The sequence below is a fragment of the Phocoena sinus genome, chromosome 15, assembly GCF_008692025.1.
Source record: "Phocoena sinus isolate mPhoSin1 chromosome 15, mPhoSin1.pri, whole genome shotgun sequence".
NCBI lineage: Eukaryota > Metazoa > Chordata > Mammalia > Artiodactyla > Phocoenidae > Phocoena > Phocoena sinus.
In genome coordinates, this window is record NC_045777.1 from 22,296,956 (window position 1) to 22,531,066 (window position 234,111).

A 234,111-nucleotide genomic window follows, 5' to 3' on the forward strand; every position below is an offset into this window, starting at 1 on the left:
TCCTTCTCTGAAAGTTCTCTCATATCACAGATGGGAAATTAAGGCCCAGCCGGGCCAAATGGTACCAGCCTGGGCTTCTCCTGAAAGGAGCTGCGAGGGGAACCCTAGAATATGGGAGGCAAAGACCTCAGGGTACAATATAGTATCCAGGAGACCAGGAATGAGCAAGGCCTTAAGCCAGACTGATCTGAGTTCAAATCTAGACTAGTTGCCCACCCACCGTACCTTGTACAAGTCCATCAACTTCCCCAGCCCAGGTCCCCTCAACTATGATACAGGAGTGAACATGGCCACAGAGGACTCCTGGGAAAGTTAAAACTGACAAGGGTGAGGGTGACTGAGGTTGTGCTCAATACAGCGTAGCTCTTATGGTTGGTAAACTGAGGCCAGAGGGGGAGAGGGCTGCTTGAAGCCCCACAGCAGGTCAGCAGCAGAGCCAACACCAGAAGCCAGCCTGGGCTGGTGAAATGGCTACACATATTTGCAGGGCTGGCTTAAAGATTAACCGCAGCTTCCCAGGATACTGGGCGGGCCCCTAGCTGGAGGAGCAGGTTTCTCAGCCTTCATTCACTCCTCAGACAGGCCTGAAGGCCTTTACTGGAGGCCTGGGCTAGGGGTGGGCTGTTCACCCAGTGGTGTGCTGGAGCTGGCTCTTCCGACAGACTGTGTTCATCTCTTCCCACCTCCAAGTTCAATGATGTCATGTTGGTACCTTGACATCAGCCATGGTGGAAGTACTAACACCTTGGAAATCAGCAAACACTACAAATCAAGGCTTTTTCCCTTCCAGAAAGCTAGTTGTTAAATATTTCCTGGCATATCACTAGATTCATCCCCAGGAGTTCAACTGAAAGCTCTGAGCTTCTTCTAGAGGTGGGATGACAGAGGGCTTAAAAGCACAGACTTGGGACCCATAGACCTGGGTTCAAGTCCCATCTCTGCCCCTTTGTGGATATGTGACCTTGAGCAGGCCATTTCTCTGAGCCTCACTATGCCAACCTGCAAAACGGGCTAAAGATAGTGATCCTCTCAGAAGGCTCACGTGAGGATGAAGTGAAGTAATGTACACCCAGTATGTCTGAGCCTTTTTCATACCCTACCCGCTCTCTTCGAGGAGTGGGGGCAGCTGGGACACATCTTGGCTCTATGAGCACAGATGCAGCCTTCCACCTGGAGCCACCACTGGCTCGGCTCAGCGGCTGAGGTTCTTAGGAGGTCGTTCAGGAGGATGTGACCAGCACAGTGGTTTCATGATTGAGCGCTGGAAGAGTTCGTTATTTTCAACCACCCCTCTGGGCCTTCACTCAGGCTGTAAACCCCTACCAGGAATGCTTACCCCACATCTCTAGCTGCCCAGCCCTCCCTGTCCATCAGGGTCCTAAGTAAGTGCCACCTCCTCCAGGACATGCTTCCTGACAAACCTCTGATGGAGACACACCCCCAAGCCATTCAGGGTGCATCTGTCCCCACCCAGAGGGCAGGGACTATGGCCTGGCCCATGCCTGGCACAGGGCGGGGGCACTGCCCGGTTGGCCAGAGAGAGTACTCGGCCTAGGGATCCACATACAAGAGTTCCAACTCTTCCATTCATCGACTCTGTGACCCCACCCTCTCTGAGCCTCAATTTACTCATCAGTAAAGTGGGAGCAACGATCCTACCACCTTCCAGAATTATGTAGATGCAAGAGTTGACAGTCTGGCCTGGTGGATCAGTAAGTGACTCGGTGCATTATTTTGCTTAAAAGATAGTAAAACAGAAACTCATTGCTTAATACCTGTAAATCATTCATCATCATTAATGGACAGCAAACACTTATTGACCACTGACGGTATACACAGTTTGAGCCGGGCCTGGAACGCCAAGAGGGATAATTTCCCAACCCAAAACACCCAGCAGATGACAGATGTGATTGATGTCAACATGGTGGAGACGGCGAACACCAGCTGTATACAGTTCTGTATCTCTGGAAACCTCCTCTCCCCTCCTTCCCCCCACCTGGGTCAAAGCCACAACTGAGGGCAGGATGGAGCATGGGAGGTGAGGCCTGGCCCGCCACAACTGGCAGCAAACCTGTGGCGAGAGCTTTCTCATGCCACGGGATCAGGGGCACCGCCTGCGCCTCACCCAGGGCCCTGGTGGCTCTGGCTCCCACCCACCCTGAGCCCAGCTCATCCTTGGAAAGCAACTGGAAAGCTGACCCATCACAGGCACTCGGTGGGAAATTCCAGACCAGCCCTGTCATTCCCCACATGGTTTGCTGTGAGTTGTCTATTCGAAGAACTGGGCTCAGGGTTACAGGATAAGGTGAAAAAGTGGGCAAGCTCTGGCTTGAGGCTGTGGAGTGGGCTTGGCATCTCTCATGGCACTGCACTTTACAGTTTACACAGAGATGCCCAGTGCCCCAGTGCATCAGCCTGATCTGGCCCTTGCCAACTGCTCAGGCTTCGCTTGCGAGCCCTGGTCCCCTTCCCTCCTAGTCAAGCCTGCTTCCCTGCTGTCACTCCATCACAGAAGCTTATTCCGCCCTGAGGCCCTCTGCACTGGTCCCCCTGGCTGGAATGCTCTCCACCCACCAGCCCCTGGCTAAGCCTTACTCTTCCTTCCTCTGGTCAGTCAATATTTACTGAGCATCTACCATGTGCTAGGGTCTGTGCTATATGCTAGGGATACAGCAGTGAACAAACCAGATCTGGTGTCTGCCTCGGAGTTGCTCACAGCCTGGAGGGGCAGGGAAGAGTGACAGTGTGCTAGGCACAAGCATCGGGGGCTGGTGGGGCCCGGAGGAAGGGGTTCTAACTCAGCACGTGTGTTGGCGAAGGGGGGCTGCTGAAAGAAGGAGTCATCTCTGGCCAGTATAGAAGCCGGAGGAAGCAATTGCAGGTGGAAATGGAACAAAAGAGAAGGTGTTCTGGGCGGGGGGACAGCATGAGCAAAGACACAGAGGCCAAAAACACGCTGTGTTTGGGACCACGTGATGGGCGGGCTGGGGTGAGGGAAGGGAGGCTGGGGGGAGCTCTGAAGATCCTTGAATGCCAGGCTTGGCTTCTGTCCTGGAGGCAGTGGGGAGCCATGGAGGGTTGTGAACAGAGAAGGTCCTGGGGAGAGGTGCTGTCACTGAGTGGGGGGCAGATTGAGGGGCAGTGAGGAGCAGTCTGGAGGCCTCTGGGCTGATGGCAACCACAGCTGAGGACCAGCAGAGGTCGAGCCCCCGGCTTACATCGGTGTGTGTGCATGGGCACCTACCTGCGACCCAAGGAGCGAGGCCAAACTGGCCCGAAGCCTAAGACACAGGACGCTAGGGAAGCGTCCCCAGCCCCATGAGAGTCGAAAGGAGCTGGGAGCAAATGAGCATGTGCTTCCTCAGAGGCCGGCCTCCGGCAGGGGTAGTCAGCCACCAGCAGGTTCCTCCAGCGTCCTTCCACCTCCAGGGAAAGGATGGAGACAGTGGGCACCTGAGCAGGTGGAGCCCAAGTGATGACAAACAAATGACAGTGTTGACCTCTGAGTGCCGCCACACACACTCACCTTCTGGGGCTGTACGGCCAATTCACAGATGGGAAGTGTGCTGTTCAAACATATTTCTCAGCTGGGAGTCTGGAGACAAAACAGGGGGGTGTCACAGGAGGAAAAGCCCTGTCCACGTGAAAATGGGGGAGACACCTGGCTGCCCCCCCAAGAAATTCAGCCCTTCATCACATCACTCCCCTCAGGCCACAGTAGAGGCCCAGAGAGGGACAGACACTCTCCCAAGGTCACACAGAGAGTCACCGGCAAGCAGAGCCAGCCCCCCTCCAGCCCAGGCCTCCTTCCGCCATATCTCAGAATGTTTGTGAGAAAGGATAAAAGGAGCCAGGGCCCTTGATCTGCCAGGCCTGGCAGGAGGGCAGAGGGCAGGGCGGAAATCTGCAGCCAGAGTTGTGACCCTACAGATCAGAGGGGGTTAGAAACCTGCCGAGCAGAGAGGAGACGAGTCTGCAACAGGAGGTCTTCAAAGAACGCTTGTAAAAACAATCAGCGTCGCAACAGCCCACAGTCACCGTGTGCAGAGCTTCCTGGGCAGGGCCCTGTTCTGGGGTCCATGTGTAGCAAGGTGTTTGTTCTTCACAGCACTACAATGTAGGAGCTGTTGTTATCCCCACTGTACAGATGGAGAAAACTGAGGCTCAGCAAGACTATGTGCCACGGCAAGGGAGGGCAGGACCTCAGTTTCAAGCCTTCCTGAGTCTGGAGCTCAGGCTCTGCAGTCCTGTCCTGCCCAGACCTTGGACATCTTTCACATTCAACAGGGAGAGGCAAGACCCACAGAGCCTGACCCAACCTCTGATCCCTCCCACCCTGAGCCTCTGCTTCCACCTCATGGAATGTCTCCATCTCCCACATTTCCCAGGCCTGTTGGGGAGATGGAATGTAGCAATGTTTTGTGGGAGTACTTGAAAAGTAGATACTAAAGAAGAAAAAAATGCTAATACTATACTTGCTCTCACGGAGGGGTGCGTAACTCCCGGCTCCTTAGGTGTGGGCTGCCCACAGCGACTTTCTTCCTTCCCAAGAGGACAGCATGGGTGGGTGGAGGGGTAACTTTACCTTGGAGAGACCCGACAAACACTGCCTCCACCAGGTGGTCAAGGTCAACATCAACAGGGATAAGTCACTGTGATAATATGTACCCTTGATATGATGTGGTGAGCGTAGCACTTCACCTCTGTTGTCTTCCTCCCCAGAACCCATAATCCCAGTGTAATCACGAGAAAAACATCAGACACATTCCAGTAGAAAGATACTCTACAGAATAGCTGAACGGTTCTCCTCAAAACTGTCAAGGTCATCGAAAACAAGGAAAGTCTGAGAAATTATCATAACCAAGAGGAGCCTAAGAATACACGATGATTAAATGTAATGTGGCGTCCTGGGTGGGATCCTGGAACAAAAGAAGGACATTAGGGGAAAACTAAGGAACTCTGAATAAAGTATGGACATTAGCTAATAATAATACATTGATATTGGTTCATTAGTTGTAACAAATGAACCATATTGATGTAAGGTGTTAGTTATAGGGGAAATTGGTTGGGGGGTATATGCCATATCATGTTCTAGAGCAAAGGACAGAATTTTAAGACAGACAGGAAGCCAAGAGAGCTGTTGCTAAACATTTCCTTTTTTTTCAATTAATTAATTAATTTTTTTCTTTTCGGCTGCGTCGGGTCTTAGTTGCAGCACGCGGGATCTTTCGTTGTGGTGTGCGAGCTTCTGTCTAGTTGTGATGTTCAGGATTCTCTCTACTTGTGGCATGCGAGTATTTTCTTCTCTAGTTGTGGCACGAGTGCTCCAGAACGCATGGGCTGTATAGTTTGCAGCACACGGGCTCTCTATTTGAGGTGCGAGGGCTCAGTAGTTGTGGCGCGTGGGCTTAGTTGCCCCACGGCATGTGGGATCTTAGTTCCCCGGCCAGGGATTGAACCCACGTCCCCTGCGTTGGAAAGCTGATTCTTAACCACTGGCCCACCAGGAAAGTCCCTAAACATTTCTTTTTTTTTTTTTTTTTTTTTTTATAAATTTATTTATTCATTTATTTATTTTTGACTGTGTTGGGTCTTCGTTTCTGTGCGAGGGCTTTCTCTAGTTGTGGCAAGCGGGGGCCACTCTTCATCGCGGTGCGCGGGCCTCTCACTGTCGCGGCCTCTCTTGCTGCGGAGCACAGGCTCCAGACGCGCAGAGCTCAGTATTTGTAGCTCACGGGCCCAGCTGCTCCGTGGCACGTGGGATCTTCCCAGACCAGGGCTTGAACCCGTGTCCCCTGCATTGGCAGGCAGACTCTCAACCACTGCGCCACCAGGGAAGCCCAACATTTCTTTTTAAAGCTTGGGAAACTGAGGACTGGGGAATGAAGAGATTCGCCTAAGGTCATATGCAAGTTTATGACAGCCTCAACTAGGATCAAGGGTTCTCAATGTCACAAGTATTTGTCAAATGCCTGCTGTATACAAGACACCAGCCTAGGTCCTCATCATGGTGAAGGCAAGTTGGGAGGTTCAAAGATTTGTCCATGGGTCAGTACCTCCCCCTGAGCCCGGTGTCCAGGGACACAGACCCTGCCCACTGGGGGCTCTCAAACCAGAAGGGGAAACAGGTGCTGAAACACCCTGAGCAGGAGAGCCAGAGAGCTATGAGCTTCCATGTCCAGAAGATGCAGCCCCACCATCTGCAACCCATGTGATCTTGCTAAGCCTCACTGTGCTGCTGGATGAAAAGGAGCTGGTGACGGAACCTTCTCTCAGCAATGCTGAGAGAATGCAATAAGGTGTCAGGGCTGTGAGGCATCCAGCACAGTGCCTTGGTCACCGTAAGCACTCAATAAACAATGATTCTTTTTTTTAGTTTTAAGGGCAGTCTGAGTGCTGGAGAGCTCAGAGAGGGAGCGATTTGTCAATCTGCTTTGGTGGGGATTTCTTGGGGGGCTTCCTAGATGAAGGACATTTGGGTTGGGTCTTGAAGGATGGAAAGGCGTTTGTTTGCCAGGCTGAGAGGATGTGGAAGCTGCAGCCCCGGCCTCCAGAGTTCACCAGCTGGTCTGACAGAGAAGGAGATGCATCGGGCCGCTCTCCCAGGGCATTCCCACGCCAGGGGACATCCCCATTTTCTTAGCCTTGATGCCTGCCTCCCTGGGCTTTGGGGTTCACCATTGCCTGAGTCAAGGACAGAGGCAGCAGGGGATGGGCAAGGGCGGGGGTGGGCACCGGAGCCGAACAACTCCAGGACTGTCTGGAAATGAAACCCAGCCCTGCCTCCCACTCACCAGCTGAGTGTCGCTTATACAACTTCCTCCTTCTGTTCCTGTTCAGGAATTACCCGGGCAGGGCTCCGTGCTGGTTGGGGGACTGCCCCAGATGCTGGGCCTGGAGCCTCCTGGGGTCTGCTCTGGTCTCTCAGACTCATAGACACATGGTCTCGTGTCCCATTCCTGCCCTCCAACGTACATTTTCTCCTTCCCCGCTCCGTACATCTGCCCTTGCAGTATCGCTCACCATCTTCCCTCAGCTTGTGCAAACCCCGCTTGCCCTCCTTGGCCCATCCGCCACTCCTCCCGGAAGCCTTCTGCAGAGACCCCTCTTGGTCCTTGTATCCTCTCTACTCGTTTGTGCCTCCTGCATGCCAGGCCCTGTGCCAGGGTCAGGGACGGATGTAGCAGCGAGCAAGACCGAAACGGACCCTGTCGTTTGGAGCTGGGGCCTCTACCCTCTATGTCCTGTGCATCCTGCATGCTTTGTCCGCCCCCTGGGTGGGGAATCGGAAGTCTGGTGCAGCCTCTACATGGTGTGGTCTTGGGCAAGTCCCTTCCCCTCTCTGGCCAGCATTGTTTCCATAGCTGCTGAGGGAAGAGGTTCAATGTCATGTCCAGGGACAGGCAGGAGGGATGGAAAGGATCGCCCCCACGCACCCTGCCGACTCCAATACAAAGCTTCCCTCTAAGTGGAACAGGTGAAAGCATACACAGGACCTCAATTCATCAGAATATCTGGGTGGAAACGAACATGGGGGCCCGGGAAAGGGGACTTACCAGGTGGCCAAACATCACGGTTAAGAGCAACTATGGAGACAGGGCTTTGAATCCTGCCTGGATAGCTCTGTGGCCTTTGGCAAGGCACTTGACCCCTCTCACCCTCACTGGTCTATCTGTAAACTGGGGATAACTGTACACATCTCCTTCGGTTGTTCCGTGATCAGCGTGACACACACATGCTAGACGCTCAGTAGATATATTGTTATTATTATTTCTGGTGTAGTCAACCTAAGGTTCCATTAGAAAAGCGGAAAACTGTGACAGTCTTAAAATTAACAATGTACCTCTATATGTTTTGCCCTGGAAAGAGTTCATGCTATACTAGTAAATTTAAATGTTATAGTATTAACAATGTAATCCCATTTCTGTTTTTAAAAAAATGTGGGAGTAGGGAAAACAAAAGGAATAAACACTACCATGTTTCTAGCAGTTGTCCTGGGGATGGGGGAGGGGGAGACTCACAGATGAGCTTAATAGTTTTTTCTTTTGTGCTTGTCTTTATTTTTTAAGTTTTTGAAAATGAGGTCATGATACAGGGGCAATAGAAAGGGATAGAGATTATTTGTGACTCTGATCTGCTCCCTAACTGCTCTGGAGGCCCAGTGCAAGGCCTGGTCATAGACTCCACAGCTCAGGGCTCCCGGGGGGCCAAAGTCCACGAGGGTGAGCTGGCCATGCATTTGGCCACCAACCCTCACCCCACCCCCTGCCCCAGGTGCCTCTGCCTGGGATCCTGGCCCTGCCTGATGAGAAAGAGAGAGACTCCCAGGGGAAGTGCCCACTTCTCTTCCATGACATCCTGGGGCTCTGCTCTTCCCCTTTCCCTCAACCTTGGCTCACCCTGTTTATGTCCGCACACCCTTCCAGGATGGGGCAGAGGCAGGTAATGAGGAGGGGGGCTCCTCTGCCCAGGGCCTGGCTTTGGGACCAAAGACACAACCAGTAGTAGCCCAGGAGGAGCCCACAGTCTGGTGGCTCCCGCTCGACTTTATCTTAGTTGGGTTCTCCCAAAGCAGAGCCTGAAACCAGTACTCATTAGGGAAGTGATCCCAGAAGCTGCAGTGAGGGGACAGAGACAGGGAAGGAGAGAGGCCAATAAAGGAGGCTTATCCAGGTCACTGCCAGAGGCAACGGGAGCTCCATTCCTCCGGAACCTCAAATGAGTTTCAACATGTCTCCCACAGATGCCCATCCTACGGGGCCTTTGTCCCCAACTCCAGACTCTCTTTGGCTTCGGGATGCCCGCAGGGCTGTTGACTCCCACACATTCCATAACCAAGCCTGCTCCCTGCCCCCAGAGAGCCAGAGGGAGACGATCTGAGAAGGGACCACCCACCCAGCCTCACCCCAGTCCCCCTCCCACGGCCCGGCCTCTCTCTAGAGCTCGGGGTCCATCTGTCCGTCATCCTCCACAACTTTCCCCAGGACACTCTCCCAACCCCCATTCTGGCATCCTGGGTACTCTGCTTACCCTAAGCAGAGCACTCCCTCTGTTCCCTGAGGCCGGCCCCCATCCTGGGTCCCCAGCTTAGGAACAGCTCTTTAACCTTCTCAGAAACGCAGCACCCTCAGCCTCCCCAGACACCCACACACCCAAGACCGACGGCCTCTACCACGCCCTCCTTAACCGCCCCCTCCGTGGGTCCCTCCACCATGCTCAGGTGGGGCCTGGTGCATCCAGACACCAGCCTGGCCTCCTCCTGATCTCCCGGCCTCTGGTCTCTCCACGCCTGACTCATCCGCTAACAGCCTTCATGTTCCTCTTTCCAGGACACAGCTCTGGTCCTTCAGGGGCTCCCCTATGGCCTCAGGCCAAAGCCCATAAAGAAGGCCACAGAGGGCGGGACAGCCTCTCCACTGCTGTCTGCATCTTCCCCCAGGGCTGAATTCCTGGTCACTGCTCACCAGCAGCACTGTCTCACCTTTGTTCTTTGCTCCACTTGAGATGTACCTCTCCCCACCTCTCCTCCCTGGTTAATCCTGTACATTCTTTGGCCCCTCCCCTGACCCCACCCCACCCCTCAGTCTGGGTCAAAGCTTCATAGACGCCCTCTGCACTTCTCACAAGGAACGTCAATTTTACCCATCCATTTCCCCCACTGCAGGCCAAGAACTCCAAGGGGGTATAGTTTGGACCTGGGTCATCCTTGTGCCACAGCACTGCCCCCACCAGGGCTTGACTCTGAGTAAGCTCCATGCTTGTTGGGACAGGAATCTCAGGCCTGGATTCCACAGGTCCACTGGAACAGTGCAAGGCCAGTCCCAGCTCCTGCCTGAGGCTAGCACATTCAATCAGTCTTCCAGAACAAGAACTGAGCCAGCCACCCTGTCCCAGGACACAGCCTGCGTCTGGCCTCACATTCTCCCCACACCCCTGCCGGCTCAGGGAGGGACTCAGGGGGTTTGGGATCCTAGCAGGAGCCAGGAAGGAAGCCAGCCCCTGTGCTGGCCCAGGCCTCAGCGCCCCCTGGGACCATGGTCCCTGGCTGAGACCTCTCCCATCCAGATGGCTGGATCTGGGGAAGTCACCTCCCCCCAACCCCAATTTGAACCAGGCCTCTTGCGATTGGTGGTCTATCCTCGACTTCCACCACAGCTACCTCCTAATAATTAAACATATTTAATCATCCAATAGGTAAACGAGCTCTCTGGCCTTTGAGCTAGCTCCCCTGCCGTCTTCTCATTCCTGGACTTTCTGGCATCTGTGTTTCCAGGACCTTGGTGCAGGGCCATTTGACTCAGTTCAACTCAGCAAATACTGTGGAGCACTGTCTGCAGCAGGTGATAGGGCCACAGCCTCCCTCCCGCCTGCACCTTGGGCCAGGGCGAGGGGGAGGAGTCCATCACCAGCCAGGCCCCTCTACCTGCCAGGCACAGGAAACTCAAGGCCCAGAGAGGGTGAGAAACTTCCCCAAGGTCACAGAGCCCAGGGGTGGAGATCTGGTTAAGGTTTTGGGAGTTGATGAAATATTTACCATCTTGTGGGTACACACTGGCTGATAAAATACACACAGCTCCCACCTTCGTGAAGTTCACAGGTTGGTGTGAGGGGTGGTGGATAAACCAGAGAACAAACCTGTTGATTCAGAAAGGCAGACTGTGCTACCTGCTAGGATGGGAGGAAGCCCAGGATGTGATGGGGAAGAGTGGGGACCACTGAGGACAGGAGGTCAGGGAGGGCTTCTCAGAGGAGATGAATTTTAGCTGAAGTTTGAAGGATAAAAAGAGAGGCCATACAAGGATCTGGGGGGAAGAGCTTTCAGGCAAAAGCCCTGTGGTGAGAACGGGCTTGTCTAGGTGGAACCGTGGTACGGTGGGGGCAGTGGCGGGAGAGAATAGTGGGAGGTGAAGCTGGAGCCTGGAGCAGGGCCTGGAGCCTCCTGGGCTGTTGTGAGAGCCTTGAACTTTACTTAAACGCACTGGGAAGCCTGTAGATGTTAAGCAAGAGGGGTGACAAGATTTGATGTATGTGTTTGAAATATCCCTCTGGCAACTGCCTGGAGGGGGATTAAAGGGGGGCAGGTAGAAGCAGGGAGGTCAGCAAGGAGGCTAGGACACCTCCAGGAGGGGGTGAAGGAGGCTTAGCCCCGGCAGGGGAGGTGGCGGAGAGAGCGTGATTCAAGTGCATTTGAAGGAAGCACCCACCGTCCTTGCTTGGATCGGGAGCGTGGGAGCACACAGAGGGCGGAATCGAGATTAATTCCCAGGCTTTTGGTTTGAGTGGAGGGAGTTGCCATTTGCTGAGATGGGTAGGAGCCCGCTGAGGGCAAAAAGTCATGAGTTCAGTTTTGGCTGAATTATGTTGGAGAAACCTTTTAGGTATCCATGGTAATGTTGAAAAAATTAATACTTCAGCCAATACTTATTGAACACAGTCTGCATCAGACACATTTAATCCCTTCATCAACCCCTCAGAATAGGTGCCATTATTATGCCCATTTCGCTGATGAGGAAACTGAGGCTTGGAGTAGGATGTTGTATATAGGATGAGAAGAAAGCCAGGGAGAGCCCCAAGGAGTGCTCACATCTAAAAGACTGCAGGAGGAGGCCTCCGAAGGGAGTTCTGGGCTTCCTGGAAGGGGGTTCTCCTGGGTCAGCCTGATGTCACCAGGGGTCACATAAGAGAAGGCAGGGACAACAAAGTCTCCAGGGTATTGAGCCACAGAGCAGCTAGAGCTGCCCCTGGGCAGCACGGTGGCTGAGGAGTCGGGTGGGGGATGGTGGGATCACGAGGTCAGGAAGGAATGGGAGGGGACGAGGTGGACAGAGCAAGTATCCCCACACTTTCCAGCACCTAAGCCTGGCTGGGAAGGGCAGAGAGAGACGGGAGCAGCTAACAGGAATCTGAGGGTCCTGGGATGCTGCCCTGGTCATCTGGGTTCAGGGACTCCAGCCATTCGCCAGAGAGATGGAGACCTCAGAATACCTTCCTTTTTGATATCGTCCAGCCAGCTGTGTGCCTCAGTCCTGTGTTAGCACGGAGAGCTCTCTCCCGCCTGCAGCAATTCTCCAGTGGACTGAGGACAGGGCATGGGGTCAGGAGAGGCAAGAGTGACTCACTTTCACCTCTCTCAACCCCAGCCGTTCCCACACAAACCGGGACTTGGTCAGAGCCGAGAGGTCTGTAGGGCGTGGCGCCCTGATGCTCCCTGGGGGCTGTGGGCCTGTAGGAGACCAGGAGGGCCAAGGCCTCAAATGCCAGAACAAGAAGTCTCTCCTGGCTGCTGGACCAGGTGCCCTCCATGCTCAGAAACTAACATCAACACTTTCCCCACCTCAGAAGTCCAGAGTGGGGTGACCACGACCCTCAGCTGAGTTAGCCATCCCCCGCGAGTGTACTCTGGGGAGACTTAGGCCCACAGTGGGGAAGGGGCTTGCCTAATGCCTCATTCCGTTCGTCATCTCCTCCTTCATCAGTGCCACCAGATGTTAATCCTCTGGCATTGTCACCTCCCCCTGGAAGCCTTCCTTGACTCTCCTCCATCCCCAAAGCCCCTCAGGCATAACATCGCCAGGTTTGCCACAGTCTATCGGATTGTCTGTGTGTCCATCTGGCCCCACAGATTGAAGACACAGGCCACATCTGATCCATCTTGGTGTCCCCAGTGCCCAGCTCAGGGTCTGGACAGAGCGAAGGTGTGGGTGTGTTTGTTGAATGGATCTCATCTGAACTGAACTGAACTGACTGTTGGACAGGCCTTGATCCTTCTCTGGCTCCTGGGTAGAGAACTACATTTCAGGTTAAGCATCTCTACCAAGCGGCTGTGTAGATGCACAGTGCCCCTGAATGATAGGAAACCAAAAGGGACATCAGGCTTCCCGTCCTCATTTTCCAGAGGAGGAAGCTGAAGCTCAGAGCAATGGAGGCACGATCCACGGGCTGGCGATCAGAGCGGATGAATCACGCTCAGATGGCCTTGGCCCTGTTCCACGGCTCCCCTCCCGGAAATGTTAAAGCTTAGGTTTCCTCGTCTGCAAAACCAGGCTGAACGCAGCAGTCTCTGAAAGTTCAGCCACGGTCCAGTTCTATGAACTCACAGGCCCCAGGCGCCACAGTGGGGGGAGGAGGGATCACTTAAGAGGCTGTTTATCATCTTGTTGTACCCCCTTGAGCTCTTGGAGCAAAACATTCCCAAGAAGCAGGGTGATTCATTCACAGCACCATTTGCCAGGTCCAGAGAAAAGGCAGACCATGAAACACATTCTGCAACCTTTAAAGAGGAGAGAAAGAAATGTCAAGATGAAGTTTCTCTTTAGTGGACAGAAAACAAGCTGGGACATATATATTTTTCCTCCCAGAGATTCAAGTTTTGGGGGGAGCAAACTATCATGGTTTGAGCCAAATTCTCCCAAAATGCAAGGTGGTATCCTTAACGAACACCAGGGACAATATTGCTTCATAAACAGCGCGATGGACTGAACCTGACAACAGCCGCTCTTAGGGTTGACTGATTGGTTGTGGGTTAAAACCAAATCAGATTGGCTGTTTTTGTTGTTCTTGGTGCTAATCCTTTCCAGAACTCTGACTGTCAAGGGGAAGATGAGAAACTCATGCTTGCTCCTCTTAAATTAAGCAGAGGGGAGCTTGCTGCATGTGTTGGAGAGTTTGGACATCGTGCAACCCAAGAAGACATGGAGGGAGGTGACAGGTGAGTCTGGTAAGGGGACCTAGGGAGGAGCAGGGTTTAACGGCAGGGAGAGTGAATGGTGAGCTTCCACCACTCACAGAAAACTACTCCAGCAGTGCAAAGACAGATGGAGAACTCGACCTCTCATTTTGAAGTCACAGGATCCCTATGCCCTGAGTGTGGGTCTCTCACAATATGAATGTTATACTCAACTCTTTAAAAATTGTACTTTTCGCTCCCAAGCCCCCGCTGGGCAGAAGTGGGAGTGAACTTGACCACTTTGCCCAAGTGAGGATGCGTGACGCACTAAGAAATTCCAGAAATTTGGGTTCTCATTTGATTCTGATGCCAAAGAGCTAAGTCGCCTCTCTGGGACTCAGTTTCCCCATCTGTAAAATCATGGGGCAGAGAATGGGTAGAGGGAGAAGAGGAGACCCCAGAGGCATGGGCTTTGGGGTCATACTACCTGGGTTCTAATCTCATTTTTGTAGCTGTGTGTTCTGAGGCAAGTTACTTAAACTTCCTGAGCCTCAATTTTCTCATCTGTAAAGCAGAGACAATAATATCTACCTATGGGAATTGCTGACAAGTTAAATAACATGTGTACAAAGCACATAGCTTAGTGCTAGGCCCACAGGAAAATTTTTTATTAAGGTGTGATTTACACATAGTGAAATGCTCAGATCTTAAGCATTCAATTTTGATGATTGCATATCAAGATACAGGACATTTCAATCACCCCAGAAAGTTTTCTCATGCCCCTTCCTAGGCAATCCCTCTCCCAGAAACAACCACTGATCTGATCTCTATCACCATAGGTTAGTTTTGTCTGTTTTAGAATCCCGTATGAATAGAACCAGACAGTATATATTGTGTTTGTGTATTTGTGGGTATGTCTGGCTTCTTTCCCTCAACATAACAGTTTTGAGATTCATTCATATTATCGTGTGTATGAGTTGGATGCGTCCTTTATGGTGTGCGGTATTTCATCGTATAAACGCACTACAGCTTATCCACTCTACTGTTGATGAGCACCTGGGCTATGTCCAGTTTTTGCCTATTGTGAGGAAAGCTGCTATGAACCTTCTAGCTAGAATTTAGTCAAGACTTTCAAGGACAAATATTTTCTTTTCTCTTGGGTAAATACCTAGGAGTGGAATGCTGGGTCATAGGGTAGATATATATTGTACTTTTTAAAGAAACTCCCAAATGGTCTTCTAAAGTGGTGGTACCATTTTACACTTCCACCAGCAATGTATGAGCATTCCAGCCACTCCATACCCTGCCCAACATTTGGTGTGGTCAGTCTTTTCAATTTTAGTCATTCTAGTATCACACTGTGGTATTAATTTGCATTGCCCCATGACTAATGAACTCCTGTCATGTGCTTACTTAGAAGTTTTTAAAGGTCCTCTCCCCTTCGTTGCCATGGAGCTTTCAACCTCCATGATTTTAAGGACTGTTGAACATATAAGGAAGGGAAAAACTGATGACAAAATCTACTAGAAATGTAAAGAGCTCTACAAATACAAAACCAAACATGAGCTCAGCTCTGGAACCCTCCCGTTGACTTGGGTTTCCCAGGACTGGGGAGCTAAGGACTCGTTTTGTCTTCCAACGAACGAGTTGGGGGGCCAGATCATGGCTGACTTGACGTCAGAATGTTTTAATGATAAACTTGTCCCTGATTGAATAATCATCTTCACTGCTGCCATTTACATAAACTGCCTGCTATGCTCTAGGTACCTTATATACACACAGTATATATATTTTTACAATAGCCCTGCAAGGTTGTTGTATGATCTCTATTTGGTGGACTCTGAACATCAAAGATGTGAATTATTTTGCCTAACACCACACAGCAACATCTCCTTGAGATCCAGATTCAAAATGAGACTGTCTGGATCCAAAATTTCCTTCAAGTTGCCTTTTATTCAGCTATGAAAAGGAACGAAGTGCTGATACATGGTACAACATGGATGCACCTCAGAAGCATCATGCTAAGTGAAAGAAGTCAGACGTAAAGGGTCACGTACTGTGTGACTCGTTATACCAAATACCCGGAGCAGGTAAATCTCCCTAGAGACAGGTAGTGAGTGGTGGTTGCCTGGGGCTGTGGGGAGAGGGGAACGAGGAGAAACTGCTTAACGGGCATGGGGTTTTATCTTGGGGTGACAAAAATGGTTTGGAACTAGATGGAGATGGTGGTTGCACAACACTAAATGTTTTAAATGCCGCTGAATTGTATACTTTAACATGGTTAATTTTATTTGTGAATTTCACCTCAATAAGATTAGAAAAGCAAACACTTCACCCTGCAGTCTCTTCCTCATTAATGAGCGTAATTTTACCATGAATGATTTAGTCCTCTGGTTAGTAAAGCCCCCAGCACGGGGGCCCAAGCTCTTCTTTCCCAGAGAACCCCCTCCCCACTTGAGAATTCCAGGGAGGAAAGAGCAGCATGAGCTAGAGAGTGGGCCTTGGAGTCAGCCTGCCTGAGTTCAATTCCAGGCACCTCCATGTCCTCATCCTAAAATGTGGGTGCTAATGCCACAACCTCGTGGAGTTACTGTGAGGATGTACCGATATCAGACGCATAAAGTGTCTGGGCACACGTAATGCTTATTCTCTAAGCTGTATTGTCAGGGCAGGCCAGCTTCTCCTACCATCACCTGTGCTGCAAATAGTTACCGAGCACCTGCTCTGTGCCAGGCAATTTTCTAGCCTCGGGGATTCACCTATAAGCAAGAACAGCAATAAAATTCCTTTCTTCTTGGAGCTAACATTCCAATTGGGGTAGAAGACAATAAATAAAGTAAGTAAAATACATGTGTTAAATGGTGGTAAATACTAAGGAGAAAAAATAAAGGGTGAGGGATAAGAAGTTTGGGGGAAAGTTTAGAATTTTATTTAGTTATTTTTTTAAAGATTTATTTATTTGGCCGTGCCGGGTCTTAGTTGTGGCATGTGAGATTTTTTTAGTTGTCGCATGCGAACCCTTAGTTGCCGCGTGTGGGATCTAGTCGCCTGACCAGGGATCGAACCCGGGCCCCCTGCACTGGGAGCGGACCACCGGACCACCAGGGAAGTCCCGAAAGGTTAGAATGTCAAATTAGGTGGCCAGAGGTTTCCCTGAGTGATGTGTTTTCATTTCCTCTTGCTGCTGTAGTGAATTACCGCAAACGTGGAGGCTTAAAACAACACTAGTATTTCACGTTTCTTGAGGTCAGGAGTCCAAAATGGGTCTCACTGGGCTGAAATCAAGGTGTTGGCGGAGCCGCGTCCTTCTGGAGGCTCCGGGGAGAGCTCATGCCTTGCCTTTGCCGCTTCTAGACGCTGCCCACATTCCTCGGCTCATGGACCCACATCATTCCAACCTCTGCCTCCCTTATCACATCTCCTTCTCTTTGACTTTCCTCCCTCCCTCTTTTCCTTATAAAGACCCTTGAGATTATGCTGGGCCCACCTGGATAATCCAAAATAATCTCCCCATCTCAAAATCCATAATCACACCTGCAAAGTCCCTTTTGCCATGTAAGGTGACACAGTCACAGGTCCTGGGGATTAGAATGCAGATATCTTTGAGGAAGCCATTATTCTGTCCACCACATGAGGCACAGTATCTAAAGGACAGCAAGTTCAAAGGCCCTAAGGCAGGGCTTGCCAGACTTGCCTGAGGAAGATGGAGATCAATGAGGATGCAGTAGAGTGGGCAAGGGGGGAAGTGGTCTCTCACGAAATCAGACAGGTGAAGAAGGTAAAATGGCTCTTACAGGCCCTTATGGGTCCCAGTGAAGACTGACCTTTACCTGAGTGAGATGGGATCAGGTGAGGGATGTGATCTTATGGGTTTTAAGGATGCCCCTGGCTGCTGTGTCTAGAACAGACTAACCATGAGCAGGCTGCTGCAATATCCATGAGACGATGGTGGCTGGACCATGGTAGTAGAGAGAAGTGGTAAGATGGGTCTCATTCTGGATTTTGAAGGTCAAGTTGCAAGGAACCACTTAAGGATCAAAAGTGGAGTGTCACAGAAAGAGGGGAGTCAAGGATGGCTCCAAGGCTTTTGGCCTGAACAACTGAAAGGATTAAGATGCCCTTTAAGAAGGGGAAGAACTGGGACGTCCCTGATGGCACAGTGGTTAAGAATCCGCCTACCAATGCAGAGGACATGAGTTCAATCCCTGGTCTGGGAAGATCTCACATGCCGCAGAGCAACTAAGCCCATGCACCACAACTACTGAGCCTGCACTCTAGAGCGCACGTGCCACAACTACTGAAGCTAGCATGCCTAGAGCCCATGCTCCGCAACAAGAGAAGCCACCGCAATGAGAAGCCTGCGCACCACAATGAAGAGTAGCCTCCACTCGCTGCAACTAGAGAAAAGCTCACGTGCAGCCACGAAGACCCAATGCAGCCAAAAATAAATAAATAAAATAAATTTTTTAAAAAAGAAGGGGAAGACCACAAAAATCAGACTTGGGGCTGCTGGTGTCAGGACTTTACTTTGAGATGCCTGTTGGGTATCCAAATGGAGATACCGAGTAGGAAGTCAGATATATATGAGTCTGTAGTTTAGGAGAGGGGTCTGGTGGGATTTCTTTGGGAGACATAGGCATGTTGGTGGTATTTAAAGCCATGAGCCTGGATGAGATCTCCCAGGGAGTGCGGGCAGAGAGATCAAGGACTGAGACCTGGGCCCCCTTTGATGAGGAGGAACCAGTGATGTAGAAGGAAAACCAGGCGAGGGTGGGGTCCTGGAAGCCAGGAGCGCCAAATGCTGCAAGCTCTGTCCAAAGCAAGTGTGGAGTAAGGGGTTGGTAGAGCAGAGGGTGACCACCTTTACTTTCCTAGGGCTGTTCTCTGGCAAACAGCCTCTACAGGAGACAATTTAAGGGAGTCAGACCTACCGAGGCGGCCCTGCTCCTGTGATTCCAGAGCTGTCTCCCCTCCCGTTACCTGGACAGGTCTGCTCTAGAGGTCTGGCCCCTACTCTCCCAGCATAATTCCCCTCCCGTCTCAACTCCAGCTGGGCCCTTAAGACTCAGCTCAGTTACTCCACTCTGTCAGGCGGCTGTACTGCCTGCCTCAAGGCCAAGCTGGGCCCCACCCAGCTCCCACAGCACCCACTGCTCCCTCGCTGGACAGCTCTCCACACCCAGGCTGTGTACACGTCTGTCTCCCACTGAGCCAGGCTCACTCTGGGCTTCTGGGAGGCCTCCTTATTTCTGCATCCCCCGCCCTTGCGTGGCATAAGGCATCTAAGACACTGAGTAAATGTCTGTGAACAGAAACACTCAGCAGAAGCCCCTTCCGCTAGGATCTGGCTGTGCCTGGCCCTTTGTTGTGCAGGCACTCCAGTCCCCGGGCTCCTCCTAAAACCTGGGGTGCTGGGATCCTGCCAGGCCCTCCGTGGCAGGCTGGCCCATCACAGCACCAGCCTGCTGACACTCACTGAATATTTGTTAAATGTTGAAAAAAGGGCCAAGGACTGGGCCCAAGTCCGAGTTCTGGCATTCTGAAGTCATCAGGACTTCAGTCTCCCGTCTCTAAAAGGGAGATGACACATGCCCATCCCTTAAGTTCCACCTCATCAGTTGTGACAACATTTGGGAAAGTGTTCGGCAAACTGTAAACCAGCCAGGCGTTCAGAGGTACCATAGATCGAGGCTTCTCCTTGGTGGCTGATTCAGGGCACGTGACAGGACCTGTGTGACCCACCCCATGCCACGTAAGGCCTCCAACTCAGTTTTCCTCAAGCTGATTTAAAGACAAGCAGAGTCTTCCTCAGGCAGCAGGAACCAGGGACTGAGAGGGGCCCGGCCCCAGTGGAAACTCTGACACACGCACGGACGTTCACCGCATTTCCAGTGACTAAGGGCCACACGAAGCAGTTGGCTGGACCCTTCCTAAAATTCGTCCCGGAGCTGCTCTGACCAGACGGCCCCCGCTCCGGCCATCCCCGGCCCCATTGTCCCACTTCTCTGGGGGTGCACCCTTCCCGCACCCCGCAGGGGAGGGACCAGCGCTCCCCATCAGCGCAGGCGACACACAGGCAGCTCAGCGTGTGGGGCCGTTTATTAACGTTTACTTCCCCAAATGACTTTTCCTCACCGGTCAGGGCCTGAAAGAACTGGGGGTGTGGGAGGGGGCACAGACAGAAGCCAAAAGGTACACGTTGAATGTGCTATAATGGGCTGAAAAGAGGGTGGTCTGAGATTGACAAGCCCTCCCCCATTTCAGATGCTCAGGAAGTCTGGGCCCAAGAAAACACGCTCATTCAGCCAAATCCCTTCCATGTGCTGGAGGAGGATGGGGCATCACCCTGGCTGGGTCTTCCACTGGCTCTCACTCCAGGCATCTTTCAGGCCTGGCTGTTGCACTAGTGGGACCCCTAGCACTGCAGTGGCTTTGGCGCCTTGACCTAGACAAACAGGGAGGCCTGGCCCAGCTCCATCTGCACAAGCAGAGACAAAGGTGACTGATTAGCAGATCTGACCTGCGGGGGCACAGATAACGGGAGATGGGCGGGGCTTGTCAGCATCAGATAATGACTCGAAAATGCAGTGTAAATCTACGATGTGGGTGACTAGAGGCAGGACACGAGGATTCAGTAGGAAAATGCAACTCTGTGAGCTGACCCAACTTCTGAAGAGACTTCCAAGACAGTCTCTGCTCACAGGGTGTTTTAGTCCCCTTGGCCCTAAACCATCATGGAAGCAGAAGAAGGAGGAAGTGGTGGTCTGCCCACCAGGCCCTGGGAACTATCGTGACTGTCCAGATCTCTGTGGTCAGAGGGCGTCCCAGCCACCTCAGACCCTGAGCCCGGGATAAAGTGAGGGAACAGAACCTTAAGCCCCAGGAGGGCTGCCCCCAAGGCCCTTGCCCGCCCACTGGGCTCCACAGGCCGCCTCTTCTACCGCTTCTTCTTGGCCTCCTTCTTGGGTCTCTTGTTTGCAGAAGGAGCAGTGGCCTTGGGCTTCCTCGTCACCTCCGCACTTCGGGGCTCAGATGGTTCTGCCTCCTGTGTGGTGACAGAAAGGAGAGTCCTGCTTAGACAAATCAAGCCTGACACCAGCAAAATGAGATCATGTCTGAGGGGACTTTGCAAACGGAAGCGTGCCGCAGAGACACAAGGGATGGAAACCGTCACTGCCAGGCCCCAGGATCCACATGTTTTGGGACTGTCCCCGGGGAGCAGGTGAAGGATAAGGGAGGAGGCCCGAGGGGAGGAGGCAGCCTTTGGAGTCTCACAGTCCTGGAGGAATTGAGGCTCCCCCAATTCCAGTCAAGTGACCTTGTGGGCAACACCCTTCCCCTTTCTAAGTCTTGGCTTACCCACCTGTGATATGGAAACAGTGGTGCGCAATTTGGAGGGCTGATGTGAGGAGGCAAAAATGCATGGAAAGCCCCCAGTAAGTGCAAATGCACCCTGCAGCCGGCAGGCCATGGTGGGCAGGGACTGGGCAGAATGCGGGCGGGGAGCCGGCTCTGGGCAGACCTACTGTGGCTTGCTCTCCTGCTGGCCCTGCTACTCTCCTCCGCCCATTCAAGCACAGAGGCTGGGGCAGGGAAGGGTGGAAAGCGCGGCCCGGGCGGCCACCACACAGAGCCCTGCGGCGCCTGGCAGAGGTGCCCTGTGGGAAAGGGGAGAGGGCAGCCTCAGGGCAGAACTCCAGACCCTCCCTACATCTGGGACAGCCCTGGTTTTTATCTGTCATGTACATTGTGATTTGTTCCCTGTAAGATTTGGTTTAAACAAAGGTTCTGCTGCTGAAAAAAGGTTCAAAACCACAGAGCCAGCCCTGGCCTTCACTGAGCTGATAAAGAAAGTGGACTCTGGGGAAGGGACTCGGCCTGTCACAGCCTCACAGGCTCATGTCACAGGAGACTCTGGAGTGGCCTCAGTCCCGTCGGGTGTCCCCTCCTCCCTGGGTGATAAATCACACCGTACCACGGCCAGGCAGGATGTTAACAGAGTCCCATCGAGCCCAGAGAACACGAGGCACAGTCCATAGGCCTCGTCCGGCCCACAGGCAGACTTCACTTGGCCTGCAGTGTTTATTTTTAAGAATCTGAGCCAACTGGGAGATTTCCCATTCGATCTGGAGTCCTTGCTTTCCTTGAAAACTTTAAACATCCAGTGACACTGGCCCCAAACCCCCTCATGGAAGAAACGGGCTGAGCAGTGGCTGCCCCTTTATTCAGGTGCCCTGACCCCCACCCCCGCTGCCCCCAGCACTAACAGTAAGGAACTGTTTTCGGTACTTGTGTTCTTTTATTAAAAATGGGAAAACCAATAGCACACTAAGAATACGAGGAGGGAGCACGCTGTTTCTAGAAAAGTATTTCTTCGTGTTTAATTGGCCAGCTCCGAGCTGCCAGCTTGCCTTACTCTCTGTCCTTCCCTGCTCACCGTCAGCCCCTGGCCCCAGCCTCGAGTCTCCGTCAGACAGAAGAGGCAGGACCATGGCTGTGGCGGGGCGGTCCCTACCTAAGGCCCAGTCCAAAGGTCTGTCAGCTCCCTCTTATCGGCCATCATTGTCTGCTCTCCACCTTGCCCGCCTGCCAGCTGAGACACCAGGTGTAAAGGCCCAGCCCAGTCCCAGGCACCCATGGGGGATCTTCCCAAGATAACCAGGGGACCGGCCCCTCCCCTGGCCAGGTCTCTGATTGCGCTCTGGACTTCCCCAGCCTGTCCCCTTGTGCTGATACTGTTTTTGTAACTTGGCAAAAAAAAAAAGAAAGAAAGAAAAGTAAAAAGTTAGCCCATTAGAAAAACAAACAGACAAAACAAAACCTCAGAGGAGCCAGCGTGTCAAGTGCACAGGCTGATGGCTGCAGAGCCCAGCAGGAAGGCTACTGTTTAAGGCAAACCCCACAGGGCACAATGCCTTTGCAGACTTTGGGAGCTGGAAACCATCCCCAGCGCAGTACCTGTGCGGCCAGTGGAAACCAGTCAGTCCCTGCATGCCCTGGGCAAACAGGGCCTGATTAGACAAAGCGTTTATGCACAGGGAACTTGCCGAGGCCCACCAGGATCTCCAGGGATGGAGCCCCCCTCTGAGCTCAAGCTGGGCGCCTCCTCTGGTTTCAGTGGGGCCAGTTCAGAATCCAGAGATGAGGACGCGCAGCTGTGTCCCCAGTGCTTCCTTTACTTCCCTTATACCACAGACCTTCTCTCATTCACCTCATCCTTTCTGTCACCTCCCAGACCTCTCTCCTGACCCAGCTGTCTGTCAGATGACTGGAAGTGGCACCTCCCAGGCACCTACAACTCAGGTGTAGGTGCATAGCCCCATCTCCATCTGGCCTGGCCCTCCTCCCCACCCATGGTCATAGCAACCAGGGTCCTGGCAACCCCACCCTCCCCCTCCTCCCCTCCATCCAATCAGTCACCAAGTCCTGCTGCTTAGACCTCCTCCACCTTGACCTGGCCACTCTCTTGAGCATCAAAGGCCCTACTTCAGTTCCCCCACTGCCAACCAGCCTCCCTGCTCTCTCTATGCCATGCCTTGTGCACCTGCCAAAAGAATTTTTCTAAAATGCAGATCCCCCCACCTTATACCTTCCAGTGGCTTCCACCACCCACAGTCTCATGTCCTGCTTCTGGGACGGCAGCTTAAGGAGACCACCTCTCCAGCCTCCCCTGAGCTCTCCTCCACCCCTCACACTGGGCCAGGCCCCAGGGCTTCTGCTGCTCACCCCTAAACAAGAGGAGCACCCTCCTTTCCTTGGCCACCCAGTAAACCTTTCCCCATGGTTTGGCCCAGCCCAAGGGCTGCTACTCACTGTCTAGCCTTCCTCCTCTGCTCCTCTTCCTCCAGCAGGTGCATCCCCTCCTCCACCCCTACGCCCCAGGCACCTTACAATGCCACTCATTTAGCACTAAGCTATATGTGCTCATGATGGTATCCCCTACTAGTCCTTGGACAGCTTCAATTGTTCCTGAATGAATGAATGAATGAATGAAATGAAAGAAAACACAAGATCTCCCATAAGCATGGGAACTTCACTGCTGTTCATCATCATGAAGATGGAACACTTTAGACTAAGCCTCACTTTTCCCATAAGTAGAGAGGACACAGCAGATTTTAAACCCAATATTCATATCCTAAAGCATGGCTAGATATAGCCACCAATAAGAATACTAATAATAACAGCCACAACAGCTGCTAGTATTATTTACAACATGCCAGGCCCTGTGTTCTGAGGCCTGGATATATCTTATTTTTGCCTCACAAAGGGCCATAACGAGCCCCATTTGATAGACGAAAGAAGAGACACTCAGAGAGGTTATGTGACCTGCCTAAGGTCTCAGCTGGCAAGCGGCAGGGCCAGGATGAACCTAAGCTCTCAGTGGCTGTATGGTATAGCCTCTCCCGGGTTTCCTAGGGACCTCGGCGCTGATGGCAACCAAGAATTAGAGTTAACTGTGACATCTACTTTCTCCCTAGTTAGCAGCGCCTAGAAGCACAGGTGACTGTGGAATGACAATAACAGTTTGTTCCGGATCCTGCTGATGGGTCATTCAGAACCCCCTTGCTTGTGGCAGGAGTCAGGGAAGTGGGTTAGCACTCCTCGAGTCAGGCTTTGCTCCTACAGTTGAGAGCAGCTCTCTGTGGGCGCGTGGACAGAGTACAGTCACTGAGTCATCTGAGCACATTATCTGTCTCCTCCTCAACCCAGATCTCCTCCTCTCTACCCCAGCTCAGTTTCTGGCATCGTCACCCACCCAGTTACCCAAGCTAGACACCGCCGAGCCATCTCTGAGTTCTCGCCATTCCCTGTGTGCCTCCACATCCCATCTGTCCCCGTGGCCGGTCCACTCTGCTTTCCATGCGGCTCTCAACTCTGCCCGGTCCCTCTCTGGCTACACACTACTGAGCCGGTTCAGAGCCCCCAGTCTCCTGCCTCCCCCTCCCAAGGTTTTCCTCACCACCCACCACACTGCTTTCAGAGTCTATTCTTCTAAGACGACCGTCCTGACCAGTCTGTTTTCTCCTTTAAACGTGTTGCTGGTTCCCTCTTGGTATAAGACAGATTCCAAGAACCTCCAGGTGTCCCTATTTGTATAAATCAGATTCCAAGAACCCTCGAGTGGCCTCCAGAGCTATTCCACTGCAGCCTTGGCCCTGTCCCCGGGCATGCCCTCTCATGCAGCCCACCCTGTCACTTCTGGGCTACTGGCCAGCCAGTATCTCCCAGATGCTCTGTTCCCTTTCATGCTCTGCACAGGTGCTCAGCACCTGTCACCAATCTATCTGTGCCCAGTGCATGCAGCCTCTGTGCCGGGCAGCGCAGGGTAATGAAGAAAAGGACGCACACTACATGATCTGCACCACGTGGGCGCTTCACAAACATCGGCTGCTCAGCCTCCCATCACCCTGATAAGCCCATCTCCGTGAGCCCCATTTTACAGGCAAGGAAACTGAGGTTCGCCAAGACATCCCAACTAACCCAGTGGGGCACATCCGCCTCCTCCCCAAGGGACAGGGAAGCAAAGGCAGCGGTTACACACGTGATTCGGACGCTGAGGTCCTAGCCACACAGAGGTGTAGCTCCTAATTCTTAGCTGGTAAGAATGACTCAATAAATGGCTGACTTAATTTCTCTTCAAATGCACGCTGCTGGTACAAGCCAGGCAGACGGCAGACCCTGAACACTGCGGCCCCACCTTTCAATCGTGCTTCCTCTGAAGCAAATTTTCAGTTCCCTCAGCAATCTCACTTTGGGGAGTAAAAGAAACCACCCCCCACTCCCCAGCCCACCAGGTGGTTCCTGGGTCTGCGGAGGTGTTCTCTGTGACACAGCCCTCATCAATAATGAAGCAGCTCCACAGCCACTTACAAGGCCAGAAAACTGCTGCTATTATTCATCAGATTCAAATAATCGAATATGTGCCACAATGCATCAAATCTCCTCCAGCACGGAAAGCACACAGAATTTTATGATTTCCACTATACAGTTCAGTGTGTATTTAGTCCAATAAATCAGGACAAAATGTCATTCTACACAGACTGAAACTCTTCTTTCCTCTAAAATGGTCCAGGGAAAGAAGACCACTGTGCTATGCTCAGGTAGCCTCACGCACCTTGCCTCACTTGATCCTCAAGAATGACGTGGGTTGGGCATGAACGCCCTCCTATTCCAGCTTGGGACACGGGCTCAGGGAGGGGAAGGCGCCCAGTGCTGAAACTCTGGCTCGTCCTGCTACACGCTCTTGCCCGAGGCCCTGGGTAGGGTGGGGGCTGGGACACCTTGCGGGGCTGGGACTAGCACTGGCCTTGAGAGGAGGACAGGACTAGCTGAAACCAAGCAGGGGAGGCCGTCCATGTGGGCTCCACAAGGCGAACGGAGACAGAGTCCAGGATGCGCTTGGCAGGCGAGGAGAACTGTGATTAGAGAGAACAGCCCGGGGAGCTCATTCCAGACACGATTCAGCACTACCACAGGCCCTGCCCACCGGCTGGTCTGCGGCTCCGTGTGTATTCATTCCGCTGTCACTCCCATGAGCCGGTACACATCTCGAGACCATGTTTAGACCTTTGCCCTGCCCACCGCACAGCAGTCTCTCAAGAACTGCTTGTTAAGCAAAAAACACCCTGCCGCCCAATTCAACTGCAAACGCCTCCCAAGCTTAAAAAAAAAAAACAGGGCAGAACTGCAAAGTTGGTTCTGCGAGACTGTCTCCTGAGGTGTTGAGAATGGGTATGCACCTGCCCAAGTTAATTATTTACTACGGCAGCCTTCGCTGGCAATCGGGGGCCTGGTTTAAAATCAAGACCCCCTGAACATCTAGGCCACTGCCCTCTGCCCCCAGGAAGGCTCCATCCCTTTCAGGGCTCCAAACACTGCAGGGCTTTCTGGTTGACAGTGAAGTCTATGTGGGCATCACATAGAAAGCCACCACTCCTGCCATCAATTCTGGTGAGCTCTCCTCTGCCGGATCACAGTGCTGGGCATCAGCTGTCTTTGTCTGCCCAGCACCCACTCTCCATCGGGGCCACGCCCTTTCCCTGTCCCATGTGGTTCTGGGGGACTCCGAGTCACTGTGACCACAGGAGTGGCCAGTATAATGTGGTCTGGCCAGAAATGGACCCAATGCCCCTTCCCACCTATGGGGCAAAGTACAGACATGTGGCCAAGCCAGAGCCAAGCAGAGGCTTTCCATGAGATCTGGAAAGTGAGCATAGGCAGAGAAATGGCTTCTCTTGCTTGTAAATCATGAGCGATAAGGACACAGACTGGGGCTGCTGTATCCTCCTGACACGTGGCAAGGGCCTCAGAATGAACCCAACACTCCTAGAGAGGCAGGAGATGGAGAGACAGAGCCCTGAAGACCTTGCGACCTTCTGAACCCAGGTGTGCCTTGAAATTCCCAGTTCTAAGAGCCAAAACAGTCTCTTTCTAAAGAAACTGATGGAACCCAGTTTCTGAGCTTTCAACAGAAGAGACTGAGGCAATCACGCAAAGACGGCAGGGTGGAAGTGAAGGTTCCTGCCCAGGGGCTGGCATCTGGCTGGGCAGATGTGAAATAAACATATGAAGACATGAGAATAGTCAGCATTTAAACTACTAGGAACGACTAATTGCCCGATGAACTAATACTACCTGCTACGTGAGTCACTGCACTAAAAGTCAACACCTGCTTGCTTAGCGTTGACTGGATCAACATTCTGGGCAGAAAAAGATACAAAAGAGGCTTGGGAGGAAGCTCAGGCAGGCTGTGGGGAAGGGGCAGAAGGGCTCCCGACCTTTACTTCCTCACTACCTACTCTTTCACTCCTGGAATTTGGCTCGCATCTCGTTAAAATTGCTGCTCTCCACTTTGAGAAAAGCAATGGACTATGCTCCCAGAAAATATGCCTAAGCATGAAAACATCCCATTTTTGCACACAACTGCAGGGAGCTCACAGACTTCTGCAGTCTTTATCTAGGGATGCCCTAGGGATGCCCTAGGGATCTGGGAACTCCCTAGTAAGAACTCAGTTCTCCTGAAACCAAACTTTGAAGAAGAGCAGCCTGAACACAGCATCACTGTCACATTGAGCAGCAGCCTTTCCCTCCATCACTCAGCCGTTGTTGCCCAATCTCTGTGCCCTCCTTGAACCACTCGGGGGTTTTCAGGGAGACCACAGTCTCCTAGCCCTCTGCCCACTAGTCTGCCCATCTCCAAGAGAGCTAAAGGAATGGAGACCCCCAGCTTTGTCTGCACAGCACTCCTGTCCCTTTGGGAAATGACCTTCCCCTCCACCCCTAGAGGTCACACCACAGGATGCTCCCCTCCCTCACACTGGCCAGAGCAGTCCCAAGCTGGGTCAGCTACAGTGCCTTCTCTAGGGAATTTGGAACTGGGACCAAGCAGAAAGGCAGCCTCCAGATGCTGCAGCTGAAAGATGTAAACTTTGGGAGCTGTTAGTGGCCATGTTTCATCTTACCCCAGGGACAGTGAGCAGAGGAAGCAGGGCAAGAGAAGTAAGAGACAGGAGATGAACAGAAGGGGAGGCAGAGGGGAAGCAGACGGTGAGTGATGGGGCCCCTGGTGGCAACTCCTTCCAGAGGCCCAGGTGCATCCCTGCTCTGGCAGAGCACCCACATCTTTTCAGCACCTCTACATTGCACAGAAACTACCTCAAGGTTGGGCATGCCCCAAGTTCAGGCCTTCCCTGAATCTTCATTTCCCTTGAAAAGCTTAGCAACTCATTCTCAGGGTTTCAAGAAATAATACTATGTTGGTTAAAATAATTCCCAGGTCTCCCTCCCCAAATTCTCACTGGCTCTTTCTTTCCCATTTGGATGTCATGTTATTATTACAAACTTAACACACGTAGAACTGAACACCTCCTGTCCTCCCCAAATTGGTTTGTGCTTCAGGGAAACGGTCTAAGGACCAGAACAGTGGCTACATAACAGAATCACCTGGGCACTTTAAGAAAACACTGATCCAAGGCTTCAGAGAACAATGGAATCAGAATCTCTATAGGTACAGCCCAGGCCTTTGAAAATTCCCCAGGTGGGCGCAGCCAGATAGAGAAACATGCACCAGCCCAAGGACAAGCAATTCACGCTACCACTCCCCAGTCCCTTGCTCAAGGCAGACATCAATGAATAATTTCTTTACTCTGGAGCCTAGAAGCAGCCCCAGAATCCTTTCCACCATGGCCACCATACAAACAATCAGACTGGGCATGAGTGATGAAACACAGCTGCATCCTGGAATAGACAGAAACAGTACAAGGATCTACCTTCTTATATTTTAGAACCTAGCCTACAGGAAAATGCTTGGATTAAGTGTGACCCAGGCCTCAATCAGGCTCAAACAAATGTTTGTCTCCGGTTTTAGTTTAATGAGGTGTCAATGAGAAAATGTTCTCATTTGGCTTAGGATTCTAGGGACTTTGGTTTTAATTTTATGAATTAGTTCTTGCTCCTACTATGGAAAAGAAAGGGGGTGGGGTGGGAAGCATTTCTATGTGTTCCTTTTTTTCCTCCCTGATTACCCCCAAAAGAGCTTTCAAATAATCTGCTAAGTATTGAAATACTGAAGTCATAAACTAGTTGCAAAAAATCAGCTCACTAGAACAACAGGAAAGACATTCTTTTGCTTTTCAAAGCCTTTCCCATCATCTGGAGCCAAAAATATTATCTTCTAACCCAAAAAGCCACTAATAAACCTTGCTTCTATAGGCTAAGCAAGAGGGGTGATTTTGCCCTAAGTGAAGTGACAGAGAGCAAGATTGTTCTCTGGGTCCACCTTCTCCCACCTCCTTGCCACCTTCCACTTTCAGGGACCTCCCTCCTGCCCTAAGGCTGCCTAGAGTCCCCACAGCTGTCCCCCTCTGCCCTAAGAGCTCCCCAGCCCCAAGTTAAAATCCCTTTCTTTTTCCCTCCCCATCCAAATTCCGAATCCCAGCTTGCTACTAAGCACAACCTCTAAGCACAGTCTTAGCACTCACCCTCTCTTTGTAAGACTGCTTATACACACAGAATACTGTTTTTCCTTTCCACTTATTTAATAGTTCAGGGAGTAAGAAAAGGGGGCATGCAGAGGAAAGCTGGCAGTAGAATCCCTGAATAATTGAGGACCATTTGCCGGCATGGTGCATCAATAAAAAGTTAAATTAATGGTACTATATTTTTTGCTACTGATCCATTGAAAAACTAACAAACAAAAACAGAAACAAAAACAAAAAAATGTAATACAGTAACCTTCAGTTACAAAGACAATTCGCTTGTGTGAGCCTTACTCCTCTAAACTTCAAGATAAATGAAAATGAGATAGTCTGTACCACACTTATATTTTAAAAGATGAGGTTGTTGATACCAAAATCAGACAAAGATATCACAAATAAAGAAAATTACAGGCCAATATCACTGATGAATATAGATGCAAAAATCCTCAACAAAATATTAGCAAACTGAATCCAAGCATCCTACACCATGATCAAGTGGGATTTATCCCAGGGATGCAAGGATTTTTCAATATCTGCAAATCAATCAATGTGATAACCCATATTAACAAACTGAAGGAGAAAAACCATATGATCATCTCAATAGATGCAGAGAAAGCTTTTGACAAAATTCAACATCCATATATGACAAAAAACTCTCCAGAAAGTGGGCACAGAGGGAACATAACTCAACCTCATAAAGGCCATATATGACAAACCCACAGCTAATGTCATACTCAATGGTGAAAAGCTGAAAGCATTTCCTCTAAGATCAGGAACAAGACACGGATGCCCACTCTCGCCACTTTTATCCAACACAGTATTGGAAGTCCTAGCCACAGCAATCAGACTAGAAAAAGAAATAAAAGGAATCCACATTGGAAAAGAAGAAGTAAAACTGTCACTGTTTGCAGATGACATGATACTATAGATAGAAAAATCCTAAAGACACCACCAGAAAACTGCTAGAGCTCATCAATGAATCTGATAAAGTTGCAGAATATAAAATTAATACACAGAAATCTGTTGTATTTCTATACACTAACAATGAACTATCAGAAAGAGAAATTAAGGATTGTTATCTCATTTCCCATCACATCAAAAAGAATAAAGTATCTAAGAATAAACCTACCTAAGGAGGTAAAAGACCTGTACTTGGAAAACTATAAGACACTGATAAAAGATATGGACGATGACTCAAACTGATGGAAAGATATCCCATGCTCTTGGATTGGAAGAATTAATATTGTTAAAATGATCATATTACCCAAGGCAATCTACAGAATCAATGAAATCAACCTACCAGGGGCATTTTTCACAGAACTAGAACAAATAATTTTAAAACTTGCATGGCAACACAAAAGACCCCAAATAGCCAAAACAATCTTGAGAAAAAAGAACAGAGCTGGAGGAATCACACTCCCTGACTTCAGATTATACTACAAAATTGAAGTAATCAAAACAGTATGGGGGCTTCCCCGGTGGCACAGTGGTTGAGAGTCTGCCTGTTGATGCAGGGGACATGGGTTCGTGCCCCAGCCCAGGAAGATCCCACATGCCGCGGAGCGGCTAGGCCCGTGAGCCATGGCCGCTGAGCCTGCGCGTCCAGAGCCTGTGCTCCACAATGGGAGAGGCCACAGCAGTGAGAGGCCCGCATACCGCAAAAAAAACCCAACAAAACACAGTATGGTAATGGCACAAAAAGAGCCACATAGATCAATGGAACAGAACAGACAGCCTAGAAATAAACCCACACTCTTATGGTCAATTAATTTACAACAAAGGAGGCAAGAATATATACAGAAGACAAGACAATTTCTTCAATAAATGCTGCTGGGAAAACTGGGCAGCTACATGTAAAAGAATGAAATTAGAGCATTCTCTAACTCCATATACAAAAATAAACTAAAAATGGCTGAAAGACTTAAATGTAACATTGGAAACCATAAAACTTCTAGAGGAAAACACAGACAGAACATTCTTTGACATAAATTATAGCAATATTTTTTTACATCTGTCTCCTAAAGCAAAGGAAATAAAAGCAAAAATAAACAAATGAGACCTAATTAAACTTAAAAGCTTTTGCACAGCAAAGGAAACCATCAACAAAATGAAAAGACAACCTACTGAATGGGAGAAAATATTTGCAAATGATATAACCAATAAGGGGTTAATATCCAAAATATATAAACAGCTCATACAACTCAACATCAACAAAATAAAGAACCCGATTAAAAAATGGGCACGTTTTTCCAAAGAGGACATGCAGATGGCTAACAGACACGTGAAAAGATGCTCAACATCACTAATCACAGAAATGCAAATCAAAACCGCAATGAGGGGCTTCCCTGGTGGCGCAGTGGTTGAGAGTCCGCCTGCCGATGCAGGGGACACGGGTTTGTGCCCCGGTCCGGGAAGATCCCACATGCCGCGGAGCGGCTGGGCCCGTGAGCCATGGCCGCTGAGCCTGCGTGTCCAGAGCCTGTGCTCCGCAACGCGAGAGGCCAAAAACAGTGAGAGGCCCGCATACCGCAAAAAAAAAAAAAAAAACTGCAATGAGATATCACCTCACACCTGTCAGAATGGCTATCATCAAAAAGAACACACACACAAAGAAGAAAAAAAAAGGACACAAATGACAAATGTTGGCAAGGATGTGGAAAAATGGGAACACTTGTACACTCTTTGTGGAAATGTAAATTGGCCACTGTGGAAAACAGTATGGAGGTTTTCTCAAAAAAATGAAAACAGAACTACCATACAACCCAGCAATGCCACTCCTGGGTATATATCCAAAAAAAACACAAAACAAAACATTAATTTGAAAAGATACATGCACCCCAGTGTTCACAGCAGTATTATTTACAATTGCCAACATATGGAAGCAACCTAACTGTCCATCAATAGATGAATGGATAAAGATGTGGTATATAAAATATATTTGATGGAATACTACTCAGCCATGAGAAAGAATGAAATTTTGCCATTCACAACAACATGCACAGACCTGGAGGGTATTTCGCTAAATGAAATACGTCAGACAGAGAAAGACAAATACTATATGATATCACTTATATATGGAATCTAAAAAATAAAACAAACTAGTGAATATAACAGAAAAGAAGCAGACCCACAGATATAGAGAACAAACTAGCAGTTACCAGTAGGAAGAGGGAAGAAGGGAGGGGCAAGTTAGGGGTAGTGGATTAAGAAGTACAAACTATTATGTATAAAATAAATAAGCTACGAGAATATATTGTACAACACAGGGAATATAGCCAATATTTTATAATAACTATAAATGGAGTATAACCTCTAAACACTATGAATCACTATGTTGTACCCCTGTAACTTACATAATATTGCACATCAATTATACTTCAATAAAAAAGTAATAATAAAAAAATTATAAAAGATGAGGTTGTTGTCCAAAATTAACCTCTAAATGTCTAAACGGCAGGGTTGGCTGCGGGGGCGGGGGTGAAGCATACTGTGGAGCCCTTTGTCAACCCCCTGCCTTGAAAGACCTTGACCTAAGATGTCACTAAAATCCTCAGAGATCAGTAAAGGGCACCCCTTTTTCTGAAAGTTTGATAAATGGACCTGGGCCTCTATGGCTAGCCTCAAAGGGTTAAGAATACAACAGGAGGTGAGCTGTGGCTCTCCGTAAGGCCACACACCTCTGACTACATCTCTGCCTGTAAAACAAGAACATTCACCACCTCCCTCCCTCGGGACTCTTGGCAGGCTTCATCAGTGGCCAATGACGATAAAAATGTTTGTTATTTATAATGCCCAGCAGCACGCTGCATCTGTGAGGACAGAGCCACAGGGCACAAGGATTACGTCTGTAGAGTGTGATACAATTGTGGGCAGAAAAACTCCAATCACGACCTCCCCAAAACCCCAAAACAAGAAATGTAGATGAACAGAACAATCCAGAGCCCACGTGCCTATCTGTGTTCACCAAGGTTTTCCCCACCTTTGCTGGCTGTTCCTCCCTGCTGGTTCCCTGAATGCTGGAGCTCCTCAAGGCTCTCCCCATCTTATTCCACATTCCCTTTTAAGAGACCTCATCCTCTCTCATGGCTTTAATTACATCTTATTGACTCTCAAATGTTGATCAACACTCAGCACAGACCCTCCTCCTGATACAGACCGGCAGATGCAACTACCTACTTGACAGAATCACCTGGACATCTTAAAAGCACCTGTTCAAAACTGAACCCAGCATGCTCCTTCCCCATCCCCACCCCAAGCTTGCCCCTTTGCCAGGGTTCCTCCCAGTTACACCAGCAGGATCTCTGGGCCACAGTCATCTCCAAGATAGGTATCTTTAGAATATACTGTATATCGTTAAGTAAAAACAGAAACATGTAAAACTGTGTTTAGTAGGATGCTATCTTTTGTGCATCAAAGGGAGAAAATAAATGAATAAATAAATATCAGGCACACATATCCATTTGCGTACTTCTTCAAAGAGAAACAAAGGAGGGATAAATCAAAATAAAAATGGTTGCCTATCAAGGGAGAAAGGGAAAAGGGTGGAAGATATTGAGATTAAAGGAAACTTCTGTGACTCTATCCTGTTATGTAGTTTTAACTTTGGGAAATGTTGTATATAAAAGTTTTATATAATATTTAAATTAAATCAAAAGGAAAAACCTCTAAAAATTAAAAACAAATTGAGGCAAATTAATGTATGTGATGGTGGGAGTATACTTATGTGAAGAAAAGACTTTACTAAACATAGTACTCTGAATTATGGGACATATTTTGGGGCCCAAAAAGAACCACAAAGAAATCATAAATTTCACTCTGAGTCTTACTGTTAGTAGAGAAAAAAACACATAATTATTTGAAAACTATAATAAGTATGCTGTAGATGTGCAGAATAGAGTTTACATTAAAAAAAAAAGAAGAAAGAAAGAAAAGAAAATGGCTATCCGTAGAAAAGCCAGCTTGCAAGGGTGGTCTTTGGCTGGCATCTGGGAAACTGGATTTTGGGTGGTTCCCACAATTCCCAGAATTGATAAGAATGGTTCACTATGGGACTTCCCTGGCAGTCCAGTGGTTAAGACTTCACCTTCCAATGCAAGGGGTATGGGTTCGATCCCTGGTCAGGGCGCTAAGATCCCACATGCCTTGTGGCCAAAAAACCAAAACATAAAACAGAAGCAAAACTGTAACAAATTCAATAAAGACTTTAAAAATGGTCCACATCAAAAAAACAAAAAAAATCTAAAAAAAAAAGAATGGCTCACTATGCCTAACCTGTTTCTGGAAACAATATGGTTTATGCTGAATACCTGCTTTCTTGCTGGAAGTCTTGAATTTTGGTTTGTGCTAGGCAGAGGGTGCTTATGTGACCTGTCCCCAATAAAACCCTAGGCAATGAGTCTCTAATGGGTTTCCTTGGTAGACAATATTTCATACAACTTGATGGGGTTCCCACTGAAAATCAAAGCTTCATTGGTCAAGATTGGAGGTTGCGAGAGCCCAAACTCACTATTCTGAACACTAATAAAGGGAAAGAACCAAGCATTTATCCTGCTTTTTACTATGAACAGCATTTCAGAGTAACCATATAGGGATGAGGAAAAGGTCTTCTTCATTGAAGAATTCCAGCTAATAAAGGCCAAAGGAAATAATGGATCTAAGCAATGATCAGTGGATGCTAAAACCATTTAGGTGACAGTTATAAAATGAAGATTTTATAACAGAGGGATCAGCTATTATCACCTGAACCCACAGATATCTTAGAATCTCTGTGTGACAACCAGACACCAAGTGCTGATTGATGACACGGAATAAGAAGTACACAGCACTAGCTATGAGGTGCTCTCACTAAATAACTTGATCTGAATCGAATCAAGCCTCTAAACTGAATTTCTTGTTGATAGGAGATATGGGGAACAAGGAAACATGTCAAATGAGAAGCAATCAGCCAAATCCTGGATGTGGATGTGGCACATGACAATGATCTGCTTTCTCCAGCAAACCAAGGTCGTGAGAAAATTGGGAGTGGGGTGGTGGAAGGAGGGTACAGAGCTACAGAATACAGAGACCTATAGAACAAGAGTCAAAACAACAAGAAAGCCAATCTGATCGTGTCACTCTCTTCCTTAAAACCCCTGGGGACCCGCCACTCCTCTGGCTGTTCTCATCATGTCCTTTCTGTGCTCTGGCCACAGTCACCTGCATTCAGTTCCTAGACCATTCCTTCATTCCTCATGTCCTTACACTCCTTGGGGGAGGGAGGACAACCCAGCCCCTGCCCCAGTGTAAGATTAGGTCCTTCCCCCTTGTTATACACCCTCACAGTACTCTGTACTTCTCAGGGAAACATGTGTATTTGTTTCATATCTGCCCTTTGCCCAAAGACTAGAAGTTCCTTGAGGGCACACACCACATCTTTCAGCAGAGTCTGACACACAGTAAGTATGTGCTAAATAAAAATCTGCTTAACGCACATGTGAACAAATAAGGTATGAACCATATGGCCCAATGCCACCAGGTGGGAATTTAGGGACACTCTAAATCAATAAAGCCCCGCGTAATCCCTGCTAGCCTTCATTGCTGTGATATCTATTTTCAGTACCTAGAACCCAGTCTGAGGAGCGGAGGCTCACAGGGAAGGACTCACCGCCTCGTGGGACTTGGGAATGGGTACAATGATGGCCAGTACACAGATGAGCTGGAAGATGGCCCCCAGGAAGAGTCCATATCGCAGCAGGTTCTCCAGGAATGTGGGTTCAGGCACCTCGGGAGGGGAGAAGTCCAGGTCGGAGGCCATGGCCCCAGCTGCCTGCTGCCTGAGGTCCCCTCCGATTCACCACTCTCCAGAGCCAACTTCTAAATGCAAAGAGTTAATGTCATGTTTCTACAACTGACGTTTAAATGGTTTCACTTCCACCAACACACCCACATACATGCAAGAATATATAAAGCAACTGTGATGAAATGTTAACATGGAGAGTCACTGGACCATTCTTTCAACTTTTTTGTACGTTTGAAATTTTTCCAAAAATGAAGTTACAGGAGATAAATAAACAAATGCAAACATTTCAACAAAAATCTCAAATCAACATACCTTTGCTGAAGGCCTGCTCTGTTTCAAGTTTTATTTATTTGTTCATTTATACATCCAGTCATTCATTCAACAAATACTTATTGAACACCAAGCACTGAAGAGTAAAACAGACAAATCCCTGCTCTCTCGGGGCAGAGGCGGACAAAGAACACATCCAGATGGGACATGCCATCTAGTGATAACTGTTTTGAAAAAAGCTTCAGAAGGGCATCATTTTACTTTGTATAGGGTGACAGGAAGGGCCTCTCTGAAGAAGAGACAGGAATGAAATGACAGAGATAGGAAGTATGAGACTGAGCCAGTGGAGAATCTCAGGGAAGCATATGCCAGGCAGAGAGAAAAGCAAGTGTAGAGGCCTCAGGGCAGGGATATGAGTCCAAAATGGTCAGAGGGGCGTACAGGACGGAGAGTAGAAGAAGGTGAAATCAGAAAGAGTGGCGACTGACCTTGTAGGACCCTAACATTTCTGATTTGATTGAGCAAAATGTAAAGCCACAGAAGGGTTTTGGGCAGAAAAGTGACATAATCTGATTTACACTTTTTTTTTTTTTGGCCACACCACATGGCTTGTGGGATCTTAGTTCCCCGACCAGGGACTGAACCCGGGTCCCTGGCAGTGGAAGCAGAGTCCTAACCACTGGACCACCAGGGAATTCCCTGATTTACATTTTAAACGGGGTGTGGGGGGGTGCAGAGTGAACATAGGGAGACCAGTGAGGGAGCTACTACCAGTAACCCAAATAAGAGATGCTCGGGACATGGACAACAGGGGCAGTGGTGGCAGGTCCGGTCTCAACCCACATCTCTAGTCTCTCACTTCACCAGAGTCTCCCACTCCTAATACCCTGGTCGAGCTGAAAGACCTGCCTGTAATTCTCCAAGAGCACTGAGCTCTTTCAAATCCTGGGCCTCTACCCAAGTGGCACACTCTGCCAAGAATGCCCTTTCCCATTACGACTGCTTGGCGAAGTCCCTACTCTACCTCCAAGGCTGAGCTCGTGCCCCCCCTCCCCAGCATGTCTTTCTTACTGCCCTCCTCCTACCCTGGTAGGACTGAACTGCTCCCCCTCTACCACAGCACCCACGAGTGGCTTCCTTTGGCCCACCCCAGTGAGAAAGGGGAAAACTTACTTGGGAACCAGGCCCACCTGACTCCAAAGCCCTTTGTGTTTTCAGGGATCTGTGCCACAAAGCAACTTTCCACTAAATCTGAGCTGTCCAATATGGTGGCCCTGAGCCACATGTGGCTATGGAGAGTTGAAACACAGCTAGTCCAAACTGAGATGGCTGTTCAGTTAGGTCCACACTCAATTTAGAAGGTAGTATAAACATAAGAATGTATCAATAGGGCTTCCCTGGTGGCGCAGTGGTTAAGAATCCGCCTGCCAATGCAGGGGACACGGGTTCGAGCCCTGGTCCGGGAAGATCCCACATGCGGAGCAACTAAGCCCATGCGCCACAACTACTGAGCCTGCGCTCTAGAGCCCGCATGCCACAACTACTGAAGCCCACACGACTAGAGCCCATGCTCCACAAAAAGAGAAGCCACCGCAATGAGAAGCCTGTGCACTGCAATGAAGAGTAGCCCCTGCTCGCTGCAAATACAGAAAGCCCGTGCGTGGCAACAAAGACCCAATGCAGCCAAAAATAAATAAAAATAAATTAATTTTTAAAAAAAGAACATATCAATAAAATATCTCATTAACAGTGTTTTATACTAACTGCATGTTGAAATAATATACTGGGTTAAATAAATTATTAATTTCATCGGATGCTGAAAAAGAACTAAGCTGAGGATTCATTTTCTGATTTCAAAACTTAGTATAAAGCTACAATAATCAAAACAGTGTGATACTGGCATAAGGATCTAGGCCAATGGAACGGAATGAAGAGCCCAGAAGTAAATCCTCACATATATAGTCAACTGATTTCTGAACAAGGGTGCCAAGACCATCCAATGGGGAAGGATAGTCTTGTCAAGAAATAGTGCTGGGAAAATTGGATATCCACATGCAAAAGAATGAACTGAACCCTTATCTTACACCGTATACAAAAATTAACTCAAAATGGATCAAAGAACTAAACTTAAGAGCTAAAACTATTAAACTTATAGAAGAAAACATAGGAGGAGTCTTCACGACATTGAATTTGGCAATGACTTCTTAGATGGGACACCAAACCACAGGCAACAAAAGAAAAAATAAATTGGACTTCGTCAGAATTAAAAACTTTTGTGCATCAAAGGGCACTATCAAGAGAGTGAAAAGACATACTGGAAAACAGTGTGGCAATTTCTAAAAAAGTTAAACATAGAATTACCATATGATCCAGCAATTCCACCCCTAGGTATATACCCAACAGAGCTGAAAGCATGGACTCAGATACTTGTACACCAATGTTCACAGCTACACTATTCACAATAGCCAGAAGATGGAAACAACCAAGAGTCTATCAACAGATGAATGGATAAACAAAATGTGGTATAGACAAAGGACAAAGGACATTCAGCTACTAAAATGAATGAAATTCTGATACATGCTACATGGATGAACCTTGAAAACATGCTAAATGAAATAAACCTGACAGAAAAGGACAAGTGTTGTATGATCCCACTCATTAGGTACCTAGAATTGGTAAATTCATAGAGACAGAAACTAGAATATAGGTTACTGGGGCTGGAGGAGGGGCAATAGGGAGTCATTGTTTAATGAGTACAGAGTTTCAGTCTGGAATAATGAAAAAGTTCTGGAAACAGTGGTGATGGTTACACACACTGTACACTTAAAAATGGTTAAAATGGTAAATTTTATGTTATGGATATCTTACCACCCACACACACAAACTGTACCTGTTTCTTTTTACTTTCTAAATGTGGCTACTAGAAAATTTTAAATTACACACACGGCCTGCATTATATTCCTATGGATGGCTCTGGGTTAAGAGACTATCCTAAAACCTTCCTTCACTTTGGCTCTGCAGCTTCACTGCTTTGCAACATTTTTCCAACATGAAGGAGGAGTCACTAAAGGATGACAGAAACAACCTTCCATGTGAACAGACTGGGGTTTGTGCAAATGCGTATTTGTCTACCTTTCAACCTAGTCACTTAGGAAGGTGATGTGCCCGAGCTGACAAGGTGGCCACTGTTTCCCACCACTTCTGTGTCCTTTGTGAATGGCTTTCAAAGCTTTCAAGGCTCACTTTTTTTTTCCCCCCCAAAATCCTCAGAGCTGGCAGATCTTCATCCTCCCAGGAAGGATTTGATTTCTGGAAGGAACCCAACATCATCTGGATCCAAGTGTGGTGAATCAGGTGGAGCCTCAAGCCCAGGAATACCATTTTTGGTCAAACACAAGGTTATGACGCTCAGACCCTAGGCAGATTGTTTGGGGTGGCTCAGAAACTGGCCCTGAAGTGAATTCCAAGGCTGTTGCAAGAACAGCTTTACTGGAGGAAACGTACAGCCCAGACAAGACACTATATCCTTACACCATGTGAATAGCAAGGTATAAAACAGTTCTCTCATTTCTTCACAGTTGCACCTCATAAATATACACTTTTTTAAAATGCCCTTGGCCCTAAACTTTACATTTAAGGCTGTAACAAGCCTAGTGGGCTTATCAATACTTAGATTTATATAGTGTTACTCACAGCAACATTGTTAAGAATATCTGTAGTACAATAAAAACATGGGGCCAAGAGTGGGGGGGGGGCACAAACCCTGCTTCTATCAGCAATTAGCTACACTTTGGGCCAATCTCTTGACCTCCTACAGACTTGATGTTCTCAGGAGCCAAACGACAACAATAACATCTATTAAAGCTATAATGCATTTAGGCTTTTTTTTTTAATGGCAATTAGGCAATATAACAAGAGCCATAAAAGTGATTATATCCTTTGACTGAATAACTCACTTCCTAGAATCTACAGTAAGGAAACAATTCAAAAGAAGAAAAAGGCTTCAGGTACAAAAAAGTTCATGGCAGTGCTATTCATAATACTGAAAAGCAGGAAGGAACTAAAGTTTCCAACAATAAAGAAGCAGTTAACCCAATTATGATACATCACGGGATAGTCCCTGTTGGCTAAAATGGCAAGTACGTATGTGGTGTATCAGGTCAGCAGAAAACCTTTGCAAAATTATATTAAATGAAAAAAGAAAATAATTACATAAACACTGACTGCAGCCATGTATAAACTATGATTTCACTGGCTAAAGAAAATGTAAATAGTTGCTGTTAAAGTGAAGGGCTCATAAGTTTTAATTGTGGGGGGAATATCATTGAAAAAACTGAATACAATCTAAAAGAAAAATCCATGCCTATCTACTCCTCTCACAAGGCTTTTATAGGGTCTAATGAAATGCTGCCCAAGAGAACTTTCTGCAATGATGGAAATGTTCTATACTTCTGTTCTCCAATATGGTAGTCACCAGCCCCATGTGGCTATTAAGCACTTAAATGAGGCTTAAGGAACTGAATTTTTCATTTTCATTTTACTTTATTTATAAATAGTTGCATGTGGCTAGAGGACTCCCACATTGGACAGCACAGGTACAACCAGAGGGTGGTTGTAATAAAGTTCTGGAAAACATAAAATGCTCTACACATCTTGTGTCTGCTTTAGAACTCCTGTCTAATTTTCTCTGTACCCCTATGCTTTACTTCCCAGTCTGCCTGCCAGGATTTCTGGGTTTTCCTCTCCTGAATACAGAAGTCACAAGAGTCCTACTCATCCTTCAGCTCCCAACAAGGAGGCTCTTATCCCTCAGACTCCTTGACAGGCTTTGCTCCTTCCACCCCACCCCCGACACTGTCACAGCAGTAGCGGTAAGCAAATCATTTGCCAGATGTGCACAGCACTTTGCAGTCAGCATCTCATTCATTTCACAACCACTCTGGGAGGCGGGTATTACTAATGAGGATGAGGAAACCGAGGCTTGGGAGAGGTTACATGGCCTACCCTGGGATTACTTGGCTGAGAAGTGGCAAAGTTAGGATTCAAACTGGCTGGTGGGTACGACTGAAACTTAGCTGGTGGTCAATGGTTTTCAAACTGCAGGCTGTGGCCAATTTGTGAGCCATGGAAACCATTAAGGGGGCTGCAGCTGACATTTTTTCCTCTTTAATTTTATTAACCAGTACTTTAATTAATTAAGTAAATGACAATAGAAAATATCATATCAGTAAGGGTGAGTATTGTGTCCTGAAGCTTTTTTTTTTTTAACTAGTTATATCCATCTACATCCAAGCAAGGATGTTCTGGGTCAAAATTCAAAATGTATTTCTTATTGTTTGAGAAATACTACACAGTCTAATGTTTTTACTTGCTCCACTATAAGCTCCTGGACAGCAGGGACCCAGGGTCCATCTTGAGTTTCTACCAGGGCCTGACTCAGATATTTGGTAACTGATGAAACCTATGGTTGTTTCCCACCTTTAAAGTAAGAGCAGATGCCCCAACCAACAGCCTCATTTAACAAGGAGGAGGGGGAGCAGAGAGGCACGGTGCTTGCTTAGGCTCTACCAGTGAGTCAGGGCAACGCTGAACATCCCGCTAGGTCTCTAGCCCTGTGATGCTCCAGACTTGCTTAAGAGCAAAGGTTTTTACACATGGGGGGAAACTCATACCCCCACCAGAATTTCATAAAAAGTACAGAGCCATTTATTATCAAACATGGCAAATAATTTCATAAGGTTATCAGACCCCTTGAGGCTCATCTGTGAATGCCAGATACCAGTGGTCTGAAGCATTCATTCACTGGACACATATTTACTGAGCATCATTCTAGGTCCTGCCATGGAGTTTTCATCCAATCGGAGGCACTCAAACACACACATATAGATATGTAATGGCAGCAGTATTATCAGAAATATAAATAGGGAGATAAGGGGTGCTATTTTATATGAGGTAGTCAGGGAAAGGCCTCTCTGAGAAGGTGTCATTTCAGCAGAGGCAAGAAAAAAGTGAAAGAACAAGTCAATTCAATTCCTATTAGGTACCCCAAGGTGAAGAAACAGCAAAGGATAAGGTCCTGAGGCAGGAATGAACTTTATGACCAAGGAGAAGAGAGTAGAGTGAGCAGCTGTGTAGGATCAGTAGAACGCTGGGTCAAAGGGGAGCCACTGGAAGGTTCTTAGCAAAGAAACGACATGATCTGACTCATTTTTAAATGGTCCCTGTGGCTGCTGTGTTGAGAACAGAATGTAGAGGGGCAAGAGTGGAAACAGGGAAACCAGTTAAGAGGCTACCATATAATAGTCAAAAAGACACACTTGCACCAGGTATCAGTAGAGGCGGTAAATTCTCAGGTTGTAGATATATTTTGAAGAGAGGGCCAACAAGATTTCTGAGATGAAATCTGAAAGAGAGAAATTAAAAATAAGACCTGAAGGTGAAACTATTCTGTATGATACTGTAATGGTGAATACAAGACATTAAGCATTTGTCAAAACCCATAGAACTGGACTTCCCTGGGGTCCAGTGGTTAAGAATCTGCCTTCCAATGCAGGGGACGCGGGTTCGATCCCTGGTCGGGGAACTAAGATCCGACATGCCTCAGGGCAACTAAGTCTGCGCGCCACAACTAGAGAAGCCTGCGCCCTGCAACTAGAGAAGCCTGTACACCACAACGAACAGCCTGCGTGCTGCAACTAAGACCCAGCAAACTTTACAGCACAAAGAGTAAACTTTAATATACATGAATTAAAAAAAAAATCATTTAGGTATCCAGGATGGAATGCAGAATGTGACATTCTGAATCTAAATGTATTAGAAATGGATGAAGTGATTTCACTGAAGGGGTAGGGGGAATCAGGTGCTGACCTCAGTAACTTTGGAAATGGATGGAGTTTGTAAGACTAAAGGCAAAAGGAACTGTATATGTCACTGTACTCTAGTTAATAAAGTTGTTTCCCACATGGGATACAGGTTACCAATTCTAAAACAACTATACATGTACACTGGAATTGAACAATTAAGTAAATGGATGGTAGATGGTGGGAGCTAGGTTTGTTACAGTTGGAGTAGAAGGTTACAGTTAAGACAGAGGAGGCTAGAATGATCCATGTGAAATGGAAGAGTGTTGCAGACATCAGTATAAACTCATATTTAGATTAATATAGATACAGAAGGCTACATATTATATATATAAATGTGTGTGTGTGTGTGTATATATATATATATATATATATATATATATATATGTAGAAAGGGAGAGGAGAAGAAGAGGGAGATTAGTCTACACACATACATCTCTAGCTCTTTTGCTGAGAGAGCCCAGAAACAGGGCATACCAGTAGCAGTAAGCACACCTAGCACCCAGATATTGGTGTCTGATACCATTCCCCAATAAAAGGAACCAGGGCTCCTGGGAGAAATGGTTAACTCTAGGACTGAAGCAGGAAATACATAAGATGAACCTGTAACAGAAAGTAAGAAAGTGTTCAAAAAACCCAAAACACATTGATCGGGATATGTCAAAGGGATATAGAAGCCACTTCAAAGAGCTCCCAATCGCCAAAGCCAGAACAATCTGGACAACAAAATAAATTAAGTAGTACTGGATTATAACCCAAAGTATGAAAAGAAATATCCAAGACTATACTGATATAAATGATTTAATAAATACACAAATTTCCCATGGAGAATTTCAAATAATTTCTGTAGATAATCTGTCTTAAAGTATGACGTATAATTCCACACTCCTTAAGCATGGGCTGTGCATAATGACTTCCTTCCAAGAGTACAATATGGAAAAGTGGGGGAAGGGGAGTAACTTTACAGTGGAAGAACTTGACTACCTCAAGCTAGTGATCTGGGTTAACATCAACTGTGGTAACTTATATTGAAAGTATATACCCTTGATGTGATATGATGAGAATGGCACTTTACCTCTGTGGTCTTCCTCCCCCAAACCTATAACTCCAATCTCATCATAAGAAAAACACCAGACAAATCCCAGCTGAGGGTCATTTTACAAGGTATCTGACCAGTAATACTCAAAACTGTCAAGTTTATCTAAATAAGTCTGAGGAACTATCACAGTCCTAGAAGCCCAAGGAGACACGACTAAATGTAATGTGGAATCCTGGAACAGAAAAAGGACATTAGGAGAAAACTGAGCAAATCTGAAGAGCCCATGGACTTTAGTTAATAATAATTTACTGATATCAGTTCATTAATTGTGACAAAAGTATTATACTAATGTAAAATGTTAATAATAGGGAAAACTGTGTGGGAAATATATGGGAACTCACTGCAGCATCTTCACAATAATTCTGTGAATCTAAAATTGTTCTCGGGACTTCCCTGGTGGCGCAGAGGTTAAGAATCCGCCTGCCAACGCAGGGAACATGGGTTCGAGCCCTGGTCCGGGAAGATCCCACATGCCGCGGAGCAACTAAGCCCGCGCGCCTAGAGCCCGTGCTCCACAACAAGAGAAGCCACCGCAATGAGAAGCCCGCGCACCACAAAGAAGAGTAGCCTCCACTCGCCGCAACTAGAGAAAGCCCGCACATAGCCTCAACACAGCCCCCCCCAAAATAAAAATAAATAAATTAATAATAAATAAAATAGTTCTCAAATAAAAAGTTTATTAGAAAAAAGTCACTATTTCAAAATAAATAAATAACCCCTGAGACATGTATAGCTGTCCAGACTTAGCAAATAGAAACTAAAGTCTTCTCTTAGATTTAAAGAAACAGATTCCAAGGATGTTGGTAGGGGATCATTGGCTTCTAATGAAGTGATTCAAAAATTCTGTCCTGGGGCTTCCCTGGTGGCGCAGTGGTTGAGAGTCCGCCTGCCGATGCAGAGGACACAGGTTCTTGCCCCGGTCCGGGAAGATCCCACATGCCGCGGAGCGGCTGGGCCTGTGAGCCATGGCCGCTGAGCCTGTGCGTCCGGAGCCTGTGCTCCGCAACGGGAGAGGCCACAATAGTGAGAGGCCCGCGTACCACAAAAAAAAAAAATTCTGTCCTGAGAATTCAAAGGAAACAGACTGGGCTGTATACCTAGACCCGTCCCATTACAACAAATTCCCCAAAACTGCTCAAAACTGGGTTAGAATTTTGTCCTATGAAAAGATAAGCCATCTCCTAGAGCAGTCAAAACTGGTAGCCAGTAGGCTGAAGCTGGTGGGCAGATGTCCTACAAAATGTAATTATTAAATCCGAATTTGTTGCCACCACTTAAAAAGTGAGGTTTCACATACACATTTCCCACTTCCCTTAAAAAGAAATAAATCAGCGAACGCGCACTGTGCATTTACTAAGCGCCTTGCATTCACCAACTCATTTAATCCTCAGATTAACCCTATGCGCCCATTTTACAGAGGAGGAAACTGAGAACCAGAGAGGCAACCAGAGCTCGCCCACGGTTACACAGCAATAGGGGTACACTCAGGGGTCAAACCCCAGCCAGACTGACTCCAAGGCTCTGGCTCCTCCTAAACCTCCGTCAGTGGGAAGAAAGGCCAAGGCACAACTGTGAGGAGCACCGAGCTCTGGCTCTGCTCAGAACTAAAGCACTGAGGGACAGCAAGACAGGCTCTCCGCCCCACTGGGACTCAAACTCCCCTCCCAAGTAACTTCCGAAAGAGCGACCCAGGAAGTTATTCGCCGCGCACGGAGTGGCCCCCGGGCCGGCAGAACAGCGCCGCCCGCGGCGCCCGAGCTTAAGCCCCTCTCCGTACCTCAGCATCTGCGACTCTACCCTGCCCCGAAGCCCGGGACCGGCCACGGCGTCACCGCACTCACCTCCAGCGCCGCCGCACTGCGCCCCCGGAAGTGGTTCCTTGCGACCTCGGTCCCGGAAGTGACGTTCCTGAGCAACCAGCGGGCTCAGCTCAGACCGCCCTCGTTGCTATGGTTGGTGGATCCGGGCCGCTGGGCTTTGTCAGACCTTTTTCCCAACCCAGTGGGTTTGAGCTGGACGGAGAGGACTACGGAAGTGAGATCCAGACACCGTCGATTCTTCAAGCCCCTTTATCACAGCCCATTTCAGCAAATGTTTATGCACATTTATAGAAGCCTTTTTTTTTTTTTTGAAGTAGATCTACAATGTTGTGTAAGTTTCAGGTGTACGGCGGAGATTCTGTTATATACATATACATATATACATATATATATACTTTTTCAGATTCTTTTCCATTATAGGTTGTTATAAGATATTGAATATAGTTTCCTATGCTATACAGTAGGTCCTTGTTGTTTATTTATTTTATATATAGTAGTGTGTATCATTTAATCCCCAATTCCTAACTTATCCCTTCCCCTCTTCCCCTTTGGTAACCATAAGTTTGTTTTCTATATCTGTGTCTATTTCTGTTTTGTAAGTAAGGTCATTTGTATCACTTTTTTAAATTCAACAAAGAGGTGATATCATATGATATTTGTCTTTCTCTGACTTACTTCACTTAGTATGATAATCTGTAGGTCCATCCATGTTGCTGCAAATGGCATTATTTTGTTCTTTTTTATGGCAGAGTAGATGGTATATATGTACCACATCTTCTTTATCCATTCATCTGTCAGTGGACATTTAGGCTGCTTTCATGTCTTGGTATTGTAAACAGTGCTGTTGTGAACATTGGAGTGCATGTGCCTTTTTGAATTAGAGTTTTCATCTTTTCTGGACATATGCCCAGGAGTGAGATTGTTGGGTCATATGGTAACTGTGGTTTTTTAAGGAACCTCCATACTGTTCTCCGTAGTGGCTGTATCAATTTACATTCCCACCAACAGTGCAGGAGGGTTCCCTTTTCTCCACACCCTCTCCAGCATTTATTATTTGTACACTTTTTGATGATGGCCATTCTGACCAGTGTGAGGTGATGCCTCATTGTAGTTTTGATTTACATTGTATAGAAGACTTAATTCTATGCCAGGCCCTGAGCTAAGAGCCTACAATGAAATGCAGAGAGGAGACAAACAAGCACAGTTTTGTAATTCAGACAGAAGCAAATTATTAAAATTCATTCAAAACATTCACCGAGTACCTACTCTATGGCTTGTGCTGGTTGTTGAACCAGACAGATGGAGTCTCTGCCTTTGTGGAGCTTAAGTTTGAACATATTATCATATAATGTGATAAGTGTTGGGATGGCAGTACAGAGTTCCTGACTGAGTATTGGTGGGGCAAGTAATGGGGAGAAAGGAGAGCTAATAGGACTTGGTAATCAGCCTTCACTATGAACCTGAGTGATTCTTGGCTCCTGGTATCCATGCCTTTGTATAGCCCCTTCCCACATTGAATGGGGCTGACAGATATAGTCAATAGGATGTTGTGGAAATCATGGAGTATGGGTTCCAAGATGAAGACATAAAAAACATTGTTCCTCCTCATTGCTCTCTCTTGATCATTCATCAGGGATCCATGTTGTGAGGACACTCAAGCAGCCCTGGGGAGAGGCTTGCATGAATAATAACCAAGCCTCTTGCCAACAACCACCTCCAACTTGCCAGCCATGTGTGTGAGCCATCTTGGGAGTGGATCCTCCAGCCTCAGTCAAACCTTCAGGTAACTGCAGCCCTGGCCAAAATCTTGAATATAATCTCATGAGAGACCTTGAGCCAGAAACAGTCAACAAAATCACTCTTGAATTCCTGACCCATAGAAGTTGTGAAATAATAAATATTACTATTTTAAGCTCCTAAGTTTCAAGGTAATTTTTTTTCAGCATAGATAACTAGTACAGAGAAGATCAAGGAGGAGGGGTTGGATGCTAAAGATTAAAAAAAGAATGAGACCTAGGGCTTCCCTGGTGGCGCAGTGGTTGAGAGTCCGCCTGCTGATGCAGGGGACACGGGTTTGTGCCCCGGTCCGGGAAGATCCCACATGCCGCGGAGCGGCTGGGCCTGTGAGCCATGGCCGCTGAGCCTGCGCGTCCAGAGCCTGTGCTCCGCAACGGGAGAGGCCACAACAGTGAGAGGCCCGCGTACCGCAAAAAAAACAAAAAAAAAAAGAATGAGTCCTAATCTTAGCCTCAAGGAGCTCACTCTCTCCTGGAGGACACAGACAGAAATAATTATAATTCACTCAACATCCACTAATCCCATACTATGTGAGATGATATGGAGGATCCAAAGATGTATTATTTATTCATTCATTCAACGAATATTTATGGAGTTTCTGTTCTGGATCATACACTATGGAATCAGGAAGGCAATAGTGAGTAATTGGGTCCCTACCCTCACTGTGTTTACAGACCAGGGGTTATCTGACACCCTCATTAATCAATCACAAAGAAATATATATTTATGAACCATGAGGTTTGTAAGGAGGAAATAAGAGGAAACCATGAGAGAATAAATAACATGGGAGTTACAATCAAGAAAAGGTGATCGGGGAAGGCCTCTCTGTGGAGGTAACATTTAAACTTAGAAACAAAGAATGAATAGGAATTTGCCAGGCACAAAAGGAATAAGCATGGTGGGAGGTGGAAAGGCTGTTGGAAAGGCTTGGCGCATAAGACAATGGGGAGAAGCTGAGGCCTGAGAGGTACAGATATTTAGGCAACTTCCCTGTCAGTCCAGTGGTTAGGACTCGGTGCTTTCACTGCTGTAGGCCCGGGCCCAGGTTCCATCCCTGGTTGGGGAACTGAGATCCCACAAGCTGCGCTCGCCACAGTCAAAAAAAAAGAAAGGAAGGAGGGAAGGAGGGAGGAAAGAGTGAGAGAGAGGAAGGAAGCAAGGGAGGGAGGGAGGAAGGAAGGAAGGAAGGGAAGGAAGAAAAATAGAGACAGAGAAAGAAAGAAAGGAAGCAAGAAAAGAAGGGAGGCAGGGAGAGAGAGAAAGAAAGAAAGGAAGAATGAAAGAAAGGAAAAAAGAAAAGGAAGGAAGGAAAGAAAGGAAAAAAGAAAGGAAGAGAGAGAGAAAGAAAGGAAGCAAGGAAGGAAGAAAGGAGGGGAGGGAGAGAGAGAGAAAGAAAGAAGGAAGGAAAGATACAGATATTTAGGACAAGACTTGGTATTTGTCTTGGAGGGGCTCACTGTGGGGTGTGAATGAGGAGGGTCATAGGAGACAGAGATGTCTTATATGTTGAATTGTGTCCCCGCAAAAAGATTTGTTAGAGAACTAACCCCAGTACCTCAGAATGTGATCATGTATGGAGACAGGGTCTTTGGAGAGGTAGTCAAATTAAAATGAGGTTATTAGGATGGGCCCTAATCCAATATGACTGGTGTCTTCATTAAACAGGGAAATTTGGACACGATGCACACGTAAGGGAGAATGCCATGTAAGAATGAAAGCAGAGATCAGGGTGATGCTTTTACAAGCCAGCGAACGCCAAAAATTGCAGCAAACCACTGGAAGCTACGGGAGAGGCATGGAACAGATTCCTGCCCGCAGTCCTCAGCCTTGATTTCCAATTCCTAGCCTCCAGAACTGTGGGAAAATAATTATCTGTTATCTAAGCCACCCAGTTTGTGGTACTGCGTTATGGCAGCCATAGCAAACTAATACAGATGTACAGGTGCTTTGAAACCTGTTACTATCTGTATCCAAATGTGAAAAATCCCCAGCATGGCTGCTGCAAGCACAGCTACTTTCTTACTCTCTGGAAGCTTCTGGAGGGATCCAGCTGAGTCTTATTCATCTCCGTGCCCTGCATGGCTTCATTAGCACCACAGCATGGTGGAGCGCTCTGTGGCGTGCTTGTTTCCATCCATAATATCTATGCGAGGCACACTGCTTGCACGATGAAAGAGAAAAAGTTGAAAAAGGCATGGTGTCTGCTCTGAGAAAATTTTCTAAACTAGATGAACACGACAGGGTGAACCAGTTTAAAATGATTAATTATAGCTGCCATCTATTGACTATTCATCAGGTGCGCAGCACTTTACATATATCAATATTCTCCCCCCAGCAAACCTGTAAGGCAGGTATTATTCCCATCTACAGATGAAGAAACCTAGGGCCGGAGAAGTTAAGCAACTTCCCCAAGTCCCCACAGAGACTGCACGCATAACCACCGTACTACCCAACTAAGCTGTTCAAGCCAGATGAGCACTCCAGGCATGAGTGCTCTAGGATGAAGGGAAGCGTTAGCAGAGAATGAGGTATCTGGGAAGGCTTCATGAGGGAGGTGGCTCGATGTGGGTCCCAGATGATGGGCTGGATTTGGATATGGGCAAAGGAAAGTAGCGGCGCAAGACTTGCTTTTTCACCTCCTAGCCTTTGCCTTTGTTGGTGTCTTTGTCTGGAATGCTGTCTTCTCCCAGCTCTTTACAAGACAGGCTCATTCTCATACCTCAGGGCTCTGCCCAAATACTACTTTTCAGAAAGGGCTTCTGTGATCGTCCTTTCTAGCTAATTGTTTTTTCTAGAAATGGCTCCAGCAGTATTGCCCATCCCACAGGGGCTCTTCTGCCCTATGACTGCTTGGACCCATAGCGTACAGTGGAAGAGATGTTGTGTCCGTTTCAGGCATGGCACTCAACTGGCCTGGAAGTCAGTCACCATGTAAGAAGTGCGACCAGCCTGAGACCACTGAGCTGGGAGGAGCCCAAGCCACGTGGGGAGGAAGGGAATCAGAGGAGCATCAGATACCAGACCAGGGAGTGAAGAAGCCATCTTGGAGAGGTGGAAAGATGGACAGGTGTGTGGTAAAGCAAAGAGGGTAGAATGTTAACTGTAGAATCTAGGTGGTAGGTATAGCATGTGCTGTATAATTCTTTCAACTTTTTTTGTATGTTTGAAATTTTTCACTACAAGGTTGTGGGCTAAAAAGAAACCATCTTGGAAGTGGACTCCACAGCCTCAGCTGATACCACATGGAACAGAGATGAACCTCCCAGCCCAGTCTTTCCCAAATACCTGACCCACAAGATCATGATCTAAATAAATGGGTATTTTAAGCCACTAAGTTTTGGGGTATAGATTACAGAAATTCTCTTTCTAAGTAGACCTTCCTTACTTTTTATCACAGCTTCCTGCCTGTTTCTTTTATAACATTATCACAATCTGTAATTGTCTTATTTGCCTATTTATCATCAGTTTCTCCCCCTCTAGAATGTAAACTCTATTTCCTTTGTTCACTCCTGCCTCTCAGCACCTAGCACACTGCCTGGCACATGTAAGCTCAAATGAATGTTTGTTGAGTGACTAACTGGGACCAGGAGATGGAGCCTTTCTGAAGAGTACTAGAAGACAACATGGAATTCACAGAATAGGGGAAAAGCTGGTATTTGTCACGTCGGCTGCCCAAAATCTGAACCCCCATTTGTGGGAATCCCAAGAGGTAGGAAGAGGCAGATGGATGGGATGCACACACCCTCTCCTCAGTCCCTGCTGAAGCAAAGATGCTGAACTTAACCACGACCCATCAGAAGCCCCCACCCCAGCGAGCAATGCCAGCTGCAAGGGTCAGCCAGAGACTGTGGTGAGATTCGAGTCCAGGACCTTGTTCAGAGCAGGGATCTTGGCCACACCTGGCCTTGGGTGGGGTTCTTGCCTGAGCCCAGTTCTGCAGTGTTCCATCAACTCCTTCTCTGCCCTTAGGTTCAGCTCCAGGGAGAAACCAGGAATGCTGAGCATGGTACATCCTGATGAATCCAGAATGCAGGACCAAAACGAGGGGCCGCTTTCCTCCAAATGGTGAGGACATCTTCTACATGCCAGAAAGGCCAGCAATACATTCATTTCAGAACCAGCAGAGCCCAAACAACAGTGGAGGCTCACCGCATTCTGGACTCTTTTTCTGGGCCTCCAGGAGCCTTCTAGCAGATAACCAACTTTGATAGTTCAAGGCCTGTCCTCTTGCTTTCTACAAGGTGTGAACTAAGGGCTGGATTCCACACTTGGGTGTCTATAAACCCATGGTACCCAGGTCCTATTCCTGTGCTGTAGGATCTTCCAGGAGCAGGTCTGCTACAAAGGAGGTGCAGTTCACATTTCAATGCTGGGCTCATTAGAGAGGTCATTAAACAGAATTTCCATCAGAAGGTAGATCACACGTCAACACCACAGAGGGTTTGCCCTTCCCAGGAAAATCCAAATGCTATAACTTGTTCTTGAGACCCAAGGTTTCCCACAGTTTTGAAATCTGAAAAGCTTTATCCAGCAGACATCCATTAAGTGCCAACTGTATGTCAGGGAAACACTGGAGACAAGATCTTGGGCTCTGGTGAGAGAGACAGACATAGACACTAACACAGTAGGATATTTTGAGTTCTACAAAGGAAGTGTGTGCAGAATGACGTAAGAACCCGGGAGAAGCATCAGACTCTGCCTTTGGCAATCATGGAGGGCTTCCCAGAGTAGGTGACATTCAATCTATAGGAGGAGATTACAACTGAAGCAAAGGTCCAAGCCGGAGCTCATACTTCCAAATCCCCCTGAGGAGTCCAGAGTCCAGAACTTCATCTCCCTGCTTCAGCCATGGAAGCAGCAAAAGCTTCACACGCAACCAGCATCTGGATGGTACTAATTACCTCCACGTTTATGAAGTGCCTCATTAAACTTGACTCAAACCAACAGCATAGTTGGCTCCCTGGGTTAAATCCACACTAAATATTCAGTTACACACAGCACAAGCGAATCATATTTGGTGGGGTTCAGTTCACTTGTCCTGTGAAGGTGGTTTTCCAGCTGAATAATGATGCTGCCTTTTAATTGTGTGCTGTCTTCCTCCTGGGGGACTTTAGGTGGGACCATCTTCCCAGAGGGAGCCAGAAACTGGGTGTCGTCATCTCCATTTTATAGTTGCATGGACTCAGTAAAGAGATCTGGCCCCAGCCGCATAAACTGGAATCTTACTCCTCCCTCGGAGCCCAGCTCAAATTACCTCATCTTAAAAGATCTTTTGGTTCCCCCATCAGAATTTCCCTGCCATACATGACCCTGGAAGAAGCTGAGAGAAATGGCTGAGCGCTCACTGTGTACAGAACTCTGTGATGGAGAGTTGACAGCATTCACTCACTTGATCTAACAACACTGAGGGTGTGTTCCCATTTCACAGCTGAGGAAACTCAGGCACAGAGAAGCTGAGTAATGGGTCTTGGATTACACAACTAATTAGTCAGGATTCAAACCCAGGCCTCTAAGCCCATTGTCTTAACCACACACAGTCCTGGCACATTCATTCATTCATTCAACAAGTATTAATTGAGCACCTATGGTACACCCAGTGCTTGCCAGGAGTATAGTACTTGCTAGGGATGCAGTAGGGAAGGAAACATGATCTTTGCCCTAACAAAGATTATCATCTAGCAGGGAAGACAGATGTGAAACACTTCCACAATCATTTAATTACATACCAGGCATCAGTCAATGTTAGCAGAATTTAACTGAACTAGCTAAGACATTAGCAGGGCAAGAAAAGAAATCAGGTCTCTGGATGGCTCTTTCTTGTCTGCAATGCAGGAGTCAGTCAACTCTTCCTTTCTTCTTAGATTCTGTAGCTAAGCAATGCCTACAGAGGCCCACAATTGCATTGGGAGTTTCCAGAAACCACTTCCCTCTCTGAATCACAGCTTTCCCAGCTGTAAAATGGGGATGAAAATAGCAAAAGACTGGAAGTAACCCAAATATCCATCAACAGGGGACCACTTAAAGAAGTGGTGGTACATCTACACCCTGGAATATGCAGCTATTAAAAAGCATGAGGCAACTCTAAATGCTGGAGAAGGATCGCTAAGACCTAGACCCCAGGGAGTCGGGTGACTTACTTTTTTTTGTCTTTTTTTTTTTGGTGGCGCCACATGTGGGTTCTTAGTTCCCTGACCAGGGATCGAACCCGTGGCCCCTGCATTGGAAGCATGGAGTCTTAACCACTGGAACACCAGCGAAGTCCAACTTACTCTTAATGTGTGCCATTTTGTACCTTTAGAATTTTGCACTCTGTGCATGTACCTTATCAAAACATAAATTCAAGGACATTTTAATACAACATTTTGATGGGGATAAAAAAGCAGTCAAATAGCCAAACTCACATGGGCCCATTGGTGGTATTATTGTTAGTTTCAAAGGAGAGGTTAGATTTGGCAGCCCTTGGAAAATCTAAAACAATTAGAGCACAGGTTGTTCCTAATGAGATGAGGGAGGAATAAGGGCCAAACGGAGAAGAAAGGAGGAGGAAATGAGGAGAAAAACGAAGAGGCCAGGCAGAGGCCAACAGAGAAAAAAATCCACAATTACTTTAGTGCCGCCGAGACCCCAAGGCAGCTGTGCTACCTGCTTCTTTCTAGCCAGCTGCCAGGTTGCCATGGTAATGTAATAGCCAGTGGTAAGCTTATTTATGATTCTGAAAACATTAAAAAAAAAAAAACCCACCAGCAAGCTGCAGATATGCAGCAGTGAGCAGAGAAGGTACCTGCATGAGAGGAGGCGTCAAGGTGACCTTCCTGGAGCTTGAGGTCCCCCCTTGAAAACTGGTGGGGTCAGCCTAGAGCAGTGGGCTGTAAACCTGAGCGTGTAGCCAAATCATCTGGAAGGCCGGTTAAAATGCTCCACCCATCCCCGGAGATTCAGATTCAATAGGTCTGGGCTGGGGCATTTCGAACAAGTTCCCAGGAGGTATGGAAACCGACGTTTGGGGACCACCACCCTAATGATCTCTAAAGGCCTCTCCAACTCAAGATTCCATGAGCTGTGGGCTCCAGCTCCCGCTCACCCTGAAATGGATACTGCTTAAGTATTTAGGGGTAAAGCACATCCAGCCCCTCTATCAGCTCCTCTATTACCTAAGTAGTTACAACATCCTGACAGAGGACCCACGTGGGTTGTAAGGTAGCCCAAAGCACCTGGTGGGCCAAGGGCTTAGAGGGCAGTTTCCGAAGCCGAAGCCAGCACCTCATACGAGCAATTGCTTGGGAAGATGGGCCAGCGCTCCAGCTGTCTTTGCCAGAACTCTCTCATGGGGCCAGTTAACTGGGTGTGATGGCCAACAGGTGCCACTGGGCCAGAGGAAAGGCGTCTGTCAGTCAAGACTGTGGCTGAGCAAGGGCCAGAGCTGGTGGGAGAGGATTTGAAAATGACAGAAGCCAAATCTTCAGGCACTATAATTTACCGCAGTGGGATTCTGATTCCCCACAGAAATGGAGGCAAGTAGACAAATCCAAACACCCAACCCCATCCAACGCACACAGCATCCCAAGTGAGAAAGTTCACGGCTGGGGCAGGATGCAATACTTGTGACAAGTCCCTTCAAATTCAGGATTTCTTGTACATTCAACAAATATTTTTAGAGCACCAGTGTTGTGCCAGACACTCTGCTGGGCGCTGCACACATGGGCGGTGGGCAAGAGTGGCCCCTGCCCTCATGGAGCCTACATTTAAGTAAAAGGAAACAGACGGTTCAGAGAATCAGATGGTTTAATGGTGCTGTGGTTACATAAGTGAATGATTTTGTACTTAGGAAATAATGCTTAAGTATAATATAAGGGTAAAGGGGCAAGATGTCTGCAACTTATTCTCAAGAAGCTCAGAAAAAAATAACAATCAATATATTATCTATACATGTATGATTATATTTAACACACACACACACAGAAAATGATACAGCAAATGTGACAAGATGTTAATTGTTGAATCTGGGCCAAAAAGTATACGGGAGGGAGTTCTTTGTATCATTCTTATTTTTCTGAAAGCTTGAAATTATTTCAAAACTAGAAATTTAAAAAAGGATCACATTCTGAAATTGCAACTTGTCCTTTCTCTTAGCATTACAGATTTTTCCAAAAGAACTTTTTTGTGTCAAATATTGATGTGTGGAAGTGAAGGAGCTGGTCTGCTGAACCAGGAGTAGTTTGAGATACTGAACTGTCATTTTTGCACCTTTGAATACTTTGCAGGCTGGCTTTGTATAAACGTATCCTCTGTTTTCCTATATGTTGTAAATATTTAGACCATAATTTCATTATAAGTAAGTGAATAAATATTCAAAAAATTTTAAAGGCTCACATAAATACATGACAAATTATAAACAGTGAAGAGTGCTTTTTTTTTTTTTAAGTATGTAGTGGTGTAAGGACCTAAAGACAGAGTGGTTTGTCTTAGATAGGGAGGTCAAGGAGGGCTTCCTGGAGGTGGCAGGTTTGAACTGAGGTCTAAGTGAAAGTTGACCAGAGGAGGAGAGTTGCCTTCCAGGCAGAGGACACGGCTCCGGCAGAAGGTCTTCATGGGAGAGAGCAGAGCACACTGGAGGAACCAAAGGAAAGAAATCAGGGCAGCTGGAGCTGAGCGCTACACATCCTCTCCTTCCCAGCAGAATGGCAAGGAGCTGGGTCGGGGGCAGGGTTTCTGGAAAGGGCTGCTATTCGGGCCCAGGATGAGGTCTGTTTCGTTTCTCCCCTACCCTTTCCGGCTCACGTTCTCATGTATCTTCCTTTGGCTCCCCTCCGACCCCAGGTCTTAAGATTCTGCTTGAATGCAGCTCCCCAGGCCAAGGTCCAGAATCCCAGCGACATATGGCAATGTGAGCTGACAGCTTCTCACTGGCCCCTTCCCTTTAGCTCCATCTCAGCCCCAAATCCCTGGTTGCCATCCATCAACCCCTTTACCTGCCATAAAAAAACCCACTGGACTGTCATTTAAACTTATTTCTACAATTTGCTTCCTGGGTCTCAGGCAACCAGCTCCATCTGTGGATGGCTCTGTGCAGTTTCTATCTGGTTTCCATCCACCGCTGGTTTCCTGAGAGCTCATATGGAGCTGCCTTTTGGATTTCCTCCAGGGGCTCAGACAAGTGCAACCCCAGGTGATTCTGGAGCATGAACCTGTATGATAAAAGCGTGGTGTCTCCATGGCATCCTTCATCTAGGTTAGCCACGCATTTTGCAGACATGAGGTAACATGGAACCAAACCCTGTTAACACTTTCTAAACTCCAGGGGATGAGTGCCATTTCATTAGTTGTTCATTGAATCACGGAATTAAGAACTTAAAAGGCAATTTTGAGATCCTGGGGTCTAACGCTCTCATGATGCACATCAGCTCAGAGAGGTGAAGTAACTTGGCCAAGGTTACAGAGCAAGTTTGTAGAGGAGCTGGGCCTATAAACCAGGTTTCCCGAAGCTCAGTGGAAAGACAGAGTCCAGTTAATGCACCAGGTAATAAACAATATACATGACCTCCCAGGAAGCTAACGTTCTTACAGCAGCAGCAAGGCAGTCCTTATCTAAGAAGTGAGCGGTCTGGAGAGGCTTGGTGGGAAACCGGCCCAATGAATCTGTCTCTTTACGTTTAACAGCTACTTGTTGTGTTATTTTTATCCGTTTGGTTTAACTTTAGACCCGGTTCCTATTTCACATTTAAGACCACAGGCCCTTGGGTGAGGAAAAGGAAGTCAGGAAGAAGATTCTTTTTGTTTGTATTCTGCAAACCTTTCCAGACTTTTTTTTTTTTTTTCCTTTATAACATTTCCTTTCCAGGGCCCCCAAAGCTTCTCAAATCTCCTGCATTTCCAATCCCCTGTTCAGCCCTTACTGTAATTATTTTGGGAAAATTTAAATTCCTTATCGTGGCTTTGTGACAATACTGGCTCAGGATAAGCACATTCTGAGGTCTTGTCAAATTGCCCTCAGTATGTTCACTTAATAGGAATTACCCTTAGATTTTTCTTTAAGTGTGATAATGGTATTGTGACGCTGTTAAAGAAAGAGCTCTTATCTTGTTGAGATACAGACTGAAATATTTATGGATTACGTGATATGAAGTCTGGGATTTGCTTCAAAATACTCTTGTGGGGAGAGGTCAAGAAAAACACACTCCCTTAATACACTGTTCTCCACTGCCTTTCTCTCGCAAGTTGGTTTTTTGCTGCATCTGCCCCTCCCCCAATCTATGAATCTGTTTATCTCATATCTGGAGATGGGATTTGCCTCCTGGGGTCACAGCAGAGAAGAGAATATATAGGTGCTGGAGCCAAAGAGGCTTACATTCAAATCCCAGCCCCACCCTGATGAGCACAGGGACCAAGGACAAGGCATTTAAGTGTCTGTCTTAGTTCTAGTTTTTCCATCTGCACAGTGGAGATAATACATTGACAACAAAGAGCCTACTTTTCTAATTTGTTCTTTTCCTCCACTTTTTCCAATTCTGCCTCCACCTGCCCTGAAAATGTGTCTTCTCTCCAGGAACCCCCCTTGGCGCTTAGTGGTTCCTCCCACCACCCCCACTGCCTCCTCTGTGCTGGCTCCCCGCACCCCCAGCCCAGATGGAGCTCCAGACTGGATCCAAGAGCCTGTTACCCACTTCCTCCTGGAGGCGCCTTGAGTCCGGAAAAACTCAACATTTGTAAATTGGAACTCATTGCTCTTCCTCCCAATCTGCCCCCCAAAGCATCCGATCAGCCCTCAAGGCCCCCAGCCCCTCCCCCTCCTCCCCCTCCCTCATCCCATCTACCTCAGGCCCGTGGTCCCATCTTCCAGAGAGCCCTCTCAAATCTACCTCAGGTGCCCCACCCACCTCCTCGGTGGGCCTTGGCTCAGGCCCACAGACCTGGCCAGCTCTAAAAGCTTCCTACCCGGGCTCCTTCCCAGGGGCCTCTCTGCTTTCAGTCCCCCATCCAGGCTGCTGGCAAGACGCTCCTTCCAAAACCATCACTCTTGGGCTTGAAGGCCTCCCATGGGCTCTCTCCGCTGAGAAGAGAAAAGGCCCAAATTCCTTAGCAAGGTATTTGACACCCTGCACAGCTTGGCCTCCACTTATGGTTCCAGAATCGTCCTCTGCATTCCCTGCAGAGGAAGCACTAGGCCTGGGTTTCTCAGACTGCCATCTCTCACCTCTGCACCATAAGCATCTGGGGCCTTGGTGGAAAATGCAGAACCCTGGGCCCTACCCCAGACAACTGCATCGGGGGTTCTAGGCCCGAAGCACACAAAAGCTGAGCCTCCTCACTGTAGCCACAGCAAACTGCTTGCCTGGATCATGCCTCCAGGCCTCTGTTCATGCTGTATCAATGCTTCCCATCTCTCCAAGGCCTAGCCTAAATGTCGTCTCCTCTGCAAAGCCTCTCCTGTTCCCCAGCAGAGTGAATTCCCCACCCACTCTGCTCCTATAACACCAGGCACACACCTCTATTGTAGACCGTGTGTATCACACTGTATGTAATTATGTGTCTGCTGCCTGCCTGCCTTCCCAGCTAGAATGAAATCTCCACCAAAGCAAGTCCCCAGAATGCCTGGAGCCCCCGACACAGTGAATGGCACCCAGCAAGCACTTGATAAATATTAAGTAATTTAAATTGTATCTTACTATTTCTTGGCTCCTGAATCTCAAACACAATGCTTAGCTCCCGGCAAGGTTTTACTGCAATGATGTCTGATGGATGAATTATCAAAGGAAAGATGAGAGCCTGAAATGAATGATGGAAATATGTAAATAAACTAATGATGAATTTTCATCGTTGATTAGTATTCTGGAAAGCCTGTGTGTGCCTGAGACCATCTCTAACCTAAAGGACGTGTGAATCGGGTCCGACGTGAGCCCAGGACTTTTGGTTCCAGGTTCACTGCTGAAATCACCAAAGTTCTGATATTAATCAGAAATGTCACTGTCACCATGATGAGTGCCATGTGCAAAGTACAGGGCCATCTCCCATCACAACTTCCCTGGCATCAGCCATAGGAAATCCTCACTTATCACGCTTATCGTTCCACCTCACAGGGTCCACAGAGAGCCTACTGATACTGCTCAAAGGGAAATCTGATATCTGTCACGAGGAGCTGGCAGAAATCAGCCTTCAGATGCTGATTTCTGGAAAATTCCCTGGAGGTCCAGTGGTTAGGACTCTGCACTTTCACTGCCGAGGACCCGGGTTCGATCCCTGGTCGGGGAACTAAGATTCCCACAAGCCACACAGCATGGTCCCAAAAAAATGCTGAGGCTGGGGTAGCCGGTAGCACTGCTGGAGCGAGGGCAGTAAGGCTTGTCTGGAGGGAGACGGGTGCCGCTTCTAGCCCTGGCTTCCCCATTTACTGTCTGTGTGAGGTTGGACAATTTACCCAATGGCTCCAAGCCCAATGGCTTCTTCCACCATAAAATGAGATCACTTTATGCTCCTAACCCTTAAGGTTATTGAAGATCATGTATGTTACATGACTAGCACGTAGTAAGCATCAAGAGATGATACTCCTATGCTGCTGCGACCCAGGACAACTAGATTCCTGTAAACGATTGGGTGGCGCTGAGTGGGGCTGACCCAGAGGCTGGAATGACAGGAGTTAGGAAGCCAAGTCTCCACCATCCATTAGGGATGGATTCCCAGGTTAGAGGAGAATTCCAGGTCCAAGGGTGACGCTGAGTATGGATACAGATCTTCATTCTGCTCTGTAGCCTGGATGTTCAGAGAAAAAATGATGCAGGGTGAGGGAAGGCCAGGAGGATATGGCCAGATGGGGAGCTTTGGCCCCAGAGGGAAACCCCAGCAATTCTGCTTCCAGTCTGGAGTAAGGGCTCTTTGGCCAGGTTTGCTGCATCCATGACTAATGGAGCTCCCTTAACTGCCCTGTAACCACAGAGGGGAAGTGAAGCCATAACCCCGCCCCTGGCACTGGGCACTGATTTCAGATGGGAAACTGGAAACTAGAGTGCCAGGCGGGCCTTGGGTTTTTCCTATAGACACTCGACTTTCTCTCTCTGTGTCTGCAAGTCCTGTTGTCACTGAGATGCAACAACTCAGACTCCAAATGGGAAGGGGCCTCCCAAAAGATGTCTTCATCCTCACCGGGCCACGTTCTTGCCTGATGAGCCAGGCCCTAGGGAGGCTCCAAGGGCTGAGTTTTCTCCTTTGGGCTTCCTCCTGGGGATCCTGGGGCAGGGGCTGGGCTTGGGGATCACACAGCCTCTCCTAACTGGAAACACAGGTGAGAACCCAGGGAAGGACCTGGGCAGAGAAAGATGGGGAGCCTGGGTGGCTGAGGAGAGGATGGCCTGGTGGATGTAATTGACCTGGACCCCTCGGTGCTCCCAGGCTTTCAAAACGGACAAAGCCCTGGTTTTGGGGCCTCTGGCTTTCTTCGCAAAGCCCGACACGGCCAATGACTAGGGAAGAGCGACATCTCCTGGCTGCCTGCAGCCATGGCCTTCCTCCCTGGTTGGAGAACCCCAGGGCGTTCTGAGACCATCTTCGGTGGGGTGCCGGATGCCTTTAGAATCCTGGAACAAAAGGGAATTTGGCCTCTGATTCAGTCGTCTAGGGTGGAGCCTAAGATTCTGCATTTCTAACAAGCTGCTGATACCACTGATCTAGGGACGGCACCTTGATTAGAAAGTTTTATATATGTCAACTATATCTCAACAAAGCTGGAAGAAACTAAAAGCTTTGGGGGGTTCAGATATGAATCAGATCTGGTCCCAGACATCCCAAGGGTCTCAGAGAAGGAGTTGCTTTACCACATATAAAATCTATGAATCACAAGGCAAGACCAGTAGGGAATGCTTCTTGGAGAGGCGGGATCCAAAGGGTGCTTTGAAGGGTGGTCACATAGATCTTCACCAAGGAGAGCCTGCCTGAAGGATCAGCTGGGAACAGCCTTCCTGTGCCTCATGCCTGGCACCTGCGTTGTGTCTACCAACCCAGAAAATCAACCTGACTAACAGCCATAATAACTGACTTGGGGCAGGCCCAAAGATTCCAAGCAAGGTGACTGTTAAAAATACTCACGCGAGTAACATTTCTGAGCGACCCAGAGTCACTTAACTGATTTGCTAAGTATAACCGACTTTACCTCTTAAAAAGAACTCTTCTAATGACCTTCCCAAATGCAGACTTTTCCAGAAAGAGATGAACCTCTAACGGTGATTGGATCACCCTCCAATCACAGGCCCTTCTGCTTGGGTAGGACGTGAAGTAGGAGAAAGGACCGCACTGGCCCTGTGTCACAGAAGGGGAAACTGAGGCTCAGGGAAGTCGCCTCACTTTGCCTGAGGCCACCCAGCAAGGCCAACCACTAGCCCCTCACTCTGACACAGCACTCATGAGAACTCCTGTGCCATCTGCTGCCGCTGACTCCATAAAAACAGTCCCAGAAGGCGCGGAGTGGGGGGGCAGGGGGTGTCAAGAGAATCTGGGAGTCTGGGGTCCAGGCCTTCCGTCCCTGCACGGTGGCCTCAGGCTGGGAACGCTGCCATCATCCAGGGAGGGCAATGAAAGCAGCTTTTACAAAGCAAGGTCTGAGGCCCTCGGACAGGCCCCCTTTGTCGACTTCCTCTGTCCTCCCCACCCCCAAGCCCCTCGCCTCCAGCATCACCCTCTTTGAATGGCTGGCTCCAGCACACTGCAAATTTGCAACACAAATGCACGGCTTGTCTCTCGGTGGAGCCTCACTGCCCCAGCCTTTTGGAGCCTTTTAAAGCCAGCCTTTCTCTGGGGCGCTTTCTTTCCACAGTTCAAGCCCCCAACCCTTAACACACAGGCCCGATCTCGCTAATTAACGCTGGATGAAAACCCATCCTGGGAAGAGAGCCGGGTGGTGAGCGAGCTGTTCCCACCCCTCTCGGAGGATGAGGACGGAACTGGTGGAGGGGGCTGGGCTCTCAGTCTCAAGGCTCTTCCTCGCTTCCTCCCTTCAGCCTCTTCCTTGATGGGTTTAAGAATTTACAGCAAGTTAAGCTCATCACCCAGGATGGCTCCCAGCTCTCCCTGCCCGGCTTTCAGAGCTCAGCTCTGATCGTAAGAACTACAGTAACAGTTGACACTGGCCAAGTGTACCAGACACTTTACAAGCATATTTCTGATCCTCACAACAACCCGGGGAGGCAGGTATTATGGTGCCCACTGTACAGATGTGGTAACTGAGGCTCAGAGCTATTAAACACTTAGTGTGTCCCTCTCTAGGTCTACCTGCCTGAGGAGATGGTAGCACAACTGGATAAACTTATGAAAACTCATTGAACCGTAGACTTCAAACAGATGACTTTTATGATGTGTGAATTGTACTTCAATAAAACCATTAAAGTTCTTTAAAAAAAAAAAACAACAGTAGGAAAATAAGAAGTGGTGGACCATGGAACGTTAGCTTGTTGTGGAGCACTGAATTTGCAAGTCAGAAATCTCTGAGTCCTGGCTCTACCACTGCCCAGCTGTGTGACTATGGGAAAGTGGGCAGCCTCTTTGGGCCTGTTTCCTCATTTATAACAACAACAACGATAGCAGTGGTAAGAGCTAATTTATGAGACTTACTCTATTCCAGGCCTGTACCTTATCCACGGTCACATTTAATCCTCACCCAACAGCCTCATGAGCCTCACTCCCACTTTACAGATTAGGAAACTGAGATCAAGCATGAAGTCTTCAGCTCAATCTCTGGCACAGAGCTTCAGCTGGGGTTGAATTCTGAGTCCCATGGTTTCTTCAGCCAATTCTGTGTGTCCTATATCTGTCCCCTGGCCTTGTGACCATTCTGGGCGCCCAGCTCTCTGTGGTCCCCACCTTGTGTTGGCTGAGATAACCTCACACCTTCTGACTGTAGGAGAGCCCATTGCCCTGGGGGCTCCCAACTCCTCCATCTACCACCTGCTGCTGTGACCTGTCAGCCTATTCTTAGTCCCTGGGGATCTGGCCTGACCTGACCACTTTGTGTCCAGGCCTTCAGGGCGACATGACACTCAGTCCCTGCTTCTCTGGGGAACAACCCATGTTTGCCAAGAACATGGCTCGGGGCAAGCTAAGAAACTGGATCACAAATGTCACTGCTAGGAGGTTCCTCCAGACATTACTGGTTCTAAGTGTGAACCATAGAGTTGTCCAGGGGCAGGCAAAGACAGTCTCCAGTCTCCAACCAGAGCAGCCCCGTTTAAAAAAAATCTGTTTTATATATTGCACTTTCACAGAAGATTTCCGAAGAAAATCCATGTTTCAAACTCTTTTAAAAGTTTGAAAGCTACTGTTCTCTGCTGTTTCGCTGGGGGTGCGAGTGGGAATTGATGGTATAGAAGCTGAGGCTTGGAGGGTAGAAGTAGCTTGCTGAGGGTCACCGAGGTCGTGATGGACAGGCACAGGAGAGACAGCAGGTGTCTGGACTCTTACCTTAGGGCTATTTCCACTCCTCGACAACAGCCGTATGGGAAACCAGAGCTTCTGCCTCGCGCACTTGCATGCCATTCTTGAAGATTCTTTAGCTATAGGCTAGAGAAATCTGGAAACACCACCGTCCCAAGATTTCCATCTCTTCCCTCTCACTTCACACACCTCTGAGGCAACTGTCTACGTTTGGCGGCTCCAACACGCGACTATGGATGTCCCCCCGGGCTAGCTGCCTACACCAGTCTGTGACCACAGCGGGTTAAGTCAAATAGAGGAAAATCCTGATAATTGGATAAGGGAAATCGCAAACAACTCTCCTCACTAAGGGGAGAAAAACACAAAACACTTAGTCTGTGAAGTTGACTGCCCTGAAGTGAAATAAAGTTGCACACGGACAAAACAAGATTATATGAACTTTTAAAAAGGCTCATTTATCTCAGAGAATAAATGAACCCTCCGTGTTTCACTGTAAGGAGTACTCCAATTATTAGGGGAGCAGTATTAGACTCTATGCCTCTTGGAATAATATAACTTTCCGCTCTGTCTGTTCTCTCAAAGATAAAGGGAAAGTTCATTACAAGCCTTAATTTGCAAGGGGCAAAACCTCTTTCCCCTATTAGGGTTTGTCAGTGTGATGCTAAAAATGATCCTTTGGTGGACTTGTGAGTAATTGATTCTCTGACGCCGGCAACGCTCGGGAAAATGAAGGTATAAATGATGGGAGCGCCACACAGCCGCTGGAGCAAACGCCGAGCGCGGGGCCCGTGGAGCTGGAGCAACGTCTCAGAGCAGAGGGAGACCCATCACCTCGGAGGTGAGAGGGGGGCGGCCCCGGGGGCTGGGCTGGATGGGGGTGCGAAAGTTGAGAGCAACTCAGAGACACCACATCCAAGAGGCCACTGCCATCCTCTTTGCCCGTGGACTGGTGAGTACATTTTAGGCCCCTCGCTAGGGGCTCTGGAATATGCTTTTGTCGGTGGGTGTCATTTTGAGGTTATCTCAAATACGTGGACCTCCATCCCTGGAGAGGTGGCAGCAGACACGTGCCAGGTGTCTGTCTGGGGCAAATGAGGTCTCAGTGCTCCTTCGAGGGTGTGCAGGTGGGCTTCTGGGGCAAGACATCACCTGGCTAGATTCTCCTGTCAAGCACGGGATTCTGCCATGGACCAGAAAGGAACCGAGTGGCTGTGCAAATCAATACCGCGCACCGATCACTCAGAACCGATTCAGCATAATTGCCTGGAAATTGATAACGTTTTGCTGTCTTGCTCAATTGCAGCCGCGCTCCTTACTCTAGGTTTTAGACACAATTATCTACCCTTGGAGCACTCCATTCCCCCCACGCTCGTCTCTCGACCCGGGCTTTAATGGTCCTGAAGTATTTGTATCTTTTACCATAAACCATCTCAAACCCTTTCTGGAAGGAGGTGGGGTGTCACTCTTTTGAATGGCCATTCAAGATGCTTCCTCACGAAAAACTTAGATCTCCTTCGACTTGGAACCCTATCGGTGAAAGAGTTTATAAACTGAATCAGGATGCCAATGCTTTGGGGTTCTTAAATTACACAGCAGAATATTTAAGAAAGGTAAAAGATTTTTTTCCAGGAGCTCAAACATGGCCTTGCTAGTTTGGCACTTGAGACCTGACCTCTGCTGTTAGCTGAAGCTTCGTCTGCAGAATTCCTTTAGCAATCCTGGCATGAAGTCTGGCAAGAAGTGCCAACTGATGTAAATCAAATGCCCATTTATCCTGAATCCAGACGACCTCAAATATATCTCACCACAGAATTAGTTTGTAAGCACTGTGGAGAGTTAACTGATACTCATAATGATAGATGATAACCCCGAAAATGCCTTCGGAGCCATCAAGGGGGTGTCAGTGGTGCTCTTGGACTCATGCTCGATTTAATTCAGTGAATTCTAGCTCCTTAGACTGGCCAGGTGGAAGATGTCTGCCAACAGCTATTTTAGTCCTAGTGACACAACCTCTATTCTCATCATACCAGAAACTGGATAATTCTTGTTGCTTTCCCTCTTTGTCTAATGGGATTTTACCACCCCATGGGTTAGGTTCTCATACCCCAGAGGTTACAGTGGTGGCTTGACCCATCCCTGGGGCAAGCAGTTTATGGCAAATTTTGTGCCTCTTGGTTGACCAGATCATGCGGTTGCCCAGTCTCCTTCTGCATGACCACGGGTTACTGGATTTACTATGACTTGCCCCCCAAAGTCTGCCACTGTAGGGTTATTTTCAACTCCCTAAAACCATCGGATGTGCACAGGGACACGCCAACCAAGCAGGTGTTCCTGTTTGTCCCCCTTGTTTCTTCCCCAGAGACCCAGTAACAAAGAGCAAAAGCTTTCAGTCTTCTCAGAACCATTTCCCATGTGCAGGTGATGAATTCTGAAGCACCCCATGAATAGGGAGTCTCGTGAATAAGGGCTTGTTTCTGAGAGGCCGCCGTGCAGATCAGGAGGCCCGTTCTGAAGTGCCCACTCCGAAACTAATTTGATGGAGGACCATGGAAAAAGGCCCTTCTCCTCTCTGGGCTCATTTCCTTGGCTGTAAAATTGGAGGTCGTGATACCTGCTCCTGAGGGCGAGTGTGAGGGTGGGCTGTGCGGGCCGGCTGGGCACAGGGGCTGGGAATCACTTGTGCCAGCCCTGGGAGAAGGGGCAGCGGGTGGGGAGGCTGACGTGGAGCTTAGGCCAAAAACAGGGGTTAGGGCTTCGCTCTGGAGGGGGTGAGGTGTCACGGGCTTCGGAGAGATGAGTGAGGTGACTGGGGGCCTGGATGTGCTCAGGTCATTACAAGATCAGCAGGAAATGAGACGAGAAAGCCCAGGATGCAGCTGGGAGACAGAAGAACGGTGGTCATGCCAAGGAGACCCCTTTGCCTCCAAAGATCTCCTTACTTAGGAAACTCCAGCAGTGGACCAGGTCGGGAAAGGGGGGCCACGTGTGATAGTGTGTGATGAGGACAGAAGACTGAAGATCCTTGGTCTGGGGGGCCAAGTTCTAAGTCAGATGCAAAACGCATCTAAAGGGCTTGTCGTGTTGATGAAGGCGCAGAAGGTCTGGGAGGCACGGCAGGTGGATGTCAAAGGGGCAGCCCGTGGGGCCGACACCGCGGTCTCATCTTTTCTCTAGCCCCAGTCCTTAGCAGAATAGTAAACGCTTAACAAGTATTTGCAGGATAAGGGGACTTGGACTTGGTGCAACGAGAAAAACTTCCTAACAGTTTTTCCTAGAGTTAGTGAGCTCCCTGTCACTCACCAGCAGCAAGTGTTTGAGCTGAAACTGGAGCATTGTCTTTGGGCGGAGAGGATGAAGGGGTGCACGTCAAAGAGGGGCTGATGACTGAGGCCTGGCTGGCTGCTCCCTCCAGCTCTGGAGGTGCAGGGGTCTCGGGCAGCATTGAGCAGTCCCCGGGGTGCTTCCTGGAGTCTCAGGGCATCCCTGGGTTAGTCGAGACCCCGGTGTCTGGGAGAAGAGGGGTGATGCCCTGAGAGGGCAAGTGAGTCCGGGAAAGGAAGTGGATTCCCTCAGGGCTGGCCCTGCCTGCCGGAAACCCCTCCTCAGCAGGACCAGCTGGAAATGGAGTGATGTGGGGAGATTGGTGGAACATGAGGGGTCCTGCCCTCTCAGGGGCTGGCAGAGCCTCCGGAGGGGTCTGTATCCCCATGGAGTGCACATCCTGCTGAGAGGGGGTGCCCCTGGGAGACGAGAAGACCCAACTCTGAGATGGCTGAGTCACTCCGAGGCCAGCCATTTCCACACCGTGGTCTGACAGTAGTGGCACCGCCCCAGCCGAGGCAGCTCTCTCCCTGTAGGCTGTTCTTCCCCTAATTGCCGAGCACGGTGTCAGCAGGCCCCAATGAAGAACAATTACGTGATCTATGAGATGATTCTGCCTCACGGGCTCCCCAGGCTCCCTGGTCTCTCCCAGGGCAAAATCTAAGCCTCTGGAGCAAGATGTATAGCCTTCCTCCCTTTCCTCCGACTCCTCACAAAATCAGGACAGCCTGCTCCCTGAGCATTAGGTCGTCGGACCAGAGGTGTGTGGAGAGTTGCCCACGTGCCAAGCGCTCACTTCAGGTGCCTCATGTCACCTCATACTCACAAGGACCCTATGCAGTAGGTGTAGTTATTGACTCCATTTTATGGATAGAGAAACTGAGGTCCAGAAAGGAGAAGCCGCTAGTCCTGGATGCACAGCTACTGATGGCAGAGCCCAGATGTGAACTCAGATTTGTCTGACTCAGAGCCTCAGCTGTTAGCCCTGTTCAATACCGTCAGTGCCACACTGGGCTGGTGGGTGACTTGGGTGACTAGGGGAAGGTGCTTGCTCCTCCCCTATTCCTTGCTGAGGCCTGAATCCCATGTATAAGGCCTTACAAGGAGGGGCAGTTTCACCATTATCATTCGTTTTACGTTCAACCCTGTGAGGTCAGCAGAGTAGCCTTATCATGCCCATTTTACAGATGGAAAAAATGAGGTCGGAGCTTGTGACTGTCAGAGGCAGAACTTGAACCCAGGTGTGTCTGGGTTCCTCTTCCTACCCGACAGCTTCCAAAAGACAAGGGCCAAACTTGCATGGAGCCAAGCCCAGGGCTGGGCCCACCCAGCAAAAGACATCCCAGTGGCTATGGCTTCACCTGACCTTTTCTTCCTGTCTGTCACTTCCCAGGTGCCAGCACAGGGGTGAAGGATGCTGCTCTGGGTGTTCTTCCTCGTGACCCTCACCCTCAGCAGCGGCTCCCACGGCTCCCCGCCCTCCCAGCCCCTCAGGTAAGCAGTCCTGACAACAGGGCCTGCTGTATTCCTGCCACCCCAAAGCCAGCCCTGCCAGGGTTGCTACTTAGGGGGTGCAGAATCAAGCCACCAGCTGGTCCCCAGCTATCTCCTCGGGCAGCCTCCACTGCTCATCTCTGGGAGGGAGGCAGACTCTGAGCCCCAGAGAGGTCACTCAGCCCAGGTTCCAGCTCTCTCTGGGGACAGGCCACAGAAGGACCTTATAGAGACCCCGTGAGCACAGCCCTCCTGGGCCTCCCACCCTGCCTTTTGACCTCTGACTCCTTCCACTAGGATGCCGAGGTACGCAGACGCCATCTTCACCAACAGCTACCGGAAGGTGCTGGCCCAGCTGTCTGCCCGCAAGCTTCTCCAGGACATCATGAGCAGGCAGCAGGGGTGAGCTGACGTTCTCGTAACTTCTTCCCGTACCCCAAGTGCATCGCGGTTTGGAGGGACCAAGTTTGGTCTCTCCCCTTGCACAGCATCTGTCATTTCTGGACTCGCCATAGCAGAAGGGCTCCAATGTCAAACCTCAGCTTACGCTTAACTAATAAATGATCACTGAGCACCTACTATGTGCTTGTCCCTGTGATGGGCTCCAACAGTGACAACACCAGTGGTAGTCACCACTTGACTGTGGCTCTGCCAGAAACAAAGCCTTTACCCCGGGACATTTACACACACCCAGCACAGTGCTGGGCACAGAGTGAGCCCTTGGTAGTGTTAGCCATTATTCTTAGTTTCTTTTTATTTTTCTTTTAGTATTTATTTATTTATTTGGCTGTGCCGGGTATCAGTTGCAGCACACGAGATCTTTAGCTGTGGCAAGAAAACCCTTAGTTGCGGCATGTGGGAATCCTTTAGTTGCGGCATGTGGGATCTTATAGTTGTAGCATGCGGGATCTAGTTCCCTGACCAGGGATCGAACTCAGGGCCCTCTGCATTAGGAGCACAAAGTCTTAACCACTGGACCACCAGGGAAGTCCCTATTCTTAGTTTCTTATGTGCTCTTTCCAACAACTCTACAAAGCAGGTCCTCTTACTCCCATCGTACAGAAGCTACATTAATAGCTTCTAAAGGACACACACCAAAGAGTGGCAGAGTTAGTTAGCATTCAAACAGCCTGACTCTACAGCCTGAACACTTTTTAGTTTTTTGTTTGTTTTTTTAAAATTTATTAATTAATTTATTTTTGGCTGCGGTGGGCCTTCATTGCTGCGCGTGGGCTTCCTCTAGTTGTGACGAGTGGGGGCTACTCTTCATTGCGGTGCATGGGCTTCTCACTGCGGTGGCTTCTCTTGTTGCACAGCATGGGCTCTAGGTGCGTGGGCTTCAGTAGTTGTGGCTCGCGGGCTCTAGAGTGCAGGCTCAGTAGTTGTGGCGCACGGGCTTAGTTGCTCCGCGGCATGTGGGATCTTCTCGGACCAGGGCTCAAACCCATGTTCCCTGAATTGGCAGGCGGATTCTTAACCACTGCACCACCAGGGAAGCCCCACTTTTTAGTTTTTATTTTGAAAAAATTCCAAACTTACAGAGAACTTGCAGCAATAGTACAAAGGGCTTTCACATTCCCTTCCCTGTAGTCAACAGTTCCTAATATTTTTATTATATTTGCTTACTTTGTATCGAGACATACACACACAAACCCAGGTACGTATTATTATTATTTTGCTGAGCCATTTGAGAGTGGATTGCAGTCATCATGACCCTTTATCCTTAAGTACTTCTGTGTGTCTCCTAGTATCTAATTAAAGGACACTCTCTTACATAATCACAGTATAATTATCACTTAGAGTCCATATTCAAATTTCACCAGTTGTCCCCAACTGGATGTTCCTCATCCAGGACCCAATCCAGCATCACAGGTGCCATCATAGTTGTCATGTCTCTTTAGTTTCTTTTAATCTGGACCAGTTCTTCAGTCTTTTGTGACATTGACATTTTTGATTAGTAAAGGCCAGTTCTTTATAGAATGTCCCTCATATTGGACTTGCCTGGTGCTTTCTCATGATTACATTCATGTTATGCAACAGAAGTGATGTTGCGTCCTCAGTGCATCCTACCAGGCGGCACATGATGTCAATCTGTCCCACTGGTGATGGTAACTTTGATCACTTGGTTAGCATAATGTCTGCCAGGCTTCTCCTCTGTGAACTTAACATTTTCTCCTTTGTAATTAATAAGTCGTCTGTAGGAAGATATGTGTTTCATAGTCTATTGTCTTCACTCCTATAGATACTGTCTTCTTAAACGTTGCTGAGTCTAATTCAGTTGGGTGCAAGAGTCTATGCCAGATATTGGAATAGGCAGAGGGAGGCACCCTGCTCTGCTAACCTTGCCCTGGCCTTTCGCAGGCCTCTCTGCGTCCTATTCAAGTAGCAACCTCAGTTATTTCTCTTTTTCTAATCGAATAGAGAGAGAAACCAGGAGCAAGGAGCAAAGGTACGGCTTGGCCGTCAGGTGGACAGCATGTGGGCAGACCAAAAGCAGATGGCATTGGAGAACATCCTGGTGACCCTGCTGCAGGAGCACAGGTGGGAATACGTGTGTATGTGTGTGTGTATGCGTGCATGTGCATGTGTGCATGTGTGTGTGTTTAGGGACCTCAGAGGTTTCTTTTCCAGAGCGTGGGCTGGAAAAGGAAAGAAACTCCTCATCTCCAAAGGTGTGGGGCTCTACCAAGCAAACTGGGAATGGGGTCCCTCCTTCCACACATCAAGAACCGGAAGAAGGGGAGAAAATGTGCGACAGAGACTGGTCTTGTCCACTGCTGTATCTCCAGTGTGTAGCCAGAGGCCAGGCTCGGTGTCTGTGTCCAGAAATGTTACTCAACAGTTCTGGGATAGGATCCAGGAATCTAAATCATCTTAACAAGGGACCCAGGGGACTCTGATGCTGATGTAGTAGGAGGCGTGCCCTGGATCCCTTACCAAGTTCATAAAACTGTAAAGCCAAAGGAAGACCAGCCCCTCCCAACACCCTCGGGTGGACAAGTGTGAGCAGCGCTCGTGAGAGGGAGAGACGGGAGTGACAGTCAGTTCCCCTCTCCCTGACCCCCACAATCCCAGTAGGAGTCAGGGGAGATCAGGAATGAGTTTTCCCATTTTACAGAGGAGGAAAACTGAGGCAAAGAAGGGGCAGCATCTGGTCCCAAGTCAGGGACCAGGCAGGCCCAAGACCTGCCTTGCTTCCCAGGAGCGCTTCACATGAACTCCACTTCGCAGACAGTTTCCCCAAATGACACGACTGTTTGGAGAAATGGCTATATTTTAGAGCCTGACTTTGAACTGTGAGCACAAACGTGTCCCAGCACGACTCTGCCAGGCACTTCTGGACCAAACTATTAAGCAAATTCAGTTCCCAGCAGAGCTCTCCGTGTGCCCCCTCACCTTCTTCCCAGCCTAATTAAACACCAAGAGCTCAGAGATCTCACCAAGTACAGTCCTGGGGAGATGCAAGCAGCAGCAGGGTGACAGGAAGAGTGCAGGAGGGGCAAGAACCAGCCTGGGAGGCGGGATGGACATCTGAGGCCCAGGTCTGGTTCTGCAGCCAACTCTCCGCACAGAGCAAGTCAGCTTCCCAGTTGCCTCCTCTGTGAAGGGAGTAGGTTCGCTCCAATCACCGCCAAGGTCCCGAAGGCTAGAATTCTTTTAAAAAAATGCCCCTAAGAATAATGCCTCCCCTGTGCCTCTCACGCTGGGATTAGGTCATCATTCACCTGCTTTATGACTCCCACCAGGCCCCAGTGGGGCAGAGTGGCCCTAAGGAGGGCCAAGTCCTAAGAATGCAGGCTTTATTCCTGCAGGTTAAAAGCCAGAGGCTTCACAGAGCTCGAAGTCATAGAGCAGCAGAAAGGGGCCTGGGGGCTGCTCCAGCCATTGTTCCCGCTCCAGCTCAACTGCTGCAAATACCAGGACATCACAGTGGGCCTGAGGAAACATAACAGCAGAATGAGTTCTTACACCCTAAGAGTTCAGAGTAGAATGATTTGGCAGATGGCTTCCTTTTGCACTCACCACACTTTGTGTCCACATAACAGTCCTGTAAGGTAACAAGTTCAGATTTATCCATCTTCCCATCCCTTAAAAATCATCCAAAGATGGCCAGGCTCTGGGCTGGGGGGACAGCCGTGGATGAGACAGCCGTGGTCTCTGCTCACATGGAATTTATAACACACCGAGGCAGACAGAAATTAATTACTTGTACGGTGGATTATTTAATGTGTGATAAATGGTAAGAGATGTAAAGGGTGTGGTGAACGTGTATGCTGGAAAGAATAACCTAATCTAACCCTGTCTGGGGATTAGAAGCAGCTTCTTCACAGGCAAGTGACTGCCCAGGATCTCACTGGGAGTAGGTTGGGAGAACTGGGGCTAAGACCGAGGTCCTTTTGGGACCCACATAGTCAGTCTTAACACCGGAGTCTCCATCACCCTTATTCCAGGTGTCCTGTCCCATCTTGCCTTTACTCCAGTGCCCCCAGACTGAGATTTATCTTCCTTTCTGCGACAGGACTTCCCAAGGATGAAGATTCTGCATATGTTTCCGGCTCCCTGCAGCTGACACACAACAGCATCCGATTAATCCTATTTAATTTCTGACCTACCTTTTCCTTTATAAATACAATAAAATTCCCCCATACTGGTCTGCATTTCCATTTTTCTTTTATCTTCAACCTAATTTTTCATGTTTTACATAGTTACATTTCCCAAAGTGGTATTACAAGATATTAAAAAAAAAAAAAAGCTAACACTTACCAAACACTCAGTGTCAGCCGGGCAGCTTCACGTGTAGAATCTCATGCGCTCCTCACACAGCCTAATGGGAGGTATTGGCATCCTTTGCATTTCACAGACGAGGAACTGAGGCACAGAAGGGTGAACTGAATTGCCACGGTCACTGCTGGCAAGGAGAGAGCTGGGATTTAAACCCAGGGGGTCCAGCCCAGAACAGGGCTCTTAGCCATATTTGTCTACTCTGGGCGAAAGTCATCCTTCATCCACTGGTGACTTTGTTCACCTATGAGCAATACCATTGATTCATTCAACAAATATTTCTAGAGCTCCCACTATGTGCCAAGTGCTGTTCTAGGCACTGGGAATACAGTTGTGAGCAAACAAAGTCCCTGATCTCATAGAGCTTATATTCTAGGACACAGGGAGGGGGAAGGGTAAGCTGGGACGAAGTGAGAGAGTGGCATGGACATATATACACTACCAAATGTAAAATAGACAGCTAGTGGGAAGCAGCCGCATAGCACAGGGAGATCAGCTTGGTGTTTTGTGACCACCTAGAGGGTTGGGATAGGGAGGGTGGGAAAGAGACGCAAGAGGGAGGGGATATGGGGATATATGTATATGTATAGCTGATTCACTTTGTTATAAAGCAGAAACTAACACACCATTGTAAAGCAATTATACTCCAATAAAGATGTTAAAAAAAAAACGGGAAAGTATAATAAAAACAAGTAAATACAGTAAGTTCCCTGCATACGAAAGAGTTCCGTTCTGAGAGCGCATTCGTAAGCCCAATTTGTTCGTTTATGTCCAACAAAGTTAGCCTAGGTACCCAACTAACACAATCGGCTATAGAGTACTGTACTGTAATAGGTTTATAATACTTTTCATACAAATAATACGTAAAGAACAAACAACAAAAAAATAAAGAAAACACTTTAAATTTTACAGTACAGTACCTTGAAAAGGACAGTAGTACCGTACCACAGCTGGCGCTTCTTAGCCGTACCAGCTACATCACCGCTGCTTTTACGCTTGCTTTGGGACATCCTGCGTTTGAAACAAAGATACTGAACTACTGTACTCTGTATAGTACTGTACAGCAAAGTACACAAAAGCACAACCGGGCTTCCCTGGTGGCGCAGCGGTTGAGAGTCCGCCTGCCGATGCAGGGGACACGGGTTCGTGCCCCGGTCCGGGAAGATCCCACATGCCGCGGAGCGGCTGATCCCGTGAGCCATGGCAGCTGAGCCTGCGCGTCCGGAGCCTGTGCTCCGCAACGGGAGAGGCCACAACAGTGAGAGGCCCGCGTACCGCAAAAAAATAAATAAAAAAATAAAAAAGCAACCACTTATAGAGGATGCACACACGTGACAATGTACGCCAGACAATTCAACTAACTTACGTGACTGGACATACAAACGCATGTTCACATCTTTGAAAGCTCACGACTTGAAGGTTCGTATGTATAGAATATGTAAGATGGTGGCGATTGCAAAGGGAAAAAAATTAATGGGATGGGAGTGCAGGAGGGGATTATTTTATCTCTAGTGAATATATATGCGGTGTGGTGGTGAGGGAAGGCCTCTCTGATGAGGGACATTTGAGTAAAGTCCCTCAAGAGTTGGCCTTGACAATATGTGGGTGAAGAACATTCCAAGCAGAGCGAAAACCCAACACAAAGGCCCTGAGGCAAGAGCGTGGAGGGAGGAGGAGCAGAAGGTCAGTGCGGCTAGAGCATAGCGAGGCTGTGGGTGAAGGAAAGGAGGCCAAGAGGGAGCGGGAAGCCAGCTCATCTGACCCTTGGAGGCCATGGTAAGGACTTAAAAATCTCACCCTTGGTGAGATGGGAGCCATCGCAGAGTTTAAGCAGAACGACGTGATCTGACTTGTATTTAATGGTAACTTTTTTTTTTTTTTTTTTGCGGTACGCGGGCCTCTCACTGTTGTGGCCTCTCCTGTTGCAGAGCACAGGCTCCGGACGCGCAGGCTCAGCGGCTATGGCTCACGGGCCCAGCCACTCCGTGGCATGTGGGATCTTCCCGGACCGGGGCACGAACCCGCGTCCCCTGCATCGGCAGGCGGACTCTCAACCACTGCGCCACCAGGGAAGCCCCTGACTTGTATTTAATGTCACTCTGAGAAAGGGTCAGATTCTGGATATATTCTTAGGGTAGAACTCATTTGCTGATGGATACGGTGTGGGGATTGGAGAGGAGTCAAGAATGACTCCAAAGTTTTTGGCCTGAGCAACTGGAAGGATGGAGTTGCCATTTACGAGCTTTGGCGGTGGGGGGTGCGGGTATTAGGAGTTTGGGTTTAGACATACTGAGTCTGAGACGCCCCTTAAAGGCTCCAGTGAGGATGTTGAGTAGGCATCTGGGTGTACAAGTCTGGAGCCAGGAGAGAGGTCTGGTCAGCCGGTTTGGTTTGGTAGCCGTCACCCTTTAGATGGTCATTAAAGTGAGGAGAGTGGGTTAGATCACTAAAGAAGAGGAACAGAAAGAGCAGATGTCCAAGGACTACCCAGGGGCACCCCACATTGAAAGCTTGGAGGAAAGATGAGGAACCAGCAAAGGAGACTGAGAAGGCACAGGCAGTGAGATAACAGGAAAACTACAAGAGAGAAATTCCAGAAGCCAACCGGAGAAAGCGTTTTGAGAAGGGAATGATCTACGGTACCAAATGCCGCTGATAGGTCAAGTCAGTTGAGAACTGAACATGAAAGTGACCATGGAAACCACTGATGACCTTGGCAAGAACAAACTGGGTCGATGGTGGAGGCAAAAGTCTGACTCGAGTGGGTTCAAGAGCAAATGGTAGGGGAATTCCCTGGCGGTCCAGTGGTTAAGACTTCGTCTTCCAATGCAGGGGGTGCAGGTTTGATCCCTGGTCGGAGAGCTAAGATCCCACATGTGCCTCGTGGCCAAAACGCCAAAACATAAAACAGAAGCAATATTGTAACAAATTCAATAAAGACTTTAAAAAAATGGTTCACATCCAAAAAATCTTAAAAAAAAAAAGAGAAAATGGCAGGAGAGGAGTCAGAGCTGGTGAGTATAGACCTGGCTGCCCAATATGGTGGCCACTGAACACATATGGCTGCTGAACACTTGAAAGGTGGCTAATATCAACTGAGATGTGCTTTAAGTGGATTTCAAAGACGGTATGGAAAAAGAATGCAAAATATCTCAGTAATGTTTTATGTATTGATTACATGTTAAAATAATATTTTGAATAGATTGGGTTAAATAAAATATATTAAAATTGAATTTCACCTGTTTCTTACTTATTTGTTATGGTTACTAGAAAATTTTAAATCACCTATGGGGCTTGCATTACATTTCTATTGGACAGCACTGGTAGAGACAATTCTTTGAAGAAGTTTTGCTACAAAGGGAAGCAGAGAGCTGAAGCCACTGACCAGATGTACCTATGTCAGTGATTACCCAACTTTTTCTATTCATGAACAGTTTTACCTGGGCCAGATACCCACACACATCACCTACACCACCACACAGCACCCCACACATAGCCTCTTCTTAGACTCTGAACTTTCCGAGAGGGGATCAAAACATTCCATATTTTGACTTGGGTAATGGTTACACTAGCGTAGTTAGATGTAAAAATTCATTGAGCTATACACTTAAGATTTGTGCATCTTACTATAAGTAGATTAAACCTAAAAAAAGAAAAAAAAGTGAAACATCTGGATGATGGGATGTGTGTCTGGATTAAAAGTACGAGAAGATCTGTAGCATCTCAGAGTTGATGGGGACTCAGAGGTGAGCAGTCCCATCTCCGGCCTTTTCCGACCTGGCACACACAGTGCTGGACCCGCATCCCGTGGGCCGGTCTCCCACACCAGGGCTGTAAAGCCAGCTCGGGGCTTCACCCGGTTCAGACCACCTGCTCTCTCTGGGAGCCCCCAGTTTGCCCTCTAAGAAAGAATGTGAAGCGTGGGAAAGGCTCTGCGGGGGGCCACCATGGCTCCGTGGAGGAGACAATACCAACAATGGACAACAAAAGCCCCCTTCAGAAGAGAAGGCTGGCCTTTGAGGGCCGCGGTCCACTTCAACCAAGCTGAGCGGGCTGGCCGAGAACCTGCCAAGGAAGGAGAACAAAGGAGGAGATTGCTGAATGGTGGTTTCGCCAGGCCAGCCCGAGCCCCCCCTTCCTTCCCCCAGACCCACCTGTTCATCTCTTTCCTCCGCCTGTCCCAACAAAAGCAAAGACTGAGGGCTCTCTCAACTTCCAATGAGTTTTTCAAATGAAATAACGAGCACTGGGCCCCGCTGCTACTTGTGGTTTTCGAGGTGAACGCCGTTATAAAGGAAAAGACTGTGATGGCAACAATTCCGATGCTTTATCTCCATTAACTGTGACACTAATGGCAGCTTACAGGACTTAAACCCTCCCCACAGAGGGACTGGGAGCTTCCCATTCCTCACTTAAGATGGAGTGCTATTATTTTTTTTCCCCTAAAGAAATGCTCTAATCAATGGGGGACTTGTTGCTTATGATAATCCCTTATGTTTATATTAAAATTCACAAAGGGGTTTCCCATCCATTGCTTCATGTGCTCCCTACCACAGCCCTTGGGGGAGGGCAGAGCAGAGGTAAGAGGTCCTACAGCTCGGAGGGGGCAAAGCTCGTAACAGACTCCTGATTCCAGGACAGTGCTCCTGTGTTGTTTCAAGCCTCCGGGCCCTTCAGGGAATGACAGCTGGGGAAGCAAGTGAATTCAACAAACCAACAAAGAAACGTGGACCTGGTACAAACTGCTTACTGGGCTCCTGCCAACGACACACAGGAAATAACAATGGTAATATCTATACTAATCCTAGAAAACTCTGAGTTAATGTCAGTGCCAGGCACTGTAGTCTGTGTTTTGGATGTGACCTCTTTAATCCTTATAAAGCCCTCAGAGGTATTATCCCATTTTTACCGATAAGAAACTAAGGCTCAGGGGGTTGAAGAAAGGTCAGTTGGACTCTGACCTGCTGTGCTGAGTACTCTTTATAGAGAAAGCAAGGCCCAGGCACTACTGTGGTGTCAAATGAAAACCAGAGCTGCACAGCAGTTAGAGGGAAAAACAGATTTTATTCAGGACTTCTGCAATAGGGGGAAAGAGACCTCATATAGAAGTGGGCTCGATTCTGAATACAGCATGGTCTAGTGGGAACTGATAGCCAAGGAGCAGGGTGGGGAACAGTGGATGGAAACTTACCAAGAAGATACATCAGGGGTAAGGGGATTCTAGTTAAGCTGACCTGACAGGATTCTGGCTGAAGATAGGCCAGGAAGATCAGACATCACCTGGGAGATGGCGGAGGGTGAGGAATCTGACCACATATCAGGGTGATCAGACATGGAGGTGGGAGGGTCTGGTTAAACTGCTTAGCAGGGTTCTTGCTAAAACTAGATTTTAAAAGAAAAAGTACAGATGGGCGTAGGAGAAATTTCAGGATCCTGACTAAAGTTGGTCAAGCAAAGGATCTTTGCTAGTAGCAAATAATTTGAGCAACAAATCCAGTGGATTTCATTAGGCCTGTTCTCAACTGCAGCCTCCCCAGACCTACCACGAGGCTAAAAGCAAGCGGACTCTCTCCTGCAGCCTTCAAGAGGCTTCTCCCAGTGGGTAAGGCCAGAAAGACAGCATATGAGCTGTTTCTGCCTCTGCTGTATCTCAGCATAAAATTCAAGTTCCCTTAATTTGCTGTCAGTCTTAAAATAAAATCTATCCCCTTTACCACGGCCCTTAAAATCCATATTTGTTATGGCTTCCAAGGATACTCTCTTCCTTGCTAGCTCCGCCCTAGTTACTCTGGCCTGCTTTCAGTTCAGATACGCCAAGCTCTTGCCTCAGAACCTTTGCGTATGTTGCTGCTCTGCCTAGAATGTTCTTCCCCAGCTCTGCAAAGACTGCCTCTTTTCCTTCGATTGTCAGCTTAGCCTTCCCAACCCCTCTGGATAAATATTCCTTTTCAGATTTGTGATTACTCTGCTCCCTTTCCCTTGTCCCCTCCGGGATATAAGTGGACCAAGGGCAGGGGATAATCTGTCTTGCTCACTGCCACAGCTGGACCAAGCACAGAGTCTGGCATGTAGCAAATGTCTGTTGTGCTTTATTCTCCAGCTCCTCTAGGTCTGCAGGCCAGCCCTGAACCGGCCATGGCGCCCCTGAGCCCTGCCAGCCCCTTCTCTAGGAAGCTGTTTCCTGATCTCCTGCCCTCCAGCCACTGCATTTCTATGCTCAGGCCCTACTGTCCCTTCTCTACAGCTCTGTCCAGCAGGCCTCAACCAGTCTGTTTTCCAGAACTATACAGGTCTGGTTACAGGTGCGACAGTACCAGGTGGGTGGGTCTCCTGTTCTCCTCCCTTCCCCACTACTCTGAGCTGCTGAGGTCCCAGCACCCATAAGCAGGGACACTAGGAGCCACCCAACAGCAGCTGGAGACCAACATCACCTTTTCCCATCAGGGCGGGTTAAGAAGCTAAAATTTAAAAGCAAGGCTTTCAAAGTCATACGTCTACAGGAGCCAGGCAGGTACCAATCGCGTGAAGTCGGTGGGAGGACCGATGCCAGAGCAGGCGCGACCCGTGGGGGCAGGACTGTGGCAGACTGGAGAGTGCAGGCCCAACCCAAAGGCAGCAGATGCTATTCAGCTTCAGCTGATGCTGTCATACAGGAATCAGGCCCAATGTTGCCGGCTCTGATTTTCTTTTTCCAGAGAATCCCAAACCCCCAATTGGATTTTTAAAAAATAAATTTATTTATTTTACTTATTTTTTATAAATTTATCTTTGGCTGCGCTGGGTCTTCGTGGCTGCACACAGGCTTTCTCTAGTTGCGATGAGCGGGGGCTAATCTTTGCTGCAGTGCGCGGGCTACTCATTGCGGTGGCTTCTCTTGTTGAGGAGCATGGGCTCTAGGTGTGCGGGCTTCAGTGGTTTGGCATGCGGGCTCAGTAGTTGTGGCTCGCGGGCTTAGCTGCTCTGTGGCATGTGGGATCCTCCCGGACCAGGGCTCAAACCCGTGTCCCCTGCACTGGCAGGCGGATTCTTAACCACTGTGCCACCAGAGAAGTCCCCAAATTGGATTTTTATATGAATTTTCTCAATTTGTAAATGTTAGCAACTAACTCAATTTAAAAAAACCAAAGAACACTATGGATCAAATAAAACATGGGCCACCGGTTTGCAACCTCTGGGAAAGGTGAGGTCTCCTTCCTATCTTAGAGGCACCCCTGTTATTGCCTGTATCAACCGCTCCCCTGCAGAGTCCCATTCAGAACCAGCCAAAGTTCCAGAATCTCCTTTCCTCTTTCCCCAGTTAAAATCCCCATTTTGAAGGGGCAAGTCCAGCTACTACGCTGGAAAGCAATCAGATTAAAATAATTTCTACGCCCCAAACCTAATAAATACTCCTAGGATTACCTGCATTTCAAAAGTTATCTACTATTATGTTTCAATTAATAGAAGTAGAGGCAATGAGCCAAAGTACATAACTATGGGCCAATTAGGACAGATGCCAAGCACTGAGCCAAGCACTTCAGATTCATGAAACTCTTTCAGCCATAGGAGGAGGTACTGTATTATCTTTTACGGAAGAAAAAAAAGGAGGCTTAGAGACATTAAGCCACTTGCCCAAAGTCCTTCAGCGTGTAAGTGGTAACAGTAGGCTTGCCCAACACTGAAGTCTGCACACATAAACACACTGCTCAATATTACTTCTCTAAGTGATATCGTATAACCTCCACGTAATAGTCATCCCGGGCACAACTTTCAAAGGGGCATTCTTGAGATGCATGTGTCCCTCTAAGAACCTAAGATAGCTCATGGGCTCAGCCTTCTTTTAAGATAATCCCTTCCCTTCCCCACTGCACACCAAGACCAAACTTTCAAGGCAAAAGCAGGGGGGTCTTCAGATATCGACAGGACATAGTTGGTAACCAGTGCTGGAGATGAAGAAAGGATGCTGGCTTTTCCAGGTAATCCTCAGCTCTGCTAAGAAAGAGGTGACAGTCCGATCCCTGGTCAGGGAACTAAGCTCCCACATGCTATGCTATGCAGCAAAAAAAAAAAAGAAAGAAAGAAAGAGGTGAGAAGGACCAACGTAAAACGTCCTGGAGAAACACCCCGGCCACTGTGTCAAGCATACTTCCCAACAAAGGCCTCATGTTATGTGCCCTGGGAATCCAATCAGCCCCAAAGTACAGGAAGAAACTCTCAGGTCTTCATTCCTATTATTCTCTTTATTCCGATTAATTACAGATTTCAACTTTTCAATGCAACATGTGGGTAAGTTAGAATATTCACAGCATCTTGCTAGGGCACCATGCCAAAGAAAGAGTATCTGGGCTCACAGGTACCTGCTGTGTTGGGGAAACAGAAAAACAAGCAAAACGATTTTGACTTTTTTCTTTTTAAATAAAGGGTTTTTTTCATTCCTCTTCTCAAACTATGAATTATTCTTGACTCCTTCTCTTGATATTCACTTAAGCTTTCAGAATCTCCTTCTTTTTCCTGGAACTAATGTGCTGTTCTGAAAGAAAATGGAGACAAACACAAAATTATTGAATATTTCAATTCAGTGTTGCAGCTCCTAACTGGTGACAACAGAGAGACCAAGGTACTAGGAGATCCCATTTATAAGGGAACAATCATTCATCTATTTTTTTTCATTCATCTATTAATTCTATTTATTTATGCCCCATCCCATTTCACAAAAGACTATAAGACAGATAGCTCGAACTGAAGCTGACAACATCTTAAACAAACAATGAAATACACCTGATGATACCTAAGTAAGTGTGGTATGTGAAAACACAAGATGAGGTAATTCCAGGCACACCTCTCACAGTACAAGGCCAAAAAGACACTGTACATTTCAACTAGATGAATAGAAGAATGCTCGTCTTCAATTTCCCGGACTCCAGGTCTGCCAAACAACATATGCCCTCACATAGCTTGGAAGATGACATTCTGACCTTTCGGTAAAGAAATCTGCACCATATTCCTATCGTGTGGTCATGTTCTTGTCAGTGATCAGACTCGATGTCTAAACTTAAGAAAGAATGATTCTCAAAAACTGGACTCGGCTCACAGAAAAAGTTTGAGGGGATAAAAACACTAACTCTCTTTATTCCTTCTTTCTCCACAGCTGCCCCCACTAGACTCCAGGAAGTGACGGGGAAACACAAGAAGGGAAATGACTATCTGGACAGACACTGTGCAGCCAGAGGATGACAGCACCAAGTAAGTGATTCAGATGGTTCTGGTGAGCAGAAGCAAGGTGCTCACACACATGCCGTCCTCAGCAGGCAGCTGTCCCCGGTGGTGAGGGCTGATGTGATGACAAGGCGGTCTTGCAGAATGGCAGGCTCCAAACCAATTAATCAACAGTTCCAAGGGGCACGCATGCACAAGCATGGAACTCATCGTGAGGGCCAAAGTGAGTGCGCCTAATTCTCTGCCAGCATTCAGAGGTTCCCAGGTGTGTGTTCCAGGAATTCCCTGGCGGTCCAGTAGTTAGGACTCCGAGTTTCCACTGCAGGGGGCACAGATTCGATCCCTGGTCGGGGAACTAAGATCCCACAAGCCACGCGGGGCGGCCAAAAAAGAAAAAAAAAGTATGTGTGTTTCGAAACATTCATGCAGAGAGGACAGCGTTAATTATGAAATAAGAACAGCAGAAAGGGTGGTGACCCACAAGCCTCCATCTTAGCTACGAAATTAGCCCTCTGTTACGCCTGATTAAATCAATACCTGTTCTCAGATCAAAAACACTTGGCTACTAGGGACTTTCCCCTAAAAGACAAGGTCCCAACCTCAGGAAGTCCCAAATGTCCAAATGATCAAGTGATTTTCCTCTTTCTCAAGCAGTATGGTTTGAGGGAAGCGGGGCCGGGGGGGGCAGACTATCTAAAAATCAAGAAAAACAAAACGAATCCAGTTAATTTTAAAGAGCTCAATACTTAGCAGAAAGGACTAGTTCTGAAAACAAATCTCAGCGAGAGCAACTGTAATTCAGGACAAAACCAAATGGATAAGGCTAAGGAATGGTGGGTGGGGAGAAGGGACAGACCACAAAGAGACATAGGAGCTCACTGGAGTGTGGAAATAAGTTTGTACCTTGGCTGAGGTAGTGTTTACAAGACTGTCTACTACATCTTTCAAGATTCACAGAATTGTACACTAACAAGGGTGAATTTTACTGTATATGAATTAATCCTGAAAAAACAAAACCAAAACAAATGTAGTCGCTTTCTGAGCAAGTCGTCTCTGAGCAAGCCTGTGTTGAGAACTAGATGTTCCAGCTTATGTTCACACATCAGTGAAAAAGGCTCTACATTCTATGCTTTTGTTGATTTCTCCTATTTTCAGAGGAGTGAAAATTAGACGGCTTTGTTGCTTTGGCAGGGAAAGCCATTTCCATGGCAAAGGACGAGAGGGAACATGACTTGAAAACTCAAATACCTCCCTCCTCTTTGTTGGTCTAGTACAGGGGTCAACAAACTGTGCCCCACGGGCCAGATGCAGCCCACCACCTGCTTCTGTAAACAAAGTTTCATTGGAACATGGCCAGCGGGTTTGTTTACGTGGTCTATGGCTGCTCTCACAGTATAGTGGCAGAGCTGAGTAGTTGTAACAGAGACCGTATGGCCTGCAAAGCCTAAGTACTATCTGGCTCTTTCTAGAAAACTTCTGCCAATCCTTGGTCTAAAGGAGCTGATCAGTGAAGCATCAGACACTCTCTTCTCCTTCCCTCCCTTCACCTTCCTCCACTCCCATCCTCATCCTAGGACTGGACACAATGGAGAACGGGTGATATTTCACTTGACATTTTAGTCACACAGGGAGCTGCCCTGAACCATATATCCTGAGCTCTAGGAACCTGGGTTTTGATGATGCTGGCTTTGATCTGTGGCCATCAGTCTTCAAAATTTAGTGTCTCACCAAACCACACTGTTTGGCCCAATCAGAGGTTAATATCACAAAAAGGCCTAGAACAGTGACAAGGTGTGCCAGGATTTGCCATGGGACCATCATTTAATGAATTTAGATGTCCTGAATGGGGGGGGGTGTCCCCTTTTAAGAAGTCCAAGGTTGAATCTGTCTATCCTCAACTCTGTTCTCCTCTGAACACAGAGAGGGGCTGTGTCTATAAAGTACCCTGTGGGACACACGGGAGGATGGAGCCTTACAGTCAAAGCCAGGTCAGAGCTGCTCTGCTGCAGTTACCATCAGCTGGGCTAACTCAGGGGGCTTTGGCTTTTGCCCTGGTCCAGTTACAGCTTGGTCCAGGAAGTGGGGAAATGGCCTCAGAATTCAGCTTCGGCTTAGGGAGGGATGGGGAGGAACAAGTGTGCTGAAAATCAGATAAATAACTGACATGCATGAGGTGGGCAAGATGGAAAGGGGCCCTGCTCCTGGGATGAGTCGCCCTTCATCTTTACCGTAGTGTCCTATATTTTGCCAATCTACTGCTCTGCTCTGCAGCGATCCTGCCAAAGGAAAGAGGGTTTGAGAGTCAAGAAAGGACAGTAAGAAGAGAAATAAGCTGAGGAAAGAAATGGCAAACACCCGACCAGAGCTTCTGTTAGAGTCATCGTTTTCCCCAGGGGCAGAGCTTGCTCTAGGACTCAGGAAGACGGCAACAGAGTGGGCTGTGACTTTCTGTATAGAATGGAGGGTGGGATGAGAACCATGGTCTTCCTCCCCAGAAAGTGTACACAATGTTAGCCTTCCAGACTAGGAACTCCCGCTGAGCAGGATCTAAATCAAACGGTTTCCACTCCCATCTCTCCTTAATCTTGTTCATCTTGTGTGGGCAACTTCCAGAAAAGACTGAACTCAGCAGAGGACAGCCTTTTGGCTCCCTGGGGCCTGAACGGGCTGCTCTGAGGCAACAGGGCTCTGCTCAGAGAAAACAGCTGAGTCCTGGCTCTTTCTCAGTCGCAGTGCAGAGCCGCCAACTTCAGGCTGCTGGAGGGGCAGAGAAGTGAGCCAGTGGCCACTGCTGGTGCTAAGGGAAGCTCTAGCGGAATCTGGACGGCCACAGGCGGGGCAGGGAGCACGCTGGGGCCGGTATCCACGGTGAGGCACTCAGAGAGCTCCATGGAGTCTCAGGCAGGGAGGAGACGTGGGGCTCTCCCGCCCATAACAGTCTCTGAGCAAGCCTCTCTCTGATTTGACCAACTTAACCGGCAGCCGCACGGGGGTGGGGGGCTAACACTATCGTGTTACATTCTTCCACCAAAAGTCCTGGAGAGGAGAAAGTAGGGCACGTCTGAAATTGTGAACTTCCAAAGGTGAAAGCAATTCTGACCTTTTCTTATTGACCTTTATGTGGCTGAAATCACCCAAGTTCTAATAAAGTTATATCAATGAGAAATACCTATGTGACATTTAAATTTGCTTCTAAGCCAGGTTCTAAAGTCAAGCTGCCAGCAAGCTGCCATTGCGGGGGACCTGACCATTTGTGTGAACCTAAGTTTGTCTGGTTCTTGGGGACGTGATGCAGGCCACTGAGCAGTGCTCCCTGCTGGGGGCCTCTGTAAAGCCCGATGCGGTTTCTGGGGGGAAGATCATGGACCTCATACTTAGGAGGAAGAGCTCCGGGAGGCTGTGGTGGTTACAGAAGAGTCCTCCTCGGGGGTGCGGGAGGAGGGCAGAAAAGGGTTTTCTGCGGAAGCAGAGGAGAAAACTGTTACACAGCCAGCACGCTAACCACCACCATCTGCCCCCGTCCTAACCCATTTTAATCTTCATAAAGCAATTATTTTCTTCTCTTGTTTCAATGTGCCGGGGCATAAACTGTTGTGGTTTTAACGTATTTAAAACTTATCACCAAGGCTCTTTTCTGATTTAAAAGGCTTCTGTATCGGGCTGGATTAAGGTGTCACACTGGCCCCTAAGGACATGAATCATTTTGCCACATACCGCTGTTCAAAGAGCTGGGTGGACAGAGCTGACAACAGTATTTCTAATCCCACTCTGGGTCCCTGGCCCGCCCCCAACCTTACCTCTTGATTGCTTGCTGGGCCAGCATGCGATTGCCAGCCAGAAACGTCACACTGCCCAAGATGGCCAGGTACTTCAGGGTCTGGAACATGTTGAGTTGCGTCCAGTAGACATACATGAGCCCCAGCATAGCTACGAGAACAGGCGTCATGATAGCCAATTAAGTCAAACAGTGACATTGCCCTGGGCAGAGGACAGTTAGAAGCCAGTAACTGCAGATCCTAAGAGGTCTGTATTTATAGACCAGCATGTTTTATTCCCTTTATCTGATGCCAGAAAATAAACAGCTCAATATACTTGCTTCTCAGCCTTGGCTACCAAGAAATCCACAGGTAAAAACCAGATCTCAGCAACTTGGTTCCATATTCCAGCTCGCATCTTTGTTCTTTAACGCAGGTTTTGTTGTTGTTTGTTTTTTAAGTTATGTCATGTTATATTTGGGATTCAGTTGATTTTTAAAATTCTGAATGAAAGCCCATAGGATTAAAGAAATGAATCATTTTTCTTTTCATTAAAAAAATTTTTAGGGCTAATTTGCCACTGTGACTAGGAAGGAAGCAAGGAGGACAGAGGAGGAAGGTTTAGTCAAAAGGGCTCAGGTCTGGGCACTGAGGACCCTGGGTTCTGGCCCAGGCTCTGCCCTTCGCAGCCACTTAATTTCTCTGAGCCTAAATTCTCTCACCCATCAAACAAGGAGCATAATTCCTACCCTGGTCACCCCCATCAGGGTTGTGATGAGAATCAAATGAGGGAATGTACACAAAGACCACTCTGGCAAAAATAGTCATGGCTCTAAACAAATTTATATTCAGGTTTTGTTCTCAGACTGACCTGGGAGGGCTATCACTCAAATTCAGTTAACTGGGCTGGAGAGAAAGGTCTTCCTGTCAATTCTGTCCAGAAGGATGACAGATGAACTACAGCAGGGGTTCTTAGCCCTTTCTGAGGTCATGGACCACTGTCAGAATTTTGATCAAAGTTACAGACTCTCTCTTTCCCCAGGAAAACAGAGATACACATTTGCCTAGCGTTTCAAGGGATTCGTCTGTGGACCCCTACAGAATCAGCACACTATGGACACAAAAAGGGTGACTCCTGAAAGAGTCAAAGAAATCAGAAAAGAATATTAATGTCTCAGTGAAATGCAAGGGTCACCAATTCAATAGTATCGAAAGTTTCTGGAACGCCTAACTGATTTGTGAATTTACTGTCTTGTAACAGTTAGGTCCTAAGTTTTCAACAGAACAATGCAGGACAGCATGTCTGACTGTGGAAGGGACTGTTTTCTACTACAGTCCAGACACAGCCGCTAGCAAATGTGAAGATCAATACGTTGGGGGAAGATAACCTTTGGAAACTGCATTAATGCTGTTCACTCAGGAAGATGGCTCAATGTAAAGATACGATAAGTGAGTAATCTCTGGAAATGAACAGAGTTATTAAATGAGGGTAAAACGGCCTGCCAACGGTAGCCTAGTACAATGAAACCCAATATAATGACAGCTGTTCTAAGTTGATGGGCCAAACAGGTTTATCATCATATTAACTGTCGTAAAAGGCCAGGAGGAAGAGGGAAATGTTATGCTATTAAGTCATTATAGTTAATAGGCTGTGGGTCTACTTAACAGGGCTTTTGCGAGGGCAGGCAAAATGTCAAAGGAGGTTAAACGGAATTAGCAGCCTGGGGTGCTTACCAGCATGTCCCAGGTGAAAGATAATCGTGCTAGGAGCAAAAGTGAAGTTGGAGACATTGGCACCAATCCGGATCCACTGAACGATGGGGAGAAATAAATTAAAAAGACATTAGAACTTGAAAGGGAGGCAATACATGCCATGCCAATGCTAATCCAATAAACAGCCCTAAGGGCTTAAAAGTTCATGCGTACCTGAAGAACAGGGAATTTTTCCAAGTGACGACCACCCTATTATAAGTCCTCAGAAAAAACTGTTCTCTTTAGAAAGGCATTCCAACACCTGCTCTCAAATGCGCTTGGGTAACTCAAACCTGAACATCATTTGTAATGACAGCAAACTTTTCTATTTTAAAACAGGTGAAACCATGGGGCTGAAAGGTCAGAAACTGTATTTGTGATGAAGTAACTGGCAGCCCTGCTAATTTCTCTAAGTATTGGTGAGATAAACCCACCAGCAGTTGGGAGGATGCACACGCTCTTGCTGTGGGTTCCATGCTTTTTGAAATTCTGATCACTCAAAAGAACAGGTGCCCATATCCTAGGTCTGGTTTCTGAAAGCTTGTGGCATGCCTTCCAGATTTAGATTGACCAATAATTCTTTTATTAAAATCAATGAATGAATTAGGAACACAAGCAACTTTCCAAAAGTAAGATCTAATGAGTTTTCCAGACAGTTCTCAAAATTCTCTGAACTTTGAGGATTTACATCTATGTTTATAATTTTTTAATAAGAGACAAGGGAGGGCTTCCCTGGTGGTGCAGTGGTTGAGACTCCGCCTGCCGTTGCAGGGGACACAGGTTCGTGCCCCGGTCCGGGAAGATCCCACATGCCGCGGAGCGGCTGGGCCCGTGAGCCATGGCTGCTGGGCCTGCGCGTCCGGAGCCTGTGCTCCGCAACGGGAGAGGCCACAACAGTGAGAGGCCCGCGTACCGCAAAAAAAAAAAAAATTCAAACTGTACATTAAAGTATAAGAGGTAAAAATGTCCTTCTTCTATACTCCCTAAAAGGCCCCCCTCCTTAGAGGCGACCAACACTAATAGATGATGCCTTTTTAAGGTGTTTAAACATAGAGCACTGTACTGAACATACTATCCTACCCCTTGCCGCCTTCACTCAACAGAACATCTTGGCAACCTCGTCATATCAGTTGTCAAGTACATAAATCTATCCATTCTTTTTTTTTTTTTTTTTTTTTTTTGCGGTACGTGGGCCTCTCACTGTCGTGGCCTCTCCCGTTGCGGAGCACAGGCTCCGGACGCGCAGGCTCAGCGGCCATGGCTCATGGGCCCAGCCGCTCCGCGGCATGTGGGATCTTCCCGGACCGGGGCACGAACCCGTGTCCCCTGCATCAGCAGGTGGACTCTCAACCACTGCGACGCCAGGGAAGCCCTATCCATTCTTTTAATGAGCTGCATATTATTCCATTGTATGGATGTACATAATTTATTTAACACTTGCTTTTATGAGGACTTTAGGTTGTTTATAGTTTTATGCTCCAAACAGTGCTGAAATGCGCAGCCTCTGTACTCACTTTTTCTATAGCTATTAGCATCCGGTCTTGCTTTTTTCACACTTGACCTCATCTGAACGTTCCTACAGAGCATCCCCGTCTATACACTTTCACCATTTTTAACGGTTACTGGGTACTTTCTCATGCCCCTTGATAATGGATCAGTTTTTCTGGCTGCTCCCCCATAATGGGGAATTTTAGTTATTCTAAAATTTTTTGACCATCGGTTTGGGTCACAGCTGCTGGACCCCTCTGGAGCTGTGCTGAGGCCAGAGCACAAAGCCTCCTTTGGAACAGCTACATCTGCTGAGTCTGGCGCCAGACACACGCTGCCCATGCTAATTACAGCTACTCACCAGAGCAAAGAGCAGGAGCAAGGGCGAGAGGATCAGGGCGGTGAATGTATTGGACACCACCGTGGGGGGCCTCTTCTCCGGCTCGCGGAACAGGTGCTGCCAAAAGAAGACAGGCCAGGAATATTTTAAAATGTGCTCTTCCCAGCAGGGGCTGCCATGTATATGTACTAGGAACCAAATGCCAATGACAGTCAAGAAGAGGAAATGCCTCCCAGAGGCTGAAACTTCCTGGCCGTGAGTGGCCACTTAGCCTTTCGCCTCTTCCCAACAGGGGCTTCTGCTTCCAGAGGCCTGCTTCCAAAGACACTACACCAGTTCACTACTCCTGACCAACCCTCTTTTTCCCTCCAAGACATATTGCCATTTAGAGGTTGGAGAATGCAACCTATCAAGCAACATTTGCCTAGTATCGAAGACGGTGCCCGGGTATCTGGATGGCTGGGGTGACACACCCAAGGCAGGACTCTGGATTTCATAATGCTTCTGGGTTCCTAGGGTAGCACTATCATATTTTGCTAACCAACTTAAATTAGCTAACTGGCGTATAATAATTTAAAATTTTCTTGCTTGCCAGTGTCCAGCCAACCCAGCTCCATAACAAGGCAGCTCCTCCACCTGAGACTCCTGTTCCCAACTTTTTAACCTCAGCTCCTCTTTGCTGCCACTGTCATGAAGGGACTTCTAACATTGCCTGTGGCAGTCACGGCTGCCTACTCCACCCTATAAATCAGTCAGCACCCTCTGTCATCATGCTTATACCTTCCACTATTTAACTGCATTTGACATTCTTAAACGATGCTATAGCAACATTAGGAGGATTTTAAAAAAGAAATCCTACTACTCTAGCTTTTGGGCCCTTGTCCTTTTTCTAACAGTGAAATAAGAGTAAGTGGTCTGCTTGGAACACTTCAACATTAATTCAAATGGGGATTTCCCTGTTACTGCAGTATGATCATTTCTCACGATTGCAAACAGTCCACCGAGTGGCTCTACCTCAGTTTCTTTAACCAGTGCTCAAACTGTTTAATAATTATTGTTTATTTTGTGAACTGCTTCAGAAACTTTTCAAAGCTTTTCTTATCTGTGAACTATTTTGATCCTCATAACAGTCCTATGGGCTGGGCTGGGCAGGGATTGCTAATATTTGTATGCAAGGAAAGTGAGTTCCAGGAGAGAGGAAGGGCTTGCCTAGGAGAGGAAAGCCCTGTTCTCCAGTTGAGTTGTCCACCTGTGGGCCCCTGGTCTATGCAGGAGCAGAGAGGAACAAAGCCAAACCCATCTGTGCTGTAGTATCAAGCAGTGATCTGAGGGCTAAACCTCCTGCATGTTTAGGAAAAACAGATTCAGGTTCTGATTTTGTCTCCAACTCTCTGTTTTCTGGGAGCTGGTCAGTGGGCAGCTTAAGCCTGTTTTTTCAGCACTAGGATGGGGCTGATATTTGCCCTGACTGATCCACAGGATGGCAAAGACCAAACTATAAAACATCATATAAACAGGTTAAAGAAGGGACCACAGCCAGTGTCCAGGGGTCTGCTGCCCTCTCTCACTGTGTCCACTTCACATTTCTCTTCAATGTTTAGTGAAGAACCCTTTTGGGATCTACCTGAATTTCCTGTTTGGGGGTGAAAAGGTTCTTGGACAGGACAGTCGACGGAGCATCTTCTTCAGGGAATCTGATGACCACATCAGCCTAAAAAAATAAATGCATCCATTAAAGGCACAGGGGCAGAGAAGGAGGCGAAACTCATCAGGACAGTATCTCCTAACTCACGTCCAGGACCATAACTGAAAAAAGCTCCAAGCAGTCCAATCACTTCTGATCCATTAGCCGACAAACTGAGGCAGTAAAAATTTCAAGAACAAAATAAGCATTTGTTGAAAATGCTTTTTAGAGCAAGAGTTCCAATTTTCTACTGGTCTGGTGAGCCCCACAGAGCTGCCTAATACAAAAATCCCAGCTGGTACTCAGGCTGTTACAGCTGCAATCAGAAACTGCTCCATGTCCCTAGGAAGTGTAATTTAGTCTCAGACGCGCGCCCCCCCCCAAAAAAAAAAAAAGATGAAAATGTGCTCTCATACAAAAAGCAGCCCAAAGTCCAAGAGAAGAAAAGGAGCTTTGAATACAACATAAGAAAATGCAGCTGCCCCTTTGTCTTGCAAAGGGAGCCAACCACTCAAGGCCTGCAGTTTGGCCTCTGCTACCTTTCCAACCTCACCGCCTACTGCTCTGGACCAGATTCAGGTGCTCCAGCAAAATGGACCCAACTCATATCTCACTGAAAGCACCTCAAGCTTTTCTGGAGGCTGTTCCCCCAGCAATCAATCTATAGTCCCCCAGATACTATTCTGATAAACCCCTGCAATTCTTCCCTAGTTCAAATGCCATGTCTTTCAAGCTTTCTCTTAACATACCAGTCAAAAGTGAGTTACGTAAGTGAAACACACTATGTAAACTATTAATACACCTTGTAGTTGTTGGTTATTAGTTAATTAGCATTTTGCATATCCCACAATTCACTGTCCCACACCATCCTGAATTGGAATTGGATTTCAAATCTTAGGCCCCTCCCTGGCCCACACTGTGAGGCCAAGCCATATCTCAAAGCCTTTATCTCATATCTATGTACTCCCCCCCATAGTGCTTTGCTGTATTATGAAAACCTTCTTCTACTACAACTTTTATAGAAATTTGCTAGAACCCATGAGGACAAATCTATGCATCAATCATTCCCTCAATCACTATTCAACCCCTAAGACGTGCCAGGCCATGTGCATGCCCCAAGACTACTAATGGGGACAGCACACAGCCCCTCACCTCACAATGCGTGCGCCCTGGGTGGCAGGGCGAGGCCAGGGTAGGGAGCCCATGCTCTGGAGAGGAGCTGTCTGTGTCTGACTGCAGCACAGCCACTCTTGCCTGGGTCAAGATACATGGAGGCACATACCACATTCCACAGGATTGGGTTCTTCAAAGTAGCATCTCCGATGATCAGGTAGAGAGTGTAGGTGCCGGACGCAGAGTCAAATTCGAGCTTTCTCTCAGAGGTATCCAGTTCAAACTTGTACACGTTCTTGCTGTCCGGCTCCGCAACAAATACCACCTCCTGGCCAGTCTTCTGGTTATGGAGTCGGACAAATGTCTGGATAGAACAATAACGCAACCTTTCATCTGATAATTTCAAAACTCCCTCCGGGCCCAACATCAAATCAACAAGGCAGCAGGCTGTCAGTTCTTTCATCGCAGTGGGAGCTCTGGGATCTGCCAGGCCTGCCCGAGAAAGCAGGAGGAGTGGCCGTCCCACCCTGCTTACTAGCTCAGAGATCAGAGATGACTTTTTGCTAGTATAAGAAATTTAACTTAGGGGTCCAGCCAATTCTCAACGACTTGTAGGCCGAATGCCCAGTTTGTGGATGATTTAAGCCCTTTGCTGTTGCTGTAATTTCTTCTTTCTGCCAGCCTTTTGGCCACTTTGCTGCCCAATTAACTTCTTCACCAGAGGGTGAAAAGAAGGGAAATGAGGTGGAACTTTAAGAAGCTCATTTTCAATTTCCTAGTGCCTCCAGCTAAAGATTTAGGAGAGAAGGCTTGGGGATTGATAGCAAGGCAGAGTTCTAATCGAGCAAAGCAGCCCAGTGTCAGAGAGAGCCTAGCTTGAAGACAAACAGATTTGGTTACACTACTAATTGGCTGAGCAGGTTACTTAACCTCCTTGAGCCTTGATTTCTGCATCTTTAAGATAGAAAGATTAACTTCTACATGTGGTATATCTATGTCAAGAGTCACAATAATGTAGGCAAAGCATTTAGCGTAGGACCCACTATATACTAGCTAGTCAACAAACATTTATCAATGATGGTATGAGTCTAATCACCTTATCCCCCCAATGGCCTAAGAAACTAAGGTTTCTGCAAATTAGAACTGCAGCAAAACTTAATATCCACTCAGCTTTTCTTTCAAGTGTTTCAAAATAAAGAATTCAACAAAGCAGGTAGATCGGTTCCATTTCACAGATCATGAGACATGGAGTTTAAATGAGTTGCCATGGTCACACAGCTAGTGCTGGATCCACAGAAAAAACATAAATCTCATTTGTTACTTTACACCTGGGCAACAAAGAACCACCATCAAAGTATTTAGGGAAAGAGGCCCAGAGCTGTGAAGCCTCCTGACTCCAGCAGTCTTGGCCAAGAATGGGATTTAGAAGCCTGGATACCTGATATTCCTCCTGTCACAGCCAAGCACAGGCAGCAGCCAGGCTCATCTACAAAATGTCATCTCTACCTAGGAGGTCTGTAAGCCAGGGTTTCCAAAACAGAATCTTGGATGAGATGAGGAGTATTCAGTTAAAGTTATACTTCCTCACTAACCCTTCCTGCCCTAACCCTAATCCCACCAATTTTGTCTTGTAATTACTTCTCTTCATATTCTGTCGTCCCTTGTGCTGTTTCACTGGCAGATGTCATTCTGAGAAGGAGCTGGGAAGTGCTAAGGGGCTGAAAAGTTAGTCGTGGCTAAGTGGCCTGACCGAGCTCTCTGGAGCTTGGGTGTGGAGGGAGGAGAAGCAGAGAAGGGCCGGGAAGGCAGTGCTGGCGGCAGCCACTCTGGGCCTGGGCACAAGCACAGTAGCTGCAGCTACAAGAAACAGAAAGCAAAAAGGTTTCCAAGTTGAGTCCACTCACCTCCATGGTCTGTTTTGAAGCTGCCCCTCAGCATGGACACAAGTCCGCTAGCTCTTGCTAAAGTACTGCTACAAAGCACCTAAACCAAGGCCACTAGGTCCCACGTTCTTTCCTATCTTTCCACGTTCAAAGTACTTCTCTGAACTTCCCTTTACAATACAACCGTGGATGGTGCAGGGCTCAGAGCAGTTATTCTCAATCAAGTGGGATGACAGAGGCAGGAAAGGAGGTGTCTGAGAGGACAAGGGCCATATCAGACTCTCTGGGGAAAAGATACGGTTTGAAAATCTTTTAAATAATAATTATCATTATGGTATATATGGAAAACAGAAATGAAGCCTATTGGTTTCATAACATGAAGGAGGCACGAGTTAAAAAGTGCTAGTTTTCAGATTCCTACAAAATCTGCTTTGGCCAGAACAAAAGCATACTTTGGGCTCACTTCCTAGGTTTTCCTTTTTTCAAAATTATTTTAATATATGTTTTTTAGTCAGAAAGAAAAAAGCCTCAATTAAGTGCTAATCTTCCTTAAATATATCTTTTCTATGCCAGCTAATCTCTTTAAAAGAAGAGTGCATTCCAGGTTCAGGGTTACAACCAGTATAAGAGGGGCAGAGTGTCATGTGGGAGAACCCGATGGATTGTCAGGGTTCAGAGTGAAGATTTGAAAGCAGGAATTCGGAATTTTCTCGACTCAGTGTTATATACCACGTCAACAACTATCGTGTACATCAATGTTTCAGGCCAAGAGAACCGTCTGCGCTCTTTCCTGACCTGGTGAGGGGTGAGTTCAGCACCAGTGTTCACATCTACCAGCTGGAAGAATAAAGCAAAGTTCTGGTGGCTGTCTGCGATGAATGTGCCCTTGGCTTTGGCTGGGTAGGTCACCCTGAAAGAGACATTTATAAGGTAAGTTTTCAGAGAGGAGGATCTGCAGATCTCTGAGACAAGAGAGAAGAATACAAACTTCACTTCACTGCCTAATCCTCCCTCTCCCAATTGTAACACTTTTCTGTTGTGGACAGAGTGGAGAACTGTCTGTGGCCTGAGGGCAAATTGGATTGATAAAGCCAGGACTGAGAAAAGCACAGAATAAACTTTCATCAGGGTCTGGGGAAAATGCTATGCGCAGATGCTCCAGGCTTTCACTTCAAGGACCTAAGGATATCAACTCAACCAAGTCAGGCACCAATGGGGCTCACGTGTCCCCATGCAAGCTCACAGGCGGACTGGAGGGCGCTGGCAAAACCACAAGGAGAAAAAAAAAAAATCACAGGATCGACGTTAGCAGCATATGTGAGCAGGGTCGGGAGACTAGGAGGTAGGAGACACAAAGGACAGAAGGGTATGTACAGTTTTTTCCTTTTTTTAATGCTGCATTTTTTTTCCTGGACACCGTTTCAATTTATTTTTCTGCCTGAAATTGAGCTTTAAAAAGTCATTCTCTCAAAAGGCAGGCTTGATGAGAAAACTGTTCTTTTCACAGCTATCTCCTGGGACTTTAGATTAAGATGGCTAGGGGATTAAAAAACAAGCCAAATGATTACAGAGCTCACAAGGGCCACGTTTCATGCTTAGGCTTTATATTTATTTACCAACTCTTAATATCAACTCTTTATCTATGTAGAGTATTAAACTTTGCAAAGCATTCTTACAGACATTATTTCAGTGGATTCTCAACAGTGCTCTCATTTCCACTATAAAAATATCCAAGCCAGAGGCAGAAAGCCTAGCCCTTCCACATGACTTAAAAGGAATGAATGAATGCTTAGCTTGTAGTCTCTGGCTAATATCCCATCTTCAAAACAGCCTCGAAGGTTCCCCTACTTTCTTTGGCCTCTATAGCCACCCCAGTTGAGTAAATTTGGGGTCTGAACTACACCCAGATGTCTAGATGCCCCCTCCCCCCGCACCCAATGAGGATCTGGGAGAGAGCTGAGAAATGGCTTCATACAATGTTCTGACCCAACTCTGATCAATTACTAATGGTTACCTAGAAGTCTGTGTTAAAAAACATTCTGAAATACTTTCCTGGAAGTCCAGTGGTTAAGACTCTGTGCTCCCAATGCAAGGGGCACGGGTTCGATCCTTGGTCGGGGAACTAAGATCCCACACGCCACATGGTGTGGCCAAAAAAAAAAGAGATTCTGAGTTCAGCAGGAACAAATGCTGTGACTGATCAGTGATGCCCTCCATGGACTTGAGAAAGGGACTCACAGCCCTAGCGCTGGGTATCTGCCATCTCACTTCTAAGGACCTGTGAGACATACAACTGATTTCAGGCTCACTGTGGGCCAAAGAGAGTTGACATGAGGCCCCTAAAAGCAAGTTCAAGACTGTGAAGATAAAGAGATGACATCAGAAAATAAGTTAATACACTGCTTCCTCCATTAAGAAAGTCTTGTTTTAGGGAATTCCCCAGTGATCCAGTGGTTAAAATTCTGCACTTTCATTATCAAAGGTAAGGGTTAGATCCCTGGTTGGGGACCTAAGATCCCACAAGCCATGCAATGCGGCCAAAAAAGAAAAAAAAAAAACCCAAAGAAAGTCTTGTTTTAAAAAGAACTGTCATCTGAACTAAATAATGTGCTTGGTAACACAGCTGACTGACACAGACTCACATTCTGAGGTAAGCTCCTTACCTCGCTGTGGACTGTTAATAAACAGTTTGCTCAGGGACTGATCACTGATATAGACAACCCCCAAATTTGTCTGGATGCCAAGCAGCACCCCTGATGCAGTGCCAGAGGAATGACAGCCTCTTTCAACTGGAGTACAAGCTGGGTCACTGCTGACACAGAAATGACATCTGAAGGGGCTCGGTGCCTAGGCATGCTCCTCCCAGCTCAAGCCTGGATTCTCCCTGTACCCAGGAGGCATCCCACCTACCGCGTGGTTTTGGGTGCAATGCTCTGATCCTTATCCACAGTGGAGAGATCGACATTTGTGATGCCAACTTCAGTGGAAATCTTGACTCTGAGCTAGGGTGAAACACAGAAGAAAATCGCCAAGTCAGCTGGTGAGTATACCAGGAATTAATATACATATCCAAATTTTTCTCTTACTTGTGAGTAAAGGCATGAAAATAATCCTAGGACAGGAGTCTTCAATGATTTTAGTAAAATTGACCCATCCCAGTAGTATTTCTACCTCTTCCATCTTGAGGCCTAAAAGTAACTCCTTGATTCTTATCCCTTCTTCCTTTCTTTGGCCTTGAATGAATGGTATATATTAAAAAAGAAACAAAAAGAAAAAAAGGAGGTATCTTCATGTGTACTTTAAAATAAATAAGGGAGAAACTCCTTAAGTAGTAACCTTCAAATAATTTATATCAACAAGTACTCAATTCTAATGACAGCTAATGTTTATTGAGTGTTTACTATGTTAAAGACACTGGCCTTCTAAAGATTATCTCATTTAATCCTCACCACAACTCTAAGGTAGTGCTATTTCAGATGAGGAAATTAAAGATTAGAGCAATGAAGCCATTCACTCAAGTTCAGATAGCTAGTAAGGCAGAGCCAGGGTTCAGGCTCAGGCATCCTGACTTAGAGTCCACGTTCTTAGGCACCTTCCTGTCCAACTTCCCAGCCAACACTTAAGTTTGTGCCAAGCAGACTATAGGTCTGCCCAGGAAGATTTAAGAAGCTATGGCAGTCATCTCTGCCATCCACCAAGTACTTCTGCTTCTCCTTCTGAGCACGTGGCAGAAATGTACTTCCCTGCCCTCCTGGAGTCAGGTATGGCCATGTGACTGGCTCTGGCCAGAAGCGTGTCACTTCCAAGTGGAAGCTTAAGAGTCGGTTTGTGATTCTCTTCTCCTCTGACATGGACATAGACGACCTACAGAGGAGCTTGCTACTTCAGCCTGGGTCCTGGAGTAAGGGCAACGTGAAGCAGAGTCTCCAGCTGACACATTAAAGATACCTTGCATGGGCAAAAAAGAAACTTGTTTTAAGCCACTGAGATTTGGAGTTTGTTACAAGCACAAACCAGTCCATCTTAACTCTTACGTTGCTTAAATTCTATATGTTCCCTATAAACATTTTCACAAAGAGGGGCCAGCCAATGCTAGTAAACAAGAAATTTTTAAAAATTAGATTAAAATAAACATAAAATTCCAAAAGAGACAGAAAACATGCTAAAAGTCTACCTCAAGGGAAATTTTTTATTTAAATTTTTAATTTAAAATCTAAGTTTGAATGTGCAAATTATGCAATCCCAAGGCACTTTTAATGTGTAAACATATCTGTGAGACTTCCAAATATTTGATAAGCTTGAATGTAATGCTTAAAGAGATCCTTGCCAAATACACTGGTTTACAGTCTACGTTAGGATCAAGGAATAGAGATAGAAGGCTGGGCAAATAATTGAAGGAGAGCTTCAGCATTTTTTCTGAAGTGCACTATCAAGGTGTGAGAACCTCAAATCAAGGGCAAAGAAGAAAAATTTTAAAGAGATTAAAGACAGCTATCAAGTAATTCCTTTTAACAGCCTCCATAATAACTATTTTGTGACAACAACCTCAATTATCAGGTTGAATAGGGGTGTTCTGTTTTGCTTAAAAAAAAAAAAAAAAAAACCCTAAATGTAAAAGACTACCGAAGGCTATAAGCATATTATTACCTCCTACTTTTGAATACACAGCTGCCTATTGGCAGAATTATATTTAGCACCATAGCTTGTCACTGAATCTAGGCAACTGGGTGAACTACGGTGGGGGGTGGGGGAGGGAGGGGAACAAATGGCCTTCAAGTTGAATAAACCACCAAGGAGAGAGCTGGTATCCTCCACTTTGGCTCTTGGGCGCTCTGCTGAGCAAACAGCTTCACAACTCATACAGGGCTTGGAACCAGAGCCAACTTTGCTGTTATAAAGCTCAACCCAGAGAGGCACTAACAGCACTTCCATTTGAAGAAAAACTGGAGTGGAAGGCTCAAGCAAAGAAGTAGCCAAAGAGCTTTGATTTTTAGCAAAACACCCCACTGAGACCACTTCCCTATATCCCCCTAGAGCATCTGGAACACCTAGGTGCAGGGACAGACAGAGGTGGCAAGATGCACTTCCTGTCCTAAAGGGAAGCATAAAGGCAAAGCTAAATTATAACAGACCAGGCTGCTGCTTTAATGCAGGGATGGACAAAGTGCTATGGAAGCACAGCAGAAGGAACTGTGACCCAAGTCGGCCTCAGGCAGCCCTTGTTTGGGGAGTGGGAAATGTGTAGCAGGAGGGCTTAGGCAGTCCTCTGGTTTCAGGAGAAGCATGAGTTTAGCAATACTCCATGCTATAAAAATAATCTGTTTTCACGGGTAATTACTCTGCAATCTTCATCAACATTAACTAGGTAATTCCCTCTTCACTTCTGCGAGTCATTCTCTTAAGGACTCACTCATTTAATTTATAAATGTGATTTTAAAATCATCATCCCACCTAAATGTCCATAAAGAGGAGACTAGTTAGAGAAATAATGATATATACACATACACTTTGAACTACTATGGAGCAATTAAAAAGAACAACGTAGGTGTCTATGGACTGATAATGGAGACCACCTCCCACTTTTGAATACACAGCCATCTATTGGCAGAATTATATTTAACATCGCCTGTCACTGAGTCCAGGCAACTGGGTGAATTATGGCAGGGGAGTAGGGGGGGTGAGGGGTGGGGGGAGGCCATCAAGTTGAATAGACCCCAAGGGGAAAGCTGGGAGCCTCTACTTTGTAACAAAAGCAAAGAATACAACTGTTCATAGAATGATCACTTTTGTGTAAATAAGAAAGGATATACATACATTCAATGATATGGGCATCCTTCTTTTTCAAAGTATATACAGTTAACTGTTACTAATGGATTCCTCTAAGGCAGCGGGTCCCCAACCATATGGCACCAGGAACTGGTTTCATGGAAGACAATTTTTCCACGGATGGGGGTGGGGGAGTGGGCGGGTGGATGGCGTGGCTCAGGCAGTAATGCGAACGATGGGGAGCGGCAGATGAAGCCTGGCTTGCTTGCTGGTCAGCCGCTCACCTCCTGCTGTGCGGCCTGGCTCCTAACAGGCCGCGGAGTGGTACTGGCGGTTGGGGACCCCTGCTCGAAGGAGAGGGACTGGACTGAAGGGATGAGAAAAGGCTCTAATGTTTCATTATATACCTTTTTGCAGTTTGAATTTTTTTAACTACATGCATATTTTACTCCTATTTTTTTTTTAAATAGGGATTGGGACTTCCCGGGTGGCACAGTGGTTAAGAATCTGCCTGCCAACGCAGGGGACACAGGTTCAAGCCCTGGTCCGGGAAGATCCCACATGCCACGGAGCAGCTAAGCCCGTGCACCACAACTACTGAGCCTGTGCTCTAGAGCCCACGAGCCACAACTACTGAAGCCTGAGCGCCTAGAGCCCGCACACTCCAACAAAGAGTAGCCCCTGCTCACCGCAACTAGAGAAAGCCCGCGCACAGCAGTGAAGACCCAACACAGCCAAAAAAAAATAATAAATAAATAAATAAAAATAAAATAGGGATTATCTGAGCATTGGCTTTGTGTGACAAATACTTTCTTCTTTATAAACGATTCTGTATTAAAAAGTACCACTCAGGGACTTCCCTTGTGGTCCAGGGGTTGAGACTCTAGGCTTCCAATGCTGGGGACACAGGTTCGATCCCCGGTGAGGGAACTAAGATCCCACATGCCATGCAGTACAGCCAAAAAAAAAGTACCACCCAATAAATATGATTTAAAAGACAATCACTCTCCCTTTCAACAGATGAGTAAACACAAACATGTTTAAAGACCTGTGTAAGGCTCCTCAGTGTATCCTAATTATAGTGATAAGGAAGCCATCAACTTGTGGGTTTTTACTTAGAATCCTGACTATAAACTTACAATAATATCACGGTCACTAAAGCCTGCTAATCAAGACTCAACTGAATGTTTGTTCTGAAGATGTTATAAGCATTCACAGTACAGACACATGGAATAATGAAAGGGCAAACTGCAGTGAACTCAAGTCATTTTGGGTTTGCTCTCAGCCCTAATTTTAAAAGGCCTCCTAAGTTACAGCTTTCTGTGTTGCACAGAAACACCGTAGGGCTGTTCTTAAATAAGGAACCATTTAAAACAAGTCCTTCCACTCCTAAAATCTTATTACAAATGGGTCTCTGGAAACACTGAAAAGAAAAGCATTTTTATGCTACTCTCTTAAAGCAAACTGAGGTTTTTTCAAAACCCTGCTGTAAAGAGTTCAGAGTAGGATCGCTGTTGGTTAGCTGCTTCTTCCTTCAAACTAACACTGCAGGATTAGTTTTTATAATAAGAAAGGGACTTGTTTAGCCACTTTAACTGCAGCTAAGCCTGCTTTACAGTGAATCAACTAGTCCTTCTTTTTTCTGTACTGCACGCCACATACACCTCAAAATATGTTTTAACGCCAGGAAATGCAGTCTTTCTGCTGAGAGTAATAACCTCCCTGTTTAGCTCATTACTGTCAAAAATGATGGTGCATTAGGGGCAATTAATGCTAATGACAGCTTCTAAAACCCATGCTTCCCCTGACAGCAAGTCCAATGTCAATGAGTGCTATTACAGGCCCTCCACACCAAACCACCATTAATGCACTCTGACCAATGTCAAGCATCTCCCACGAGAGTAAACAGGACCTGCTGACCCGCTCTGAGGCTCTCAGCATGACTATTACTGAAATTACAAAGGAAAGTTGCATATGTGACAGAGGTCAGAGCATGCACGTGCACATAGGCAGGCACACACACACAAACACATGCGCACACACACATAAAGCTTAACATAATGAAGAGAGATCTTTAACGCTTACTCCATCACTGGGAAGGAAAAGGACAGCAATGGCCTCTATGGGAGCTTACTATCATTGCATGAATAACAGCTATTAGCCATTTCTGTTATTTTGTACTTATTTAATTTTTCCAACGACCATAGAAACACTTGTGCGAACACCAGATTTGATGTTAACAAAAAGCCAAGCTGTAACAATAATCAAGACAACATAGTACTGGTATAAGGATAAAAATATAGATTAATGGAATATAACTGCAACCATTTATGGTCACACTGATGATTTTTTGTTTTTTTGCAGCTGGCACGAAAATAGTTTATTGGGGGAGCCCCGGAAAGGGAAAGGGATCGGGGGAAAGGGCTGGAATGTGGGGACTCTGCCCTATTCTCTTCAGGAAATAGAGCAAATGGGGAGCTGTCAGACAGTACCTGGGGTGCCAAAACAACTCAATAGGGAAAGAACAGTCTTTTTGACAAATGGTGCTGGGACAACTGCACATACACATGTAAAAGGAGGAAGATGAACCCCTACCTCACACCACATACAAAAATTAACTTAAAATTGATCAGAAACCTAAATGTAAGAGCTAAAATTACAAAATTCTTATAAGAAAACATAAGAGTAAATCTTCATGCTCTCAGATTAGGCAACGGTTTATTAGATATGGCACTTAAAATCACAATTAATGAAAGAAAAATAAAGATATTGGACTTCATCAAAATTAAAACCTTTTGTGCTTCAGAAGACAACATCAAGAAAGGGAAAAGACAAGCTACAGACTGTGAGAAAATATCTGTGAATCATATATCTGATAAAGAACTTGTATTAAGAATATATACAAAAGAAAAAGAATATATACAGAACTCTTATAACTCAAGAACATAAAAAGACAAACAATGTAATAAGAAAAGGAAAAAAGAAGTATATAGATTAGGAAGGAAGAAATAAAGAGACAAAATAAAATATTTTTAATGGGGAAAAGACCTAGATAGATATTTCTCCAAAAAAGATATATAAATGACCAAATAGCACATAAAAAGATGCTCAATATCATTAGCCATCAGAGAAATGCAAATCAAATCACAATGAGATACCATTTCACATCCATCTAGGATGGCCAAAATGAACAGACAGATAATAAATAACAAGAGTTGGTAAGGATATAGAGAAATTGGAACCCTCACACATTGCTGGTGGGGATGTAAAATGGTGCAGCTTCTTTGAGAGTTTGCCAGTTCCTCAAAAAGTTAAACACAGAGTTATCATATGACTCAGCAATTCCATTCCTAGGCATAAACCTGAAAGAACTGAAAACAGGTGTTCAAACAAAAACCTGTACATGAATGTAAATAGCAGCATTATTTATAATACCCCAAACATGGAAATATCCCAAATGTCCATCAAGTGATGAATGAATAAACAAAATGAGGTGTATCCACACAATGGAATACTATTTAGCCATAAAAAGGAATAAAGTACTGATACGTGCTACAGCATGAATGAACCTTAAAAATATTATGCTAAGTTAAAAACACAAAAGGCTACATATTTTATTATTCCAGTTACATGAAATGTCCCAAATAGGCAAACCACAGAGACAAAAAGTAGGTTAGCAGTTGCCAGGACTGGGAGGAGGATATATTCCTATAGCATAAGGAGTGTCTACAAATAGACACAGGGCTGCTTTTTGGCGGCGGTAAAAATGCTCTGGGATTAGATGGTGGTAGTGGTTGCACAACTCTCACCTAAATATACTAAATATGTTGAATTACACACTTTTACTGGGCAATTTTATGGTATGTGAATGACATATATCCTCAGTAAAGCTGTTATTTGAAAGAAAAAAGGAAGCTACTCTGTGTAGGGTAAAAGGCTCACCCCTAGAAGATGAATTACCATAGTTCTAAGGGCCTTGGAATGTGGGGAAACATCTTTAATGTTTAGACCACTCCATCCTTTTCTTCTTTGAAGTGGTCTGAGATGGAAGCTAAGCACTGAAAAAATAAGATTTGGTCTCTGCCCATAGGGAGCACCCAGCCCAGTGAAAGAGCAACACTTACAAGCAAACGATAGTAATACAATGCAGTAAGAACAATTATGGACAGGGTGTGAACTACTACAGCAACAAAAATAAACCAAGTAGACAAGCCCTAAATATATGGGGAAAAAAACTTTAAAACTGTTAGAAGACAATATTAGGGACTATCTTTTTGATCTTGGAGCAGCGTAGAATTTTTTAAAGACACAAAAAGTACAATCTAGGGAAAAAAAGACTTTTAAATTAGGCTTCATTGAAATGAACTTCAGTGCATTGAAAAATGCCATAAAGCAACACTGAGGGACAATATCTGATGCTTATAACTAGGGATTTACTAATATATATAGCTCCAGAATATGTGTAGCTCCTAAAAATCAATAATTAAAAGACTAACAAACCAAAAGAAAAAGACAAAAGATACACGACAATTCACAGAAGAAGAAACCTAAATGGCCCATAGACACAAGAAAAGATGCTCAGTCTTACTAGAAACCAAAGAAAAACATTGAAACAAGATAACCAATTCCTATCCATCAGATTATCCAAACTCATAATAGCAAATACTGGTACAAATATGAAGAAAAGAGCAATTTGGCAAAACCTAATAAAGCTGGAAGATGAACGTACCCTACAATCCCACAACTTCATTCTAGATAAACAAAATGTGCATAAGCAAACGTGCTAGGATATTCACAGCAGCATTGTCTGTAACAGTGAAAGTCTAAATGTCCAACAGAAAATGAATTAATAAATCTGATGCATTCATAAAAGGAAGACAATTTTATGAAAATTATTCATATTTATCTATATAGCTCTAGTTCTACATGCATAAATATGGCTAGTTGTCTTTAATATTGAGTGAAAACAAGCAAATTGCGAGAGGATACATATAGTATAATGAAGCATATAAATTTTGGTAAGATGGAAATCAATGCAATAAATTGCTTAAAAATACATATGTAGCAGAAATATAAAAACTGGCATTGGAACATACACCTCAAATCTGGGGAAAGAGGAAGAAAAAGTGAGGAATACACAGAGAGCTTAAATTCAATCTATAGGGCTTTATTTCTCACCAAAATAAAACAAAGGAGAAAAACATAGCAAAATGTTAGGGCTTGAGGGAGATGAGTGGCCAGGAGGTATATGACAATCATTATATTATTCTTTGTTCTTTTCTGTATCTTTTAAATAGTCCAAAATAAAAAATAAAATAAAATTAAAATCCTATGGGAGCACAGATGAAGGAGCAATATTTGAACTAGACCTTACAGAATGAGTAGTTCAGCAAGGGAGGGGAAGAACATTCCCCATGGAAGAAACAAGAGAAGTCCAAAGGCTTTACGTGTACTGGGCACGTAAAATGTATATGAGGATGAGTATGTGGTCAAGAGCAGCTAGAGCTGAGGGGATGGGGATGCAGCCACAATGAAGGATGCGCATGAGCTCTGTGGAGGACCTTCTAAAGCCACAATGAGGAGTCTAGACCTTATTCACAGGCAATAGAGAACCAAAGAAATGTTTAACTAGGGGAACACTGTGATTTTATAATTCTAGTGGTGTTTACGGTGCTTATTAAATGGAAGGGGCAGAGACTGAAGACAGTGAAACTGGCTGGAAACTACATATCTCCCTACTTAGGATCTACCCAAGTAGGAAAACTGGGGCTGAAGAACAAAGGAATCATGCAAAAGACACTTAAAGGTGGAATCGACATGGCGACTGACCAGAAGTCAGAAGTGGAAAGAAAGGAAGGGTTAAGAACGGCTGTGATGTATGGGTATGGCACTTATATTGGATATGTTGTTATCAAGATTGTATAGGTAGAAGGAAGGAGGTTTCAGGTCAAAAAAAAAAAAAAAAAGTTTGCCTTTCAATGTGCTCAGTTGCAAATAAGGCCCCTTAATGCAGGAAACTAAAATTGAAAGAATCTGGATTTTCAAGGTTCAAGGTACACACTACAATAATTTCTATCCAAACCTTGTGTTAGTGAATGGAGTAGGATCAGATGTCTCCTGCCCAAAAAGGTCAGACATGAGGTAGAGAAAAGGCAGAGAGACTAGAGTTCCAGAAAATATTCTTTCTGCCAAACTTTTAATATAAATGTTTAATCTAACTATGTTAAGTAATGCCCCACTTTTGAAAAGGTCAAACTTTCTAGCTGCCTTGTCCTTTCAGTAAAAGAAAGTGACATAGGGGCCAACCTGAGGAGCTCTCCAAAGGCCAAATTTGGGATAATATGATAAAAAAAAAATAAATGATGACAGTAATGGATTATAACCTACAGAGTAAAATAAGTATCCATGAATCCGAAGTATTATACGTAACTGAATAACTTAATGCAGGGGAAGGGGGACAGCTTTTTCTTACAGTAGAATTCCAATTAATAAATGTAGAAAGAATGAAAGAGAAAATCACCTCGTGGCAAACACCACATTAATAACTCTTACAGGCAAGATCATCAGGATATTTGCAGAGTCTCAAAATATCACTCCACCAGACACTTAATTATAAAGCAGAAAAACAGCAACTTTACAATGGAGAAACCTAGCAGACACCACCTTAACCAAGTGATCAAGGTTACCATCACCAGCAATGAGACATATCAACAGCTTTATACTGCCTAATAGGATACACTGAGAAGGAGCATCACTTTTGGTGTATTCTCGCCAAAAATGCATGACCTGAATTTAATTATGAGGAAACATCAGACAAACCCAAAATGAGGGACATTCTACAAAGTAACTGGCCAGTACTCTTCAAAAGTGTCAAGGTCACAAAAGACAAACTACCCTAAATTGGAGGAGAGTAAAAGGGCATGAAAACTAAAGGAATATGTGATCCCAGGTTGAATCTGGGACCAGAAAAGGGACATCAGTAAGATACCTAGTGGAATTTGAATGAAGACTATATAGATTAAGAGTATTGTATCATTATTAATTTCCTTGTATTGACAATAATATTACAGTTACATAAGATGTTAAAATTTGGGGAAGCTGGGTAAAGGGTATACAGGAATTCTTCGTATTATTTTTAAAACTTAAGATTGAAATTGTTTCAAAATGAAAAAGTTTCATTAAAAAAGAAAAGTGAGTGGAAAATGACGTTTGAATAGTGAAGAAAACAGCTGTCACAAACAGCATATATTTAATTATTCGGGAAAGGCACTGTACTACTTCAAGTTCCCCTGACCCAAAAGAATGCACGACAATGTGGTCAAGCAGGTGCAACAAAGACACAGTGGCAGAAACATTGAGAAATGACAGCGTAAGGACAAGTAATATTACAAACAGGCCAGCAGCTGGAGCTGCACACAGCTCTGCAGCCTCTAAGCTAGCTCAATATTCACTAGGGCACAGTGACTAAACCAGTATTGTGCAGGGGATCCACCCAAGCACAGACAAGCTGGAGGTTTTGGACAAGTTACTCTACCCCTCTGGGTCTCGTCTGTGAAATGAAGAGGACTCCACGCATCTGCTAGGATTGTTATAAGAATAAAATAAGCAAAAGCACATAGAACTGTACTGTTCATGTCACAGGCTTTCAATGAAGGGTTCATACTTATGATCCTAAGCCAGAATAAGAAGAGGTTAAACCATACCCCATAGTTTAAAAAGTAGGAAAATATGTAATTCATCTTAAATAAACTTCTACCCAAAAAGGTTAAAATGAAAGCTACAGTGCCTGAAGGGGCAAACTTCAATTAGCTAGGAAAACCACTAATGTGAAATACCACATTCCCACAAAGCATCAGGTAAGTGAGGCATAGCTTTCCATCCTTAAAGCCACGTGGATTGGGGCTTCCCTGGTGGCGCAGTGGTTGAGAATCTGCCTGCCAATGCAGGGGACACGGGTTCGAGCCCTGGTCCGGGAAGATCCCACATGCCGTGGAGCAACTAAGCCCGTTCGCCACAACTACTGAGCCTGTGCTCTAGAGCCCGTGAGTCAAAACTACTGAGCCCACATGCCGCAACTACTGAAGCCAACGCGCCTAGAGCCCGTGCTCTGCAACGAGAGAAGCCACTGCAATGAGAAGCCCGCACACTGCAACGAAAAGTAGCCCTCGCTCACTGAAACTAGAGAAAGCCCACGCGCAGCAGCAAAGACCCAACACAGCCAAAAATAAATAAAATAAATAAAATTTAAAAAACCACGTGGATCTTCAACAAAACTAGGGTCAGCTAAACATCTGAAACATAGTTCATTATGAAGGATTACCAATTTTCTTTTGTACTTTACCCAGACAGACTCACTATGGTGCTACAGGTCACTTGATGCTTTTGATCCCCTAATTAGCATCAAGCACTTTTCTAAATCTATCATGGGGAATAATAAAACAAAACAAATTTTTTTAATTAAAAATAAATAAATAAATCTATCAAGGCCAACCACAGAAAACATCTCAAGAATATTTATATCTCAGTGGAATTATGGGTGATTTTAATTTTTTCTACTTCCTAAATTTTATGTAAGATAGTAATGCTAAATTATAATGGAAAATGAACAATTTACAAATAAAAGAAAACTTGCTATGATCAAGTTCTTGGCTAAGTCTGTCAAACAGCACAGTTCAAACCTATCCCTCTCAACATATTCACGTTAACTTGGTCATAAGTGAAGTCAATATACCAGATGGTTAATGCTATGTGCCTGTTTGGTCATTTACTTGTGTATATTAACATGGAGATGGGGACAACAAGAAAAGCACTTACCTCTACAGTATTTGCAATATAACGGTTGTCACCTTCAACTTTGACAGAGAAGTCATAATAGCCACTGGAAAATTTGACATTCACAAAGTTTAGCTCAAAAACATCCCTGTTAAGAATGACAGTGGGGTTAGCAAGAACTCACATAGGAAAGTCACAAATATAACAAACGGCCTACGAAGTGAGGCATTCCTTGAGATGGTCCAGGGCTGCACCACTTCTTCACTTTTCAACTTCCCACCCGCCTGGGCCACCTCCTGCTCAGTTACAGATTATAATGAGGGGCAAATTTCAAAACGATCTAAAATGACCTCCTTTTTCAAGTCTTGAAAGTCTTCTTTTCATTTTTCCCCCTCTCAGCTCCTAAAAATCCCACCTCCTTCGGGTAAGTCTTCCACAATTAAATGCAAAACAGCTAAATCTACAGTAGGATACCAATTACATTAAAAAAAAAAAAAGTAGAAATGTTCAAAGAGGTTGGTGTAGGGTAGTATAATTGTAGGTAACTTTCTGCATTATTTCTACTTTCCTGTGCTTTGTGAATTTCCTAAAAAGGACACATCTTATTTTTAATTTAATTTTAAAATATTAATTTTTATTTTAAAGGGGAAAAAAAAGGTAGAGAATTCTTAACTCTAACTACACGGCAAAACCCTCAATGTCATTTACCATTTTACTGATCATTCGTAAGAATGATTTTGCTTTTCAGCCGCATGGCACAGGGAGATCAGCTGGTGCTTTGTGACCGCCTGGAGGGGTGGGATAGGGAGGGTGGGAGGGAGGGAGACGCAAGAGGGAAGAGATATGGGGATATATGTGTATGTATAACTGATTCACTTTGTTATAAAGCAAAAACTAACACACCATTGTAAACCAATTATACCCCAATAAAGATGTTAAAAAAAAAATGATTTTAATTTCACATATTGCCTATGTATCTTTACAACTGTGTAAGAAATGCATTTTCTAAAACTCAGTTCCCAATCTCATTAATTTACTAATTTAATACTCAACGAAGTTTCATATAAAAACTGACCCTGGGCTTCCCTGGTGGTGCAGTGGTTGGGGGTCCGCCTGCCGATGCAAGGGACGCGGGTTCGTGCCCCAGTCTGGGAGGATCCCACGTGCCGCGGAGCGGCTGGGCCCGTGGGCCATGGCCGCTGAGCCTGCACGTCCGGAGCCTGTGCTCCGCAACGGGAGAGGCCACAGCAGTGAGAGGCCCGCGTATCGCAAAAAAAAAAAAAAAAAAAAAAAAAAAAATTGACCCTTAATTTTTTTTTTTTTTTTTTTTAAATATCAAGGGTTTTTTTGTTTTATTTATTTATTTATGGCTGTGCTGGGTCTTCGTTTCTGTGCGAGGGCTTTCTCTAGTTGCGGCACGCGGGGGCCACTCCTCATCACGGTGCATGGGCCTCTCACTATCACGGCCCCTCTTGTTGCAGAGCACAGGCTCCAGGCGCGCAGGCTCAGTAATTGTGGCTCACGGGCCCAGCTGCTCCGCGGCATGTGGGATCTTCCCAGACCAGGGCTCGAACCCGTGTCCCCTGCATTGGCAGGCAGATTCTCAACCACTGCGCCACCAGGGAAGCCCTGACCCTTAATTTTTAAAAAATTTACGTAACAATAACACAGCCACTGAAGATAAGACTATAGAAGAATATTAATCCTATGGGGGAAATGTTCATGACATATTATTATAAATAAAGCATAATCCTAAATTTAGTTAAATTTGGTTTTATGATCTTGGTAAAAACCACATAAATCTGGGTTATACTGGCTGCAGGCTAACTTTCCAAAACAAGTATACTGGCACCCTACAGAGATGTGCTCAGTTCTTACCCCACAGGGGTGAACGATGTCTTCTGGAGGACTGTGGCTCTGGAGGCAACGGATTTAGCGTGTTCTAGTTTAACAGTGGCCTGAGTCAGAGGCTGAGACAGAACATTGGTGACCTGCAACTGGAAATAAATTTTAAAATTGTCTGTAGCAACAAAAGCTGAGGGAGTACAGATTTTGCTTCTAGGGTGGGTGCTTCATCCACAGGGAGCAAGCTCTGCCAGGAAAGAACCATCTTGTTCTAGAAAACCATCACTGACCTTTGGTCTACTATCTATGGGAAATCAAATACAGGAAAACACAATTAGTTTGGGAATGGGACAGATTACAGAATGTTAGAGGTGGGGAAGATCTTAAAGATGATCTTACCCAATGATCTCATTTTTCAGATGAGGAAACCAGAGCCCAGGGAAACATAATGACTGGCTCCAGATCACACAGTTAATGCTTCCTTCTCTCTGATCCCCTGATCTACCCACTCTACTTCACTACTACAATATCTTAAAAAAAAAAAATTATTAGCAAGAAAAATACTTTAGGGAGGTATGGGCAATGGGAAAACTGAAATAATATGGATAACACAGTAATAACACTCATTTGTTGAAAGTCGACTATTTGCCAGATACCAGGCTAGGCTCTTATATATATCCTCCCACCGATCGTCTGAGACATAGCATAATCTATCTTTATTTTACAGATGAAGAAACTGAGGCCACAAAGAGGTTACAAGACTGCCAAAGGCCACATGGCTAAGGACTCAAACCCCAGCCTACCTAGCTTCAAAAGCCAGTACTTTTTTCTACTTTGCTCTCTTAGCTCCCCCTAACTCATGGTGAACTATGTTAATCAGGTTAGTTCTCACCCCAGTCTTTGCTGAGGGGATGTGACTTGTAGGTAGGGAGGGAAGAGGCAACTTTGGAATACGGGGCACTTCTTCAGGAGAGTATCTGTAGGGTCCTCTGAAGCAGAAGAACTTATGGAACTGTCCTATGTGGAACCCGTGTGTTTAGACATAAATAAAATGCTAATTTTTTATAAAGATTTTAGCTTATTCCTGGTTTCCAAACAATAGCAACAAATGCCTCATTATGACGAATGGAAAACTCTAAACGTGTGCATTTTGCTCTATTCAGAGAGTTAACACACCAAAACAGTCCGTGCTTATTGCTGAGTGAGAGGGGTGGCTATGTTCTGAAGAGGCAGAAAGATACACTGTCGGCTCCAAGGAAGAAGATACCTGATATTGATTTTAACAACTATAAGTACCAGAATTACCTGGGAATTTAAAACACTGTCTTAAAATAATGTATTTAGAAAGTCTGGGTACTGGAAAATACATTTTAGAAGTAAGACTTCTCTATACATCTGGACTTACAAATCCAGAAATGCAATTTTCTAGCACTTAGTTTAGTGAAAGCTATACTATTTAAAATACTCTGACGGTAATTCCCTGGTCGTCCAGAGGTTAGGACTCCACACTTTTGCTTGAAGGATTCTGTGACTAGTTCACCCAGTGGCCACCACCCCATTTGCTCTTCATTTAAGGGGTCTGTCCTCACGGAGGTTACAATCAGCTGTGTACCAGTCTTTGGATTTCTGGAAGGCTCACACTGGAAACAGCAATCGGAGCAGCGCATGTGGGGCATGGAAGTCATACCTGTAGGATAGCCTGTTCCTGAGTGTAGGAAGCAGAGCCCTCAGGCACAACCACAACAGGTACATGGAAGCGATTCTGGGAGAGTGCAGCGGCAGCAGAGGCCACACTGAAGGCTTCTGAGAGTGACTCAAAGTTCTTCTTGCTGAAGATGGCATTCATTAGCTGGATGACCTGATCCTGAAAGAAATGCAGCAGTCAGACAGGTGGCACAGCCACCCCTCCCTCCCCACCTGGCTCAAGTCATTCCCTATCTTTTTCTAGGCGTTCACTTGGAAGGTCTTTTAGCCAGTAACCCAAATTGGTAGGGGTGGGGGAAGCACATATTCTGCATTTAAGCGTAAAACTTGAATTTGGCTGTTTTTTTCCATCTTCTAGTACAAACTGAAATTAATGCATTTATTTGTCAACCATTTATGGATGCTTACTATACAAATGCAAGGTACTTCTAGATAACTACTGAGATATGAAACTATATTATAAAACACCTATAGCAGTACCCATTTGTTCCATACCTATATGTGCCAGGCACTGTGACAGGTGCTTTACAAGCATTAACTCAAATCTTGACAAAAATCCTGAAAAGACTGATATCAATCCTTTCCAAATAAGGAAACTGAGGCTAAAGGAAGTTAAGTTACTCCTACAAGTTACGATGGAAAGAAAAAAGCAGGACCCAAATTCACATGTACGTCTGTTTGTCTCCAAAGTCCTTCAACAATAAAATATGTCCTTTCTTGATTTCCCTCACCCTCCCACCCAAGCTCTCTTCCTTGCCAACCCACCTCTAAGCAGTATGCTGGGGCTAAGTTGGTGTTTACAAGACCAAACTTCACAGCCAAAGTATACATTAGAAAGAAACTAAAATAACTCTCCATTAAGAACTAATGGGCTGCTTAGAGGGGAAAACTGAAAGCAATTTTTTAAAAAAGTTGAACCTAAAAGGCATTATTAAAATTCTAGAGGTTGTTTGCTTAAGAGGAAACATTTTCCATTTCAATCAGTTTCGTTTTTTAAAATCTACCATCTAACAAAAGAGTTCCCTGTTCCCGAAAGTGTTATTCACAGTCGACATGAAATAATTTTCTTTAATTGTACTAATTACATTTTCCATCAGCAAGCTGTTGACATGTTAAAATGGGGGAGTGTTCACCAGAATCGTTATGTCAAAAGCAGTGACAGCAAAATTATCCCAGCCAAATACCTGGTTAGTAGCAGCTTGGGAATAAAGCAAGAAAAAGTTTAAGTTGTTTTATGTAGAATATCGCCAATTCATGTACTGTACTGTGTATAGGAGAATCCCGAAATGATCTGTACTGTAAGACCCACATTCTTGCACTTTCACCCATAACAGAAATTTAAATAGAGTCTGGTATCTCTAGGTCTCCTAAACTTAGGATGAAGGAAAAGACAACATAAAAAGGCCAATACATGAATAAATTATTAGATCATATCCTCCAGAGAAAATACAAAATTAATTCAAATTACTCAAGACAGGTAATTATTTACTGTTTACTTGAAACTCAGCACAGAACTCACAATGCATTCATAATTCACAAAAGAAGTGGAAGTTCTGACTTGGAACCCAAATCTTTCCTCTTAAAATTAAAACAGCAGCAGCTTGTATTTTAAGTCCTTTAGATCAAGGGTTGGTAACCTTACAAACAAGTGGTACAAAGAGGGTCCTACTCATAAGACTTCCCACACACATTCCAACTAAAGGTTCTTTCAGGTTAACAAGCTCCTCTTGAAAGAAAGAAAAGAATTAACTCTTGGTGGATGTCTGGTAGACACACATGCCTCTCAGTGAACTATGTCAATCAGCACAGATTAGCTCAGACTTAGGCACTGCTGAGGGTCAGTGGGGAGAGAGCAGAACAGGCAATTTTGAAGTACAGGGCACTTCTCAAGAGAAAGAGGATTTGCACAGGCCACCAGCATGGAAAGCACTCATGAGACAAGCAGTAAGGAGCATCAGGAAGGAATGGGAGGTGGATCGAGAGTAATACACTTGGCCTTCTTGTCTCTACCTCATGATGTGTCCGTACCCCATTTAAAGCAAGTATAACAATTTCTTTACGTGTCTATTCCACTGACAACCAGTTTCTCAGGAACAGGCTTTACATTTTTCTGTTTCTCATTCTCAATGCCTAACCCAAGACACCCCAAAGCTAACTGAATTGCCCTCTCTGAAAAAAGCTTCCCTTAGCAGATGAAGCCAACAACGCCTTTGGTTTTCACGCCCAAGAACTGTTAATATAGACAGGCACCTCCTTAATGGATGGCTCGGTGCCCACATGGTCCATGAGCTTGTAGGTGGCAGCCAAAAACAATGCCGTTGTTTCCAGTCCCTCTTCAAACTGAAGATACACACCTCCCAGTTCATCCAGGCGAGCAACAAGGTCCTGTCACAACAAAACAGAGGCAGAATGGAAGTCAAGTGATAACAGAGATGAGACGTACAAACCACTGTTACCCCAGTGCAGGCAGTTTTGAGAAATCTCACTCTAAGTCTGCAGACCACCTCAGTCACTTAGTGCTTTCTCAAAAAAGGTGCTTAAGCAGAGAGTAACGTATATCATATAGGCATTTGAAGAGAACAGTATCTTCTGCAGCTCTCGGAGCGCTCCTTCCCTGACCCCTTCGACTCAAGCCCAAGCCCAGGAGTCATGGCACTGAAGGCACCAACTGCCCTGGGCAGACGGCCAGTGGGCCCAGCCACAGTTCACCCTGGAAGCATCGTGACACAGATGGATTTGATGGCCATCCATTTGGAAACAACCTCCAGAGCAGAGCATTTCTCTTTCTTATTCAATGCTCTAAAGGATGAAGAGAGACATACTGCTCTCCTGGGCAACGTGACGAGGCAGCTAATGTGCCTGTGGGGCATCCAGCGATGACACTGTCAGAGTGCCCGTCATCCCCGGCTCTGCGGTCCATGGAAGCAGTCTCTGAGCAGCAGGAGGTCGTGGGCAGTGGAAAGGGTAGTGGAATAACAAAAACCACAGTGACCACTTGCTGAGCACCAATTCTGTACTAGGCACTTTAGAACTTCGCTTGTTCCTAACCACCACCACGTAAGGAAACTGAGGCTCAGACATTAATAATTTGCCTGAGATTACAAAGTAGTAAGAAGTAGAAAAAAATTTGAAGTTCAGGTTTGTTAGGCTCTAAAATCTGTAGACTATGAGACTGTACCTACAAAACACTGAAGTAGTTTGTTGCCTAACTGATGGTGTAACTATACGAGCCTAACAAATATTCCCTAGGAAATATTGCTCTGATACAAAGAACAAAAGTGTACCATGGATATGAAAAAAAGGTAACTGGCCACAACAAATCATTCATGTCTATCTGCAAGACTCTTCTAAAGGGTTTCAAAGACAGAAGCTGGGAAATTCACTTGCCAAAATAAATTTGTACCTCAATCTCCTCCACGATGCTTCTCAGGTCAGCCTGCTGGGACAGGTAGGATGCCGTCTGTAGAGCCTGGACTGTTCTGAAAGGTAGAGAATAGAACCCCAATGAATGGCAAGTCTCCATTTCCCCTTCCTGTATTGGTATACCTACACAAATATCCCGCTCTTGTTCTTTAGAACTATAAGACAGCCTCGGCCCCAAAGGAGCTTGTTTACAGTCTAGGGAAAGATGTAACAAAGATCATTACATTACAGGGAATTCCCTGGTGGTCCAGTGGTTAGGACTCTGCACTCTCATTGCCAGGGCCCCAGGTTCGATCCCTGGTCGGGCAGCTAACATTTTATAAGCCACGTGATGCAGCGCCCCCCCCCCCCCCCCCCCAAAAAAAGACCATTACATTACAAAGTTCACTACAGCTAGAGAGAAGGCAATCTGGGCAGCAGGATCCACATAAGTACTGAGGGCAGAGAGAAGAGAGGGTGCACCAGGTCACCCCCCTCTGAAAATCTGTTTGGTTCCTAATGGCATCACATATAGAACACCAGACTAAGACTTAATCAGATTTAGAAGAGATATACTTGGAGAAGAGGAGCCAATTCATCGAATGAAGGTATATTTGGCATCCCCATGTTGTAAGAGGAACTGTGCTGGGCAGAGGTTGGCTGCCTCTTTTCTACTTTTCCTACTCCAAAACCAAAGCAGCACTGTGGAATCTACATATGTAGGTTGTTGGGTAGAATTTGGAGCAACTTTTCTGAAACCAGATTAATGCAATATAAACAGGAAGCATTCGGTAAACACTCAGCTAACGCTTGTGCTGTCACCATCCTGTTCGGAGACCTGAAAGCTACCCGTCCTTTAGGCATTAAGTAAGATGAAAGAAATAGAAGATCTGGTTCTCAAACCAGCGTCTATTCTTTTTTTCTTTTCCTACTATTTACTCCTGATTATAAAAGTATATATTTGTCAAAACTTCAAATACATTACTAAAGGAGAAAGTTAAAATTCCTGTAATGCCTACCCCTAAAAGATAACTGTCCTGCAATTTATTTAGATTATACAGATCTTTCCGTGAGGACATATAAATATATTTCATCCTTATTAACAACGACATAGTATTGCACTGCTTAGATGAACTGTAACTGTTCAATGCTGTAACTGTTAACCCTTATTCATGGCTGTATGTGAATATACACCTTTTAATTTATTGAAGTGAATTCACATAAAGTTAGCCATTTGAAAGTGAACAATTCAGTGGCATTTAGTATATTTCACAACGCTGTGCAATCACCACCTCTATCTAGTCCTAAAGCATTTCCATCAGTCCAAAATAAAACCCCATACCCATTAAACAGCTTCATTCCATTTCCCATCCCCTGCCCTGTCCCCTCCCCGCCAGCCCCTGGCAACCTGTGTTCTGTCTCTATGGATTTACCTATTCTGGATATTTCATATAAATGGAATCATATAAATGTGACCCTTTGTGTCTAGCTTCTTTCACTTAGCGTAACATTTTCAAGGCTCGCCATTCTGTAACATGTATCAGTACCTCATTCTTTTTTATGGTTTATTCATATATTTTTATCCACTTATGAGTGGATTTTTATCCACTTATGAGTGGATAAACTTTTTAAGGCGGAATGTAGTAAGTATGTCCACATAAAATTTTTTATTACGTTCTATTCTCTTAATGTGGATAACTTGAAAAATAGAAATGGTGCTTCTTGGGGTGGAAAAGAGAAAGCTGAGGACCCCTGGTGGTTAAGTCAACTGCTGGTCAACCCCAGAAAGGTTCCCAAATTCCCAAGGGATGACCGGGCCTTTGTGTAAAACCACCATTTATCAAGTCAGTGTGTTGGGGAATGTAGAGCGAGAATCTGTCCGCTTTCATCACAATCATAACAATTTAGATTCCCTCCATGGAAAACGAATTCCATTAAGATGGTAAGCTGGAAAACAGAGGAGTCACAATTCACCGAGAGGGAAGCCCCAGAGTGTTCAATGACCCCTCTGGGATGCTTGTTGTTAGAACAGACTTGAGAAAATGAAACCTGAATTTCCAAACAAGATAAAAATCCCAGGGCTTCCCTGGTGGCGCAGTGGTTGAGAGTCCGCCTGCCGATGCAGGGGACTCAGGTTCATGCCCCGGTCTGGGAGGATCCCACGTGCCGCGGAGCGGCTGGGCCCGTGAGCCATGGCCGCTGAGCCTGCGCGTCCGGAGCCTGTGCTCCACAACGGGAGAGGCCACAGCGGTGAGAGGCCTGTGTACCGCAAAAAAAAAAAAAAAAAAAATCCCACATCTGCCCGTGATAAATGCTGAGCCCAGAAAAGGCTGCTAGGAGAGCCTAGAAAGAACTTTTCAATTAAGATATCATTTTTCTCTTCTTTGGAACGAATAAGCGTCATGCTGGTAACAACCTCAGAAGTTTTTAGAATGAAATTAATCCACTTAGCTTTTGAAGTTTTGTCATTGGCTTTAATTACTTATACTCCAGCAATTTCTCTCCCTCTGGAGCACTATATTCAAACGCTAAGAAAGCAGATCCTGTCTTGCTAATAAACAGCAGATGATTCAAAGAAATTGGGTTATGAGAGACCACAATAGCATCTTTTCAAATTGTTCATTCAAAGCTACTAATGTTTTTTACCATTCTAGACAAGTTTATGAACATTCGTTTCCTAGAATAAGTCCAGTTAAATGTAGAAGGCCCATTTAGAAGAGTCCTAATCTATATCAGATTTGCTTAAATAGGGTAAATTAGTAGTAATATTATATAAGGCATGCTGCCAGTTTGATCTTCACAATAACCCTATGAGACAGATATCATTCTCCCTGTTTTACATATGGAAACACTGAGGTTTAGGGAGGTTAAACACCCTGCTCATGGCCACAGAGGTATTAAGTAGAAGAGTCTGGACACAGTTCTCTCTCACCCCAAGCATGTGGTCTTTCTACCTGAAGCTTTTTGCAAGAGGATAGAATAGAAACACAAAAGTATAGTTTCAGCCTTTATTAACTCTTTCTTGGGCATCTACCATGTGCCAGGCTCTCTGAGCCCTATAAGTAAAGAAGCTTAAAATCTAATACAGAAAAAACTACAATACAACCAAGGAAGTAACCAGCTCCCTAAGAAAGGGACCTAAGAAGGAAATGCTCTAGAGAGCACAAACTCCATTTGTCCCATGCCCATTAAGACCAGGCACTGCACTAGGCTCATCACATGTATTATCTTACTTAATCTTGACATTTGTTCTATGATGTAAGGATTGTTGGTAATGTTTTACAGATGAGGCTCAGAGAGGTTACTAACTTGCCCAAAGTCACACAGCAAGGAAGAAACAAAGCTGGTGTTCAAACCCAAGTCTAACTGACTCCAAAATGGATGTACTTTCTTTGTACTTCTTTCTGTTCTGGGGTTTAGAGGAGGGAGATTTTCCTTTTTGCTCAGAGGGAAAGGGAAAGATTTTTCTGTAGAAGGTGGCATCAGAGTAAGGCACTGACAGTTATCTCATGACAGGAGATATGGTGGTGATTGCAGAGGCATTCCACAAGGGATTATGGGATGAGATCAAAGTAATGTAACCTGAAACAGGAGGACCACAAGGGCCAAGCACTGGGCAAAGGGTGCGGAAAATGTCATTCCTGAGAAACATACCAGCCCCAAAGTCACTGATTACTGACCATGTGAATATGAATAGGGCGTGAGAGTGACAGGGAGAACAACAACTGACCGTGAGCCCTGCCCTTAACAAAGCTTCAAGTTTAGAAACATTTTGGTTCTTAGCAAAAAAAAAAAAAAAAAACCCCTGGGAAACAACTGAACTATTCTGCAGTAGGGAACTGGTGTCACTAACATCTTGCTGAACAATGAATAGGAGTCCAGGTGCTCCAATCTGTCTCAGGGTTGCAATTAAATGGGAGACACATAGAAAACGAAAAATACATATACTGTGTTAAATGAGGAGTTTCAGTGTCAAAGGGGAAAAAAAAACTACGTATACTATTACTTTTAACTTTAGTAAACATCCTTGAGTCAGCTGCAACATTTAAACGTATAGTTCCTTCCTATAAGGTGCTTCTCCTTCGCCTGAGCCTTTTGCAGAGGAGCAGGGTCTGATCCCTAGAATACTCCCCCCTCTGAGGCCCTACTTCCCCCACCTCTCCAAGGGACCCCGTGAGCCCTCCTCCAGGGCGGAGCCTCCAATGCCAACATCTCACCATGGCATGGCCAAGCTGCAGTAAGAGATGCACATGGCTCTCTGGCCCCACTCTCCCTCTGTCACCCCTACCCTTGCTTCAGCCCCTAACCTCGCTTCAGCCCCTAACCTCAAAGGCAGTCGTGTCTCTGTGGCAGTGTGTTTATGCTCGGACTCAGTATTTGCCTCTGCTGGAGCAGCTTGAGGGAGACCGTGTCTTGGTGAGCTGCACGAGGACACGGACCTTACCTACCTTAGCACAATACGACATCTGCAGTGCCAGCAGAGCACCTGGCACATAGCAGGTGCCCAGACAATACCTGTGGAACCAGTGGATGAAGCCTCTCAGGATAGTAGCCTGAGAAGCGCTCAAGATGGTGACTTACGCAAGCACGGTCTCCTCCTTGCTGAGGCGAGAGGTAAGGGCACCGAGCACTTCTTGGGAAGCCAGAGGAAGGCCAAAGCCACTTAGGGCTGCAACTGCGTGGTAGATCTGGGCCATGGAGGAGTCTTCACTGACAGCTGCCAGAAGCAGATCTTTGGTCTCATTTGAAATAGAGATCTAAGAAAAGATGGGTAGACACAGAGTTTAGAACAGGTGCTGCCAGCCTGTGGTAGGCACGCTAAAGATGGCAGGCAGAGCAACTGCCAAGGTCACACCACCCGCCTGGGCTGTGATCACCCCTCTTCGACATCTCAGATGCCAGAATTAAATATCTGTAAAACCTCAGCATAACACTTTTGAAAAGATTCTGGCAAGCCACTTGTCTACTGATATGGCTCTTCTCCTGTGTTCAAAAAAATGGATTTCTAGAAATCTGGCATGGGGGCATTCTTCTTTTGCTTTAAACATTTTTAAATGTTAAAGGGAAGCTGAAAGAAAAAAAATAAGACTTCCCAGAAGGGAGGCAACTATAGGAAAAAGTTATTTAAAATTCATGAAAAGTGAAAACTTGGGAAAAATAAAAAGTCTATTTCTTTAAGAAAAAAAAATCACAAGAATGGAATTCCCACCCACACTTAATGGAGTCTCACTGCTAAAAAAAAAATATTCTGACATGACTTTCCCTTTTTAAAAGTACACTTTACAGTTTAAAGTAAATGTAAATGTAAGAAGCTGGACTCACCTCACACCCTGAGAGGGCCTGGCTGGACTGGGCAGCATAGAAAAGGGAATCCACGTTGCTTGGATCAAGGTTTGATTTAATGAAGGTGCATGCTTGCTGAACGGGGGGAAAGTCAATGATAAGTGGTGAAATACACAGTGATTAGGAAAACTGTATGTGTTTTTTGGATGACAAATATAATTCTCAGCAATCCATGATGGCTTAAAGTATGAGAGCTACACAAGATTTCATTTTTCAAGCAGATATTTTCCACAGAACACTGTATTATCCCAAAATGCTAACTTCATAGGAAGAGCAAACCTGAAGGCACTCTCGTCCTTCTGAACCTAGAAAGGAACCACTTCCACTGATCACCTGCTCTGGCCATAACCTGTGTGGGGTGTTTACAATGCTCTTCCTTTTAATGAACATAAGGACCCTGTGGTAGATACTATCATCCCCATTTAACAGAATAAGAAACTGATGCTTGGAGTTGGTAAGTAATGTAATGAAGGTGACAAAGCTAATAAATGGCAGTGTCTCCACTTCGATGTCTCCAAAGCTAAGTCAGGTTCAACACATCTAACATAAGCTAGAAACCTTCTATTTCTTCACCTGGACGTTCTGGCTCATGTACGGGCATCACCATGCACCTACTAGCTAAATCAGAAACCTAGGACTCATTCTCGACTTTTCCCTCACCCTCCAAGCCTATCGAGTCCTCAAACCCGATCCCCACTCTCTGGCTTCCCTTCTTGCCTTATGTCACGCCCCTGCCATTTCTCATGGAGACTGTTACACTCATCTCCTAACTGGTCTCAAGTCATGCAATCCATTCTACATATTGCTTCAAGAGTGATCTTTACAAGGTGCAAAAGTGTAATAGGGAAGAACCTTTTGTATCCTATTACAAGTTAATCACTAAAGGGATGCTGACTATAAGCTTAAATTATACATGATGACGCAACTCTGGGAATGACCTCCCAGGTTATGAGCATTAGGCTAAAATATCTTTGTTTAGCTCACAGGAAACATCCCGACCAGGCCCACCTGTGAATGACTGCAGGGAGGAAGAAATTAACACAACCCCTCTGGAGGCTGATGGGAATCAGGAAATGTTTGACTTTATTCCCATCCCTTTTACTATAAAAGGAGCCTGAATTCTAACTCAGGCAAGATGGATCTTTGGGGCATGAGCCCATCTTCTCGGTCTGCCGGCTTTCTAAACAAAGTCTTTATTCCTTGCCCCAATACCTCATCTCTCGATTATTGGCCTGTCATGCGGCCAGCAGCACAAGCTTTGTCTTGGTGACAAGTGTATCCACCTTACTCTGCTATTAAAACCCTTGGGTGGTTCCTTATCCTTCTCAGAACAAGACTCAAAGTTTCTGATCTGGCATAAAATGCCCTCGTGACTGGGACTTTCCTGGTGGCACAGTGGTTGAGAATCCGCCTGCCAATGCAGGGGACATGGGTTCGAGCCCTGGTTCGGGAAGATCCCACGTGACGCAGAGCAACTAAGCCCAGGCGCCACAACTACTGAGCCTGCACACCACAACTGCTAAAGCCCGCGTGCCTAGAGCCCATGCTCTGCAACAAGAGAAGCCACTGCAATGAGAAGCCCGTGCACCACAATGAAGAGCAGCCCCTGCTCGCCGCAACTAGAGAAAAGCCTGCATGCAGCAGCAAAGACCCAACACAGCCAAAAATAAATAAATAAATATATGTTTTTTTAAATGCCCTCATGACTGACCCTCACTCTCTGTGCCAGCTTCCTCACCACAGCCCCACCTCCAACTCCAAAATCTTACCCTCCACCCCACTGCAGCTTCCCAGATATAACATGCTCTCACCATTTATGTTCCTGACCCTGCTACCCCCCACCCAGTGCCAGGAGCACCTTTCCCTTGTTCTTCTTGCCTGCCAAACCAGGCCCCATCTTCATCTCTGCTCAGATGTCACCTTTTCCAGAGAACCTTCCCTGACATTCATCCAGGACAGGCCAGGTGCCTTCGCTCCCGAGCACTCCCCCAAAGCACTTACCACACTGTACTAACTACCTCCCCCCCCCCGCCAGGGACTAGTTACTTGAGAGCAGAGACTTTGAAAAATTCCCACCACAGTGCCTGGCACAGAGCAGGCACATAAGAAAACCCATGCTATTCCTACTATATTAAGAAATAACATTTAATAGCTAGTTATAGCACTAAATACTTTGGTTGAGGTAATATAAAATTCAGCTATTCAAAATTAAATGGTAATAAAAACAGTTAAAAGTGGATGCTTCCCAGGAGTAGGACAAGGTGGGCCACAGGATGGATGGCTGCTTTTCACTAATAGCTGTTCTGTATTATCTGGTATTTTACTGTATGCATGAGCTACTTCAACCAAAAAACTTTTGTTTTAAATTTTATGAATAACATTTAAATAAGAGTCTCAAACAAATAAGTTTCAATCAGAAGTCTGAAAGAATCCAAAAAGAAAAAGAAAAGAAACAAAATACTTCATACTGCACAAATTAGGGATCTGAAGAAAACAACCTATTCAAGGAATCCTTTCAGCAGAATGTGGGCAAGCTTAAGACGTGTGCTTTGTCGCCATCTGGTGCTTTAGCAATAGAACAACACCCAAGGCCCCAAACAATGATTATGGTCATTGTTAAACCAATTTTTGAGCACTTAAAATGTGTCAAGCACTGTTGACAAGTGCTGTATATGCATTTCTCATTTAATAAGGGGATCTATGCATTACGTCCTCCTATTACCTTAAGTTTACAGACAAGAAAACTGGGGCATTAGAGAGGAAACTGACTTGTCCAAGGTCACTCAGCTCTTAATGGAGAAGCTGGAATTCAGACCCAGGCAGCCTGGCTCCAGAGTTTTAGCTATACAACTTGTCTCTCTCTCTCTCAAGGGACTATTAAAAACCACCTGTTCCTGAATAAAACCAGCATCATGCCTACTCGTTTGCACAGACAGATCTAGGTAAACAGTACCAAGGGTCTGTGGCTTCAAAGCTCAAAATGTTGACAGCTTAGTTTTAATAGTGGCAAAAATGAGGGACCTCACAAAACATACTCTGGACCCTCAGGAAGCCCACCCAGATCTTTGGCTTCAGCTGGCCGCTTGCAGGGGATCTGTAACTCCAACTCCTGCTGCCCTAGTTCCACACTCACCCTCACAAGTGAAGGCTGAAAATGGCCTCCTAAACGTCCATCCCCTATCTGTTCCCCTCCAACTTTCTGTGCCCAGCTACCTAAATATCCTCCTGAGTGAAGGACATGAGTGCTTTTCTCAGTCCATTCTTCCCTACAACTCCCCAGCCTGAATCAGCAACCAAGAAGACAGTAAATCTCTCTCTCATCTGCCCTTTCCTCTCCAGTAGCAGCCCCCAACTCCCGTCTCCTCTCAGCCTAGGCTTTGTAGTCTTGCCAGACTCTGTCAGGCTACTGCGACACAGGCTGGCAACAGCCTCCATCCACACCACGTCTTGGTAGCTGGGCCGGCTTTTTCCACATGCTCTCTGACCACCCCTCTGCTCCAGCCAACTCACGGCCCCCTCAACACAACAAGCACTTCTAAGCCTCTAGGCTTAGCACGGGCTGTTCCCTCCATCAGGAAGCCCATCCATCTCGTCAGTTCAGCTTCTCCCTCTCGACTGGTAACTCCTAATGTATCAACAAAACTTAAGACTGATTTGAAAGTAAAACTTACCTTGATCCTTCTCTCCCCTCCAGCTGCTACCTTCTCTCTCTTCCCACCAATGACCTCCAAATTATGGAAGCCAAAGGACATTTTCCAGTGCTCATGCCCTTAACACTAGATAGAACCTTCCTTGTTCTAAAACATTCCCTTCCCTTCGCTTCCGGGATTCCCCTGCCCTCCCCTGGCTCTCTTCCTCCTTCTCAGCTGCTCCTCAAGTTTCATTCTCTTCTGCCTGACCATTTAACACTGGAGTTTTTCAACTCCTAGGCCCACTTCTCATCCATCTCCTCTCTTCCTAGGCGATCTCAATCATGCCCATGGCTTCATCCAGAACTGCTATGCAGATAATTCTTAGATTTGTACCCCCAGCCCAGACTTCTCTCAAAGGCCACTTACATGATTCAAAGGCATTTTAAGCTCAACATCTTTAAGACCGAATTTATGATCTTTCCTGCACAAACCTAATTCTCTTCCTGTATTCCTATCCTAAGGAATCCCAACCATCCATCCATGTGGCAAAAGTCAGGAGTCCAGGTGTTATCTTTTGTACCCCACCAGCATTCAGTCTTGTGCCATATTCCCCTGCGAACGTCTGTCCTCCACAAGGCAGGAGAGAAACCTTTCCAAAATGAAAACTAGATCCTGATACTTGCTGCTTAAAATCAACTTCTCTCTAGAGAAAAAGCAAAATCTTCCCTCTGACTACCAAGGCACGGAGGCTTAGCCCCAGCCTTCCTCTCTAGCTTTCTCGTATTCTCTGTTCTTACACAGCCTCCTCGCAGTCCCTCAAATGTAATCTGCTCCCTAACTGCACAGGTCCTTTGCACGTGCTACTTCCTCTGGCTAAAGTCTCTTCCCTCCCCATCTCCTGGTTAAATCCTACTTTCCTTTTAGAATTCAGACCCATCATACCTTCCTTCATTTAATAAACAGCTATTGAGTACTACCACCTGCCAGGTGCTCTCTAGATACTGGAAATACACAACAAATAAAATCAACAAAGTTCCTGCCCTCAAGGAGTTGTAATTTAGGGGTATATAGAGTGAGATTTAAGTTCAGAGATTTCTTTAGAAGTGCCTTCCCTGACCAGGTCAAAGTCCCCTATTTCACACCTATAACACCATACATCTCACCTTCATAAAACTTACCATTGTTATAAATATTCATGTATATATTTATTACACAACTAATGCTTGTCTCCACTATTAGAGCATACATTCCAAAAGGCAGACGCTCTCTTTGTTGTTCAATACTGAATCCCCGGTGTCCAGCATCATGCTCAGCACACAGCAGAAACTCACTAGACAGCTGACGAATGACTAAAGGGATCGTGTAGCAGCCAGCACAGATGGCAATTCCGCCTGTACAAGGTTGGAACTAAGAGTAAGTGTTCTCAGAAGACCGGGTGAGTGAGCAGCTCCCTCTTCTGGACTCCCCTGGCACTTTCCACGCATTACATGTTACATGTGTCTCTGTACTCACACCTGCTCTCTGTTATGGTTCCTGTCTCTCACTAGTTAATGAGCTCCTCTGCACTTAGCATAATACCTTGCACATAGCAGATGCTCCATAAAATGATTACTGCCTGAAGGAGTGCCTGCTTCTCTGCTATTCCCAGTAACTGGCTGAGTGCCTGGCCCTCAACAAGCTTTCAGTACGTGTTGAATGGATACAGATATACTTACCTTGCACTCACCATGTGCCAGATACTGAGCTAAGCACTTTATACTTATTATCACATTTAATTCTCACAACAACTCTATAAGGTAGATATTCTTATCCCCTTTCACAGATCAGGAAAGTGCCTGATTGACTGACAACCTGTGAACACTGTCTAATGTGTCCTGATTTCAGTCATTAGAATCTAATCTACCAACACAATTTTTGCATAGTATGTCTCCCATTTACTTAATATTTTCATTAAAACAAATACAAAATAAACCTCAATGTTCCTAAGTCTTATAAAAAGCTAAGCAATAATATCTATAGGGACTTCCCTGGTGGCACAGTGGTTAAGGATCCGCCTGTGGGGATTCTTTTTTGTTTGTTTGTTTTTGGGTTTTTTTTGTTCTTTTTTGCAGTACGCGGGCCTCTCACCGCTGCCTCTCCCGTTGCGGAGCAACAGGCTCCAGACGCGTAGGCTCAGCGGCCATGGCCCATGGGCGCAGCCGCTCTGCGGCATGTGGGATCTTCCCGGACCGGGGCACGAACCCGCGTCCCCTGCGTTGGCAGGAGGACTCTCAACCACTGCGCCACCAGGGAAGCCCGGCCTGTGGGGATTCTTAACCCCACAAGGTAACATAGGTTTGATCCCTGGTCTGGGAAGATCCCACATGCCACGGAGCAACTAAGCCCGTGCACCACACCTACTGAGCCTGCACTCTAGAGCCCGAGAGCCACAACTGCTGGGCCTATGTGCCACAGCTGCTGAAGCCGCATGCCTGGAGCCCATGCTCCACAACAGCGGAGGCCGCCACAATGAGAGGCCAGCACACCACAACGAAGAGTGGCCCCCGCTCACAGCAGCTAGAGACGGCCCGCGTGCAGCAGCAAAGACCCAACACAGCCAAATAATAAATAAATAAAATTAATTTATTTTTTAAAAAAATCTATAAAATCGCCGTTCTCATGTGCTTATGTTTTAAAATATACATACATAGTACCTGATACCAAAATGAAAGGTGTTCAGTCTTCATAACGCCTAAAATCAACTCTCATTCCACACTCCACTGTTCCCAGAGCTGCGCTCTACTCTCATATTCTTATTAAACCCCATTCCTCTCAGTTCTGCTGCTGAATCTCTTTCGACAAAATAACCAAAATCTCCCCTAATGATCTATCTGTGAGAACAACCAACTCAGTGCATCTAGCAGAACTGAGGGAGTTCTCTCTACTCAGCTGAAAGCAACAACAGCTGAGCAGAACACATCCCACTACATGGAAGTGACGGTAACAGAGACTCTCTCTCAATGGATTTCTTTAGTGTACACCTCTAATAAGGAAATTCACCAACTCCAAAATATCCATACAACTCCCTTCCTTCCACTGCTTACAATGTACACATCACACCATCACCACAGCACATTTCGTAAGTGATTAAAATGAAGTATGTGATTAACCCATTTATTTTCCAATTAAGAGGCACATTTAGAGAGCTTTCATTTCTATTAAGCTAAAGTTTACAATTCAACAAATATTTGTGGAACACCCTCTTCATTAGGCATTAAGCAATGGGGATGACAGTAGGAGAAAAAATAAAATGTCAATCAACATACATTTACCGCTACTACCATGTAATAGTACTCTTACATTTACCGCTACTACCATGTAATAGTACTACTAAGAGCTAATACTGATTACACCCATTACTACATGCCATCACCATGCCAACCAACCTACATCCATCACTTGTGAGCTGAGTACTATAACTATCTCCATCTTGCAGATGAGAAAACAAAGATTCTGAAAGGTTCGGTAAGCTGCACAGGTTACTCAGTGGTGTAGTTGTGAAGTCAAGATCTTGAAGCCAACCAATGTGACTTTAGAGTCTGTATTATGAATAAAAAGTCCACAGCTAATCACGCAATTACCCCCAAATCACACTGCACTGCAGCTGTCTGGATGGCTTCAGCCTATGTCTTCAGCCCTGACCAACGTGCCCTCAAACCCATTACATCAGCAGAGAACACCTATAGGGGCATGAGTTCAACCTAAATCCAGGTGCAGCTCTAAATCATGAGACAGATAAAAATGCATCATTTGAGGCTTCCCTGGTGGCACAGTGATTAAGAATCAGCCTGCCAATGCAGGGGACACAGGTTCAAGCCCTGGTCTGGGAAGATCCCACACACTGCGAAGCAACTAAGCCCATGCGCCACAACTACTGAGCCCGTGCTCTACAGCCAGCGAGCCACAACTACTGAGCCCGAGTACCACAACTACTGAAGCCCATGCGCCTAGAGCCCATGCTCTGCAACAAGAGAAGCCACTGCAATGAGAAGCCCATGCACTGCAACAGAGAGTAGCCTCCGCTCGCCGCAACTAGAGAAAGCCCGCATGCAGCAACGAAGACCCAGTGCAGCCAAAAATTAATTAATTAATTGATTAATTAATTTTAAAAAGTATCATTTCAGTTAGAGTGAGAGCGCCTCACTCCTCACTCCTCCAGGAGGCCCCTAGACGGAATCCTATGGTCCCACAGAATTTTCAAACAGACCAGCAGAAAACTCTCATCCTGCATTCAGATCCGCCAAAATTTAACATTAGCCTAATGTTCCAAATTTATCTCCTACACCTTACGATACAAAACCTCTACTGGTCAAGACTGCTCCACCCTATGTCTCCCAATTGTCTGTTCTCTCTCTTTCTCAAGCCCTTTACAGACACTGCGGGCCTTCCATACAGTATCTGCACCAGCATTGTCTGAACTCACCTGAATAAATTATAAATAGAAGCAAAACTTTAAAATTATAATATCATAATTATTAAATAATTATAATATAATTATATAATTATGATAATAGCTACCATTCAAAGGGCCTTTCGTGGGCCAGTCACTTACTAGGCATAAGATGATTTCACTTTATCTTCACAATGATCCCATGAGGAAGGCATCACAACTCCCATTTTACAGAGAGATGGAGCCAGAATTAAAAACTTGGGCTAGTGACTCTGCTGCCTGTACTCTTTTCTCTTGAACAAAACCAATTTTATTAGCAGGTATATTGACCTGGAGGGTTTGAAACAACATGAGGGAAGTCTGTTTCATTAACAGTCACACACAGGAAGGAAATATTGGGCAGCAACAAGAGATAGCTGTCAGGAAGAAATCTGAATAAGCACAGCTCTCACGTAGCAGGGATTAGCAAACTTTCTGTAAAGGGCCAGAGAGTAAATATTAGGCTTTGGGGGCCAGATAAGTCTCTTCAGTAATTACTGAACTCTACTGTTAAAGTGCAAAAGCAGCCATAGCAATATGTGAGTGATGGGCATGGCTGTGCTCCAGTAAACTTTTATTTACAAAAACAGGCTTCAAGCTGGATTTGACCGTGGGGGCCATTATGCAGATGATGGTTGGCAGACACTGGACAATTTTCTTAACCTTTCTGAGCTTGCATTTCCTCCTCTGTTACAGGATAATATTTCTGACCATATAGAATGAAGACAACTCAAGATAACATATCCAGGGTACCTGGCACATGAGACATTCAATAAATAATAACAGGGGCTTCCCTGGTGGCACAGTGGTTGAGAGGCCACCTGCCGATGCAGGGTACACGGGTTCATGCCCCGGTCCGGGAGGATCCCACATGCCGCGGAGCGGCTAGGCCTGTGGGCCATGACTGCTGGGCCTGCGCGTCTGGAGCCTGTGCTCTGCAACGGGAGGGGCCGCGGCAGTGAGAGGCCCACGTACCGCAATAAAATTAAATAAATAAATAAATAAATAATAACAATTACTGATTCTAGTCTCAGCCAGAAAATATTTAAGCCAAGGACATCAGAAACTCTCAAAGACCACTGGATTACATAGAAACAAACAAAACACACACAGAGAGACATTCTGGCCCACTGGCAAAAACGGGACATTTTGAGCATCAAAAACAATAACAATTGCAATGGATTGCAAGACATCAACAGGGACTACCAGTTCTGACCAGGACAGAAATAAACGTACTGAATTTACCAGCCTGTCATAAATAACTGTAAAACTGAACAAAACAGATGAAGCTGAGATGCTGGACAACAGACAGGACAAGGCCATGACCCTTGAAAGAATGTAAGCAGTATGACAATAGTACAAATGATGGGAGTTTAAAGAGAAATATATTGTTATAAGGTTCCTTCCTTATTCGTGATATGGCAAAATAATAATTCAAAGTATATTGTGATAAGTTAAGATGCATATTACAATCTCTAGAGCAACCTCTAAAAAAATAAGCTAAAAAGCCAATATAAGAGATAAACTGGAATATTTTAAAAAAAAAAGATTCAATCTAAGACAGGAAGGGAGGAAAAAAATGGATAAATAGAAAACAAGATGGTAAACTTAAACCCAACAGTATAGTTACAAAAAAATATAAATGAACTAAATCTCCAATTAAAAGACAGAGATTAAAAAAAAAAAAAAAAAAAAAAAAAGACAGAGATTGCCAGAATGGATAAAGAACAAGTCCCTACTATATACTGTGTACAGGAGATAGATTAGTGTGACAACACCTGAATCCACTGATTCAACTTTATCATAACTAAAAATGAAACAATCAGATATTATGCATCCACTGATAGGAAGCACACAGCACTGCCTATGAACTATTTCTGCCAAGAAAACTGACCCTGATTATAATTAAGCCTCAAGAGCTAACTATCAGTTTATAGGAATTAAAGAGATAAGGAAATATGCTCAAAAACAGCATGAGGGGCTTCCCTGGTGGCGCAGTGGTTGCGAGTCTGCCTGCCAATGCAGGGGACGCGGGTTCGAGCCCTGGTCTGGGAGGATCCCACATGCTGCGGAGCGACTGGGCCCGTGAGCCACAATTACTGAGCCTGCGCGTCTGGAGCCTGCGCGTCTGAAGCTTGTGCCCCACAGCGGGAGAGGCCACAACAGTGAGAGGCCCGCGTACCACAAAAAAAAAAAAAAAAAAAGTTTCTAAAGAATCTATGACTTGCTGTCCTTTATATTCTACTAAAACACCTGGCATGGTCCTAACATATATTAGGCATTCAAAAAACAAACAAAAAAAAGGATCTGTCAGACTGATATAAATATTTATTATATTGGGTCTGCCTTGGTTATCCTCAAATGAGCAAGGGTTAGTTTTGAAGTACACAAAAGGAACCCAGTGAAGGCATGAGGCCACCAAGACAAAAGTGGTCTTTACCTTTACATCTGGCACCTGGGCACGAAGGCTGCTGAGTCCCACGATGGAGTAGAAAGCAGATTCCAAACTTGTGAAAGGGCGATCCAGCGAGGCTTTCAGTCTCTCCACATCATGCCTAGTGAGGTAGTGAGTGGGCGTCAGAGCATGGACGCTGGCTATGATTGTCAGGGCCAACAGGAAGACAGTGCTTGAACCTTGGGGGGAAACGACTATTAAATAAATACACTCCACACTATTCCAAAGTTCTACACAAAGTTCCAATGATGAGGCACACCAAGGTCTGGGAACCAAATTATGTGAGGAAGGGTGAGGGAACTGGGAGGTTCAACCTGGAGACACGCCTTGGGGAAGTGGTGGGCATGGTCTTCAACTCTCTGAACAACAGTCCTCCCAGCAGCCTCTGTGCCTCTAAAGCAAGGGACTCATCATGCCATTCCCATCTCAAGTACATTTGTAACTCGTATGCCTCATAGGACAAACCCGATCCTGAATCCTCCCCCGTGGCCTTGCCCGTCCCAACCAGATCTCCTCCCCCACTCTTTCATCTGTTGCTCTCTGCCCTCCTCTCTGCTCCTCTAAGTAGTCGTGTTCTTTCCCACCCAGCTCTTTTGCATGCCTTCTCCTGCTTAATTTCGACTTTCAGATTTCGAGTATCTCTTCCTTAAGAAGCCTCCCAACAGCCCTCCTTTGGATGAGGTCCCAGTACTATAAAGTAGCAAACAACGAGGTTTCTGGGGCCAGGTTTAAATCCTAGCTCTGTCACTTCTTAGCAAGGTGGCCATGGCGGTTACAATGTGACCAGCTGTGTCTCAGTTTTCTCAAGTGTAAAGTGGGATAATAACAGTATCTACCTCAGGGTTGTTAGGATTACATGCGTTAATACAGAAAATGTCAGTGACTGGCACATATATAGGTAAGTGCTATATAAATGTTAGCTACTCCTTCTATTACATTATTGTTGTTGTTCCTGTATCCGCTCACAGCAACCTGCACTTCTATGCAGAATTTTTCACAACTAAAATTAGTAGTGTAATGTCTTATTCCTCTGCTAGACTGTAAGCTTCATGAGGACAGAGACCGTTGCTTTTATTCATCCCAGTAATTCCAGATCTTGCACATTGCTTGGCACATAGCAGTACTGAATTAATATTTGCTGAATAAATGGAAAGAAAAATCAATCCTCATCTGTTATGCCCCAGGGGACAGAGAGAAATCACAGACGTGGAACATTTCTACTTTTCATTTGGAAAAAAACACATTCAAATGGGCAACTTCATGAACAGTCTGCCTTCCAAGTAACAGTAATCACAAGGTTAACATTAATGATTACTGCTCCTTTGCCTATGGCGTCAAATTTAGTTTGAACTAGAAATACCTTAAATACCTTAAAAAAGGTATTTTACAAATAAGAAAACTGAGGACCAGAACAGCTTGGAGATAGCTAATCTTGGACTCAAACCCAGGTCTATCTATGGAGTTCGCACTCCACTATTTTTTAGAGAATGTTGTAGAAGGGATGCCTACACTAGGGGCATGAGTGTTAGTGTTATTTAAGTCCTCGTGTGTGTTAAATAACCTGAAGAACGCAAAAGCTCTTGAAAAAAACTAGAACGAGATCTATAATGTGGATCATCATTCATCAAATATTTATTAAGTACCTACTATGTACCAAGCACTATTTTTGGTATTAATTAAATACCAAATCAGGAAGAAATGTATTAATTAAAATACAACAGGAAACAGAACAAAAACCCCTAATCTCATGGAGCTTACATTCTAGTTGGAAAAGAAAGACATTACACAAAATAATTATGAAACATTATTTATCATCTTAGAAGGTGAAAAGTGCTATGGAGAAAAATAAAGCACAGAAGGAATATCAGGAAGAGCTGTAATTTTAAATATGGTAGCCTGTGAAGCCCTAAGAAATAAAGATATTGTGTGTAAACCTGAAGGAAAAGGAGCAAGTCATAAAGAAATTTGGAGGGAAACTATCCCAAGAAAAGCAAGGGCAAATACCCTGAATCAGGAGTGCAGATGGTGTTTTTCGCATTAGCAAAGAGAACAATACGGCTGGAGAGGATTAAGCAAGGGTTGAGATGTAGGGACAAGGTAACAGATGTAGCAGAGGCCAAATCCAGAGGGCATTATAGGGACTTTGGCTTTTATAAAGTGAGACGGGAGCCACGGGAAAATCTTGAGCAGAGGAGTGACTCGACTTACATTTTAACAGGAACTTTGTGTTGAGAATAAACAATACTGTGTTGAGATTATAGAGAAGTAAGGATAGAAGACTACTGCCATAACCCAGGAAAAAAGATGCTGGTGGTCTAACCCAGGGTGACAGCAATGGAGGTACTGAGAAGTGGTTGAAGTCTGGCTAGAATTCAAAGTTAAAGCCAGAATTGATAATGGATTGAAAGATGTAAAAGAGGAATCAAAATACTTATGCTGGGCTTCCCTGGTGGCGCAGTGGTTGAGAGTCCGCCTGCTGATGCAGGGGACACGGGTTCGTGCCCCGGTCCGGGAAGATCCCACATGCCGCGGAGCGGCTAGGCCCGTGAGCCATGGCCGCTGGGCCTGCGCGTCCAGAGCCTGTGCTCCGCAATGGGAGAAGCCACAACAGTGAGAGGCCTGTATGCACGCATTCAATACCTTAAGATCTAGTGAGTAACTATGACTAGCTTTTGCCAGGTCGACTGTAAGTTCCCCTAACACAGCATCTGTGCCAGAATCCTGATATTCCCACCTCATATTAATCATAACAACTGCGGGGTCTAAAATTTGAGCACTTAACATGTGTACGGTATGCCCACACTATGCTAAGTAGTTTGCATCCATTTAGTCATTAAATCCTCACAACATCCAAGTGAGGGCGGTTTACAGACCATGAAATTGAGTCTCAGAAATAGTTACCTGCCCTAAGACACGTAACTAGGTGAGAACCAAACTGCAGCTCTATTATCCTCAACCTCTCAAATAATGGAGCAGTGAGTTCACTGACTTATTCACTTTTACCTGGGGCAAGTTACTTCCCTTCTCTGATATTCCATCTGTCAAACGGAAATAACAACAGTACACATTTCCCAAGTTGTTGTGAGACTACATGAGGTTCCATCCTGCACAGTGCCCACTCAATACCTAGCAATATAGTTAAGCTTACTGAGTGCTTACTTAGTGCCGCACTGTTCCACGCTACACAAGGAGATTATCTGATTTAACACTCACTGTAATTCATGAGGTAGATAACTTTACTAACCTATTTTACAGATGAGAAACTGAGGGGCAGAGAAATTAAGTAACTTGTACAGGGTCACATTAACGAATACGTGGCAGACTCCCAGTCTGTAACGGAGACTCTAACTTCAGGACTCATGCTCTAAGCTCCCAAAGAGAGGTGACTGACTGTCTTGCCCCTTCCATTAAAAAGGAAACCATGGTCCAAAAACAGGACGAGGGACTTCCCTGGTGGCACAGTGGTTAAGACTCTGTGCTCCCAAAGCAGGGGGCCCGGGTTCGCTCCCTGGTCAGAGAACTAGATCCTACATGCATGCCGCAACTAAGAGTTCGCATGCCATAAATGAGGACCCTGCCTGCCGCAACCAAGACCTTGTGCAACCAAATAAATAAGTAAATAAATATTTTTTAAAAAAACAGGACGATTTGGCCAAAAGCTCACTCTTACACCTCCTGGCCCGGAAGCCCGCGCAAGTTAAATGAATGAGTTAAGACAGCCCGAGCGTTATCCGCGGCCGCGGTCCCTGGCTGGGCCTCGGGGGGACCCGCAGCTCCGTGCCGCACCCGTACCCAACCCCTCCTCCGCGGCAGTCCCACCCGCTGGCCAGCCCTTCGTCAGACCCCCGACCCCAAAAGCCCGAGCCCGAGCCCATGCCCCTGCCCCTCAGGGTAAGGGGATCCCGCCTAGCCAGCTCCTGCGTGGCGAGCACTAGTCTCCCGCGGGCGAGGGCCCACTCGCCAAGGCGTGCGGGCCGCGGGACCCCGTTGTCGAGCCATGCGCAACGCCTCACCCGGCGGCGCCATTCCTCCTAGCAGGTCCCACCAAAGCCCGAGACACAGGCGGACTTCCGCTCGGGAAAGTGGCTCCAAGACTGCGCCGGAGGGGACGCCAGGGATTCGCGGCAGACCCCGCGTGCTAGGATGGGCTCTAAGCACAGGTCAGTCCCCGCCGTCCCGCTGGGCCGCGTCACTCCCAGCAGCTGCGGCCGTAATTCCAGTCCTCGCGCGCAGAGTGCGCTGCAGTCCTCGAGTACAGGCCCGCTTCTCCCCCGCACCCTGGCCCACTTGGAACCGACCGCCTCGCAACCATCCCATTCGGGGCGCTGCCGGCACGCGGTTGGACGAGGCCTTGGGGGGGAGGGGCCTTATATGCGTCCTCCTATGATTGGCCTATTGCGCTGTCACTCAGTCTCTCTCTGCAGCCCGGCCGATTTTAAAGGAATAGGAAGGGTCCGGTGGGGAAGGGCCAGCAACAATGTTCGAGGGGTTTCGGGTTTTGTTAGAAAATTTAAAATTATGGCAACTTTCTCCAAAGATTGTTTCGGTTCTTAATAACTGACCTACGAGTGATTTTTTTAAACTGATTTGCACAGCATTTGCGTGAGGAGAATATTAGCCCAATTTTACAGACGAAGTAACAGGCTCAAAAAAGGAAGTGACTTATCTAAGAACTCAATAATAGCTAACTCTGATTATTGGGAGTTTACGGGATAGCCCGACAGTGTACTGAGCACTCCATGTACACTATTTCATTTACTCCTCATCACCATTCTGTGAAATATGCACTATTTGTATTCCCATTTTATAGAGAAGGAAACTAAAATATTTGAACCCGGACAGTCTGACTCCATAATCTGTGCTTTTAACTATTATGAACATATAAAGTATTCACTATGCGATAACTCTTACTATAATTAGTGTCCCGGAAATTATTATCCTAAATAAGGGAGAGTCAGTTCTTTCTATGTCTGGCACTGTGCTGTCGGGTATGGTATACTAGCTATTAAATATGTGGATATTTTAATTTGAATTTAAATTAATTAAAATTAAAAATTCAGTTTGTCAGTTGTACTTACCACATCTCAAGCACTCAGTAGCCACATGTGGCTGGTGGAGATCATGTTGGACCGTGAAGAATTATAGAACATTTCCATTACCACAGAAAATTCTATTGGACAGCACTGATCTAGAATATATAAAGAACTCTTCCAACTCAGTAATAAGACAACCAATGGTGTGCTGAAGCCTCATACTGGCTTGGAGAGTCAACTGTTAAATTTATCAGGAATTTTGATAAACAACAAGGTCCTATTGTATAGCACAAGGAACAGTATTCAATATCCTGTAATAAAACAAAATGGAAAGGAATATGAAAAAGAGTATATATGTATAACTGAATCAGTTTGCTGTACACCAGAAACTAACACAACATTGTAAATTAACTATACTTCAATAAACATATATATAAATAAAAGGAATTTTGCAAATTGGTTGTTAAATACAGCTATTTAGAATCATTAAACTATATGCACTTACAATGAAATAAAGTATATTGAAAACCGAAGTCATCATTTCCTAATTATTTTGCTGTATTTTACCATCTGTGTTTTTGTGGTAGCTTATATCTATAATATCTGAATAGTGAAAATCTTATATCATGGTGTGCTACTACAAATCTCTTCCCAGTAACATTAATAGCTGAATTTTGGCTACAATAAGAATATTTACCCCATACAGTCAGCACATGCTACAGACCAGAGCTTGACTTATTGCTTTTTTACTGTGTAAACTTAATGTTGGAGAAAATGTTAATAGAGATTAAACTTAAAAGTATATTGCATCAATCAGTTTCACATTGTCAATAGCACAAAAACTTGAGGAAATATTCTTCTCCTGTTTGAAAACTATTATCCCATTCAGAAAAGAAGTCACTTCTGAAGTTTCAGTTACATCTTACTCGTTAATATAAATGAAAATATCAAACTTCAGAACTACACTGAGAGAGTCTTTTTTAAACATTTACCAACATACTTTTGCAAGCAATCCAATAAAAAACATGGGGGCTTCCCTGGTGGCGCAGTGGTTGAGAGTCCGCCTGCCGATGCAGGGGACACAGGTTCGTGCCCTGGTCCGGGAAGATCCCACATGCCGTGGAGCGGCTAGGCCCGTGAGCCATGGCCGCTGAGCCTGCGCGTCCGGAGCCTGTGCTCCGCAACGGGAGAGGCCACAACAGTGAGAGGACCGTGTACCGCAAAAAAAAAAAAAAAAAAAAAAATGGGCAAAAGATTTGAGTAGACACTTCATCAAAGATATACAAATAGCAAATAAGCACGTGAAAAGATGACCAACAGCACTGCATATTAAACCACAGTGAAATATTGCTACACATCCACTGGAACGGTTGATAATAAAACGACCAACAATATCAAATATTGGCAATTATGTGGAGCAACTGAAACTTTCATATACTGCTGATAGAAATGTAAAGCGTGGGCTTCCCTGGTGGCACAGTGGTTAAGAATCTGCCTGCCAATGTAGGGGACACGGGTTTGAGGCCTGGTCCGGGAAGATCCCACATGCTATGGAGCAACTAAGCCCGTGCGCCCCAACTACTGAGTCTGTGCTCTAGAGCCCGAGAGCCATAACTACTGAAGCCCACACGCCTAGAGCCCATGCTCTGCAACAAGAGAAGCCACCTTAGTGAGAAGCCCGTGCACCGCAATGAAGAGTAGCCCCCACTCGCGGCAACTAGAGAAAGCCCACAGGCAGCAATGAAGACCCAATGCAGCCAAAAATAAACAAATGAAATAAATAAATTTTTAAAAAATGAAATGTAAAATGCAACAGGCATTTTGGAAAACAGATTGGCAACTTGCTTTTTCATTCACTAATATAGGCTAGACATTCAGCAAATATAGATCTATCCAGTCATTCACTGAATCAATATTTATTGAGCATTGCCATGTGCCAGGCACTATTCTAGTCTCTTAGAATACATTCATGAACAAAACAGCCAAACATACAAACAAGAAAATGAAATAAATTTTTACAGTAAACAAACACAAATGAACTTGGCGATTGTCGGTAATGGTTAAATACTATGAAAAAAATAAATGTGGGGCTGGGGTGGGAAGAAGCTTACTTAATCTAAATTGGTGATCAATAAATGCCTCTCTGAGAAGGAGACATTTAAGCTTGCACTTGAGTGATGAGACAGAAGCAGTCCTGAAAAACTAATTTTTCTAATCCCCTCTTCATCCGTAGGACCTGTAGTCGGGAAGAAGTAGTGGTCCCTTGTGCTTCTGACAATGATTCAGGAAGTGTGGATTTGTAGCTGAGCAACTTAGAGGATATTAAAAAAGGCCCAAGTAGCCTTGAACTTACAGGTGAAAAGGGGAAATATTAGAAAGGGGGAGGGGGCAGGGCAAAGGGAATCTTTTCAAGTCTAGCTCTTGACTGTACTTTTTTTTTTTGATTTTTTTGACTATACTTTGACAATGAATTTGGTCCCTGACTTTAAGACCTTGGAATATGATTGGCAAAATGAGATAAGATGCATTATTCTAGACATATAGTAATCTAAACTTGGTGCTAAGACAGGTGATACTGAAGACTTGGACAGAGTCTAAGTGCTAGGGGGATTCTGAGAAGGGAAGGGTAGGTGTGGATGGAAGCTGGATGAGACTACAGAATAACTTTCATTTTTTCTACAAACATTTACTGAGAACCAGTTGCTGGGCATACGACAGTGAACAAGACCGACGTGGTCTCCGCCCTCATAGAATTTACATTATAGTGCTGAAAAGGACCAAAAAAAAATAGACAATAAATAAAGTAATTACAAGTTTACAGTAAATACTATGAAAAAATTGAACAAGGGGTGAGACAAAAAATAAGGGCGATGGGAACCTACTCTAAACCATGGTTGTCAGAGAACACCTGTCTGAGATGGTGCCGTTTAAAGCTAAAGGAGGCCTCAAGGCCATGAAAGACCAACCCAGGTGAGAAGTAGAGGGAAGAGCATTTCAGGTGGGTAGAACAGCATGTACATGAGACAGCAAAGACTACAGTGTGTCTAAGGAACTACATCCATTCACTTGTACATTCATTCAACAAATATTTATTGAAGCCCTACTGTGATCTTAACACTGATCTAGCTGCAGAATAGACACAGTGTACTTACAAACAAATGATTGGAACTCAATATAATGTGCATGATTAAGGGTTGGGGAGGGAGTAGGGAGCAGACAGAGAAAGGCTTATTAGCAGCTAGAAGGATACTTAGCTAATATGGGCAAAGAGGGGATTCAGGAAAGGCATCCTGGAGCTGAGCTCTGATGGATAAGTAGGGGTTAGCTAGGCAAAGAGAGGTAAGGGAAGGTGGGGGACAGGAAGAAGAAACATGCAGGCAGAAGGAAAGCCTGTGCAGAGATCAGAGGTGAACGAGAACATGGCTTCTAGTGGACGAGAGGCATGTGGCAGAGAGTAGGAGGAATTTGCAGAAGAGGCTATTCAGGAAACCAAGAAGAGTACAAAGGTAGAGTGGTAGAAACCCTTAGATGATAGGTGTGTTAGGGAGAAACTAGGAAGACTGTTGGCACAATAGGAATAAGGAATTTGGTATTAGAAAATGGAGGAGGCAAGGATGTAAAGCTACATGAAGAGCCACCATAATCACTGTCACTCAGTGAGCAAAAGAATAATATCTGCCAACACTTCGCTGGAGCCGGCGCTGTATCAGCCAAATGAAGAAAGTTTTGTTATCATCCCCATTTTGGAAATGTAGAAATAGGCCCAGAGAAAGTAAGGTCGCACAAGGTCAGAATGCTAGAAAGAGGCAGAACACGGATCCGAGCCGAGGCAGACTCTGGAGCCTGTGCCCAAAGTATATTCCAGGTTGGGAAGGAGGTACCTCAAACACTTACTCTGCAGCCTGCTCCGGTGGGAAGAGATCAGCACCAAGGGCTGCTATAGTTTAAGCTCTAGTCACCACAGGGTCAAAGACTTGAATTTGAAAAATAATATCTACAATTTAAGTGCTTACTATGGACCACAGATTGGGATAAGTCTTTTCCCACTTATCTCACTTAATCCTTCCAATAACCCTGTTTTATTGGTGAGGAATCTAAGATTTCAAGAGGCAAACTAATTTAATAAATGTCACATAACTAGCAAGTGGTAGAGCCAGGATTCAAACTAGTCTCAAACTGAGAGAAGTTCATGCTCTTAACCAGCCTGCTACTGCTCAGTCTTTTTTTTTTTTTTTTGCGGTATGCAGGCCTCTCACTGTTGTGGCCTCTCCCGTTGCGGGGCACAGTCTCCGGACGCGCAGGCTCAGCAGCCATGGCTCACGGGCCCAGCCGCTCCGCGACATGTGGGATCTTCCCGGACCGGGGCACGAACCCATGTCCCCTGCATCGGCAGGCGGACTCTCAACCACTGCGCCACCAGGGAAGTCCTACTGCTCAGTCTTAAAGGTTTTTGAAGCTTAGGAGGCCCTCAAAGTACATTGAATTTGTAATTGAGAAAACTGAGACTCAAGAGGGGAAGGGACTTGTCCAAGGTTGCAGAGGAAATAGTAAAGGTGAGAACAGGACCTGTCTATTCTGATGTACAGTGGTTTTCCCCACTAAACCGTACAACTTCATACAGTACAGAGGCGTCATCCAATGTCTTTCTTCCGGTGTTACAGACTCGGATATCCCTGGACTCCCTTGGGAATCCCTCACAGACACCTTCAGACACCTGACCCACCAGGGCCCCCTCGGTGAGGTCATTGTTGAGAGGCTGATTCAATCCATCCTGGAGTTTTTTAATGGTGAACTAAAGGTATGCACAGCAATTCTCTGAGTCATCCAAATTATTCTGCCGTTCCAACACATATTTTAAACATTTATTATATAAATAATTTATAATGTAGAAGTTATTTATAAAAAAATTTGTAAAATTTATTTATATTTATACTGTCAACTGAAAAAGAAATGCACAGCCTACAAGTTAAGAGTTACGTTTTTTCGGAGGCCTTACTGAGGACTAGAGCCTGAGATGACAGTGTCTCTGACAGCTCTGAAGGACTCTTCCAAAGAAGTAAGGGATGAGCCAGGATAAGAAGGAGGTTTTGCTGGAAAAAACAAACAAACATGTAGTGAAACATCAAAAGATGACTGCTAATCTCAAAAACAGACATCTCAAGTTTATGATTTTAGTGCTTTTCTACATAGGGGAAGATGTGGGACAGCTGATGGCTTCAGCATCCTTTGTTTACTGAAATGGCAGGTGACATTCTTTGTCCACAGTACTTTTATATTTATTTTTATATTTATAATAAATATATTTACATATTCTTATAAATTATATTTATGTTTATAAAAATTATAAATTTCCTATAAAAACAAAGAAAATTGTAATAAAAGTTACAGGTTAATCTTCCCTAATCCCCCTCTCCTAAGATAACTCCTGTTAACATTTTGGTATATATATTTTCAGACTTTCTTCTGTGCATACAAATGCATGTAATTATAGAAAAACACACGTCAGAGATGGTGGGAGAAAAAAATTTTTCTAGGTCAGTAACTATAGATCTGTATTATCCTACTTAATACAGTATTCCTTGTTCAGGTAAAACACTCGTTCATTCTATAGGAGCACATAACAGAAGAATTTATCTTGACCTGGGGATAAGGGAATGCATTTCTGAGGAAGTAACCCTTGAGGAGCTCAAATCTAAGGAATGAATAGGAGAAACTAGGGGAAGTTAGAATTGGAGAGAGTGTTCCAGAAATAGGAAATGAAATGTTTAACAATCTTGTGGCAGAAAGGAGCAGAGCATGTCTGATGAGCTCAGAGAAGCCTGGTACATCTTAATCACAGTGTCAACGGTGTCTGTCATTTGTCAACAGATACTTAGGTTGTTTCCATATTTACTGTGAATAATGCTGCAGTGAACATGGGAGTGCAGATACCTCTTTATCCAGATTTCATTTCCCTTGAGTGTATATACACAGATGTTTTTGGTTTGTGAAAATTCAACAAGCTTTACATTCTCTCTATGTGTAATGCCAATAAAATTTTTTTAAAAAGACTTAAAGCCAGAATGTTGGTCTTCATTTTTGACTTGGACTACTCTTTATACTTCATGTCAGCAGGGCTTTATAAAGGATTTCTTTGTAATTAATAAAGGGGATGGATTGCTGCAGTGAATTTAAAAAAAAAGTCCATCTTGTGCCTTGACCTAAATCCACAGCCAGTCAGGGAAATAGATGAATAAGAAGGTAATTTTATCAGAGTATCACAAATACCATGTTAGCAATATGCACATGTGGTTTATGGATACACTTAGGATACCTGACCCAGCTTCAGGAGAAAATGCATGATCCAAGTCTTGAAGCATATATAGATTTCAGTCAGTAAACAAAAAGTGTAGAGAATTCAGAAGGTGAAAAGGCCCAGAAGCAAGAAAGGGCAGCATGAAACTTAACTGGGCTAAAGCTCAGAATGCTACCAGGCAAGGCAAAAGATGAATTTGAAGAGGTTAGCTGCCATCACATTGAGAAGGGCCTTGACCTCCATGAGTGCTGTTGAAAAGAGATTCAGTAGGGAGTAAAATGATCAAATTTTCATTTTATAAAGATGAAACTGGTGATAGCTGGATGAATAGATTGGAAGGGGGCAGAACTAGAGCAGTGTAACCCAATGTTGGCTTGCTATACTAATCCAGGTGAGAGTCAGGCCATTGAAGTCAGCTTCTTGCTGTATTTGCTGCTTACTGTCCAGAGAGCTTATCAGTTTATACCATCTACATGCAGGGGAGAAAAGACTGGAAGAAATTTTCTCAAGATATGTAGAATTATTGGTGTCTTTTATTTTCTTCTTTATACTTTATTTTTTCAAAGTTTCTACAACAGATACTGTGTTTATAATCAGAAAAAGACAATAATACAAAAGATTTTATTGTTCAAATCAGGACTTGCATTTTAATAGGAAACAAAGACTCAAAATAATGATTTTAATGACATCAGGAGAGCTGGAAATAATAGCATCAGAGGTCACCTTTAGGACCTTAATTAGACAGCAGTACACAGGGTGAGTAGGTGGGGAAGCAAAGACTAAAGATGGGGAGAGCCATCATGGAGCGCTTGGTAAAATCTAGCTGAGAGGGAAAATGAGGTCCCACACCCAGGCAGAACCAGTGGACAAGGAATTTTATCCTCTGTAACTTATTCGTTCCTTATAATAAAAAACTAATCTTGGATTGAATGAGATGTCAGTTGTTTAAAACATTCCAAGAAACTTTCCAAAAGCCTTTACAATTATAAAATGAGATTATAATGCATAATTGTGTTTTTATCGTTTTTCTACAGAGTGAACCTGAGAAGCCAACATTCCTAAGATCTTTGTCTTCTCTCAGCCGAACTTTCCCTTATGATGAAACCACAGAGTCATTCATTCTCAGCCACATAGTAGACATTGTGCATATGCTAAATGTAAGTACTGTGACCTTATCACAAATTATCGGGACCATGCAAATTCAGTGACTTGGCTAACAAATTTTAGTGGCTTTACCTATATTATCAATTCCCTCAACCTCTTCTCATATCAGTATCTCTGCATAGAGGAGAAATACTCAGGGTACTCCACAAATATAGTCACCCTTGAAAACCAATTGAAAGAGGAGCAGAAAGGCGGGCAACAGCATTTAAATTTCTCAGTAAGGGGCTTCCCTGGTGGCGCAGTGGTTGAGAGTCCGCCTGCCGATGCAGAGGACGCAGGTTCGTGCCCTGGTCCGGGAAGATCCCACATGCCGCAGAGCGGCTGGGCTGGTGAGCCATGGCCGCTGAGTCTGCAGGTCCAGAGCCTGTACTCCGCAACGGGAGAGGCCACAACAGTGAGAGGTCCGCGTACCGCAAAAAAAAAAAAAAAAAAAAAAAAAAAAAAAAAAAAGATGGTATGGTACTGGCACAAAAAGAGACATACAGATGAATGGAACAGGGTAGAAAGTCCAGAGATAAACCCATGCACATATGGTCACCTTTGACAAAGGAGGCAAGAATATACAATGGAGAAAAGACAGCCTCTTCAATAAGTGGTGCTGAGAAAACTGGACAGCTACATGTAAACGAATGGTATTAGAACACTTCCTAACACCATACACAAAAATAAACTCAAAATGTATTAAAGACCTAAATGTAAGGCCAGGCACTATAAAACTCTTAGAGGGACGCATAGGCAGAACACTCTATGACATATATCACAGCAAGATCCTTTTTGACCCACCTCCTAGAGAAATAGAAATAAAAACAAAAATAAACAAATGGGACCGAATGAAACTTAAGAGCTTTTGCACAGCAAAGGAAACCATAAACAAGACAAAAAGACAACCCTCAGAATGGGAGAAAATATTTGCAAATGAAGCAACTGACAAAGGATTAATCTCCAAAATATACAAGCAGCTCATGCAGCTCAATATCAAAAAAACAAACAACCCAATCCAAAAATGGGCAGAAGACCTTAACAGACATTTCTCCAAAGAAGTTATACAGATTGCCAACAAACACATGAAAGGATGCTCAACATCACTAATCATTAGAGAAATGCAAATCAAAACCACAATGAGTCAGAATGGCCATCATCCAAAAATCTACAAACAACAAATGCTGGAGAGGGTGTGGAGAAAAGGGAACCCTCTTGCACTGTTGGTGGGAATGTAAATTGATACAGCCACTATGGAGAACAGTATGGAGGCTTCTTAAAAAACTAACAATAGAACTACCGTATGACACAGCAATCCCACTACTGGGCATATACCCTGAGAAAACCATAATTCAAAAAGAGACATGTATCACAATGTTCACTGCAGCACTATTTACAGTAGCCAGGACTTGGAAGCAACCTAAGTGTCCATCGACAGATGAATGCATAAAAAAGATGTGGCACATATATACGATGGAATATTACTCAGCCATAAGAAGAAACGAAATTGCGTTATTTGTAGTGAGGTGGATGGACCTAGAGTCTGTCATACAGAGTGAAGTAAGTCAGAAAGAGAAAAACAAATACCGTATGCTAACACACACACACACACACACACACACACACACACACAGAATCTAAAAAAAGAAAAATGGTTCTGATGAACGTAGGGGCAGCACAGGAATAAAGACGCAGACATAGAGGATGGACTTTAGGACATGGGGAGGTGGAAGGGTAAGCTGGGACGAAGTGAGGGAGTGGCAATGACTTATATATACTACCAAATGTAAAATAGATAGCTAGTGGGAAGCAGCTGCATAGCACAGGGAGATCAGCTCAGTGCTTTGTGTCCACCTAGAGGGGTGGGATAGGGAGGTGGGAGGGAGGCCCCAGAGGGAGGGGATTTGGGGATATATGTATACATATAGCTGATTTATTTTGTTACACAGCAGAAGCTAACAAAACATTGTAAAGCAATTATGCTACAATGAAGATGTAAAAAAACAAAACAAAACAATGATATAGTTTAGCTACAATCCAAAAGAGGAAAAAAAAAAGAGTACTGCTTAAATTTGCTTTATTTCATAAGGGAAATAAGGGAACTCAAGAGTATTTTCCTTTTATCGTGGCCTCATTTCCAAGGCCTGCACTTCCTAATAATTCAATTCAGGACAGTCTGAGAATTACAACATGGCAAACAGAAAAGTCTTAGACATGAGTGGTTAATTGGATGTAAAGGGTTACAGATCAGATGAATCAAAACATAGGAGGAGAAAATGGAAGGCTTTACATAGATAGGATATGACTTGCTGAAAATCCAAAGTTAGAGCCCAGATTCACTCCTGAGGAGAAAACAACAACAGAGAGTGTTTCTCAGTTTTTGTTTGTTTGGTGGATGACCTTTGAGAGGTGTTTCTTTTGTTCTTGGATCATTTTCAAGCCAGCAATGCCCCTCAGTTCAAGTCTGGATGATCTGAAAGTCACAACAAAGGAAGAATCAGTATCTTGCACATGGCAGGCATTCAGTAAACATTTTTGGAATGAAGAAATGAAGGGTTTTCAGGACTTAGTATGCATGAAGTGGGACAAGAATCAGGAGAATCAAATCCAGCTGCAAAGAAGAAATGGGCTATAGTACATATACTGCAACTCACTGAAAGCCCAGCTACTTACTAAAGGGATGAAAAACGGGGCAATGAGTCTCAGGTTCTATTTGATTTATAATTCCTGAGAGCTGTTTCCTTTTATCTTGGTTTCTTTTCAAGGCCAGAATGACCCTCTGAAGTTCAGATCTGGATAAAAAAGAGATTGATTAGTTATGGCAAAGGCAAAAAACTTGAGGGTTCTCAGCTCTTGTGATCTTGTCCAGGACTAGCTACGAAACCCAGGATCTCATGGGGTAGACTTACTTTTACTGCATTTTTCCTCAAAAAATTCCAACCATGATGTCTGCATTTGACAGAGCCAGCGATATTTCTCAAGTTGTTCCAAACCTTTCCCACTCTCAACACCCGACTGTATGTTGCTATTTTGCTCTCACCAGAGCACCTAGCCGTTCTGCTTTATCTAGATGTGAGGTGACCCCCTTCCAGACAAGAGCTGTGAAGAGGAAGGGCAGGCTCTGGATCCCCGGCTTGGCCACTTTCTCCGGAGCCTGACTATATTGACGATCTTTTTTTATTTTCAATCTCTGCCTGCTGCCTGTCTCTGATTACTCGCATGCTTGCGTTTCCCAGTCCTAGAAAATACCCTTCCATTTGGCTCTCCTCCACCAGACTACTTAAAGAGAAGTTTTTACTTCCTACTTCAACTTTCTGACCTTCCTCCCATTAGCCCCTCAATCACAGTAATCTGGCTTCCACTCTCACTGTGCTAAAGGCAGCTGTCTCTAGCAAAGGTCACTGAAAACATATGAAAGATAATACATGAGGTCTTCTTTGAATTCCTCATCCTATCTGAGTTCTCTGTCGTGTTGGTAGTACTCTATGGAGTAATTCTTTCCTGGCCTCTGAAATATTGCTCCTTGTTTTTATACCTCTCTGGACAGTTTTATTTTTTTTTTTTTATTCACTCCTAAAGTTTTGCCCATCCCTGAAATGTTGGTGTTCCTAAAGGTTCTACCCGAGTCTCTTCTCGTGCCAACACATTCCCTGAGTGATATGAACCTGCTCCCTTAGCTTCAGGTACTGCCTGAAAATTCCCAAATCTTCATGTCTAGGCTGTCTCCACTCCTGGAGCTCTCTCTTAAAGAAGCACAGTAGGTTAATTAGAAAACAAATGAGCCAGTACAGGAAGACCTTCATTCATTTCACCTCCACTAATCCTGACATTTCTTTGCTGACAGGAAAGGAAGTTAGGAGGAGGGATGATAAGCCCTGTTATAGAACCCTTGGCACTGGAGATAGACCTCCCCTTAACGGCCCATAACCTCTAAGTAAAATCTCATGGGAGGTGAGTCTCTGTACGGACACTATGTGCCAACATCCCTTTCAGAAAATAATAATGAGATGGCCCTGAACTCAGCTAGAAGAAAGCAGAGTTGGAAGTTCCACATGGGCGGTTCAGTTTGCGTCTGAATTTTTAGGGGGAGTCTGAGTTTTTACTCATTTGAGACCCAGCTTGCCACAGGTTCCCAAGTCCTACCCCTCCCCACATGTGGAGAATGTAGAAGACTGGGAAATTGCCCAGGAGAGAGGGGCTACGTTCCAGGATCCAACAGCCTCCTTTTAAACTGCCTGCAAGCATCCCATACACAACAGTTCCAGAACTGATCTTATCCCTCTGGTTGTACTCCCATTCTAGTTGACAGTATCACCTTTCACCCTCTTGGCCCAGATGGAAACCTGGTATTGGAGACGCCTCCCCTTCAGTAGTGCCCCCTTCAGTTCTAGGACAAAGTTGTCTCTCCAGACTGGCTCCTTTCTACGCTGGACCAACCTCCCACCATCTTCATACCTCTACTCTCTACCCCATGCAATCCACGTGTGACACTGCAGCCAGAGGAACGTGTCCAAAACACATACTGATCGTCCACCTCCTTTCATTAAAATCCCTGATAATGTGCACGTTTTTACCTTTATGAGATCCTTTGCAACCTAACTGGACCTGTCTTCCATTTTCATCTCTGGTGACTCCTTCCCTCATCCAAGCAACAAAGGTTTTCTTTGTAATTTTTCAAACACACCATGCTAAGTACTGAGTGCCAACTACGAGCTGGTCACTCATCTATAAACTTTGGAATATCGTGAACATGAAACGAAGGCCCCTGCTCTCATGCAACTCACATTTTAGTAGGAAGAGCCAGCGAATAAACAAATAGGATAATTTCAGATAGTGATAAGATGCTATGAAGACGATGAAATGGGGTGGATGGGGGGAGATGCGGGTCAGCTATTTTATTTTATTATTATTATTTTTTTTTGCGGTACGCGGGCCTCTCACTGCCGCGGCCTCTCCCATTGCGGAGCACAGGCTCCGGACGCGCAGGCTCAGCGGCCATGGCTCACAGGCCCAGCCGCTCCGCGGCATGTGGGATCTTCCCGGACCGGGGCACGAACCCGCGTCCCCTGCATCGGCAGGCGGACTCTCAACCACTGCGCCACCAGGGTCAGCTATTTTAAATACAGTGCTCAGGGGTGGCCTGACAAGATGACTTTTAGCTGAACTTGAAGGATGAGGAGGAGCCAGACAAGCAAAGATCTGGCATAGAGTATGTGGGGCCGTTTGAGCAGCACGGGAAAAAGGCTCTGAGGCAAGAACTAGTTTGGCAGCTTGGCATTTCCAAGGTTCCAAAACAAAGCAGTGAGGTTGGATCTTATTATATACCTGAGGAGGGGGACAATGCCCTGGTGAGGCCAGATCACATGGGGCCTTATAGGCCAGGTCAAGAAGTCTGGAAATTATTTTAAGGGCAAAAGGAATCTACTGAAGGGTCTTGTGTGAAGTACTGACGTGCTCTGATTTACCTTTACAAATGATCACTCTGGCTCTTGGAGAAGGTGTTTTTGGTGAAGCGGAAGGGTAAGCCTCGAGACCAGCTCCACGCCTTCAGGCTTATGCTCAGGCCATTCCTAAGTCTGGAATAACAGTCTTTACTGGGTTCCAGGGTCCCAGTTCCCAGGAAGCTGAGAAAGTGGCTCCTTACTGCATTTCTTTCAGCCCAGGTCAAGCCTCGTTTAGCGATCAAGAAGAGATGGACGGGTGTCCCCCAATAAACCTTGCCTCACCAACCCTTCAGTCATTCAAAAGACCACTCACTAGGCGCTGGAGACACTGAGGAGAGGCCGACGAGGCCCTCCCCCAACCTCGCTGTCGAGAGACCACTTTTTTCAGGTCCCTCCTCCATCTTCTAACTCAAGGGGCAATTCTCGATCAGGCTATGGCGTCCCGGGGCAGTGACAAACCCAGGCCCGTGGGTTGGCCAGGCAGAAGAGAAGAGGTTTCCCCCTAAGATGAACGGGGCCGCCTCGCAACCGGCAGCCTAGCGGGGCCCAAACCAAAGAGCCACCAAGAAAGGGAGGCGCAGCGGGCTCCAAGGCAGGATACGGACTACAACTCCCAGCAGATCCTGCGCGCGGACCGCCGATTCCTGCTCGCGCGGACCGCCGATCCCTCCGCTCCAAATTTGCCCTGCCGGCTGTGTCCACCGCTGTCCGCCAAGGGCCAAGTCCAGGTTTTCTAGGCCCCGGAGTCCGTCTTCTTATCACATTTCCGGAGAGGGGGGCTGGGAGCCCTGGAGGAGAAACGGACCTTTTTGAGGAGAAACGCGGATGCAGACCATCGAAGAGACATCGTTCTGCGGCTCCCGATTTTCGCGCGCTTTTGGCGCGGGTGGTTGTGGGTAGCGCGCCCAGGAGGGAGAAAGGAGCTGGGGGGCCTGTGACCGCGCCGCCCGCCGGGCCTGAGGGTATGGACAAGGACGATCCCCACTCTGAGGGGGCGGCGGTGGTCGCCGCGGCCGGGGAGGCGCTGCAGGCCCTGTGCCAGGAGCTGAACCTGGATGAGGGGAGCGCGGCCGAAGCCCTGGACGACTTCACCGCCATCCGGGGCAACTACAGCCTAGAGGTGAGCGGCGGCAGGTGGGGCGGCGAGACCGAGCTCGCCAGGCCCCACCCCCGCCCCGCCCCTACCCCACCCTATGGGGCGGTGGGAGTTTCCCCACCGGGAAGGGTCTCTGCCAAGCCCCGCGCCGAGGAGTGCGAAGCTGGAAGGGCGAGTGTAGATCAATCTCTCCATTTATTTTGAGGCGGGAAACCGAAGTCCGGAAAAGGAGTGGCTTGTCCAAGGTCACATGCCACTCAGGGATCCCCTAGTCTTCAGACCAGTGCCACAAACGTCATGGGACTGCCCTTAAATCTGCTTAAACAGTTACTCTAATGGCAGAAGCTTACGTGAATTGTGTGCCCAGACGACACTGCCCAGCGCTTTAAATATGTCATCTTACTTGGTTCTCGCCGCCACACCTCTTCGAACATGTTGTGATCCCCGTTACACAGATGGGAAAGCTGAGCCCCGAAGAGGTTAAGCGCAAGGTCCCACCGTTAGAGGTGGAGCCGGAGTTAGGAGTCTGAGCCGTAATCTCTCCACCCTTCCGCCTCGAGGTGTGGGTTGCTCTTTCGGCAGTATTGCCACTGTACAGCAGTTTGATCAGAGCCAGCGTGCACACAATGCTTATCTCTCGGCCACAGCTTCCTCCTCTCTCAGATGGGGATCATTAGATTATCCTGATGCTAAGCACCGTGTATGTCTCTAAACAAAATAAATGTAGGCTATCATTAAATTTTCCCCAACCGTTCTTGCATTAAGTCCTCACAACAGCCCTATGAACATGGCAGGGCAGCAAGTATTAAACCTGCTTTCCAGGCAATATTATCAAGGCCCAGAGGATTGTCTTGCCCAGGGTCGTTCTGCTAATTGTCATAGGAACCCAGACAAGCATAAGCCCAGTATAGAGGTAGAATTGTGATGGAATGTATTTGCAATTACTCTAGTAGCCTTATGGTCAAAGGTTTTCGTGATCCAAGAGGGCTGGACTCACCCAGAGTGCTCTGCTGACTCATCACCTGGTGAAATAATCGGTGGGCTCTAAGGCATAGAGTTGGAAATTTGGAGTTGAATGTGTGTGCGTGTGTGTGAGAGAGAGAAGAAGAGAGACTCCTGTATGTCTCCAGGGTAGGACTGGATAGACTGGATGAAGGACAGTGATGTGCATCTCTGGGTGACACGACTGGAAAGCTGAGGAAAGAATAAGAAGCTAAGGGAGATTATAAATTATGGTCTCTAGATTGGAAACAAACTTTTTAGAAGTCTGAGAAAGCATTTCTGACATCGAGTCCTCATTTGGTCTGTCACTGAAAAGCACTGCTGAGTGCAGACGGAGGTCAAGGTATTAACCTGGGCACATCTTTCACATTCTTGAATATGCCAAGCTTGTTCCTACTTGTGTGCTTTCTCCATGCCAATCCCTCTGCCTGGAAGCTTTTCCCTCACTCCCGACTGCAGCGAAAGTTGAAGAGCTGAATCTCCAGTTAGGCCGAGTTCATCAGGATATCTTAAATGTTTGACCAAAGTCACAGCTGTGTGAATTAAGATTTTGTGAGTGTTTATTCTATCTAGAGTGTTTTATTTTCCTCTTCTTTTATGCTTTGTTTTTGGTGGAGGGCATTTTCATATATCTGCTGCTTCCTAAGAACCCCTCTGCCCAGCCCCTATCCCCTCTAGTCTACCTGACTAGCTCCTGCTTACCCACCCCACTTTCCCCCCCCCCCCCCCCGTACATTCTGGTGATTTTTCACCACTTAGCACTTTTGTTTCCCTCTGTGAACCCTTCCCTGACCTCCAGTCAAAATCAGTAACTACACTATATTCTCCCATAACACTTTCTCTTCAATTCTTTTTAAAACATATATCTCACCAATTATAGATAATAGCATAATATCTGTTCCTCTTAGCTCTACACTTGGAGTACCCTGATGTTAGAAACTGTTTTTGTATTTCTAAGGCCTAGCGTAAAGGAACTAAATTAAATACTATAGGTGCTTTTTTTTTAAGGAAAAAAATCAAAGCAGTAATTTTGGTTCTTAAATTTTCTCTGTCTTAATAGTGTTTTCATCTAGTAGCCTGTATCCAAAAGCTGTAGAGTACTTGGATGCTATACCCAAACAATTCGTTAATCAAGGCTTCTAAAAGTATTCAACCTTAAGCTTACCTGCCTCCTTTAACGCCTTGAGCAAATGAGACTTTTCACTATAGTACTTCAGGGTAGGAACACTAGGTCTTAGCTTTATTAGTGGCTACCCATCTCTACCCACCCCTTTTGGATTATTGCAAGAAATCTTTATCAATCATTTTATTCTTTTAGAGTCTGATCTTAAAGAGGATCTGCACAACAGTATTGTGTTGTGCTATGAGATTTGAGTCTAGTTCTTAATTTTATGTAAAACTCATCAGTGAAGTCATAAAGTGAATCTAGCTTGGATATCTCAAGCCTAAAGCAGAGAATTAAGTGTTGAATTCCCAAATGACACCTTTTTTGTAGCATTGTAAATTGAAGTGTCTGCTAAGATAGAGAGCCATACTTACTATTTTAAAGATTAGGGTAAATAATTCCCCAAATTTTTACCTCACAAAACTGACAGTCTCCTTTGTGTTGTGATGGGTATTAATTTTTATATGTGTAATTCTCTTGCCATCTTCTACTCTGTTCTTTCCTTTCTCTGCCAAACTGGTTAAAAAAGAAACCTAAAACTAAAATGGTAGGAACTTCAGCATCATTAAGGCCATGACTGGTGTTATAATATTGAGAAAGCTAATGCTGAGAAATTGAAAACTCTTCAATAATATTAGATTTGGGGTATAGGTGAGAGATCTATCTTTAGATTAATACGGACTTAGCATGTTACACAGGACTAAGAGTAAGGAGTTTTATACCCATTACTGCAACCAACTAAGTTTTGTGACCTTGGGCAAATATCTTCATTTCTCTGGCCTGTTAATACAGGATGGAAATTAGACCAGGTAATTCTAAGATCTCTTTTGATTCTAGAATTCAAGCGTTTTAACATAGTGTATCCATTTTGCTGTTTTATCTTTTGCCTGCCAGGGAGAAGTTATACACTGGTTGGCATGTTCATTATATGTTGCTTGCCGCAAAAGCATTATTCCCACAGTTGGAAAGGGTATCATGGAAGGAAATTGTGTTTCACTTACCAGAATACTACGTTCAGCTAAATTAAGGTAAAGCACTTTGATTTTTCAAACATTATTTTATAAGTCCTAAATTTAATTTTAGGATTTAATTTCTCTTTATTTTAAATCATTTAGCTTCATCCCATTCGAAGTTTGTTATCCTATAGGTATCTTTTCCCAATTCTCACATTCTTTCTCTGCCTTTCTTCCTTAAATTCTAACTTAAACCAGAGGCCTCTAAATCTTTTTAGATTTAGAGGTTCTAAATCTTTTTTCTCTGTAACAGTTTCATTAATGTTTTAAATTTGAGAATAATTTCAAGCTTTCAGAAAAGTTGCAGAAATAAGAAAACGACAAAGAACATCCATGTACCCTTGACCTAGACTCACCTTTTATTGATATTTTACTCCATTTGCTTTATCATTTGATCTTTTTCTGTTAAATAGTATTTTTTTCCTCAGCTATTTCAATTTAAGTGGTGTCCATTGTAGCCCTTTACCCCTAAATACTTCAGTGTGTATTTCCTTAAATAACTACAGTACAGTTATCAACTTCAACAAAGTTAACATTGATACAGTAATTTTATATAATCTAGCATCTGTATTCTAGTTTTATTGGTTGATCCAGTAACATTCTTGATAGCATTTTCTTCCTTCAAGATCCAATCTTAAAAAAAAAAAAATCCAATCTAGGATCAGGTATTGCATTCACTTGCCATGTCTCTTTAGTCTCCTTTAAACAAGAACATTTCCACAGCCTTTGTCTTTTTTTTTTTTTTTTTTTTTTTTTTTTGTGGTATGCGGGCCCCTCACTGTTGTGGCCTCGCCCGTTGCGGAACACAGGCTCCGGACGCGCAGGCCCAACGGCCATGGCTCACGGGCCCAGCCACTCTGAGGCATGTGGGATCTTCCCGGACTGGGGCACGAACCCGTGTCCCCTGCGTTGGCAGGCGGACTCTCAGCCACTGCGCCACCAGGGAAGCCCAGCCTTTGTCTTTTATGACATTGACTTTTTTTTTTTTTTTTTTTGCTGTATGCGGGCCTCTCACTGCTGTGGCCTCTCCCGTTGCGGAGCACAGGCTGTGGACGTGCAGGCTCAGCCGCTCCGCGACATGTGGGATCCTCCTGGACCGGGGCACGAACCCGTGTCCCCTGCATCAGCAGGCAAACTCCCAACCACTGCGCCACCAGGGAAGCCCCGACATTGACATTTTTGAAGAGTATAGTTCACAATCACCCTGCCGCCCTTTTTAATAGATTGTTCCTCGTTTTGTTTCATGTTTCCTTATGATTAGGTGCAGGTTTTACATTCCTAGATGGAAAACTACATAAGTGATTTTGTGTCCTCAGTATATCACATCTAGAGGCACATGGTATCCTTCTGCCTCTCATTGGTGATGTTAATTTTGATCATCTGCTAACGATGTTCTCTTGTTTCTCTACTGTATGGTTGATATTTTTTCCCTTGCAAATACTAAGCAATTGATGGGTCTTAGCTATAGCTTTTACTTGCTCTGGTATCAACTGTATGGAACTATTTGCCTGAATACCAAACAACAGAAATGGAGTGATTCAGATTTGGATAGTTGCTAATGTTCGTAATGACTATTTGAGGTCATTGTCTATTTGCTATCCTGGGTTTCCAGGACAGAGGAGAAAGTGTAAAGCCCTATCTAGCAAGGGTTAAGTTTCAGTTCATGCTAAATTAAAAAAGAAAAACAATCCTCAGAACAATTTTGGTTCCTATAAATGGAAAAAGAATTAAGTCAAGACAATTTTTAAAACTTTAGTAAATATAATTTTTGTCATTCATGATAAAAACAAAATGAAAATATAACTAAGATAAAAGGAGTTAAGGTAATTTTTTTAAATTGAGCAAAACCTTGTCCATTGTCATATGATCTTTTTCTATTGATGGTTCTCATCACTGACCATATTAAATTTTTAAATCTTTGTAATAATAAGTTGTTGCAGAAACTGAACAGTACAAGCTCATGATAAAAATTTCAAATAATGAAAAGAGTTCTGGAGGTAGATAGTAGTAATGGTTAATGCCACTGACCTGTACACTTAAAAATGGTTAAAATGGTAAATTTTACATTGTATATACTTTTACCACAATAAAAGAAAAACGGTTTAAAAATTTTCAAATAATACAGAAGGGTTGAAAATAGAAAGATGTCTCTTTCTTTTTCCATCCCCCAGAATTTACCACTATTAGCAATTTACTGTTATTAAATTTTTAAGCAGGAAAAAATCTGTTTTTCAGTTTTTTGCGTTTTATTTTTAAGCATAAATGAAATCATTGCTAAATGTATTTTTCTGTTGCTTTTCTTACTTTATATTCTGGAAATCCTTCTATATAACTATGTATAGCTCTACCTCATTAATTTTTTTTTAGTGACTGTGGGATATTTTAAGTTATAAGGATGTTTTATATACTTAGCCAGCCCCCTTATTGATGAGCATTTAGATTATATCCAGTCCCATGTGATTACAGACAAGTGAACATTATTGTAAGTGTGTATTTCAGATAAATTCCTAAAAGTGTAGTGATGAGTCAAAAGATACTTTTTAAAATGTGGATTGGTTTTAAAAAATTTTTTTAAGTGTCACATTCCTAATTGCTAAAAGAGCTGTTGACCAACATCAATATGTTCATTCAGGCAAATAAAAAAGAATTTCAAGTGATGATTATTATTTACATTGATTTATAATAATTTGGGCTATTTTCAAAATTTCAACTTTAAATGTAATTTTAAATGACTATGTAGATCTTTATAGATATGGGAAAATATCCATTAAATATTGTTAATAAATTATACTGCAAAATACTGTTTAAGTATAGATTTATACATAAACATGTAAAACTAGCAAATTTTTATTGAATATTTACCTGTGTGACAGACAATATGTGCTAATAGTTTGCATATCTTTATTAATTTAATCCTCACAGTAATTGTATTAAATAAATCTCATTTTAAAGATGAGGAAACCAAGTCACCAAGAGATTAAATTACTTCCCAGAGGTTATATACCTAAGAAAGTGACGAGCCTCCCAAGTCATGCTGTATTACATATGTATCTATATACAAATATACATTAGTATGTCTCCTTTTGAACTGTATCTATATTCAGCTTCAGTCTACAAAACAAAAAAATTTAACCAAAGCAACTTCCAACTTAAAAAGAAAGTTTCATGTAAAAATTTGTTCTGCTATTAAGGGTATTAAAAAATTGTATCTATTTTATAATTTGAATTTTTAATTCATTTTAATAAAGCAGTTAGTTGTCTATATCTTATTGTTTTAAGTATTGAGAACTAATTTTTTATAAGTTTTTCAGTAACTTAAATCAAGACAACTTTCATTCATTCATTATTTTCATAGTATAATAGAACCTGAATGAAAAATGATTTTTCATAATTTTAATTGGAACATTGATGATACTAATTTTTACAGAGTAATTTTCTTTTTTATCTTTTGAGTGCCGTTAAAATTAGGTAGTGTGCCACTATTGGAATGTATGTTCCATATTACCATCCCTACTCTATACTTTGCTTTTGGCGGCAGGGTTGGGGGGAATTGTATGTGTATGTGATAAGATATGCATTACATAAAATTTACCATTTTAACCAATTTTAATTGTACAGTTCATTGTCATTAAATACATTAACATTGTTGTTAAACCCTCACCACCATCCATCTCCAGAGCTTTTTCATCTTCCCAAACTTAAACTCCATACCAGTTAAACAATAACTTCCCTCTTCCTCCTCCTAGCACTCGACAACCACCATTCTACTTTCTGTCTCTCCGAATTTGACTGTTCTAGGTACCTCACATAAGTGGAATCGTACAGTATTTGTCTTTTTGTAACTGGCTTATTTCACTTAGCCTAATGTCTTCAAATAACAGCATAATGTCTCCAAGGAAGGACACAACAAATGAATACTTAGCATAATGTCTTCAAAGAAATGGCTGATTCAGAAGCTGGGGCAGACCTATTTTTCTAACGAACCTGGAACAACTTATGCCAGAAAGTAAGGAAGTGCTCAAAAAATGTTGGGGACATATCCAGGGGGCATAGGAGCTAGTTTGAAAAGGCTCCCATTTGTAATCATACCTGGGATAACTTGAGCATCAGAATGAATAGGGACAGTAATGGGTTATAGCTCACTGAATAAAATCTATACTGATGATAAATAGGGGAGAAGGGAAATATCTTCCTTATATTAGAATGCCAACTAAATATTTGCATAATTGTAGAGTGTCTCCCTACAAGTCACTTATCAATTACAAAGGGAAAAATAGTAACTTTGAAGTGGAAAACCTGGCAGATACCACCTAAATCAAGTGCAGAGTTATTATCAATGATGGGACAAATGGTTATGACCCACTGAGAAGGATATAACATCACTTATGTAGTACTCTGTCAAAAATACATAGCCTAAATCTAATAATGAGGGAAGCATGTAGGGACATACTACAAAATAACTGACCTATCCTCTTCCAAAATATTGGTGTCACAAGAGACAGTCTAAAGAACTGATGTAGACCAAAGGAAACTAAAAGGAAATAACACATAAATGCAGTTCATGCTACTAGATCACAACCTAGATTGGGAAATTTAAGATTGCTATCAAGAACATTCTTGAGACAATTGGTGAATTATAAATTTGAATATGAACTAATAGTATTTTATCAATATAAAATTTTCTGATTTTGATAATTGCACTTAATCATGTAAGACCTCTTTCTCAGGAAATAGAAACTATATTTTTGAGTAAATACATTTTCTCTTTATGAAAATAGAGTATTTATGAGTAAAGGGGCATGATATCTACACCTTACTCTCAAATGCTTCAGAAAAAAATTATATGTATGTTATATTGGGGTTCACCAGAGGAACAAAACCAATAGAATGTGTTAATATGTGTGTGTGTGTGTGTGTGTATACACACACACACACATATATGGAGAGAGAGAGAGCGAGCGCACATGCAAAATAGCATGTACACACACATGCACAGGCTGGGAAGAGGAGAGGGAGAGGGATTTTAAGGAATTGGCTCACATGGTTGTAGAGACTTGGAGAGTCTAAAATATGGGGTAGCCCAGCAGGCTGGCAACCCAGGAAAGAGTTGCAATTTGAATCCAAAGGCAGTCTGCTGGCAGAATTCCTTCTTACTTGGAAGGAGGTCAGTCTTTTTCTGTTAAGACCTTCAGACTGATTAGATGAGGCCCCCCCTACATTATGGAGAGTAATCTGCTTTACTCAGAATCCACCAATCCAAATGTTTATTTCATTCCAAAAAATACCTTAATGGAAACATTGGCATAATGTTTGACTGAATATCTGGGCGCCCATACACACCTCCTTATGCCATACTTAATCTGCAAATAAAAGCCATAACAAGATCATACATTAGCCTAAAATGAGATAAGTATACTTTGTACAACCCAAAATGCCCTAACCCTTTGCCCAAAAGAGGAGGCAAAATACTTGGGTGATGTTTACTCTTCTTGATATCCTATAACTTAAATACTCGGAAGTAAAGTTAACAATACTGTGGTATAAAGTCAGTACGTGCTATGTTACGTAACAAGTGGGTAAGAGAGGAAGGAATACAAAGATTTAATATACACACACAAACATTTGTAGCAAAATAAGAAATACTCATTACAATTAGAGTCCTCGTTTCATAGCTGGTCACGTGGTTGTAGTTGGTATTAATAACCTTCTTCCACTGCCCAGTCCATATTTCCTTTGCCTTCAGCAAGCACCTCAGCTGGTCGTGGTGTTTTTTACCTGGTGAGGTGACCCGAAACCTTCGTTCCTGAAGAGTCTGGGCTATTAGTAGTCCTGCCTGTTGGGTTGTTGTAGTTTTCCATTGACTTTAATCACAGGGCATGGTAATAGTAAGAGCTACCCTAAGGGATTCCTGTATTCTATTCTTCTTTACCTCCATTCTGGAGTAGCAATCCAATTTCTCCTTGGTCATCAGGATCAGTGACTCCAGCCAGCATAGTAACTCCCTTCTTTGCCTGTTGCTTTAGAGGCATGAGGAGCCCAAAGTGATTGGATGGCAATCTTAACTTCTAGTTCAATGGATATTGTTGTATCTCTTGGTGGAAGCATTACTTTCTTTGGAGCTAAGACCTCTAGGCCAACAGAGTATAATGTGACAGAGACAGGAAGCAAAAATTTTGCTGGTGGGTCAGTAGGGGTAATAGTGAGTGGTGCCACTCTCCCCCCACCTCTTGATTCCTGGACCTGTGAATCCTGGCTATGGAAGAAACAACACTATACCGTTTGCTGATTCAGAGCATATACAGCCTCCTAAAGAACCTTGCTCTGCTGCTGGCTGATTGGGCACTCAGCAGTGACTGTAGGCAGATTGGCTTTGGTCCAGATAGGCAGTGGAAATCCATGAGCCCGTATATAACTTTTCTAAAAAATTTTAATCTCATCCAAAAAACATCTTCACAGAAACATCCAGAATAATGTTTGACCAACTATCTGGGCACCGTGGCTCAGTCCAATTGACACCTAAAATTAACCATCACATGTGGATACATATACAGATGATGATTCGACTTAAGATTTGTGACTTGATGGTGTGATACTGTCTCATGATGCTGGGCAGCAGCAGTGAGCCATAGCTCCCAGTCAGCCATGCAGTCAGGATGGTAAACAACCAATACACTTACAACCATTCTGTACCCATACAACCATTCTGTTTTTTACTTTTAATAGAGTATTCATTAAACTACATGAGATAGTCAACATTTTTTTTATCAAATAGGCTTTGTGTTAGATGATTTTACCCAACTGTAGGCTAATGGAAGTGTTCTGAGCATGTTTAAGGTGGGCTAGGCTAAGCTATGATGTTCGGTAGGTTAGGTATATGAAATGCATTTTCAGCTTATAATATTTTCAGCTTACAGTGGGTTTATCGGGATGTAACCCCATGATAAATCAAGGAACACTTGTATACACATATATACACAGAGAGAGAGAGAGATGGATGACAAAGCAAATACACAAAATGTTAATTATCGGTGAATAAAGGAGTTCTTGTATACTATTCTCGCAACTTTTTTGTAAGTTTGATGCTAATTCAAAATAAAAAGATTAAGGGTTAAAAGGGAATGTTTAAATACATTTATGGTACATTCATATAGTGGAATAAAATGCAGCTCTTAAAATTATGGAAGGAGTATTACATGAACTGATATAAAAAGATCTCCAGGGCTTCTCTGGTAGCACAGTGGTTGAGAGTCCACCTGCCGATGCAGGGGACACGGGTTCATGCCCCAGTCCGGAAAGATCCCACATGCCGCGGAGCGGCTGGGCCCGTGAGCCATGGCCGCTGAGCCTGTGCATCCGGAGCCTGTACTCCGCAATGGGGGAGGCCACAACAGTGAGAGGCCCGCATACCCAAAAAAAAAAAAAAAAAAAAAAGATCTCCAAAATAAGTTACAGGAAAAAAATGAAGTGCAGAATATTGTAGGTAGTATGGTATCGTATGAGTGGGAAAAAAGTTTAAGTAGGTATATGTTTATAAATGCCTTAAAAAGCTCTGCAAGGACAAATAACTAGTAACAATGTAATTAGTCACTAAGGCAAAGTTGATTGCTTTAGTGGAAAAAAACTGGGAGGGCGGTGGTAGTGGACATCATATATCCTTTAGTACCTTTTAAATTTTGTAATTATGCATATTACCCATTAAAAAAAGAAAACCAAAAAGGAGAATTCTCACACACAGGGTATCATGATATACATTTTTTTTTTGGCTGTGTTGGGTCTTCATTGCTGTGCGCAGGCTTTCTCTAGTTGCAGCGAGTGTGAGCTACTCTTCGTTGTGGTGCGCGGGCTTCTCATTGCGGTGGCTTCTCTTGATGCTGTGCACGGGCTCTAGGCATGCGGGCTTCAGTAGTTGTGGCTCGCGGGCTCCACAGCGCAGGCTCAGTAGTTGTGGTGCACAGGCTTAGTTGCTCTGCGGCATGTGCGATCTTCCCGGACCAGGGATCGAACCCGTGTCCACGGAATTGGCAGGCAGATTCTTATCCACTGTGCCACCAGGGAAGCCCTGATAAAGATCTTTTAAAAAAACTCAGATTTTTAGATTTCAATCAGCATGTCTGGAGTTTGAACACCTATGGACAACTAGCTAATGATTTCTTCCACCACCTTTTTTAAGAAAAAAATTACAAGTATCATTCTGTATATAGCGCTAGACACTTAAATGAGCTTTAACACTACAAAATTTCAGTCTAAGACCATACTAACATGAGGACATAAAAAAAATGCACTCATAGTTAAATAAGCCAGAAAGGTAGAGCTATTATCCATTAAGTGATTTTCTGGGTATGTACTACCTTCTTAGTTTATATTTGGAGGTAGAACCACACGTTGGAACACAAACATTTGAATTTTATTCCTGCCCTGTAACAGTCTGGTGCTTTGTGATCAAATTCCAGAATCCAGTATTGGGAGATTCTGTCTTTCCTCAAACTAGTTTTGTGAACTCATCAGTCTGTTGCCTAACATTTACTTTGTAATTTATATGCAGAGTATTGTCTAGGTGCTGCAGGGAATAAAAGTAGTAGATAGGTACTCCCTGCATTGTAGAAGGTATTTTATATATTGACTACTAATTCAAAATCTACATTCCCATAGTGATTCTGGGAACCAAAGTAATTTCATAGCACTTGGAGTGAGATTTTTGTTTTCTCTCTCTCTTTTTTTTTTTAAATAAAATCAGGCATTTTATAAAGATTTTTAGGCATAAGTAGAGTGTCTTCTTTTCCTTCCATTATATGGACTCATTTTAAAGTTGCTTTTTTTCTGTTTTTTTAGTTTAATACAGTTTTTTAGTAAAATGAAGAAGTGGATGGACATGTCAAACTTGCCACAAGAATTTCGTGAACGTATAGAAAGGCTAGAAAGAAATTTTGAGGTGTCTACTGTAATTTTCAAAAAATTTGAGCCAATTTTTTTAGATATATTTCAAAATCCATATGAAGAGCCACCAAAGTTACCACGAAGCAGGAAGCAGAGGTGAGACACTTAATCCTCATATAATTGACATAAAAATTATGATACAAACTTATTAAGGGAATTTGCATTTTTAAAAGTCTACTTTTTAATTCCATTTAATAAAACATAGTTGTCTGTCCTTTGTGAATGAGATTTTATATGTAATTTGACTTTACTATTTGTTATATTTGCTGTTTCAATTTAAGTGACAAATGTGGAATGATATTTAGTAAGTCAGATAAAAAGTACATTTTTCCCCCCTTTTTAGGAGGATTCCTTGCAGTGTTAAGGAGCTCTTTAATTTCTGTTGGACACTCTTTGTTTATACTAAGGGTAAGGTGACACTTTCAGGTGTTTTACATTTCTACTGTGGGAACTTGGTGCTATTTGACCTGAAAGGTTTCTGGGTTTTATGTCTCTTTTCTTCTAAAGGTAATTTTCGTATGATTGGAGATGATTTAGTAAACTCTTATCATTTACTTCTGTGCTGCTTGGATCTGATTTTTGCCAATGCCATTATGTGCCCAAATAGACGAGACTTGCTAAATCCGTCATTTAAAGGTAAGACCTTATGTATTTTTGAAAACTGATTATCAATTTTTAGAAAAAGAGTTTCAAAAATTGACCATATTCTCTTTTCCCTCCATTGCTCTTTATACCCTGTCAAACTAGGTTTACCGTCTGATTTCCATACTGCTGACTTTAGGGCTTCTGAAGAACCTCCCTGCATCATTCCTGTACTGTGTGAACTACATGACGGACTTCTGGTAGAAGCCAAAGGAATAAAGGAGCACTACTTTAAGCCATATATTTCAAAGCTCTTTGACAGGAAGGTACTATACTTACAATTAAATGACTCAAATTTTGGGGGGTCAGCAGCAGTAGCCTCAAGGGGAAAAGCAATATTTTAAGCAAGTTCTTAACATTATAGGACTCAGGGTCAAGATTCCCAGGTTTGTCTCTGATGTGATGTGGAGTTGTTCTGTGATTTTCTGTGATGTGCAAAACTGAGCTGTTGAAGAATGTGACCATCTGTATGTACTGTCAAGTAAATGCACTGTCAGAGGCAACTATAGGAGGTTCTGATAGAGAATTATAAAGAACAGAACATCAGGGCTTCCCTGGTGGCGCAGTGGTTGAGAGTCCTCCTGCCGATGCCAGGGGCACGGGTTCGTGCCCCTGTCCAGGAAGATCCCACATGCCGCAGAGCGGCTGGGCCCGTGGGCCATGGCCGCTGAGCCTGAGCGTCCGGAGCCTATGCTCCGCAACGGGAGAGGCCACAACAGTGAGAGGCCCTCGTACCACAAAAAAAAAAAAAAAAAAAAAGAACAGAACATCAGAGTAAGCCTGATAAAGAATTATGAAAAGCAGGAGGTCAGAGTAAGTTAGTTTATTGCAACAATTTGAATAACTGGCTGACTGTTTATTAAAAGTAGGATGATGTATCAATATAACAACTGTAGCTTTAACTCAATATGAGTAGAACAGAAAATCCCTTACAGTTGTGGGCTACCTACATGCATTCTGGATTTTTTTCTCAATAATTTACCTCGCTCTTTCTAAAAAGTTGGCTTTTTCCTTTTTTTTTTTTTTTTGTGGTACGCGGGCCTCTCACTGATGTGGCCTCTCCTGCTGCGGAGCACAGGCTCCAGACGCGCAGGCTCAGCGGTCATGGCTCACGGGCCCAGGCCCTCCGTGGCATGTGGGATCTTCCCGGACCGGGGCACGAACCTGTGTCCCCTGCATCGGCAGGCGGACTCTCAACCACTGTGCCACTAGGGAAGCCCGTCCTCTGCAATTTTTTAGAAGAGTTTGAGAAGGATGGGTGCTAGCTCTTCTCTAAATGTTTGATAGAATTATGATTTTCTTATTTGTTTTGGGTTTGTTTTTGTAGATCCTTTTCTTCTCTTGTGTTTCCCACTTAGAGAAGTTCCTTTAGCATTTGTTGTAGAGCTGGTTTGGTGGTGCTGAATTCTCTTAGCTTTTGCTTGTCTGTAAAGCTTTTGATTTCTCTATCGAATCTGAATGCGATCCTTGCCGGGTAGAGTAATCTTGGTTGTAGGTCCTTCCCTTTCATCACTTTAAGTATGTCATGCCATTCACTTCTGGCTTGTAGAGTTTCTGGTGAGAAATCAGCCGTTAAACTTACGGGAGTTCCCTTGTATGTTATTTGTTGTTTTTCCCTTGCTGCTTTCAATAATTTTTCTTTGTTTTTAATTTTTGCCAATTTGATTCCTATGTGTCTCGGCATGTTTCTCCTTGGGTTTGTCCTGTAAGGCACTCTGCGCTTCCTGGACTTGGGTGGCTATTTCCTTTCCCATGTTAGGGAAGTTTTTGACTATAATCTCTTCAAATATTTTCTCAGGTCCTTTCTCTCTCTCTTCTCCTTCTAGGACCCCTATAATGCGAATGTTGTTGTGTTTAATGTGGTCCCAGAGGTTCTTAGGCTGTCTTCATTTCTTTCCATTCTTTTTTCTTTATTCTGTTCCACAGCAGTGCATTCCACCATTCTGTCTTCCAGCTCACTTATCCATTCTTCTGCCTCAGTTATGCTGCTATTGATTCCTTCTAGTGTATTTTTCACTTCAGTTATTGTATTGTTCATCTCTGTTTGTTTGTTCTTTAATTCTTCTAGATCTTTGTTAAACATTTCTTGCATCTTCTCGATCTTTACCTCCATTCTTTTACCGAGGTCCTGGATCATCTTCACTATTATTATTCTGAATTCTTTTTCTGGAAGGTTGCCTATCTCCACTTCATTTAGTTGTTTTTCTGGGGTTTTATCTTGTTCCTTCATCTGGTACATAGCCCTCTGCCTTTTCATCTTGTCTATCTTTCTGTGAATGTGGTTTTTGTTCCACAGGCTGCAGGATGGTAGTTCTTCTTGCTTCTGTTGTCTGCCCTCTGGCTTGTGCAAGTTTCCTGATGGGAGGGACTGGTGGTGGGCAGAGCTCAGTAAAACTTTAATCCGCTTGTCTGCTGATGGGTGGGGCTGGGTTCCCTCCCTGTTGGTTGTTTGGCCTGAGGTGACCCAACACTGGAGACTTCCTGGCCTCTTTGGTGTGGCTAATGGCAGACTCTGGGAGGGCTCATGCCAAGGAGTACTTCCCAGAACTTCTGCCAGTGTCCTTGTCCTCACAGTGAGACACAGCCACCCACCCCCTCCAGGAGACCCTCTAACACTAGCAGGTAGGTCTGGTTCAGTCTCCTATGGGGTCACTGCTCCTTCCCCTGGGTCCCGATGCACACACTACTTTGTGTGTGCCCTCCAAGAGTGGAGTCTCTGTTTCCCCCAGTCCTGTCAAAGTCCTGCAGTTAAATCCCACTAGCCTTCAAAGTCTTATTCTCTAGGAATTCCTCTTCCCGTTGCTGGACCCCCAGGTTGGGAAGACTGATGTGCTCAAAACCTTCACTCCAGTGGGTGGACTTCTGTGGTATAAGTGTTCTCCAGTTTGTGAGTCACCCACCCAGCAGTTATGGGATTTGATTTTACTGTGATTGCGCCCCTCCTACCATCTCACTGTGGCTTCTCCTTTGTCTTTGCATGTGGGGTATCTTTTTTGGTGAGTTCCAGTGTCTTCCTGTTGATGATTGTTCAGCAGTTAGTTGTGATTCCGCTGCTCTCACAGGAGGGAGTAAGAGCATGTCCTTCTACTCTGCCATCTTGAACCAATCTCCAGCATTGGGTTTCAGTTGCGGCATGAGGGATCCTCCACTGCAGCACGTGGGCTTCTCTCCAGTTGTGGTGCATGGGCTCCAGAGTGCGTGGGCTCTGTAGTTGTGGCCCGTGTGCTCAGTAGTTGTGGCGCACAGGCTTAGTTGCCCCACGGCATGTGGGATCTTAGTTCCCCGACTAGGGATCGAATCCCCTGCATTGGAAGGGGGATTCTTAACCACTGGACTGCCAGGGAAGTCCCTCTTGGACATCATTTTGTATTTAGTCTTATCTTTCAGCAAACAAACAAGTATTTATTTATGTGTATATATACACAGTATATATTTTTGTGTGTATATGTATATCTATGTAAAATATCTCTTTGTAAAGCTTTAATCTCCAGCAAAATAAACTTTTAAAGGAACTCAAGGATTATGTCTATTGTGCAAGGCACTAGTGGCCCCTGGCTATGATGACCATTCATCTTGGTTTGCCTGAATTATCTGGCTTTTGGCTGTTGTCTTGGCATAATTATTATAGTGTCTTCTTTCACTCCAAAAGTATCCTGGTTTGGACAGTGGTTCTCCTGACCATGGACCAGACGCTTTATTTGGCCTGTTTAGGGTGTTTTAATTTTTTATTTCATTTTTCTTTTGTTCAATTTTTAACTTACACATGAAGATCTTTTATATGAAAACTTTTTAAAAATCAGAAGCTATGGCAATACTGGTTTGCAATTTCTACATGGTAACTGTTGTCAAGCTAAATGATGGCCACGTCTTTTGGCCACCTCTTTTAGGATGGGAAGCGTGCTTTCTGCTGTCTTCATTTATGTACGTTGATCCCTGACCCCTGAAATCATTTGAGTTTGCAACCCTTGTTATGTAGTAATCTAAGTATAGTGTGGATACACAGAAAATATTGATAACAGTGTAGTTTTCCTCTGTCACCAGTAACAGTACCTATATTCCTTTCAAGTCTTTTGCTTGCCTGACATATATTATCATTCAGTAACTGTTAGTTTCCATTTTCCATAGACCAATGTTTAAAATTGGACAGCTTTCATGAGAATTACTTGAGGAATTTGTTAAAACTGCTGCCTTGATGGGAACATATGTATATGTATAGCTGATTCACTTTGTTATAAAGCAGAAACTAACACACCATTGTAAAGCAATTATACCCCAATAAAGATGTTTAAAAAAAAAAAAAAAAATGTTATCACAAAAGAATAAAAAAAAAAAAAAAAACTGCTGCCTTGGGCTTCCCTGGTGGCGCAGTGGTTGAGCGTCCGCCTGCCGATGCAGGGGACACGGGTTCGTGCCCCGGTCCGGGAAGATCCCACATGCCGCGGAGTGGCTGGGCCCGTGAGCCATGGCCGCTGAGCCTGTGCGTCCGGAGCCTGTGCTCCGCAACGGGAGAGGCCACAACAGTGAGAGGCCCATGAACCGCAAAAACAAAAAACAAACAAACTGCTGCCTTAGTTGAGACCTTGAGGTCTGTCAGTCTGCATTTTTAACAAGTTCCCCTACATGATTGTTATGTCACTAAAATTTGGAAACCACTGCTATAGACTATGAAGTATTTTCAAAACTTGACTTTAAATGTTTTTTAATATTTTATTTGCATACTAAATAGGATTTACAGGTCTGAAAAAAATATTTAGTAATTCTATTTTGTGTGTATGTGTGTTATTTATAATAGCTACCGGTGTGAAAATTTAGATAAATGTAGTATTTTTGTGTGTATGTTAATATGCTTACTTACATGAAGTCACAAAGTGGGTTTTTTTCCCCAGATTTTAAAGGGAGAATGCCTTCTGGACCTTTCTAGTTTTACTGATAATAGGTAAGTGTCTAGCACTGATGGTATCTGGCATATCATAAGTTATCAATATGATTTGTTGCAGTTTGTTAAGTGAAATGTTGTATGAAGGTAACTGCTCCAAATTCAAGTTCCTTCTGCTTCCGTGGCATTGAGTGGGTGTTATCACTAAGCCTTGCTGTCTTTAAGTACATTTATTTTAAGATCCCATTTGCTCTTAAAACAGCTGCTCTCCTGAGAAACTCATAAACAGACCCAATGACTTCTGTATTTGAGTTTACATTCTTTGTAAACTAATATTGGCAAATTAATCAAATATTGGCAAGTTCAGAATGTGCTTATATTTCAAGGCCACACACAATTGTTTCCTCAATGATCAGGTCTTAATGAGGTTCAACTAGTTTCCAGACTAAGTGTATATTCTTTTCACTCACCTTTCAAAGTAATTTATTGCCATGTATGTGAATGTGAAGAATGTCTGTGATCGGATAGAAACCTCTGGTATTGTTAGATGGGCAAAGTTAATAAAAACTAGAAAGTCATAAGCTTTTCTAGTCTGTGGAGTCAAAATCTGTCTTCAAGTCAAGATAAATCCATTGTGTAACTTAGTTTTGTTCTAGCAGCTTAAAATAATTCTCTTTTCAGCAAAGCAGTGAACAAGGAGTATGAAGAATATGTTTTAACTGTTGGTGACTTTGATGAGAGGATCTTTTTGGGAGCAGATGCAGAAGAGGAAATTGGAACTCCTCGAAAGTTCACTGGTGATGCCCCATTAGGGAAGCTGACAGCACAGGCTAATGTGGAGTGTAACCTTCAACAACACTTTGAAAAAGTAATTAACCTAGCCTGGCCTCAGTCTTGAATGATCTTTTTCTCTGTGTGTGTGATTCTACTAACAGCAGAAGCATCTTTCAAGTTAAAGCTTGAGTTTCTTCTACTAACTCATATTTCCCATGAAAGCCTTAAAGGTAGCTTTCAAAACTATGGCATTTAGTATTTTTACCTCATTTCTTGCAATTTTTCATATTTGGATATTTTCCCAGAATGCCTGGGTTCTCAGTAGAGTATGTGTCTTTGGATATGAAGAAGGATTTATGCTTTCCTCCTATTTTTTTTTTGCATCACTTTAGCCACTCTTCTCTTGATTTAAAATTTAGTTTGCTTTCCTGCCCATGATGAACTATGTGCTCTTCCCAAACTTCAGCCATATAACTCTGGATTTGATTGTTAATAGCCAAGGCTTAATTCTGTATTTATGTCTTAGGTGGGTTGGAGGATGAGGTCTAATGGAAAATTCACTGGTCCAAGAGATAGAAACCTAAGTTTTAGTCCCAGCTCTGCCATTACCTTTGTCAGCTTAAACAAGTTTTATAACTTCTCTGTGCCTATTTCCTCATATGTAAAATGAAAATGTGCCTGTTATATTTCAAATGAATGTTATGAAGATAAAATGAGATTATGGATAGAAAGCACTTTGGGAAAGTGTTATTCAAAGGTAGGATGTTATTAGCATAATATTGCTAAAAATTTGGTGGGTAACCAGAAGAGGGGGAGAAAGTAACCTACTAAACATGAATAGAGAAGATGGCATATGTACTGAATTAAACACATAATGGGGAAGAAGGTAGCTTTTTAATCTCACATAATTTTCTTTTCTGACAGAAAACATCATTTGCACCTTCTACACCACTGACAGGACGACGATATTTAAGAGAAAAAGAAGCAGTCATTACTCCTGTTGCTTCAGCCACCCAAAGTGTGAGCCGGTTACAGAGTATTGTGGCCGGACTGAAAAATGCACCAAGTGAACAACTTATAAACATTTTTGAGTGAGTACAATACTAGTATTTTTCCAAATGTCTCTTTTAAATTAGATTCTGTATTCCATTCTGTTTTCAGTATTTCCGAATTCTGGAGATACTGGATATACATCTGGCAAGTTTTACTGTATCATTTCAATCACAAAGTATGTTGACCTAAAATCAGATAGAAGTACCTATTAAAAATTATATATAAATTTTATTTCGTATTATTATAGACTTTCAAGGTTAAATGCATCTTAATGGTTATTTAGCTCCAACATTCCATTCTGGTAACACCCCTAATTTATGCATTACTGTTTTTCTTTTTACATTGTTTTTAAATGGGTTCAATATAAATGTCCATCAAATGGGAGACTGGTTACATATTGATGGTACAGCTGTAAAATGGAATTTTATGCAATTGTCTAAGAAAAAGAAGCATATTTCATAGTAAAGATGATAAAGTGAGGCCAGATTAGAGAACCTTATTTCCTAATACCTAGTAACAGAATAGTAAAAATCAGCAGACTGTCTATCAGCAGAAACCAAATGAAGAGAGGGATATGATTTCATGCTATAATTTTCCAAAGTGGTGGTTAGGAAAGGAAATGGTTGCTTCTGGTATGCCTATCCCCAAGAAGCATTACTGGGGGAAAAGGGTGTGTTGATGGGATCTTTTTATTTATTTATTTATTTTACTTATTTATTATTTTTGGCTGCGTTGGATCTTTGTTGCTGCACGTGGGCTTTCTCTAATTGTGGCAAGCGGGGGCTACTCTTCATTGCGGTGCACGGACTTTTCATTGCGGTGGCTTCTTTTGTTGCAGAGTGTGGGCTCTAGGTGCGCGGGCTTCAGTAGTTGTGGCACGCGGGCTCAGTAGTTGTGATGCACGGGCTTAGTTGCTCCACAGCATGTGGGATCTTCCCGGACCAGGCCTCAAACCCACGTCCCCTGCATTGGCAGGCAGATTCTTAACCACTGCGCCACCAGGGAAGTCCTATTGATAGGATCTTGAAAATACTCATTAATAACCCAGATGTGGAGAGAAACAAATGGCGTGAGTAGGCATATGAGTAAAAAGTAGAAACCTCCCCAAGTGAAAGTCCCTGTATACCACCAAGATAGCAGAAATATGAAAAATTCTCAGGGCCTGCCATTTTCCAAGGTTCCTAGCTTATTTGGGGAGAGATCTTCATAGAACTAGAAGATATCTCTGACCAAGGTATAGTGAACCCTGGAATGGGGACATTTAACTAAATCTCAGAAGAGAAAGCAAAGCCCTGATCCTCTAACAAAAGCTGAACATAGCATATCTGTGCCCTCCCACTAGTCCCCAAACCTCAGTCTATAGAAAAGTGGACAGAAGAAGCCCCAGCCTCAACCACAGCTCAGAAGGTAAGCAGATTGCATGTAAAGTAGGAAGATTCATAAAGATCTACCCTCATAGCATTTGAATAAATAGATCTGAACTGAACTATCCATTTAGCATGAACAAGTTAAAAAGAAATGGCAAAGCATCTTGCAGACATTTTAAAGCACAAGAGAAGGAAGGAAGGAAGAAAACATAGAATGCAAAAGACAAAGAACCTAGAAACAAATAAATGGAAATACATTCCATGTTTATGGATTGGAAGATTTAATATTGTTAAAATGTCCATATTACCCAAAGCAATCTACAGATTCAGTACAGTCCCTATCAAAATCCCAATGGTATTTTTACAGAAATAGAAAAAAAAAATCTAAAATTCATAAGGAATTTTGAAGGACTTTTTTTGCGGTACACGGGCCTCTCACTGTTGTGGCCTCTCCTGTTGCAGAGCACAGGCTCCAGACACACAGGCTTATCGGCCATGGCTCACAGGCCCAGCCGCTCCGTGGCATGTGGGATTTCCCAGACCGGGGCACAAACCCGTGTTCCCTGCATCGGCAGGTGGACTATCTACCACTGCGCCACCAGGGAAGCCCTTGAAGGACTTTTATTAGCCAAAATAATCTTGAGAAAGAAATAAAAAGCTGGAGGCCTCACATTTCTGATTTCAAAACACATTCTAAAGCTACAGTAAGCAAAATAGTATGGTATTGGCATAAAGACAGACATGTAGACTAGACATGGAATAGACTAGAGTCCCAAAATAAACCTTCACGTGTATCATTAAATGATCTTTGACAAGGGTGCCAAGACTACACTATGGGGAAAGTCAGATTCACTTAGTATCATATCTTCAAGGTTCATCCATGCTGTAGCATATGGCAGGATTTCCTTCTTTTTAAGCCTGAATAATATTCCATTGTATATATATACATACTACACTTCCTTTATCCATTCATTTGTCAGTGGACATAATAGGTTGCTTCCACATCTTGACTGCTGTGAGTAATGCTGCAGTGAACTTGAGTATGCAAATATCTCTTTGAGATATCCACATGCAAAAGAATGAAGATGGACTTTTATCTTACACCATGTACAAAAGTTAACTCAAAATTTGTTAAAAACCTAAACATGAGATCTGAAACTGTACAACTAGAAGAAAACATAGGTGAAAAGCTTTATGACACTGAAATGGGCAGTGATTTCTTGGATGTGACATCAAAAGTATAGGTAACAAAAGCAAAAATAGAAAAATGGGACTATATCCCACTTAAATACTTCTGTACAGCATTGAAAATAATCAGTAGGATGAAAAGGCAACCTACTAGAATTGAAGAAAGTAATTGCAAATCATATATCAGATAAAGGGTTAATAGCCAGAGTATATAAAGAACTCCTACAACTCAAACAAAAAACAAAACAAAAAAACAACAAACACCTGATTTGAAAAAGAGGCAAAAGACTTAAATAGACATTTCTCCAAAGAAGACATACAAATAACCAACAAGCATGTGAAAAAATTCTCAACATTACTAATCATCAGGTAAATACAAATTAAAACCACAATGAGATATCACCCGTTAGAATGGCCACTATCAAAAAAACAGAAAATAATAAATGTGTTGGTGAGTATCAGAATTGGCACTCCATTGCTGGGTTTATAAATGGTGTAGCTGATATGGGAAACAGTATGGAGATTTCTCAAAAATAGAATTTTTATGACCTAGCAATCCCACTTCTAGGTATATACCCCAAAGAGTTGAAAACAGGATCTCAAAGAGATAGCTGCACACCCAAGTTTATTGCAGAATTACCCGTAAGAGCCAAGATATAGAACCAACCTAAACGTCCACTGTTGAATGAATGAATAAAGAAAATGTGGTATGTACAACAGAATATTACTCAGCCTTAAAAAGAAAGAAATCTTGTCATATGCTACAATGTGGATGAATCTTGAAGACATTATACAGAGTGAAATAAGCCAATCACAAAGAGACAAATACTGCATGATTCCACTTATATGAGGTACCTAAAGTAATAAGACTGATAGAAACAGAAAGTAGCATGGTGGTTGCCAGGGGGTGGGGGAGGGGGGAAACAGGGAGTTGTTGTTCGATGGGTATAGAGTTTCATTTATGCAAGATGAGAAAGTTCTAGAGATCACTATACAATAACATGCACATAGCTGACAGTAATGTACACTTAAAAATTAAGGGGGTAAATTTGTTATGTGTTTTCACCACATAATAAAATTTTTAAGACAACCTATTTGGAAGAAAATATAACTCAAGAGGCACAGCTTTGCATTAGAAGAACTTGATAAGAACATAAAATGTTTTTGCCATATATGCTACATGGCACATGATGCTGGTCTTCTTGAAGAACCCTGCACTAGTTATTTGGCTTTGGGCAAATCACATTGTTTCTCACAGTCTTGGATTTGTTTGTCATTTCTGAATTAAGACCTGTATTCTGTGTTTTATTGATAGAAAGGTAACAGAGTTAATAATATAAAATAACAGGATTAATTGCTTCTTGCCAAATGTCTTTTTTTTTTTTTTTAATTTAATTTTTGGCTGCGTTTGGTCTTCATTGCTGCAAGCAGGGGCTACTCTTCGTCATGGTATGCTGGCTTCTCATTGCAGTGGCTTCTCTTGTTGCAGAGTATGGGCTTTAGGCGCACAGTCTTCAGTAGTTGCAGCACTTGGGCTCAGTAGTTGCGGCACGCGCACCCTAGAGCGCTAGTGCTTCAGTAGTTGCGGTGCATGGTCTCAGTAGTTGCAGTGCACAGGCTCTAGGGCGCTCGGGCTTCAGTACTTGTGGCTTGCGGGCTCTAGAGCACAGGCTCAGTAGTTGTGGTACACAGGCTTAGTTGCTCTGCAACATGTGGGATCTTCCCAGACCAGGGATCGAACCCGTGTCCCTTGCATTGGCAGGCAGATTTTTAAACACTGTGCCACCAGGGAAGTCCATCTTCCTTTTTAATGCTACATTTTTTTTACTTGTTATTCTTTTGGCTTTGATAAGAACTAAATGCAGTTTATTGTTCCAGCACAATATATACATAAATGCTGCCTATCATTTTCTTAAATCAGATGAAGAAATCTTTCTTAAATCACGTTTATTGAAGTATAATTTATATACAAGAGTCATCCTTTTTACTGTACAGTTGTATGAGATTTGACAAATGTATACAGTTGTATAACCATCACCACCATGATCAAGACATAGAAGAGTCCCCCCAAATTTATGCCCCTTTGTAGTCAATCCCTATGCCATCCCCAGCCTCTGGAAACCACTGATACGTTTTATGTCCTTAGAATTTTGCCTTTTTAGAATTTCATATAAATAGAAGCATAATAGAGAGAACATTGACTCCCCTAATGTTGAAATTCCAAAACAATATGCCAAATGATTATATTTAAAGGCTGCAGACTGGTTTGAAATATGCTGTGTTTACATATCTAGGTTTACACCTGAGAATAGGACTTTGGTCACTAAAAACTAGACTAATTCTTGAATGAAGAAATGTTGGTACTCTGGAATTTTTTTCTGTTAATTAGGTTCCTTTTGTATTTTTTAGGTCTTGTATGCGTAATCCTATGGAAAACATTATGAAAACAGTGAAACTAATAGGACAGACTTTCTGCCAACACTATACCCAATCAACAGATGAACAGCCAGGATCTCACATAGGTAAGAAGACAAAACTGAAATTGATAAAGCATTGAAAGTAGATAGATTGTTCCAAGAAAAATAGAAACTCAAGTTTTTTCTTTCCATGCAATTTTTAATGTATCTGATTGAAGCTTATATAAGTTTTGTTCTTTAGTTCTTAACAGCTACATTTATTTAGCACGTGTTTTCCCTTTGTTTCCCCCTGTAGATTTTGCTGTAAACAGACTAAAGCTTGCAGAAATTTTGTATTATAAAATATTAGAGACTGTAATGGTTCAGGAGACACGAAGACTTCATGGAATGGACATGTCAGTAAGTAAATTCACTCTCCCAGCGACTGGCGAGGTCTACAGAACGTAAGCCTGGAAGCAATGTGCTGAGAGCCGCTGTAGTTCATTGTGGGGCTCAGCAGTTAATGGCAAACTTACCCATGATGACATCTTAATTGGCCTTAGTTGTCTTTGGCACACCCAGTGCTAGCCACCTCTAGGCAGAAATGTGAAATATGTAAAATTTTTCTTTGATGCACCATCATTATCCTTTCTCTTTGGTCGGTTTTTTGTCCTTCGTTCCTAGCTAGCTAATAATGAAATCCCCCAACTATTAAACCAACTGATAATTAAAATATCTAGCCATACCGCTCAGGGAGTTTTGAGGAATAAAATGTTGATGGCTTTTTTTTTTTTTTTTTTTTTTTTTGCTTCATTTTCTTTGGACATTTGATCAAGTCTGATCACTCTCTCCAATAGCTATGTAAAGGAATTTTTCTAAGAAGTCAAACTTATCATATGATCTTTGTTTCCTCCTCCTCCTCTCTCTTGTCACTCTTGGAGCCTTCTGACCTTCAATTCCAGTAAGAACAAGTTGATGTTTGGAGGTGCTGCTTAACTAGTGTAATAAAATTCCTCTGTGTTTGCACCCTGGAAGTTTTCCTCTATGTTGGTTCCCCATTTTTCCTGGATTCCACGTCTTTCTTTTTCATGATTTACTAATACTTGATAGAGCATATGCTCCCATAGCTTCTGGAGAAAGAAGTAAATTTTCAACTTTTTATTTTGAAATAATTATAGATTCACAGAAAGTTGGAAAAGTAGTACAGAGGGATCCCATGTATCCATTTGCCCCCAGTAGTTACATTTTACATAGTATATCAAAACCAGGAAATTGACATTAGAACAATGTATGTGTCTTGCTCTTTACCCTTATATCACATGTGTAGATTAGGTAACCACCACCAAAATCAAGATACAGAACTGTTCTTTCGCCACAAAGATCTCCCTCATACTACCCCTTTTTAAGTGACACTCAGTCTCTTTAGCCACTAATTTGTTTTCCATATCTAAACTTTTATAATACACTCTTATGAGGTCTTTTTGTTTATATTTTTTGAGGTTTATTTTATGACCCAGGATGTGGTTTTTCTTGGTAAATGTTCTGCGCGCTTGAAAAGATTGCGTGCTGTTGTTTGGGTGGAGTGTTCTGTAAATGTCAGTTCTATTTTGTTGGTTAATGGTGTTGAATTCTTCTGTATCCTTGCTAATTTTTGGTTTAGTTCTATCAGTTATTGAGAGGAGAGAAAGGTATTGAAGTCTCCAAATAAAATTGTGGATTTGTCTCTTTCTCCTTTCAGTTCTATCAGATTTTTTTTTAATTCATATAGTTTGAAGCTCTGCTGTTTGATGCATAGACATTGAGGATTACTATGTCTTCTTGGTGAATTAATCATTTTATCATGACAGAACATCCCTCTCTGAGTCTGGTAATTGTCTTTGTTCTGAAGCCATCTGGCTGATGTTTATACAGGCATACCTAGTTTTATTGTGCTTCACTTTTTTGTGCTTCACAAATAGTGACTTTTTAATAAATTAAAGGTTTGCAGCAACCCTGCATCAAGTCTATTGGTGCCATATTTCTAACAGCATTTTCTCACTTCATTTCTCTGTGTCACATTTTGCTAATTGTAGCAATATTGCAACCTTTTTCACTACTATTGTATTTGTTATAGTGATCTGTGATTAGTGATCTTTACTATTGCAAAAAGATTATGACCCACTGAAGCCTCAGGTGATGGTCAGCATTTTTTAGTAATAAAGTAATTTTTAATTAAGTTATTTTTTTAGACATAATGCTATTGCACACTTCATAGATTATAATATAGTGTAAGCATAACTTTTACGTGCATTGGGAAACCAAAAAGCTTTGTGACTTACTTTATTGCGGTATTTGCTTTATTGTATATTCACTTTATTGCAGTGGTCTGGAACCTGGTGTGCCTGTATATCTTTTTCCATTCTTTTTTTCTAAAACTAATTAATTTATTTATTTTTGGCTGTGTTGGGTCTTAATTTCTGTGCAAGGGCTTTCTCTAGTTGTGGCAAGCGGGGGCCACTCTTCATCGTGCTGCGCGGGCCTCTCACTATCGCGGCTCTCTTGTTGCGGAGCACAGGCTCCAGACGCGCAGGCTCAGTAGTTGTGGCGCACGGGCCTAGTTGCTCCGCGGCATGTGGGATCTTCCCAGACCAGGGCTTGAACCCGTGTCCCCTGCATTAGCAGGCAGATTCTCAACCACTGCACCACCAGGGAAGCCCTCTTTTTCCATTCTTTTACTTTCAATCTACCTGTAACATCCTTTGAAATTAGTTTCTTGTAGGCAGCATATAGTTGTCATGTTTTTTGTAATCTACTGTGTCAGCCTTTTTGTTTTAATAGGTAAATTTAATTTACCTATTAAATTTAATTATTGATTTGTTAGGGCATAAGTCTGCCATTTTATATTTTGTTTTCTGTTTTCTTTTTCCTACCTTCCTGTGGGTCAATTTGAACATTTTTAGACTATGTATCTTTGTATAGATTTTTTCTTTACTGGTTGCTGTAGGTATTACATTATACATACATAATTTCACAATCCAGTGGTATAGACATTTTATCAGCTCAAGTAAAGCATGGAAACCTTACCTTGCCTTAAGTGTCTTTTTTAAAACTGCATGAATATCTTTATTTTATTATATTTTTTTATTTTTTGGCCACACCACGCTACATGTGGGATCTTAGTTCCCTGACCAGGGATCAAACCCACACCTCCTGCATTTGGAAGCGTGGAGTCTTAACCACTGGACCGCCAGGGAAGTCCAGAATGTCTTTATTTTAGACTCACACTTGATTAATAGTTGCCTTTGTATAATTTTATGATTTTAAAGGCATTGCTCCATTATCTTCTAGATTCCAGTATTGCTAGTTAGAAATCCAGTGGCATTCTAATTCTTTGTATTGGTATGTGACCTGTTTTTACTTTCTGGAATCTTAGTTATCATTCTTTTATCACTAATGTTCTGAAATTTATAATAGAGTGCCTTAATCGTGGGTCTTTTCATTCATGTGTTGGGCATTCCTACAGAGTTCCTCTTTTAGTCCAGAAATTTACGTCCTGCAGTTCTGGGTCATTTTATTGCATTATTTCTTAGATAATGTGTTGCCCACAATTTTATCTTTCTGGAGCTTTTATGATTCAGATAAAGGACCTTCTGGATTAATCCTCTTATTTTCTATTTCTTTGTCTTTTTGTTCTACTTCTAAGGATATTTACTCAATTTTTCACCATCCAGTTCTAAAGAATTTTTTATTTTACCTGTATTTTCATTTCTAAGACTTATTCTTTGAGGTTAATTTAGATTTCTTTGAGGTTTTCTTCTGATGCCTGCATTGTCTCTGTTTCCTCTGAGTTTCTTTTCCATTTGTTTTGATCTTTGTTTTTCAGTTGGAGGCTTTCCTCAAATGGTGGATTATTCCTCAAATGTTGGATTACACCTTTGTCTTTCAGTTGGAGGCTTTCCTCAAATGTCTACTTTCTGAATGAGTCACTAAAAATGAGACATTAATAAACCCTGATGTTGACAAAACAGTTTGGCTCAAAGCTCTGTATGCAAGAGTGAGAATAAAAGTCCAGTAGCCTCAAGTGATCATGTAGTATAGGGACCCTCAACTGTTGGTGTCTTTAAGACTTCTCTGGAATATTTCAGTTTCTTTAGAAAAGTATCTGCCTGGCTGTTGGTATTATAGAGCAGAGCAAGGAAGGGAAACTTGGTCTCACAATTCAGTCTGCAGACTTTCACCTAAAACCACGGTCTCTTCTATACCTGGTGTTCTCAAGCTCTGATTCTCTCTAGCTCAGTTTCTGTAGAGAATAATTCTCTAGATCCTTGTTGGGATAGACTAGAGACCTATCATCTGACTCCTTAGAGTGGATGTTGGGTGGGGACCTGAGGACTTCTGACTACCATAAACTTAAAAATCACCCATCCATGTCAGCCCCTGCCTAACCTGTACTTTTCATTCTGCCTGTGCCTTCAGTTGCTGTGTTTTTCCCAAGTTGAGTGCAGCAGATTCATTTGTTTTAAGTGTCTCTCTTCAGGCCCTTATGTTGATCATCCTACTTTCTGCTGAGTAATTTGTCATCCTTTCATACAGTTTCAGTTTTCACATATGGTTTGCGGTTACAATTAACTCCTTGTTCTATCCAAGATATTTTCTATTGCTTATTCTCTTTGTTGACTTGGAATGGTATTTGAAAGAAGGATGGCAACAAACACCATTTATAGAACTGAAAACTTATGTTAAATTTTAGACTCAGTGGTGAAATAGGACTTTATCTTTTGTTTGTTTGTTTGTTTGTTTCTTGGCCACGCCACATGGCATCGGGAGCTTAGTTCCCTGACCAGGGATCGAATCCATGCCCCCTGCAGTGGAAGCATGGAGTCTTAACCACTGGACTGCCAGGGAAGTCCCAAGACTTTATCTTAGTAAAATATTTCTTTCTCTGAACTTTTAAAAATCTTAGCTGTGATACACTACACCTTTGATTTTAGTGTTTTGATTAATAAACATTGCCCTTATGTTGACAAAACAGTTGACATAAAACTGTCATTTAAATAAAGGAGCCCAATTCTTATGCTTTTCTCTTGGCAGGAATATTAATTATTTTATTATTTACTCCAGTTTCAAAGTAGATTGTTGTTTATGCCTCATTTGAATTTAACATCTGTCACTGAGCAAGACTGTATCTCATAAGAAAACTATCAGTTTAAGAACTCAGATTTTTATCTCTGGTAATCTAGTATAATATAATGTACACTTATGTAAGTTATGGTTTATAAGTTACGTAAGATATAAGTTATTTTTTCTTGTTTCTATAGTCTTCTTTATATAATGGCAGAGCTAAAATTGCTGAGAAATTTATTAAACTGTGGTCTTTCTCTTCCCCAAGGTTCTTTTAGAGCAGGATATATTTCATCATTCCTTGATGGCCTGTTGTTTGGAAATTGTGCTCTTTGCCTATAGCTCACCTCGTACTTTTCCCTGGATTATTCAAGTTCTTAATCTGCGACCATTTTATTTTTATAAGGTGAGATGAGAGCAAAGTTCTGTTATGGTGTGCCTCAGGCAAACATTCTGTTTGTCTTAATGCTGAAGAAGTGAGCTGTAGTGATGTCTGGAAAACATTTCCAGAGGTATTGTGAAAGCATTCCTTTTAGGGTGGAATCAAGGACAAAAGGGAGAGGAAGAGAGGGGATCAGTAAATTAAGCCAATCTCATAGCTTCAGTTTTTCCATCACTGACTTGCAAATGTGGCCAGGAACTAAGTCGTTAAGTTTGAATTTCCATATTATGAATGAAAATCATAATCCTGTTAAATAGATGTGTGATGAAGAACAAAAACCCTTTCTCTCAGGAAAAAGAAAAGGTCTAAAATTAATTGTGGTCATGGTCTAGCTACTGAGGCTGTAATAACAGATGGTGCTCCTTCCCCAAATTTGAGCTAATTCACTGTGGATGAATCTTAACTTACTTACCCTTTTTTACCTGCTAGAACCTTTTTCTTACAGAACACAGAGGTCACAGCTGCAGTAACTAATGTTACCTGATGTCTGAATTTAAGACTGATGCTATTATTATACTGGTTGGCATAATTTAGTTAATATTTTGTCATCTGTGTTACTTGCAAATTATTGATTATAGAAAAGTTAGTTTGATGAGTTAAATTTTTATACCTAAAGTTACAGAAATGCAGATCACTGAAAACCCTATTCATTTTAATTGCTGACTGAGTGGAATTTAAATTCTTTTTAGTTTTGTAAGGAAAATTGCTTCTCTATATTTACTTTAATGTTTATGTATGTGTTTCAGATTTTCCATTAGGAAATATATGTAATTTTATCTGAGGAAAAAGTTTAGTTTTTGCCATCACCTAATAACAATTCATTTTTTTTGTAACATCCTTTTTTTTTTTTTTTTTTTTTTTTTTTTTGCGGTACGCGGGCCTCTCACTGTTGTGGCCTCTCCCGTTGTGGAGCGCAGGCTCAGCGGCCATGGCTCACGAGCCCAGCCGCTCCGCGGCATGTGGGATCCTCCCGGACCAGGGCGCGAACCCATGTCCCCTGCATCGGCAGGTGTACTCTCAACCACTGCGCCACCAGGGAAGCCCTGTAACATCCTTTTTTCATTCAAGAAGTTAAATGCTGTTGTTGTTGTTGTTGTTTTTTAATAAATTTATTTATTTATTTGTTTTTGCCTGTGTTGGGTCACGGGCTTTCTCTAGTTGCTGCCAGCAGGGGCTACTCTTTGTTGTGGTGCGCGGGCTTCTCATTGTGGTGGCTTTTCTTGTTGCTGTGCACGGGCTCTAGGCACGCGGGCTTAAGTACTTGTGGCTCGCGGGCTCTAGAGCGCAGGCTCAGTAGTTGTGGTGCACGGGCTTAGTTGCTCCACAGCATGTGGGATCTTCCCGGACCAGGGCTCGAACCTGTGTCCTCTGCATTGGCAGGCGGATTCTCAACCACTGCGCCACCAGGGAAACCCAATGCCGTTGTTTTTTAACCACATAAATAATATATACTCCTTGAAGAAAAACAGAAAATACACACAAATGTAGATATTAAAGTCATATATTATAATCCTAATTACAAATAATAATCACTATTAATATTTTTATATATATGCTTACAGACTTTGCTCTAGATATTTACTCTTATTAAAATGGAACTATAGTGTATATAAGCAAAGTTCCTTTTAAATATGTTATTCATTCTTTCCTTTGAGCTGTTGGGAGGAATAGTCTGAGAAGGGGCAGTGAATTCAAACTAGCATTGGACTGGGAACCCAAGACCTGACTTCTACCACTGTTGGGCTGTTGACCACTTTCACCTATCATTGCCTCTGTTTTCCATGTGTAAAATAAAACATGAAAACCAGAAATGTACGTGAAAGTATTTTGAAAATCTTAAAAGCTTCTTTATAAATTAAAAATATATTAATAAGCCATAGAATTATGGTTCAAAGATATTCTTGGTTCTGTGTCATTAATAACAGCAGAGCTAGCTAGCCATACATGTCAGTCTAGTCTAGAACTGACTACTTGAGACCACATTACTTGCTCAGTTTTCTCTTCTCCAGGTTATTGAGGTGGTGATCCGCTCAGAGGAAGGACTCTCCAGGGACATGGTGAAACACCTGAACAGCATTGAAGAACAGATTTTGGAGAGTTTAGCATGGAGTCATGATTCTGCACTGTGGGAGGCTCTCCAGGCTTCTGCAAACAGAGTTCCTACCTGTGAAGAAGTGAGTTAGGGCAAGGCTAATAATCCCATCATTTTATGAAAGCAGCTTTATTGAGACATGATTCTCATACCATACAATTCACCCATAAGTATACAATTCAGTGGTTTTTAGTATATTCATAGGTATGTGCAGTCATCACCGCAGTCACTTTTGGAACACACCACCTCAACAAGAAACTTTACGTATCACTTCCCTAACCTCTATCTTCTTGACCTAGCCCCTAAGCAACCAAGTAGTCTACTTTCCATCTCTGTTGATTTCCCTGTTCTGGACATTTCATGTAAATGGAATCATACAATATGTGGTCCTTTTAAACTGACTTCTTTTTTTTTTTTTTTTTTTAAACATCTTTATTGGAGTATAATTGCTTTACAATGGTGTGTTAGTTTCTGCTTTAAAACAAAGTGAATCAGCTATACATATATCCCCATATCTCCTCCCTCTTGTGTCTTCCTCCCACCCTCCTTATCCCACCCCTCTAGGTGGTCACAAAGCACTGAGCTGATCTCCCTGTGCTATGCGGCTGCTTCCCACTAGCTATCTATTTTACATTTGGTAGTGTATATATGTCCATGCCACTTTCTCACTTTGTCCCAGCTTACCCTTCCCCCTCCCCATGTCCTCAAGTCCATTCTCTACATCTGTGTCTTTATTCCTGTCCTGCCCCTAGGTTCTTCAGAACCTTTTTTTTTTAGATTCCATATATATGTGTTAGCATATTGTATTTTGTTTTTCTTTTTCTGACTTAGTTCACTCTGTATGACAGACTCTAGGTCCATCCACATCACTACAAATAACTCAATTTCGTTTCTTTTTATGGCTGAGTATAACTGACTTCTTTTATTAGCATAATGATTTTAGGTTAATCCATGTTGTTGTATGTATCAGCACTTTGTTCCTTTTTACAGCTTACTAATATCCCATTGTATGGATAGAACAGTTTGTTTATTTATAAACTTGTGTTGTTTCCACCTTTTGACTATTATGAATAATGCTGCTATGAACATTCATGAACAAGTTTTTGTGTGGACATATGTTTTCATTTTTCTTTTTCTTTTTTTTTTTTTTGTGGTACGCGGCCTCTCACTGTTGTGGCCTCTCCCGTTGCGGAGCACAGGCTCCAGACGCCCAGGCTCAGTGGCCATGGCTCACGGGCCTAGCCGCTCCACGGCATGTGGGATCTTCCCGGACCGGGGCACGAACCCGTGTCCCCTGCATCGGCAGGCGGACTCTCAACCACTGTGCCACCAGGGAAGCCCTTCATTTTTCTTGAGTATATGGCTAGCAGTGGAATTGCTGGGCCGTATAGTAACTCTTTTTAAGCTTTTGAGGAACCGTCAGACTGTTTTCCAAAGTGGCTGCACCATTTAACGTTCCCACCATCAGTGTATAAAGATTCTAATATCTCCACATCCTCTCCAGTGCCTATTATTTGTCTTCTTGATTCTAGCCATCCTAGTAGGCATGAAGTATTATCTCACTGTGGTTTTTTTTTTTTGCATTTCCCTGATGGCTAATGATGTTCAACATCATTTCATGTGCTTATTGGCCATTTCTTTATCATCTTTGGAGAAATATCTATTCAGATCCTTCGCCCATTTTTTATTTGGGTTGTCTTTTTATTATTGAGTTATAGGGTTCTTTATATATTTTAGATACACTCCTTTATCTGATATATGATTGGTAAAACTTTTCTCCCATTCTGTGGGTTGTCTTTTTACTTTCCTGATGATGACCTTTGAAACACAAAAGTTTTAAATTTTGATGATATCCAGTTTATCTATTCTTCCGTTGCTTGTGCTTTCAGTATCAGATCTAAGAAACCATTAATCCCATCATTTTTAATTTTTTAAATATCCATATAAAGAATTAAACACTTTTTAAAAAAAAAAAAAGAATTAAACACTTTTAATTAGAAGTATTTACAATAAAAAGATTAAAAGCTTCTACCTAATGCACACAAATTGCACATTTAACAGTTTAGTATCATGAGAAATTGAGTTTTTTCCCTTCACCTCTGTGTTATTCTTTTTTAACTCCTGTCTATACATCCTACTTTGCTTTTCTGTGTCTCCTTATACTTCATTAATCTTGTTGAGTTTTTCTCTAATCTCAAACAACTGAAAGAACTATTTAGGAAGAACTGGAAAGATGATTTCTTAAAGCCTCTCTTCCATGCTTTGGTCTTTCGCAGCAGACTATGATTAATTGGGCAATCTTCAGTATTCATCAATATTTCCATTATGGAATCCATTGGGGAGTGGAAAAAAAAGCTATGAACTTAAAAGAGAAGGATTTGGGTTGAAGCCCTTGCTCTAATATTTAGTAGTACTGTGTCCTTGGGCAGATTTCACATTTTTGAGCCTCAATTTTCTCATCCATAAGTGAAGAATAGCAGTGTCTACCTCATAGGTTTACTTCTAGTGGTCAGTAAACTTTACTAGATATATTATAAGATTAAGTGGGTTGAACTCTTTACATATCTTTAACAATGTTAACTATTGAGCACTTTATGCAAGTTGGTATATTTTGTGAAGGACAGGGAAATAAAACAGTAAAAAGAAGACTTTCTTTCTCATTTTTTCTGTTATGTTTTTTTTTTTGTTTTTTTTTTTGGTACGCGGGCCTCTCACTGCCGTGGCCTCTCCCATTACGGAGCACAGGCTCCAGACGCACAGGCTCAGCAGCCATGGTTCACGGGCCCAGCCGCTCTGCGGCAAGTGGGATCTTCCCAGACCGGGACACGAACCCGTGTCCCCTGCATCGGCAGGCAGACTCTCAACCACTGCGCCACCAGGGAAGCCCCTGTTATGTTTTGATCAGTGGGTTTATCTGTGTGTAAAGCAGAGGGTTTTTGTTTTCTACAGGTTATATTCCCAAATAATTTTGAAACAGGAAATGGGGGAAATGTACAGGGACATCTTCCCATGATGCCAATGTCTCCTCTAATGCATCCAAGGGTCAAAGAAGTTCGGACTGACAGTGGGAGTCTTCGAAAGGGTAGGTTCAACATTGGTAAAACAATGAAAAAATAACAAACACCTTTTTTTAGAGAAAATTTCAGGTCTTGCCTAACGTATTATTAAGAAATACAATTTTTTAATCAAGATTTGAAAGGGGATTAATGTTTATGCCAATACCCCATGTGGCTCATTGTATACTTTTTTATATTAAAGTAATAAGATTTCCACTCTGATTTTGAATCTATTTTTTAAATTGCAGTGTCTATTATTGTGGAAACAGTATTTTGGCTTTTTCATAAATATACACAACTTTTCCTCAATGCTAATGGAAAACTATTTAAGCTAAATACCTACTTTTCCAAATGTGATAAAAGTTATATTCTTTATCTCTAAGTCTTTATAGAAAAATAAACGTTTAAAGCAGAACAAAGAACTCTTTGGGATACTTAAATTCATCTAATAAATTACTTATCTATGCTCTCAAAATAGTTCATTTGAGCCTTACTAATAGGAAGATTTTAGTACATTATTCTTTATTTTCTCTTGTGATGTAGCAAACTGATGTGTGCATCTTCTGGATTATTTAACTCTTGGATTTTTAAAAATCACTTAAAATCTTCTGATAAAAAAAAAAAAAAAAAAAAAATCTTCTGATGACAATATCCCTGAATAAACCTCAGATATACAGGTATTCAGGTTATATAGTAAGGTAGCTCAAGACCCACTTTTGGACTATAATTGTGTGTGTCTTGCTTTACATGTAGTATAAGGTCATAAAAATGTGCACACTGTGCATGCAAAACAGTCTTCATTAAGCAAGGGGAATAATTAGGATTGTTTTATGACCTTTAAAAATCTTGTCAAAGCTAAAAACTCTCTTACTGTCAATTATTAATATTTAAACAAATTTAAAAATAGTAAAAATATTTACTTAGTACACTACAATTGGAAACATTGAGAATGAAAGTGTTTTGTTTTTTAAAAAGTCATAAAGAATAGTTTAAATGGTGCTTGCCACTTTCTTCTCATATAACTTACAATACTGAGTGAGCTTCTTTCCTGTGCCTTGGTGAACTGTCGTGTTCCTTTCTAAGTTTGGACCAGCTCTTAACATTTTGTCCTTCGTGCTTTCAGTGTTGTGAAATATTTCTGAAAGTTCCTTTAAAGTGAAGTTTTTTGCCATCGTAACTTCCTGTTGGATGTCTTCATCCTATTTATCTTAACAACTTTTCGCATTTATATCAATAAGTCTCATCTTCACACAGTTCTTCTGGCTGTATATCTAATCTCTTGAATAGCAGCAGTGTCAACATTCCTAGGGTCAGCTATTTCTTCTATAACTTCATTAACAATTTTAATTTCACTTTCAGCATTATCACTTTTCAATTCTTTGTTGAACTTCCACTTTTTTGGGGGGGCCATTCCCTCTTTCATTTGTCTATTTTCATTCGTCTATTTTGTAGAATGCGGGTTTATCACTGGGAAATAAGGAGACAACATAACCATATGCTTTGCTGCCTGCATGAATTGAACCAGCAGATTTGCCCTGAACAATCACCAACAGACTTTGAAAGAAGTAACAGGATTGGTCACTGATCATGATGCACATCTATTTTTCACACAGTGATTTATGTAAATCCTCATGGGAAAAGTTTGTAGTTTATGCAGCTACTCACAGTTAATATACCATGGCAACTGAAATCTGAACCTTTTTGTTAAGGCTGTCGTTAATTTATGCTATGATAACTGAAACTCATGCATACTTTAACTGTACAAAGCATGAACTCTGTGCGTATGCATGTGTGTGTATCTGACTATAATATGTATGTATATATAATATATATAATATATGTTATATGTGTGTGTGTGTGTGTGTGTGTGTGTGTGTGTGTGTGTTTGCAGCCTAGCTAGAGATCTCAAAACTAAGATCATGAAGAAATGGTCACTAAAATGTAATTCTGTCCTGGTGGTGGAATTTTGAGTGTTACCTTTTTCATTACAGTTTTTTGGTATCGTTTGAGTTTTTTCTGTGAGCTTTTAAAAATTGAGATATAATTCACATCGCATAAAATTCACCCTTTTAAAATATACAATTCAGAATATTTACAAGACTATACAACTATCACCGTTATCTAATTCCAGAACATTTTTATCACCCCCCCCCCAAAAAAAAACCTGTATCCAATAGTAATCACTCTCTATTTCCTCCTCTACCAAGACCCTGGAACTACTAATCTGTTCTTTGTCTCTATGGATCTTCCTGTTCTGGACATTTCATATAAATGGAATTATATAATATGTGGCCTTTGTGATTGGCTTCTTTTACTTATCATGTTTTCAAGATATGTATGTTGTCGCATGTGTCAACAGTTCATTACGCTGAATAATTTTTCATTGTATGGATATACTGTATATTGTTCGTTCATTCGTTTGTTAATGGACATTTGGATTATTTCCACTTGTTGGCTTTTATGAATAACGCTGCTGTGAACATTCAGGTGATATATTATTTTTATGATTAGAAGAAAACGGTATTTTCTTATAGGGGTTCAGGCAAGAGAATCAAATAATGGAAAATCCTTAGAAAACAATAATATTGAGCCTTGACTCTGGGAGAAAAAAGACAATTTATTAACTTATATATGTGTTAAATTTTTATTGTCTACTGCAGCTTTTCCAGTACTGTGCTAGGCAGAGCATCATTTCAAGGGGCTTGCAGCTAACTTCATGGCTATAACATGAGTTTTCCCTTGAAATGTCAGCTCTGAACATTCCAAGTCAGATTCAAGGGCTGCATTGGTTTTCTTAGATATAAGGTATCCAGGTAGACTTCTGTTAAGGCGTAATGGGAGCTACAATAGAACTTTCCACTTTTTTACTAAGACTGGAAGTCAGAGCTGCTTTTATAACCTCCAGAATTATGGAGAGATTTTTATTAAACCATGACTATTCCCCACTTACCCCAGTAATACAGAGAGCTGTCAAATTATTGCCAAAGGTAATTTTTATACCTTTTAAACATGTTTTGAAAATAGATGACATGGCTGTCTAATTAGTAATTATAAAAATAATTAGTGAAATGCTTTTACTTTAAAAACATGTTATATACCTGTAAAGAAACAGTGGGTTGAGGGAAGTAGGGGGAAAATGGTGGGAAAAGATGTAGGATTGGCTAGGAGAGGCTTTGCACCTAGTGGAGATGGAAAGGAGAGCAGTTTCTGCAGAAGGATAGCACTGGAAAAGAGGTTTAATCCATACTTTACTTTCTTTTTGATCAACACACTAATGCCTCAGATTAAGGCAAGTTAAGCAGAGTCATAACACTTCTACTCATCTTTATCTTCTAGTGGACTTATAAAAGATGATTCTGCCTCTACTAAATCAGAAAGCCACAGCTACTGCCTTAAACTATTTGAAGTGTGGGCATGTGGTGAAGGCAAAATTGTGAACCAAATCACTGATTTTTCCTTCTAATCAGGAGTTATTTACTAGATAAGATTGGGAGACAGAAGCTAGTTGGACTACTTTTGAAATTTAGCAGTCACCACATTCTACTTCTCACCTTCTACTTTACCCTTAATATTTTGCTTCTTTAATATAGGCAGAGGTTCAAGAAACCAGGAAGGTGAGCTCTCATAATTTTATTTTATTTTATTTTATTTTCCTTTTTTTTTTTTTTTTTGCGTTACGTGGGCCTCTCACTGCTGCGGCCTCTCCCGCTGCGGAGCGCAGGCTCCGGACGCACAGGCTCAGCGGTCATGGCTCATGGGCGCAGCCGCTCTGCGGCATGTGGGATCTTCCCGGACCGGGGCACGAACCCACGTCCCCTGCATCGGCAGGCGGACTCCCAACCACTGCGCCACCAGGGAAGCCCCATAATTTTATTTTAAGATTTAATTCATTCTCTCTCCCACTAGACTCGATTATTCCATGAGGACAGAGGCCATGTTATTAGCATAGTAACTCAATCTATTTGTTGAATGAGTGAGTAAACCTGACTTATTATTTTGGAATACATGTCAAACTGTTATAAATTTTTCTCTTTATTAGATACGCAACCATTGTCTCCAATTTCTGTCCATGAACGCTACAGTTCTCCTACCGCTGGGAGTGCTAAGAGAAGACTTTTTGGGGAAGACCCCCCAAAGGAAATGCTTATGGACAGGATCATAACAGAAGGAACAAAATTGAAAATTGCTCCTTCTTCAAGCATTACTGCTGAAAATATATCAATTTCACCTGGGCAAAGTCTTCTAACAATGGCCACAGCCATAGTAACAGGGACAACAGGACATAAAGTTACAATCCCATTGCATGGTAACATTTTGATGCATTTATTTTATATTTTTTCTGAGTTGGGTGAAAATTTAAGAAATGTCTTATTGGACTGATCACATGGTCTTATTATTCCAGTATTTTTTCTTGAACATATATACTTTTTTTTCTCTTTGGCTGCGTTTGGTCTTCGTTGCTGTGCACGGGCTTTCTCTAGTTATGGGGAGCAGGGGCTACTCTTCATTGCAGTGCGCGGGCTTCTCATTGCGGTGGCTTCTCCTGTTGCGGAACACGGGCTCTAGGCGTGCGGGCTTCAGTAGTTGCAGCACACGGGCTTCAGTAGTTGCGGCGCGAGGGCTCAGTAGTTGTGGCTCGAGCGCACATGGGCTTCAGTAGTTGTGGCACATGGGCTTAGTATTTGTGGCTTGTGGGCTCTAGAGTGCAGGCTCAGTAGTTGTGGCGCACAGGCTTAGTTGCTCCATGGCATGTGGGATCTTCCCAGACCGGGGATCGAACCTGTGTCTCCTGCATTGGCAGGCGGATTCTTAACCACTTCGCCACCAGGGAAGTCCCTGAACCCATACTTTTTTTTCTCTAAGAGCAGTTTTAGGTTCATGGCAAAATTGAGCCTTCCTTGTCATCAACATCCTGCACCAGAGAGACACATGTGTTACAATTGATGAACTTTCATGGACACATCATTATCACCCCAAGTCCGTAGTTTGCATTGGGGTTCACTCTTTGGTGTTGTACATTCTATGAATTTTGACAAATGTCTAATGACACATATCTACCGTTATACTGTTATACAGAATAGTTTCACTGCCCTAAAGATCCTCTGTGCTCCACCCTTTTGTTTTGTTTTGAACCTATAGAGGCATTCCTAGTATTATTGCACTTTGCTTTGTTGCACTTTACAGATACTTTTTTTTTTTTTTTTACAAATTGAAGGTTTCTGGCAACCCTGTGTTGTCACATGATGATTAGCATTTTTTAGCAACAAAGTATGTTTTGATTGAGTTATGTACATTGTTTTTTAGACATAATGCTATTGCACACTTAATAAACTGCAATATAGCATAAACATAATTTTTATGTGCACTAGGAATCCAAAAAATTCATGTGACTCACTTTATTATGATACTCAATTTATTGTAGTGGTCTGGAACCAAACTCGCAATATGTCTGAGGTATGCCTGCACTGTTTTTTGAGTTTTCACATTTTATAAATTTACAACCCTCTTTGTTACGACCTATTTTATTTTCTTATCTGAGTTTTACAAATAAGTGCATTGAGGAAGAATTTTGTTTATTGATTAAAAACATCTCCTTTAGAGCTCAAAAGCACAATTTTATTGTTTCAGAGCAGAAACAGAAAATAAGAGTATCATAACCTAGAATTACTATTTTTGTGGCTTTCTTCTAACATATTCCTATGCATAAATAGATAGGTAGGTAGGTAGGTAGGTAGATAGATAGATAGATAGGTAGATAGATAGATAGTAAAGGAAGGAAGGGAGGGAGAGAGGGAGGAAGGAAGCAAGGAAGGAAGAATTGACAACTTTTCTGGGACACACTTCTAAAACTAAGAACTCTTGCTTGTACATTCAGGTATTGCAAATGATGCTGGAGAGATCACACTGATACCAATTTCCATGAATACAACTCAGGAGTCCAAAGTCGAGAGTCCTGTATCACTTACGGCTCAGTCATTAATTGGTGCTTCTCCAAAACAGACCCATTTGACTAAAGCACAAGAGGTACATTCAGTTGGAATAAGCAAACCAAAGAGAACTGGGTCCTTAGCACTGTTTTATAGAAAGGTACGTGTTTTTATAGCATCTAAAAAGGTCTCCTTTAATCAATGCAAGAAAGATTGAGTAACAGAGGGCAGCTTTAGCCTTCTTTTTTTGTGTGTGGTAAAATATACATGAAATTTACAATTTTAAGCATTTTAAAGTGTACAGCTAAATGTCATTAGTACATTCCCATTGTTGTGCAGCTTCCACCATCATCCATCTCCAGACTTTTTCATCTTCCTAAACTGAAACTCTGTACCCATTAAATAGTAACTCCTCATTTCTTCCCCCCACCCCCAGCCCCTGGTAGCCATTATTCTACTTTCTGTCTCTATGAATTTGACTACTCTAGGTACCTCATATAAGTGGAATTATATAACGTTTGTCCTTTTTTGACAGGCTTATTTCACTTAGCATAATGTTTTCAAGGTTCTTCCATATTGTAGCATGGTCAGAATTTCCTTCCTTTTTAAAACTAACATTTCATGGTATGTATATACCATATTTTGTTTATCCATTCATCTATAGATGGACATTTGCGTTGTTTCTACCTTTTGGTTATTGTGAGTGAATAGTGTTGCTGTGAACATTAGTGTACAGGTATCCAAGTCTGTTTTCAATTCTATTGGGTACATACAGAAGTGGAATAGTAATTCTAAATTTAATTTTTGAGAAAATGCTATGCAGTTTCCCACAGTGGCTGCACCATTTCTATTCCTGCTAGCAACATACAAGGTTTTCCACAATATTGTGAAATACAAGTGTTTTTCTCTTTCTGACTTACTTCACTCTTTATGACAGTCTCTAGATCCATCCACCTCACTACAAATAACTCAATTTTGTTTCTTTTTATGGCTACGTAACATTCCATTGTGCATATGTGCCACATCTTCTTTATCCGTTCATCTGTCGAAGGACACTTAGGTTGCTTCCATGTCCTGGCTGTTGTAAGTAGAACTGCAATGAACATTGTGGTACATGACTCTTTTTGAATTATGGTTTTCTCAGGGTGTATGTCCAATAGTGGGATCGCTGGGTCATATGGTACTTCTATTTTTACTTTTTTAAGGAACCTCCATACTGTTCTTCATAGTGGTTGTATCAAATTACATTCCCACCAGCAGTGCAAGAGGGTTCCCTTTTCTCCACACCCTCTCCAGCATTTATTGTGTGTAGATTTTTTGATGATGGCCGTTCTGACCGGTGTGAGATGATAACCTCATTGTAGTTTTGATTTGCATGTCTCTAATGATTAGTGATTTTGAGCATCCTTTCATGTGTTTGTTGACAATCTGTATATCTTCTTTGGAGAAATGTCTGTTTAGGTCTTCTGCCCATTTTTGGATTGTGTTGTTCGGTTTTTTGATATCGAGCTGAATGAGCTGCTTGTATATTTTGGAGATTAATCCTTTGTCAGTTGCTTCATTTGCAAATATTTTCTCCCATTCTGAGGGTTGTCTTTTCATCTTGTTTATGGTTTCCTTTGCTGTGCAAAAGCATTTAAGTTTCATTAGGTCCCATTTGTTTATTTTTGTTTTTATTTCTATTTCTCTATGAGGTGGGTGAAACAGAATCTTGCTGTGATGTATGTCATGGAGTATTCTGCCTATGTTTTCCTCTAAGAATTTTATTGTGTCTGGCCTTACATTTAGGTCTTTAATCCATTTTGAGTTTAGTTTTGTGTATGGTGTTAAGGACTGTTCTAATTTCATTCTTTTACATGTAGCTGTCCAGTTTTCCCAGCACCACTTACTGAAGAGGCTGTCTTTTCTCCATTGTATATTCGTGCCTCCTTTATTAAAGATAAGGTGACCATAGGTGCGTGGGTTTATCTCTGGGCTTTCTATCCTGTTCCATTGATCTATACTTCAGTTTTTGTGCCAGTACCATATTGTCTTGATTACTGTAGCTTCATAGTATAGTCCAAAGTCAAGGAGCCTGATTCCTCCAGCTCTGTTTTTCTTTCTCAAGATTGCTTTGGCTATTCAGGGTCTTTTGTGTTTCCATGCAAATTGTGAAATATTTGTTCTAGTTCTGTGAAAAATGCCATTGGTAGTTAGATAGGGATTGCATTGAATCTGTAGACTGCTTTGGGTAGTATAGTCATTTTCACAATGTTCTTCCAGTCCAAGAACATGGTATGTCTCTCCATCTGTTTGTATCCTCTTTGATTTCTTTCATCAGTGTCTTATAGTTTTCTGCATACAGGTTTTTTGTCACCTTAGGTAGGTTTATTCCTAGGTATTTTCTTCTTTTTTTTTTTTTTTTTTTTGGTATTTTATTCTTTTGTTGCAGTGGTAAATGGGAGTGTTTCCTTAATTTCTCTTTCAGATTTTTCATCATTAGTTTATAGGAATGCAAGAGATTTCTGTGCATTAATTTTATATCCTGCTACTTTACCAAATGCATTGATTAGCTCTAGTAGTTTTTTGGTAGCATCTTTAGGATTCACTATGTATAGTATCATGTCATCTGCGAACAGTGACAGTTTTACTTCTTTTTTTCCAAGTTGGATTCCTTTTATTTCTTTTTCTTCTCTGATTGCTGTGGCTAAAACTTCCAAAACTATGTTGAATAATAGTGGTGAGAGTGGGCAACCTTGTCTTGTTCCCGATCTTAGTGGAAATGGTTTCAGTTTTTCACCATTGAGAACAATGTTGGCTGTGGGTTTGTCATATATGGCTTTATTATGTTGAGTTAAGTTCCCTCTATGCCTACTTTCTGGAGAGTTTTTATCATAAATAGCTGTTGAATTTTGTCAAAAGCTTTTTCTGCATCTATTGAGATGATCATATGGTTTTTATTCTTCAATTTGTTAATATGGTTTATCACATTGATTGATTCTGTATGTTGAAGAATCCTTGCATTCCTGGGATAAACCCCACTTGATCATGGTGTGTGTTCCTTTTAATGTGCTGTTGGATTCTGTTTGCTAGTATTTTGTTGAGGATTTTTGCATCTATGTTCATCAGTGATATTGGCCTGTAGTTTTCTTTTTTTGTGACATCTTTGTCTGGTTTTGGTATCAGGGTGATGGTGGCCTCGTAGAATGAGTCTGGGAGTGTTCCTCCCTCTGCTATATTTTGGAAGAGTTTGAGAAGGATATGTGTTAGCTCTTCTCTAAATGTTTGCTAGAATTCTCCTGTGAGTCCATTTGGTCCTTGGCTTTTGTTTGTTGGAAGATTTTTAATCACAGTTTCAATTTCAGTGCTTGTGATTGGTCTATTCATGTTTTCTATTTCTTCCTGGTTCAGTCTTGGAAGGTTATACCTTTCTAAGAATTTGTCCATTTCTTCCAGGTTGTCCATTTTTTTGACATATAGTTGATTTTAGTAATCTCTCATGATCCTTTGTATTTCTGCAGTGTCAGTTACTATTTCTCCTTTTTCATTTCTAATTCTATTGATGTGAGTCTTCTCCCTTTTTTTCCTGATGAGTCTGGCTAGTGGTTTATCATTTTTGTTTTTCTTCTCAAAGAACCATCTTTTAGTTTTAATGATCTTAGCTATTTTTTCCTTCATTTCTTTTTCATTATTTCTGATCTCATCTTTATTATTTCTTTCCTTCTGCTAACTTTGAGGTTTTTTTGTTCTTCTGTCTCTAATTGCTTTAGGTGTAAGGTTAGGTTGTTTATTTGAGGTGTTTCTTGTTTCTTGAGGTAGGATTGTATTGCTATAAATGTCCCTCTTAAGAACTGTTTTTGCTGCATCCCATAGGTTTTGGGTTGTCGTGTTTTCATTGTCATTTGTTTCTAGGTATTTTTTGATTTCTTCAGTGATCTCTTGGTTATTTAGTAGTGTGTTGTTTAGCCTTCATGTGTGTATTTTTCACACCTTTTTTCCTGTTATTGGTATCTAGTCTCATAGCATTGTGGTCAGAAAACATACTTGATATGATTTCAACTTTCTTAAATTTAGCAGGGCTTGAGTTGTGACCCAAGATATGATCTGTCCTGGAAAATGTTCTATGAGCACTTGAGAAGAAAGTGTATTCTGTTGTTTTGGGATGGGATGTCCTATAAGTATCAATTAAGTCCATCTTGTTTAATGTATCATTTAAAGCTTGTGTTTCCTTATTTATTTTCATTTTGGGTGATCTGTCCATTGGCAAAAGTGGGGTGTTAAAGTCCCCTACTATTATTGTGTTGCTGTCGATTTCCCCTTTTATGGCTGTTAGCATTTGCCTTATGTACTGAGGTGCTCCTGTGTTGGGTGCATAAATATTTACAAACGTTTTATCTTCTTGGATTGATCCCTTGATCATTATGTAGTGTCCTTCCTTTTCTCTTGTAACATTCTTTATTTTAAAGTCTACTTTATCTGGTATGAGAATTACTCCTCCAGCTTTCTTCTGATTTCCATTTGCATGGAATATCTTTTTCCATCCCCTCACTTTCAGTCTGTATGTGTCCCTAGGTCTGACGTGGGTCTCTTGTAGACAGCATATATACGGGTTATGTTTTTGTATCCATTCAGCCAGTCTATGTCTTTTGGTTGGAGCATTTAATCCATTTACATTTAAGGTATATATCAATATATGTGTTCCTGTTACCATTTTCTTAATTGTTTTGCATTTGTTATTGTAGGTGTTTTCCTTCTCTTGTGTTTCCTGCTTAGGGAAGTTCCTTTAGCATTTGTTGTAAAGCTGGTGTGGTGGTGCTGAATTCTCTTAGCTTTTGCTTGTCTGTAAAGGTTTCAATTGCTCCATCAAATCTGAATGAGATCCTCTATGGGTAGAGTAATCTTGGTTGTAGGTTTTTCTCTTTCATCACTTTAAATATGTCCTACCACTCCCTTCTGGCTTCCAGAGTTTCTGCTGAGAAATCAGCTGTTAACATTACGGGGATTCCCTTGTATGTTATTTGTTGCTTTTCCCTTGCTGCTTTTAATATTTTTTCTTTGTATTTAATTTTTGATCATTTGATTAATATGTGTTTTGGCGTGCTTCTCCTTGGATTTATCCTGTATGGGACTCTCCGTGCTTCCTGGACTTGACTGACTATTTGCTTACCCATATTAGGGAAGTTTTCAACTATAATCTCTTCAAATATTTTCTCAGTCCCTTTTTTTCTCTTCTTCTGGGACCCCTATAATTTGAATGTTGGTGCGTTTAGTGTTGTCCCAGAGGTTTCTGAGATTGTCCTTGATTTTTTTTATTCTTTTTTCTTTATTCTGCTCTGTGGTAGTTATTTCCACTATTTTATCATCCAGGTCACTTATCTGTTCTTCTGCCTCAGTTATTCTGCTATTGATTCCTTCTAGAGAATTTTTTATTTCATTTATTGTGTTGTTCATCATTGTTTGTTTGCTCTTTAGTTCTTTTAGGTCCTTGTTAAACGTTTCTTGTATTTTCTCCATTGTATTTCCAAGATTTGGGATCATCTGTACTATCATTACTCAGAATTCTTTTTGAGGTAGACTGCCTGTTTCCTCTTCATTTGTTTGGTCTGGTGGGTTTTTTACCTTGCTCCTTCATCTGCTGTGTATTTCTCTGTCTTCTCATTTTGCTTAACTTACTGTGTTTGGGGTCTCCTTTTCGCAGGCTGCAGGTTCATAGTTCTCGTTTTTGGTGTCTGCCCCCCAGTGCGTAAAGTTGGTTCAGTGGGTTGTGTAGGCTTTCTAGTGGAGGGGACTGGTGCCTGTGTTCTGGTGGATGAGGCTGGATCTTGTCTTTCTGGTGAGCTGGACTGCATGCAGTGGTGTGTTTTGGGGTGTCTGTGACCTTATTATGATTTTAGGCAGCCTCTCTGCTAATGGGTGGGGTTGTGTTCCTGTCTTGCTAATTGTTTGGCATAGGGTGTCCATCACTGTAGCTTGCTGGTCATTGAGTGGAGCTGGGTCTTCACGTTGAGATGGAGATCTCTAAGAGAGCTTTCGCCATTTGATATTATGTGGGGCTGGGAGGTGTCTGGTGGACCACTGTCCTGAACTCAGCTCTCCCACCTCAGAGGCTCAGACCGGACACCTGGCCGGAGCACCAAGGCCCTGTCAGCCACATGGCTCAGAAGAAAAGGGAGAAAAAAAGAAAGAAAGAGAAATAAAGTTATAAAAATTAAAAATATATTATAAAAAATTAGAAAGTAAAAAAAGAAAGAAGTGAGAAACCAAACCAAAAAACAAATCCACCAATGGTAATAAGTGCTAAAAATTATACTAAAAAAAAAAAAAAAAAGACAGAACCCTAGGACAAATGGCAAAAGCAAAGCTATACAGACAAAATCACACAAAGAAGTATACACATACACACTGGCAAAAGGAGAAAAAGGAAAAATGTATGTATATTAAAAAAAGGAAGAGAGCAACAACCAAATCAATAAACCTATCTACCAATGATAATAAGCTCTAAATTCTAAACTAAGATAAACATAAAACCAGAAACAAATTTGATGCTGAAAGCAAACCCCAAGTCTATAGTTGCTCCCAAAGTCCACTGCCTCAATTTTGGGATGATTCGTTGTCTATTCAGGTATTCCAGAGATGCAGGGTACATCAAGTTGATTGTGGAGATTTAATCCGTTGCTCCTGAGGCTGCTGGGAGAGATTTCATTTCCCTTTCTCTTCCTTGTTCACACAGCTCCTGGAGTTCAGCTTTGGATTTGGCCCCACTTCTGCGTTTAGGTCGCCTGAGGGCGTCTGTTTCCCTCCCAGACAGGACGGGGTTAAAGTAGCAGCTGATTAGGGGGCTCTGGCTCCCTCAGGCCAGGGGGAGGGAGGAGTACAGAATGCGGGGCAAGCCTGCGGCGGCAGAGGCCAACATAATGTTGCAACAGCCTGGGCATGACGTGTGTTCTCCCGGGGAAGTTGTCCCTGGATCACGGGACCCTGGTAATGGCGGGCTGCACAGGCTCCCGGGAGGGGAGGTGTGAGTAGTGACCTGTGCTTGCACACAGGCTTCTTGGTGGCTGCAGCAGCAGCCTTAGCATTTCATGCCCGTCTCTGGGGTCTGCGCTGATAGCCACGGCTCGCGCTCGTCTCTGGAGCTCGTTTAGGTGGTACTCTGAATCCCCTCTCCTCGCGCACCCTGAAACAATGGTCTCTTGCCTCTTAGGCAGTTCCAGACTTTTTCCCGGACTCCCTCCCAGGTAGCTGTGGCTGACTAGCTGCCTTCAGTCTGTGTTCACACAGCTAGCTCCAGTCCTCTCCCTGGGGTCTGACCTCCGAAGCCCGAGCCTCAGCTCCCAGCCCCCACCCGCCCCGGCGGGTGAGCAGACAAGCCTCTCAGGTTGGTGAGTGCTGGTCGGCACCGATCCTCTATGTGGGAATCTCTCCGCTTTGCTCTCTGCACCCCTGTTGCTGCGCTCTCCTCTGTGGCTCCAAAGCTTCCTACCCGCCATCTCCGCCAGTGAAGGGGCTTCCCATCGTGTGGAAACTTTTCCTCCTTCACAGCTCCCTCCCGGAGGTGCAGGTCCCATCCCTATTCTTTTGTCTCTGTTTTTTCTTTTTTATTTTGCCCTACCCAGGTACGTGGGGAGTTTCTTGCCTTTTGGGAAGTCTGAAGTCTTCTGCCAGCGTTCAGTAGGTGTTCTGTAGGAGCTGTTGCTCATGTAGATGTATTTTTGATGTATTTGTGGGGAGGAAGGTGATCTCCACGTCTTACTCCTCCACCATTTTGAAGCTATCTCCTTACTGTAGTTTTGATTTGCGTTTCCCTGATGATTAGTGATATTGAGCATCTTTTCATGGGCTTATTGGCAATCCTTTTACCTTCCTCAGAGAAATGTCTATTCAAGTCCTTTGCCCATTTTTTGAGTTTTTTATTGGTGAGTTGTAAAAGTCCTTTATATTGTCGGGATGTTAATTCCTTATCAGATACATGATTTGCAAATATCTTCTCCCATTCCATGGGTTGCCTTTTCACTATGTTATATATTAGTGTCTTTTGACGCACAGAAGTTTTTAATTTGATGAAGTCTAATTTATCTATGTTTTGTTTTGTTGTCTTGTTCTTTTTGGTGTCATATCCGAGAAATCATTGCACATGCCAGTGTCATGAAGCTTTTCCCCTATGTTTTCTTGTAGGATTTTTATAGTTTTAGAAATTACATTTAGGTCTTTGATCCATTTTGAGTTAATTTTTATATATGGTATAAGGTAAGGACCCAGTTTCATTCTTTTGCATGTGGATATACAGTTTTCTCAGTAAGTCTTGTTGACAGGACTGCCTTTCTCCATTGAATGGTCTTGACACCCTTGTCAAGTTACTCATCACTGTATATGTGAGGCTTTATTTCTGGCCTCTGTATTCTATTCATTGGTCTCTTCTTGCCAGTACCACAGTTTTAATTAGTGTAACTTTGTAGTAAGGTTTGAAGTCAGAAAATGTGAGACCTCCAACTTTGTTCTTCTTTTTCAAGATTATTTTGACTGTTCAGTCCCTTGACATTCCATATGAGTTTTAGGATGGATTTTTTTCTATTTCTGCAAAAAAAAAAAAATCTTTAGGATTTTAATATGGATTATATTGAATCTGTAGATTGCTTTGAGTAGTGTTGACATCTTAACAATATTAAGTCTTCCAGTCCATGAACATAGTATGTCTTTCCATTTATTCATGTTTTCTTTAATTTCTTTGAGCAATGCTTTGCAGTTTTCAGTGTACAAATTTTTGCCTCCTTGGTTAAGTTTATTCCCAAGTATTTTATTCTTTTTCATGCTATTGTAAATGGAATCATCTTCTTAATTTCATTTTTGGATTGTGCATTGTTTATGGTATAGGAATAAAAGTGATTTTTGTGTGTTGATTTTGTATCCTGCAACTTTGCTGTATTCATTTATTAGTTCTAACATTTTTTATGGACTCCAGGGTGCTTGGGTTTCCTGCACATAAAGTCATGTCATCTGCAGAGATGGTTTTACTTCTTTTCTAATTTGAATGCCTTTTATTTCTTTTTCTTGCCTAATTGCTCTGGCTAGAACTTCTAGTATGGTGTTGAATAGAAGTACTGAAATTGGGCATCTTTGTCTTGTTCCTGATCTTAGAGGAAAAGCTTTCACTGTTTTACTTTGAGTATGATCTTAGCTATGGATTTTTCATATATGGTATTTATTATGTTGAAGTAGTTTCCGTCTATTCCTAGTTTGTAACAAAAGGGTATTGAATTTTGTCAGTTGCTTTTTTTCTGCATCAAATTTTGAGATGATTATATCATTTTTCCCTTCATTCTGCTAATGTAGTGTATTACACTGATAGATTTTCATATGTTAAACTATCCTTTCATTCCATGAATAACTCCTACTTGGTCATGGTGTATAACCCTTTTAGTGTATGATGTTCCATTCAGTTGCTAGGGTTTTGTGGAGGATTTTCACATCAATATCATAGATATTGGTCTGTAGTTTTCTTAGAGTGTCTTGTTTAGCTTTAGTATCGGGTGATGTACCTTTAGCCTTTTTTAAAAACATATTTGACATTCTAAAAGAACATTATGATCTTGATGAGCTAATGTTTGGACTCAGGCTCATAGAGTTTTAATTCCATTTCCTGCCGGCTTGTTTTACATAACTTTGATTAAGCAGTTGGCCATCCTGTGGAATTTACAGGAACTCCATTGTGTTATATTGCTTTAGATTGGAGTTTATTGTGGGACAGGTACATTGGATCTTATGGATAAGTTTACATTACTGAAGATTCATTTTTAAGATTGGTGAGATACTGCTGGGAGTCTACATAATTTTTATCATAAATCTAGTTTTTTACCTTTTACGAATTGACCAGTTCTCATTATAATGCCTAGATTATTTTAGTATTAATGCAAAGATTTAACATAGAAATAATTTCAGCTTATCCTGCCTAGCTTTTATAAGCACCATAAAGCTTCTGATAACATAGCCATGTTAGTCAGATATTTGTGACCAAACATGCCGCTTCTCTAAAATAAATTCCAGAATTGGAAGATACCTCTCCAGTCTACCCTATAACTAGTGGCTATCTAGCCCACTCTGAAAAATTGTAAATGAAAAAAAAGGCACTGTTTTTTGTTTCTTTTTAGCATTATGATTAGGGTTTAAGGCTTAAAATTTTTAAGAAATTCATGTTTGTTTTTTCACATTATCTCTTCATGCAAATTTGTTTATTTCCTCTATCTAGTCTTTCTTAGAATAATTCTTGAGACACTTGCCCTTTTTTCCACCTCCCACTGCTTTCTCTACTCTGTCCCACCATCTCCACTCCTGCCTACATCTTGTGCCTAAGGCCTGTTTTAAAAACAGAGCTCCAACTGTAGTATTTTCCCCATTCGTTCCCTATTTTTAATTTTCAAAATGACAAATTGCTGCCTTTGATAATGAATCTAAGATTGACAAAAATAAGGCTTTATTTACGAATTTTTAGTTCTGAATTTATTTCAGAATCTAGCTTGTCCTTTTCCTTTTAATTATAGCCTACTTAGAAGCTAGAAAAATTTTACCCTAAAAGGGAATTGAAACGTCCATATCTATAATGAGTTCAAAATAACCATTTCTTGAGTAAATTGCAGATGTTATCCATGCTGAACTCAGTGTGATGCTGTATCCTATGCCTGAGTAGAATTTACTGTGAATTTTTTGTTAGAAGCCTTCCAGAGTATGTGTACCATTAAGGCATTGGGTTAGCTTTGTAAAAGATACTTAACAAGTATTACTTTTTAAAAAAAAATTATTTATTTTTGCCTGTGTTGGGCCCTCATTGTTGCACACGGGCTTTTCTCCAGTTGCAGCGAGTGGGGGCCTCTCATTGCGGTGGCCTGTCCTGCTGCAGAGCATGAGCTCAACAGTTGTGGCTCGTGGGCTCCAGAGCACAGGCTCAGCAGTTGGACACATGGGCTTTGCTGCTCCGCAGCACGCACGATCCTACCGGACCAGGGCCCAAACCCGTGTCTCCTGCATTGGCAGGCAGACTCCCAACCACTGCGCCACCAGGGAAGCCCCACAAATGTTACTTAATGACATATTTCTTAATCCTTCTACCTAGGACTGTATCTGTTATCTTCTATCACGAATGTAAAGTTCCAGCATCTTTCCCACTCCTCTGACCCCAGTGGTTCCTATTTATCTCTTAGCCAACAAGACCAGAAACAAAGGGTTGGATGCAGAAAATGAGTTTGTTATAAAATGAATCACTGGTGGCTTTGGAGTCAACCCTTATCTCTCTTTCTATCAGATTAGTGTATTGGATGGCTAAAGTTCATTTTTCAGCTTTAATTTGTGGATTTTTTTTCCCTCTCAAAAGACACTTTGCTATAAAGAATGCCTTACTCTTTTTCATTTTTTTTACCCTGAACATTTAGATTTAAAGACTTAGTTCAAACAGAATAGTCTAGTTTAGGAATATCACAGTAGGATTACCAGCTCTTAAGATAATAAAACATAATGCTTTTTGGATGATCAGAAATCATTTTAGAGTCTTTCAGGACCTTTGGGGCATTTGCATTAGTATCAGTTCATATAAAGACTATATATGAAAGGTTGAAGGTATTGAACTGAATTTACTCTGACATACTTAAAAACAACAACTTGACTGAGAAGGACAATACTATATGATATTTATATGTGGAATCTAAAAATCAAAAACAAGCTCATAAATACAGAGAACAGGTTAGTGGTTGCCGGGGGCGAGGGGGTGGGTGAAATGGATGAAGGGAGTCAAAAGGTACAGACTTCAAGTTATAAAATAAATAAATCATGGGAATATAATGTATAGCGTGGTGACTATAGTTAGTAATGTTTATTCCATATTACAGTTGCTAAGAGACTAGATCTTAAAAGTTCTCATCACAAGAAAAAAAAGTTGTGTTAACTGTGTGGATATTAACTAGACTTATTGTGGTGATCTTTTCACAACATATACAAACGTTGAATCATGTTGTACACCTGAAACTAATGTTGTATGTCCGTTATACCTCAATAAACAACAACAACAACAAAATCTGGTATCTCGTTTGCTTAACCTTCCTTTCATGTGCTCATAAAAACAATGTAGACTATTGGGGAAATTTTTAAATGATTTTGCTTTCTGACTTATTTTGGAGTCAAACATTTTAGTGTATTATGTGACATTTTAGGCTTCATTTTACCTGAACCAAAAAAAGAGAGAGACTTCTGAATACTTGAAAAATTATGTATTCATAATGATCATGATGCTGGTAAATCAAACCATTTAATTTTAGTATTTCTCAATTTACATAGTTGACAGCATAGAATAATAGCATATAACATCTTTACCAAAAAAATGTTTAAGGTAGTTTTCCAAAGAAAATTTTGTTTTAATATATTTTCTTTTGCCATAGCAGTGAGCCAGTACTATAAAATAAAAATTTTATGTAATTTAATGCATCAGCAGCCTTAGGTGTTTATTAATCTTGGCCTAAAAGCCCATGTTCATGGTAAGACATAAATTTGAGAAATTATTTACTTGATTTTTTGCATCAGTGTGCTATCTTTCATCTTAGGTCTATCATTTGGCAAGTGTACGCTTACGTGATTTATGTTTAAAACTGGATGTTTCAAATGAGTTAAGAAGGAAGATATGGACATGTTTTGAATTCACTTTAGTTCACTGCCCTGATCTGATGAAAGACAGACATTTGGATCAGCTCCTCCTTTGTGCCTTTTACATCATGGCAAAGGTAACGTATAAGCTGGGGGAAGCTCTTTGCCGTAGTTACCTGTATTTGAGACCTGAGGTGAAAATCTGTTGCACTTGATTGTTAGTTTGCCTTAAGTGCTACAAGCCAACAGTGGTAAATTCTAGCTACTGTATCTATTTCTATGGACTCTTCATTACTTTCTTTTTTTTTATTTTATAAATTTATTTATTTTATTTATTTATTATTTTTGGCTGTGTTGGGTCTTCGTTGCTGTGTGCGGGCTTTCTGTAGTTGCAGAGAGTGGGGGCTACTCTTCCTTGTGGTGCGTGGGCTTCTCATTGCGGTGGCTTCTCTTGTTGCAGAGCATAGGCTCTAGGCGTGCAGGCTTCAGTAGTTGTGGGCTCAGTAGTTGTGGCTCACGGGCTTGATTGCTCCATGGTATGTGGGATATTCCCGGACCAGGGATCAAACCCGTGTTCCCTGCATTGGGAGAGGCAGATTCTTAACCACTGTGCCACCAGGGAAGTCCTTCATTTACTTTCATAGTAATCAGCCTTCTTGCTTCATAGGAATACACTGGTTGTAAAAAAAAAATTGGAAAAGATCTCAGAGACCATTTTTGGTAAAATGGTTCTCCACACTATTAATGGAGAACCATTTCCACCATCACCCCGTGACACCTCTAATCTTGTACTTTAAAGTAAAATGATCGTTACATTTTAGGCGAGTAACTGAGGCCCAGAGGTGAAAGTAACTTGGCTAAAGTTACACAATAAGTGACAATCTATGTTCTCCTGATTCAGAATCTGGTATAAAATAGCTTCTATACTTTATTGCTTTCCAGTGATTTATTCTGTTGCCTCAGAAGAGCATTTTACTTTCTAGTTGCTATGTTTTAAGTCATAAAATGGCATATCTTACTTGTTTTTAAAAATTCTAATAGGTCTGAAACAATCATCTGTAACTTTGGTCTTGATCATATTGGCCACACTACCAGTCCTAGCAGATGTAGATGTTACAACCTAATTTTTCAGCTTTTTGAGGCAGAGGACATGTTTTCAAACTCCTTTGTGACTTCCTTCTCACATTACCTCTTTAAAATCTCTATACAAGATAGGTATTAATAAATGTTATTAACTAATCTTTTTTTAAGCTGTTACTATTTTTATTATTTCTCTTAAGGATACCAGAACCCTAAAAAGCAGCATTGGGTTTATAACTTACAGAGAGTTACAAATATTTCCTTCTGTGGTTACAGTTTTTATACATTTATTCCACAACAACTAGATAACATACAGCACGAAAAAGACCACGTAGTTACTCCCCTTTTATAGTCACATTCTACATTGGCATACATACTAATAATCCTTTATATTGGTATCACTCTTTCCTCTTTTAAAACCACACCAATTTGCATACCTCATTTATTTTACCATTCCAAGAATCTCTAGGGTTATTAGGACTCTGCGCTTTCACTGCCGAGGGCGCAGGTTCAATCCCTGCTCAGGGAACCAAGATCCCACAAGACACATGGCATGGCCAAAGAAAAAGAGTCCGCAAAGTCAAAACAGTAACAATAACAGCAACAACAAAACCAAAAGTTGTCCCAGAGCTAATAATATCACTGGGGTTCCCAGCAGAAGCAAACTACTTTGAGCCTGAAGCCATTCAGTATTCACACAAATTAAATCCTTATTAAAACAGAACTAAAAAATCCAAAATTATAAAACAATCAAGGAAATAAGCCAATGTGAGTATGTCAACAGATAAAATTTAGAGCAGGTTAGATATTCAAAAATTTCAGGTAATGGAATTATTGATCTCAAATTATGCAATTATATGTTTTAAATGATTCAGTGTATAAAGGAAAATTCTTTTTATGAACAAAGGCCAAGTCACTTTAAAAAGGACCTGAAAGATGTCAAAAAGAACTGAGTGAAACTTGTAATGGAAACCAAATTCCAAGCCAAAAGACTCAATGGATTAGAATGTAGAGCTGAGGAAACGAAAAAACAGCATATCACAGAGATGGAAAATACAAAAAATCAAGAGACGTAGAGTTACGAAACATTTTTTCTTGTTCCCTTCCTCTTTTGTTCTGTTGTGATTTGATGACTAACTTTAGTGTTGTGTTTCAATTCCTTTTTCTTTTTTGTATGTGTATCGTAGATTTTCGATTTGCGGTTACCATGGGGATTTGATATAGCAATCTATATATAAGCAAGATTGTTTTAAGTTGCTGGCCTCTTAATTTCAAATGCATTTCCAATATCCTGCATTTGTGTTCTCCCCTTCTTGTAATTGCTGGTTTTGATATCATATTAGCATATGGATGATTTCCTACCTTTACTGTATGTTTGCCTTTACTGGTGAGCTTTTCCATTCGTAAGTTTCTTGTTTCTAGTTGTAGCCTTTTCTTTTCTGCTTAGAGAAGTTCCTTCAGCATTTGTTGCAAAGCTGGTCTGGTGGTGCTGAATTCTCTTAGCTTTTGCTTATCTGTAAACCTTTTGATTTCTCCATCAAATCTGAATGAGAGCCTTGCCTGTTAGAGTATTCTTGGTTGTAGTTTCTTCCCTTTCATCACTTTAAATACATCATGCCACTCCCTTCTGGCCTGCAGAGTTTCTGCTGAGAAGTCAGCTGATAACCTTATGCAAGTTCCCTTGTATGTTATTCGTCGTATTTCTCTTGTTGCTTTTAGTATTTTTTCTTTAATTTTTGTCAGTTTGATTACTCTGTGTCTCGGTGTGTTCTTCCTTGTGTTTATCCTGCGTAGGACTCTCTGCCCTTCCTGGACTTGGGTGACTGTTTCCTTTCCCATGTTAGGGAGGTTTTCAGCTGTTATCTCTTCAAAGATTTTCTTAGGTCCTTTCTGTCTCTCTCTTTCCTTCTGGGACCCCTATAATGTGAATGTTGATGCATTTAATGTTTTCCCAGAGGTCTCTTTGACTGTCTTCATTTCTTTTCATTCTTTTTTCTTTATTCTGTTCCACGGCAGTGATTTATACCATTCTGTCTTCCAGGTCACTTATCCAATCTTCCACCTCAGTTATTCTGCTATTGATTCCTTCTAGTGTATTCTTCATTTCAGATATTGTATTGTTCATCTCTGTTTCTTTGTTCTTTAATTCTTCTAGGTCTTTGTTAAACATTTCTTGCATCTTCTCTATCCTTGCCTCTGTTCTTTTTCTGAGATCGTGGATCATCTTCACTATCATTTTTCTGAGTTCTTTTTCCAAAAGGTTGCCGTCTCCACTTCACTTATAGCTGTTCTTCTGGGGTTTTATCTTGTTCCTTTATCTGGGACATATTCCTCTGCTGTTTCACTTTGTCTGACTTCTTGTGATTGCGGTTTCCATTCTGCAGGCTGCAGGATTGTAGTTCTTCTTGCTTCTGCTGTCTGCCGTCTTAACTAATCATTTGTGTTTTTTTGAAAACTACCATAGCTCAGGCTTTGCCATTTCTGTGGAGAACATCAATATGGAGAACAGGTTTAGTGCTAATGGACAGTGAAGGAGAAGAAAAGAGTAATTTAAGTGAACTCTGTGATAATAAATAGACTAGAAGGGATTCCTTTATGGATCACTAATTTATTTTCTTTCTTTTGGCCACCACTGTGACTTTTCTAAGTGTTAAAACCCTACAGTCTGTTCTGAACTATTAAAAGCCTAATCCTGTAATAACCTCTGTCTTATTGTGAATCACAAGACATTTTCTATCCTTTAGTATGTGGTTAATTTTAAATAAGTACTTAAAAACTAATACAACTGGAGACTGCAAGGGATTCAGCAGATCTGAGTTTTCTTATATCATTCTTTTTTATAAAGAAATGCATTTTTGGTAGTTATACCATAGCAATCTTAGTGCTTTTGATTAATGAAACTATTAGCTGAGTCCCCACAGGCCACAAAGCCTGAACTTTTTTTTTTTAATTTTATTTTACTTTTTATTTATTTGTGGCTGCAGTGGGTCTTCGTTGCTGCATGTGGGCTTTCTCTAGTTGCGGTGAGCAGGGGCTACTCTTCGCTGCGGTGCTCGGGCTTCTCACTGCAGTGGCTTCTCTTGTTGCGGAGCATGGGCTCTAGGCACATGGGCTTCAGTAGTTGTGGCACATGGGCTCAGTAGTTGTGGCTCACAGGCTCTAGAGCGTAGGCTCAGTAGTTGTGGTGCATGGGCTTAGTTGCTCTGCGGCATGTGGGATCTTCCCGGTCCAGGGCTCGAACCCGTGTCCCCTGCATTGGCAGGCAGATTCTTAACCACTGCGCCACCAGGGATGTCCCCAAACCTGAACTTTTAAGGTAGTAAAAGTCATAAATGGTAGTGGATTTTAGTTATTGAGTGGCCTGGGGTTAATGGCTTTCTGCAAGACTGCTCTCAATGCTAATCTGTAATTGAAGTTTTTGTTCAGAGCCATTTTTCTTTTAAAAGCAGTTGATAAATGCAGTTCTTATTTTCCTTAGGTAACAAAAGAAGAAAGAACTTTTCAAGAAATAATGAAAAGTTATAGGAATCAGCCTCAAGCTAATAGTCATGTGAGTTACATTATTTTTCCTCCTGTCCCAAAATAGATTTGTACTATTTCTCTGCTGACAAGTCATGTAAAAGGTAAACTTCTTTTCTAGTTTTACTATAGATTTTTTGGTTTAATGGACACCATTAAACTCGAGACAGTTTTAATTAAAAAACAGTTTCAGTGGAAGCCAAAAATCTTGCTGTTTCTGACTAATCTATATTATTTCTTTATTTATTTATTATTTATTTATGGCTGCATTAGGTCATCATTGCTACACACGGGCTTTCTCTAGTTGCGGCAAGTGGGGGCTACTCTTCGTTGCGGTGTGCAGCCTTCTCATTGCAGTGGCTTCTCTTGTTGCGGAGCACAGGCTCTAGGCACACGGGCTTCAGTAGTTGGCTCACAGGCTCTAGCGCACAGGCTTAGTAGTTGTGGCGCACGGGCTTAGGTGCTCCACGGCATGTGGGATCTTCCCGGACCAAGGATCGAACCCGTTTCCCCTGCATTGGCAGGCGGATTCTTAACCACTGCACCACCAAGGAAGTCCCTATATATTATATATGCATATACTTCTCACACGTTCTCTTATTCCATTTGTTCATTTATTTGAGTAGGGACATTTTTCACTAATGAAAAATATTTATAATAATAATATTCTTTAATCGTATAAGAGTTGGTTCTCTGATGATGTTTAAATCCAGTGAAATTTGAGGATATATTAACTTAAGTCTAGCTTCTTTTTCCATCTGATAAGAATCTTAATATTTGCATCTTTGAATAGATATCAGGCATTTCTGATATAATAGCCCTGGTGAGAATTCTGTACAGCCTTTCAGTCATGGAAATATAAAATGTTAGCGTGACCTGGCACATAGTAAGCATTTAATAACTGTTAGCTCTATATTATTGTTATTATTGTAGCTGAAGAACACAGGATTAGGTTACCTTAAGGCCTTGGTCATTCAAGAACCTGATTGCTCTGCTCTAAAGGAGCATAATGGCCTCATCTCTGGCCCAGTGATCTGCCACCTTAGACAGAAAGAGAGATGTGGTAGCTCAGATATCCCTGGCCCCAGTACCAGTAGCCATACCCCCTTCTATCAGAGCCCCACAGATAGTTTCACTTCTTAACTTAAGCCCCAAATACACTGTTAGCAATATAGAGATATTAGAAGAGCCAAGTATAGGCATTTCTTACATCCTGTGACAGGGTGGAAGAGGCCTGGTTTCCAGGCCTCTTCAGAAAAATCCCTTAGGAACAGAGCTTAGAGAGGTTCAGAGTATCCCTTAAGATCATTAAGTTAATGTGGGTCAAAAATGGTTTAAGCCACAGCTTCCTAAATATTCTCTCAATACCGATATCCATAGGATGAGGGGGAATGGATCATTCCTTTCAGCTACCTTGGAGGTTAAAAACAGTTTAGGGGCAGGGAGGGGAACAGATTTTCATGTGGCCATGTGAAAGGAGATGGGCGTGGGATGGGAGCAGGAAAACAAGCCCCAGTGAGATCAAATGAGTCTCATATAAGAAATTAAAAAGAAGAAGGAATAGGTTCATATCTTTTAAGCTGCTTTTATTTGGCAAAATCTGCTCATCAGTGTTTAGTTGCTCCTTACTTAATTCTTCTATTTTGTAACCTTCTGCAGTGGTTATATTTCAGGTGGTAAGCTCTGCTTCAGTATCCCCTCTTCTAAGATGTTTGCCGTAATCTGCATTTACCAAGGGCTACTAACATCTTGCCCTTGATTATCACCCATACAGACAAATACTTTTTAATTGACTTGATATCTTGTCCTTATTTTGGTTTTGCTTAACCTGTGCCTCTTTGTGACTCAGCAGTCCTTTTTGTCCCCTCTGATCTATATAGGTTTACAGAAGTGTACTGTTGAAAAGTATTCCAAGAGAAGTTGTGACATACAATAAAAACCTAAATGGTGATTTTGAAATGACAGATTGTGGTAAGTTGCCCAATTTAAGATTCTATACGTAGTACACTATTGGTTACATTGTACATAATACAGTGGATGTCCTGGAGTTAATTGTGTAGGTGGGGTGGATAATGCATGTGTTGGAAAGAAGCAAATGACTTTGAGATAAGTATGGGTCAGGTACCTCCCTCCACAGAAGTTGTGTATTGAAACCATTAATTTATCCCATGTTAACTGTGTTTTAGAAGTTTTCTAGTATACTTATACACATTAATAAAAACTCATAAAAGACAATAAAATTCAAAACTAAATCTGAATGACAGGGAAAGTAAGATAGCTGTCAGTGATTTGCCTGTGGAGAACATTAAGGAAATGTCCTGTTCATTAATAAGTGTATAGGTATTCTGCCACCATCAGCAAAAGCAAGGTCGCCACCTTGTTACTACCATCATGCTAAGACTTCAGGCACTAGTAATTTTTTTGAAAGAAAGAAGAATCAAATGTTCAGTATTCATATGTTGATAAGTTGTAAAAATGCCTTTTCAGCCCATCTCTTTTCCTTGTCTCATCTGTCTCCTTTTCCTTGTCTCACTTTCCATCACTTAATGTATATATATGTGTACATGTGTATATAAGTACTGTAATTTATTTAATTTCACAGTGTGGGACTTTTAGGTTGTTTCCAATTATACACAGCTTTGTGAGGAACATCATTGTAGGTTGATCTTTGGTCCATATCCTTAGGGTAAATTCTTAGAGAAAATTGACTGGGTCAAAGACATTTTTTTTTAATTACCCAAATATCCATGATCATTATGGTGTCTACTGGGATCTGAACTTTTAAGATCTTAACAAAAAAATTCTTGAATAATAATGTCCTAGAATCTGATCCCATCTAAGCTTACACAGGCCAAACTCAGTTCTTTTTACGTAGATAAATTATCCCTGAGCCTTTTCAAGGCAATGAGAAGAAGTACATTAGGAAGTAAACCTGACAAAATACAAAAAAAAAAACCTACCTATTTTTGTTATACATGTTGCTCACCTGTCCTGGGTGGTTTTTCTGTCCTTGCAAAACCAGGTATCAGGTTAGCTGGGAAACTGTGTTCTATGAGAAACAAAGTAACTGCTAGTGAGTGTTTGGGATACAAGGAGCAGTGAAGTTCAAGACAGAATTTGATAAGTTTGATGATAAAACTTGAGGTAACTGAAGGTTAGCTACCCTCTCTACAACATAAAGGTTTCAGGTCCAGTTCTGTTTTATGTACATTTATTAACTAGATATTTATTAGCAGGCAAACAAAAAACCATTCTTAAGATCCTGTCCAGTGGTGATGGCACAGAGCAGGGAGAGTATCCAGTGATAATAGACTGAGGAATTCCGGCACCAAAAAAGGGACAAAGTTATTGAGGAGGATACAGTCTCGCAAGTCTGTGTTCGGATAAGACAAGTTCCAGTGCCTGGAGCTGTGGCTAGATGCTATGACCTAGACTTGGACACACCAAAGAACACCACCTTGGGAAGAAGAGTTCTGGTTCTATAAACAAATTCATAATTAGGAATAAAATAATTACTATTTTAAAAAACACACAGTTTATGCATCCTATGCCACCTGACCAACCACCTCCTCACATAAAAGGTTCACTCAAAGTAGATACCAAGATTCCAGAGCAGGATTCTGTTAAACTTAAAGCCAAGATCAAGCAAACAACATGCATCAGAGTTCAGGCCTGGGCATCATTCGTAATAGTAAAGCCCCACAGACCTCACTGGATCTCTCATGTCTATCATGCTGTTGTGGGTAGTGTCTCAAATATGTTAATCAATCTTTTTTATTTTTAATACATATGTATATTCTTTTTCATATTTTTTTCCATTATGGTTTATCATAGGATATTGAATATATTTCCCTGTGCTACACAGTAGGACTTTGTTATTTATCCATCCTACATACAGTAGTTTGCATCTGACTTTGTTATTTATCCATCCTACATATAATAGTTTGCATCTGCTAATTCCACTCCCGATCCTTCCCTCCCCCACCCCCGCTTGGCAACCACAAATCTGTTCTATACATCTGTGAGTCTGTTTCTGTTTTGTAGATATGTTCATTTCTGTCATATTTTAGATTCCACATATAAGTGATATCATATGGTATTTGTCTTTCTCTTTCTGACTTACTTTGCTTAGTATGATAATCTGTAGGTCCATCCATGTTGCTGCAAATGGCATTATTTCATTCTTTTTTGTGGCTGAGTAATAATCCATTGTGTCTATATACCACATCTTCTTTATCCATTCATCTGTCGATGGACATTTAGCTTGTTTCCATGTCTTGGCTATTGTAAATGAACATATGAGTGCATGTATCTTTTCAAATTATAGTTTTGTCTGGATATGTGCCCAGGGGTGGGATTGCTGGATCATATGGCAACTCTATTTTTAGTTTTTTATGGAACTGCCATACTGTTTTCCATAGTGGCTGCAGCAGTTTACAGTCCCACAAGCAGTGTAGGAGGGTTCCCTTTTCTTCATACCCCCTCCAGCATTTTTATTTGTAGACTTTTTTTTTTTTTTGGCTGCGCTGCGTAGCTTGTAGGGTCTTAGTTCCCCAGCCAGGGATCGAACCCGTGCCCCCTGCAGTGGAAGCGCAGAGTCCTAACCACTGGACTGCCAGGGAATTCCCCATACATTGTCTTTTTGTTTATGTTTCCCTTGCTCTGCAAAAGCTTATAAGTTTAATTAAGTCCCCTTTGTTTATTTTTGCTTTTATTTCTATTGCCTTGGGAGACCGACCTAAAAAAACATTGGTATGATTTATGTCAGAGAATGTTTTGCCTATGTTCTCCTCTAGGAGCTTTATGGTGTCATGTCCTAAATTTAAGTGTTTAAGCCATTTTGAGGGGTTTTTCTGTGTATGCTGTGAGGGTGTGTTCTAACTTCATTGGTTTGCATGTGGCTGTCCAGCTTTCCCAATACCACTGGCTGAAGAGACTGTCTTTTCCCCATTGTATATTCTTGCCTCCTTTGTTGAAGATTAATTGATCATAGGTGTGTGGGTTTACTTCTGGGCTCTCTGTTCTGTTCCATTGATCCATATGTCTGTTTTTGTGCCAGTACCATGCTGTTTTGATTACTGTAGCTTTGTAGTATTGTCTGAAGTCTGGGAGGGTTATGCCTCCTGCTTTGTTCTTTTTCCTCAGGATTGCTTTGACAATTCTGGGTCTTTTATGGTTCCATATAAATTTTAGGATTATTCTAGTTCTGTGGAAAATTCATGGGTTATTTGATAGGGATCGTATTACATCTATAGATGTAATATTTGCTTTGGGTACCATGTCATTTTAACCATATTAAATCTTCCAATCCAAGAGCATGGGATATCTTTTCATTTCTTTGAATCATCTTCAGTTTCCTTTATGAATGTTTTGTAGTTCTCAGCATGTAAGTCTTTCGCCTCCTTGGTGAGGTTTATTCCTAAGTTTTTTTTTAATGCAGTTTTTTTTTTTAAATTAATTTTTATTGGAGTATAGTTGCTTTACAGTGTTTTGTTAGTTTCTACTGTACAGCAAAGTGAATCAGCTATGTGTATACATATATCTCCCCTTTTTTGGATTTCCTTCCCATTTAGGTCACAGTAGAGCATTGAGTAGAGTTCCCTGAGCTGTACAGTAGATTCTCATTAGTTATCTATTTTATACATAGTATCAGTAGTTTATATATGTCAATCCCAATCTCCCAATTCATCCTACCCACCCCCCTTTCCCCTTTGGTATCCATACACTTGTTATGTACATCTGTGTCTCTATTTCTGCTTTGCAAATAAGATTATCTATACCGTTTTTCTAGATCCCACATACATACATTAATATACGATATTTGTTTTTCTCTTTCTGACTTACTTCACTCTGTATGACAGTCTCTAGGTCCATCCATGTCTCTTCATAAGACCCACTTTCATTCCTTTTTATGGCTGAGTAATATACTATTGGATATACGTACCACATCTTCTTTATCCATTCCTCTGTTGATGGACATTTAGGTTATTTCCATGTCCTGGCTATTGTAAATAGTGCTGCAGTGAATATTGGGGTGCATGTGTCTTTTTGAATTATGGTTTTCTCTGGGTATATGCCCAGTAGTGGGGTTGCTGGGTCATATGGTAGTTCTATTTTTAGTTTTTTAAGGAACCTCCATACTGTTCTCCATAGTGGCTGTACCAATTTACATTCCCACCAACAGTGCAAGAGGGTTCCCTTTTCTCCACACCCTCTCCAGCATTTATTGTTTGTAGATTTTTTTTTAAGTGAATGGTGGGGTTTTTTTTGTTTTTTCTTTATTTTATTTTATTTTTGGCTGCATTGGGTCTTTGTTGCTGTGCATGGGCTTTCCCTAGTTGAGGTGAGCGGAGGCTACTCTTCGTTGTGGTGCGCAGGCTTCTCATTGCGGTGGCTTCTGTTATTGCACAGCATGGCCTCTAGGTGCGTGGACTCAGTAGTTGTGGCTCACAGGCTCCAGAGCGCAGGCTCAGTAGTTGTGGCACACGGGCTTAGTTGCTCCGCGGCATGTGAGATCTTCCTGGACTAGGGCTGGAACCCTTGTTCCCTGCATTGACAGGCAGATTCTTAACCACTGTGCCACCAGGGAAACCCTGTTTGTAGATATTTTGATGATGGCCATTCTGACCCATGTAAGGTGATACCTCATTGTAGTTTTGATTTGCATTTCTCTAATAATTAGTGATGTTGAGCATTGGTCATTGATGGAGATATGCCTAACAGAAGCCCTTATAGTAGCCACCTGTGGAGAATGAGCTTCCTGATTAAAACACCAGCTGGATACTCATGGACTGTGCATTCATTATCATATTAGCAGAGCACCCCAGACTGGCATTTTTTTTTTAATATTTATTTATTTACTTGGCCACGCTGGGTCTTAGTTTCGGCACGCAGTATCTTCATTGCAGCATGTGAGATCTTTTTTAGTTGTGGCATGGGGAATCTAGTTCCCTGACCAGGGATCAAACCCAGGCCCCCTGCATCGGGAGCACAGAGTCTTAACCCCTGGACCACCAGGGAGTCCCCAGACTGGCATTCTTGATTAGAACATTTGAGAGACCCAGATTATAGCTTAATCTAAGTAACACAAACATAATGCCCAAGTGTATGACAGTAAATTGAAAACTTTACAGTACTTCCTCAGAGGCTTGTTTTCAGAATTAAAAAAAAAAGGATGCATGTGTGTGGTGTTTAATACAAGGCCTGGTCATAGTAAGGCCTCAGTAAGTAGTAGTTATTATTTATTATTTTGTTTATAAGCAATATAAAATTTATTGTATTTTATTCATGAGTATATGGTTCTTTAAATGTCTTTTTTTTTAAGCTAATTTTTCTAAGGCTATATTCCTTACATAAAATCCTTTAAATGTTGAAAACTAGGTCACACACACAAAAACAGTTAAAGCAAATCCTCTCAAGGGACAAAAATTCTGTTTCCATGTGAGATGTATAACATAGATAACTGCAAATTGATAATTAAGTGACTTTATTCACATTAAAACTATTTTATAGTCACCAGATAGACAACCAAGATATGGATGGAGCACATTTTCTTTCTAGACTGTTTAATCTAAACAAGATTTACTTGGTTTTAGATTATAATGATGCCCTTTAGAGCTCATGAGAAACTTTCAAAACAGTCTAAAACCACTGTAGTAGTTTTGAATTCGTCTGTAGTCAGTGGCTCTTGCATAACTGGAGCTAAATGGCACTGCCCTCTCAATCCGAAAGCCAGTCTGAAATATTTACTGCACACTGTTAACGGTGAGGAGCAGAAACGGTAAGGAAGGACGTGGTAGGAGAAATATAAAATAAATACTAAATGGTTACTCCAGGGGAGTGCTGCTGTGCTGATCAAGCCCATCATATCTCAACCTGACCCTTGAATTTATAAATAAATTGTGATCTTCTTTCTTACCTTCATCTTAAAATAATTTTTCTTCTTTACTTTCTCCATTTTTAAGTGGTAAGAATCACTATTTCTGCCTCTTCTCAGACTGAAGCCTAATGACACTATACAAAGAAACCAGCATCAGTCACTTGAGCAGCTCCTCTGGGGGTGATGGATGGGGGTTTCGTTAATTTGTGCATCCCAAACAATTTGGGCGTGCCCATCCTCTGAAACCAGTTCCCCTGAGAAATGGGTATCTACGGTGCCCTCAATGTCTTTTCCCCTGAATGCATTTATATTGTCCTGGGATATAAGCTTAAGCATGTATTATGGTTGCAGTTGTTGGCCACCTGCAGCCCTGGGGTAATTTGCCTTCTCCCTTCCCACTTTCACTTCAGATCCTTGGAAAATTCTGAAGCCAGAGATCCAGGCTAAAAATTTCAGCATGTCTCTCTGGAGCTCTGCAGATAATATCTCCTTTTTTCTAAGTGCTAGTCTCATTCACTGGTAGTTTATATAAAACCACATTTTAATTGTTTGACAGTGTTGTATGATAATCCAAAAAAGACATTCCTCTTATTCATGGGAACAGTAGGGAAAATTATGAAACCATAATAGTTCATTGGTTCGTTTCATGAAGTATATCAAATGTATACCATGTGCCTCAAATTATGTTAGGCAGAGGTCCCTCCTGCCCTCTGAGGGGAAACAGATTTGAAACAATTATAGCACCAGGCAGGGAGATCTCATTCTCTTTCCCAGTCATGTTCCTAAGTTCCATCTCCTAACGTATATGTGGTAAGATGGTCACCGGCCTACTGAGGCTTTGATTTCTGAGTGCTAAAGTCCTTAAAGAGGTGGGAAGGTAGAGATCTTTTTCCTGCTTAAAGGACAACTGACATCTTGTTTTCTGTTTTGAAATGAAAAAATACTAAACAGCTAAATGAAAGTAGCTAAATAAAATCACGTTTAGTTAGAATCCAAGGTCCCAGAGAGTTTTAAATGTTTGGTTCCTTCAAATTAAGTATAGCTCCTTACCTTATGTAACTATTAACAACTGGAAATGGAATAACACAGAAACATGAAGAAGTAACTGCCTCCAGAAATTTCTAATCCAAGGAGGACATATAATAATTTTAATTCATCTGTATAACAAGAATAACCTACAACAGCTGTTATTAAGCCATTGTTTACTGCCTCGGGACAGTGTCCCCCAGGATGGTAGTAACTGTTATGGGGAAGAGCGACTGTACATAGAAAATTTGAGAAGTATGAAATTAAAGTGAACATGTGTTTTTTTCTAATTGCAAAAGTTCTCAGAACCTTTAATATACTAACATGTATTCTGAATTCCTAAGAAGAGGATATACTACTATGCAACATTTTTTCAACTTATTTGATCACATAGCTTTTTTCTGCCCTATTAAGATGCTGCAAAAATAGCAAGAGTAAAAAAGACATCCAAATGGAGATCCCTATGGAGGTTCCCTGTGGCTGCCTGGCCCTTGGACCATGTTTGAGTTTTTCTGGTTTTCCAAAGGTGGAAGCATGTTTCTACCCATGTTTTCAGTATTGAAAATAAAGTTTTTTCACATGTTGAATTCTTTTTAATCGCTGGTAGTTTTCTTAGCTCCTGTGCATAGATGATTCTTTTAGGTACAAGGAGAAGATGGTTTGTAATACTCTTTCCCAAAAAAGAATAGCATAAAGTTCTGCCTGGTGTCACAAGCTACTCCAGAATTACAGTAATAAACAGGAAAGCACCTTGGGGCAAGCTATCATTTTACAACTGAGGACGCCAGTTATAGACAGCACTATAAGGTTCCTGTTGTGCGTGGGAAAATAAGACTTTTTGAACACCTGTCACCTGCCATGTATTTGCAGAAAAATAAACATAAGCAATTCACCTTGCTTCTTCCTTAAACTATGAGGATACACTTTACCTTTTAGAGTCTTTCCACCTTTTACAAAGAGTCAATATGAATATCTGCAGGCTTTTGTTATCTGAAACTCAGGGTTTGCCACTGCTACCCATACTCTGAAGCTCAGTTTAGTTAAACTTCAACCCAGGGCTGGTGCCCCTCTAAGAGCTACCGGTGACAGTGAGCTCAAAAGGTAGGGTTGTGAAAACATTCTTGCTGAAGTGATATCTAGAGAATAGAGTACCAGCTTAAGTTTACGTGTTTGCATTTCTATGATTCCAATTTAATTTATCCATAATATAGATGGATTTCTGAACCTTTTCTAAAAACATTAATTGTCTTACATAAAGATGTGGGTTTATTTGGTTCTTTTTCCTTTTATATTGTAGAGAGAGTTGTGATTCAAATCGCCAACTTATAGATTAAGGTACACCTATCACAACACTGAACTCTTTTTTTTTTTTTTTTTTTTTTACATCTTTGTTGGATTATAATTGCTTTACAATGTTGTGTTAGTTTCTACTGTACAACAAAGTGAATCAGCTGTATGTATACACATATCCCCTCCCTCATGAGCTTCCCTCCACCCTCCCTACCCCACCCTTCTAGGTTATCACAAAGCACCGAGCTGATCTCCCTGTGCTATATGCAGCTATCTAATTTACGCTTAGTAGTGTATATATGTCAATGCTACCCTCACTTCGTCCCAGCCTCCCCTTCCCCCACTGTGTCCTCAAGTCTGTTCTCTACATCTGCATCTTTATTCCTGCCCTCCCACGAGGTTCATCAGTACCATTTTTCTAGATTCCATATATATGCGTTAATATACAGTATTTGTTTTTCTCTTTCTGACTTACTTCATTCTATACGACACACTCTAGGTCCATCTACTTCACTACAAATGACTCGGTTTCATTCCTTTTTATGGCTGAGTAATATTACATTGTACAACACTGAATTCTTTTAACAGATTTGGAAGATGCTACAAAAACACCTGACTGTTCGAGTGGACCAGTGAAAGAGGAAAGAGGTGATCTTATCAAATTTTACAACACAATATATGTAGGAAGAGTGAAGTCGTTTGCATTGAAATATGACTTGTCAAATCAGGACCATGTGGTATGTTTTATATTTTACTACTTTATTAACATCTGTACTCATAATTGGATTACTATGAGTTTATTTTGCTAGTAAGTGTTTCAAAGCTAAAACCTTACTGATACATTTTATAGGAGAAAACATACTAGTAATTAGAGTGATTAAGGCTGTGATACAACAGAGACCAGAGGAAATCATGGAAATTTTATCCACACTGTGATTATGTTGTTAGAAATTATGGATGCATATGGGCAAGGACTAGATGGGAACATGGAAAAATGAAAACAGTTCTGGTGGTTTTTTCCTTTGTTTTTGATTCCTATTGTTATATCTCTGAGATAAGTGTTTTTCTCAAGATAAAAAGAAAAGGAAATAAATAGGCTTGAATCAATAATAGTAGCAACACTAAGAAATTTTTATTCAGACTCTAGATTTGACAGTACCAGCAGGCCTTTGAAAGCATTATCAGTGTATAAGCTGAAGATGGTTCACAGGAGACCAGACTTCAGTTATAAGAAAGAAGAATCTAGTAGAAGCTGCATCCAGGCAGTAGCCATACATGTGTCTATGTATCTCTCTATATTTCTGTCTTTGTCCCTTTCAAGGAATATGGTCTATGATTATCCTCAGAAGCCATGACTACTCATTCTGTTCCCTCAGTTCCACCACCCGCACCATGTGCTATACTGTGAATATCTCTATTATCAGCCAATTAAAAAACAAAACTAGGGCTTCCCTGGTGGCGCAGTGGTTGAGAGTCCGCCTGCCGATGCAGGGGACACGGGTTCGTGCCCCGGTCCGGGAAGATCCCACATGCCGCGGAGCCGGTGGGCCCGTGAGCCATGGCCACTGAGCCTGCGCGTCCGGAGCCTGTGCTCCGCAACGGGAGAGGCCACAGCAGTGAGAGGCCCGAGTACCGCAAAAAAAAAAACAAAAACAAAACTAGTTTTCCTAGCTTCAACTAAAGATGATGAATGAAATATTAATTAAGGAGTCATCTCCATTCTTGGAATAGAAACATTGTATAGATTATTAAAAGTGAGTCCCTTCTCACTTTATCTCTAAATCTTTTGCATTTCAGTATAAAGTCTTAACCATTTCATTAAGAGATTTGTTCCATATTGGGCTTATCCTGCTGGCCCACAGAATGCTCTGCCTCTCTTTTATTTTCTGTGCTACTAATTTGGTTGTGGGTATGTGCGTGTGGAGAGAGATTCTTATTGCAAGTGTTAGGACATAGACTACTCTTTGCTCCACTTTCTGAGCATTGACATAAGGTTCCTATGCTCCTGGCTTACTGCTTCTGGTGTCTTGCTCAGAATTCTTCAGAATTTCCTGAAAGATCCAGGAAAATAAATTTTAGTTTATCTATTAGTAATTGTTGAAAAACAAGGGTTAATGAACCATTTTTTGATTTTCTTCAGCCATAAATAACCTCTTACAGTATAACTGACTCCTAACTAGGAGATAGCAATAAGAATAAAAACATGGGCTTCCCTGGTGGCACAGTGGTTGAGAGTCCGCCTGCCAATGCAGGGGACACGGGTTTGTGCCCTGGTCCGGGAAGATCCCACATGCTGCAGAGCGGCTGGGCCCATGAGCCATGGCCGCTGAGCCTGCGCATCCGGAGCCTGTGCTCCGCAATGGGAGAGGCCACAACAGTAAGAGGCCCGCGTACCGCAAAAAAAAAAAAAAAAAAAAAAAAAAAAAAAAGAATAAAAACAGGGCTTCCCTGGTGGTGCAGTGGTTAAGAATCCGCCTGCCAATGTAGGAAACACAAGTTCGAGCCCTGGTCCAGGAAGATCCCACATGCTGCGGAGCAACTAAGCCCGCGTGCCACAACTGCTGAGCCTGCGCTCTAGAGCCCACAAGCCACAACTACTGAAGCCCATATGCCTAGAGCCCGTGCTCCGCAACAAGAGAAGCCACCGCAGTGAGAAGCCCATGCACCACAATGAAGAGTAGCCCCCTCTCGCCGCAGCTAGAGAAAAGCCCATGTGCAGCAACGAAGACCCAATGCAGCCAAAAATAAATAAATAAATAAATATTTTTTAAAAATAAAAACATGGCAAAGAAAAAAATGTTCCATGTTGACCCTTCACCTGGCTTGGGGCTGGGGTGGGACAGGGTGGATAGTGCAGAATAAAAATGGTGGGATTCAAAAAAAGAAAGAAAACCTTTTATCTTATAAAAACTTTACTTTTGTATTATTTCAGATGGAAGCTCCACCACTCTCTCCTTTTCCACATATTAAGCAACAGCCAGGCTCTCCGCGCCGCATTTCCCAGCAGCACTCCATTTATGTGTCCCCACACAAGAATGGGTCAGGCCTTACACCAAGGAGTGCTCTGCTCTATAAGTTCAATGGCAGCCCTTCTAAGGTAAGTTGCACACAAACTTTACTCCAAAACAATGGTGTACATGTGTTAAATACTGGATTTCAGATTTCCAATTAGTAATCTTTAATCTTACCCCTTTTTTTGCAAAGTTACTGCTAATAAATATGAACCATGACTATGGCAAGTTTCCTGTGATCAAGAGCAGTGTATTCAGTTGAGGTAGTTTAATCCTTTACGATTGATGTGGTATCGGGGGAGTTCACTCCAAGAGCCCAGTGCGTCCCTGCGCGAGCACGATCTTGAGAAGGACCAGTAAGGCAACACCTGCAAGTGGTCAGACATGGGGAACACTATGTGTAAAGGAAGGCCTTAGAAGTGAAAGTTCATTTGGTGGATGGCAACCAGGATAGTGAAAGGTCTGAAAACAGAGGCCTCTTCTTACACAGACAGCTCTATGGTTATCTCCATCTTTATTCCCATACAATGATGAAGATGTGATAGGGACATGATTGCTGTTTTCAGATAATTCAAGGGCTATCAAGTAGATACACTCAGTATGTCTCCAGAAGCCAGAATCACTACTAACTGGAAGAAACTGTAGTGGGACAGATTGTAACTCAGTCCAAATACATGGCAGCTCCTTAACTCATTAGTTTCTCATTTAGTTCCACAGACATGTATTAAGTTCCTGCTATGCTTAGCAAACAAAGTTGACTGAGATATACTGCACAGGCTTGCATTTCTTCTTTATAGAAGTTGATTTCATATGAGGACTTTTAGAGGAAATTCTTGCATAAAATCAGAAATGGGACCAATTGAATTGTAAGGCAGTGATTTCACAGTCATAGGTCAGAATCTGGGGAGCTTGTTGAACACAGATACCTGTCCCATAGACTTCCTGTATCACAGAGCTCTGGCAGGCAGGTCTCCTAGACTGTTGTGATGCACAGCTTTCAGGAGCAACTTCTCTAAGGCTGCCTTACAGACCAGCAACATCAGCATCACCCGGGAGCCTGTTAGAAACGCAGACTCTCAGGCTTACACCAGCCCAACTGAATTTGAATCTGCGTAGTAACAAGATTCCCCAGACAATTAGTAAGCACATTAAAGTTTGAAAAGCATTGCTTCAGGAGGAGGATCTCAAACTTTAGGGAGTATCAGAATCACCTGGAAGGCTTGATAAAATATAGATTGCTGGGCCCAACCCCCAGAATGTCTGATTCAGTAGGTGTAGGGCGAGGCTTGAGAATTTGCATTCCTGATAAGTTTCCAAATGCTTCTGCTGCTTCTGGTCTCATGTCCACATTTTGAAAACTACTGCTATAAGGTAAATCCAATTTTTAAAATCACCTGAAAAGATTAGTTCTAATCACCCTTATTAGGTTGGCCTAGATTCAAAAAATAATCTCTACCCCAGTGTTCAGCTTTGGATAGACGATAAAGGGCAGGGAAAAGCAGTTAGCTTAGTTCTTAGCTGCTGTTTCTCCCTTTTCCCCTTTTACTCACACATGTCCTCTATTTTTGCACAGAGTTTGAAAGATATCAACAACATGATAAGGCAAGGTGAGCAGAGAACCAAGAAGCGAGCAATAGCCATCGATGGTGATACAGAATCACCTGCCAAACGCCTCTGTCAAGAAAATGATGACGTTTTACTTAAACGACTACAGGATGTTGTCAGTGAAAGAGCAAATCATTAGTGCCCTTCCCATTTCTATGATAAAAGCACTTTCAGGTTGTTTTGCAGAAAGTTGGGGCTCTATCTTTCAAAACATTCAGCCCTGTAGGTAGTAAATATCACTGAGTTACAAAAAAAGTTACACCAAAGTTGGGTTTTTTTTACATTTATCCAAAATGTAGTTGACAGATGTATTTTGAGTTGGATTGTAAAGGAATGTTTTAAGTGCCTTTTAAACATATTAATAGTCATAGAATTGTTAAAATATTTGTTCCCTGGGTTTTTCAGGTGAAGTAAGGAGAAACCTCATAATTTTTTGGCTCACTTTTTAAAATAATTAAATGTCTTATTCTTCTGGGCTTTGTAATATGATGGTGAATAATCTGTTTTTGGTAAGTGTCGTTTGAGAGGTTTGTGTTCCTAATTTAGTATTGAGTAGGGGTTGGGTTCCCTGGCATGGGCCAGAGGAGGATGCCCAGCCTGTCTCTGACCCAGTGTGGTGGGTGACCCAGCTCCACATCCAGGTGCCAAGACCATTCTGGGTTGTCCAGACACTTCTCGTGCCCTTCCTCTCCTTGAGCAGAAGCAGATTTGTACCTGAACCCCTGTACTACCCCCACTCCTTGCTTTCCAGCCCTAAGCCCTCTTAGCCTGGTGTCACAACCTGATAAAAGAGATACTTGCTCCTTTTTAAAACTACTATCATTTTGTTTTCCAAACCATTAACTTAGTTATGTAAGATTATATTATGTCATATAATTCTCAAAATAGGAAGCTGCTTCTCAAGCCAGTAGAGTAAAATACAGAAAAGGGTTGTCAGAAACCATATTCCTACTAGTGAGGTAGCACCATGATAATATGTGAGATACTGTTTTTGAGGTTATCATGAGATTGGTCATTCTCAATGTCTAATTGATTCCCTAAGAATAGTTGAAACCTTTTTCAAAACCACATTAATGTCACCTCATGCCATATTACTTCCCCCTCTTTGTTCTCAGTATCATCGGTGCATTATGAGTTTCCCATTAGGGTTTGATCACTGGGCCCCTTAAGGGTGTTTTCCGGGCCTTGGGGTGCAACTTTCCAAAGAGTCAGCTGTTTGGTATTCACTTTTTCTAGTGAGTTTCCAGAATCTGGAAGGACGTGGATAAGCCATTCTTAATTAATTTTGAGAAAATCTTATCAAATGTATGTTTTTTAAACCACAGACCTTATTTTTTAAAATGCAAAATATTTAACAAATATTTAACTTAACCGGGGCTTCCCTGGTGGCGCAGTGGTTGAGAGTCCACCTGCCAATGCAGGGGACACGGGTTCATGCCCCGGTCCAGGAAGATCCCACATGCTGCGGAGCGGCTGGGCCCATGAGCCATGGCTGCTGAGCCTGCGCGTCTGGAGCCTGTGCTCCGCAACGGCAGAGGCCACAACAGTGAGAGGCCCGCGTACCGCAAAAAAAATATATATATATATTTAACTTAACCTATGTCTAACCGTGGCTAATTTGAATTAGTCTGAGATTTGAGTATGAACTAGTAATTACGATTGTTAGGAATTTTATTTTTAAATTTTAAGACGAAAAGTGATTTTGGTCACATTTTACTTTTCTGAAAATTACATCCTCATTTTTTTGTGTAGTATCTACACGTTATAAGCCAAATAGCATCGTCTGTTTGAATCCTTGTATATATTTTTATGTAGCTATGAATACTGTGTCATTTTCATCATCGTTATTAATGTGCAGAATGTAAATGAGCATTTGTACGTTGTCTTTATAAGAAACTCTGGACATGTTTTTATCAGTTTTCAAGACTGAATATCAGTGTACATAAAATGGTTAATAAAGTACTGGAGTTTTTTGAGATTATTGAAAAAACTACACTTGAGCTCTTCTGTGTGACGAGATGCAATTGTGCAACCATCTAGAATCTGTATCTCTTTAACTATCTGCTTTAGATCTTTTAAATATCTTAGTGTAACTTAAAAGTTAATGTTCCTGGTGCTTTCTAGGAGCTAGGAAGAGAATGGGGAGTGAATGACTGCTTGATGAGTATAGGGTTTTCTTTTGAGGTGATGAAAATAATTTTGGAACTTGATGTAGGTGGTGATTGTATAACATTGTAAATTTATTAAATGACGCTAAATTTTACACTTTAAAACAGTTAATTTTATGTTAGGTGAATTTCACCTAAATTGAAAAAGTGCCATAGACACATATAAAAAAACAGAATTAGGGCTTCCCTGGTGGCGCAGTGGTTGAGAGTCCACCTGCTGATGCAGGGGACACGGGTTCGTGCCCCGGTCCGGGAAGATCCCACATGCCGCGGAGCAGCTGGGCCCGTGAGCCATGGCCGCTGAGCCTGCGCATCCGGAGCCTGTGCTCTGCAACGGGAGAGGCCACAACAGTGAGAGGTCTGCATATCAAAAAAAAAACCCAGAATTATTTCAAAGCCTTGGAATGGACCAAATTATGATTCTGAATCAAGGAAAAGGCTTCTCTCTTAGGAGTGCTTTCAGGTGTATTTCTTCGTTTGAGGATCACAGCTTTAAAGTTTTTTGGGTTTTTTTAACATCTTTATTGGAGTATAATTGCTTTACAATGGTGTGTTAGTTTCTGCTGTATAACAAAGTGAATCAGCTATACATATACATATATCCCCATATCTCCTCCCTCTTGCGTCTCCCTCCCAACAAAAGTTCTTTTCTAATTAAGATTTTTATGTAGTTTAGTGAGGCGGGAGTAAAGTGTACATATATAAAAGTGCACTGCAAAGCAGAGCTAGAAAGGGACCTTTCTAGTTGGGCTTTAAGCCAGGCTAAGGAGCTCAGGCTTGGTCATTTCCAGTGGTTCTCAACATTGGCTGCACCTGGGGAGTTTTAAAACACACATCAGTGAATGGGTTTCTCCCCCAGAGATTTCTGATTTAATTGGTTTGAGGAACAACCTAATAGGATTTTCAGGTACTCCCTAGGTGAGTACCTAAGGTTGAGAAGCACTGCACCAGGTCATGGGGAGCCACAGAGGAAGTTTTGTTTTCTGTTTGTTTGTTTTTTGCGGTACGCGGGCCTCTCACCGCCGTGGCTTCTCACGCTGTGGAGCACAGGCTCCGGACACGCAGGCCCAGTGGCCATGGCTCACGGGCCCAGCCGCTCCGCGGCATGTGGGATCTTCCCGCACCGGGGCACGAACCCGCGTCCGCTGCATCGGCAGGCGGACTCTCAACCACTGCACCACCAGGGAAGCCCAGAGGTTTTAATTTTATGTGGATAATGACAAAATCTGAATTTATTTATTTTTGTGTGTGTGTGTGTGTGTGGCCAAGCTGCACTTCGTGCCGAATCTTAGTTCCCCAACGAGGGATTGAACCCGGGCCCAGCAGAGAAAGCACCGAGTCCTAACCACTGGACCACCGGGGAATTCCCTAATGTTTATTTTGGCAGTTCCTTAACTTGCCCAAAGATAAGGATTACCTGAGACACATATTAACAATGCAGGCTCCTAGGCCCCACCCTTGACCAATGGAATGAAATCTCCAGGAGAAGGATTTAGGAATTTTGTTAACCTCTGTTCCAAGTGATATTAACCCTCAGGCAAGTTAGAGACTTTCTGGCAGTTCTTCTCAAACTTTAAGAGCATAGGAATCACCAGGGATTGTTAATCTTGTTAAAAATGCAGAGCCTGGGGTTGGGCCTGAGATGTTGCTTTTCTAACAAGCTCTTATACCTAACACCGGTGCTGCTGGGCTAAGGACTATGTTTTGAACTGCAAGTTTTAGAAATCTGGAATCTATGCAGAGGATTGATTAGAAGATGTTTATTTAGACTGACACGGGAGACAAGTTAATGGTTCTTAACTTGGTTAATTTTGCCACCTTCAGGGACATTTGACAATGACTGGAGACATTTTTGGTTGTCACAACTGGGCATGGGAGGTTGGTGCTACTGGTATCTAAGGGTAGAAGCCAGAGATGCTGCTAAACATCCTACAGTGCACTGGACAGCCCCCACAGCAAAGAATTTATTTTTTTCCAGCCCCAGTGTCAGTCGTGCCAATTAAGTAAAGACCTGGGCAAGAAGAGCTATATGCTTTACTGTACTGGTAACGGGGATAGAAAAGGAACCACCAAGGGTCACCCAACTCTGGGCAGGTATGGGGTCCCAGTTAGGGATAGCTTCATAAGGAAGATGACTTTCCAGGAAAGATTAATGCTAATAGATTCCAGGTGGGGTAACTAATACACATGTGGGATTATTTGGCATCAATGACAGACCCTTAATATAAAAGAAAATGTTCCTGAGGTTTCAGATTCTGCATGTAGGCAATGGTTCCATCAAATTTCCCCGTGGTAAGAATCACCTTTGAGGACTTATTAACTATGCAGATTTAAAAGTGTAGTATACAAACAGTTTTGTTAAGCATCCCAGGCTATTATTCTTATCCAGGAAGCTTGGAATGTACCTGTATAATGGCCAAGAGTATAGAGATCCAGGTTCAAACATCCACCCTGACGCTGTCTCACCAAACCAAGTTGGGCTTATTTACTTACTTCAGTTAGGTCATCATCACTTCAAGAAATGATTAATTATGGAAAATAACATTCATTGTATAACATTCAATATATGTAAGCAAAAAATAAAAACTATATTCCCACCAACCAGAGGTCACCTGTTCAAATTTTTTAAAATTTTTATTATTTTTTCACATGAAGAAAATTGTGTAAATCTTAGGTTTTATATTATGATGAATTTTTTCCAGCTTCACTGAGGTATAATTTACATAGAATAAAATGTACCCAGTCTAAGTGTATAGTTTGTATAATCATAATTATATATGATTGTATAACTACCACTACAATCCTCGTTTTATTGTGCTTTGCCTTATTGTGATTCACAGATACTGCGTTTTTTTTACCAAATTGAAGGTTTGTGGCAACTCTGCATCAAGCAAGTCTATTGGCGCCATTTTTCCAACAGTATTTGCTCACTTCATGTCTCTGTCACATTTTGGTAATTCTCACAATATTGCAAATTTTTCATTATTATATTTATGGTAATCTGTGTTCAGTGATTTTGACGTATGATATTATCATTGTTTTGGGGTGCCATGAGCAACACCCATATAAGATGGCAATGTTGTGTGTGTTCTCACTGCTCCACTGACCTGCCATTCCCCAGTCTCTCTCCCTCTCGTTAGTCCTCCCTATTCCCTGAGACACAACAATATTGAAATAGGCCAAGTAATGAGTCTAGATGGCCTCTAAGTGTTCAAGTGAAAGGAGGAATCAATCGATGTGGGAAACTTTATTGTTGTCTTAAAGACTTCGCCACAGCCACCCCAACCTTCAGCAACCACCACCCTGCTCAGTCCACAGCCATGAACATCGAGGTAGGACCCTCCACCAGCAAAAGATTACAGCTCACTGAAGGCTTAGATGATGGCTAGCATTTTTTGGCAAGAAAGTATTTTTTAATCAAAGTACGTACACTGTTGTTTTAGACAATGCTATCGCACACTTAATAGACTACTGCATAGTGTAAAAACAACTGACTTTTGTATGTACTGGGAAGCCAAAAAAATTTGTGTGGCTCACTTTATTACAGTGGTCTACAACTGAACCTGCAATATCTCTGAGGTATGCATATATAGAACATTTCTATCACTTTAAAAAGTTTTCTTTTTCCCTCTAATATTCCCCACCCTCTGCATATCCTCCCCACCACTTAGCCAGGCAATTGTTGGTCTGCTTTTTGTCACCATAGGTTTGCCTTTTCTAGAATTTCATATAAATATATGTATGCACAGCATGTAATCTTTTGTATTTGAGTTCTGTCACTTAGTATAATGTTTCCGAAATTCATTCATGTGGTATGTATAAATATTTCTTTTTATTGCTGAGCAATTTTCCATACCTTGGTTATACTCAATTTGTTTTATCTCATTACCAGTTGATGGACATTTGGGTTGTTTCCAGTTTGAGGCTATTAATAGTTATGAACATATGTATGCAAGTCTTTGAACATATAATTTTATTTCTCTTTTATTCCTTTATGAGTTGCACTGCTGGGCCAAATGGTAAGTACGTGTTTAACTTCGTAAGATATCCACGTCTTTTTTCAAAGTGGATCATTTTGCATTCCCACCAGCAGTGTGTAAGAGGTCCATTTGCTCCACATTACAGCCCCCCCCTTTTTTAAATTAAAGTATAGTTAACTTAGAATACTGTGTTAGTTCCAGGTGTACAGTAAAGTGATTCAGTCATGTATTTTTTTCAGATTCTTATCAATTATAGTTTATTACAAGATATTGAATATAGTTCCCTGTGCTGTACAGTAAATCCTTGTTTATTTTATATATAGTAGTGTGTATATGTCAATCCCAATCTCCCAATTTATCCCTCTGCCCCACCCTTATCCCCTTTGGTAACAATAAATTTGTTTTCTACATCTGTGACTCTGTTCCTGTTTTGTAAATATGTTCATTTGTACCATTATTTTAGATTCCACATATCAATGATATGATATTTGTCTTTCTCTGTCTGACTTACTTCATTTAGTACGGTAATCTCTAGGTCCATCCATGTTGCTGCAAAAGGCAATATTTCATTCTTTTTTGTGGCTGAGGAATATTTCATTGTATATATATACCACATCTTCTTTATCTTTTCCTCTGTTGATGGACCCTTAGGTTGCTTCCATGTCTTGGCTATTGTAAATAGTGCTGCTATGAACATTGGGGTGCATGTATCTTTTCGAATTAGAGTTTTCATCTTCTCTGGATATATGCGCAGGAGTGGGATTGCTGGATCATATGGTAACTCTATTTTTAGTTTTTTAAGGAACCTCCATACTGGTTTTCATAATGGCTGCACTGTAGCCACCTCTTGATGTGAATCTTCCTAGACTTTTTTCAATGCATATTGAAAAAAATCATTGTATTTTTAAGGTAAAAATGGATCATATATGTCACTTAATATATCATCTTTGCAATGTCTAAATGTTACCTTTCTGACAATTTTAATGCTTGTGTTCCAATAAATTATTTATGTTATCATTAAACAAGGAAAGATTAGCACAGTCTCTACAGCCACCACAGCAGGTGTCCTCAACAAGATGAAGCTCACCATCCTGGACCCCTCTTCTCAGGCCAGTGAGTGGGTGGCCAAATACATCAGGAACTGCATCATCCAGTTTAGCCAAGGGCCAGACAAGTACTTCACCCTGGGGCTCCCCACTGGGAGCACCCCACTTGTCTGCTACAAGAAGCTGATTGAGTACTATAAGAATGGAGACCTGTCCTTCAAATATGTGAAGACTTTCAACATGGATGAGTACGTGGGCCTTCTTTGAGACCACCCAGAGAGCTACCACGCCTTCATGTGGAGCAACTTCTTCAAACACATTGATATCCACCCAGAAAACACCCACATTCTGGATGGGAATGCAGCTGGCCTACAGGCTGAGTGTGATGCCTTTGAAGAGAAGATCAAGGCTGCGGGAGGGATTGAGCTGTTTGTTGGGAGGCATCGGCCTTGGTGGAGACATTGCCTTTTATGAGTCGAGCTCCAGTCAATTGTCTAGGACCCGTGTGAAGACACTGGCCATGGACACCATCCTGGCCAATGCTACGTTCTTTATATATATATATATTTTTTTTTAAATAAATTTATTTGTTTATTTTTGGCTGCGTTGGGTCTTTGTTGCTGTGGATGGACTTTCTCCAGTTGCAGCGAGCAGGGGGTACTCTTCATGGCGGTGCACGGGCTTCTCATTGCGGTGGCTTCTTTTGTTGCAGAGCACAGGCTCTAGGCACACGGGCTTCAGTAGTTGTGGCACGTGGGCTCAGTAGCTGTGGCTTGTGGGCTGTACAGCACAGGCTCAGTAGTTGTGGTGCATGGGCTTAGTTGCTCTGCAGCATGTGGGATCTTCCCAGACCAGGGCTCGAACCTGTGTCCCCTGCATTGGCAGGCGGACTCTTAACCACTGAGCCACCAAGGAAGCCCTTGCTAGGTTCTTTGATGGAAATCTCACCAAGGTGCCCACCATGGCCCTGATGGTGGGTGTGGGCACTGTGATGGATGCTAGAGAGATGATAATCTTCATCTCAGGTGCTCACAAGGCGTTTGCTCTGTATAAGGCCATGGAGGAGGGAGTGAACCATATGTCTGCCTTCCAGTAGCATCCCCACACGGTGTTTATGTGCGACAAGGATGCCACCCTAGAGTTGAGAGTGAAGACTGTCAAGTATTTCAGAGGTTTAATGCTTGTTCATAACAAGTTGGTGGACCCCTTGTGCACTATGAAAGAGAAAGAAAAAGAGAAAAGCCAGTCTTCTAAGAAACCGTACAGTGATTCACCTGTGCTAATCCTAGTGTCAACTACCTCACTGGGACAGGCAGGTCTTTCTGGAAATTGTCTTTAGGAGGACGGAATTGTACTGCTTTAATCTAGTGTGGTTACCAGTTGAATGGGTGAACTTGTCATTCTTGGCTCTTCAGCGTGGAGTCTAGTCACGGAATTTAGCTACTTATTTGTAACTCAATGAGAAAAAAATCACTATATAATTTTGACGTCTGCCTCACAGATTAGGGGTTTTTAGCTTTTTGTTGTGCCTCTAACACTGTTCAGATGTACAATATACTCCCTTCAGGAAGTTCTGTCATCACTGATCTCAGCTGAGAGGGAGTGTGGGGCTTATATATATTGGACAAAACCTCTTCGGAGAGTCTTAAGAGCCCCTCTTGGGAAGGCCTGCCCCTTATTTGAGAATCAGTGTTCCAGATTAAGGAAGAAACTCTCTCAAGGTCTAAAGTCACTATAAGGAAGTAGTCACTCTGGTCAGTAACAAGTGCCACAGGAAGAAAACTATCCCTTACGTTCTTTCCCCAGCTGTTTTTTTCTGCTCTCTCAGTTGGCCTTTCCATGAACTCAGAGGCCTCCTTGGGGAAGGATTTGGGTGGGTGGGGCTAAAGAGAAAGTTTTGCTGATGAACTCGGAGCCTCAAGGGGCCCAGCCACATCAAACTCCTATCCCTCAGGGACCCTCCAGCACCAGGAGGAAGGCAGAAACCCTTTTCCCAAG

General features: G+C 43.3%; 5 protein-coding genes, 2 long non-coding RNA genes and 1 pseudogene across 24 annotated transcripts; 5 read left to right on the forward strand and 3 right to left on the reverse strand.

The window, feature by feature from the left end:
• Positions 1–19,747: 19,747 nt before the first annotated feature.
• Positions 19,748–46,539, reverse strand: MANBAL (mannosidase beta like). 5 transcript variants are annotated; one of them, XM_032606370.1, is made up of 4 exons: positions 46,428–46,492; positions 43,009–43,094; positions 36,287–36,495; positions 19,748–20,711 (listed from the first exon to the last, which is right to left on the reverse strand). In XM_032606370.1, the coding sequence occupies exons 3-4, from the start codon at positions 36,434–36,436 to the stop codon at positions 20,604–20,606; spliced, it is 258 nt and encodes an 85-aa protein (XP_032462261.1). In that variant the 5' UTR covers positions 36,437–36,495; positions 43,009–43,094; positions 46,428–46,492; the 3' UTR covers positions 19,748–20,603. The 5 variants fall into 5 exon arrangements, with proteins under 5 accessions (XP_032462261.1, XP_032462263.1, XP_032462262.1 ...); XM_032606372.1 differs by having other exon boundaries at positions 36,287–36,492; positions 46,428–46,485; XM_032606371.1 differs by lacking the exon at positions 43,009–43,094 and having other exon boundaries at positions 46,492–46,539.
• A 124-nt stretch (positions 46,540–46,663) lies between these two features.
• On the forward strand, positions 46,664–53,211 carry LOC116740623. The gene is made up of 3 exons (XR_004345919.1): positions 46,664–46,801; positions 48,104–48,253; positions 52,237–53,211. It is a non-coding gene; the product is annotated as an uncharacterized LOC116740623 (long non-coding RNA).
• A 12,236-nt stretch (positions 53,212–65,447) lies between these two features.
• GHRH (growth hormone releasing hormone) lies at positions 65,448–74,150 on the forward strand. 2 transcript variants are annotated; one of them, XM_032606598.1, is made up of 5 exons: positions 65,448–65,515; positions 69,392–69,492; positions 69,790–69,894; positions 71,914–72,033; positions 74,012–74,150. In XM_032606598.1, exons 2-5 carry the CDS (start codon positions 69,413–69,415, stop codon positions 74,025–74,027), a joined length of 321 nt encoding a protein of 106 aa, XP_032462489.1. In that variant the 5' UTR covers positions 65,448–65,515; positions 69,392–69,412; the 3' UTR covers positions 74,028–74,150. The 2 variants fall into 2 exon arrangements, with proteins under 2 accessions (XP_032462489.1, XP_032462488.1); XM_032606597.1 differs by having other exon boundaries at positions 65,473–65,626.
• Positions 74,151–82,474: 8,324 nt separating this feature from the next.
• RPN2 (ribophorin II) lies at positions 82,475–137,968 on the reverse strand. Of its 12 annotated transcripts, none has more exons than XR_004345956.1 (18): positions 136,885–137,015; positions 132,857–133,050; positions 122,296–122,391; positions 121,555–121,730; positions 116,975–117,050; positions 115,822–115,956; positions 113,555–113,731; positions 111,901–112,019; positions 110,065–110,170; positions 98,395–98,486; positions 96,280–96,394; positions 93,771–93,965; positions 92,429–92,515; positions 90,826–90,921; positions 88,959–89,034; positions 87,267–87,396; positions 84,007–84,162; positions 82,475–82,783 (listed from the first exon to the last, which is right to left on the reverse strand). XR_004345956.1 is itself a non-coding variant. In XM_032606762.1 (18 exons), the coding sequence occupies exons 4-18, from the start codon at positions 121,668–121,670 to the stop codon at positions 82,771–82,773; spliced, it is 1,581 nt and encodes a 526-aa protein (XP_032462653.1). In that variant the 5' UTR covers positions 121,671–121,730; positions 122,296–122,391; positions 132,857–133,050; positions 137,950–137,968; the 3' UTR covers positions 82,475–82,770. The 12 variants fall into 12 exon arrangements, 10 of the variants coding, with proteins under 10 accessions (XP_032462653.1, XP_032462645.1, XP_032462644.1 ...); XR_004345955.1 differs by lacking the exon at positions 84,007–84,162 and adding an exon at positions 85,634–85,745; XM_032606762.1 differs by lacking the exons at positions 84,007–84,162; positions 136,885–137,015 and adding exons at positions 85,698–85,745; positions 137,950–137,968.
• On the forward strand, positions 133,057–145,678 carry MROH8 (maestro heat like repeat family member 8). Its single transcript, XM_032606775.1, is given in 4 exon segments — positions 133,057–137,031; positions 140,138–140,259; positions 142,566–142,702; positions 145,234–145,678. Coding segments are annotated over 4 exon segments (720 nt in total). The 5' UTR covers positions 133,057–136,744; the 3' UTR covers positions 145,408–145,678.
• Positions 145,679–147,375: 1,697 nt separating this feature from the next.
• Positions 147,376–152,346, reverse strand: LOC116740814. Its single transcript, XR_004345960.1, has 3 exons — positions 152,233–152,346; positions 150,808–151,574; positions 147,376–147,815 (listed from the first exon to the last, which is right to left on the reverse strand). It is a non-coding gene; the product is annotated as an uncharacterized LOC116740814 (long non-coding RNA).
• On the forward strand, positions 151,664–227,277 carry RBL1 (RB transcriptional corepressor like 1). Of its 2 annotated transcripts, XM_032606750.1 has the most exons (22): positions 151,664–151,906; positions 154,944–155,077; positions 163,892–164,092; positions 164,340–164,404; positions 164,504–164,632; positions 164,744–164,904; positions 169,525–169,574; positions 170,196–170,382; positions 171,213–171,379; positions 176,306–176,418; positions 176,609–176,712; positions 181,661–181,798; positions 183,844–184,008; positions 186,876–187,008; positions 191,022–191,288; positions 192,858–193,069; positions 205,470–205,646; positions 210,068–210,139; positions 211,989–212,079; positions 220,892–221,040; positions 223,236–223,400; positions 224,888–227,277. In XM_032606750.1, exons 1-22 carry the CDS (start codon positions 151,751–151,753, stop codon positions 225,056–225,058), a joined length of 3,207 nt encoding a protein of 1,068 aa, XP_032462641.1. In that variant the 5' UTR covers positions 151,664–151,750; the 3' UTR covers positions 225,059–227,277. The 2 variants fall into 2 exon arrangements, with proteins under 2 accessions (XP_032462641.1, XP_032462642.1); XM_032606751.1 differs by lacking the exon at positions 205,470–205,646.
• A 4,509-nt stretch (positions 227,278–231,786) lies between these two features.
• Positions 231,787–233,452, forward strand: LOC116740414 (annotated as a pseudogene).
• The last annotated feature ends 659 nt before the right edge of the window (positions 233,453–234,111 follow it).

What these genes read in the sequence shown, in the direction of transcription:
- GHRH (XM_032606598.1), top strand. Translation starts at nt 69,413, where the DNA reads ATGCTGCTCTGGGTGTTCTTCCTCGTGACCCTCACCCTCAGCAGCGGC. An exon ending in CCGCCCTCCCAGCCCCTCAG is followed by an intron (nt 69,493 to 69,789) that starts GTAAGCAGTCCT and finishes TCCTTCCACTAG; the next exon opens with GATGCCGAGGTACGCAGACG. An exon ending in ATCATGAGCAGGCAGCAGGG is followed by an intron (nt 69,895 to 71,913) that starts GTGAGCTGACGT and finishes CTAATCGAATAG; the next exon opens with AGAGAGAAACCAGGAGCAAG.
- MANBAL (XM_032606371.1), bottom strand. Translation starts at nt 36,436, where the DNA reads ATGGCCTCCGACCTGGACTTCTCCCCTCCCGAGGTGCCTGAACCCACA. An exon ending in TTCCCAAGTCCCACGAGGCG is followed by an intron (nt 20,712 to 36,286) that starts GTGAGTCCTTCC and finishes GTCACCACACAG; the next exon opens with GAGGCAGAACCATCTGAGCC.
- RBL1 (XM_032606750.1), top strand. Translation starts at nt 151,751, where the DNA reads ATGGACAAGGACGATCCCCACTCTGAGGGGGCGGCGGTGGTCGCCGCG. An exon ending in CAGTGGGAGTCTTCGAAAGG is followed by an intron (nt 187,009 to 191,021) that starts GTAGGTTCAACA and finishes TCTCTTTATTAG; the next exon opens with ATACGCAACCATTGTCTCCA. An exon ending in TTTTGAAATGACAGATTGTG is followed by an intron (nt 212,080 to 220,891) that starts GTAAGTTGCCCA and finishes TTCTTTTAACAG; the next exon opens with ATTTGGAAGATGCTACAAAA.
- RPN2 (XM_032606753.1), bottom strand. An exon ending in AGGCCCTCTCAGGGTGTGAG is followed by an intron (nt 121,731 to 122,295) that starts GTGAGTCCAGCT and finishes ATCTTTTCTTAG; the next exon opens with ATCTCTATTTCAAATGAGAC. An exon ending in ATTGCACCCAAAACCACGCG is followed by an intron (nt 96,395 to 98,394) that starts GTAGGTGGGATG and finishes TGTCTCTTTCAG; the next exon opens with GGTGACCTACCCAGCCAAAG.